The sequence below is a fragment of the Microcaecilia unicolor genome, chromosome 1, assembly GCF_901765095.1.
Source record: "Microcaecilia unicolor chromosome 1, aMicUni1.1, whole genome shotgun sequence".
In the NCBI taxonomy this organism is placed as follows: domain Eukaryota; kingdom Metazoa; phylum Chordata; class Amphibia; order Gymnophiona; family Siphonopidae; genus Microcaecilia; species Microcaecilia unicolor.
This window is the reverse complement of record NC_044031.1, coordinates 651880966-652100791: the sequence shown is the minus strand read 5'-3', so window position 1 is coordinate 652100791 and position 219826 is coordinate 651880966. Positions and strand designations below refer to the sequence as shown.

Sequence of the window (219826 nt, the reverse complement as noted above, 5' to 3'; positions counted from 1 at the left end):
AATGCGGCAGGCAATGGAGGGTTAAGTGACTTGCCCAGAGTCACAAGGAGCTGCCTGTGCCGGGAATCGAACTCAGTTCCTCAGGACTAAAGTCCACCACCCTAACCACTAGGCCACTCCTCCACCTCAATTACACATTTGAGTGGAGAAAAACTTTCCAATTTGTAGCTTGCCCCTAGACATAGTATTTTTGGAAAAGAATAAATAAGCAATTCACCTCTACCTGTTACACTCCACTCTATTTTATATACCTCATCATATCTCTTCCAAGCTGAAGAGCCCTAGCTGCTTTAGCCTTTCCTCATAGGGAAGTCATCCCCTTTATCATTTATCACCCTTCTCTGTACCTTTTCTAATTCTATTAGTAATGTGAAAAGTAAATTTTAATTCTACTAGAACTCATTTTAGTGCCTGCACAGATTTTGTGACACGTAACACCTATGTTCTGAATCCTCTGATTTAGGAAAGGCATTTTCCTCCTGCATTTGTTTAATTTGTTAGGCTAAAATTGGGGATTAGTACTGGGTTTTTAGGCTAGAGAGCCATCAATTTTACTGTTTATACTCTTCTTTGGGACTGCGTAATTTATAATCTTTAGTAGATATTGTATTATATATATATATATGGTGGCATATTTTAATAAAAAAAAAAACTATGGTTTAACTCACCAGCTCCTACTGATTAAAACACGACCATGCCAGTTATAATTCAAGTTCTGTGTTGTGATCTCACTTTCACTTGTTTTTATAATAACTTGCATATTTATATTTATAATCCAGTCAGTCATTTTTGCATAAGAAATTCAGCAATTGTCAGTCCCATTGACACTAGTGGCTCAAACTTTGATGTATGTCAACTGTGGTGATGACCAACATAACCCTATTTCATCCGTGTTCCCCTAAAATCATTAAGATTTGTGGGTAAAGTCACCCCACAACCTTTAAAACAAAAAACAAAAAAAAAACACATGCTATCATTAAATTTCCTTCCAGAGCAAGTTACCACTCCTCCACATTTAAACTCCCCACAGAACCATACCAAAACCCAAGACAAGTATGCATCCATGAAAAGATCTAGACTATGCAGTGGCCAATGTGCACAGCTGGTGCTGGGGTCTCTGGCACCCCCTGAAAACTATCAATTGTCACCCCCCAGTCCAGCATCTCTCTCTTCTCCCTCCCCCCTTCTCCCACCCTACACCCTTTTTCAGCCCAGTGCCTTTAAAAGGTGAAGAACAAAAGTTTTTTTTTGTTTTTTTACTCAGCTTTTTACTTTATTTGAAAGCTTCCCGTATCTATCTATCTATCTATCTAAAGTTTTTTTTTGTTTTTTTACTCAGCTTTTTACTTTATTTGAAAGCTTCCCGTATCTATCTATCTATCTATATATCTATATATCTATATATAATACTCACCTCCAACGTTCTGTCCTGCCTGGGACCGTGGCTCCTGTGGTCTGCTAGGCACCATCATGACGTGTGCCCCTCACGCCCCTCCCTCCGATTTCAACATCCCCCCCCTCTGCGCTACGGACCCCTGGACCCCCCCTTCCAGACGAAAACACTCCCCCGCCGCAGTCACGTAACTGTGTTCACAGGACACCCCAACCCCCGACAGCCGAAGTTCACTTCTCGGCTGCATTGGGGCGTTGCTTCATGAATGATCAGCTGTTCAAGTTTGTGTGTGCACGTCTGACATCAGACGCACGCACAGAAACTTCAACAGATCATTCAGCAAGCAACACGCTGGCACAGACAAAAACAGAACTTCGGCTGTCAGGGTCCCCCGTCAGCACAGGTACGCGGCGGGGGAGTGTTGAAATCTGAGGGAGGCAGGGAGGGGGGTCTGGAACTCAGAGGGGACACAGCGAGACAGTGAGGGAGGGTGGGGGATTGTCTTGCTAGCGCCCGTTTCATTTCATAACGAAACGGGCCTTTTTTACTAGTGTAGATATAAATATGAAAAAATTGAATATCACTAAAATTGGTTTAAAGATTGGAAGTAAAATTAAACTCTCCTTTCATTGGGGCACATGAAATCACATCACCTCTTTTGTAAATGGATTACTCTGTTTTCACGAACAAGTGGTTTTCATAAGACAAAATTAAAAAAAAAAAATCATGCAGATATTTGTTTTAACATAACTAAATGGGCTAAGCACCCCTAATGCAGTCCATTGGTTTCCTTATATTTTAGTACACAAGTATTGTCATACTGGGACAGACCAAAGGTCCACCACACCCAGCATCCTGTTTCCAACAGTTGCCAATCCAGGTCACAATACCTGGCAAGATCCCCCAAAAAAGTACATTTTATACTGCTTATCCCAGAAATAAGGTAAAATTATGTATAATCATACCTGATAATTTTCTTTCCATTAATCATAGCTGATCAATCCATAGACTGGTGGGTTGTGTCCATCTACCAGCAGGTGGAGATAGAGAGCAAACTTTTGCCTCCCTATATGTGGTCATGTGCTGCCGGAAACTCCTCAGTATGTCGATATCAAAGCTCCATCCGCAGGACTCAGCACTTAGAGAATTACACCCACGAAGGGACACTCTGCCCAGCTCACCACCGCCGAAACGGGGGAGGGGAATTAACCCAGCTCATCCCCACACAAGTGGGGGAGGGGAATCCGTCCAGCTCATCCCCGCGGAGCGGGGGAGGGACACCACACCCGCCGATGCGGGGGGATCTGGCTTATCCTGCAACCGCAACCGCAGGAGGAGCTGACTGACCCGAACACCGCCGAAGCGGGAGGGGTACAAAGCTGCCCTACAGCCGCACAAAGCGGGAGGGAGTGCCGGCAGATTTTATGTCTCAATCCAGCCCCGTAAAACGGAGGGGAGAGGAATGCAGCAGCTCACTGTAACACAAACTCGTCTTAACTCTTGAAGAATCCAAGTGAAAAAACTTGAACACGAAGTCTTTCTGAAGTAACTGAAGACTAAACTTGAACCTGAAATGCAACCAGAATAAAAACAGTACAGATATCTGGGAGGGGCTATGGATTGATCAGCTATGATTAATGGAAAGAAAATTATCAGGTATGATTATACATAATTTTACCTTCCATATCATCAAGCTGATCAATCCATAGACTGGTGGGATGTACCGAAGCAGTACTCACCCAGGGCGGGACATTGAAATCCCTGACCTCAACACTGAAGCTCCAAACCGGGCCTCCGCCCGTGCAGCCACAGTCAAACGGTAATGCTTGGAGAATGTATGAGCCGAAGCCCAAGTTGCCGCCTTGCATATCTCTTCCAAGGAGACGGATCCGGCCTCTGCCATCGAGGTCGCCTGAGCTCTCGTGGAGTGAGCCTTCAGCTGGATAGGCGGCCCCTTCCCCGCGGCCACATAAGCCGCTGCAATGGCTTCCTTGACCCATCTTGCCACTGTAGGCTTAGCAGCCTGCAGACCCTTACGAGGACCTGCAAACAGGACAAACAGATGATCCGACTTCCGGAAATCATTGGTCACTTCCAAGTATCTGATGATGACTCGTCTCACGTCCAGATATTTAAGAGCAGAGTACTCTTCTGGGTAGTCCTCCCTACGAAAGGAAGGGAGACATAGCTGCTGATTCACATGGAAGCGAGAAACAATCTTGGGCAGGAAGGAAGGCACTGTGCGAATAGTCACTCCTGCCTCCGTGAACTGTAGAAAAGGCTCTCGACATGAGAGCGCCTGGAGCTCGGAAACTCTTCTGGCTGAAGTGATAGCCACCAAAAAGACTGCTTTCAACGTCAGGTCTTTCAGAGATGCCCTTGACAAGGGTTCAAACGGCGGCTTCTGCAATGCTCTTAGCACCAGGTTGAGATTCCACGCAGTCACCACTGAGTGCAGAGGAGGGCGCAGGTGATTAACCCCCTTGAGAAAGCGCACCACATCTGGCTGCGAAGCCAGGGAAGCACCCTTCAGGCGGCCCCTGAAGCAAGCCAGAGCCGCTACCTGGACCTTAAGGGAACTGAGCGACAGGCCTTTGTCCAGACCTTCTTGCAGGAACGCCAACACTGAAGAAATTGGAGCAGTGAAAGGAGAAAGAGAGCCTGCTTCACACCACGCTGCAAAGATACGCCAAACCCTGGCGTAAGCAGTAGAAGTAGAGCGTTTCCTCGCTCTCAGCATAGTGGCGATGACCTTGTCTGAGAAGCCCTTCTTCCTCAGACGCTGCCGCTCAATAGCCAGGCCGTAAGACCAAAGGGGGAGGGATCCTCCATCACCACGGGACCCTGATGTAACAGGCCCTGCTCCACTGGCAGCCGCAGAGGATCGTCGACTGAGAGCCTGATCAAGTCCGCATACCAGGGACGTCTGGGCCAATCCGGACCCACCAGGATTATCCTGCCGGGATGCTTTGCCACCCGGTCTAGCACCCTGCCCAACATGGGCCAGGGCGGGAACACATAGAGAAGTTCTTGTGTCGGCCATTGTTGGAGAAGAGCATCTACTCCCAGGGATCGAGGGTCCCGTCCTCTGCTGAAGAAGCGCGGCACTTGGCAATTGGCCGATGACGCCATCAGATCTAGGCTCGGCTGGCCCCAGCGCTTCGTGATGTCCAAGAACGCCTGAGCAGATAGCTGCCACTCTCCGGGCTCCAAGGTATGGCGACTGAGAAAGTCCGCCTTGACATTCATGACTCCGGCAATGTGGGCCGCTGACAGCTGTTCCAGGTTCGCTTCCGCCCACTGGCATAGACTCATAGCCTCCTTGGCTAGAGGGGCGCTCTTGGTACCTCCCTGGCGGTTGACATAGGCCACAGCCGTGGCATTGTCCGACAGGACCCGTACAGGCTTCAACACCAGTACCGGGATGAACTCCAAAAGCGCCAACCGAATGGCCCTGAGTTCCAGGAGGTTGATAGACCACTTTGCCTCTGCAGGAGACCAGAGCCCCTGCGCTGTCCTTCCCAAGCAGTGGGCTCCCCAGCCCGACAACGAGGCGTCCGTCGTGACGACCATCCACTCTGGGGTCACCAGAGGCATTCCCGCAGACAAGTTGTCTGTCTGCATCCACCAGCTCAGCGCCTTGCGCACTGCTGGATCCAAGGGAAGACGCACCGCATAATCCTCCGACATCGGAGTCCAGCGCTGCAGCAGAGAGTGTTGTAGCGGTCTCATATGAGCCCTGGCCCAGGGCACTACTTCCATCGTGGCCGTCATAGAGCCCAACAGCTGCACATAGTCCCAAGCCCGAAGAGGAGAGGCTACTAGGAACTGTTCCACCTGAGCCTGAAGCTTGACAATCCGATTGTCTGGCAGGAACACTCTGCCCACTTGGGTGTCGAATCGAACTCCCAGATACTCCAGGGACTGAGTCGGGCGCAGCTGGCTCTTCTCCCAGTTGATGATCCATCCCAGGGAGCTCAAAAGAGCAACTACCCGGTCCACAGCTTTGCCGCACTCTGCATAAGAGGGGGCTCGGATCAACCAGTCGTCCAGATAAGGATGGACTTGAACTCCTTCCTTTCGCAGGAAGGCCGCTATGACCACCATTACTTTGGAAAAGGTCCGCGGAGCAGTAGCCAACCCGAACGGGAGGGCTCTGAACTGGAAGTGTCGGCCCAGGACTGCAAAACGCAGAAAGCGTTGATGAGGAGGCCAGATGGGAATATGCAGGTATGCTTCCTTGATGTCCAAGGATGCCAGGTACTCCCCTGCCTTCACTGCCGCTATAACAGAGCGGAGAGTCTCCATGCGAAAGTGCCGCACTTTCAAGGCCCGATTGACCCCTTTGAGGTCGAGGATAGGCCGGACAGAACCTCCTTTCTTTGGTACCACAAAGTAAATGGAGTAACGCCCCTTGCCATGCTGACTTTCTGGCACCGGAACGACCGCACCCAGGCGGATCAGATTGTCCAAAGTCTGCTGCACTGCCACAGCTTTGACCGGAGACTTGCAGGGAGAGAGTACAAACCCGTCTCTTAAGGGTCGGCAGAACTCTAGCTTGTAGCCGTCTCTGATGACTTCCAGCACCCAAGCGTCTGAAGTTATTGTGGTCCACTCGCCCAGAAACGAGGACAGCCGTCCTCCAATCTGCACTGGGGCGTGGACCAATACCCCGTCATTGGGTACGAGACCCTGGGGGAGGACCGGAGGGAGCACCTCCGGGACGGCGGTCTCTGCGAAAGGAATGCTGCTTGAGGGAGAAATTCCTCTTAAAGGAAGAGGGGGCAGAAGAACCGGACCTGCCCGGGCGGTACCGACGGGCTTCCTGAAACCGTCCTCTGGAGGTACCGGGATGAGCACTAGCCCGAGCCCTGACCTCTGGTAACTTCTTGCCCTTAGACGTGCCGAGATCGGTCACGATTTTGTCCAGCTCGACCCCAAAGAGCAGCTTGCCTTTAAAAGGCAATCTAGCCAGGCGGGATTTAGAGGCGTGGTCAGCAGACCAATGCTTCAGCCAAAGCCACCGCCGCGCAGAGACTGTCTGAGCCATGCCTTTAGCTGAGGCTCTCAAGACATCATACAGCAAGTCTGCCAAATAGGCTAAGCCCGATTCCAGGGCCGGCCAATCAGCCCTCAAGGAATGATCCGAGGGGGAAGCCCGCTGCACCATAGTCAGGCACGCCCTGGCCACATAGGAGCCGCAAACTGAGGCCTGCAAACTTAAAGCAGCCGCCTCAAAGGACGACCTTAAGGCCGCCTCCAATCTTCTGTCTTGGGCGTCCTTTAGGGCCGTGCCACCTTCCACCGGCAATGCCGTTTTCTTAGTCACCGCAGTGATTAAAGAATCCACGGTAGGCCACAGATAGGCCTCACGTTCACTCACAGCCAAAGGATAGAGGCGGGACATAGCCCTAGCCACTTTAAGGCTCGCTTCTGGGACATCCCATTGAGCTGAAATTAAGGTGTGCATGGCATCATGCACGTGGAAGGTTCTAGGCGGGCGCTTCGTCCCCAGCATAATGGCAGAGCCAACAGGGGCTGAGGGAGAGACGTCCTCCGGACAGGATATCTTCAAAGTGTCCATGGCCTGTAACAACAGGTTGGGCAAATCCTCTGGGCGAAAAAGCCGCGCTGCAGAGGGGTCATCCGCTCCATCCGAGCGGGGATCCGTCTCCTCCAAGGAATCCGCAAAGGACCGTTGGGAGACCTCAGACACGCTGCCCTCATCTACATCGGAGGAGACAAATTCCTCCAAGGCCTGGGAATCAACCCGAGGGCGTTTACCTCTGGGGACCTCAACCTCTTTACCAGACGAGGGAGCAGGGGCAGCGTTGTGCATGAGGAAGGCCTGATGCAGCAGCAAAACAAACTCGGGGGAGAAACCCCCCAGACTGTGCACTTCCGCAGCCTGGGCAACAGCCCTAGGCGCGCTCTCAACCGGCGCTCGCAACAGCGGGGGAGAGACATGCTGCGCATCCAAAATGGCGTCCGGCGCGAAACTCCGCGAAGGAGCCGCGCGGGAAGAACGGCTCTTAACTTTAGCCGCTTCTGTGCCGTCGCCCAAATTAAGGGCGTTCATGGCATTAATGTCTCCAACCTCAAGGGCGGCCCAAGAAGAAGCCGTCCGAGCCGCGTGGCCGGCCAAGATGGCGGAGGCGAGGAGCGGGGGATGGGCGTTTATGGCGGGAAAAACCGCCACGCCGGAGGAAGGACCGGGACATTCATCGGTCGCGAAACTGTCACCCAACAAGGGCGAATCAGGCTTTAAGACCCCCGCATCCCTAGAAGCGCTCAAGCGACCCGGGGAGCGACCCTTTGCGCCCTCGCCCTCCGACGCCATGTGCCACGAGGAGAAGAATCGGGGAACCCCCGCCCGCTATAAAAAGGTAAAATTACCTGCTGTCCGCTCCGAGTTGTAACGACCTGGTGTCTCAGTGAGTAGCTGCAATAGACGCTTAAATAAACGTCGAAATAAACGCCTTTAAGGCCGTTCAAAATTTTTTTTTTTTTTTTTTTAACGGAGCCAGCGGGAGGGGGGAGAAAAGGAGGGACCTGGCACCACCAGGTTTGCACTTGCTCAAAAGAGCCCTCAACCCCAGGCACTCAACAAAACCTAAAAATTAGGCTTGGAGGCCTAGCCAGAGCTGCTGCTGTGTGTGACCACCACCTGCTGAGATAGAGAACATACTGAGGAGTTTCCGGCAGCACATGACCACATATAGGGAGGCAAAAGTTTGCTCTCTATCTCCACCTGCTGGTAGATGGACACAACCCACCAGTCTATGGATTGATCAGCTTGATGATATGGAATGGATATTTCCCCCCCAAGTCCAATTTAATAAGGGTCTATGGACTTTTCTTTTAGGAAGACGCCCAAACCTTTTTTAAACTCCGCTAAGCTAACCACCTTTACCACATTCTCTGGCAATGAATTAGAGTTTAATTTTGTCCTTGTGATGACATACTGTGCCAAAACCTGCTCCTCCACCCCCACAATGTCACCATCCCCCTCCAGTGTACTAGAATCCTACCTTGCCACCTGCCCTGGTGTAGTGGCCTCTGCAGCTTCAGGGGCAGGAAAGAATCCCACTCTTTCCTGCCCACTGCTGCTACTCCATCTCTGGTGCTCTATGCTTTTCTCTTCTGTGCTGTGGGCAGAGGTGCCGCTTTCGCAAAACGGCTGAGACGTCGGCAGCAGTCTTGCCACCAGTAGCCTCAGCAGCCATTTTTAAAATACAGCAGGGCCGTCCTTGGCACAGAAGAGCAAAGTGGAACGCGCCAGAGATGGAGTAGCAGCAGTGGGCAGGGAAGAGTGGTATTCTTTCCTGCCCCTGCAGCCGCAGAGACCATTACACCACCAGGGTGGGCGGCAAGGTGGTATTTATGTGGGAGGGGGATGGAGAATTACTGTGGCAGTTGGGGGGGGGGGGGGTAAGCAAGGGTAACATGGCAGTCTGGTGCCCCCCTCCAAATGTTGGCACCCCCTGCCATGCATACCGTGTTCTGCCAGCCCTGACAATGTGGAAAAGTACATTGCCTGCAGTCACCCTTAAAGGACATGCTCAATGCCTGGTTTTTGATAAATAAGTTTATAGATTATAAAAGCTTATTCCAACTATCTGTGAAGCCCTAACACCCCTGCACAGCACAGGGAGAAGATCTACCATAACAAGACTGAATATTCTTGTATAACATTAACAGGGCCAAAGTCAGAAACCATGACATGTGGGCTTTGCCAAAGTTTTATTGACTAAAGTTACATTTTGTTATAAACGAGATTCACATTTACTTTCTTTATAAGGTTTGATCCATCCTCTATGTGAGCAGCTAGAAACCAGCTACAGAATGCTACCATGAACACAGGAACCCTGCAGTTTTGGGCAGTAGCAGCGTGAAAGCCCAGGCTGAGCTCCTGTTGAAGTCACTGCTTGCCATTCCCATTGATGGGGCGCTTCTTGTGTGCATCAGTCTCCAGGAAGGACTTTATCTTAGGGCGGGCTGAGACACGTGCCACATATGCCTTTAGCATAGGGAAGTCATGTAGGCAGTTTGGAGCAAGGACTTGGTGATTCATCAGGATATCCAGAAGATTGTAATCAGCAAATGAGATCTAGAAGTAAAAAAGTATTTAGGTTTAAACTGACTCAGTTACATGGAAAGGGAACACATGAACATCAACTACAGTTAAAACAGGTGCCATGCTGGGTCAGACCAAATGGTCCAAACCCTGTATCCTGTGACATTAGCTAGTCCAGGTTACTTGCAACCACCAAGTAGATCATAGTAGCAGGCCCATTCTTATTCCTAGACGCTCTTAACAGGCCCATTATCAGCTGGTACTTCAGAAACTGGTCCAGAGTGGTTTAGAGTGCTAAACTACAACTTGATCTGGGGTAATAGAAAAATGCCGACATCAAGGGGAAGGATAATCTTGTGATGCCAAGTTAAAGCATGTTTACACTGTCCTAGAAAGTTTATCACGGCATCTTGTACCTAGAGATCCTAGACACGCTACAAGTACAGCAAAGTAAAAACATGTTCACTTGAGGGGCTTGCTCAACATCTGAACATCTGTGAGTGATTAGGGACCTATATTGACACCGTCTACATGAGGGGTTGTAAAGGCAAATATTTATGAATGGAGGATATGTACCTGATCTCCCACAATGAATCCTTTCCCACCTCCATTTTTTGTCAAAAGTTGTTCAAATGCTTTCAGGTCGTTGGGGAGTTTTTCAATATAATCTGCTTTGCCATCGTCCTGGTGAAGAACATTGAATTTAGTCACAGGTACAATCAGATTAAAATCTATAGCACATTTACAAGCTCTTGATGGTATGTGTTCCTAAGCAAATCTATATAATAATTCTCACCACCAACATTCTAATGTGGTACTTGCCTGTGCCCGTGGCTCCTGGAGTTGCTGAGCTAGGCTCCATAGCCAGGCTGACGTCACTCACAGCTGATTCCTAGGCAGGGGGATGAGTAGGGAAACATGCGGAGCAAGAGGCAGAGAGCGGCGCAAACAATGACAAGCGCATCACAGCAGCCAGCCCCCCTCTCGGCGCATCACCCAAGCCCCCCCCAGGGCACATCAAACACCCCTCCCCACCCGCAGCTGCCACTGGTAACACTGTCTGGCCGCTGCTGCTTCTCCTGTTGAGCAGCAGCAGCTGGTACAAAAAGAAAAAAAAAATTTTTTTTTAAACATCAAGCGCGGCACCGCAGCCAGCCATCAGGCATTGGCTGTCTGCTCTGCAGCCGCTCCTCTCGCCTCTCACGTCGCTGTGGTGCCGCGCTTGATGTTTAAAAAAAAAGTTTTTTTCTTTTTGTACCAGCTGCTGCTGCTCAACAGGAGAAGCAGCAGCAGCGGCCGAACAGCGTTACCAGTGGCAGCTGCAGGTGGCGAAGGGGTTTGATGCGCTGGGTGGGGGGGGTAGGTTGCTGACATGGATGGCTGGGGGGGCCCTGCGAGAGGGGGGCCCACACTCTCTCAAACATACACACTCCGAGGAAAACCTTGCTAGCACCAGTTTCATTTGTGTCAGAAATGGGCTTTTACTAGTTTATGGCATAATGTAACAAATCCCTAAGCCCCCCCCCCCATAGGCAATGTTATAGTATAAATTTAGGCAAACCATGCCTTCTGACCCAAAATGGTGAAAAACCTCAGAGTACCTGATTCTGGCCCCTAGTTGTTCAAGTGCAGGTTTGCCTTTGAATGCTGGCTGGCATATGCATGTTATAAAAGTGCCAGTATGCACTGAAAACATGGGCTATTCAAATAACCCTCATTAGGGGTTATTTGTTAAATCTTAATGTGGACATTGATACTACTACTACTATTTAACATTTCTAAAGCGCTACCAGGGTTGCGCAGCGCTGTACAATTAACAAAGAAGGATAGTCCCTGCTCAAAGGAGCTTACAATCTAAAGGACAAAAAGTGCAGTCAATGAAGATTGAGGCAGTCTAGATTTCCTGGACAGCGGTATAATGTTAGGTGCCGAAAGTGACATTGAAGAGGTGGGCTTTGAGCAAGGATTTGAAGATGGGTAGGGAGGGGGCTTGGCAGAAAGGGCGGAGTCTGGAGTTGGCAGTGGTGGAGAAGGGTTCTGAGAGGAGGGATTTGTCCTGTGAGCGGAGGTTATGGTAGGAGCGTAAGGGGAAATGAGGGTAGAGAGGTAGTGAGGGGCTGCAGATTGAGTGCATTTGTAGGTTAGTAGGAGAAGCTTGAAGTGTATGCGGTGCCTAAGCGGAAGCCAGTGAAGTGACTTGAGGAGAGGGGTGATGAGCATATCGGTCTAGGCGGAAGATAAGACGCGCAGCAGAGTTCTGAACGGATTGAAGGGGGGGGATAGATGGTTAAGTGGGAGGCCAGTGAGGAGTAGGTTGCAGTAGTCAAGGCGAGAGGTAATGAGAGAGTGGATGACAGTTCGGGTGGTGTGCTCAGAGAGGAAAGGGCGAATTTTGCTGATGTTATAGAGAAAGAAGCGACAGGTCTTGGCTGTCTGTTGGATATGGGCAGAGAAGGAGAGGGAGGAGTCGAAGATGACTCCAAGGTTGCGGGCAGATGAGACAGGGAGGATGAGGTATCGACTGAAAGAGATTGGAGGGAGAGAAGTGGGTTTGGGTGGAAAGACAATGAGCTCAGTCTTGGCCATGTTCAGTTTCAGGTGGCAGTTGGACATCCAGGCAGCAATGTCGGATAAGCAATAAGCTATAGTGTGCCTGCTGCTACAATGCAGCAACACTGCTTAAGTTTGCTTCCAAATATTCAGATAAAGGCTGTGTACACAATTCTTAAATCTGAGGGGGAGACTTAGCTGCATATTTAGTCTATGAGCTATTAGACGTAAAACTAGGTTAGAGCTATAACCAGTGACCTATGTTCTCATCTCAGTCCCTTGAGACTAAAACATTCCAGACATGTATTAGGATGAAGGAAGATATCCCTGAGCCAGCCCTGAGCCTGTGTACTAACATGGTAATTATAAAAATACCTGAATTAACTGCCAAATAGGTACAGAGAACTAGGACATTTCCCCACAGAATCATACAAATGCCCATTTCATCTCAGCAACAGGTTCACTAGTACCAAGCATCTTAAGTAAATCAAAGCCTTATATAAAGAGACTCAGGAGCAGCAATAAAAATATTAGTATGGATTCTAGATCAGGGTGAGAACCACAGTCAAGGGCTACCACCAGGGGAGTGCTGGTAAATTTTTAACAGGCTCTTTCTCCGGATGTAGCCAGCTCTGCAGTTGGAAGGGCCAGGGGTGGCCGGGGGTGGGGTGGGGGAGTAACACTTGCCTCTCTCTCCTCCCTCCCTTTGTGTGGACACACTAGGCATACCTTTGCTGGCAGCCAATAAATGGACTGCCACCACTCCCAACATCTTGCTCTGAGCAGCATGCTGGAACTTCTCTCACATGCTCAAGAAGTCCCAGCCTGCTGCCCAGAGCTGGAAACAAGGAGCGGGGAGCAGCAGTAGTCTATTTACTTGGCTGGCAGGGCTCAGCATCCCCACCAGCAAAGTACAAGATAATTTAGCAGGGGGCCCAAGCCCACATTTTGGGAGCCAGTTGTTAAAGTAGCCATGGAGGGCCCTACTTTAACAACCGGCTCCCAAAATTCTTAAAAACTTAACAACCGGCTCTTGCGAGCCTGTGAGAGCCTGCTCCAGCACATCACTGGCTACAACCCAGTCAAGTTTAAGACTATGCATGAAATTTGCGTATATTGAAAACAGTTCAACAATTTCATACATATTCATTGCAACATTCTTAACCTTGACTGGGTTATGCCTGCACCTGTTCTAGATCAAAACACTGGCAAAACTGAACAAGCTGGACTACAGATTCTGAGCTGCAACACTGATAGACCCTAAATAGAGAATTAGCCACAGATTTAAGAACAAATATGCAGTCAAAAATTAAACTGAAGTCTATGCCAGCTGAATGCAGTGCAATACCAGGGAGAAACTGACATCTCCCCTATACTGTGCAAATGAAAAGATTTTGTAATAGGGGCTAACATTTCAATCAATAAATTAGAATAGCAAAGTGAATTTATCTTCATTTCTATTTGTCACTCATCTTCTCAACTCTATTCCCAGGATCTCCTGGCCATTTTCCATATGTTCACTTCCTCCCCTACAACTTAGTACATTGCCTTAACCACTAGGCCACTTCCTCTCCCTACCTCAGATATCTGATCTTTCCATTTTTCTGCTTTTGTCTCCCTATTACTCCGCATGCCTGTCTTTCCATCTCCATCCCTGCCAGGCTTGCTCCCCTCAACCTGTCACTACCACCACCACCTCACTCCACCCAAGCCTGCAACAGTAACTTTCAGCAGTATGTCAGGCCTGCCATATGTGTACTGACTGCTTTATCAGGCCCAGATGCACTAAACTTAACGAGCAAGTAGTAAACCCTAGCATGCAAACGCCATTTCCCGATCACGGTAGCAGCTAACGAAAACAGAATGCAAATCATGAGCTGCAGTACCATTGCAAGGCTATTATAATGATATGTACCAACATTTACCAAGTCCCTTACGGTGGAAACCCTAACGTGAGGTCTGCACCTCTCATTAGGCAGGGGCTGCTGTGGGAAGGATTAAAAAAAAGCTGCGCGTTTTGTGCCTGACGTCCTTCAAGGACGTCCCCGACAAGCACTGCTTTTTTTTCCCCTTCCGACGTCCCCCCTGCCCGAGGTCGCCGCTCCCCCTTCCATTGAAAGCTTTCTGCAGCCCCGCCCCCCCCCCCCCCGCCATCCTCTGCACCCCCGTGGCCTCGCCCCTGAGGTCGTCCCCGCCACCGCCTCTCACCCCCGTGTGAAGGCGCTGCACCGGCCACAGCAGGCAACAGCTGATCGCTTGGCCTCGGGACTTCCCTTCTTTCCTCCTTGGTCCGCCCTCGTCTGACGTAAGTTACCTGCATAGGTAACCAAGGAGGAAAGAAGGGAAGTCCCAAAGCCAAGCGATCAGCTGTTGCCTGCTGCGGCCGGTGCAGCGCCTTCACACGGGGGTGAGAGGCGCTGGGAGGGCGGCAGAGGATGGTGGGGAAGCTGTCATTTCAAGAGAGGTGGGAACGCCGTCTATGAAGGACATCCATAGGCACGTTGGTTTGGGTTGGGGTTGGGTTCCCCCCCACCCCCCCATGTCCTTGGCATGTGCAGAGCAGCCAGCATAATGCTTGGCTGCTCTGCGCATGCTCTACCAGCCGATTCTGACCGTTTTATGAGGGATTAGAGAATGCAAGTGAGCTGCAACGAGCAGCTCATTTGCATTCCCTTTTGATGCATTGCCACTCCCTACCGATTCGCTATGGAATTCGGTAGGGAATGGCTCTAACGACGACTTTAGTGCATCTGGCTGTCAGTGCTACCTTAGTCAAGGCACTATCAACCCAACCCTCAGACACACCTAGCCAGTCAGGCTTTCAAGATTATCTACAATGAATATGCATGAGCCAAGTTTGCATGTACTACCTGTATTGTATGCAGATCTGTCTCATTCACGTTCATTGTGGGTATCCTAAAAACCTGACTGGAAGGGCATATCCTGAGGACTAGAGAACCTTTGTCCTAGGCAGATGCCTAGCCGTGATGGAGGCTACCAAGAGTAGATTACCCATCAGATTATCAAGTACAAGCCCATTATCATTTGCTGAGGCATTGCCATTATCTTATAAGACTATAGGGAAGGCAGCTGGTATCAGATCTGCTGCTGATCCCACTTTGTCCCTGAAATAGCTGAGCAGAAGGGCAGATTACTTACATAGTTCTGGTAGACTAACTGAAGATATTTCACACGCAAATCCTCAACACCATCATTGACCATATCTATTAGAGCTGCTTCCTTTGTGTTCTTTCCATAGAGACCTAAAGATGACAGCATGGAGGTCAAGCTTAACTGTACCCAAATTGAAACACCGCTTTAAAGAACTAGTCTTACCCAAAAAACACAGCCAACTCAAATACATGCAAACACTACATATGGTAGCAGCACTTTACTCTTCCCAAACAGCTGGGATGAGCAGCAGCCAGCAGGTATGCTGAAATCCAGCTGCTGACCACAGCACACCAAACTCAAGAGACCCAATCACAAGACTCACCATGAACTCTGCCCAGATAGCGCAGGATCGCATTTGATTGATAAAGCTCAAAGTCACCATCTCTGAATGCTGGCAGCTGGCCAAACACCTGTGAGGAATAAAAGTTTAGCATCTCAAGCCAAAAGGCCACATTCTTATAAGTGCAGATGCAGTGACCCAATCAGAGCAAAGGGCTGAGTACCTGGGTTCAAGTCTCACTTCTCCCATAACACTTATGGCTTGTTCAACATAACGTCTCCAAGTCATATCAAAACAGTTTATGATCAAAAATAGAGAAAAGGAATGCCATCCAAATTACAGGAAAGAAAGATCAAACTATTCTAGATCAACAAGTTAGTAGTATTCTGTAATGCTTTTTAACTGTAAAAAGAGCTACAATAGAAGTTGGCTTAAATGCAAGAGACTGCCCCAGTCCTAATGTCAAGGTTGGGGATCACCATACCAGGCAGCCTTTGGCAGTGCCGTAGCGAGGGCGGCTGACACCCAGGGCGGTTCGCAGCACGGCACACCCCCTCGGCACGAGCACACCCCCCCCTCCCCCCGGAGCGCATTCTTACCAAAGAGGGCGGGCGGGAGGGCCGCTCCACCCCGAGTGCACGTCGCTGGGAGCTGCGTCGGCTCCGCTGGTTCCCTGTTCTGCTCCAGAACAGGAAGTAACCTGTTCCGGGGCAGAGAAAGCAGTGAACCAGCGGAGTCGACACCACCCCAGCGGCGTGCACCGGGGCGGACCGCCCCACCCTTCCTACGCCGCTGGCCGTTTGGCATTTATGCTGCAGTGCCTGCCTGTGTAAGCCTGTTTCTCTTTGAACTTTTTTTTTCTCAAACGGATGGTGCTTTATTCCCTCTAGGGCACCGCCTTAAGGAACTTCTCCCAGAGAGAAGGGGGAGAAGGCAGAGGCATGCTGCCTAATGGCAGGGAGGAGAAGGAGGGACCCGGAGCCCAGACCCCCCCAGAGGTGCAGGGGCCAGAACCCAAGAGCAGCTGCTCCTCTACGTAACCCACAGAAGTGTTGGTTCTTTTTTTTTTTTAAATTTAGTTTTTAAAGAAACCACCCAAAAAACTCCAAGGCCCTCCAAGGGAACCCCAGGTTAAGAAAAGGGCCAAGACCGGCGCACCCACCAACACGGAGCAGGGTTGCACAGCACACCTACCTCTGCTGGAAGACAAATACTGGGCAGGTCAGGGACCGGTTGCACAGTCCCTTATATAGGAGCACTGCTCAATTCAGTCTCCCTCTGCTGGTAGAGTACATAGTACCCACTCATCGGGAATGGTTTGGAGAAGATAAGGAAGCAGGATTTTGCTGTCATGCGACTGGGCTGATGAATATCTAGCTTTGGGCAAGTTACCATCTGCTGCCTCAGGTAAGCTCTCTGGGGACAGTACTTTGACCATGTGTAAGGTCAAAGTCCAGTCCCCAGACAGCTTACCTGAGGCAGCAGACAGTGACTTGCCCAAAGCTAGATATTCATCAGCCCAGTCCCATGACAGCAAAATCCTGTGTAAATCTGTGTATGGTCAGATGGTGCCCTAAGTTTGTAGGTCCTGTCTAATTCTCTACTCTTTCCATGCAAGTTATGACATAGGCCTGGTTGCAAATTCATGCTGACAGTCCTGATCCTTTTTTTCTGGGGACATGCTGCAGAATCTGTGCCACTTCCCATCCTAGCATGCTCACCTCCACAGCAGCCCAAGAGTCACACTAGTACTAGACATAGGAACAATAAAAAAAACAAAACATTTACTTCATCCTGTTACCTGATAAGAAAATTTAATTCACAGCACATAGAATAACCTAATAAAAGTGATAATTAGTGGCAACTGACCAGGGTACTTAAGCAGCCAACTTAATGAGGCAAGCAGCTTAATGAAACAAGTTTGATGTGGTTAGGGGACAGCAGTATCAAACCAAGCCTCAGATTCTGAAAGGAGATTGTGACCATGAAAGCGTCAAAAGTTCATGTTGCTAGGGGATTCATGCGAGAGGCATCATGCCTGCCAAGATCCTCAGCTAGCAAGAATACAAGCCAACTACTGAGAGTTATGAAATCAAGTTGATGTAATCCATCTGGGGACAAAGGACCTGGCCAAAAATAGTTGTGGTGCAGAGCTTTCCAGAAGCTGGGGGAGAGAGACAACAGTCTTTGGAACAAGGCAAAAATTACTAAAAATTTGAGACAGTAACAGGGGTAGGCCACTATATTAACAGTCAATTGCAAAGTGGAGGGAATGTTCCTGTATAGAGACAAGAGATACAGTGGCAATTTAAGTTTTCTAGAGTACTGTCTGGGGCTGATAGGACCACACATTTATCACAGGTGCAAAGTGTTCAAGTGTAGGGGGCTACTCTGGGGATGCTGAAAGTCTTAGTGGCCATCTTGGGATTGGAACTGGTATAGGCAGGAGCAATTTAAAGCTGCTCCTGACTATACCAGCTCCAATCTCAAAATGGCTGCCACGAATGTGACAATTGCTCTTGCCCTTGTTATGCCACTAGACCACCAGGGTGCCCAAGGTAGCCCCCCCCCCCCCCCCCCGGTGGGGAGGGGGGGGGGGAGGGAGCAGGCCCAGCCTGTTTTGATTTCTACTGAAACTAGAGCAGCCAATTTTGGTCATGAATTTGGTTTCAGCAGAACTTAAGATCTGGGTCCAGCCAAGCTTCAGCAAGGATATTTGAAGTTTAATGTTTTAGTACAAGCTTTTGGGTCACTACGATCATATCCCCCAGGCAGCTTTAAATATCAAGTTCCCTCTGAAAATGGCAGTAAGGCAGTAATCTTATTCCTAATTTTAAGACGCGTTCTTTAATATATACATACAGCTTTCTTTTTCAGGTCTCCCTGAATCCAGCTGTCAAAGACCACAACTTCCTCCTTCCAGTCCTGGCCCTGGTCAGACAAGAGGAGACGTACCATCTCCATGCGCCCTGCAATATGAAAGAAAACTTCAGGTATCTAGAGAGGATACAAGTCGGCTTCTAAAACAAAAGCACCTTCATAAAGAAGTGTTTTCTGAAAAACTGGCTTTCTAATAATGAAGACAAGTTAAAGTGACAGTGTGACTCTCTCCTTTAAAATGTTCTTGAATTAGCAGCAAGTGTCTACTGTACCTGAACATAAACTTGCATTTTGGGCATCCAAATGGCAGATGAGATTTAATGTGGACAAGTGCAAAGTAATGTACGTTGGGAAGAATAATCAAAAATCATTTGATTTCACCCTAGAGTCAGCACCCAAGAAAAGAGATCTAAGCATCATCATGGACAATATACTGAAATATTTGCCTAGTGTGTGGCAGCAGCCAAAACAAAAAAAGCAGACAATACTAGATTAGGAAAGGAATAGAAAATATAATGCGTCTGTTGCTCCATGGTGTGACCACACCTCAAGTATTGTGTACAATTCTGGTCACTATCTTTAAGATAACAAAAATTAGAGGTTCAAAGAAGGGCAATCAGAATGATTAAGGGGGATAAAACTCCTCAATGAGGAAAGGCTTAAGGAGGTTAGGAGTCTTCAGCTTGGAAAAAGAGACGGCTGTCTCTAAGATAGAATAAATTCTGAGTAGTGTAAAACAGATAAACAAAATCTACTTTTTACTCAAAGACTAGGAGACACTCAAGTTACTACTTTTAAAGCAGGAGGAAAATTTTCACTCAATGAATAGTTAAGCTCTGGAACTTGTTGCCAAAGGATGTGATCAGCGGTTAGTGTATTTGGGGGGGGGGGGGTTGGACTAGTTCCTGGAAGAAAAGCGCATAGTTGAGGGACATGGGGAAAGCCACTGCTTGTCCCTGGGATCAGTAGCATGAAATCTTACTACTATCTGGGAGTGTCAGGTACTTGTGACCTGAATTAGCCACTGTTGGAAGCAGGATACTGGGCTAGATGGACCATTTGTCTGACCCAGTATGGCTATTCTTATGTTCAAAGTGCAACTTAAATGCAAGCCATGCACTAACTCAATTTAGTATTTAATTTGTTAGATTAAAACAAAGAAGCCATGTGTTCATTAGCTACTGTGCTCTGCAGACAACTGCACCCAACTGAGGATGCAGTGTGAACACTGACTCAAATTAGTCACTTTAGTGGATACACAAGTCTTGATGCTTGAATTAGCAGCAGAATACTAGTCCTAGCAGTAATGAAGTTCAACTGGACAGATCTGAACCTTCTACCAGAATCAGCAGACACCTCTGGAGGTACCATATGGTCTGCAAGTTTGATGCCTTCTCATAATGGCCTTAGAGAGCACAACAAAACTGCATAAAGTGGTCTGATGGACCAGGCAATGCTACTAATCTATTGTCCTATGCTCAGAAGAGCTATGGAAAAGAAAGGCCTTCAGATAATCAAAGCAGAAAGTTGCCAATGTCATTAATATGTTTTTCAGAACCTAACTTTGTACTGATCAGTATTTTGAAAAGCCAGTTTGCTAGATGATCAGGAGCCATCAGAAATTCAGTGGGAGCCTTTGAATTCATTCAGGGCTTGACAGATCCCAGACACCTAGCTGTAGTCTGGTGCCTGAACTATGGCCTTGTCCACTTTTTATGCCTCCATTACCACTACCAAAACAAGTCTTCCTTCTCAAAGCATGAAGCATGGCTTGGTCAAGTTAAGCTGTACTGCAGAAGGTTGTAGGGTCTCAAGTTTCATGAGATGACAGATTTGGGATCATATGACCTGCTTCAGAATTTTGCCCCACTTGACTCAACCTTGAGTCAAGTTGTGCTGTGCAAAGCAAGACCTGTTTTGGTAGACGGGGGGGGGGGGGGGGGGGGGGGGGGGGGGGGCAAAGCGCTGGTGCTGAAGAAAAAAAAACAAAACAGGATCCTTGAGCATAGGTGTCACATGGACTGGCAAGTGCCACCCCAAAATTGGCACTCTTCCCCAAGTTGGTATTGCCTCACTTTTCTCCTTGCTTTTGTTCTACCCCCCCCCCCCCCCCCCCCCCCCGTGGGTCCTACAAACTTGTTTGCTGACCTTGCTTACATCAGACTGTGGCCTAAGGAGGTTGGATGAACAGGAGATGAAGTGAACTAGTCCATTATATGAGCTGAAGCCAATAGGTGGAGCTTGACACCATTTTAGTTCACCCAAAATAGCAAATGCTACTGAATAGCAAAAGCCAAATGTTATTATAGCTGGTAGGAACAGCACTATTTTGTGCTTTTTTTTCTACACTGTTTTATAGAATACAGTAATACATGGCCAAATTTCAATGAGGATATCCTGTTTACTGATGGGTTCATCTTAACCGTTGTAATGTGCCTTGGGAAGCCTTGTTATATAGGTTGGAAGTAAAATTAAACTTTCATTGGGGCACATGGAATCACGTCTTTCACCTTCTCTCTTTTGTAAGAATGGATTATTCTGTTGAGCATGTTTCAGGGACACAAGTCAAAATAAATTCTTTCATACAGATCTCTAATTTGTGTTAAATTAACTAAAGGGGCTATAAGCCCCTAATGCAGACCATTGGTTCTCTTATATTTTGTCCTTGTGATGACATACTGTGCCAAAACTGGAAATACATTTGAGAAAATATAATTCAGTAATATAAAAAAGTTATCATTGTGTTTGCTTTTGGGTAGTAACTGAGAAAATGCTGTTGAAAACAGACATTTCTTTTTCACAGAATTGGAAAATGTTGGCATATTTAGACTGACTGGACTTCTGCATGAAGGTAGCGCTGCCCTCCATATCTTTTTAAGAAGTAGTAATATATTAAGTGCATTTTTATAATATACCACTGTATTCCAAAAAGGAGCAAGTTGCCACAAACTCTTTTGATCTAGGCCCAGGAAAAAAAAAAAAAAAAAAAAAAAAAGATTTTAAATGCTCCCAGGTTTCAACTTTATTCGTGTCAAATGTAGGATATAAATGTCAAATAAATATAGATAGAAACCATGTTGAGCACCTGATTTTCATGTCTGTTTTAGTGGCCCTTTACCAGGAGAAAAAAAAAAGTGTCTGTACAAATACAACACGTGCTAGGGAGTCTAACCAGCCCCTCCAAATGACACCAATTACAATTTATAATTACTACACTAGCTATGAAAAGTAGTTTTGTTATACTTCCTCTGTGTACATCAGTATGATGAACAAGCTGGCATGTTTGAAAATATACGTGGGATCAAATAAAAATGCTACCAGCAATAAAGAACGTGGATGCAGCAGCTCATAGGTTTGTTTGCTTTGTTACGAGTGTACTTGAATGACGGCCGGGTGGAGGAGGGGAAAGAGTAACCACAAAGTGGCTTCAATTTTTCTTTAATTCATCTCATCTGTTTTCTTCAACCTTCTTCTGTTGCCAAGGTTGCGGTTTTCCCACCCAATTGGGCGGCTTTCCGCGACCCGCTGCGGGAAATTTTTGCTGGTTGCGGTGGGCGTGGTTAGTGATGGCAGGGGCCAGGTTTTGTGTGGGAAATTATTTTTCAATCTGGCAAGGCTGTGGCCAGCACCAAGGTCCTTCCCTGTCAGTGTTGCCAGGTGGGCGGTTTTACCGCCCAATTGGGCGGTTTTCCGCGACCCGCCGCGGGAAATTTTTGCCCGCCGCGGGTCGCGGTTTTTTGGGCTTCTTTTTTTTCTTTTCCGCGGTTTTTTCGGCCGCGGGGGCGGGGTTAGTGACGTTTTGGGCGGGGTTAGTGACGTCAGGGGCGGGGTTTGCGTTTGGGCGGGTTTTGGGCTGTTTTTACGCTGGATTGGGTGGGAAAAAAATTTTCCACCTGGCAACACTGTTCCCTGTTGCAACAGAGGGACAAGCCTTTTAGCACCTGAAGAGAGCCCGATGTAAACAGTGCAAATGCACACTTTTTTTTTTATTTCATTTTCTTTTACAAGTTAGATTTATAAACCAGAAAAATAGCAGGTAATACATTGCATATTGGTTAAACAAGGGAAAAACAGTGAGAACTTTCATATGCCTTCTTAGACCACAATCAAAAAAAGTAGGGAGCGAGAGATTCATACAAGGGGTATCTTAAGGAGAAAAAAAATAAACAGTAAATGGCCTGGCCTTAACCTGACATTAATTCACAGTCTTTAGTTTACAGTCTATTTGGTGATATTTTTAGCTTCTATAAATGTCCGTAAATGGACTTGGATCAAAAAACACATATTACCCTATTCCACACATTTGCAGGGATAAGCCAGTAGAAATGAGGCTCCATAGCCCTAACCTCCTCTCTGAAAGCCAAAAACTCTTTGCGTCATTTTTAGATGCATACAAGTTTTGAGGGCCCACAGATAGGGGAGGGAGGATGCTGCATATGGATAGAAAGGAAGGAGGTGAAAACTAGGATTTGAGAGAGGCAGAAAAATGGAAATGGAAGAAAAAAAAAAAAAATCAGTGCAGAAGAAAGGAGATGGGAAAAAAATAGCAAAAAACAGGACACCCTGAAAACAGTTAAGAGCACAGAGGGAAGCAGAACCTGAGATTGAGAACAAGATTTAAAAAAAAAAAAAAAGTAATATTTTCAGTTTAGTGACTGAATTATGATAGTTGAGAATTTATATCCACTGGTGTTATTTTGCACTATACTAGGGCTACCATATGTCCGGATTTCTCCAGACATGTCCTCTTTTTGAGGACATGTCCGGGGCGTCCGGCGGGTTTTGCCCGCCCACCTAATTGTCCGGATTTCTGGACAAACGGGTGGGCAGGCAGGTGAGTGGTGCTGTGGGTCTCCCCTCCCCTTATCTGCCCTGGTGATCTAGTGACCTCTTTGGGGCAGGAAAGAGCCCCCTCTTTCCTGCCCGGAGTGCTGCCTGCCCTTGCCCTGCATCCTTCTCGGTCTCGGCTCGGGATTCAAAATGGCTACCGAGAGTTGAAGCGGCCTTGCGAGACTTCAACTCTCGGCAGCCATTTTGAATTCCGAGCCGAGACGGATGCAGGGCAAGGGCAGGCAGCACTCCGGGCAGGAAAGAATGGGCTCTTTCCTGCCCCGAAGAGGTCACTAGACCACCAGGGCAGTAGATAGTAAGGGGTGGGGGAATATGTGACAGGGGGCATGACGTGTCCTCTTTTTCAGAGGACAAAATATGGTAACCCTACACTGTACAAGACGAAATTCCTCTGCATGCAGAGTCCAGCATCTCCGGTTTCAGTTTAGTTTGTCTACACTAGTACCTTTAGAAACCCTTTTGCCAAACTGTAGTATAAAACAGCTTTAGCGTGTGCTTACATGGGTCAATTCTGTGCGCTAAGGCCATTTTTCCTACAGTTAGGTAAAATGGACAAATCTCGTAGTGGCCATATGCTAATTTTCCCTATTAGCATGTGAGCCCCCTAACACCTATTTTGTAGGTGGTAAGGGCTCATGTGTTAACCATGCACTATCAGTGTGAAGGAATGCAGCTCTGCTAACTGAACAGTGAAGACACCCCCCCCCCCCCCCCGTTCCCAGAGCTAAGAATAAATCTATTTAGCAAGCAGGCAGCATGCACTGATGCCCAAACTACTGCAGGATGGCAGAGTGCATCCCATGGTAACATTTTAAGCTGCAGAAAGCATGCATTATTTTACTAAGCACTAACTACTAATTTCTAAAGCGCTACTACACATACGCAGCGCCGTACACATGAACATGGAGAGTCCCTGCTCAACAGAGTTTACAATCTAATTAGGACAAACAAGATATAAAGGAATATTAAAGTGAGGATGATAAAATAAGGGTTCTGAACATCCTAACTACTTAGTGTGCATTATTTTACTAAGCTCAGTAAGCACTAACTAGTGTTTGGTTACTTATCCTTTATTTGAAACAAGGGCTCTATTCTGCATGTGTGAGGCCAGGATTGTGTGCTGTGGAAGAGTTATCAGGAGAGGTCTCTGAAGGGGTTTTATGAGGATGGAAATGGGAGTTTAATGTGGTCAAAGAACAGGAGATGAGGTAGAAGTCACGTCAATGGTCTAGGGACCAGGGAAGGATAGGCACAGAGTTGGGACTGGTGAGAGGCAGTGAAAAGTATATGAGGGTCGAGAGGATGAGTACAGAGGGTGGAAATGAGGAACTTGAGTGGAAGAGGTGGGATAGACTGGGGCAATGGGATCACTGAAGAGGGAGCAGGATCAAGGCTATTGGAATAGCCTTTATCTTGGCTTGTCAAAAACAGCTGCCAAACTTATATTGCACAAGAGTAAATGGCAGAGTTTAACACCTTTACTTATTACTTTACATTGGTTACTCATTGATGCACACACAATTTAAAGTCTATGTATAATCTTGAAGGCCATGGTATAACGTTTCAATCTCAACCTGTTCTTTCCAGATTTACATGCATTGCCTTCTGTCTGAGGAGACAGTTCATCAGAGTTCATGGGGACTGTACCTACTACACTACAGGGAATTCTCTCCTGGCAGAACTGTACAGAAACCCTTTCCAAGCTTTAAAAATGTGAAAACCTGGCTTTTCACTCAAATTAGCTTTTTCTATTTAAGACAGTCATTGGGAATGATTATGTTGCTTATGGAGATAATAGTTAGGTATTTTAAGCTTTTGTTCTCATTATATTGTATATATTTTTCCTTTTGTAAGTTCCCTAGTGGTTAGGGTGGTGGACTTTGGTCCTGAGGAACTGAGTTCGATTCCCACTTTAGGCACAGGCAGCTCCTTGTGACTCTGGGCAAGTCACTTAACCCTCCATTGCCCCATGTAAGCCGCATTGAGCCTGCCATGAGTGGGAAAGCACGGGGTACAAATGTAACAAAAATAAAATAAAAATAAAAGTTTATGGTCATAGCAGCATGTAAGGTTAGTGCTGCATTAGGAGCCTAATTTATTAAGCTCTTTTGCTATGGAAAATGCAAAACCAGCAGCTGAAGAAACTTGATAGCCATCCTCCTGCTCTTGAGCTTAGCATGGGAAAGATTGAAAGTTTGTCAAGGCCTGAGTTGATCAATTCAGTTCTAAAATCAATAAAGCCTCCCTCTGGGGCATGCAAGGACTATCAAGTCAGTGGTGTGTATAGAATCTGCTTTTGAAATTGAAAGGTTAACTATAACATCTGATAAGGGTTCTAACATTGATGTGATGCCTGAAACAAGGTCTGCCTGGTGGATTAAGGTTTTGTGAATACGGTAGAACAGGATGAGTAACAAATCTCCTGTCCACCTATTACCCAGCCTGAAAGCCAGAACCCATTAGTGTCAGTTTCTTCTTGCAATTTATATGCTCTCTCTCCAAGCAGAAAGAGCCTCAACTCATTTATTTAATGCAGTCCTTCGTATTCCTCCATCTTTGACTACTGGTTTTATGCAGAATACTCATTCTAGATACCAAAGTACAAATTGTTTTAAGATGGACAATGCCAAGGGTCTGTCAGTCTCATCCTTATTTTCCGTTTGGCAGAAACTGACAGAACTAAGTTCCCTTCGATTTTCATGAGTACAATAGGAGGACCTGTTGACCATTTTGGGAATTCCAGCGTGCAGCAGTTCCTTGGTTATGGGTGTAAGAAGTTTGGAGGACAAGCATATGCTGACGTTGACCACATTCCAGTTCAGTGTAGGGTACTGGATGAAATTGAGTGTATAGCACCTCATTCATTTTTCTGAGGGAAGAAAGCTTGTGCCAAACTCGAGGCAGGCCTGTGGCTGAAACACAGATCTGTGTCAAGTCTGTAATAAAGTTTCCCAGTTTGACCCGGCTGTCCCAGTCTCTGGAGTCCTTGGTCCACTTCCCTGTTGGTTACGTGGGATTTTCTTCACCCACCCAGGTGGATTTACTATCCCAAAGCCAAGTTCCTACATTTTTTTCTCTCCACATTAGTTATATCCCCTTAAAACAATGACTAGATGTCAAGGAGTCAATGGGGCCAGGTGGTATCCTTTGATTTTTTTTGGCCAAAGAATCAAAAACGTCTAGGATTTTTTTTAAAAGAAAACATTAGCTGGAAATTACAAGTTATGCAAACTTACAGCACAGATAATTCCATTACAGCTTTAGCCCATGAACTTCATAGACAGCACTGTGTGGTGCTCAGTTTCTACATTGGCTTTGATGTAGATCATTCTTTCCTTCTTAAATATTTCTCTGAAACCGACATTAGTGGCTTGGTACTCAACTGGTTTACCTCAGGAAACTACACTGCAAGTTTGTATTCCCTTTTGTCTTATGGGTGAACATGTGGTGTGCCAAAGCTTTCTTCATTATTGTTCAATTTTCTCCCTTTCCTGTTCTCACATAGGACCATGGTGTTAAAACAAATATTTTGCTTCTCATTTACTGATTCACTTTCTCCAGCCTTCAAATCCATGAATTTGTGCTTAGTAGCAGATATAGGCTATGAAGTCCTGTTTTATGGATTTCCAGGTGGCCTGTTCTCCCAGTCTTATTGGGCTCTCCCCACTTTTAATTGTGTTAGGAACTCGACTTCACTTTTGAAACGAAGTTTCCAAGACAGTCAATCTTCCTTTTATGGTCTAAGTCATGTCGAGCCTTGTCTAAATGGTGGGTTAATGTATTTATTCCTTGGAGAATTCTGCACAACTGTGCAATGCAGGATTTGTGCAAGCAGCAGTAACAGCTTGGCAGTGTAGCATGACCATTGAAAGTTCTGTATACTCTAATATTGTGCGCCAAATTCCTCCAAGATTTATGTATATTGAGCCATACCCTTGTTTTTAATCAATTACTTAATCCAATTGAATCCAGGATTCAGCTAACCTTTGGCTGTTCCAAGATCTTTGGAAAAGCCATTTGACTGCTCTGCAATGTCTCTAATCGGACCATGTTCTGTCCCTTTAGCAGAATTGCTGGCTGCTGAAGCATAAGATTCATTTCAGGAGTCTCTTGCTTACCTACAAAGCTTTTTATACAGGGCTCCTCTATCTTTCTTCCCTGGTGATATCAGTGTCCTCAAGAGCACTGCTCAAGGGGAGAATCTGCAGGCAATTCTGGCAGGTTGCTGTTTTGTATAAGCTTGTTCTGCTTTTTCTCCTGTGGAATTTATTCCATCACCATCCATGTTATAATGCCTTTGTATCGTTCCATGGTGTGACTGCACCTCGAATACTGTCAGGGGCATAATCAAAAGAGAAGGGCACCCATCTTTCGACACAAATTGGGAGATGGGCATCCTCTCAGGGTCACCCAAATCGGCATAATCCTCAGGGTCACCCAAATCGGCATAATCGAAAGCCGATTTTGGGTGTCCTCAACTGTTTTCCGTTGCAGAGACGACCAAAGTTCACAGGGGCGTGTCAGCAGTGTAGCAAAGACGAGACGGGGGCGTTAAGAGATGGGTGTCCTCAGCCAATAATGGAAAAAAAAAAAAGGGCGTCCCTGACTAGCATTTGGCCGATTTTACTTGGTCCCTTTTTTTCACGACCCAAGCCTCAAAAAGGTGCCCCGAACTGACCAGATGACCACCTGAGGGAACCAGGGATGACCTCTCCTTACTCCCCCAGTGGTTACCAACCCCCTCCCACCCCCAAAAAAAATTTAAACATTTTTTTGCCAGCCTCAAATGTCATACCCAGCTCCATGACAGCAGTATGCAAGTCCCTGGAGCAATTTGTAGTGAGTGCAGTGCACTTCAGGCAGGCGGACCCAGGCCCCCCCCCCCCCCCACCTGTTACACTTGTGGTGGTAAATGAGCCCTCCAAAACCCACTGTACTCACATGTAGGTGCCCCCCTTAATCCCTAAGGGTTATGGTAGTGGTGTACAGTTGTGGTGAGTGGGTTTTTTTTTTTTTTGGGGGGGGGGGGGGGGCTCAGCACCAAAGGTAAGGGAGCTATGCACCTGGGAGCAATTTGTGAAGTCCACTGCAGTGCCCCCTAGGGTACCCGGTTGGTGTCCTGGCATGTGAGGGGGACCAGTGCACTACGAATGCTGGCTCCTCCCATGACCAAATGCCTTGGATTTGGTCGTTTGAGATGGGCGTCCTCGGTTTCAATTATCGGCGAAAACCGAGGTCGCCCATCTCAACATTTAGGTCGACCATCTTTAAAGGTCAGCCTAAAATATTGAGATTTGGGCGTCCCGACCATATTATCGAAACGAAAGATGGACACCCATCTTGTTTCAATAATACAGGATGCCCTGCCCATTCACGGGGACGTCCTCAGAGATGGGCATCCCTGTTCGATTATGCCCCCCCTCTATGTGCAATTCTGGTCACTACATCTCAAAAAGGATATAGAGGAATAAGAAGGTACAGAGAAGGGTGACATAATAAAGGGGATGGGACAACTTCCCTGTAAGGAAAGGCTAATGCCGCTACAGCTCAGAGACTGTTGAGGGGAGATATGACAGAGGTCTATAAAATACTGAGTGGAGAGGACAGGTAGATGTGAATTGCTTGTTTACTCTTTCCAAAAATATTAGGAGGCATGCAATGAAACAGAAAATATTTCACTCACATGTAATTAATGTCTGGAATTCATTGCCAGAGAATGTGGTAAGATATGGATAATTTCCTTAATGACTTATGGACTCTTCTTTAAGATGGGAAAATCCACTGCATATTTCTAGTATAAAGCAGCATAAATCCTTACTGTTCTGGGTCTTGCCAGGTACTTGTGACCTGGATTGGCCACTGCTGGAAATAGGATACTGGGCTTGATACCTTCAGTCTGTCCCAATATGGCAACTATGTTCTTATGAAATCATCCTTCAAGAATTTCTCTGCCGCCTTTTTCTTTAACTTAGTTAAAAAGTAAAATTTTTTTCCTATGTATTGAGGAATTGCTTCCTTATAGAGGACTAAAGATGAGCAATGGTCGTGATTTTAAATCAATGTAATTATTAAGTTTCCTACTATTCTGTAATGATTTATAATCTATTCTGATTTCAAGGTGTGTACTTGATACATTTTGTAAATGTAATAAAAATAAAAAAAAAAATCATCCTACAAGAAATTCAAAGTGGTCTTAAAGACTTATTTCAAGGCCATTTCCCCAGTGGAGGTAGGTGGAAGATCTGGGCTGCAGTGACAGGGGCTATAAGTCAGTTCTTTAGATCTGTTTTCTGTCCTATCCATTTTTTGGCATTATTCCTCTTTGTTCTGCAAAACTCTGCAGTCTGAGCAAAGGGCAGTACAGCAGGAATGAACAGACCTGTGATAACATTACACCAAGAATGAACACACCTGGAGTACTGAACTGTGGTATTTTTGTCCAAATATAAATTAAGTACCACAGGAGGAAAGGGGAAGGGAAATGGGACTTGATATACCGCCTTTGAGGTTTCTGCAACTACATTCAAAGCGGTTTACATATATTCAGGTACTTATTTTGTACCAAGGGCAATGGAGGGTTAAGTGACTTGCCCAGAGTCACAAGGAGCTGCAGTGGGAATCAAACCCAGTTCCCCAGGATCAAAGTCTGCTGCACTAACTAGGCTACTCCACCCAATGCTGATATGACATTTACAGCAGTAGTTGGCCATGCCAAAACATTTAAAGATCTGATGGGCCTCAAGACCGCCCCCTTATATGAAGGCAGCTGATAAGCTCTGCAGTGTGCAGACACACCTGGCAGAACAAGAAGCCAGCTCCTGCAAAGAGGATGTGCCACCTACATTTTTCCTGTCCTAAAACTAAAGCCCCCACTGCAAGGCACAGTACAGGTTTGTGGTTAAGCTCTATACAGCGGACAACAAAAACCCTCCCAATAGTGTCCACTGTCACCAAAGCCAGAGGTGAAGTTGCTTGACACCACAGGAGCCTCTTCCAAACTGATGCATTCTCCAATGTGTGCAGGTAGAAGCAGTCCATGGTTTAACACAGGACACTACAAGCAGCTGTGCAGCACCAATCGAGATATGCCAAGTACAAAGTGTGAAATCCACATCTGTATGCCTAGAACAGGCATTCTTAACCCAGTCCGGTTTTCATATACATGACAAATCTATGCACTCCCTCCATTGTACGGATCTCATATTCATTGTGGATAGCTTCAAAACCAGACTGGCTGGGTGGGTTCAGAACACCAGGGCTAGAAAGAGGATGTTTCTAGACAAGCTACTTGTTCTCAAACTGTTTCCTAGTGAACTTGACTCATTGTAGTACCCTCCTATCCCACCAGCTGCTTTGCTGCCTCCTTCCCCCCCCCCCCCCCCCCCTCAGTCTGAAACCCCCAATCATCCACTGCTCCTAAGCTGATGTATTTATTTTATTTATTGCATTTGTATCCCACATTTTCCCACCTCTTTGCAGGCTCAATGTGGCTTACAATACATGAATGGTGGAAATATTAGAAAATAAACATGTATTAAGGGGCTTCACTCAGCTACTCAACGTCTGTCTCATCCCCTCCCCCATAACCCAGCCACTTTCAGTCCTGGGTAACCACAAGCTACATACATTTTGTATTCCGCCTTCAGGATAACTTGTGCAATGGTTGGACTCCCTCTCCAAGCTGCGATTCACTATCATCCCAAGCATTCCCTCCCAGCAATATTGGACAAGCAGATAAGCCCACATTTGCACTCCTTGGTGCAACTATATCCAAACAGGGTCCTACATATAAGAAACTGTTCAACTAATCAATTAGTTCAAGGTAACCTACACAAGTGGTGACTCTGTATGGCTGCATGCATCCATGTGCAAAGTGGTTGTGGACAAGGCAGAAAGTGAAACCTACCCCTCCCCCAAGCTTGGATAAGCATTTCATCTGTAGATCAGTGTTTCCCCAAGTCTGGTCCTAGAGTACCCCAGGACTGGACTTGGGAAACACCTCTGCAGGTCACCAAGCCAAAGTTTACAACTAAAGGATGCACTTACCTCGCACATCGAAATAGATTATGGTGTAGTCAGGCACTGCAAAAAGAGAAAGTGTTCATGAAAATTGTGCATGCTCTAGTCAAGAAAAAACAGAGTATAGTCTAGTTCCAGATCTAGAAGAGAAAGGTCAGCTGTACATGGAGCATTACAAATGTGTCAGGGCAGTGGGCTATCAGAAAACCATTCCAGGAAATCAGCTGGTACACATTACCAGGCCTGCTAACCAGGACACCAAAGTTCAAGCCTTCCTGGTTCACACTTGCTGTGACTGGGACAAGTCACCACTTACCTTCTTATGGCAGTGTTGAGCTCCATATCTATGCCAGAATAGGTTCTCTTCTATGCTGGCCAGTCTCCAGGAAATGACTACAATAGGACCCAGACTATAATTTCTATTTTTAAGGGCTAGAAAAGCCAGGCATGCTGGCTTCAGCCAAAAAGATCTGTCTACAAGAGGCCAAGTCTCTGCTTTCATCTACTCCTGACCCAGAAACCCCAAGCAGTTGATGAAATGTGCTGACTGGTCCCTGTTTAATAAAGTTTGCATGTATTGGCATTCAGTGAAGCTCAAGCCCTGGACCATGCACACAATTCTTAAACATGCAAGGGATATAAATATCTTGACACCGGCCAATAAAACCTAATTTGACCCCATCAGTGCCACTCCAAACTCATTAGGACAGTCAGGGGCATGAGTAGTTGCCCGTTTCCTTGGCCAAAATCCCTTCAATAGACTACAGATATGACTAACTTGTTATTCCATGTCCATTAAGAGTCAGCAAACTTGGTATGTGTTAACAGCCTTTTCACCACAGCACAGACCAAGGGCATCCAATAAGCCAAATCAGAGTTTTTGCTAAGTCTGAAGTGGGCCACAGATAGCACAGATTCTTTTCAAAATTGTGTGCTATTTGGAAGATTGTAAGCTCTGTCAAGCAGGGACCATCTCATACACGTTTAGTGTATAGTCCTGTGTACACTAGTAGCATATAGAAAGTCAATCAAAAAAGTGAATTAGTTGCGAAAAGTTTATGCTATATAACAGGTTATAATGTACCATTTCTGATTGTGGCCCACCTTTGAAAGGGATAATCCTGATTTAAGTTACAAAATTAGTCCACGTTACTAAATGGCACACAAATCTTTTCTACTCAATCTCCTTCCTACAAGCTCTAGATGGCAGTAGGAGACCCCAGCTGATAGTACAACCCCACCTGGGGCAGTGTTGCCTTGCTCCTTACCACCCCAACCCATCCTTCCAGATACTTCACCATGGCTACTGATACCTGGGCTGGCTGCATAGGCATGTGCCTGCACTTTAGAGCCCAAGCCTTACAGTAGTCACCATGTGAGTGCTCATACCTGCCACCTGCTTTTGGCCAAGAGATCCCGTGGTTGCCACTAGCCTCTGGTCAACCTGGTGGATCCTAGCCCTCCTAATGCCATGCAAAATAGCACTATATATCTTGACCTTTTAGAGTCAAAAATAAACCTTCAACTATTTACTTTGTACTAGTGGTTGCCAAATCTATCCAGAGACCTCCAGACAGGTTTTCTGGAGAACTACAATGAATATGCATGAGAAATTTTCAAGAGGCAGCATATACAAATTTCATGAATATATTCGTTGCAAGACCTCCCAAAAACCCGACTGGGGGTCCCCGGGACAAATATGCAGTGACGTAGCAAGGGCGGGGCAGTGGGGGCGGTTCACCCTGGGTGCACACTGCTGGAGGGTGCAGAGAGCAGCCGCGCGCCTGTTGGCTCCGCTGGTTCCCTGCTCCCTCTGCCCTGGAACAGATTACTTCCTAGTACGGGGCAGAGGGAGCAGGGAAGCGGAGCAGACAGGCATGCGCGCAGCTTCTCTCTGCACCCTCCAGCAGCCAAGAATGCGTGGGGGGGGGGGGGGGCAAGTGTCATGCTGCACCCTGGGGGGCCAGACACTGCTGCACCCGGGGTGGGGGTGCGCAGTGGCAATCCACCCCGGGTGGCAGCCTACCTAGGAATGCCACTGCAAATATGAAAACTGCCTTGCACCATGCATTGGTATAGTGGTGGGATACTGTACACTCTTCAGGGCAGGAATTAATTGCATCTGTCCTTCAGGCACTTCCTTAAGAGTGGTTTTCTAAAAGCATGACCAGCGACCAGAACTTGCTCACCAAGGGTACTAAGGAGTGCTAGCATTTTTAGTACATGCTAAAAATTTGCACGCATTAATGCTAGACACACCCATATATTCTTATGGGTGTCTAGTGTTAGCGTGCACTAAAAACGTTAAACATGCCTACATCACGGCTTAGTAAACCAGGCCCCTAGTGCTCTAAGCCCATCTAATGTATGGTACAATCTAATCTATTACATCACTTTAATGTATTTTTCCTTATGTATGTCTGCAAATACTATTTACTTACACCATGAGCTATCCCATTTAAATCATGTTCCATGTACGTCTCCACTTACATATGCACCCTAACGCAATACCATTTGTAATCCTGTTACACAGAAATGGCAACCGCCATTCCGGCAAATGTAAGCCACACTGAGCCTGCAAATTGGTGGGAAAACGTGGGATGCAAATGCTACAAATAAAAAATGACTTCAACCACTTCCTTCCCCTAGAGGGGGATTTTTACCTGGCCTTGTCTTTTGGCATCAAACTAATGCTAGGGCTGTGCCTCAATAGCTGCTTGTTTGTGCCCCTATATGGGTACCACCTCTGCCTGAAGTATTTTAATTCCCTGCTATCTAAGGCAGAGAGTCCCTCACCAAGGAGAAACCACCTCTAAAACCCTATATACACTCTTAGTCTGGTCACTTAGCTGTTATTTATTAGGATTTACCACCTTTTTGAAGGAATTCACTCAAGGCGGTGTACAGTAAGAATAGACCAAACATGAGCAATAGACAATTACAGCAATAAAAATATTCAAAAACAATACAAAGTATGGCATGTATACTATTTACAATGTCAACACAATACATAATAGAACATTATAGGTCACAGCAAAGGGTAAAGCAAAGATGTAACAAAAGTAGGAAGAGTTAGAAAGTAAGGTGATTGATTTAAAGAAAGTTGCACATGAGGTCAGAGAAATGGTTAAATGTTCTCAGCTAGGGTAGGAGTGGATAAACACTATTGATAGGTAAGCTACCCCATAGGCTGAATTCCACCCATCACCAAGCAAGAGAGCCTTAGAGAACATGTTCACAACAACTTGACTGCTCTGGACATCAGCTCCTTAAAGCAGATGAAAGTGCAGTAAGCTCATCATACTTCCTGGGTCCCTGTTCTTGTACTACATTCAGTGAGACTGTGAATATGGTAGACCTAGAAGGAAACAATGTCTAGTCCAAATACCAGGTTGCCAATCTCCCACAGATGGGGTTGTATTATGTTTTGATCACTATTGAATGTTCAATTTACGATTTTTGAACAGGGACACTTTCCCTAGTACGTGCCACCTTCTCTTAAGCTCAGATCAAACTAGATCTGGCACTGTTTGCTTGCAACTACCAAGGGATTACCCCCTCCCCCCCCCCTTTTTTTTTTTTTTTTTACTAGCCTGCCAACTTTTTCTAGACAAGTCCTTGCAGTGAATCTTTAGGCTATCATGTCACAGGGCTCATTCCAGAACTCTGAACCATGAGTCCAGCCACTAGGTAGCACTGTGGTAGGAGCCCCAGGGAGTGGAATACAGAATTCTATCCAACTCTGCAATAAGCATTCAGAAATTAACTGAAAAGGTGCCTCCATGAGCAGCCCATCCCAGGGCATGGAGGGAAAGACTCCAGTCAAGATGCAGAGCAAAGGGTCTTTCTTAGTCTTGGTGAAAGGCTTCCATTCAGAGGTGAGGGAGTGTGACATTTATTGGGAATAGATAAGGATGTGGTGGGCTAAACTGAAAAAAATAAAGAGCTATTTTGTTTATCGAGTGTATGAATCATGTCTATAGTACTTGTACACCTTTCTACTTTTTCCCTACGTTTACGAAGAGTTTAGCTTACCAATTCACTAACATTAATTTCCCTATATTTTATTTTTGTTACATTTATACCCTGTGCTTTCCCACTCATAGCAGGCTCAATGCGGCTTACATATTGTATACAGGTACTTATTTGTACCTGGGGCAATGGAGGGTTAAATGACTTGCCCAGAGTCACAAGGAGCTGCCTGTGCCTGAAGTGGGAATTGAACTCAGTTCCTCAGTTCCCCAGGACCAAAGTCCACCACCCTAACCACTAGGCCACTCCTCCACTCCCAAAGGTTTTAATACAGATTTCCTTGCTTATAGACTGGGGCCATCCAATATTTTAGTATAATTTATACTTCAAGTCTGTCAGCCTCCCAACTTCATTATCAAACTAGCACTGCAGTTCAAGTGGCATGCACTAATCATGTAAAGGTTTTGCTAAAATCTCAAGTGGATGCATCTGGCTGGATACCCCATAATGGTACTAGTGGTTTTCCGACTACTACATTTGGGACTAGCTTCACATCAGCTCTATGCAAAACAAGCTACAAATGTTGCTGCCCAACAGAAGTAAATTATGTGGGTTACAGATTCACATTGTAAACCGTTTAAGGTATTTGTTTTAGTACACCAGTCACCTGCTGGAGGCTGGATCCAGCTCTGCTTTGGTAGATTAGGAGGGCTCTTCCTTCCCTAGAAGTTTGCCTCCCCCTACTCGGGGCTATTATTCCTGCACCTTCCATTCGTTTTATGGCACTAATGCCCACACATTCCAGTCGCCTCCTTGGGCCCAAGTTAACATGCATCAGGCTGTTATGTACCCTGTGCAGCAGAAAGGCAGCCCTTGTGCCAACTGCCATGCTCTGCTTGAGGGTATGAGGGGCAGGTAGGCCTGGGCATGGTGGTGGCTGGGTTTAAGAGCAATTAAGGCCCTAATTCCATGAAAGCGAGTGATTCTCTCTGCAAATCAAATGCACATTCTAACACCTATACACTAACTAGCTCATGGATAAATTCCAACCCATTAACATTCATGCCATCTTGACAGTGACCCAACTCAGTATGAATGGGTTTTGGGACCATGTCCCAAGATGCTGTAGGCTGGGCCAGGGCCTGGAACCAACTTGTGGGTCTTGCTTACACACCAGTGAGACACTGGCCCTCATCACCTCAGGTCTCACTACCACCAGAGCTGTGGAGTCAATACACCAAACCTTCAGCCAAATCCTACTGATATGGCTGAGTTTTTTGTTCCGATGTAACTACTGGTAAAACATCTCTCGGTATAGAATGGTAAGTTGGTACAATATATTATGTTTTCATGTTTTGAAAAATAGAAAAGTCAGTACTGGTACATTTACTAACTGACACCACAGCCCTGACCACAAACCAATTCAGGCCCTGTTTGTGGGTTTGACCTACATCAGGCAGAGGTAAGATCAAGTACTTGAAGAGGATTGTTTCTCCCAGAGGTTACCAGCTCCCTTAGTACAGGTGAGAGAAGTAGCAGCCTAGCTACGTGGATTTGGCCCTGGACCCCCCTGCTGACAACCCGCTCGACCCCCCTCCCGCCATCGCCGTGGGCTACCTTTGCTGGCAGGGGACCCCAATCCCCGTCAGCCGAGGAGGTCCTCTTCTTCCTCCGAACTTGACTTCGTTCTGTTTCTGACATCCTGCACGTACAACGTGCAGACTCGCAGAAACAAAACAAAGCCTTGCAGTACTATAGGTGTTACATGATGTAACACCTATAGTACTAGGAGGCAGTAGTCCCACAGAACAGCTACAAGCAAGAAATGATAGCTGTTAGGCAGCACTTTCTACAGCAATGCACAGCTATTTCAATTCATGGCTGCTCCAGTTTCACCACATGTGGTGGTTGTATGGATTCATGGTGAACTGCTTTGAATGATCTAGGACTATCCTGGCATCTGCAGTTTTTTATTATATTCCACTGTACTAGAATTCCAACCATGAGCTCTAACAGCAAGTTAAGGGCTGGGTATAGTATCTTTTATTGGCTGCTTGCCATAATGCTGTGTCATAACAGAGCCATAGGAGAAGGCTGAAAAAAAAAACCCCATCACTGCCAGAGGACGCAGTTCCCTGCATACTCAAAATGTTTCAGGAGTGCAGTTGAGTGCAAGCCCACCATTACAGCAAACAGGTTAACAGGAGTCAAGGCACCTCACAACTTTTCATGAGTCTGCATTTATGTCAATTTAAATCGTACAAAGAGGCCAGCCAGATGCCACTAAATTTCTGACACTTCTGGACACAACTGCTCCCAGGAGCCAACAGTGAAAGTCCACCCCATACCCCTCCAGAATAAAGCTGCTACTACTATCCACAGCAAGCAGGATAAGCCACCTTAGTAGGTAGGCCAAGTCCCCAGCAGGCACAACTTAGCCTAGGGTGCTACATTTCAAACTGAAGTCTCATTCCAGCATGGAAAGAACTTCATTACTGTAAAGCTCTGAGATAAATCCCTGTGAACTTATCACAAGTTGATTACCTTCCCCCTTTGCACAGAGCAGTGTGCAGTTTACATCAAACCCCACCCTCAGAACCTATAACATATCAGATCGCATTTTATAGCATAATGGTAAATCATTAGCCCTGGTCAAACCCAAAGGAAGCCCGTGCTGTGACCCTTCTCCCAAAAGGCAATTGTAAGTCAACTGGGTTACCTTCCAAAGTGCTTTCCGTGATTCTAGTTCACTTATGAATTCTTTGCCACTTTATTGTAAGTGCACTGGAAGTTTGTGGGGGGGGGGGGGGGGGGGGGGAACAGAAACCAATGGCTGTGCATACTGGAGACTACACTGCCCCAAAGACAGTTGCTTTAGAAAGTGTGCTTCTCCTTTCAGGACCATCTTTACGGTTTGATAAAAAGTCCAGAGTACTTGGGATAATATTGGATTCTATTTTATGAACATCATATTGATAACTTGGTTAAAAAAAGTTCTTTACTTTGTGCAAAAGAAGGGTAATTAGAGCATCATTAAATCCAGAAATTTTTAGGATTATTGTTCAAGCAGTTCCCTTAAGTTTTTTGGATTATTGTAATTCATTATGCTACACTATAAAAGTAACAGAAGAGATTACAACTACTACAAAATACTACTGCCAGACTGATTTTTATAAAAGTGTAAATAGACTCCTCTTTTTAAACCATTTCATTGGTTAAGAACAGAACCTCATGTTCATTTTATTTTTGTTAACATTTGTACCCCGCACTTTCCCACTCATGGCAGGCTCAATGCGGCTTACATGGGGCAATGGAGGGTTAAGTGACTTGCCCAGAGTCACAAGGCGCTGTCTGTGCCTGAAGTGGGAATCAAACTCAGTTCCTCAGGACCAAAGTCCACCACCCTAACCACTAGGCCACTCCTGCCTGTATGACTTATAAATGCTTTTATATATTAAATTCACAAATGACTGGAGACCTACTTCTAGTTTTAAAATAGATCTGGCTTGAGAAGTTCAAAAAGTTACTACTTGATTTTCCCTCAATGGGAGGGATGACTCAGAAGTCATTATGGCAGCTTTTTTCTTTTCAGGGTAAAAGAATATGGAATACTTTACTTGTTGAGATTCATGTAATTATGCCTTATTTCTTGTTTAGAAAACTTAAAACTTACATTTTCACTTTACAAATAAATTTATGTTTTAATGAATTTATTTTCTTGATTTACTGTAACTTTCTAGTTAATGCATTTAAAATATGTATATTCCACCTACAACTAAGCAGATTACATTGAACTCATACTAACACATACAAATGTGCTCTCAACAAATTACTACTAATATTTCTATAGCGCTACTAGACATACGCAGCGCTGTACACTTGAACATGAAGAGACAGTCCCTGCTCAACAGAGCTTACAATCTAATTAGGACAGACAAACAGGACAAACAAGAGAAGGGAATATTAAAGTGAGGATGATAAAATAAGGGTTCTGAACAAGTGAATAAGGGTTAGGAGTTAAAAGCAGCATCAAAAAAGTGGGTTTTTAGCTTAGATTTGAAGACAGAGATGGAGCTTGATGTACCTGCTCAGGAAGTCTATTCCAGTCATATGATGCCGCAAGATAAAAGGAACAGAGTCTGGAGTTTTATTTATTTATTGCACTTGTATCCTACATTTTCCCACCTATTTGCAGGCTCAATGTGGAGGAGAAGGGTGCAGATAAGAGATATTTACCCAGTGAATGGAGTTCCCAGGCAGTGTTGCCAGGAGGGCGGTTTTCTGCGACCCGCCGCGGGAAATTTTTGTCCGCGGCGGGTTGCGGTTTTTTGGCAGTTTTTTAGTGGTTTTTTGGGCTGCAGGGGCGGGGCTAGTGGCATTTTGGGCGGGGTTAGTGACATTCTGGGCGGGGCAGGGTGTCAGGGGCGGGGTTTGACTTTGGGCGGGTTTTGGGCTGGTTTAGGTGGGGAAATGGGAAAACATTTTCCACCTGGCAACCCAGGGAGGAATGTAGGGAGCGATGAGAGCTCCATGCCTTCACACACAGATGTGTCTTCAGTAATTTACTAAAATAGGTCATACTACTATACAACCTAATAACTCCAAGAAGTGCATGCCAAGTACATACATGTTTTGCAGAAGAGAGTCATAGAATAGGGCAGAATATACACTTGGACAGGGTGGTTAGTAATGCAGGGCTGTCCCTAAAATCGGCAGCCTTGAACTGGGTAGCTCGGCCATCTTCCGAGAGAAGCAGGCCAAGCAGGAACTTGCTATTAGTGTCAGGCACTGGTTAAGAAAACAGACCGAGATTACACTAGCTAAAACCCTTCTCCCTCCGCTAAAAAGTGTGAAATCTCACCACCTCTAAATTACTTTTCTGCACAAGAAATAAGTCCTATTAAAGATACAGCTCATTTTACACACGAGCATGCGAGGAAAGGGGGGGGGGGGGGGGGGGGGGGGGGGGGAGGGGGTCACTATACCACTTGAATCAAAGCCTACGACGAACCTAAAAGGGAAGGGAGCGTCTAAAATTCTCGCTCCGAGTGCCGGCGGCCTGCAACTACCCTAGCACTATGAGCACCTCGGAGTACTATGTAAAAAAAAAAAAAAAAAACACAATACGAAGCTATACTTAAAGCACTAAAGAAGCAACGGGTCATATCCAAAAGCAAACATTTGTTGAGGTCTAGCAGAGCAGAATTATCTACAAGCTCAATTCACAGAAACCAGCTTGCGAGCCATGGGTTTAAGGCTTCAAAGAATACCTTAATTCGAGCATTATTTTCCAGAACGTTTTAAGATGGGAACACATGTACTTAGAGTGTTAATCCCGCGTTTCCGCAGGGCTTTTTAAACAGGTGCATTAGAGAAGACTGAACATCTATCACATCAGACTATTTCAAGGCTTAATGCATTCAACTGCGTTATAAACTTCGGCTTTGAGGAGAAAGAAAAGAGGAACGTTAACACGGGGTAGGCAAGAAAAATCAGATGGCGTCTTTGTAGCGGTTCTTAGCAAAAATCCTCTCTCGCTTTCTGGGCAATAAGGGAGAGCATGGGGAATCGGTGACCACCCTTCCGCCTACAAAAATCCCAAAACGGAGGAAAGAGAAGAGACAGACAGCACAAGCAGGTAAAGAGGACGCGCAACTTACTGGTGCAGTAGCGAATCCAAACTCACTCTTCGCTCAAAAAATATGCGCCTCTGTCTGGATTCCTTTTAAAACCCGGACCACGTGATCACCCTGCCCTGAGCCCTGCTTCTTGAACTTGCTGCCCACCCACATACGCCACGCTCCCCCTTGTTAAAGAGACAGTAACCTGGGAGGTGGCAGTCAAAAAGAAAAAAAAAAACTAAGGTTTTAGAGGTCAAGTAGAGGCAGTCTTGAGCAACATCCATCATTTTGCAGAGAGAAGGGTAATTTGTTTAGTGTTTAACGCCACCAATCTCCTAGTGTAGGAGGAATATATTTCACCTTTCCAAGTTTGGAAAACTCAAAGGAGACTTCCAGACCATCATTTATTGAAGGACTTATATTGAAGGACTTATACAGACTTATACGGTCTGTGCCAGAGCCGGTGGTGGGAGGCGGGGATAGTGCTGGGCAGACTTATACTGTCTGTGCCCTGAAAAGGACAGGTACAAATCAAGGTAAGGTAAGTACATAAGTACATAAGTAGTGCCATACTGGGAAAGACCAAAGGTCCATCTAGCCCAGCATCCTGTCACCGACAGTGGCCAATCCAGGTCAAGGGCACCTGGCACGCTCCCCAAACGTAAAAACATTCCAGACAAGTTATACCTAAAAATGCGGAATTTTTCCAAGTCCATTTAATAGCGGTCTATGGACTTGTCCTTTAGGAATCTATCTAACCCCTTTTTAAACTCCGTCAAGCTAACCGCCCGTACCACGTTCTCCGGCAACGAATTCCAGAGTCTAATTACACGTTGGGTGAAGAAAAATTTTCTCCGATTCGTTTTAAATTTACCACACTGTAGCTTCAACTCATGCCCTCTAGTCCTAGTATTTTTGGATAGCGTGAACAGTCGCTTCACATCCACCCGATCCATTCCACTCATTATTTTATACACTTCTATCATATCTCCCCTCAGCCGTCTCTTCTCCAAGCTAAAAAGCCCTAGCCTTCTCAGCCTCTCTTCATAGGAAAGTCGTCCCATCCCCACTATCATTTTCGTCGCCCTTCGCTGTACCTTTTCCAATTCTACTATATCTTTTTTGAGATACGGAGACCAGTACTGAACACAATACTCCAGGTGCGGTCGCACCATGGAGCGATACAAAGGCATTATAACATCCGCACACCTGGACTCCATACCCTTCCTAATAACACCCAACATTCTATTCGCTTTCCTAGCCGCAGCAGCACACTGAGCAGAAGGTTTCAGCGTATCATCGACGACGACACCCAGATCCCTTTCTTGATCCGTAACTCCTAACGCGGAACCTTGCAAGACGTAGCTATAATTCGGGTTCCTCTTACCCACATGCATCACTTTGCACTTGTCAACATTGAACTTCATCTGCCACTTGCACGCCCAATCTCCCAGTCTCGCAAGGTCCTCCTGTAATCGTTCACATTCCTCCTGCGGCTTGACGACCCTGAATAATTTTGTGTCATCGGCGAATTTAATTACCTCACTAGTTATTCCCATCTCTAGGTCATTTATAAATACATTAAAAAGCAACGGACCCAGCACAGACCCCTGCGGGACCCCACTAACTACCCTCCTCCACTGAGAATACTGGCCACGCAATCCTACTCTCTGCTTCCTATCTTTCAACCAGTTCTTAATCCATAATAATACCCTACCTCCAATTCCATGACTCTGCAATTTCTTCAGGAGTCTTTCGTGCGGCACTTTGTCAAACGCCTTCTGAAAATCCAGATATACAATATCAACCGGCTCCCCGGTATACACAAAAAGTAGCACATTTGAGTTTATCTTGTTGGGCAGACTGGATGGACCGTGCAGGTCTTTTTCTGCCGTCATCTACTATTTTACTATGATCATCTTTCCATGGTTAATGCAAATATATGAAGATCCAAGAAGAGGAAGCTAGTCTGCAAATAATGCCAAGCATTTCAAAGAGAGCAGAACTCACGTCTTATGTTAGAGAATTTTTATTCCAATCAATATCAAACCATACTTTGCCCCACAGGGCCATGTTTCACATTCCTAGAGGCTGTGTCAGGGGGCTTACACTATGAGGTGGCAAAGGGGATGGCTCCCCCAGTGGCATGCAACAACAGTCTTCAGGCAACACTCTTTCCTTCAACACCCTTCTTCCTTCCCTCCAGGGGCGGACTGAGAGTGGTCTGGGCCCCCGGGCACTGAGAGTGGTCTGGGCCCTCCGCCTGGCCACTGCCCGACGCCCCCACCATCCCAGTTCTTTCCTACCCACTGCGCTGCTGATACTCCCCCGCCCGCAGATGCAAATTTCAAAAAATGTCAATCACTATAGTAACATAGTAGATGACAGCAGAAAAAGACCTGCATGGTCCATCTAGTCTGCCCAAGATAAACTCGTATTTTGAATTTGTACCTGTCTTTTTCAGGGCACAGACCGTATAAGTCTGCCCAGCAGTATTTCCTGCCTCCCAACCACCAGTCCCGTCTCCCATCACCGGCTCTGGTACAGACCGTATAAGTCTGCCCTCCCCTATCCTAGCCTCCCAACCACCAACCCCTCTTCCCCCCACCTGCTCCGCCACCCAATTTCAGCTAAGCTTCTGAGGATCCATTCCTGCTGCACAGGATTCCTTTATGCATATCCCACGCATGTTTGAATTCCGTTACCGTTTTCATCTCCACCACCTCCCGCGGGAGGGCATTCCAAGCATCCACCACCCTCTCCGTGAAAAAATACTTCCTGACATCTTTTTTGAGTCTGCCCCCCTTCAATCTCATTTCATGTCCTCTCGTTCTACCGCCTTTCCATCTCCGGAAAAGATTTTTTTGCGGATTAATACCTTTCAAGTATTTGAACGTCTGTATCATATCATATCACCCCTGTTCCTCCTTTCCTCCAGGGTATACATGTTCAGGTCAGCAAGTCTTTGGTCATACGTCTTGGAACGCAAATCCCAAACCATTCTCGTAGCTTTTCTTTGCACCGCTTCCATTTTTTTAACATCCTTCGCAAGGTACGGCCTCCAAAACTGAACACAATACTCCAGGTGGGGCCTCACCAACGATTTGTACAGGGGCATCAACACTTCCTTTCTTCTGCTGATCACACCTCTCTCTATACAGCCTAGCAACCTTCTCGCTACAGCCACCACCTTGTCACACTGTTTCGTCGCCTTCAGATCCTCATTAAAATTTGTTAACTATACTATAGGTTAACAAATACACATAAAACAAAAAAATGGAAAATATGATGATACTAATTTATTGGATCAAATATATTTTCCAGTTAGCTTTCAGAGGGCAAAACCTCTTTCCTCAGGTCAGGACATATACTGTATTAAGGTATTCTGTTCTGTCATGAGAAAGGAGGGTTGGGCCTCCAAACATTAGCAAAAATGTATTAAAATTAGTCCAATAAAGATATCATCTTATTTCCATTTTGTTTATTAACACAGCTACCATACTACTTTATACTAAACTAAAAATAAAATTCATTTTTCCTACCTTTGTTGTCTGGCCGTTTACTTTTTTCTAATTGTGTTGGTCCCAGTCTCTTGTTTCTTCTTTCCTCAATCTCTTCTTAACTCTTGCCAGCGTCTATCCCTTTCTCTCTCCCCCCCCCTTTCCATCCAGCATCTGCTCCCTCTCTCTCTTTCCCCTTTCCAGCCAGCATCTGCCTCCTCACCCCCTTTCCATTCAGCATCTGACCCTTCTCTCTCCTCACTTCCATCCTGAGTCTCTCCTCGTTTTCTCCATCCAGCATCTGGCCCCTCTTTCTCTTCACTTCCATCCACTCAGGCCCCTCTCTCTCCCCAGTTCCATCCAGCATCTGCATCCTCTCTCCCCTTCATCCAGTGTCTGTCCCTCCTCTCCCCATTTCCATCTGGCATATGTCCCTTCTCTCTCCCTCATCCAGTGTCTGTCCCTCCTCTCCCTCTTTCCATCTGACATCTGTCCCCTCTCTCTTTCTCATCCAGCATCTGTCCTCCCTTCCCCCTCCATCCCGCATCTGTCCCATCTCTTCTCCCTTCCATCCGGCATCTGTTCCCCCTCCCCACTCCATTCTTCATCCATCATTTGTCCTTCCCCATAACCCAGTCACCCTGTACCTGGGGTCCTCCTTATTCCTGCTCAATTTATATGTCCCCACTATCACCTCACCTAATCCCCATATCCCCACTCTTCCACTCTACCCTCACTTACAATCACACCCTCCCCCTTCCGTCCAGTGTTACAGTCTTTTTTTCAGCCCCACCCAACACCCAAACCCTCTCCCCCCCCCCACTGGACACCCCCACTACCACTGGCACACCAGAACCAGGCTATCCCCACTCCCACCCAATACCCCCCTGCCGCGGCCACCACTGCTGCTGCCCTGCTGCTGTTTCAGCAGTGGCGGCAAAAATAGAAAAAAAAAGATTGGAGGGCTGCACCATTCCCTTCCTGCTCACAGCTGACCGGCTCTGCCCCGGAACAGGAAATTGTTAGAGGAAGGTGGGACCGGCAGCCGCGAACAGGAGGAACAGTGCGGCTCCACGATCTTTATTTCTGTTTTTGCCGCCACTGCTGTAACAGCAGCAGCAGCAGTGGTGGCCACGGCAGGAAGGTAGTGTGTGGGAATGGGGAGAACAGCGGAAGAACAGTGGGGAGAATGGCAGGCATTCGGGCAGAGCCTCTGGACCCTCGACGGTCAGTCCGCCCCTGCTTCCCTCTGTTCTCCACCATCTCCATCATCCTCCCTGGCTGAACAGGCTGCTGTGGTTTACCACATTCAGTTCTCCTCCCATTATGCATCCCTATGTGCCAACAGCAGAAGAAACGTTTAAGCTGGCATCATCTCCTGCCTTGGGGCCAAATCTCACAGTAAGAACTGCCAAATTTGGTCTCACTGCAGCAGGAGATGATGTCAGATTAAATGTGTCCCCCCCTGGTTGCCGGCCTACAGGGATGCAAGGTGAGAGGGGAATCTAGTGTTTTGATAACCTGTACATAACAGAAATGTAAACCATTTTGGTCTACCACAGAAAGGCAGTGTATCAAATCCATGGTGGCCTGCTCATTCTGCAAGAGTGGGGAGGCTGGAGAACTAAGGGAAGGACAGCATTAAGGAAAAGAACTTGGGAATGTCTCAAAAGGGTGAGAAGGGTGGAATAGAATTTGGAGAGTGGAAAGCTGTGAGAAAGAACATTAGGAAGGAAGAAGTGGAGGAGTAGCCTAGTGGTTAATGCAGTGGACTTTGATTCTGGGGATCTGAGTTCAATTCCCACTGCTCTGGGCAAATCACTTAACCCTCCATTGCCCCTGGTGCAAAATAAGTACCTGAATATATGTAAACCGCTTTGAATGTAGTTGCAAAAACCTCAGAAAGGTGGTATATCAAGTCTCATTTCCCTTTAGGTAAAATATGTCTGGAAGGAAAGGGTGAGGGGGTGAAGAGCACCAGTGACAGGGAGAGGTAAAGAGGGGAATAGCATTTGGACGAAGGAAACAAGTGCAAAAAGGGATAAGTACATAAGTATTGCCATACTGGGAAAGACCAAAAGTCCATCAAGCCCAGCATCCTGTTTCCAACAGTGGCCAATCCAGGTCACAAATATCTGGCAAGATCCCCAAAAAGTACAAAACATTCTATACTGCTTACCCCAGAAATAGTGGATTTTCCCCGTCCATTTAATAATGGCCAATGGACTTTTTCTTTAGGAAGCCATCCAAACTTTTTTTAAACTCCGCTAAGCCTTTACCACATTCTCTGGCCACGAATTTCAGAGTTGAATTACACGTTGAGTGAAGAAAAATTCTCTCAGTTTCATTTTAAATTTACTACATTGTAGCTTCATCGCATGCCCCCTAGTCCTAGTATCTATAGTGAGGAAATGTGCAAGTGCAAAGAGAGGAAGAGTGTCTTGAATGATTTAATACTGGAAAGCAACTCTTCCATGTGTAGGGCTGGTGAAAACCTGCAGTATGGATGTGTGTGTAGATTTGCAAAGCCTCTATTCTAAGCAAGTCATCTTACTGTCTTCTATGATATCAGTAGTTGCTGAGCAGACTTACACAGTCAGTGGGTCATCTAGTCTCTTTCAGAATGGAGGAGGATTGTTGATTCAATATTATAATGGGGGGGGGGGGGGGGAGATCTAGGAAATAGACCTGTCTCCTATCTGAATAACTGTCTTTGCCTCCCTGGCCTCTGACCTTATACGAGAGGGGACAGTTCCAAGCCTAAAGTCTTAGCCATATAGACCCAGACGTTGTTCATTGGTTTGTTGGCTATGATTTATTGCTCCCCAAAGAGGCCGTGAAGGGTGAAACCAAGGACTTGGTTGGAGTTTAAGATACTGAGGATTTTAATATATGTATGGATAGCTAGCTCCATGTTATTATGGGACTGAAAGGGGGTGATAAACCTACAAATATATGGGCTTTGAATAAGAAGATGAACTAAAGCTAAGTACACACTTTTGTAGAAACAGAGAAAAATGAAGAAAGATAAATACCATATAGCCTATGTAGACCACCTATCCATGCCATCTAGTTTTCCTATCACTTCATTAGAGATCCTATGTACCTGTCCCAAGCTTTCTTGAATTCCATTATGGTTTTTGTCTCCACCACCTCCACCAAGAGGCTGTTCCATGACTTCACCACCCTTTCAAAAGTATTTCCTCAGATTACTTCTGAGTCTGTCCCCTTTCATTTTCATCCATTCCTATGCCCCCCTCATTCCAGAGCTCCCTTTCAGTTGAAAGAGACTCACTTCCTGTGCATTTATGCCATGGAGGTATTTAAACATCTCTCTCTTATTACCCCCTCCTGCCTTTCTTCCAAAATAAACATATCGGGGCCAATATTCAGCAGGCAGCCCGCATAAATGCCGCGGTCAGTACTCTCCCCAGATATTCAGTGCCTGGCCGTTTCCAGTGACTGCCATTGAATATCTGGGGTTTTTTGGCTGGCACTAACTTAACCGGCTAAGTGAATATTCAGCACTGGCCATTTAATAGCAGGAAAAGATAGAACTGCTATTTATGCAGTTCAATTTAGTCGCAAAACTTAGCCAGTCAGCCCTGAATATTGTCAGTTATTGCATGATATATCTGGTTAACTTTTTTGGCACTGACCGCAAATATTCAGCAGAAATAATCGGTTATCTCGAGCTGAATATTCATGGTTAGGTGCCAAAATGCTATTTAACCAGTTAGCAGCCGTTTCTGGATGGTTAAATAGCTTTGAATCTAGGGGGAATTGAGATCTTTAAGTCTGTCCCCATACACTTTCAGGGGCATTTTCGAAAGAGAAGGGCGCCCATCTTCCGACACAAATCGGGAGATGGGCGTCCTTCTCTCAGGGTCGCCCAAATCAGCATAATCGAAAGCCGATTTTGGGCTTCCTCAACTGCAGTCCGTCGCGGGGACGACCAAGGTTCACGGGGGTGTGTCGGAGGTGTAGCGAAGGCGGGACTGGGGCGTGCTCGACAGATGGGCATCCTCGGCCGATAATGGAAAAAAGAAAGGCGTCCCTGACGAGCATTTGGTCGACTTTACATGGTCCATTTTTTTTCATGACCAAGCCTCAAAAAGGTGCCCAAACTGACCAGATGACCACCGAAGGGAATTGGGGATGACCTCTTATTTCCCCAGTGGTCACCAACCCCCTTCCCACCCTAAAAAAAAAATTATTTTTTTGCCAGCCTCAAATGTCATACCCAGCTCCATGACAGCAGTATGCAGGTCCCTGGAGCAGTTTTAGTGGGTGCAGTGCACTTCAGCCAGGCGGACCCAGGCCCATCTCCCCCTACCTGTTACACTTGTGGTGGTAAATGTGAGCCCTTCAAAACCCACCCAAAACCCACTGTACCCACATCTAGGTGCTCCCCCTGCTAGTGGTGTACAGTTGTGGAGAGTGAGGTTTGGGGGGCTCAGCACCGAAGGTAAGGGAGCTATACACCTGGAAGCAATTTGTGAAGTCCACTGCAGTGCCCCCTAGGGTGCCCGGTTGGTGCCCTGGCATGTGAGGAGGACAAGTGCACTACGAATGCTGGCTCCTCCCATGACCAAATGCCTTGGATTTGGTCGTTTTTGAGATGGGCGTCCTCTGTTTCCATTATTGCCGAAAAACGGGGACGACCATCTCTAAGGATAACCTAAGGACGACCATCTCTAAGGTCGGCCTAAATGTTGAGATTTGGGTGTCCCCGACCGTATTATCGAAATGAAAGATGGACGCCCATCTTGTTTCCATAATAGCGGTTTCCCTGCCCCTTCGCCGGGACGTCCTTAGAGATGGTCGCCCTTAGAGATGGTGGTCCCCGTTCGATTATGCCCCTCTTTATGACAAAGACCACTGACCATTTTAGTAGCTGCCCTCCAAACCAACTCCATCCTGTTTATATCTTTTTGAAGTTGCGGTCTCCAGAATTGTTCACAGTATTCTAAATGTCTCACCAGAGTCTAATAGAGAGGCATCATCACTTCCTTTTTCCTACTGAACATTCCTCTTGCTATGCACCCAAGCATCCTTCTAGCTTTTGCCATCAACTTTTCTACCTGTTTGACCATCTTAAGACAGCGGCAGCCCTACCATTAGCCAACTCAGGCGGGGGCTCGTTATGGAGTGGCATCTCCCCCCCCCCTTTCATCTTCAACTCCCCTCCCCGTGCCTACCTTCTTTTTTTGTTTTTCAAAAGTTGTTGTCAGCAGCCATCCCTATATGCTGCCCTGCCACTGGCACCAGCTTCTCCTCTACTGCATCCCTTTCTGACGTAACTTCCTGCTTCCTTGGAGGTGGGCCGCAGCAGTACAGCTGGTGCCGGATGCAGGGCAGCATGTAGGGATCGCTGCCACTGACGACTTTTGAAAACAACAAAAAAGAAGGTAGGCTCAGGGAGGGGGGGTTGAGGAAGGAAGGTGGGGAGATGCCAGACCTTGGCTGAGGTGCGGGGAGGGGAGTTGGCAGAGATAGTGTGGAAAGATGTTGGACTGGGGGGGGGGGGGCCCATCTCATCCCTGCCTCAGGTGGCAGATTGCCTTGGGCCGCCCCGCCTTATGATCCTCAGATATGATCAAGTCCAGCTCTTCTTTTATGCACAAAAGTTCTTTGCTCCCTAAACTGTACAGTTTCTTTGGAGTCTGCCCTAATGCAGATTTTGGTATCTTCCACAAAGAGGCAAACCTTACCAGACAGCCTTTCAAGAATATTGCTTACAAAAATGTTAAAAAGAACTGGCCCAAGAACTGAACCTTGTGTCACACCACTGGAAATATCCCCTTCCTCAGAATGAGCTCTATTTACCACTACCCTCTGTCGCCTTCCGCTTAAACAGTTACAGTTCCTAATCCAGTTAATTTATGGCCCATACTGAGGGCACTCAGTTTATTTATTAGTGAACACTGTCAAAGGCTTTTCTAAAAGCTACGTATACCACATTTAGCGCTATCTCTTGATCCAGCTCTTTGGTCACCCAATCAAAGAAATTAATTAGATTTGTCTGACAAGACCTACCTCTAGTCAGTGCCGTAGCGCGGGTGCCTGACACCCGGGGCGGGTCGCCGCTGCGCACCCCCCCCCCCCCCCCCCCGGGTGCAGGCACGGCGCCCCCCCCCGGAGCGCACGGCACCCCCCCCCCCGAAAACACACCCTCCCCCCGAAATGAAGCCTACCTTGTAGCGGGAGGGCCGATCCGCCCCCAGTGCACGTCACTGGGAGCTGCATCGGCTCTGCTGCTTCCCTGCTTTCTCTGCCCCGGAACAGGAAGTAACCTGTTCCGGGGCAGAAAAGAGCAGGGAACCAGCGAGCCGACACCCCCCCCAGCGCGTGCACCCGGGGCGGACCGCCCCACCGCCCCCCCCCCCCCTTCCTACGCCACTGCCTCTAGTGAAACCAGGTTGCCTCGGGTTCCAAAATCTTTACTATTCTTTGTTTAAGAGCATTTCCATGAACTTACCACAGAAGTCAGATATACCAGCCTGTAGCTCCCAATCACTTCCTTACTTCCGCTTTTGTGGAGAGGGACCACATCTCCAGTCCTCCGGAGCCCCTCTTGATTCTAGAGAAACGTTGAAATGGTCAGCCAGCAAAGCCGCCAGAACTTCCCTAAGTTCCTTCAGTGCTCTTGGATGTATGCCATCCAGTCCAATTGCTTTGTCCACCTTCTCACAAGCACAGGCCCCTGAAAATCATTCAGGGTCTACCACATCACCATTCCTATTTGTGTTTTTTTCTTTTATGGTCCTGCTCTCAGCCCTTCATCTGTGAACACAGAACAGAAATATTTGTTAAGCAACTCTGCCTTATCATTAGCAGCTTCTACATATTTCTTCCCTTCATCTTTGAGTCTCACAATATCAATTTTGCACTTTCTCCTATCACTAACATATCTAAAAAATGTCTTGTCCCCCCCCCCCCCAATTTTACCATATGTTTTGAGTGTTTTTACCTCCTTATATTTTAAACTAGTAAAAAAGGCCCGTTTCTGACACAAATGAAACGGGCGCTAGCAAGGTTTTCCTCGGCTCCCCTGCAGCCACCCATGTCCAGCGACCCTCCTCTCCCCCTGCGCCCACTGCAGCCATCCATGTCCAGCAACCCTCCTCTCTCCCCTGCCCCCCCCTCCAGCCACCCATGTCCAGCGACCCTCCTCTCCCCCTGCGCCCACTGCAGCCACCCATGTCCAGCAACCCTCCTCTCTCCCCTGCCCCCCCTCCTGCCACCCATGTCCAGTGACCCTCCTCTCCCCCTGCGCCCACTGCAGCCATCCATGTCCAGCAACCCTCCTCTCTCCCCTGCCCCCCCTCCTGCCACCCATGTCCAGTGACCCTCCCCTCTCCCCTACCCCCCCAGCCACCCATGTCCAGCAACCCCCTGTCCCCCTGCAGCCACCCATGTCCAGCGACCCTCCTCTCTCCCCTGCCCCCCCCTCCAGCCACCCATGTCCAGCGACCCTCCTCTCCCCCTGCGCCCACTGCAGCCACCCATGTCCAGCAACCCTCCTCTCTCCCCTGCCCCCCCTCCTGCCACCCATGTCCAGTGACCCTCCTCTCCCCCTGCGCCCACTGCAGCCATCCATGTCCAGCAACCCTCCTCTCTCCCCTGCCCCCCCTCCTGCCACCCATGTCCAGTGACCCTCCCCTCTCCCCTACCCCCCCAGCCACCCATGTCCAGCAACCCCCTGTCCCCCTGCAGCCACCCATGTCCAGCGACCCTCCTCTCTCCCCTGCCCCCCCCTCCAGCCACCCATGTCCAGCGACCCTCCTCTCCCCCTGCGCCCACTGCAGCCACCCATGTCCAGCAACCCTCCTCTCTCCCCTGCCCCCCCTCCTGCCACCCATGTCCAGTGACCCTCCTCTCCCCCTGCGCCCACTGCAGCCATCCATGTCCAGCAACCCTCCTCTCTCCCCTGCCCCCCCTCCTGCCACCCATGTCCAGTGACCCTCCCCTCTCCCCTACCCCCCCAGCCACCCATGTCCAGCAACCCCCTGTCCCCCTGCAGCCACCCATGTCCAGCGACCCTCCTCTCTCCCCTGCCCCCCCCTCCAGCCACCCATGTCCAGCGACCCTCCTCTCCCCCTGCGCCCACTGCAGCCACCCATGTCCAGCAACCCTCCTCTCTCCCCAGTTTTTTTATGAGAGTAGAATTTATATAGTATTGTTTTGCAAACAGTATGATAAGGACATAAGTACAACAGATGTTTATAGCAGGGGCATAGCTACCATTGAGGAAGCCCAGCAAAATGCCCAGGGGCTGCTCAATGGTAGGGGCCACCTGCAATTGTACCCTCCCTTCCTCTCCTCTTCTCCCCTGCGCCCAGGTCCGGCATCTCTACTGCAATTTCACCTTCCACACACCAAGGTGACTTGTGGCAGCACAGTGTCCCTTTCCACTGTCGCATCTTGCCTCTCTGATGCCACTTCCAGTGGGAGGGTCACATCGGAGGAAAGGATTCGCCAGCTCAAAAGAGAGAGAGAGGTTACCTTCAGCACTGTGTCTGCCTGGTAGTTTGGAGGACCGGGGAGGAGGGAGCTGTAGGGATGCCAGGCCCAGGCACGAGGGAGAAAAGGAGAAAAAAGAGAGACATAGAGAAAAAGACCTGGAGCAAATGGGGAGAGGGAGGGGAGGGGAAGGGGTGGGGAAAGCAAAGGCAAGAGAGAGACCTGTACCAAAGTGTGGGGGGGGGGGGGGAGAGAGGGAGCAGATGCTGGACTGGGGGGGTGCAGAGGAAAGAGATAGAAAGAGAGACTGGAGAGAGGGGGAGGACACTGGGCCAAGTAAGAAGGGAGGGAGAGAAAGATGCCAGAGCATGGAGGGGGGAGGTAGAGAGAGAGAGAGAGAGGAAAGACCTGGAACAAAGGTTGGGGGGGAGAGAGGAGGAAAGACGCTGAATCTGGGGAGGGGGTAAGCAGAGGAAAGAGGGTGGTGAAGTGAGAAAGACCTGGGTCAAAAGGGGAGAGAGAAGAGAAGGGTCAGATGCTGCACTGGGGAGGGGGCAAAGGGAAAAGAGAGAGAGAGACTGGAGAGAGGGGGAGAGACCCTGCACCAAGGAGGGAGGGAGGGATAGAGATGCTGGATCGTGGAGGAGAAGAGAGATGCTGGATCATAGAGGGGAGTCAGGGTGGAGGTGCAGGAGGAAAGTGTTTTGTTTTAGGGTGTGTTTTGTTTTAGGGTGTATTTTTTCCCTCCCAAGATAGCAGTCCACCCACCAATACCTAGGAGTAAATAAATCACCCAAGGCTGCATCAGTTTGCTCTTTATTAGATACCTCATCAAGTATTTGTACAATTAACAGATCAGTGATATCTCACTGGGAGTACAGAATATTGCTACATGGAATTACCTCTATATCTGAGACTCCAAAGAATATTCAAGCAACATGTACAATCAATTGGTTATGGGAATATAGTACCACAGCTACACATAGGTGTTCTCTGGGTCTGAGTCTTTAATGCCAAAGCCAATTAGTGGATATAAAAGACTCAAAGCTACTCATGTCACGTCTTCAAAGGTGGAACTAGGTTTGTGAACCTTTGGGCCACTGCCGAGGAGCGGCAGCAGCAGGCAAAACCACCCTACACCAGAGACAGGGCAGAACTCTGACAAACAGTTAGGCTTCACCTGCACATGGCCACTTTTCACCAGGAGTTGAGCCCCTGGCTACAGGTGGCCGGCAGGACTTATAGGACAGGGCAGGAACAGGATCCCAACAAGGCTGAACAGGGACTGAGGGTCAGAGGGGAAAGGAATATACAGGGACAGCAAGGCAGGGAAAGGATAAGCTAAAGGACAAGACTGAAAGCTGCAAGCAGCCACTAAAACAGGGAACAAAACACTGATTAACAAGACACAGAACTGAAAGCTGTAGAGCAGCCACTAAGACACAAGCAGACAAGGACTAAACACAAAACTATAACCCAGAGACAAGACTAGAAAACAAACCACAACCTAATCTAACTACACACAGACTAACTGAAAACAGACAAGAAGTTCAGGCAAGAACCCACACAAAGCAGAAGTGCAACAAGCACCAACAAACCAGGTCCTAAGGCGATGCAAAGGCAAAGCAGAAAGGTTTCAAAATGGCTAATAAACCCAGCAGCAGCTGGGGCTCACTGCAGCAATCACCAGGCAGCTACAGGTGCTGTGTAGGTTCAACCAAAGCAAGCAAGTCTGGCAGCCCGGAAGATCCGGACTGGACTGGGCTGAAATCTGGAATGGGTGACAATAACCAGACAGTCCATTGCAGCCACCAGGTGGCGAGAGGAAGGAGAGCACGAAACATGGGCACAACCATGACAACTCATGAGAAAGCAATTGGATTACTTGCCAATTCGGATACAATTGATTGAAAGAAACCGGTCATGGGGAGGGACAGGGACACAGAAGGGATGCTGGGTGTGGAGGGAACCTAGGGAATGGGATGCAGAGGTACAGGGACACATAGGGGCAATGCTGGACTCAATGGGAGGCATAGGGACACAGGGGGATGCTAGATAGAGTAAGAAAACGACAGGGCAGACGCTGAACATGGAGAGAGGATAGGGACACTGAAAAGGCAGATACTGAACATGGGGGGAGTATAGAGACAGGGGTAAAATGGGAGATCTGGACATGATGGATAGGGACATAGAGGAAACAGGTGTTGGAGATAGAGAGAAAAGAGAGGACAAGAGACCCTGGGACAAGAGTTAAAAAAAAAAACAGAAAAGCAAGAAAGAGACCCTGGGACCAAAGCAATGTTCAGACAACAAAGGTAGAAAAAGGAGTATATTTTTGTTTCTGAAATTATTAATTGTAATGTGACAGTTTTGGGAAATATGCATCTCTGATATTACACTTCAGTTTCTATTTTTGTTACTGTGACAAGTTTTCTGTGTAGATGTGGAATGTATTTGCTTTTTGCAGAATTGGAGCTATGAAAGGATAGCTCATCTCACCCCCCACCCCCCTCAGTTCCCACCACTTTGGGAGAGATGATGTTATAGAATGCCCATCTCAGTTTTTTGCCTGGGTCCCATTCAAACCTAGCTACGCCACTGGTATATAGGATCATATTATGAGAGAAAGGAATATATAAAATGATAGTATAAAAAAAATCACAGGTATTTATATTTGGTAGAAACTAGCTTATATCTGTCCACACAATGTCACCAGGCACACAGATTTAGTTGAATAAGGAAGGAGGTGGGTTGGAGTTTTCAGATTTAGCTGGTAATCAATAGAAATAAAATAAAATAAAACAGAGGAAAGAAAATAAGATTATACCTTTTTTATTGGACTAACAATACATTTTTTGATTAGCTTTCAAAGGTACCCCTTCTTCATCAGATCAGAAATAAGCAAATGTTGATAAATAACAGTATATATATAAGTTGATAAATAACAGACAATACAGGAACATAAGACCTTTGAAGTCAGACTTCAAAGGTCTTACGTTCCTGTACTGTCTGTTATTTATCAACTTATATATACTGTTATTTATCAACATTTATCCTAAGAGACCTTCGACCAACTACCTGCTCCCTCGACCCTTGCCCATCAAAATAGTGCCGCAGGCAAGTATGGGCCTCATAGAAGGTGCCACAAAAATTGTGAACACCTCTCTTTCTAATGGGCAGCTACCAACAGCATTAAAAAGGGCAGTGGTCTGCCCTTTGCTGAAGAAAAACAATCTTGACCAGGACAAACTTGAAAGTTACAGGCACCAGTATCCAACATCCTGTTTCTTGGAAAACTCATAGAACAAACAGTCTGTGTTCAACTTAATGATTGACTAGAAAAGAGAAACTGGCTAGATACATGTCAATCTGGATTCAGATCTGGTTGTGGTACAGAAACGGTCCTCGTATCCTTACTAGATGATCTTCAGAAACCGAGACAAGGGATTTGCCTCAATGTTAGTACTGCTTGACTTCTCAGCAGCTTTTGACACTGTGGATCATGATATCTTGAAAGCACAACTGACAGAAATAGGTATCAATGGAACAGTACTTGCCTAGTTTAGATCCTATCTATCAGACAGGCAATAATTCATAATATTTGGGAGCCACTTATCACCACCATGGACACTGACCGGCGGGGTACCACAAGGATCGATACTGTCACCTATTCTGTTCAATATCTACGTCAAGCCACTAGCTGAGCTGATTCGGTCAATGGACACTCAGTTCTACATCTATGCGGATGATGTGCAACTACTCATACCCATTGAACCCGACTTACCTACAGCCTTGAATAAACTGATTACCTGTCTAACATCAATTCAAGAGTGGGCTAAACACAACAAACTTTGCCTGAACCCAAGTTAAAGCAAGCTTCTCTGGGTCCCTAATACAAGCGGATACATACCTGACATCAAAATCCCTTTTGGGAAGTACAAACTCCCCTTCAAATCACAAGTCAGGAACCTTGGAATACAGTTAGATTCAACACTTACTCTGATTCCCCAAATCCAAGCAACCTTCAAGAGCTGCTTCTACTATTGCGACAGCTACACTGCCTCTTTCCTTACATTGAGAAGGTAAATCTTATCCCAGTTGTGCACAGGGCTGTGCCTAGGGTCTCTGGTGCCACCCTGCAGACTATCAGTTGCCCCCCCTCCCCCGTGTGGCACAAGATGGCAAGGCTTACAAGCCTTTCTTGCGAAATACTTGATCACAAATAATTTTTTATGATTTTTAACCGTGAAAATGATCGCTCACCACTTGCCACACTTACAGGAATTGTCAGCAATATTCTTAGAAAACAAATTGCTATACATTGCAAAATAAGATAGCAGATGTAAATTCTCAAAGTGGACATATTCCAAACACTAAAATGAAAATAAAATGATTTTTTCTACCTTTGTTGTCCGGTGACTTAGGGGTGACTTAGTTTTTCTATCCTTATTGGTCCTAGTCTCTGATTCTGCTGCTCTCTATCTGTTCTCTTAACTCCGTTTCCAGGGCTTCCTTTCCATTTATTTCTTTACTTTCCTCCTTTCTTCTTCATTTCTTGCCCTACATCCATAAGTAAAAGCTATGTCCTCCTCTACAGCTAAAAGCCATTTTATTGGCTGATGGTTCAAACAGTAGGTTCAAAGAGGAAGTTTAGCTTATAGCTGGTAAGTGAAAATCTGATTGTTTTTTTTGTGTGTAATTATGCACACATCATTGCAGTCATGCCCTCCTCTCAGTGTACATGTTCAGAAAAAAACAAACACTGAACCACTTACAGATTTTAACAAACAATTACACTATTTATTTTTTATTTCTCCCCAGTCTCACTTGCACACCTCCCTCCAAACCTGTTCTCTTTAATTTGAATGTTGTTCAAGCTCACCCTGAATGAGGAGTTCTTCCCACACCAAAGACTTATATAGCACTGGTTGTACTCTTTGAAGCAACTTTAACAGAGCATGTCTGCCTCAGCACTGCTGGGCTGCCTTCACTTCCTGACGCGGAGAGGGAAGGGCAGGGGAGAGAGGAGAATCACAACTTCAGGTAAAAGATTTTGCAAGTGAGCGGACCTGGGCGGTGCCCTCCAGAGGTCGGCACCCCCCTGCGGTGTTTACCTCGCTTACTGTGTTGGCACGGCCCTGGTTGTGCATGCCATGATAACATCAAGACTGGATTACTGCAATGCACTTTACATTGGTCTGACTACAAAGGGCCTGCATTAGCTCCAGTTGATTCAGAATGCAGCAGCAAGACTCATAGAAGGTTGCAAGCAACGTAACCACAACACACCATTTTTGCAAAAACTTCATTGGCTACCAGTACAATAAAGGGCTAAATTTAAAACTCTATGTCTGATCTTCAGTTCTTCAAGTCCCTGAAAGGAAATGGCCCTGAGTACCTGAAGAATAGGATAATCCTCCACACACCAACAAGGACACTAAGGTCCTCCCAAGGACTTTCACTAACCACACCCTCTCCAAAAGACATTACATGATGTGATACCCGCAAGCGAGCCTTCTCCGGAGTAGCCCCCACACTCTGGAATGCTCTGCCTGAAAGGCTCCGCTTAGCACAAGACTATCTCTACTTCAGGAAGCAGGTGAAAGCTTGGCTCTTCAACCAGGCCTTTAATGGAAGAAGTAACTAACTTGTTAGTCTCACTAACACACACAAGGAGTGACTCGGGCTGCACATACTGCAGCAGGATATATTTATTCACTCCTACCCTAGCTGAGATAATATTTAACTATCTCTATGACCTCATGTGCAAATTTCTTTAAATCAGTCACCTTACTTTCTAACTCTTCCTACTTTCTTACCTATCCATATGTTACATTTTTGCTTTACCCTTCACTATGTTAAACTGTTCGTGAGCCCTTGTGCCCAGGCCGAGGCTTAGGAAGGACCTTGGCCAAGGCCTAGGGTGGACCAAACGTGCTAAGCAAACCCCAGCCACAAAGCCCCACACACTCAGGACAAACAACTAGCACCACCAGAAAAGGGAGATAGACCACTCAGGCGGGCCTCACGGCTGAACAGGAACCCACTCGTACAGAGTCCAAGCGTGCGGGCCTCACGGTTGAACTGGAACCAAGTCACACACTGGGGAAGAGAAAAGAATAACGAGGGGTCCCAAAGGGACTGGCGCACATGCAACGCACACAGCGCTTGCTAGAGACACAAGGGAAGGGTGACAGACAAGAAGCTGGCAGGTACAAGCTACGACCAGAGGAAGAGAAAGTCAAGGATAGAATGGGACACAGAGAGGCATATTTTCAAAGAACTTTGGGAGGCTAAGTTCCATAGGTTTCTATGGAACTTTGGGAGGCTAAGTGCTTTGAAAATATGCCTCAGAGTCTATAACAGTGAAGCTCCAACAGGAACACTCTAGGCTGCACCATACAGCACTCAAATACACTAGTCTGTGCCTCACAGCACCCAAAGGAAAAGGGAAGTCACCTAAAGGAATACACAAGGCTGTGCTACACAGCACTCAAGGAGTAAGGGAAACCACTATAGGAATAAACAGGACTGTGCCACTCAGCACTCAAGGGAATCCACACACAAGAGTACGCAAGGCTGTGCCACAGAGTCAGATAACAGATACTAGAGACAAAGGGAAAAGCAAGCAAACAGGAAAGGCTGCCGTTACATACACCAAACAGATAAGGGCAATTCACAAGAATCAGCAGACAAGCACAACAGACAAAGCATAAAAGAAGGCTAAAGGGAAGGGCTGCTAAACACAAGTCAGGGAGAAGCAGGGCTTACACTGCAGATAAAGGATAAAAGCTAACAAAGGGGAAAAACAAACAATGTTCTTACCAGAACTCAGTCAGCACACAGAAACAGAGCAACAGAGCACCCACAGGTATAGGGAAGCAAGGTAATCAGGGAAGCAGTTTGGCTAGGGAAACAAACAAGCATATTCTGGGAACAACCAGCACACAGAGAAGCTACTAGCAATGAGAGGAGTTATGAAACTCCCGCAAAAGCACGGTGTGCTACTAGCACAGACAGAGAGAGGGTAACAGGCTTCAGATGACAGGGATCAACGCTAAAGCATGGACTGTAGGGAAAGGTAGATTTAAATAGATCTGACTTCTGATGTCTGCTGCCTCAGACGTCAGCTCAATCCCTAACAGGCCAATCAGAAGAGAGTCCCAGTCATTCGCTGCCTGTCTAGCAGAATCATAACACACTATCAATTAAAATGTTCTATTACATATTGTGTTGACATTGTAAGTAGTATACTATGCCATACTTTGTATTGTTATTTTAGTATTTTTTACTGCTGTAATTGCCTATTGCTCATGTTTGATCTATTCTTACTGTACATGGCCTTGAGTGAAATCTTTAAAAAAGGTGGTAAATAAATCCTAATTTAAATAAATAAAATTTGCTTATTTCTGATCTGATGAAGAAGGGCTACCTTCGAAAGCTAATCAAAAAATGTATTGTTAGTCCAGTAAAAAAGGTATTATCTTATTTTCTTTTCTCTGTTTTATTTTTTCTACTGCTACCTTTAAAAGTGGACTAACACGGCTACCACATCTCTCTACTCAGATTTAGTTGGTTAGCATGTTATTCACCCTAAGCAGCTAAATTTGTCTACTTAAGTGCAACTGTACAAATAGCTGGCTCATGGGCGTAGCTTGGGGGGGTGAGGGGGCATTGCCCCCCCAAATGCAGGGCTGGCGCAATGCTGCAGGCAGCTCGGTCCCTCCTTCCCGCCCTCAGTTCCCCAACAGCCCTCCTCTCTGTTCCTTCCTGCCACCCCGCGTTTAAACCTTTTATTTTAAGTCACAGCACGGCAGTGAAGAAAACAGCACAGCGGGCTCACCTCCAGCTTTTCCCTTCCCTCACTCAGTGTCCCGCCTTCCTCTCATGATGTATTTCCTGTTTTCGCGAGGGCAGGACACTGTGTTAAGGAAGGGAAAGGCTGGAGGCGAGCCCGCTGTGCTGTTTTCTTCACTGCCGTCTCTGCGGCTTAAAATAAAAGGTTTAAATGCGGGGTGGCAGGAATGGAGAGGAGGGCCGTCGGGGAGCTGAGGACGGGCATATGGGGCTGGGTTGGAGCTGAAGGAGACTGAAAAGGGTGAGCTGGGGAAGTCACTGGACATCGATGGGAGGGGAGGGTGGGGGTCAAAGGAGAATCGTTGGACGTGGATGGGGGAGGGCAGAGGAGAATCACTGGACATGGATGGGAGGGGAAGGCAGGGGAGAGAGGCAAAAGCACTGGACATGGAGGGGATGGCAGGGGCAGAGGAGAATTGCTGTACATGGAGGGGAGGGGCAGAGAAGAATCGCTGGACATGGAGGGGAGGGCAGAGGAGTGAGGAGAATTGCTGGACATGGATGGATGGAGGGGGCAGGGGAAAAAGAACATTTGCTGGATATGGATGGATGGAGGAGAGGGCAGGGGAGAATGGAGAGTTGCTGGACATGGATGGATGGAGAGGAGGGATCTAGAACTCGGGGACTGAAAAGGGGGAGCTGAGGAAGTCACTGGACATGGATGGGAGAGGAGGGTGGGGGTCAAAGAAGAATCATTGGACATGGATGGGGGGAGGGCAGAAGAGACTCGCTGAACATGGATGGGAGGGGAGGGCAGGGAGAATCGCTGGACATGGATGGGAGGGGAGGGCAGGGTGACTGCAATATCTCATTAGGAAGATATATTCAAGGTAAAAAACCAAGTTCGTTCCAGGGAGTTTAGCAGGACAAGTGCTGTCTGAAGCAAGAGGGAGAGGCTAAGAAGGGCTCACACAGGCCCAGGGAGGAGGGGGTAAATAGACCAATGGGGACAGAGCCTGCCATCGGGTAGCAAGGAGTGGTCCTAGAGGACAGCCCTCGATTGGAGGGAAAGGTCGTACCTGGCTGACCTCTCAGGACAGAGATAGTAAGGATGACCAGAAAATGATAGCAGGTAGACAAAGGAGCCAAGCTTGGCTGAGAAAGAGAGGCAGTCTAGGCAGCAGCACAAACCAATAGTACCAGTTCTTATACAGACAGGCAAGTGTGGCTGCATTGCCTGTGAACTACATTGCACACAATGCATTGCTCACGTATCTTTGCAGTGAGAACTGTAGCAATGAAAATCCTTAGAAGTGAGAATAACAGTAAAAGCATTAAACACATTTTAGGGTCACATTATAAACTAGCACAAGGCTATCAGAGGACAGAACAGTTTTTGTATAGTGTTTTGCAGTGGAGAGATTGTGTGTTGCAGAGTGATACTGTCTATATCAAAAATCAAAGGGGGAAAAAGTCTCAACTAGTACGGCAACATTCAAGATCAAAATCTATTGCACGCACAACAAGTCATCACAGACTGAAAAAAATCTAATTTTCTGAAATTTAATAATGCTATTCTAGTAGAACCAAAAAATCAAATCATATCAAAATTATGTGTCCAAAATTTTTTTTTATAAGTCCAGTGTTCATTACCTTGTATTTTATGTATGGACAATCTATTCCAGCTTGCGTATAATAACTCATATATGGTGCTCAAAACCACAAGATCACTTATCTTTATGGCATGAGTCACAAACTGTTCGGTTTGTGACTCATGCCATAAAGATAAGTGATCTTGTGGTTTTGAGCACCATATATGAGTTATTATACGCAAGCTGGAATAGATTGTCCATACATAAAATACAAGGTCTATGTTTTTTATGAACACTGGACTTATAAAAAACTTTTTGGACACATAATTTTGATATGATTTGATTTTTTGGTTCTACTAGAATAGCATTATTAAATTTCAAAAAATTAGATTTTTTTCAGTCTGTGATGACTTGTTGTGCGTGCAATAGATTTTGATCTTGAATGTTGCCGTACTAGTTGAGACTTTTCCCCCCTTTGATTTTTTATATAGACAGTATCACTCTGCAAGTTTAGGGTTTTGATTTTTCAACTTTATTCAGCAGTTGTGTTGATCTGAATATGATATTGAGATTGTGTATTGGCCTCACTGAGGTGGTACCAAAACATCAGAAAGGGTTTTAGAGCCTAAATCATGACACACTTCCTCTTGAAGGATCTACATATAGAACTTATGCATTTCTAAGGTCTACACTGGCATGGTATGGGAAAAGGGGGTGGGAAAATGCTACTGGAGAAGAAGAGGGAGTTAAGGAGGAAGGAAGGAAGGAAGGAAGGAAGGAAGGGAGAAAGAGCTGGCTTTTTTGGGAATAACCATAATGTATATGTATGAGATATCTCATACATATTCATTATGGTTATTCCCAAATTCATTTGCATATATATATGTGTGTGTGTGTGTGTGCAAATGACTATGCTAATATGCCCCGCCCCATCCTTTGCCCTCCCCCCCCCCCCCCGCAAAAAAAATTAAACAGTCAAACTACGCCTATGAGCTGGCTTAAATCTTTGTGCAGTTAGATTTTTAAACAGATATTCAACCAAAACTTTAGTTGGTTAGCCACAGCTGAATATCTGGATAAAATGAATTGGTTTAAATTGAGCCTTTAAGCTCACCACTCAGCTGATCTTCGAATATATGTGTCTCATAGCAACAGAACAGAAACCAGTAGCCTCCACTGTAGATAAGGACTCACCAGGCTGGAAAACCATTTGGAGGGAGGGAAGGTGTGAGAAAAAGAGAAGAGCATTAGGGAGGAAGGAATAATATCCTCAGGGGGATGGAGTTAAAAATGTAAAACGTTTCTGGAAGGAAAGAGTGAGGGGGTTAACGGAGTGATGTTCAAAAGCACAGATGCTGTCCTGCTGGCACAAAGTCATGTCAAAGATGGCACTACCCCAGCTTCAGGAGGGTCCCCAAACTGTGTGGTTCTGGACAATCACCTCTGCATAGGGCCAGGGGAGAGAAGAACAGTGTTGGAGACTGAAGCTCCCTGTATATTCCTGGCAAAGGGAAGTGGCTAACAGCACTGGAAACTGAGGCGTTTATTAACTCTTATTGCATGGCTTTTTAATACATGAATTAATTGAGTGGCATAGTTAATTGTTGCAATTTAATCCTCAGAGAAACTGATTTGATTTTCCAGGGAAGATAATCAGCTTAAAGTATTGCAGTGAGACATGGAAACCTTAAGCCTCTGTTGCTTCCTGCTCGATCAGATTCTCACAGATGTGACCAAGACTCACAGGAAAGATTTTAAGTAAAAAGTGCAGAGACAGAAACTACGTATAAACAGACCGCCCGATATTCATCACTATTCAACCATCCAGGAACGGCTCCTTACCAGTAAAATAGCCTAAAATTGGCTAAGTGCTAATATTCAGTGTGAAATAACTAGCTATCTCGGCTGAATATTAACGCTTAGCTGCTAGCCCGGTTACCGGCCATAGGAGCTTGCTCTGTGGGTGCTTGAGCACCCCCAATATTGAGAAAATTCCTTGTATGTGTCCACTGAGGGGTTATTTCCACTGGGCTGAGCACCCTCAATAATTTTGAAAAGTTAACTCCTATGTTACTGGTTATGTTATTTTTTATTTATTTAGATTTGCTCACACCTTTTTCAGTAGTAGCTCAAGGTGAGTTACATTCAGGTACACTGGATATTTCTCTGTCCCAGGAGGGCTTCTCACAATCTAAGTTTTGTACCTGAGGCAATGGGAGGGTTAAGTGACTTGCCCAAGATCACAAGGAGCAGCAGCAGGATTTGAACCAGCCAGCTCTGGATTGCAAGACTGGTGCTCTAATCACTAGGCCACTCCGGCTATGTAGGGCAACATAGCTGGTTAGCACCTATATTCATCAGCTGACTGGCTAAGTTTAGCGGTCAGATAGACCCACATAAATAGCAGGTCTATCTTTGGCTGCTATAACTTAATCGTCATTGAACTTCCGGGTGAGCCTGGCTAACTCCTATGGTCTGAGTATCATCCTCAGAGTATTCAGCAGAACTACTTAGACACTGTCATTCTAAGGTATTACTGAACAGCTACAAAATACAACAGGAAAAATTTGGAAAAGGAATGACTTGCAATTATACAGTTAACTACAAAAATGGAAGTAATTCAGTTAAGACTGTGCCACCTATTGCAGCAATACTTTCAAATAAATCTAGCACAGAGTATAACATTAAAAAAAAAAAACAAATACAAATATTAGTATGAATATTAACTGTAAAATGTGCTCAGACCAATAAATCACCTCACTTTATATATCATGAGATAGATGTTATTTTGGGTCCATAATAGCACATAATAACCCCTTAAATAAACACAAAGGAAGGCCCTTAGCCTAAGAAATATATACAAGCAACTTGTTATTAACAAAACATATCACAATCCTGCACACTTTTAAACTATCCCAATGATATAGTTCAAAAATAATTTCAATAAATAGTGAGTACTCATCTTCATATTGTCATGCTCAGCCGCCAGATCCGCACCACTCTTTCTCAGTCTCTTCCTTTCTTTACCAAGCACGCCCAGTGTTGCCAGGTGGGCGGTTTTACCGCCCAATTGGGCGGTTTTCCGCGACCCGCCGCGGGAAATTTTTGCCCGCGGCGGGTTGCGGTTTTTTGGGCGGCTTTTTGGGTTTCTGTGCGGTTTTTTAGGCGGCTTTTTGCCTTTTTCGGCCGCGGGGGGGCGGGGTTAGTGACGTTTTTTGGGCGGGGTTAGTGACGTTTTGGGCGGGCCGATGACGTGGAAGGCGGGGCCGATGACGGGGGAGGCGGGGCCGATGACGGGGGAGGCGGGGCCGGTGACAGCAGGGGCGGGGCCGATGACGGCCGGGGCGGGGGTGATGACGCGGGGGTGGGGGTGTCAGGGGCAGGGTTTGTGTTTGGGCGGGTTTTGGGCTGGTTTTTGGGCTGGATTGGGCTAGAAAAAATTTTTCCACCTGGCAACCCTGAGCACGCCCTTCACTCCCGAGTCGACAGCCTGCAATCAGGGTCTCCAGACAACAGGCAAATCACCAAAAGTGCTTTATTATCTCCTGAGTACATTTACTCTGCTTTAAGGCTTCACAGGCCTTTCCCTCTCCTCAGTGTAGCTCCCCTTTTAAACACAGTTCATTGGAGCCCTGCTTGCAATATAGTTCAGCTTGGGCCTGCTTTCCACACAGTTCACTTTGGCCCTGCTTTCAATATGGTTTTCTCCAGCACTGCTTCTAATCCAGTACTTAGTAGCACTGCTCTTTCCCACAGCTAATGAGCACTGCTCACAATTCAGTTCAGTTAGCAATGTTTTCCTCCTCAATTCAGTTTTAGCACTGCTTTCAAACACAGTTTAGTTTAGCATTGCCTTCAAACACAGTTCATCTTAGAAATGAAATTAAACAGTTCAATTCAATGGCAATATGGTCTAAGTCACTTTCTCACTCTTAGACCTAATGACCCACCTCCCTCATTTGTCAGCACAAAACCACCTGACATCCACCCACCGGGTCAATTCACCAAGGCTTCATTCACTCTCCAGTTCAGTTCATAACTCACTTTAAGAGCCCTCCACCAGCACTTCCATTTCCTCCTCATTCTCCCCTCCTTTCTCCTCCTCCAGTTCCATTCTCTGCTCCCCTTCCTCCCGGTCTAGGGCAGGGTTGCCAGGTGGAAAATTTTTTTCCAGCCCAAAGGAGCCCAAAATCCAGCCCAAAACCCGCCCAAACTCAAACCCCGCCCCTGACACCCCCGCCCCCGCGTCATCACCCCGCCCCCGCCGTCATCAACCCCGCCCCTGCCGTCATCGGCCCCGCCTCCCACGCCACTAACCCCGCCTCCCACGTCATCGGCCCCGCCTCCCACGTCACTAACCCCGCCCAAAAACGTCACTAACCCCGCCCACCGCGGCCGAAAAAGCCGCCCAAAAAACCGCAACCCGCCGCGGGCAAAAATTTCCCGCGGCGGGTCGCGGAAAACCGCCCAATTGGGCGGTAAAACCGCCCACCTGGCAACACTGGTCTAGGGGCTCCTCCCTTCCCCCATCTGATTCCATCTCCCAATCACACCCCGGCTCCTCCCTCCCTTGCATAGATTCTTCTCCCTTCACCTCATCTGTCTGCTGGTGCTGCACTGCCTTCTGGGGCTTGTAGTTTCTGAGCTCCTGGCTTCTCTGACGTTGTCCTGCCTTCTGGGCTTTGTAGTTCCTTGGTTCTGAATCTCGCTGGTGCTGCACTGCCTTCTGGGGCTTGTAGTTTCTTTGCTCTTCACAATATGTGATAGTCCAATACCCCCCTGTTTACTAAGCCACGTGGCAATGCCGACACAGCCCATTCAAAGTGAATGAGCTGTGTCAGCATTAGCATACCGCCAGCCGCTAGCAAGGCTTTATAAACACATGATTTCCAATAGAAAGACGGGAGAGAGAGGATATGATAGAGACATTTAAATACCTACATCCGTGGCATTAATGTACAGGAGGTGAGCCTTTTTCAAACGAAGGGAAACTCTGGAATGAGAGGGCATAGGATGAAGTTAAGAGGAAATAGGCTCAGGAGTAATCTATGAAAATACTCTTTCACGAAAAGGGTGGTGGATGCATGGAATGACCGTCTCACACTGTATAACTGCTATCTGATGGTGTTGAGTTGGTTTTCCATCTGTTTTCACTGGGTGGATTTCTCTTCACATTACTGTGAGATTTGGAGGACCCTGAAAGAAACTTTACTATCATCAGGACCAGCAGAAATGATTTATAAACTAACCCCCCTTTATTGAGTGAAATGTCAATGAGACACATATGACATCAAACCAAACATCAAGAACTTGTAAAAACAAAATAGGTCAGACAACCGTAGAAAAAAAAATCACTCAAATATACTAGCGTTTTGATTTTCAACCTCCCTACACTTCCCCACCTCAGTCCTTCTCTTCCCCCCACCCCACCCAATCCCCACTTGAGACAGGCCAGACTAGTTTACTACAATAAGACAAGAATATAATTGAGATAAAACACAGGAGATCAACAGTTCAAAATCCTACTACAGGCCTGAGGAGTCAAGATAGTCCAAAATGGTTCCCAGATCATCTGAAACAGGCACCCGTGTAGAGATTTAAGGTCCTGAAAGCATTGATGTTCCATAGCAAGGTTTATCTAGATTGTAAGCTCTTTGAGCAGGGACTTTCTTTTTGTGTCTGGTGTACAGCCCTGCGTATGCCTTGTAGCGCTATAGAAATGATAAATAGTAGTAGTAGTAGTAGTTTGTACCATGGCTACTCTCCACTGTTGGATCATGGGAGGTGTCCTGCCCAGCTAAGCCTACAGGATCACTTCCAGTACCATCAAGGTTGCCCAATGGCAGAACATGTTGAGGTCTATAAGCCTGTCCCTATATGCTTTATGACAGAAACCAGTACAGAAGGCTTTTGGTGGGTTTTGGAGGGCTCACAATACAATATAAGGGGGGAAATGGTGAGATGTGTACCTGGGACCATATGTGTGAAATCCACTGCAGTGCTCCCTAGGGTGCCCCACTGCTCTGCTGGGATGTCTGTGGTGCCAGTCTACTAAGAATAATTGCTCCCCAGACATTTTAATGGCTTGTATTTGTGCATTTTTCCCTTGAATATTTTTTTCTTTTAGAAAATAGTCACATAAGTAAAATGCAATGAGCACAAAATGTCTAGGAAATGGCCATTTTCAAAACGAAAAGATAGGTGTTTTTTGGTTCGAAAATGGCCCATGCTCGCCACTTGATTTTTGGACATTTTCAGCAAAACGTCCAAAATCGGATTTAGACGTCATATTGAAAATGCCCCTTCACGTGTTTCAAATTCCATGCCACCTAACCTGCTGAATATCAGCCTCTACATGTTCACGACCTGGAGCAGGGGGCAGGCGAGCATGAAATTTCAGTAAATGAATAAATAAGGAGAAAATTTTCAAAGGCGTTTCTGTGACGAAAACAAAGTTTTACACACAGAACTAAGTGTTATTAAATTGGCCTCCTGATATTTGTATCAGCTTCTTTGCATATGGCCTACATGTTTACTCAGACTAAGCAGAGGCACTGGTGCTTATGCGCATATTTTTCATATCCATGTGTACATGCGTAATATAAGCTGGGAAATTTGTGCAACTAAATCACTGCTAGAAATGTGTGGGTAGCTTCCATGGGATAATCGTGAAAGGGAAAGTACATATATGCTTTCTCTTGAAAACTGGTATAACTTATTGTGATGTTAGGCGCCTCTTATTAAGAGCTTTCTCCCTTTTTGTGTCCAGGTAACTGTTTGGTATGTTTGAGAAAAGACTTTAAAAATCCTTCCAAGGAAAGGAATCATGACACTAAGGAACATGTTATGTTTCCGGATAGTGAGCCCTTGGTTCGTAGTGAAGGCCTACGATAGACTGAATCCTACTGGGACTCGACAAGGGTAAAAATGGATCCGCTGTAGTAGGCCATCGGGTTCAGCAAGGCAGTCCCCCAATAAGGCAAAGGGTACTGAATCCACACAAGCAGAGGAGAGAAGCAGCTGCAGGCAGCCAGAAATAAAGCACAGACGAAAGTAAGAACCCCCAGTCACACATGAAGCTAAACGCTGGTCTGGAACCCGCTTATACAGCAAGGAAGGCTATTACTGGAACCCATTCACACAAGGAGCAAGGCTTGTACTGGAACCCACTCACACAACAAACAAGGCTTGTACTGGAACCCATTCACATAAGTAGCAAGACGCTGCGCTGGAACTCACTCACACAGAAAGCAAAGCATTTAGAGGAACCCACTCTCTCAAGAGGCAAGACTTTACTGGAACCCACTCTGGCAGGAAGACGGAAGGCAGTGGGAACCCGCTCATACAAGAAGCAAAGGCGTCTCAAGACCCACAGAAGCAAGACAGCAGCTAGGGCGGCTAACAGTGCAAAAACGTCTAGGCAGAAGACCGGCGGGTTAAGTGCTGTTCCTCTGTGGCATCTGATGTCCTCCTGCTTGCACAGATCCCGCAACGCAAGAGTGGAGACTCCTTCCTGTCGTATGCTGCCAGCGCGGTCCAGGCGGCCACTCCCTCCAGGCCTTCAGCTGTGCAATCCTGAGGTCTTGAGTCATGGTAAGACTGTGACAGAACGTATACCAAATATGACATACTATACCTATGTGATGCAAGGTTCCACATTAGGAGTCACTGTCCAGGAAAAGGATCTAGGTGTCATCGTTAATGATACGTTGAAACCCTCTGCTCAGTGTGCAACAGCAGCTAAGAAAGCAAATAGAATGCTAGGAATTATTAGGAAAGGAATAGAAAACAAAAATGAGAATGTTATAATGCTCTTGTATTGCTCGATGGTGCGACTCCACCTCAAATACTGTGTGTAGTTCTGGTCACCGCATCTCAAAGAAGATATAGCGGAATTAGAAAAGGTACAGAGAAGAGCAATGAAAATGATAAAGAGGATGGGATGACTTCCCTATGAGGAAAGGCTAAAGCAGCTAGGGCTCTTCAGCTTGGAGAAGAGACAGCTGAGGGGAGATATGATAGAGGTCTATAAAATACTGAGTGAAGTGTAAGAGGTAGACGTGAATCACTTGTTTACTCTTTCCAAAAATATAAGGAGTAGGGGGCACTCAATTCTTATTATTATTTAGCAGATTTGATATACTGCTGAGGCCTTCACATATGCATACAGCAATTAACGTTTTCTATACAGGTACTAGACTGTCCCTATTGGGCTCACAATCTGTATATATTGCACCTGAGGCAATGGAGGGCAAAGGAACTTGCCCAGGGTCACACAGAGCTGCAGAGGGAATTGAACCTGGTTCTCCAGGATCTCAACCCACTGCTGGCTGTTAGGCATCAGAAACAAAAGATGAGGTTTTATGAATTCTGTTAGAGCAAACAATTTGTAATCCAACAGTCCAAACCTCATCCCTTTATGTAAAAAAATAAAGAAGTTACAGAAGGTCAAACGTGTAATTTTTTCATACTGCTTATTGACCCATGACAACATGAAAAATCAGCCACTCTCAACATTTTGGATCTGCTATTTTGGTCACCTTTTCTCAGAGATGATCACATATGTGCGTATACACACACATGTAGATGCTAATTTATAGTATTGCTCCTTTAGGACTTGGGTCATACCAGTGTTTTAAACTCTGCAGGATGATTTCTTTGAGAAAATAATACTTGGTTTTCCCAAGTAGCAACTATCATATAAAAAAAGGATGTCTGGGAGATACCTGGTGTCAAAAAACATATATGTCATAGTTCAAAAAACGATAGTTGGTGCCCAATACAAAACCCTTTATAAAAGCTCATTTAATGCCCTCTGTTCCTATCATGGCCCTGCATACAAAACCCCAGATTCTATTTATGCTGCCCAGATTTGGGAGAGCAGGGAAGGAGTAGGATAGGCTGGCTCTTTCCAAACAACAAGAGAGACCAAGCGATTATCAGTCACTTGGTGTTTCTTAATAAAGACTCATAATCGCACATACGTCTTCGTTGTTGTTTGGCAAGAGGTAGCCTACCCTACTCCTTCTTCTGCTTGATTGACTCTCGTAGGGATTGCGTGTTTCTCCACTTTTTTTGATTGCTCTGCCTAGATTTGGGAGCCTAAATTTGGGCATTATCCTGAGATATGCGCACAACTTAATTGGCTAACAAGCCATAAGTGAGCAATAATTATCCACTAACAACCAATTATTGACATTAATTAGTACCAATTAGGATTTTTGTGTGTTGCTAGATGTGCGCTATTCTTTAATGCTTGGCACCCAAATCTATAGTGCACTACTCAAAAAGGGGCATTGGCCATGGGAGGGGCCTGGGAGTGGCAGGGCTAGGCAGTCACCTAGGAGTGGGGGGAGGGGGTAGCAGGGAGTAGATGCAGCCAAGGCAAAACAATAGATCCCAACAGCCACACATTTCACATTTTGCAATTATTTAATAAACCGAAATAAAATAGTTATCTAAGCAGTGTACAAATCAGTTAAAATGAGTGGTGGGGGAGGAAATGAACAGAAACATAGCATAGTAACATAGTAGATGACGGCAGAAAAAGACCTGCATGGTCCATCCAGTCTGCCCAACAAGATAACTCATATGTGCTACTTTTTGTGTATACCTTACCTTGATTTGTATCTGTCTTTTTCAGGGCACAGACCGTATAAGTCTGCCCAGCACTAGCCCCGCCTCCCAACCACCAGCCCCGCCTCTGCCATCCAATCTCCGCTAAGCTCCTGAGGATGCCTAGGTTACACACACACACACCCACACACCCACACACAAAACAAAGTAAAATTTAAAAGAATGATGTCTACTTATATATTTTTACCAGATTGTGGTGTTGGGATGGTCATGGTTGCTGAGAGCAGTTATCAAAATCTTGGTTGCAGTGGTGGACTAAGTATGGTTTTGCATTCAGTATAAAATTGTGACACTTTTTGATCAGATTGTGCACAAACAATTACCGCAACATCTATCACAAATGGTATCATATTGTCCATGGCACAGTTTGAGGTTTAAGTCAGGGATGTGTTTGGCAGATGAAAAGTCCGTGTCAATGCATTATGTCGAGACAAGGGCGATGGCCTTTTCCATTGCAGGCCCTATGTTTTTTTTTTATTACATTTGTACCCCGCGCTGTCCCACTCATGGCCATATAATACTGTATTGTATAGAACAGTGTAGAAAAAAGGAGCACAAAATGCAGCCTTTATTAGTGCTGTCCCACCAGCTACAATAATTTTTAAGCAGTTTTAGTGATATTCAGTTTATTTCATGATATAAATATCTACATATGGGAAGCTTTCAAATAAATTAAAAAGCTGTCGAGTAAAAAATAAAACAAAAACTTTTGTTCTTCACCTTCTAAGGCATTGGGCTGAAAAGGGGGATGGGGTGGGAGAAGGAGGGAGGGAGAAGAGAGGAGATGCTGGGGGGGGGGGGGGGGAGGCGCCAGAGACCCTAGCATCAGCCCTGTGGAGGTTTGCCTAGAGTGCCCCAAACTCATGAACTGGCCCTGCCTCTTGGAGCCTTCTGTCTGGGGCTGGAATAATTCTGGAGGATCTGTTGCCAGACCTGTACAGATCCCATTGCATTACTGGGGGTGATTTGGCCATATCTACATCTGAATGCCCATTCTTTATACATTGTTGCATTAGCCTTCAATGTCAGCATTACAAAACAATAGTCTCTTGATTCTTAACACTTTTCTAGCAATGACAGAAATGTTCTGTAATCTATGGTAATGCCTTTTGAGGCCATCTGGAGCTTTTTTGCTATCTGTCAAGGCAGCATCACATCAGCACTTTCCTACTTCTATAGGAGAATGCAACATTAAGACCCTGTACATACCATCCTCTTGGCTTCATGTGCTGGTGCTGCAGGACAGGATGGGCTACAGTATGGGCAAGTATTCAGCAGCTTCAAGTAGAAAAGCTCCAGGGTTACAATTTAATATTTAAGTTTCCCTGCAAATATCTGGTCACATATGGAAATAACTCCTATACCTTTCTGGAACTAACACATTTAGAGAATTTCTTTCTGATAAACCTGCTATTCATAATGATAATGTAAAGTGGATTTATGTTAAAATGGGAGGGATTGCTAATTGGGTTCCTTTAGAAATTATAAGTAGTAGTAGTAGTAGTAGTATATTCTGGCCAAACTTCAGTTGGTGGTAGTCAGCGGTTTTTTAAATGCTAACCTTTGTTGGCTAAATTATCCCCAGATATTCAGTGCCAGGCCATGTCTGGACACCAGCACTGAATATCCAGGGCTAATTGTCCCTGTGCTGGGCACCAGAGCTTATGTTGGTCCTGGCCGATATTCAGCTGGGGCCCTGGCTGAATATCAACAGGTTATAAATGTTTTAAATAAAATAAGGTTTAAATTGCTCCTCAGCCCCTCTGATCTCCCTCCCACCCTTCTTCTGATTCCCCCACCCATGCCCCCAATGAGGACCATATTCCCTTTCCCATCCCTCCCCCTGATGAGTCAACCTCCCTGCCACTCAGGATAGGCCCCCTTGCCTGAAGTCCCTGGTGGTCCAGTGGGGGCAGGAGTGAAGCTCACTCACTCCCACCCCTTCTGATTGGGTTCTACATAATCCTTCTACTGGCTTTTTTTGGTAGGCCATAGCCTCCCTATCTCCCTCCCTCCTGACACATGACCCCCCCTTCTTCCTTCCATCTCTTTCTCTAGACCTGCAGTGGGAATTGAACCCACTTCCTCAAAGTCTGCTGCACTGGCTACTAGGCTACTCCTGTACTCCACAAGAGGTGCCCCAAATAACTAGATGACCACTGGAGGGACTCAGGAATCATCTTCCTTTACTCCCCCAAATCACAAAACATTTTTTCAAGCAGCATTTTCAAAAGGAAAAGAGAGACTTTTTTTTTGTTTAAACTTAGAGGGGCATTTTTGAAAGAAACGTTTAAATCAGAATTTGGACGTTTTACAAAGACGTCCAAATTCCAAACAGGAAAGAAGGTAATTTTCGAAAAAGATAGAGGTTTATCTTTTGTGTTCGAAAATACTATGGACGTCTTTGTAATTTGGACGTCTTTTTTTTTTTGGTCCATATGCGAACAAAAGACATCCAAATGCAACACATCCAAAACAGAGGAGGAGTGGCTTAATGGTTAGTGCAGCAGGCTTTGATCCTGGCAACATGGGTTCAATTCCCACTGCTGATCCTTGAGACTTTGGGCAAGTCAAATACGGAGAGGGCATTTTTGGATATGACATCCAAGTCTGAATTTGGACGTTTTTTGAACAGGAAAGGTCATGAGAGCAGCACCCAAGAAAAAGATCTAGGTGTCATTGTGGGTAATATGCTGAAATCTTCTGCTCAGTGTGCGGCAGTGGCCAAAGAAAGCAAACAGGATGCTAGGAATTATTAGGAAAGTGATGGTAAATAAGACCGAAAATACTATAATGCCTCTGAATGCAACCTCACCTTAAGTATTGCGTTCAGTTCTGGTTGCCGTATCTCACAAAAGATATAGCAGAATTAGAAAAGGTTCAAAAAAGAGTGGCCAAAATGATGGAAATCCTCTTATATGAGGAAAGGCTAAAGAGGTTAGGGCTCTTCAGCTTGGAAAAGAGACGAATGAGGGGAGATATGATTGAGGTCTACAAAATCTTGAGTGGTGTAGAATGAGTAGATGCAGGGCTGTTTTTGAGGGGGTACTTGGGGGTACTAAGTACCAGCACCTTTTCCATTGTCTGCTAAAGTTGACCCGTGGTCCCCAAGTTTTAATGAAACAGCTCAGGCTCTAAACACAAATTCTGCCTTGTCATAGATTCTGTGACTGGTTACAGGGGGCCTAGCTATTGTGGGGTGGGTCCCTCAGTGATCACCCCACCCCTGAAGGGTGGCCTGCCATTTGAGTACCGGCACCTTTTTCGCTAGAAAACACACAGTGAAGTGAATCGATTTTTTACTCATTCCAAAAGTACAAATTCTAGGGGACACTCAAGGAAGTTACGTGAAAATACTTTTAAAACAAATAGGAGGAAATATTTTTTCACTCTGTAATTTTGTTCTTTATAATAGTCTCTACCATTTTGCCCAGCACAGACATCAGACTCACCAGTCTATAATTTCCCGGATTTTCTCTGGAACCTTTTTAAAAAATCGGCGTTACATTGGCCACCCTCCAATATTCTGGTACCATGCTTGATTTTAAGGATAAATTACATATTACTAACAATAGCTCCGCAAGTTCATTTTTCAGTTCTATCAGTTCTAGATGGTAAGGGCTCCCGTGCTAAGCATGTGCTAATCAGTTAGCTCGCAGCGATGTAGCTGTGCTAATTAGCATTGGGCATGCCTACCCTTCATCCCCTAACATGCCCTCAGTGCTAAAAAATAAAAAGTATGTGGTAAGCACGTGTTATGTTCTTAAGGGACTAAGGGTTAATGGGAGCTGTAGGGGGCAATCTTTTGTACTCTTGGGGGGCCAACACTTGCCACAGTTATTTGTTGAAGATGGGGCAGGGGGTGGGAAGGGATTGAGCATGGGCAGTGGCAAGAGGCAGGTTTTTCTCCTTCATAAAGTAGAGGAGTGTGGTAGCCGTGTTAGTCCACTCTTAAGGTTATCAATAGAAATCAAACAAAATAAAACATGGAAAAGAAAATAAGATGATACCTTTTTTATTGGACATAACTTAATACATTTCTTGATTAGCTTTCGAAGGTTGCCCTTCCTCGTCAGATCGGAAATAAGCAAATGTGCTAGCTGACCATGTATATACAGTAAGTGAAGGCATTCAAGCATTATTATGACAGTCTGACAGGGTGGGAGGATGGGGGTGGGTAGGAAGTATGCATGGGGACATCAAAGCATATCATTGATATTCTAACAGGGTGGGTGTGGGTAGGTGAGGGGAGGGTGATCAACAGAGACATACAGCTTTATGGTTTATAATGGGCTAGGAACCCCAGATCCTTGTTAAGTCCTTTCTGTTGGGTGTTAAAATATTCAATCATTCTGACTTCAAAGGTCTTACATTCTTGTATGGTTTTAAAGTTACCTTTCAGTATTCTCACTGTGAAATCAATGGTACAGTGTCCTGGTCCTGTAAAATGCTGACCAACAGGGGTGGGAGCCCTACTGGCACCAGTATTGTTCATGTGATGTCTATGTAAATTGAATCTTGTCTTAAGCATCTGGCCTGTTTCTCCAATATAGCATCCTTCATTACATTTTTTACACTGAATGATATATACCACATTGGAAGATGAGCAAGTGAAAGATTCCTTTATGTTGAATATCTTTCCTTTGTGGATGACTGTGGGGTCCTGTGAAATGTTTTGGCATAGTTTGCAACTGGATAAATTACAGGGAAGTGTGCCCTTCTGTTCATTTTCAGTCTGTGATAGAAGTTTATTTCTGATTAGCTTGTGTTTTAACTTGGGTCAGCAATAATGTGCTTGTTTGCCTAGGATCCTCCATCTACTTCTCTCCCCTCACCTTCTCTCTCCAGACATGCTTCCTCCTCCCCCTCCAGATCCTCTTTCCCCTTCACCCAGACACCAAGGCTGACCTCAAATTGACCAGCACCATCTTGACAAATGGAAGCAATGAGGTAACAGTAAACAGGGTTTACAATTGCTCCTGCCCTGCAAAGACTGTAAATTAAATTTTTATTACATTTGTACCCCGCGCTTTCCCACTCATGGCAGGCTCAATGCAGCTTACATATACAGGTACTTATTTGTACCTGGGGCAATGGAGGGTTAAGTGACTTGCCCAGAGTCACAAGGAGCTGAATCAAACTCAGTCCCCCAGGACCAGAGTCCACCACCCTAACCACCTAGGCCACTCCTCCACTTTTACTGTAAAAGGGACAGGAAGGTTGTAGTGGCATGTTGTGGCCTGAAAATCTTTCTCTATTTTTTGTTGTTTCAAATGTTTCTATTTATTTATTGTGATATCTATGCTGGGGTAGATATTGAAAGGGGTTTAAGCAGCATTTTCCCCTTCAATCAAGAACTGGAGGGCCAAGCTGTGAAAACCTGAAGAAGATCCATGTAGTCTGTAAGTATGTTTGTGCCTGTGAGAGTGAAATGTTACCGTGTAACTGGATAATCAGACCTGACCCAGATTGTGCGTGTTGTAACAGAATCTCTCTGAAAGAAGAGTGTCCATGTCTTCTGTTAAATCCTGCAAAGTGTAAGCTAATACACAGTTGTGTTTTGGTTAAAGGACATACTGGAATAAAGCCCAGCTTTGAATTCTGAACAGAGTACGGCCTTTGCTTGTAAAAGCTGGAGTTGAGGAGTAGCCCGGGGAACTGGGTTTGATTCCCACTGTGACTACTTGTGATCCTGAGCAAGTCACTTAACCCAGTGGTGTAGCCAGACCTATTATTTTGGGTGGGCGCAGAGTTTTTATTTGTTACATTTGTATCCCACATTTTCCCACCTATTTGTAGGCTCAATGTGGCTTACATAGTACCGGAGAGGCCTTTGCAGGCTCCGGTGTGAACAAATACAGGGTGATGTTGTGGTAAGATCAAGTTCATGTGGCACAGCCACATTAGGGAATTGGAGAACGAAAGAGTTGCGCTATGTCCATTACATGATTTAGTTTGGTTGTGTTGCAGAGATTAGGCATTTAAATTGGATCGGTAGGGTATGCCTTTTTAAACAGGTTGGTTTTTAGTGATTTCCGGAAGTTTAGGTGGTCGTACATTGTTTTCAAGGCTTTTGGTAATGCGTTCCACAGTTGTGTGCTTATGTAGGAAAAACTAGATGTGTACGTTGTTTTGTATTGGGTAGTGCAGATTTAGATAAGATCGTGTTGATTCGGATGTATTTCTAATTGGTAAGTCGATCAAGTCTGTCATGTAACTCGGGGCTTCTCCGTAGATGATTTTGTGAACCAGGTGCAGATTTTGAAGGCGATGCGTTCTTTGATTGGGAGCCAATGTAGTTGTTCGTAGAGGGGTTTTGCACTTTCAAATAGAGTTTTACCAAATATAAGCCTAGCTGCTGTGTTTGAGCGGTCTGACGTTTCTTTTAGGTTTGTTCTTTACATCCTGCATAAATTCCATTGCAGTAATCTAAGTGGCTTAGTACCATTGATTATATCAGGTTGCAAAATATTTCGCTCAGGAAGAATTGCTTCACGTGTTTGAGTTTCCTCATTGAGTGGAACATTTTCTTTGTTGTGGATGCCACTTGGCTCTCTAGTGTTGTTACGGTCCATTGTAACGCCAAGGATTTTCTTCTTTTTTTTTTTTTAATTTTTAGAAGTCTTTATTGAACATTGTTAATTCTGAACTTAGCTTACCTAACACATTCTCATAACGCCAAGGATTTTCAAGCTGTCTGAGATAGGAAGGGTGTGATCTGGGGTGTTGATACTTGTGCGGATGTCCGCGCTGTGTTGGGATGAGAGGATGACAATGAGTTTTTTCTTTATTGAGTTTTAGTTGAAATGCATTTGCCCATGAATCCATGATGTTCAGGCCGAGCTTGATTTCATTGGTGATTTCTGTCAGTTTGGTTATGTAAGGAATGTATACTGTGACATCGTCTGCATATATGAATGGGTTAAGGCCATGGTTGGAAAAGGACTTGGCAAGTGGAGTCATCTTTAAGTTGAATAGGATCGGTGATAGTGGTGATCCTTGTGGCACTCCACAGTCTGCTTTCCACGGTGATGATATGTTTGAATTTGATTTTACTTGATATGTTCTTGTGGTTAGGAAGCCCTTGATCCAGTTAAGTATGTTTCCACCAATCACGAACTTATCTAGTAATCTTATTAATATATTATGGTTTACCATGTCGAATGCACTAGACATGTCGAATTCGAGGAGAAGAATGTTTTTGCCTGTTGCTATTTCCTGCTTGAATTTGAACATGTCTTTGCTTCTACATTTCCTTAGATATATCTGAAGCTTCCTGTTAAATCAGATGCGCCTGGTCTCAGTGATATCTGAGTGAGGAAGTTGGCTCCACGGCTGATTATTTTTCTTTTCAAGTCCCAACCATATACACCCCCATTTCATTTATATCGCGTTCCAGAGACAATGTCAAAGTTGCCTTCCTTTTGCTTCCTGATGAATTCTGGAATAAACTATGGGTGATGGGAAAGATCAGCGTCTATTATGATAATGAAGTTTTCTGCTGCATGCTGCATGCCATGAATGTAAGCTGTTCCTAATCCCAATTTTTTCTCTCTGGGCCTTAAAAGGATTTTATTTGTTCCATAAATGCTTTGCAACTGTTTAGCAACTTCCAGAGTTCCATCTGGACTTCCATCATCTATAATAATAATTTCATAGTTGTATCCACTCTCGCCCAGGTACTTGATGAGGAGCCACACGATGATCGGTAAGTTCTCGCGCTTGTTGTACGTGGGCAGCAGCACCGAGTACTTCTCCAGGCTGTCCCCGGCCTGTCCTGGACTGGGCCTGTGGTGCCTCTCCATCCCTCAGTCAGTACCCGACAGCAGGGTGCAAGCTAGAGACCGGAAGTAGCTCCAGCGTGGCCGCTGACATAAACGGAAACGTTAACTTACATGGGCCCTTCCAACCACCCCCCTTAACTCAGCACTTCCTCTGTCTTTCCCAGTCCCCCCCCACCCCCACCCCCAAAGACCAGCATCTGCCCTCTCTCTGAATCTACCCATCCCTCCCCGGTGCACCTCAGAGGCATCTCAGCAACTGCAGCAATTCATCTTCGCTGCCTGTGCTGGTCCACACAGGCTTCTGCCCTTATTGACATCACTTCCTGTTTCCTCACTGGCAGGATGCAGCAGAGAGAATCCTGCGGGGTCTGGCGCAAGCAGGAAAGATGAATCGCTGTGGCGCCAGGATGCCTCTGAGGTACCAGGGCGAGATGGGGGGATTCAGAGATGGGGCAGATGCCGAAGCGCCAGAGGAGGAGAAGAGAGGGGAGTGAGGCACCACCACTGGGTGGACCTAAGACAAGAATGGGTGGGCCCGTGCCCACCTAGGCCCACCCATAGCTACGCCACTGCCAGTTACAAAAACTTAGATTGTGAGCCCACTAGCAAGAGAGAAAGTACCTGCAAATAATATGTAACCACATTGGCTGCACCAGGAAATTGTAAATAAAGGTTTGTAGCAAGCTGCCAAAAATGTTCTGACATTGCAGTTGCATTCTGGGCCCTCTGCTCCAGCCTAAGAAGAAGGAGGTCTATTCAGAGAGTCTAACATTGGAACATAAGCTTTAGAATGAAGATTAAAACCTTAAATACAAGGGAGGAGTCAGTTCTTCCTTCCCTAAAGGAAATCCATCTGAGGAGTGTGTAGAAGAGCCATGGGTAAGGACCCCCCCACTTTGGGGTCCACTGAAGCCTTGACCCTTTTTTACACAAAGGGAAAGGGAGAGAAGAAGATGAAAGAACAGGGGCAGCCAGTGAATGTCCACAGTCTTAGGCAGCAGAGGATAAGCCTCCCACCATGAGACCTATCCTTAGCTCAATGATTCCTAAACTGGGTTCCTCAAGAAATTAGACTGCAGAATCTTATGTATAAACATTTTTATGTTTACATAAATTGAGAGTTCTTTGGTATATAAAAATATATTTTAGGGGTTCCGCCATAATACAGTATTTGAGAATCACTGCTGTAACCTGTTCAGCAAGGTAACCTAAAGCATTCTGGGGAAGGGAAGGAAAAACTAACAGAGACAGCAAGGAACAAAAACAACAGGGTAAGAACACAGACTCCTTGGTATTCAGCGCTATTAAACCAATCAAAAATGAACACTGACCAGTTAAATAGTGTTTTTGCAGCTAACCACAAATATTCAGTAAGGTTATCTCCAACTGAATATTCACAGTTAGCACCTACCACTAAACTGGCTATTGGGCTCATTTTTGAAAGAGAAGGACACCCATCTTTCGACATAAATCGGAAGATGGACGTCCTTCTCACAGAAACGTCCAAATTGGTATAATCGAAAGCCGATTTTGGACATCTCTAACTGCACTCCGTCGCAGGGACGGCCAAAGTTCAAGGGGGCGTGTTAGAGGTGTAGCAAAGGCGGGACTTGGGCGTGCCTAACACTTGGACGTCTTTGACCCATAATCGGAAAAAAGGACATCCCTAACGAGTACTTGGACGTTTTCACCCGGACCTGTTTTTCTTACGACTAAGGCACAAAAAGGTGCCCGAAATGACCAGATGACCACCGGAGAGAATCGGGGATGACCTCTCGTTACTCCCCCAGTGGTCACTAACCCCCTCCTACCCTCAAAAACCATCTTTAAAAATATTTGTGCCAGCCTCTGTGCCAGCCTCAGATGTCATACTCAGGTCCATGACAGCAGTATGCAGGTCCCTGGAGCAGTTTTAGTGGGTGAGTGCACTTCAGACAGGCAGACCCAGCACCCCCCCCCCCCCCCACCTGTTATGTTTGTGGAGGAAACAGCGAGCCCTCCAAAACCCACCACAAACCCACTGTACCCACATCTAGGTACCCCCCTTCACCCGTAAGGGCTATGGTAGTGGTGTACAGTTGTGGGTAGTGGGTTTTGGTGGGCTCAGCACACAAGGTAAGGGAGCTATGTTCCTGGGAGCATTTTATGAAGTCCACTGCAGTGCCCCCTAGGGTGCCCGGTTGGTGTCCTGGCATGTCAGGGGGACCAGTGCACTACAAATGCTGGCTCCTCCCATGACCAAATGGCTTGCATTTGGTTGTTTCTGAGATGGACGTCCTTGGTTTTCGAAAATCGCCGAAAATCAGAAACGTCCATGTCTAGGGAAGTCCACATCTAGGGACGACGAAATTTAAGGATTTGGATGTCCCTGACCGTATTTTCGAAATGAAAGATGGACGTCCATCTTGTCCCCACCCCTGGTTTGGGACATTTTGTAAGGATGTCCAAATCGAAACTTGGACATCCCTTTCAAAAATGCCCCTCCACGTCTCACAACTTATCTGGTTAGATGCAGATATTCAGCACCTAGCCAAATAAGTTTAGTGCTTAAGTCTGACCGCATAAATAGCAGGCCTATCTTTAACCGCTAACAATTTAAATGGTCAGTGTGAATATCGGCTTAATAGGTTACCATTTTAGTGGCCAAAACTGCCCAGATATTCAGTGCCGGTGGCTGAATATGGCCTGGCACTGAGTATCTGGGTTTAATACCGGTGGTGGACAGCAAACGTACTGCCCATCGCCGGCTGAATATCAGGCCCAGAATACCTGTAGTCCCCCTCCCCCCCCATTAGTAAGAACTTGTGAGTAAAGGTTAAAAAATAATCTACCTTCTGAGAAGGAGGGGAAGAGTAAGGAAACACATTGATCCAATTATTCTGTTTAAACATTGGTGTAGTGTGGAGTGAGCATTGAATTGTGCTCCCTCCCCCGAATATCACTGGTGCTAATGTTGAATTGGTCCGACTTCCTTATTGTCAATATGATTTACTTATCCTTTGCCCTCTCCTCCAACCCCCAACAGGCAACTACACCAATGCCAGAGAGTAATGATGATGTAAATGGAAGTGACTGAACCTAATCAAAGGAGACCTATGACATTTGTTGCCATTACTTTATTTTAATACTAGGAATTATTTTCTCTTTTACTTATTATCACTCTCCTTTTATGCGTAACTATTCACTATTGGAGCACCCATAAATGGGAGTTTTTCTCACATAGCCCAAAAAGTTACCTCTAGTTATTGAATGTTTACGGATTTTTGCCTCAAATGCCTTGAGTCTAACTGAATCTCACAGCTCCAGAGGGAACTCTTTACAATCTGTGTGCCATGATTCAGTGAATTTGGCTTAGGCTTGATTACAAATTGATTTAACGCCCACGGGTAACACTAAATCCCATTATTCAAGAGGTCGCTACAAGTTCATGGCAGTCTTGGTTCCTATTGAACTGTAAAATGCCTTCTATTTAAATTGTGAATAGCAGCTGTATTGAAAAATGTTATCTGTCATGCAGGATTTCATAAAAAATCCCCAGTACAGTGTAGCATAAATCTCTACTGGCAACCAGTAAAACAAACATACAGATCACAAACTGAGCTGAAAACAGTAGGGGGAGGGGAACAGGAAGGAAGTCTGAAACAGAAGAGGCTCTGTCCAAAGAGAGGGGGAGGAAAATCTTGTGACAAAAGAGATGACAGCTCTGATTTCACCTCTCTTAAATACACAGCCAGGACGCCTACAATTCCTACAGCGTTCCCCCATCTCCCCCCTTACAACAATGCTTATATCAGTAGTTCCCAATCCTGATCCTGGAGGTACCCCAGCCAGTCAGGTTTTTTGGGATATCCACAATGAATATTCATGAGAGAGATTTGCAAGCAGTGGAGGCAGTGCATGCAAATATCTCATAAATATTCATTGTGGATATTCCAAAAACCTGCCTGGCTGGGGTGTCTCCAGGACCTGGTTTGGGAAACACTGGCTTATACCTTTCTGAGAAGTTCTGAGAGAAGAGGACATTTCTCTGGTAAGTGAACACTATTTTGCTTTGTGCTTTGGGAACTTTAAGATTGGGGTTTAAAGGAGGAATTGTAGGTTAGTGATAGGCAAAATAAAAATATAAAAAGCAAATTTTATCAACTACTCTCCATAGCCTTCTTCCACATAGTTTTAAAAACTTTGTAACACAGCATGAACAGATAGAATCTAGCAGGCACTGCAGGATCTAGTTTAGTATTAAGGGAGAATAAAAAGAGAGAGGGAAAAGCAAGCAACACCTAGTTAGTATTAAGGCGGGAATAAAAAAAGAGAGAGAGAAAAAAGCAAGCATTATTAACTCGTTGCCATAGTGTATAAACCCTTTTCCCATAATTTTAAACTGAAATTTTCTCTAGAAATAGGCATTTTCCCCATACTGAAACCTTTTCTAGAGGTAGAAACTAAACAGCCAAAAACTCTTGTTCTAAAAGGCAGTTATTTTCTGTTCCTTGGTTGCTGGAGAGGTAGCACACCCGGCGACCTCAATTAAGTGTTAATTAAGGTGTAGGGAAGTAGAATACTTGCATAGGTTGCTGAGTTAGCTTCAAAGATCCTGTTTAAAAAAGGCCCCTTAGATTCAAAACTATATAAAGAGGAAAGGGCACTCAAAAGTGCATGGTTCGGGATAAGGTATTTTTCAAAGATATCACCAAAACAGGGAAGATAGGGTATCCTGATAGTGAGGTTGCAAAAGAGACCGTAGTAGATCAGGAGGCATATTTTCAAAGCACTTTGGGAGGCTAAGTTCCATAGGTTTCTATGGAACTTTGGGAGGCTAAGTGCTTTGAAAATGAGCCTCCAGGTGTCCTTAAATAAAAATTAAAATCAGACAAAAGATTGCAAATTAATACTGTCAAGTACTAAGCATGATGTAAATAGGAACAACAAACATAGTTTGAAATGTCTACATGCGAATGCCAGGAGCCTAAGAAATAAGATGGGAGAGTTAGAATATATTGCACTAAATGAAAAATTAGATATAATAGGCATCTCTGAGACCTGATGGAAGGAGGATAACCAGTGGGACACTGTCATACCGGGGTACAAATTATATCGTACTGATGGAGGGGTAGCATTGTATGATTATCTCCCAGTTGGTGAGATGTCATATGTTTGCGCCCGATGCAAAGAGCTCCTAGCTCTTATAGAACGTGTCCGTTCTCTTGAGGCTAGAGTAGCAGACTTGGTGGAACTGAGGGAGACAGAGCGGTACATAGAGGAGACCTACAGGGATGTTGTAGAGAAGTCCCACCTCCAGTCTAGTAGCCCTTGTGCTACCTTGGAGGAGGGGGGTCTCCTAGAAGGAGAGCATCACCCTGGTGAAGTAGGAAGTACTCCTGTAGCCAGGACCTGCCCACCAGGGGATGTACTATCCTCTCGCACCGAGGATATGTCTCCAAGTGCTGCCCGGGAGGGAAAGGTTAGGATAGCTGTTGTAGTTGGTAATTCGATCATTAGGCATATAGATAGCTGGGAGGCTGGTGGACGTGAGGATCGCCTGGTGACTTGCCTGCCTGGTGCGAAGGTGGCGGACCTCACGCGTCACCTAGATAGGATTTTAGATAGTGCTGGGGAGGAGTCTGCTGTCTTGGTACATGTGGGTACCAATGACATAGGAAAATGTGGGAGAGAGGTTCTGGAAGCCAAATTTAGGCTCTTAGGTAGAAAGCTCAAATCCAGATCCTCTAGGGTAGCATTTTCTGAAATGCTACCTGTTCCACGTGCAGGGCCCAAGAGACAGACAGAGCTCCAGAGTCCCAATGCGTGGATGAGACGATGGTGCAGGGAGGAGGGTTTTAGATTTGTAAGGAACTGAGCAACATTCTGGGGAAGGGGGAGCCTATTCCGAAAGGATGGGCTCCACCTTAACCAGGGTGGGACCAGGCTGCTGGCGTCGGCATTTAAAAAGGAGATAGAGCAGCTTTTAAACTAGAAATGGGGGGAAGGCCGACAGTCGCTCAAAAGCGCATGGTTCGGGAAAAGGTATCTTGCAAAGATACCTCACAAACAGGGAAGATAGGGTTTCTGGATAGTGAGGTTGCACAACAGACCGTGGTAGACCAGGTGCCCTTAAATACAACTAAAGATCAGACAAAAGATGTCAAATCAATAGTGTCAGGTACTAAGCATCATGCAAATAAGAACAACAAACATACTCTGAAATGTCTATATGCAAATGCTAGGAGTCTAAGAAATAAGATGGGAGAGTTGGAATATATTGCACTAAACGAAAAATTGGATATAATAGGCATTACTGAGACCTGGTGGAAGGAGGATAACCAGTGGGACACTGTCATATTGGGGTACAAAGTATATCGTAGTGATAGGGTGGACCGGACTGGTGGAGGGGTAGCATTGTATATTAACGAGAGCCTTGACTCAGATAGATTACAAATTCAGCAAGACACAAATCACACCTTTGAATCATTGTGGGTTGAAATTCCATGTATAAAAGGGAAAAAAACGGGGATAGGAGTGTACTACCGTCCGCCTCGCCAGGATGAGCAGGTAGACACAGAAATGATAAAAGAAATCAGAGACGCGAACAAAATGGGCAATGTGATAATAATGGGTGACTTCAATTATCCAAATATAGACTGGGTAAATGTAACATCGGGACACGCTACAGAGATACAATTCCTTGATGAAATCAAGGACAGCTTTATGGAGCAACTGGTGCAGGAGCCGACGAGAGAAGGAAAAATTCTAGACTTGGTCCTTAGTGGAGCGCATGATCTGGTGAGGGACGTTATGGTACTGGGGCCGCTTGATATGATCAGTTTTGATATCGACCTTGAAGTAACTGTACACAGAAAGTCAAATACGTTAGCGTTTAACTTTAAAAAAGGAGACTATGATAAAATGAGAAGAACGGTAAAAAAAAACTTAGGGGGGCAACTGAGAGAGTAAAAACTGTACAACAGGCGTGGACGCTGTTCAAAAATACCATCCTGGAGGCCCAGGCCATACATATTCCGCAAATTAGAAAAGAAAGACGGAACTCCAAAAGACAGCCGGCCTGGTTGAAAAGTGAGGTGAAAGAAGCTATTAGGGCTAAAAGAAACGCCTTCAAAAAATGGAAGAAGGAACCATCTGAAAATAACAAGAAGCAGCATAAGGAGTGTCAAAGCAAATGCAAGGCGCAGATAAAGAAGGCCAAGAGGGATTACGAAAAAAAGATAGCATTAGAGGCAAAAAAACATAGTAAAAATTTTTTTCGGTATATTAAAAGCAGGAAGCCGGCAAAAGAATCAGTTGGGCCGCTGGATGACCGAGGGGTAAAAGGGGCGATCAAGGAAGACAAAGACGTAGCGGAGAGACTGAATGAATTCTTTGCTTTGGTCTTCACCGAGGAAGATTTGGGTGGGATACCGGTGTCGGAAATGGTATTTCAAGCGGACGAGTCGGAGAAACTTACTGACTTCACGGTAAACCTGGAGGACGTAATGGGGCAGTTCGGCAAACTGAAGAGTAGCAAATCTCCTGGTCCGGATGGTATTCATCCTAGAGTACTGATAGAACTGAAAAATGAGCTTGCGGAGCTACTGCTAGTGATATGCAACTTATCCTTAAAATCGAGCGTGGTACCGGAAGATTGGAGGGTGGCCAATGTAACACCCATTTTTAAAAAAGGCTCCAGGGGAGATCCGGGAAATTATAGACCGGTGAGTCTGACGTCTGTGCCGGGGAAAATGGTAGAGGCTATTATTAAAAACAAAATTACAGAGCACATCCGAGGACATGGATTACTGAGACCGAGTCAGCACGGCTTTTGTGTGGGGAAATCTTGCCTGACCAATTTACTTCAATTCTTTGAAGGAGTAAACAAACATGTGGACAAAGGGGAGCCGGTTGATATTGTGTATCTGGATTTCCAAAAGGCGTTTGACAAGGTACCTCATGAAAGGCTACAGAGGAAATTGGAGGGTCATGGGATAGGAGGAAATATCCTATTGTGGATTAAAAACTGGTTGAAGGATAGGAAACAGAGAGTGGGGTTAAATGGGCAGTATTCACAATGGAGAAGGGTAGTTAGTGGGGTTCCTCAGGGGTCTGTGCTAGGACCGCTGCTTTTTAATATATTTATAAATGATTTAGAGATGGGAGAAACTAGCGAGGTAATTAAATTTGCTGATGACACAAAGTTATTCAAAGTCGTTAACTCGCAACAGGATTGTGAAAAATAACAAGAGGACCTTACGAGACTGGGAGACTGGGCGGCTAAATGGCAGATGACGTTTAATGTGAGCAAGTGCAAGGTGATGCATGTGGGAAAAAAGAACCCGAATTATAGCTACGTAATGCAAGGTTCCACGTTAGGAGTTACGGACCAAGAAAGGGATCTGGGTGTCGTCGTCGATAACACACTGAAACCTTCTGTTCAGTGTGCTGCTGCGGCTAGGAAAGCGAATAGAATGTTGGGTATTATTAGGAAAGGTATGGAAAACAGGTGTGAGGATGTTATAATGCCGTTGTATCGCTCCATGGTGCGACCGCACCTTGAGTATTGTGTTCAATTCTGGTCGCCGCATCTCAAGAAAGATATAGTAGAATTGGAAAAGGTGCAGCGAAGGGCGACTAAAATGATAGTGGGGATGGGACGACTTTCCTATGAAGAAAGACTAAGGAGGCTAGGGCTATTCAGCTTGGAGAAGAGACGGCTGAGGGGAGACATGATAGAGGTATATAAAATAATGAGTGGAGTGGAACAGGTGGATGTGAAGTGTCTGTTCACGCTTTCCAAAAATACTAGGACTAGGGGGCATGCGATTAAACTACAGTGTAGTAAATTTAAAACAAATCGGAGAACATTTTTCTTTACCCAACATGTAATTAAACTCTGGAATTCATTGCCGGAAAATGTGGTGAAGGCGGTTAGCTTAGCAGAGTTTAAAAAGGGGTTGGACGGTTTCCTAAAGGACAAGTCCATAAACCGCTACTATACGGACTTGGAAAAATCCAAAATCCCAGGAATAACATGTATAGAATGTTTGTACGTTTGGGAAGCTTGCCAGGTGCCCTTGGCCTGGATTGGCCGCTGTCGTGGACAAGATGCTGGGCTCGATGGACCCTTGGTCTTTTCCCAGTATGGCATTACTTATGTACTTATTAATGAGAGCCTTGAATCAAATAGATTGAAAATTCTGCAGGAAACAAAACACTTCTTGGAATCACTGTAGATTGAAATTCCATGTGTAAAGGGGAAAAGGATAGTGATAGGAGTGTACTACCGTCCACCTGGCCAGGATGAACAGATGGATGCAGAAATGTTAAAGGATATTAGGGACACAAACAAACTGGGCAACACAATAATAATGGGTGATTTCAATTACCCCGATATTGACTGGGTAAATGTAACATCGGGACATGCTAGGGAGGTAAAATTCCTTGATGAAATCAAGGACAGCTTTATGGAGCAGCTGGTATGGGAGCCGAAGAGAGAAGGAAAAATTCTAGACCTAGTCCTTAGTGGAGTGCATGATCTGGTGCTGGGGCCGCTTGATAACAGTGATCATAATATGATAGGATTTGATATTAGCTTTGAAGTAGTGTTACGTCTGTGCTCACCTCGCCCTCTGGTGGCCAGAACCGGTGGCTGCTATGGACTATCACCCGTTCCAGACTTTAGCCCAGTCCAGTCCGGATCTTCCAGGCTGCCGGATTTCTCTGTCTTGTTTGAACCTGCACAGCTTCCATAGCTGCCTGGTGATTGCTGCAGCTGAGCCTCAGTTGCTGCTGGGCTTATTTGCCATTTGGAAACTCTCTGCCTTTGCCTTTGCATTGTCTAAGGCCCTGGCATGTTGGTGCTTGTTGCACTTCAGCCTGAGTTTGTTTCCTTGTTCTAGTTGCTTGCCTGAAGTTCTTGCCTGTTTCTAGTTAGTCTATGTTTAGTTTAGGGTTGCTTGTTTCTTAGTCTTGCTCCTTGTTTGTAGTTCTTTGTGTAGTGCTTAGGTTTCTGTGTTGTCTGTCTTCAGTGGCTGCTTGCAGCTTTCAGTTCTTTCCCCTGTTTGTCAGTGTTTGTTTCCTGCTTTTGTGGCTGCTTGCAGCTTCCAGTTTCTGTCCCCTTGCCCTGCTGTCCCTGTATGTTCCTTTCCTCTCTGACCCTCAGTCCTGGTTCAGCCTAGTGGGTATCCAGTCCTGCCTTGCCCATTAAGTCCTGCCGGCCACCTGCAGCCAGGAGCTCAACTCCTGGTGAAAAGTGGCCAAGTGCAGGTGAAGTTTAAGGGTACCTGCTCTGCTTAAGTCCTGCCTGTTTGCCTCTGCTGCAACTCCAGTCCGGAGTTCCAGTCCTGTTCTTCCTAGTCTCCGGTGTGGGGTGGTTTTGCCTACCACTGCCGCTCCTCGGCAGTGGCCCAAGGGCTCACAAACCTAGTTCCAGCTTTGAAAACGTGACAGGTCCAGGAGTACCATCAGTCCATCCTGAGGGACGCTCTCAGCCAAATTGCTCAGGAGTCCAAGCCGAGTTCCAGCTCCGGCCAAGCCGTGGAGTCCATGCTGAGTTCCAGTTCCAGTCAAGCCCTGAGTCCTGTTCAAGCGGCGCTCCCACTCAAGCCTCGGAGTCCAGTCCACAGGACGCTTCTAACCGAGCCTCCGATTCCAGTTCGGGTGGGGCTTCGAACTGAGCCGCTTATCCCAGGTCCACGTATTGAAAAAGGAGGATGGAAGACCAAATGACTGCTGGCATGGTTAAAAAGTGGTTAAAGAGCTAAAAGAAAATCCTTCAGAAAATGGAAGAAGGAACCGACTGAAAATATTAAGAAACAGCATAAGGAATGTCAAGTCAAATGCAAAGTGCTGATAAGGAAGGCTAAGAGGGACTTTGAAAAAAAGATTGCGTTGGAGGCAAAAACACATAGTAACATTTTTTTTTTAGGTATATTAAAAGCAGGAAGCCGGCAAAAGAATTGGTTGGACTGCTAGATGACCAAGGAATAAAAGGGGCGATCAGGGACGACAAAGCCATAGCAAAGAGATTAAATGAATTCTTTGCTTCGGTCCTCACCGAGGAAGATTTGGGTGGGATACCTGTGCCAGAAATGGTATTCGAAGCTGACGAGTCGGAGAAACTTAATGAATTCTCTGTAAACCTGGAGGATGTAATGGGGCAGTTCTACAAACTGAAGAATAGCAAATCTCCTGGACCGGATGGTATTCATCCCAGAGTACTGATAGAACTGAAAAATGAGTTTGCGGAGCTATTGTTAGTAATATGTAATTTATCCTTAAAATCGAGCATCATACCGGAAGATTGGAGGGTGGCCAACGTAACGCTGATTTTTGAAAAAGGTTCCAGAGGAGATCTGGGAAATTATAGATCGGTGAGTCTGACGTCAGTGTCGGGCAAAATGGTAGAGACTATTATTAAGTGAGTGGAGTTGAACAGGTAGATGTGAAGCGTGTGTTTATGCTTTCCAAAAATACTAGGACTAGGGGGCATGCGATGAAGCTACAATGTAATAAATTTAAAATGAATTGGAGAAAATATTTCTTCACTCAATGAGTAATTAAACTCTGGAATTCGTTGCCAGAGAATGTGGTAAAGGCGGTTAGCTTAGCAGAGTTAAAAAAAGGTTTGGACGGCTTCCTAAAGGAAAAGTCCATAGACCATTATTAAATGGACTTGGGGAAAATCCACTATTTCTGGGAGAAGCAGTATAAAATGTTTTGTACTTTTTTGGGATCTTGCCAGGTATTTGTGACCTGGATTGGCCACTGTTGGAAACAGGATGCTGGGCTTGATGGACCTTTGGTTTTTCCCAGTATGGCAATACTTATGTACTTATATGTACCATCTACGTCCCCCACCAGGCCAGCATTCCTACACTATTCTCCCACCCCCCAAATAAAGTGCTTCCCCTCACCAAGTCAGCACTCCTTCCTAAACCCCCCCAACACTCAACACTCCTACACTATTCACCCCACAACCAATACCTACACCATCCACTTCCCCTCACCAAGTCAGCACCTCTATTTCAGCAACTGCTGTCTACTACCCTGGAAGTAGGTCGCATGACCAAAACACCTTTGACAGTTTGTAGGCATCAGGTTATGCAAATTTGCCCTCACAGTGCTATGGTCTGTGTGGTTATTTCAAGCTAAGCAGTCGCTTTTTCAATTTGCTTTGATAACATTTTGGAAGCTTTTTGGTATGTGCATTGTTGTTAATATTTGTCAGGTTTTCAAGGCAGAAACTAGGTTTGTGAGCCCTTGGGCCACTGCCGAGGAGCGGCAGTGGCAGGCAAAACCATCCCACACCAGAGACAAGGCAGAACTGTGACTGAAACAGCTAGACTTCACCTGCACTTGACCGCCCTTCCCCAGGAGTTGAGCAGGGCCCTGGGTGCAAGCGGCCGGCAGGACTGACCGGACAGGGCAGGAACTGAATACCAACTAGGCTGAACAGAGACTGAGGGTCAGAGGGGAAAGGAATATACATGGGCAGCAAGGCAGGAAACTGGGCTAAGAGTCACAGACAGACAAAACTACACAAAGCAGAAAATGGATAAGCTAAAGGACAGGAACTGAAAGCTGACAAGCAGCCACTGAAACAGGGTACAAACGCTGACAGAAAAGAGACAGGACTGAAAGCTGCAGAGCAGCCACTAAGCAAGAGACACAGACAAACAGAAACTAGACCAAGAATACAAACCAGAAACAAGACTAAGAAATAAGCAATAAACTTAAGTTAAACTACACACAGACTAACTAGAATCAGACAAGGAACTATACAAGAAACCAGACTAGGCAGAAGTGCAACAAAGCACCAACAAAGCAGGGACCTTAGACGATGCAAAGGCCAACACAGAAGTTTCCAGGTGATTAATAAAGCCCATCAGCTGCTGAAGCTAAGCTGCAGGAATCACAAGGCAGGTGCTGTTCAGGCACAAACAAGAAAAGCAAGTCTGGCAGCCCGGAAGATCTGGACCAGACTGTGCTGAAGTCTGGAACGGGTGACAGTCCATAGCAGCCACCGGTTCTGGCCACCAGAGGGCGAGGTGAGCACAAACAAGGAAACATTCACATACGTGACAATATTAGTTTAAATTGGGCAATTAGGGCAAATGATTGATGAAATTTTGAGAGCTCGATCTGGAATAGCTTTGTGCTGTAGGAAATGCTCATTGTGGGGCCCTTTTTCAAAGGTGCAGGAGGGGCTACATGCATACGGTGCATGCCAAATCGGCACTATCACTTGGCTAATACGTGAGCCAGGCGGTATTTCCAAATTTGGCATGCGCCAAATCCCGCGGTAGAAAATAATTTTCTATTTTCTACAGCAGGCTGCTTACCTGGCAGTAAACAGCAGTTGGTGCATGCTGCATACTTACCGCGTGGGTAGCGCGCGAGATTTACCGCTAGGTCAATGGGTGGTGGTAAGTTCCGGTCCCTTAAAAAAGCCCTTTTTCCTAGATGCGGTAAAAAATGGCCCAGCCCGCGCCAAAAGATGTGCTTGCACTACCGCAGGTTCGATTATATTTGAAACATATGTTTTTGTGGTTGCCATTTTGTTCTTGCTACTCCTATTTTCTTTGACACTCTTTGGGTTTCTGCCAGGTGCTTGTGATCTGAATTGGCCACTGTTGGAAGAAGGGTACTGGATTAGATGGACCGTTGGTCTAACCTGGTGTGCCTATAGCTATTCTTACAATGCCAATGAGGTCATTGTCTCCAAATTATCATTCAAAAAGGAAGGCCTGGGTATTATAAGTTTTCACTGTGGACTTAAATTGGCTAGCTATATGCATATTTAAACATCATCATTATACAGTGATTTGGTTTTTGTTTTGTTTTTTGGCAGCTATGAAACATTTAGCTGAAATGGCCTTTTGCTTCATGCCTTCTGTGAAATGCATATCATTAGCTGGGCCAGTATCTTCATCTATGCTGCCTATCACAAGGTCAATGGTGTGCAGCATGTTTTGAAACAAAAACTGTTTATATTATATTCTCATGTTTTATATCCTAGGTCAGTGGGATTCATGTGGCAATTTCTTCAAATCTGGAAAATTTTCAAGGTTATCTGATGCTGTATGAACAATTTTTGCTTTCCCTAATGCCTTTGCGGCTACTTAGATTCCATGGAACTACAAATATAGCTTTCTTTAATCCCATAAATTCATAATAACATAAGAATGCTCATACTGGGTCAGACAGATGGTCCCATCTAGCCCAGTCTCCTGTTTCCAGCAGTGGCCAATCCAGGTTACATGTTCCTGGCAGAAACCCAATTAGTAGCAACAGTCCATGCTACCAATCCCAGGGCAATCAGTGGCTTCCTCCATGTCCATTTCAATAGCAGACTATGGACTTTTCTTCCAGGAATTTGTCCAAACCTTTTTTAAACCCAGGTAGGCTAACTATTGTTACCACATCCTCTGGCAACGTGCTCCAGAACTTAACTCTTCATTGAGTGAAAAAATATTTCCTCCTATTTGTTGTAAAAGTATTTCCATGTAACATCATTGAGTATCGCCTAGTCTTTGTACTTTTTGGAAGAGTAAAAAATCGATTCACTTTAACCCATTCAACACTACTCAGGATTTTGTAGACTTCATTCATATCTCCCCTCAGCTGTCTCTTTTCCAAGCAGAACTGCCCTAACCTCTTTAGCCTTTCCTCATATGAGAGGAGTTTCATCCCCTTTATCATTTTGATTGCCCTTGTTTGTCTTTGAATCTTTTCTAATTCCGCTATATCTTTTTTGAGATATGGTGACCAGAATTGAACATAATACTGAAGGTGAGGTTGCACCATGGAGGGATACGGAGGCATTATCACATTCTTGATCTTATTTACCTTTCCTAATAATTCCTAGCATCCTGTTTGCTTTTTTGGCTGCCGCCACACACTGGGCAGATTTCAATGTATTGTCTACAATAACACCTACAACTTTTTCTTGGGTGCTGACTCCTAAGGTAGCTATGATTTGGAATATTCTTCCCAATATACATCACTTTTCATTTGTTGACATTAAATTTCATCTGCCATTTGGATGCCCAGCCTTGCAGTTTCCTAGGGTTTTCCCCCAATTTTTCACAGTCTGCATGTGTTTTAACAACTTTGAATAGTTTTGTGTCATCTGTAAATGTAATTACCTCACTTGTTGTTCCAATTTCCAGATAATTTATAAATGTGTTAAATAGCACTGGTCCCAGTACAGATTCCTGCGGCACTCCACTATTTATCCTACTCCACTGAGAAAAATGGCCATTTAACCCTACCCTCTGTTTTTTGTCCAATAACCAATTCCTTATCCACAGAAGGACATTGCCTCCTATCCCGTGTCTTTTAATTTTCTCAAGACTCTCTCATTGAGGAACTTTGTCAAAAACTTCTTGAAAATAGATCCACTACATCAGCCAGCTCACCTTATCCATATGTTTATTCATGCATTCAAAGAAATGAAGCAAATTGGTGAAGCAAGTCTTCCATTGGCTGAATCCAGGGTGACTGTTTCCCATTAAGCCATGTTTGTCTATATGTTCAGTGATTTTATTCTTTATAATAGTTTCCACTATTTTGCCTGGCACTAACGTCAGGATTACCGGGATTACCGGTCTGTAATTTCCCGGATCACCACTGGAACCCTTTTAAAAAATCTGTGTTACATTGGCCACCTGCAGCAACTTTGACATTTCTCTCCATATATCAAAAAACAGGGGAGGGTGTCATGTGATGGCAGCTGCTTGAACAGACACCTGTAAGCTCAGCTCCACTCCCTTGGCTAGAAACCCCCCCCTGATGGAATAGACCCTTTATTCTCCTCAGGACTTACTTTGATGACTCGGGGGCCGTTCTAGACTTGGAGCTACAGTGCAAAGTGTCCAAAGTGCCTGGTATGCCGATTCGATCGCACGTCTCATGCAAGCACCGCTTGCAAGATGGTGGCTCAACACCACAAAGCGCCTGTGGCACATTGTCACAAGGACACCATCCAGGTCTCCAAGTGCCACTTATCGCAGCTTTTGAATGATAAGTTGGCCAATCTTCACACTGCTATGGAGAAATTAAAGGACTCTGTGGCTGGAGAGGCAGCCCTCATTCAGCAAGCTGAAGAACGCACCTCCGCCCAGGAGGATTGAGTAGTCACGTTGGAGGACAGATGGGGTGCATTGGAAACTCAATGCAGGCAGCTATCGGAGCAGGTGAATGATCATGACAACCAGGGGCGGCGGCACAACCTATGCATCATTGGTATTCCGGACGGCGTGAAAAATTCGGATCTGGTGGACGTTGTTGAGCATTGGCTTCCAGAGGTGGTTGAGCTTTCCCAAGCTATAGACCCGGTGCATGTGGAGCGGGCACACCGGGTGGGAACCAGACAGGACGATGCAGCCTGATTGCATCCAGTCATTATCCGCCACTTGAATTATGCCATCAAGGCTCGATTATGAGAACTCTACAAACATAACTGCAATTTGGATTACAAAGGTTCTAAGGTGCTTCTGTTCCACAATTATTCGGTAAGGGTTTCTGAGCAGCAGAAGGCACTGGCACCTTACTGTTTGCAGCTGTTTAACAAGGGCATTAAATTTACTTTTCAATATCCGGCACATGTGTGGCTGGTACATGATAACCACACATTGGTGCTCACTACAGCTGTACAGCTTCATTCTTGGAACAGCTGTTACCTTCCTAGATCTGTTGATCTAGCTGATACCATTTAGAAGCAGAACTGTCTGGAGCTGCTTGGTTACCTGTTTTAGTTTGCCTGGCTTTTTGAGATGTAGCCAGGCATGGGCCTATGATTTGAAGATACCAGGAGCTCCGGGTGTGCCTTTTCTGGAGTAATCTCTGTCTACATGGGGTTTTGGCTGGGAGGATACCAACCGGGACACCACATCTCTGGGCCGATACCTTGAGCCTCAATTTACACAAATTGTTATTGTTATATCACTATTTTTGTTCCTCTGGTTGCCTTACAGATTGGGGTTCTTCTTTTGTTCCAGTGGGGGGGCTGCTCCAAATTTTCCTGGCATATTGTATTGTTAAGGGAGGGAATGTAAAGTGAGGGGGTGGGTGGGCATGTTTACTTAGGGAGTGGGCAGGGTTATTGTGGGCTGTGGGTGAAGGGTGCATTTTGGGTGGTGAATGGAGATGTATTGCTATTATGTGTGGTTGGTGAATATGTCAGTGTGGATCGGGTGTTGGGGTATGGATGAATTGTATGTACAGGGTAGCTTAGGGAGGGGGCTTTGCAAGAGGGGTGGGAAGTTGGTGACTGTTAGGCTCAGGAGAGGGGGTTGGGAGGAAGGGGGTTGCTCTGAGTTCTTGACTGGCACTCTGTTTTTGGTGGGCTCAGATATGATATGGGTAGTGCTCAAGTGCTGCTGGGAAGGTTTAGCTGGGACGCCGTCTCCAGATTTTTGGACAAAATGGATGTAAAAACTAATATTACACTGTCATGTCCCCTACCTCAACGCAAGTGGCGTCCTTGGGCTGTGCGGGGTCCTGTCGGCACGCACACTTGACTAGCACAGCCCTGATCCATGTGTGTGTAGTTCTTCTCTGGCTGCAGGCTCCTTGATTGCTTTACTTCCATGCACCTGGGTCTGCTCTCTCTCTGCCTGGCTTCCAGGCTCCTTGATTGCTTTGCTTCCACACACCTCTGTCTGCTCTCTCTCTCTGCCTGGCTTCCCTTGCTTCTCTCCCATTGGTCTTCCAGTTCCTCCTTCCCCTGCTCTTGTCCTATGGCTGTGCTCCTTCTCCCTGCTGGTCCCTGCTGATGTCAGATGCCAGCACTTTATCAGCTGAGCTCTTCCTGGACTCCATGCTTCAGCTTCTACTTTGGTAGATGTTACTTGCTCAGTAGTGTGCTTCTTCTCTACTTTGTCCCTCGTTGCTGACTTTGCCTGTGCCTGAATTACTCTTTTGCCTGCTGCCTGCCTACGTCTGACTTTGCCTGTACCTGGATTACTCTCTTGACCTGTTGCCTGCCTACTGACTTTGCCTGTACCTGGATTACTCTCTTGACCTGCTGCCTGCCTATTGACTTTGCCTGTACCTGGATTACTCCCTTGCCTGCTGCCTGCCTATTGACTTTGCCTGTACCTAGATCACTCTCTTGCCTGCTGCCTGTCTGTCCTCACGTTCACTACCCCGCTTCCTGCTCCGTCTCGTAAGCCCTGCAGGCCGCCCGTACCTAGGGGCTCAACCTCTGGGGAACGGCGGTCAGTGTAGGTGAAACCAGGGGTTGTCCAGCCGCCAAGCAGAACCTGGTCCGAGTATCAGGCTCAGCAGCGCTCTACTTGGTACAAGAACTCACAAGTCTGACATACACTGAGATCATGAGCTTGCTGTGTGGCAGCTGTGAAAAAAAAAGCAAATAACGTGTTGTACATGGATTAACACAGTGCTTCTCAACCCAGCCCTTAGGACACACCCACTCAGTCAGGTTTTTAGGATATCCATAATGCATATGCATGAGATAGATTTGCATGTACTGCCTCCTTTGGTATATACAAACCTATGTCATGCATATGTATTGTGGATAGCCTGAAAACTTGACTCACTGAGTGTGCTCTGAGGACTGGGTTGAGAAGCACTAGACCAGTGATGGCGAACCTATGGCACGCATGCTAGAGAGGGCATGCGTGCCGTCACCAGAGCCGCCAAGAAGGGGGTGCAGGGGGGACAAAATTTCCCGGGCCGGCACCGCAGTCCCCTCCACCCAGTGGTGTTCTGGAGCTGGCTCGCACCGGCTCACAAGAGCCGTTTGTTCTTGAGGGCGAGCCGGCTCTCCTCCCTCCCTCCCTCCCTCCATCCCCCGAGCTACAGGGTCTCTCCGAGTACCTGAAGAAGGCATTCTTTGGGGCAGGCAGGAAAGATCTCCAGTCTTGCCTGCCCGCTGCCAGCGCTGACCCTCCCCCGCTGCTAGATTCTGCTGAAGTCTTGAAGGCTGCCCTTGTAAGTCTCAGCGGCCATTTTGAAGAGTGATGCAGTAGTGCCGCGGGAGAGTCAGCGCCGGCAGCGGGCAGGCAAGACTGGGGATCTTTCCTGCATGCCCTGAAGAATCCACTGGACAACCTAAGTGGCTGGAGGAGGGGCAGGGGAGCGAGGAGAATCACTGGTATGGGTGGCTGGAGGGGGGCAGGGGAGAGAGGAGAATCACTGGGCATGGGTGGCTGGAGGGGGGGCAGGGGGAGAGAAGAGAGTCACTGGACATAGGTGGATGGAGGGGAGGGCAGGGGGAGAGGAGGGTTGCTGGACATGGGTGAATGGAGGGGAGGGAAGGGAGAGAGAAGAAATGCTGGACATGGATGGAGGGGAGGGAAGAGTGAGGAAGGAGATGAGATGAGGGAAAAGGAAGAGAGGAGAAAAAGTGCACTTATTAATGGCATTTTATCCCACATTAAACATGAATTAGATTGGAACCTGGGATCATTTAATTTGCAACAGCAAAAATCACATTAATTATTCAAAATCATGCCAAATGCTTTTAAAGTTCTGTTATTCAGGTTAGATTGCCCTATTGGCACTTTGCGATAAATAATTAGATTTTGGGTTGCTGTTTGGGCACTCGGTCTCTGAAAGGTTCGCCATCACTGCACTAGACTAACATGACAATCACAATTCTTTGTTAAGGAATTATTTGGAAAAGAATAAAGAATAAATTTGAGAATACAGAATATCATATCTATGTTCTGCAGAAATTCACATTTTTAAAATAAAGATTCAACCAATGGGCTCCTAACCAGTACCTCATGTCTTATAAATAGGTATTAAAATTCTGAATCTCTTGAACATGATTGTCTTCCATTTTCACACAGAAGTGAATTTCATCAGCATACAAACAACATTCACTATTAAAATCGGCAATAACTTCTGCCAAGGGGGGCAAGAAAAATATTGAACTTCATAGGGGAGAGAATTAACCCTTCAGGGACAACCCATAATAGATTCCTAGAGATAAAAATATCCCCTTTCCCCAGACCACTACTTGCTATGCTCAAAAGGAAAAACTCTAGACCATTCTCACTGCTGACCCTAAACTACCTTCTATGCTTCAAACGCTGCAACAACAGATTGTAGTGAGGTCTATCAAAAACTGGAGTAAGCTCTAAGAATTTGATAGGTTAGGTTTTTATAACCCACTGTTCCCCTAATTCTATATATATATATATATATATATATATATATATATATATATATATATATATTTGTTTGTTGCATTTGTATCCCACATTTTCCCACCTATTTGCAGGCTCAATGTGGCTTACATTGTTTTCCGTCATGGCAATCGCCATTCCAGAGTGAGAGATGTAAGTGGTATTACATAGAGAACATGAATAACAAAATAAAATTAAGCAAACAGGTATAAAGAGATCATATTCGGAATAATAGATAAGTGGTAATGTGTTAAAGTTCATATGAAGGATCGTTGCGGTATGCCTTGTTGAAGAGGCAGGTTTTCAGTGATTTCTGAAAATTGGTTAGGTCACGCTGGTTTTTTTAATATGGTGCTCAAATTTGTGCATGCAATTTAATTGCCAAATAAGCCAATTATCGCTAATAATTGAGCACTAATAATCAAATATCGGCACAAGTTAACTGTTGCCCCCCCTCCCCTTACTTTTACATCTGGCTATGCCACTGGCTCCTGTGCCATTCCCGATGACCACCTCCTGCTGGTAGAGGCTGGGACTGCAAAAGCTATGAATTTTCCTGCAACAGCATTCCTACACCATTCCCTGCTTGTATCTCATCTGCAGTATATCCAGACCTTATTGCCTCTGACAGACCAGAGACCTAGGCCTGCTGCTCCTCAATCTCTCCCACTTGGCTAGGCTTTGCTTATCAATTCTTAAGGAATGATAAGGGTCAGATATCATGGATTCAGTTTCCCTGTTTGTGTCAGACCAGCAGGCACATTGTTAATAAATAATGCTTTTCATTAGGTTTAAAACCCAGCTATTGTGAAGGGGGAGGAGGAGGAAGAGGGGCAGAGCTAGGCATTACCTCTTTTGTCCTTACAGGTTTGGCTCTTTTTTATTCCTCCATTTAGAGAGCAGGTGTCCAGCGATTCTGTGCTGATGCCTCAAAGAGACACAGAATCTTTCTTTGTATGAAGAGGATTTACAGAGTAAAGGTTAAAGAGTAATTGAAAATAATTATAGAGTAAGATAAAGGGGAAAGAGAGAGAGTGACAGAGAAAGGGCAGAGACTGAAAGTGTGAAGGAGCAATGGAGTGACAAAAGTTGAGAGGCAGAGATAAAAGGAGAGCACAACCTAGGAAGACAGAGAACTGTGCGAGATAGAGAATAAAAAGAAAGGAAGAGACAAGAGGAGTAAGAGGGTGATAGAAAAGGAGAGACGCAGAGAGGAGAGGCTAAGACCAGATGAGACACATCAATTTCTCCTTGCACAACACAAGACTACACCTATAATTTAAGGAATGTTTCTTTTCCTTTGGGAAACCAGCAAGCAAGTACTGAGCCTGGATTCCACAAGGGCTTGAAGAGTTCTGTCAAGAAAGAGATCGAGAGGCTTGGGGTGGGCAGGAAGGAACAGGAGCAAGAAGAGTCAGCGCAGGAAGGAGAGGGGCAGGAGGAACAAGGCATGAAAAGACAGAAGAAGTGCTCACAGGAAGGCAGCGGAAGTCCTGGGCAAAAGGTACGTTCTCAGAGCTCTCTGGATCCATCCTTGGCAGCAATCAAAGAAAAAGGACCTCTGAGGAGCGTGAAAAGTTTGGACATGCAGGAGATGTTCAAGAAGGACCAAAAAGAAGAAGGGGCAAAGCTCAGTCCCATTTCCCAAGGCTATCTTGCTGCAGAAGACAGTGCCTCCACTTCCAGTAAATGCATCGGATCAAGGCTATCCCTGGAAACCGCAAATCCCCCTGACTGCAGAGAGCTGGATCCTATCCTCACATCAGTTTTTGGACAGGTAAGGGCTTGAAGTTGGGAAGGGTAAGAAGGAAAGTAGCAGTTGATCCACATTCTATGTATTAACACTGGGCTTTCCAAACTTATCTTGGGGACTCCACAGCCAATTGGGTTTTCTGGATATCTGCAATCAATATGCATGAGATAAACTTGCATATATAGAGTTTTTAATGTGTCCAAATATTTCTACGTAATGCCTCTTATATTACATACTAGGAAGTTGAATCCTTTTTAACCTTAGAGGCTCAGCAGATTGCCCACAGGTCTCTCCTGCACCTGCACACGAACTTCTGTTCTGACAAACTCCCACCTGCTTACTAGGTTCACTTTTGTCCGAGGAACCTGGCAAACACTATGTCCATGAGCTATTTCCAAAATGGTTTCTTGGGCACTAGGACTAGTGTTAGACTTGCTGGGGCCCAGGGCAGAAATTTGGAAGGAGCCTAAGTCTACCAGCTCTGAGCAGGCCTGAAGCCCCTTGTGGCACAGGGGCCCAAGGGAATTGCCTTGGTTGCTCCCCCCTAATGCTGGCCTGGCTGACACCTCACTATAACCTGAGGTAAGAATTCCCAGAAAGAAAAGTATCCATAGGCCATTTATTGAAAAATACTGAGATCCTACCTGGGTCACTCAACAGTCACCAATACAGAGCTAATAAACAGAAAAATTTATTATTAAAAAGGATATACCTTTGGAGCTAAGTAAGAAGTCGATTATTACTTTTGAACTTTTTGAGAAATTTATGTAAATTTGTAAAATTCTAATTAAAAAACGGCGTCACCATGAAAAAATTATAAAGAAAAAAGCTTACAAGGAAGAGAGCCTTTTTCAAATGAAGGAGAGCTCTGGAATGAGGGGGCATATGACAAAGTTAAGAGGAAAAAGGATTAGGAATAACCTAAGGAAGTATTTCACAGAAAGGGTGGTGGAGGCGTGGAATGGCCTCCCGGTAGAGGTGGTGGAGTCGAGGACTGTTCCAGAATTTAAAAAGGCATGGGATAAGCATGTGGGATCACTTAGGAACAGGAAGAATTAGGGGTTACAGAGGATGGGCTGACTGGATGGGTCATATGGCCTTTATCTGCCGTCATGTTTCTATGATTCTAAGTGGCAGGTGAAAAAAAGAAAAGGAATATTTATAATAACTCATCTACTCCATAATTCTAGAGCTCATAGGGGCCCTTTTACTAAGCCACGGTAAAAGGGGGCCTGTGCTAGTGTCAGCGTGTGTTTTTGACGCGCAGTAAGGCCTCCTTGTACCGCAGCAGGTTTAAAAAAAAAGAAATGGAAGGGTGGTAAGTGAACCTCTTGCTGCACAGCCATTTCAGGGGGGGGCAGTTACCAACACCCACTGAGGTAAAGGTAAAGGCTCCTGCACTAAACTAGCACTAACCGGGCAGTGATTACCGCCAGGTAAGCCCCGGCGCTACAAAAATAGTGGCCAATTCTGATGCTGAGGCCTTTGACACCATTGGCATTAATTCCATGCCTCCATCATCATAATCTCCAAGATTAACTGAACCTCCTGCACCATTGGTGTTGATGCATTTGGTGCCAATGCAGGACTCCACACCAGAGAGTGGTTCAGCTGGACACTCCTAGAACACATACGAACTTTAATGCAATACCTCTCTGTATTTCTCAATCTGGAAATGGCGATCGCTATTACGGCATAATGTAAGCCACATTGAGCCTGCAAATAGGTGGGGAAATGTGGGATACAAATGCAACAAATAAATAAACATAAGCGATAAGCATCACCATACTGGAACAGATCAAAGGTCCATCAAGCCCAGTATCATGTTTCCAATAGTGGCCAATCCAGGTCACAAGTACCTGACAAGATCCCAAAAGAGTACAACAAAGTTTATGCTGCTTATTCCAGGAATAAGGAGTGGATTTCTCAAGTCCATCTCTTAGCAATGGCTTATGCACATTTTTTTTTTAAGCAACTTGTCCAAGCCTCTTTTAAACCCTGCAAAGCTAGCTGCTTTTGCCATATTCTCTGGCAATGAATTCCTCCTTGAAAACTGTCAATGCCAGCACTGGGTAAAGTGCAGAAAGAGAAGTGATGTCCTTTGGTCATTTGAGGTGTATTAGTGACTGGTTTGGATCCTTGGAGACTGTTGCACTCCCCCAAGTACCTGGCAAGATCCCAAAAGAGTACAAGTAATAATTATCAGAGATATTCCTATCTCAGCCAGCTGCTCCTCTATCTGATCAGCTCTCGTAACCTGTCCTCACACTCCAGTTGGTCTCCTCTTTCAGTTGTCCTCTCCATCTCAAGTAAATCTCTCTCAACCTCCACCCTTTACCTTCAGCCCATCTTCTCTCAATTACCTCACAACCTGCAGTCAAATCTCCTGTTTCAAAAGCCTGAACTTTCCTATCCAGATGTTTAACAAATAGCCAATGCATTACTCACCAGATATGAGCAGCAGAATCCGACTTAAAAATTACACATTCCACTGTTGCCTGCTGTCCACTTCTCACACAACACTTTCAATGATCTTCTGTTCTTTCCCCCTGATAACTTTTCCCTTACAGGCCTGGTCTGAGTCTCTCCTCTGGGTCCTGCCTGCTGTTTCCTGCCCTTTACTGCTCTAGCTTCCTTCTTCTTCCATTAACTTGCACTGTGTCCTGGTCTTTCGGTCTCCTTTTCACCAGTAGATCCTGGGTGGACCAGGCAGCAGCAGTTGTGAGTCTCAGATGTTTTCTGCTTTGTGGTGTCATCTCTAACCTCACACCATTCCTCAGAACTTGTGCTATGGAGGGCAGCTGTTTATTTCCAATCCCCAGGGTTGCCAGGCACAGAGTTGTGCTTTGCTTGTCTGTCTAGAAGGTTTTCTCAACCGGCTCTAGGCTGCAGTTGTGAAGGTAAATGCAGGTTCTGTCCAGTTTCCTAGCAATGAGTGTTCTGTATTGTGATGCGCAGTGTGATTTATGATGTCATCAGCTGTATCCATCTGTGCTGAAGCTGAAAAGCCATTCCTCACAATAACACAGTGGCGTAGCCAGAAGGCAATTTTTGGGTGGGCCAACAGGTTGGATGGTTGGGCACTAGAAAAACACCTGCCACCTGATATGCACTGCCCACGCCCCTACTCCTACTGCACACCTACCCCACTCCCAATAACTTCAATGCAAGTAGCAGTGCTGGCCTCAGTGGCTGCAGGCCACATTGAGAGCTAGGGGAAATATAAGAGGGTGCACTCTTCATCCTCCACTGAGCCACAGTCCGCCAACACACACATGCTTCCCCCAAATATGCCCTAAATATTACAGTGGGGCCCTAAAATATCAGTACATCAAGAAAACTGAACAAGCCAAAGTACTAGAGAATACTACATAGAAAATTGATGCTAACAGAATACTTTGGTCACACACACAGAACACAAATGCCAAATACAGAATAAGTGACCACAAACCATAAACAAATTAAATCAAAATCTCAAGAGGCCAGACCTTGCATTTAGCACAGCACAGAGAAATACAAAGAGAGCATTTTCTCCTATACTGTGCAAAATATGCAAGAGACAATAACTAGGGCAACTGCGTTTGGCCCCCTAGCTAGAGAAAACCCCAGGCCAGCTGGAAGCTGAAGAAGGTGCAGCCTGTTAGTAAGCTTTGGAGTCCCTTCCTAAATATCTGCCTTGGGCCCCAGTCATATTCTAACACCAGCTCTGGCAGGATGTACATTTCAAATCTGACATATTCTAGTCACAAAATAGAAAAATAAAATTCTTTTTTCTACCTTTTGTTGTCTGCTCATTTTATTTTTCAAGTCATGTTGGTCCCAGTCTCTGGTTTCTACATCCTTCTCTTAACTCACTCACCAAGGTCTCATATCCATTTGATAGTTCTACTCTCTCTCTCCATGTCCACTATCCATCTTCTTCCATCTCTGTACCTCTATCTTTCTCCATGTTTAGCATCTCCCTTTCTCTGTGTCCCTATATTTCTCTGTCCAGCTTCTCCCCTCTCTTTGTCTCCAGTGCTATTATATCTCTATCCTCTTTGACCCTACCCCATCCAGCTTCTCTCCCTCTCACTCCCTCCCCCTTTCCAGCATCTAGTTTGGTTGCTTGATTCCCTGCCTGCCCACCCACCTACCCCGCCCTCCCTTCCTCCCTCACGCATTCAGCAGGCGTTCAGCGTTGCCTGCCTGCCCTGAAATTATTCTTCTCCCCTGGCTCTGCTGCCTTGGTCTCTGCATTCTCTTTTTTGCCTGTCGCACAGCACTGCCATTCACATAGGCAGCTCCGCTCCCCTTTGCCGCGTCCATCCGGCCCTCTATAATGCACTTCCTGTTTATGTAGGACCAGATGGATGCGGCAGGGGGGAGCGGAGCTGCCTGCATGAATGGCAGTGCTACACGATGGGCGAAAAAGAGAATGCAGGGACTGATGCAGCAGAGCCCGGGGAGAAAAGGCAGCGACAGTGAGCGAAGGATGTTGGATGGGCGGGCCTGGAGGGAAAGTGGCTGGGCCTGGGTCCGTCCAGGCCCGCCCGTGGCTACGCCCCTGCAATAATAGTGTATTCACGGGGGGGGGGGGGGGGGTCACTTCCCTCTAAACTGGGCGGGAGTCCAACAATAGCATTACTGCCAGTGGAGGGTGGTGCTTCAATATTGTGTTTCCCAATCTTTAGAGACAGGCAGGTTCCTTGGAGTCCTGCAGAGCTCGTCTGCTCACTATTAAAAATGTGAAAATAAAACAGCACCCCCTACTGGCAGGACTGTAGGTGGGGGATGCCCACTCAGAGGGAAGAGTGGTGGAAGTTATTGCTGCGCTTTTCCTCCCCAGATAAACAGTGCTTTTTGCGTAGACTCTGATTTTCTGATGTCTCTTGGTGGGAACCACAGGAGGTGAAGATTTAGGAGCAGGGCTTTTTTTGAGGGGATACTTGGAGATACTGAGTACTGGCACCTTTTCCATTGTCTGCTAAAATTGACCCATGGACCCCAAGTTTTAATGAAAGAGCTCAGGCTTTACACACCAATTCTACCTTGTCATTGATTGTGTGACTGGTTGCAGGGTCCTGGCTATTGTGGGGTGAATCTCTCAGTGATCACCCCACCCCTGAAGGGTGGCCTAGCATTTGAGTACCGGCACCTTTTTTGGTACAACAAAATGCACTGCCCTAACTGCAGCTTTCAGTGTCTTATGAGAGGGAGACAGTCTTGTGTCTCTGTCACTAGAGCAGTGCTTCTGAAACTTTTAGCGGACATGATGCCCTTTTACCATTTGAAAGTGGTGGTAGGGAAGAAGCTGGAAACTACAGGCCGGTAAGCCTCACTTCGGTTATTGGAAAAGTAATGCGATGCTGAAGGAAAGGATAGTGAATTTCCTGGAAGCCAATAAGTTGCAAGATCCGAGACAACATGGTTTTACGAAAGGGAAATCGTGCCAAACGAATCTCATTGAGTTCTTTGATTGGGTGACAGGAGAATTGAATCAGGGACGAGCTATGGACGTAATCTACTTAGATTTCAGCAAAGCTTTTCACACGGTTCCCCACAGGAGGCTCTTAAATAAACTGGAGGTGCTGAAGATAGGACCTGAAGTGGTGAACTGGATTAGGAGCTGGTTGACGGACAGACGCCAGAGGATGGTGGTGAATGGAATTCGCTCGGAGGAGGGAAAGGTGAGTAGTGGAGTGCCTCAGGGATTGGTGCTGGGGCCGATTCTGTTCAATATATTTGTGAGTGACATTGCCGAAGGGTTAGAAGGTAAAGTTTGCCTATTTGCGGATGATACTAAGATCTGTAACAGAGTGGACACCCGGGAGGGAGTGGAAAACATGAAAAAGGATCTGAGGAAGCTAGAAGAATGGTCTAAGGTTTGGCAATTAAAATTCAATGCGAAGAAATGCAAAGTGATGCACTTAGGGAATAGAAATCCACGGGAGACGTATGTGTTAGGCGGGGAGAGTCTGATAGGGCGGGCGGAGAGAGGGATCTTGGGGTGATAGTATCTGAGGATTTGAAGGCGATGAAACAGTGTGACAAGGCGGTGGCCGTAGCTAGAAGGTTGTTAGGCTGTATAGAGAGAGGTGTGACCAGCAGAAGAAAGGGGGTGTTGATGCCCCTGTATAAGTTGTTGGTGAGGCCCCACCTGGAGTATTGTGTTCAGTTTTGGAGGCCATATCTTGTTAAGGATGTAAAAAGAATTGAAGCGGTGCAAAGAAAAGCTACGAGAATGGTATGGGATTTGCGTTACAAGACGTATGAGGAGAGACTTGCTGAACTAAACATGTATACTCTGGAGGAAAGGCGAAACAGGGGTGATATGATACAGACTTTCAAATATTTGAAAGGTATTAATCTGCAAACGAACCTTTTCTGGAGATGGGAAGATGGTAGAACGAGAGGACATGAAATGAGATTGAAGGGGGGCAGACTCAAGAAAAATGTCAGGAAGTATTTTTTCACTGAGAGAGTAGTGGATGCTTGGAATGCCCTCCCGCTGGAGGTGGTGGAAATGAAAACGGTAACGGAATTCAAACATGCGTAGGATAAGCATAAAGGAATCCTGTGCCGAAGGAATGGATCCTCAGGAGCTTAGTCAAGATCGGGAGGCGGGGCTGGTGGTTGGGAGGCGCGGATAGTGCTGGGCAGACTTATACGGTCTGTGCCAGAGCCGGTGGTGGGAAGCGGGACTGGTGGTTGGGAGGCAGGGATAGTGCTGGACAGACTTGTACGGTCTGTGCCAGAGCCGGTGGTTGGGAGGCAGGGCTGGTGGTTGGGAGGTGAGGATAGTTCTGGGCAGACTTATACGGTCTGTGCCAGAGCCGGTTGGGAGGCAGGGCTGGTGGTTGGGAGGTGAGGATAGTGCTGGGCAGACTTATACGGTCTGTGCCAGAGCCGGTGGTTGGGAGGAGGGGCTGGTGGTTGGGAGGCGGGGATAGTACTGGGCAGACTTATACGGTCTGTGCCCTGAACAGCACAGGTACAAATTAAAGTAGGGTATACACAAAAAGCAGCAAAAATGAGTTATCTTGTTGGGCAGACTGGATGGACCGTGCAGGTCTTTTTCTGCCGTCATCTACTATGTTACTATGTATAAGTTTACATGACCACCAAAACAATTGGATAGGAGTAGAGAAGGGAGGGAAGAAGGGGAAGCCACACTCCTCTCCAATAGTCTGCAAATGTAATACATTCGTTTCTTAAATTAATAGTATTCTGGAAAAACACAGAACTAAAACTGTTTAGATAGATCTTTTTCTTGCGTGCTGACCCCCAAGGTGGACCCTAGCATCAGGTTACTATGATTCGGATTATTCTTTCCCATGTGCCTCACCTTGCATTTGTCCACATTAAATTTCATCTGCCATTTGGATTTCCAGTCTTCCAATTTCCTAAGGTCTTCCTGCAATATATCACAGTCTGCACGTGTTTTAACAGCCTTGAATAGTTCTGCATCATCTGCAAATTTAATCACCTCACTTGTTGTTTCGATTTCCATATCATTTATAAATATGTTGAATAGCACAGGTCACAGTACAGATCCCTGCAGCACTCCACCCTCCTACATTGAGAGAAATGACCATTTAACCCTATCCTCTGTTTTCTATCCAATAACCAATTCCTAATCCATACCAGAACCTTTTGAGAAGGGATACTCAATATTCAAGGTGCAGTCACACCAGTGACCTATACTGCCCTGAAAAGCCAAAACAGTGTAACTCAAATTTTTGTCAAAACTAAGCTAACTCACCAGATGTCCTGTAGTTATTGTGTATTTTTTTTTAAATATAGAAGCCATTTAACATTTGGATGCATTTTCAAGCCTGTAGAAAAAGTCCAAAACACAGTGGGCCCGATATTCAGCCGGCAGTGGGCAGCAAGTTTGCTTTCCACTGCCAGCATTAAAACAAACAGAAAAGGGGGTGGGAATAACCAATGTGATGAGTCAAGATAAAAACATAAATCCTTTATTTATATACACCAGCATTTGCTTGAAGACAGCACATCAAAACGAAAGCACTTTGAAGGAGGACTTGACTTGGACAGTGTTTCGGCCTGTGCCTTCATCAGGGGTCCGGGGCTTCAGTCAATGTGAAATTGTACTGAAAAGGAGGCAAACAACACTAAAGACCTCAATGTTAAGATTCACAACTTGTACCATCCCCTACCACATCCACCACACACACTGATTCAAAAAGCAGATGCAGAAAGCCGCTTCGAAAACATTGCACATGCTCCGGAAGGTACCAAGTGGAAGCCACTAGTGTCAAAACAGGATGTTCAATGCCAGGCCATATCCGACGACTGGCATTGAATAACTGGGTTTATTTTGGCCACTGAAAAGTTAATCAGCTATGCCAATATTCAGAGCTAACTGGTTAACCTTTTAGCGGTCAAAGATAGGCCTGCTATTTAAGTGACATATTTTGAGTGCTCAACATAGCCAATTTGGTGCTGAATATCCACAGGAGCTCGGCGGTAGTATCAGTGTGTGCTGTGCACCATTTCTGGCATTCAAAACATAATTTTATTTTTTTAACGCCAGGGGGCTTAACTGGCGTTAATCAGGCAGCGCTGTCGAGTTAGCATGGGAGGGGAGCCCTTACCACCTCCTAAATAGGAGGTGATAAGGGCTTCCCCATGAAATGGCCGTGTGGCAAATACTTACCACATGACCATTTCCATTTTTTTTGAAACATCCTTTTACCTGGTATAGTAAAAGGGGGCCCTGGTGCGTGGCAAACATGCCCGCCGACACCACCGCAGTGGTCCTTTTACTGCAGCTTGGTAAAAGGACCCCTGAATCTCCACCTCCCCCTTTCTCCACTTTTAGATTTGTTGTAAACCACTCAGAAGTCTTTTTAAGCCTAGTGTGGTATAGCAAATGCAATAAATAAATAAAATACCAGCTCCATAGCTGTGCCCTCTAAAGGAAAGTAAGCACCTACTTTCCTTTAAAGAATAGGCTCCCACTGCATGCCCTCTGGGCACCTAATTGGAGAAGTCCAGTTATAGCCCAGTTATAGAACTTCCCTCTATAACTGGGCTATAATGGGATTTCTTAACCGCCTTTATGAAAAGATTCACCCAAGCCAGTGTGCAGCAGGTACAGTTTAACATAAAACTTACAATTATGTACTATGGGGGCACCCCCTTTTAAGAGGATGATGAGACTCTATAACAGCATTTGGTTATACAGTACTACCGTGATACTGTAGCCCGGCATCGATGTGCCTAACATTTATCTGGCCGAAGATACACCAGCCGTAGAAATGGCATAATTGTGGTCACACAAATGCTGCAAGATTGCACGTAAATTACTGTACAGCAAAATAGAAGAGCAGACCAAGGTGGTGAAGTAAAACAAGATTAATTCAACACAGATGAGTTACAAATACAAACAACTTTCTCTAACCACCCAACATGGCCATGGTTCGCTCTCTCAGTGGCTGCGTCAGGGGCTTAACATAAACCAACAGGAGCTACTCAATATTTTCCCTGTCTGGTTGATACAAAGCAGCATACAAGTTTAAATTCCAAAACAGCAGGCTGTTTCTCTCAAGGCAGCTACAGACTACTCTCATATCTGCGTTGAATAAATCTTGTTTTACTTCATCACGTTGGTCTGCTCTTCTTTTTTGCTGTTCTGGATCTTGCAGCCCATTTGTCTGTGTGTTTTTTGGGACATAACTTACTGTATTCTGTAAGTTGCACGTGCAAGTGGCAGCCCCAACCATGTGAATGTCCCCTTGCATTTATTCATTATGCTTACACACTAACCCCTGAATCCCAGATCAGCACCCAAAATAAATGGGCTCCCCTAAAAATCTAATGCTGCCTATGCCTCTGGTTTAATGAATGTTGAAGGACCTGTCCTCCAGAAGAATACATACTACATCCCAACAACAGCCCTGCAAGCTCCTGAAAGAGACATCAGTGCTACTGGGAAGAAGCAGAGAGGCAATGCAGCCAGGAAGAAGGGAGCTCAAACTATGGAGACAGAGTAAGAGAACTGAGTGTAAATGTTCTGGTGCCTAAACAGCAGTGCCTACACAGTGGGACCTAAAGAGCAGCAACTAAATGTCACGTGCCCTTTAATTCTGTAGCTGAAATGTCTATCAGTAAGAACATAAGACTTGCCATACTGGGACAGACCAAAGGTCCATTAAGTCCAGTATCCTGTCTCCAACAGTAGTCAATCCAGGTCACAATACCTGGCAGATCCCAGAACAGTAAAACAGATTCCATGCTGCTCACAAGCAGTGGATTTTCCCAAGTCCACCCTAACAATGGCTTATGGACTTTTAGGAAATTATCCAAACCTTTTTTAAACCCTGCTAAGCCAACTGCTTTTACCACATTCTCTGGCAATGAATTCCAGAGTTTACTCGTTGAGTGAAGAAATATTTTCTCTGATTTGTTTTAAATTTACTACTTTGTAGTTTCATTGCATGCCCCCTAGTCTTAGTATTTTTGGAAAGAGTAAACAAATGATTCACATCTATCTGTTCCATTCCACTCAGTATTTTATAGACCTCTATCATACTTCCCCTCAGTTGTCTGTTCTCCAAACTGAAGAGCCCTAGCCACTTTAGCCTTTCCTCATAGAGAAGTCATCCCATCCCCATTATCATTTTTGTCACCTCCAATATTCCACTAGGGCCACAAGGGAGTAAAGTTTGGACTGCGGAAGGGTCTACCTGGACTGCGTCAGGGTTGGGAGTGGGTGGCAATGTTCCTGGGGGGGGGGGGTAGGGGCGTGCATTCTAATGAGCTGGGGGGAGAGTGTCAGAGGGAGAGGGGGACTATTTGGAGGTCTGGAAGGGGATCGGGGGGGGGGCTCTAAAAACATTTAAAAAGTTATACAGGTCCATACCGACATTCAGACAGGGCTCACATAATTGTCCTATGTGCTGACCACCGGCAAGTGAATATCAAGTGGGTGTTTTTATGACTCAGAAAAGTGGTGGAAACCGCTTTTGTAGCAGCCAAGGGTGATTTGGATAACTGTTTACCAACTCTGCACAGTGGGATTATATATTTTTTGCCCATTTCAACACTTTTAGGTTGACTGATGTTGTGAACCAAAATCTTCAAGTCTTGCCACAGATTTTCTATTGGTTTTGACTGGGCCACTCAAAGACATTCACTTTTTTTTTTTTTTTTGCTGAGCCACTCCATTGTAACTTTTACTTTGTGCTTAGGATCGTTCTGCTGAAAGTGAATCTTCTCTCCAGTCCCAGGTCCCTGACTGACTAGAATACAAGTTACTTCAGGATCTGACTGTACTTTGCACCATCCATCTTTCCCTCTTCACAACCTCCTTGTCCCCATTACTGCAATACATCCCCACAACATAAAGCTGCCACCACCATGCTTTACTGTAGGGATGGTGCTAGCAGGGTCATGTGTTCTGTTTGTTTTACACCTCACATTTTGCTTAGCATTGAGACTAAAAAGTTCCTTGAGTTAAATCGGATCACAAAACCTACTTCCACATGCATGTAGTGTCTCCTGTTTTTATCTTTCTTTTTACAAATGCTACATGACGTATCTATGAATTTTTGACATATCTATGACTATCCACGTTTGTGAATTAATGTTGAAATTGTTGAATTATCAATATTTTTGCTAGTTTCAGCCAGACAACGCTGTAGTTCTTTTCTTCTTAGGCCTCACAGTGACCTTTCTCAGTAGTTTCCTTAACAATGCATGGCTACTGACTTTGGAGGAATGACTTGAATGAGGCAGTATCTTGGTGGTGCTGAACTGTTTCCGCTTTACAGTAATGGACCTGATGATGTCCCAAGGAATGTTCAAATACACTGAAAATTTCTTATAACCTTCCTCCAACCTGTTTCTTTAAATAACTTTATCCTGGTGTTCTTTTGGCAGACATGTGTTTAGATCTTTGCTTCAAATTCACTTCATACAAGATTTAGCTTTGATTCTAGGGGTGTGCTGCTTGAAAAAGTTTTGTTTCATAGTAGGAGGAGTAGCCTAATGGTTAGAGCAGGGGAACTGGGTTCGATTTCTACTGCAGTTCCTTGTGACTCTGGGCAAGTCAATTAACCCTACATTGGCCCAGGTACAAAATAAATACCTGAACATAAGAACATAAGGTTTGCCATACTGGGACAGACCAAAGGTCCATCAAGTCCAGCATTCTTTTTCCAACAGTGGCCAATCTAGGTTAAAAGTACCTGGCAAGATCCCAAAACACTACAATATGTAAACCATTTTGACTATAACCACTGGAAGGCTTATCAAATCCCATCCCCTTTCCTGTGTTCTGTAAAGGGATTGGTGTTCCCCCCCCCCCCCCCCCTATTTTTTCATTATGGGAGCAATTTCGTAAAGAGGGCATCTTCTTTCAGAAAGTGTGTGCATTGGTTTGCGCAGGTGTTCACTCTTTGAAAACAGTGTATACACACTTTGGTGTCCTTTTAAAAAGCTATAGTAAAAAGTGGCCTTAGCACTCCCTTAGGCAGGCCTTCCCCACAGGCTAAGGCCATTTTTACCTCTGCAGGAAAATGGCCAATTTTCCGAATTGATGGCCATGCGCTAAAGTTCCAGGAAACAACATGGCAATTGGTCTGCAAACTCCAAAATGCTGACACAAAGACCAGCAGACCAGATAAAAGAAGTCAAACCAAATATAGTAATGTTTGTGGAGATTGTTAGTTTCATGAGGTGATGCTGCCATCTTCAGGAGATTTTTATCAAACCACTGTGGGTATTTTTTGCTGTTATCATGTAGAGCCCCTGACGCAGCCCTGATGTGGGTGAAACACGGCCTGTGTCGGGCAGTTTGAATCCTCTTTTAATAAATATTTGGTTTGACTTTTTTATTTGGTCTGCTTGTCTTTGTCTCATCATGCGCTAAAGTTGCCATTAGTACATGGCTGTTACCAAAAATTAGTACATAAGCCCTTACCACCACCTATTTTGTAAATGGTAAGGGCTCACGTGCTAATCCCATGCTAATCGGTTAGTGTGTGGCAATGTAGCTGCACTAACTGATTCACGATGTCACACCCACTCTCCGACCCAGATATGCCCCCTTCAAGAAAAATTGTACAAAATTATTTAGTGTGTGGTTTACGCATGCACATTTGGGACTTACCACAGGATTCCTCAGTGCATCCCATAGTAAGATCTTTTAAGCTGCGTTAACAACACGGTAGTGCTTACTGCAGCTTAGTAAAAGAAGCCCCATGTAAACTGTGCACACTTTTTTTTTAGAAGAGTGCACACTATTAACCAGTGGCGTAGCCACAGGGGGGGCTCAGGGACCTGGGCCCCCACCACTTCAGGATCAGGCCCCCTCCAACATTGTGGCAGTCAATAAATGGTTGGCAGGCTCAAGCCCCACTATCTGCAGACTTTTCCTGCTGCAGCCCAGCCTATGCTGAAAGTCAGCAGAGTGCTCTAGCGGCTGATGGTGGCACTTCCATGCATGCTCAGTTCATATTTGAACTGAGCATGTGCGGAAGTGCTGGCGTCGAAGGCTGGCCACTGGAGCAGCCGGCCTGCTTCCCTACTTCATAGACAGTACCTGCAGAGCTCTGTCAGTGAAACTTTGTCTGGCGGGGCTTGAGCACCCCCACCAGCAAAGGTATAATGGGGGAGGGGGGACTGAGAGGAAATGTTTGGACCCCCCAGACCATCCCTGGGCCTCCCCCAAATCAACTTCTGGCTACTCCTCTGCTATTAACAACATACAACCCTCTGCACACACACAAATGACAGTTTTTTTCCTGTCAGTTCCATAGAAAATGATGGTAACGCCTCTCTGGTACTATGTAAGCCACATTGAGCCTACAAAAAGGTGGGAAAATGTGGGATATAAATGTAACAAATAAATAAATTAAAAAAAAAATGACATGTAATGACATTGGGAAATAACATTTTCCATGTCGTGTCAAATGAATGAACATCCCTACTTAATTCTTCATCCAGGAGTATTTGACTCAGGTCAGCTACTGTAACTGGACATATGGGCTTTGTTAAGGCAATTTTTGGAAATAGAGCTAACGAGTTTGGTACGGTAAAGGGTGTGAAGACTTAGGCAATCAAGACTTCTGATATCTTATTCTTTTGAATATTTCTATCATTGCTGCTTCATAGTGTAGAGTATGTTGTGCAGATTGCAGAAACAAACTTCTACTTTGATACTTCTTGAATTGAATTTTTTAGAGAGCAGAATGTGAAAAAAGTACAAGGGAGTGGAGACTTTAAAACATGGCAAGCATGAACCAGCAAGGAATAACCCAGGAAAGTCATGCTGCAGACCGAGATAATATTTTGCAACATTGAAAGAAATCACACACTGGTCTGAAGAAACTGAAGAACAATTAGACGGTGCCAAGAAAAGTGGTTTTACCTTGAATGTAATTATACAGATGAGAATTTGGAGTGAAAAAAAGTATTCCTCTGAGATTAAAGGATGAAGTCATCTTTGAAAATATGAATTTATCCATGTACAGCTATGTGCACCTCTAGGACTAATTAGCATTGATGGTCGCCGATGCACTAGGCTTTCATAATCCACAGAGGTAAAGAATGATAGCGTCTCGCATTCCGTAGGGTGGGACTCATTTCTCAACACAAATTCACTACTACTACTACTTAACATTTCTAAAGCGCTACTAGGGTTACGCAGCGCTGTACAATTTACATAGAGGGACAGTCCCTGCTCAAAGAGCTTACAATCTAGAAGACAAGTGAACAGTCAGTCCGATAGGGGCAGTCAAATTGGGGCAGTCTGGATTTACTGAACGGTAAGAGTTAGGTGCCGAACGCAGCAATGAAGAGGTGGGTTTTAAGCTCTTGATCCTTTAGCACCATCTGATCGTTCTTCAATTTCTTTCAAATTCAGATTTTCTTTATTTGTTGATTTAATTCTAGACCTTGTTTCCAAAACTATTTTGGTAGGAAACAGCAAAACACAGGCAGTCGAAGTAATTTTATAAGCAGGTTCCTCTTCATGATTCCTTAATGTGTCTGTACACATGAACCTTATTCGACCACAACACCTTATTGTATTTGTTTCTCTACCGATGTTGGCGAACGCCTTCATGGTATTATGTAAGCCACATTGAACCTGCAAAAAGGTGGGGAAATGTGGGTTACAAATATAACAAATAAATAAATAAAATAAAATGTACCCGCGCACTTTTTCCTGTGAGGTTTAATTCTCAAAACAAAAGCGTGTGGAGGCTTCTGCTTAGAAAATGACTACAGGGAATTTGTGTGCATCTATTCACTCCTGCTCTGTGGCATGCACTGGTTCTTCTATTAGAGTACAGAGGACAAAAAAGTTTAGTTTATTTTAGGGGCTCTTTTACAAAGCAGCAGTAGGGCTGCTGTGTGGGTAGCCCGTGGCAAAACAGCACTACCATGCGGTACACCCAAGCATCCTGTGGTAGTGTTGTGTTTGTCACGTGACATTTCCTGCACCAGAAAATATTTTTCTATTTTCTAGCATGGGGGCATGGTATAGGCATGTCCAGCGATAAACGACCATTGTTGCACGCTGACCGATTTACCGCCAGGTTAGCACGTGAGCCCTTACTGCATATTAAATAGGTGGCAGTAAGGGTTCAGGCAGTAAATTGCCACGCGACAATATTTTTATTAGTGCATGGCCATTTACGACCTCCATTTAAAATAATGGAATTTCCAGCTGCGGTAACAAGTGGCCTCGACGTGCGGCAAATCCACAGCGTAGTAAAAGGACCCTTTAGTTTGTTCATTATTTTCTATAAGAAATTTTATTTGAAATTTTCAATAACAAAATACAATAAAACAAAGAGAAAAAAACCTGTAGCTTACAACAATATGAAAATTAGAAATACACTCACTCAAATGTAATTGAATATATACCAATAATCAATGCTAATTAAGTTATCAATGGAAAAGCAGTTGAAATGTAATTTAGAAAGAACTTAAAAGGAAATAATTAAAGCAAATAAGTAGACAGAGAAATAAAGAAAAATAAAAGGGGAAGAGGAGAAAGGATAATGAAGAGAAAGAGGGCTAAGGAAGGATAAGAAAGTGGCTGCTGTAAGACAACAATGAGAAGGGAGGAGAAAAGATATGTAAGAACCAGAATCACAGGACATTAAATATTGTTTTAGAGCCATACGGACTTTATTAGTATGCAGTACAGATTTAAGCTTACTGGCAAGAGATAGCTCAGACTTGTGTGTTTGCAGCACAGAGTACCACCAAAAATGAACATTAAGTTAATTTTAGTTTTTCATTTCAGGGCAGTGCCATTAATAGAGTGCTCTCTGTTGAGAGACTGTACACACTACTGATGACAGAGAAAACAATTCAGGGTTTTTCCTGTTGTTGTTCCTGTTGAAAATGACATGAAATGATTTGGAAAACTCATTGCATTTCCTATGTTGTTTCAAACTACTACAAATCATTTCTATAGCGCTACCAGTCGTGCGCTTCACAATTGAACATGAAGAAAAACAAATGCACTTCCCTATAATGTACATGCCTGTGCGTGCATTCTCAAATGTAGACTCTTCCCCAGTCCCACCCTTGGGAATACCTCAACTTTGTTAAATGTTTCAAACATAGTCATCTATTTGTTCCCATGTTATAACTGTACCATTTTCAACTTTTTATCCCATGACTGGATTTCTGAGGTGGGTAATGTGAAATGAAGATGAAATGCAATGGCATTTCTAAGAAGATTAAAGCTGAATCCTTACTAGAGGAAAATTGTAATTCTGTCAGATGTGATGCACAGATGGACAGTAAAACCTCAGAAGATGTATCATTTGCTTCTCTTTAGATGGGTGAGTGTCCTTGTTTTTAAGCCTGGAAAATTAAAGAAAAATATTGTGATAGCCGGTGATTCAGTGTTGGTACTGTGTGTTGCCCTGTGACAGACATGCCATGTGGGGAGAGGGTCTTGCCAGGGTAGGATTTAAGATGTTGATGCCCAGAAGCAAGACCAGACAGCAGATCCCAGAGAGCAGCGAGCAGGGGGAGAGGGAGGTATCAGAGATCTCAAAGCTTGGAGAGTCAGAAGAGGCGCAGAGGAAGGCCATAGTGCCACAATGGTGGCTGGTTGAAGAAGCACCTGCACATGGCCTTAAAGTAAGCGGGAACAGGTTCTTCTTTGACCTGGGTATTTGTTAGCTTCAAAATTTGGCCTTCTCTGAAGTTGTCTGTGCCTACATCTGGACCTGAATGCAAATATGGCATTTCACAGCCCAGAGGGGCAGGGATTCTTAGCTGCTGCACAAAAGCACTATCCAGTGGTCAGGCTGGGGTATGTGTATGAGAAGGAGCCAGGGTCTGAATAGAACTAAAGCAAATGGGAGTAGGGGGTTATAAAACAGTGAAACACCTCCACTAGTTGTGAATGAAAGTTCCTAATACTGTAGTCCAATTCTGTTTTGACCTGGATGTCACAAGGAGCAGGAGCAAAACTGCTTGTGGCAGAAATGATCATCTTTGGCTCCTCTTTTGCTATTTCATTTTCTCTTTCCCATTCTCTGTCTGTCTTTATCCCTCTCTTTTTCTCTCATTTTCTTTCTCACATTTCTTCAGTCCCATAGGAGCCAACTTTTCAAAATTATTGGGGGTGCTAAGCCCAATGGAAATAACCCCTCCTTGGACACATACAAGGAATTTTCTCAATACTGGGGGTGCTCAAGCACCCCCAGAGTCGGCTCCTATGTTCAGTCCCTCTGTCTAATCTGCCTGTCTTCCCAAGTGTCACTCTCTGCTCTGCTATATCTCTATGAGCTTCCTGTTTCTCCCCATGTGTCTCTGCTCTCTTTCTTTCTCTCTCTCTGTTTCCCTTGTACATCTCAGCTCTACTTGCCTCTCCCCAGATTTGCATGTATCTCTGCTCTACCTGTCCCTTCCCATATCTCTCTGCCCTGTCACCTTGCATGTGTCTCTGAGCTACCTGTCTTTTCTTATATGTCTGCAAGGTGTCTCTCAAGCTCTGTGCATCTCTCCCTGCATGTCTCTTTGCTTGCTCTGTCTTTCCTTTACCTGTGTATCCCTCTCTCCAACTCTGCCTGAGCCAGATCAGCTGTGATAGAGCTTTACTGTAATCCCTGAGATGGATTAAAGTCTCTCTCCATCCCCTCCCCCGCTTCTCTCTAAACTATTCTGGATATTTAAAAAAAAAAACCTGGGAAGCATTAAAAATAAATTAACCCAGAGGAATTTCATAGAGCTAAAAAAAGCAGCAGGAAGAGGGAGAGAGGGACAGAAAAAAAAAACCAGAGAGCTAGAAAGAGCAAGAAGAAGATGGAAGAGAGCAAGAAAAAAGAGAGAAGAGTGTAAGCAGAAGATAGGAGCATTAGCAAAACAGACACACGGAGAGGAAAGACCAAACTGACAGAAAAAAAAAAAGAGAAAGGGAGAGACAGTCACATAGAGAGAAGCAGGAGTCCAGGATGTCAGAGGAGAGGAAAGAACACTGAGAGATGGGAAACTGCACCAAACTGCCCCGGGGAAGGAATATCTCAAAGGTAGGTGGAAGGGGATACTCTATCCTCCATTAAGGTGGGATGGAGAGGGGACATGTGAGGGTGATAAAGGGGTAAGGGGGGATGTTTGGAGGGGTGGGGATGTACCCAGACCCTAGACTTTTTCAGGATTGGATTTGGGAGTAACTGTGGAGAACTGGTTACGGGAAAGGGAGAAAAAGAGGAATGCAGTGGATTTCAAATGTCTGGGAATAGATGTTCAGACTTGTTTTCATAACCCCGTGCACATTTCAGTGCCTAGTGCAAGACAGTCTGTTGCCCCACTGGATCTCTGTGTACTCATCATTGCCTCTCCTCTCCCCTTGCTATTTCCTATTTTTCCCCTCTGTTTTTTTATCCACCTTCTTCCCTTCCATAAATTCTGCAGTTTCTCTGCTAGCCCTGGCAAAGATACTATAGCTTATTGCAATACCAACAAAGAATCTCAAGAAGAGCAATGAACCCACTTCCAGAGCTCAGGAATTTGAAAGATCAGCAAAGAATTAGCCTCAGCAAAGAATTAGCCTGGATGTTTAATGTGGAAGGCTCCAGGTACAATCCACCAGGTTTTCTGCTGCTTGGGTTGGCTGAGGCTCCAGAGTCTGAGGAGGGAATTGTGGTCATTGCCCAAGGGTGACACCTAGTGGCTGGATTCAGTGCCTATGATTACAGGGTTCTGGAATGAGCCCTGGAACATGGTCCCGCCGAAGGCTGTCATTTCAGTGACCAAACTGCATCTTTTGGTTAGTGGGTAGGGAGGAAGGTTATAAAACAGGTGGAAATCCTCAGGTAGCTGTGAAGAAAAGCTCATGAAGCCAGATCTAAGCCTTGGTTCTAACTGAGTTGAAAGTATAAGGAGGAGGAAACTGGCAGGTCGAAAAGAAGGTTGCATATTTATGGTCTTGAGAAAACAGCAGATGAGATTAAACTTTAGAAGAACAGTAGTAAATATAGGGTTCGATATTCAAAGCTAGTTATCCAGGTAGCAGCACCTTCTAACCAGATAACTAGCGCTCACCTGGCCCAGTCAGTGATTTACAGCAAAAATTATTTGAATAATGCCATAGAATCATCTCTGATCACTCGGAACTATCTGGATAGTTCAGAGGCAGTCCAGGGGTGGAGCTAAGGTGAAGCTAGAACTTATTGAGAGTACCACTGATATTCAGCACCAGAACCCAGATACCAATCCGGACAAGTTAGTAAAGCAAAACAGGTTACTATCGGTGATACTCAGCTGTTTTATACTCAGATATTCACTGGTATCCCAGTTTGGCCAGGCAATTAATATCTAGGTGTAAATTTAAATGTCATGCTCTGTGTTTGAAAGCAGACTACGGTGTTTAAATGTCAGGGGGATAAGGTCTAGTGATCTTTGTACCATGTGGTTCAATATTAGACCAATACCAATACAGCTTTTGTTACCCATTATCTGCTAGATTCTATATAGCACGCCTAGAGATCCATTCCAAAATCCAGGCATATTCTATAACAATGCACATAACTTAATTGGCTTAATGAGATGATCAGCATTGATAACAGCACTTAACAAGCAATAATGAGCACTAACTGGAAATAATTAGAATTTACTCACACAACTCACTAATGGGCTCATTTTCAAAAAAGAAGGATGTCCATCTTTCAACATAAATAGGAAGATGTACGTCCTTCTCCCAGAGACGTCCAAATCGGAATAATTGAAACCCGATTTTGGATGTCTCCAACTGCAGTCCGTCGCAAAGACGTCCAAATTTCAAGGGGGCATGTTGGAGGCATAGCGAAAGCGGGACTTGGGCGTGCCTAACACTTGGACGTCTTTGACCCATAATCGGAAAAAACAAGGATGTCCCTGACGAGCACGTGGACATTTTCACCTGGACGTATTTTTATTATGAATAAGGCATAAAAAGGTACCCAAAATGACCAGATGACCACAGGAGGGAATCGAGGATGACCTCCTGTTACTCCCCCAGTGGTCACTAACCCCCTCCCACCCTCAAAAAACATCTTTAAAAACATTTTGTGCCAGCCTCTATGCCAGCCTCAGATGTCATACTCAGGTCCATAACAGCGCATGCAGGTCCCAGGAGCAGTTTTAGTGGGTACTGCAGTGCACTTCAGACAGGCGGACCCAGACCCATAACCCCCCTTACCTGTTACATTTGTGGAGGAAACAGCGAGCCCTCCAAAGCCCACCACAAACCCACTGTACCCATATCTAGGTGCCCCCATTCACCCATAAGGGCTATGGTAGTGGTGTATAGTTGGGGGTAGTGGGTTTGGGGGGGGTTGGGGGGCTCAGCACACAAGGTAAAGGAGCTATGTTCCTGGGAGCATTTTATGAAGTCCACTGCAGTGCCTCCTAGGGTGCCCGGTTGGTGTCCTGGCATGTCAGGGGGACCAGTGCACTACAAATGCTGGCTCCTCCCACATCCAAATGGCTTGCATTAGGACGTTTTTGACATGGATGTCTTTGGTTTCGAAAATCGCCGAAAGTTAGGAACATCCATGTCTAGGGATGTCCAAATTTAAAGATTCGGATGTCTCTGACGGTATTTTCAAAACAAAGGATGGACGTCCGTCTTTTTTTCGAAAATGTGGGTTTCCCCGCCCCTGGATTTTGCCATTTTGCAAGGACGTCCAAATCGCAACTGGGATGTTTCTTTTAAAAATGCCCCTCCACATGTATTCTGTAATGAACTGTGCCTAAATTCTAATGTGCACAGTTCAAAAGGGGGCATGGCTATGGGCGGGGAAATGGGCATTTCATAGGCATGCCAAAATTTATATGCATAATTACAGAATATGGCCCAGTGTGCGTAAATCTACACACAGGGATTTATGCCACGTTTTTGTTGGTATTAAGGGATGTGCATAGTTTTCGGTCCTGGGATATCAACTAAGCAAATTCTATATACCATGCCTAAATCTAGGCACCGCTTATAGAATATGCTTAGGCAGAAATGTTTACCATTCTGACTTTTTAGGCATCTTATATAGAATCTGGCTCTATCTCCCCTAAAAAGGGTTCAGTACTGCTTACAAGTGTGGTACAATAACATCATAAAATGACTTCATCTAATATAAAACACTCAAAACAAATAGTAGTAAAAAATAATTAAAAGTCAAAATGCCACAAAAATACAATTTAGATATTCCCAAACAAAAATGTTTTTAGCTTCTTGCGAAAATATAAATAATTCGCTTCAACCCTTATAACACAAAGGCAAAGAGTTCCAAAATGATGATGCAACCGAAGAAAATAGGGAAGTAAACTGCCTGGTATAACCGACCCCTCTAAAAGAAGGGGGTAAAAGCATCATCCAATTCTGTAATCAAAAGAAAGCAACGGTAAAAAATAGAAACAAGTTCAATCAGCATAGCAGGCGCAATGTACAATCTAAAAAGTCAAACAAGCTGTCTTAAAATACACTCACCAACAGGAAGCCATGCAGCTTGATAATAAAAGAAGAGATATTCCTAAACTTGCTAAGCCCAAAAATGAGCTGAGCTGAAGTTTTTTGAATTAACTGTAATTTCTTCAGGAGTTTAGAAGAGAAACCTAGATAAGGAACATTACAGTAATCTAAGTGTGATAGTACAAGCATTTGAACTAATAAAAAAAAAGCATCTTGATTGAAATATGATCGAATTAATCATAGTTGTTTCAACTTATAAATAGTATTTCAGACAAACAAACTGGAGGGAATCAACAACACAAACCAAACAGCACAACAGGAGAAGTGAAGTGGGCCACAGATGGAACTGATAAGCAGAGCCAAAGCTTGAATTCTGCCATGCATGCACAGACTTGCCAGCAGTGCTTATTTGTTTTGGAATACTTTTGTGACTGAAATATACAAGAAGCAATTTCTCTTTGAGAACACCATATGACCTCTAACATAGGCACTTTACCGAAACATGGGCCATGACAGCTCCCTCAATAAACTTCGATTCCTTCAACCTTTGGCTCCACCTCTCAGTTCCATCTGAATCAGACTTAGACTAGGCTTCTGGATTGCAGGAGACATCACTGGAGAATGATGAGTAAGGGATGGAGCTGAGGAGGCCATATTGGAAATTTGAGAGTAGAAGTGACCAGAAGAACTGTGGGGAGTGATAAAAGGGGAATTAAGGAAGCGGCAAAATCTCTGAGTGAGGCAGGTTAGCAAAAGGAGGAGGTAAAATAAGTCAACCTGATTCTCTAACAAGGGAGTAGAAATTGTAACAGCAAGAGGATTAGAATTCAGAAAAATACAGAGCAGAGGAGGTGCGGACTTTAGAAAAAGAAAAAGATGTAGAAAGGGCAGTTGAGGACCAAATAATTAAACAGAGAGAAAATTACCCAGTTAAGAAAAGGAGATAATATGTTCTTTAGATAATAAAGGGAACTAGGGAAAAGAACTAAAAGGGGACAATTAAGAGACAGCAAGGTTAATGAAGAGGGGGACCAGCAAAAGGCAGAAATCTAACACAAGTTCTTTTGCATTGTACTTACAGAAGGGAAAGGCAGCAAGCCAGACAGGAAAAAGCAGAACTGTGACACGATCACAGAAGCACTTACAGAGGAAGAACATAAGAATAGCCATACTGGCTCAGGCTAATGACCATCTAGGCCAGTATCCTGTTTCCAACAGTGGCCAATCCAGGTCACAAGTACCTGGCAGAAACCCAATTAGTAGCAACAGTCCATGCTGCCAATCCTGGGGCAAGTAGTGGCTTTCCCCATGACCATCTCAATAACAGACTATGGACTTTTCCTCCAGGAATAAGTTGAATAAATTGCCTATACATGTAACATCTAAACTCCAAAGGGAAGTTCTCTTAGGCATGATGCAAGACTCCACATAGCCTGGTTCAGGAGTGTAATATGTGCAAAACTGATCCATTTGGAGACATTCAACCCTGTAAGAATTACTTCCACAAATGAGAAAGAGTACCGCTTAGGATCTAAAAGAGCTCAAAGTGATGACCACACCCCCCCCCCCCCCCCAGGTAAACCCAACAGGGAGAGAGACTGAAGGAGTATGGATATACTCCCACTCCCCAAAAGTGGCAACAAGGAGGATGGGGGAACTACAGTGCTGACAGCACTACGAACCAAGTGGATTACAGGACACCAGATAGCATGGCATCCTATAATCTACTTAGTTCAAAGTTTTAAGTTTATTAGGAAAATTTACTATCCTGCCCATCAAACGAGTGTCTGAGCGGCTTACAATCTAAAAAGAAAATGACAGAATGAGAAAGATCAGACATACAGGACAGGCAACAAAAGGAAGAGGGAAGAACTACAATATCATCAAAAAAAAAAAAAGAGAGGGCAAAGGAAAAAACAGTAGGGTAATCTCAATGCGGTCCAGTGCACAACCCATACAGTAGATGAGGATGGTGTGGTAAATGCTGCTTATCTAGACTCTGCTACAGTTCTTCCACTATTGCACAATGGTAAAACAAGCTGAATGGTATGGGAGCAGGAGAGATCAGCCACAAAATGTGGAGGAATGCTCAACCCCTACAGTCGTTGTGCATACAAACCAAAGAGTAGGGTAGGTATGCTCTTCCAAAGGACACAAGGGAGACGCAAAGATACTTGTACATACAAGAATCTTTGTGTCTCCCTGGTGGTATAGAAGCAGGACAGACAAATAGTAAATTGGATGAGAAAATGGTTAAAAAATAGAACTCGGAGAATTCTGGCCAATGCGGTCCATTCTGATGATGGCAAGGTAACCAGTGGTGTGCCTCAGGGCTTGATGCTTGTGCTGGGTCTTTTCAATATCTTTATTATGACACTGCAGAGGGACCTGAGGAATTGAGAAAACTCAATAAGCCCTGGGTTTGGTAAAACACATTTCAACAACTCTTCAGCACCCTGGTCTGGACAGTTTCTGTGACAGACAGACATTCCCCTATCATAATTAACAGTATTTTTCAAATGTTTGAAAATGCACTAAAAATGTGCTTTTTGCAGATAATAACATGGTAGACATTCAGAGAGGTAGAAAAAGTGAAAGGGGAGGGGGAGTTTGAAAAATGACCAAGGTTCTGAAAGTTGTGGTTTATTGCAAAAAAAAAAAAAAAAAGTGTAAAGTCAGGCATCTGGATGGAAAACAATGACCTGCTTATGAATTAGGAAAGGACAGGCAATGGTTAAACAGGAAAATCTTGCTGCTAATTTTCTGCTGGGTCATTGATATAGGATCTTTTAGAACTAATCCATAGACGCTGCATGAGTATTTAATAGGGAAGAGAAGCTAAGAAGAAGGAACAATGTCCACAGGTCAGACAGCAACAGCAAAACAGCAGAGATGACCAAAGAACCAGTGTGTAGCCAGGTTAGTCTTCAAACAGATCCTTTATCGAAAATAGCTTACACAAAAACCTAGCCCAAACACTAGATGGTGCTATCATGCAGCACCAGTCCCAAAAGTGGACTGAGAGGGCCTGATATTCTCTCCCCCTTCACCCCCAACCCCACCCCCCGCAGTCGCCGCTGTAGTAAAATATTGCCTTTGCTGGCAGGGATGCCAAGCCCTCCCCCAGCCAAAGACATCTCCAGCCTGAGTCACGCCTGTGCTGAACGAGCAGCACTTAATTCAACAGGTGCGCTTTGGCTGGTAATGCCAGCTTTCCTGCACATGCTCAGTTCAGGTCTGAGCATGTGGCGGCAGTGGTGATTGCAAGTGGAGGAGCGCTTCCACTGGCAAGGCATGGGGACCCCTGCTGGCCAGGGGCTTCAAACACAGATTGAGAGGACCCAGCCCTCAAGCCTCCCCCCCCCCCCCCCCCCCCCATGACTATGTCCCTGCCCTGCCTCCTATCCCAAAACTTTAATTTTCTGAAAGATCTTTCATGAAGGACTTTGTCAAATGTCTTCTGAAAATCCAAATACACTATTCTTCATATTCTATATAGGTCACCCAAACCCAAAGCTGAGCGTGGATCCCAGATGCACATGCTAATTAATTAGTCAATTAGGTGTTACCAGTCAATTATTGGGGTTAATTGGAGTTAATTGGCACCAATTTGGATTTGCGCACACATCTGCCCTAGTCGCTATTCTATAGCATTTGTGCCTAAATTTCATATCGCCCGATATTCAGCGCTATTTCACCGGTCAGGAATGGCTCCTGGCTGGTTAAATAGCCTTATCCAGCTAAGCACTAATATTCAGCAGAACATAGTCAGTTAGAACCAATATTCATCAGCTGACTGGCTAAGTTTAGCAGTCAGATAAACCTGCATAAATAGCAGATCTATCTTTGGCCATTATAATGTAGCCAATCAGCAAATGAATATCAGCTTAACTGGCTATGTGCAGAGTGCCCCCCCCCCCCCAAAAGGAAATTCAATGCCAGTTGCTGGATACGGCCCGGCATTGAATTTCCGGGTTCGCCACCAACCATGAGAGGCAGCCCAGCTAACTCCTGCTGTCTGAATATCAACCCCATAATGCACAACTCAAAAGGAGGAGCATTGATGGGTCAGGGGTGTTCCCAGAAATTAGGCATGATGTTATGGAATACTTCAATTTGCACTAAGCGATCTTGGTAGATTTGGCATGGCACGGATTTTAACGGTGCTTAACTTTGGATACCATTTACTGAATCTGGCCCTATAGCAGGGGCGTAGCCAGCCTTCCGTGGGAGAGGGGTCCGAGCCCGGGGGGAGGGGGCACATTTTAGCCCTCCCCCCGGCGCCGCCCCCCCCACCGCCGACATTGCCGCCCCCCCTCCCGCCGCGAACCCGCCGCCGCTGCAGCCTACCTTTACTTTTGCTGGCGAGGGATCCCACTCCCCGCCAGCCGACGTCTTCTTCTTAGTCGCTTCCCGCTCTTCAATTTGTTTGCTGACGTCCTGCACGTTGTACGTGCAGGACGTCAGACTCAGAGAACAGAACTGTTCTCTGAGTCTGACGTCCTGCACGTATAATTACGTACAGGACGTCAGCAAACAAATTGAAGTGCAGGAAGGACTGAGAAGACGTCGGCTGGCGGGGAGTGGGATCCCCCGCCAGCAAAAGTAAAGGTAGGCGGCGGCGGGGGCGGGTTCGCCGGGAGGGGGGTCCTGGGGTGAATCTGCGGGGGCCCTGGCCCCCTCAGGCCCCACGTAGCTACGCCACTGCCCTATAGGTGTAATTTTATCAGTGGGCACTGGGCACTTCCTTTTAGGCTATGCCCTGTGGTGAGAGCATATTCTGTAAGGGCATCTGGGTGCCCAGATTTTTTAACGTATCCAGGTTTAAAAAAGGTTTGGACAAGTTCCTGGAGGAAATGTCCACTAGTTTGTTATTGAGATGGACATGGGGTAAGTCGCTGCTTGCCCCAGAATTGGTAGCATGGCATGTTGCTACTCTTTGGGGTTCTAGAATGTTGCTACTCTTTGGAGTTTTGCCAGATACTTGTGACCTGAAGGGGCACTAAAATCTAGGTGCCTGCAGTTACACCAACCATAAACGTGCTGTAACTGCGGGTGCCTAAATGCAGAGATGTGCATGTCACTTACAGTATTGTGTAACTAGAAGCACCGCCCAGGCCCCTCCAGTGCTTCGCCTGAATAAACACCCCCTTGCAATTACATGCTATGCCACTTAAGGACACCCTTACAGAATAGCGCTATCTGCTTGCATAAGTGTACACATACCCATGAAAGTAGTGGCATTCTGTACATTTACACATACAAGTGATACATAAACGTGAGTGCACAGTTAACATGAATGGGTTCACCTTTATCCACGTGTTTTTTTGTACACCTTCAAAACAGTTTTGGTCACCCCTTTTCGGTTCTCTTCTCCCTCTTAAAATATTCTACATGGATGACGTAGTTCTCACTAAAATCATCCTTTTCTTATATATTATATGCTAGTAGCTTAATTAATTGGATATTTAGTGGACTGAAATAACATTCCCTTCCCTAGTCTAATGGAAACTCTGTCTGTGATTTGTTTCCTTTTCTGATTTACCTTTTTTTTGGGGGGGGGGGGGGATTTTCTTGTTGTTGGTTCCTTTACATATAGCAAATTTTCACTTTTATATTGCAGCCTTAATGTTTGATTCATGTATATTTCTTACAAAGATATTTGATTGATGTACTTACATTTTGCTGCATTGCATTTTTGTTATTTTCTAATAACAATAAAAACATTATTTGAAATTTATAAAAGAATTTTGTAAATGGATGAGGCAGGTCCTCCTTTTGCCAAACTCATGCTGATTAATTCCTATTAAAAGCCATAGTAGCTTAGAGGTTAGGGCAGTGGACTTTGATCCTGGGGAAGTGAGTTCGATTCCCACTGCAGCTCCTTGTGACTCTGGGCAAGTCACTTAACCCTCCATTTCCCCTGGTACAAAATAAGTACCTGAATATATGTAAACTGCTTTGAATGTAGTTGCAAAAACCTCAGAAAGGTGGTATATCAAGTCCCATTTCCCTTTCCATACCTGTCTGAATGGTCAGTAATTCTGTTTTCTGGAATAGCTCCCTGTGCTCAGTGAAGAACACAGGCAGGAAATTAGTGGAGTACAATCTATACCCCTTGCCATGTTCCCTCATGTGCTCCTTACTTGCACTGCTTCATCGTAAGATGATACATTCCTCGTCCCCTGAATGAGCAATTCACCCCTTCCCCAAGATAATGGCTGCTCTTGCTGGAAGTACCCAGTGTCCCCTGCAGTTGGACTGAGGAAGAGCAGCTCCAGAGGAACCAGGAACTGTGCTGCTGGTCACCAGTGGTGCTCTGCAGCTGAATGTGGGCCTTTAAAAGCTTGTCCTTCTCCTTCATGTGACCGTTAAACAGCTCCCAGTTTTTATCATTCTCAGAATCACTTCTTGTAGGAAATGAATTGTAGGGACGACTTTATCTTTCTTTGTCTTTTAAATGGGAACCTTAGTTAACACCCTCTCTATGGCCTCTATCACTTTTGCAAATCTCCTTATTATATGGGATTTTAATTTTCAATTGGATTTTCCTTCCAGGTCTCAGGATTAAAGATTCTTCAGTCTCTTAGAGGATCTTTCTTTAGTGCTCCACATTTCTGTTCCTCCCCATAAAGTAGGTCATACCCTCGGTCTGATTATTTTTCATCAACACTGCTTTGTTTTTCCCATTAATATTTAGGTATGACCTCTCGTTTGGTCTGACTGCTCCTTAGTCCTTTTTGATTTGACTATTACTCAGTGATGTTCTCCTAAACACTTCATGCACCTTTGATCTCAGCCTCCTCTGACTTCAAATATTTATCTGTAGGTACAATAGTTGGCTCTTCGAACATTCAGCTTCTTTCTCACTGAATACTATTAAAATTCCAACCTCTATTGGCTCCCCGTGGTACCATATGGATCTATGCCTTCTAAAACAACAAGCCAGATGGGCAAAATGTCTCTGGAGGTGTGACTGCTCTGCAAATAATCTTAAATTATGTACTGTACATTGTCATGACTACCATTTTGCAGTAAAGCTAGCTAAAAAAAAAAAATCTTATTACAGCTCACAAAGTAACAGAGCTTTGAATCGATCTATGCAACTCTTCTGTTATTTCTACATTACAGGGCAAAGGCACACAGATTTCTCCTACTTCATTCCCTTCTCCAAAATAGCTTCCTTACAAATGATCTCATCAATCTCCTCTGCAGCTAGGGTTAGCCCCTCTATATCGACTGAGAGAACCTCTACAATCCAGTCTGTCAACATGCAGCTGAGTGCTTTTGGGCTTTGTCTGGTCTTTCTTTAATACACTTACCCTCATGGCCATAACAAAGGCTATCTCTGTCTTCAAGAATGACATTCAGACTCATTTTCAAAAGAGAAGGATGCCCATCTTTCGACACAAATCAGAAGATGGGTGTCCTTCTCACAGGGTCGCCCAAATCGGTATAATTGAAAGCCGATTTTGGGCATCCCCAACTGCTTTCCGTCGCAGGGACAACCAAAGTTCACGGGGGCGTGTCGGAGGCATAGCGAAGGCAGGACTTGGACGTGCCTAACACATTGACGTCCTGGACCCATAGTGGAAAAAATAAGGGCGTCCCTGATGAGCACTTGGACAACTTTACCTGGTCCTGTTTTTTTTACGACCAAGGCACAAAAAGGTGCCCAAACTGACTAGATGACCACCGGAGAGAATCGGGGATGACCTCCCCTTACTCCCCCAGTGGTCACTAACCCCCTCCCATCCTTAAAAAAACATCTTTAAAAATATTTTTTGCCAGCCTCAAATGTCATACTCAGGTCCATCACAGCAGTATGCAGGTCCCTGGAGCAGTTTTAGTGGGTGCAGTGCAGTGCACTTCAGGCAGGTGGACCCAGGCCCATCCCCCCTACCTGTTACACTTGTGGTGGTAAATGTGAGCCATCCAAAACCCATCACAAACCCTCTGTACCCACATCTAGGTGCCCCCTTCACCTGTAAGGGCTATGGTAGTGGTGTACAGTTGTGGGTAGTGGGTTTTGGGGGGGATTTGGGGAGCTCAGCACACAAGGTAAGGGAGCTATGTACCTGGGAACAATTTCTGAAGTCCATTGTGGTGCCCCCTAGGGTGCCCGGTTGGTGTCCTGGCATGTCAGGAGGACCAGTGTACTACAAATGCTGGCTCCTTCCATGACCAAAGGGCTTGGATTTGGTCGTTTCTGAGATGGGCGTCCTTGGTTTCCATTATCGCTGAAAATCAGAAACGACCAAGTCTAGGGATGACCATCTCTAAGGACGACCTAAATTTCAGGATTTGGGCATCCCCAATCATATTATCAAAACGAAAGATGGACGTCCATCTTGTTTCAATAACATGGGTTTCCCCACCCCTCCACCAGGATGTTTTGCGAGGACGTCCTCAGCAAAACTTGGGCGTCCCTTTCGATTATGCCCCTCATTGTGTCCCATAACTGTTCTGACCTGGTTTTACAGCCTGCCTCACTGACACAGACTACTCAATAATTACTGTGGATTCTTTTAGGTAAATGAGACTTTTATTAGAAGTTCTAAATTCTAAGATACACAATGATATACAGTGCACTCCATTTAAGTGCACGTCGGATAAGCGCATGCTCTGTTTAACTGCATGCCGTACTTCAGTCCTATTTTTGGCGCCATCAATTTCTATGGGGACAAACTTCGGTTTAGCGCACCACTGATAAGTGCAAGATTTGCATATATGCATGGTTTAAGACTGCTCCTCTGGAGGAAAGACTCCACATACGTGCAAGCACGGAATATGGAAGCTGATTGGTGCATGACAACCAACAAGATTTCAAATTTACCGCTCCTTTAAGCAAAAGAATGGTGTTAGAGTGTACACTGGAGTCGTCATCGTGCAACTGTAAGACTTTAACACTGGCTGAACAAATAGAAATTCTTAAAAAATTAGAAAACAAAGTCAAGCATCTATTGCTAAAGAATATGGTGTCAATCCCAGTCAAATTTCACATATCTTGAAGAAGAAAGACCAGCTTCTGGAAGACTGGCAAAATAATACAAATCCACAACGGAAACGAAAACGGGCGGGAAAAGCTGAGGAGGTAGAAGATGCTCTTCTTCGGTGGTTTTCTCAAGTCAGGAGCAGACAGTTTCCTGTCAGTGGTCCACTGCTTATGGAGAAAGCTAATCAGCTAGCTGAAAGTCTTGGACTAACTGAATTCAAAGCCACTTTTGGATGGTTGGAAAGATGGAAGGAGAGGAACAACATAAAATTCAAGAAACAGCATGGTGAAAAACAAGACGCTGATGACTTTGGTGCTGAAAATTGGGTTGTTTCAGTTCTTCCTACCATCTTGATCGAGTTTGCACCTCGTGACATTTTCAATGCTGATGAAAACGGTCTCTACTGGCGAGCAATTCCTGATGAAACACTTGCATTCAAACAAGCCAAAACTACAGGAGGTAAAACGTCGAAGGACCGACTGACGATCCTCCTTTGCTGCAATATGGATGGGAGTGAGAAGTTGGAATCACTCGTCATTGCAAAGAACAAACAGCCCCGTTGCTTCAAGAATGTTAAGTGACTTCCTGTGTCATATGAAGCTAACGCAAATTCATGGATGACGGGAAATTTGGAAGCAGTGGCTAAAGAAGTTAAACACTAGAATGCGGGCACAAAAGCGTCAGGATTTTGTTGCTTTGTGATAATTGTGCTGCACACAGTGATGATGTCAGGCTGTCTAACGTCAAGGTGGTCTTCCTGCCACCAAACACTACCTCTTTGATCCAACCTATGGATCAGAGCATAATAGCCAATTTCAAACAACATTATCGGGCTCTTGTGCTACGTCGTGCGATGAGCATTATGGATGACCAGACTGGCAAGGATAAACCTGCTGTTGAACTAGCTCATAATCTATCACTGTTGGATTCCCTACATATGCAGAAAGAAGCCTGAAATCATGATACGCAGGCAACCATTGTGAACTGCTACAAGCGGGCAAGCTTTGTTAGGGATGTGAAGAGGGATGAAACAGATGCAGCTGTTGCCAACGCGTCAGATGAACAGGCTATTGACATCCCAGCCGGTGTACTGAAGAGGAGTTTCATCACTACATAGCTATTGATTACGATCTACAAACAGCTGACGACAGCACTGATGTCGAGATATGCGCCGACACGCAGGCAACGGCTGATGATGAAACAGATGATGAAATGAGCAGTGAGGCACATGCTGACGAAATTCAACAACCTCCTTTCGCTTTTGCAAGAGCACTGGAGAGTCTCAACACCATGCGGGCCTATCTGGAGGCCACTGGATGTCAGTGCTATGACAGTTTTTACCGTCTGGCAGACATAGTCTATGGAACTCACAGACCCAATAGTGTACAGAGGACTATGACTGATTACTTCAAGTAAGCCTAACGTCAGTTAATGGAGACTGTATACTGTACGTATAATAAACAGTACTGTACATACGTTTATCAGATGTCAAGCTTCTTTGGGTCACAACAGTTAAGTGCACGCTCCGGTTAACTGCATGTATTTCTTTGGTCCCAGACCCTTGCACTTAAGCGGATTGCACTATATATATATATATATATATATATATATATATATATAGATAGATAGATAGATAGATAGATAGATAGATAGATAGATATATTTACATATACATACACATATACATACATACAAACAATGATTAAGCTATATAACTGAAAAGAGACAATACCTATAAACAAACATTACATCACTGGTCCCTACATCCAAGCAATGCTAGGAATTTCTAGACCAGGAAAAGAAGCAATAAACAATCATTATACATACATACATCCATCACTGGTCCTTACATCATCCAGGCTTTTTACATCAGCTGAGAGAAGCCCCTTTTTCAGTGAAGCCGGAGTCTCATGACCAGGAGTCTGGTTCTATGTGATGCGTCCACCCATAGATGAGCTTCTGGTTTCACTGTAAGAGGCCCCCCCTTTTTATTAGGCTTAGAACTGATGTTCAGAGCTAAGGAAATTTACAGAATGCTTTAGAATTTCTCTGTTTTGGTAAACAAGCCATACTGTAGGAATGTGGTCACATGTTTCTCAGTCCAGATGGCCAGTCTGAACTTGAAACAGGCTCCACCTCTCCCTTCACATACCAAATTAATTAGAGCTGTGTCTTTTCTTGTATATTCCAACTTATTTTCACACAATCAAAGTGAAACAATCATTTTAATGAGTGAGTGCACTTGTCGGTCAAGGCAGAGTTGAAAAACAATCTTTAAAATTCACTTCTATTACATTCCGTCCTTGATTTTCAACTCTGTCTAGACGACAGTCCATACATAAGTTATTACTCTATATCAGGTAAAACAACCAAAAAAAAAAAAAAAGGGGGGCGGAGCAAGATGGCGGCTTTGACAAAGCTCCACGAGTAGCTCCGGAGAAATGAGCGGTTCTACCCTTCTCTTTGAGGGTTTTCTTCTTATTCTAAACATTTCTTTTTTGAAATTACTATGCCGCATACAAAGAGGAAGGGTTTGGTTAGAGCTAAGACCCAACCGACACTAACTTCAACACCGAACCAGCCTACTCTGGAGACCTACCTCGTGCGTTCCTTACATACAGCGGAAGGAGGTCCCGTTGAGTTTTTGGAGAAGGAAGAGTCCGAACTCCTGGGACAGGACGTCTCGTTGTCCCCTCCTCTGCATTACCCTCCGCCGCAGCCAGCAGAACCAGACAGCGGGGGTGCTTCGAATCCTCGCGAGAACGAAGGAAGAAGCACACGTGTGGGGCCTGCAGTCGGGATTTCTGCTGAGGTCTCTTTTTCATCTGGGACTTTTTATCCAACAATGCAGAACCCAAGTAAGGGTTCCTCTGCGTCGGTCACCTTAGAGGCAATTTGGGAGACGCTACAGTCTGTTCAGGCAGCGACGGGCAAGATTGAAGGTTTGGTGAGCAATGTTCAGGACTTAACTGTTTCATTTGTATCGATGAAAAGTGAACTAACTGATAAGATTAGCCATTTAACAGCAGAAAATGCAAAATTGAAAGAAATCTCTGCTAAGTTGATAAAAGATACAAATGCAATAAATAATAAATTGGAGAACTTTGAAAACTATAATAGGAGATTAAATCTCCGTTTATTGAATTTCCCCTATACACCAGTGTATTCTCCTTTGGAGATATTTAAGAAATATTTGGTGGAAAATTTGAAATTTTCATCTGACAACATACCCCCTGTGAATAAAATTTATTACTTACCTACAAAAAAGAATACCGATATTCAACCACAAGGGGACTTGAATGTGACAGATTTACTAGATTCATCTATTACATCGACAACGGAGAGAAAAACATTATTGGTATCTTTTGTATTCCAACAAGATTTGGATTTGGTGAGAAAGATGGCCTTAAGGAATTTACAGACTCCCTTTTACGGAGGGAAAATCTGGGTATTCCCAGATGTAACAAAACAAACACAGGCCAGAAGAAAGGACTTTCTTGCAATGAGAGCTGATGTTTTGGCATTAGGCGCTGTCTTAAATTTAAATTATCCATGCAAATGTAATATAAAGTATTTGGGTGTTAAATATCTTTTCCTTTTCCCTGAACATTTAAAACAATTTATAGATCAAAAAAAGATAATGTAAAGCCGGTTTATGTCTAACAGACTGAGCACTTCTAGATGGGTAATTTATAGAATAAGTAAGTATGGAGTATAATTAGCCAAGTCTTTCTTTAAAAAATGTGTAAGAATCTTATCTTCCAAGTTAATAACGACTCTTGTCCCCCCCCAAATTTGGTGGTCTAAGTTAAGTCTTTTAATTTACCTTTAAAATATTTTACTTTAAGAATTTCTGACTGTTTTTTTTTCTTATTCAAGTAGTTATTGCTTGTAAAATTTTGAAAAATGATAAATAAAGTTTAAAAAAAAAAAAAAAAAAGGAACAAGACAGATTATACAAATGGGTAATATACTGAGCACTAATTTCAACAAACATACTACAATTCCACCAAAACCCGCTTCTCCTCTTCCTCCACTTTCTATCTCAGTTGATAACACCCTCATCCTCCCCGTCTCATCTGCCCGCAACCTCGGAGTCATCTTTGACTCCTCCCTCTCCTTCTCTGCGCATATCCAGCAGATAGCCAAGACCTGTCACTTCTTCCTCTTTAACATCAGCAAAATTCACCCTTTCCTCTCTGAACATACCACCCGAACTCTCGTCCACGCTCTCATTACCTCTCGCCTTGACTACTGCAACTTACTCCTCACCGGCCTCCCACTTAGCCATCTATCCCCCCTTCAATCTGTTCAGAACTCTGCTGCACGTCTTGTATTCCGTCAGAACCGATATACTCATATCTCCCCTCTCCTCAGGTCACTTCACTGGCTTCCAATCAGATACCGCATTCAGTTCAAGCTTCTCCTTCTTACCTACAAATGCACTCAGTCTGCTGTCCCTCACTACCTCTCTACCCTCATCTCCCCTTACGTTCCCGCCCGAAACCTCCTTTCACAGGACAAATCCCTCCTCTCATTACCCTTCTCCACCACCGCCAACTCCAGGCTCCGCTCTTTCTGCCTCGCCTCACCCTATGCTTGGAACAACCTTCCCAAGCCCTTACACCAAGCCCCCTCCCTGCCCATCTTCAAGTCCTTGCTTAAAGCCCACCTCTTCAATGCTGCGTTCGGCACCTAACTCTTTCAGGAAATCCAGACTGCCCCAATTTGACTGCCCCTATCAGATTGTAAGCTCTTTGAGCAGGGACTGTCCTTCTATGTTAAATTGTACAGCGCTGTGTAACCCTAGTAGCGCTTTAGAAATGTTAAGTAATAAAATTAGTAGGAAGTATAGTCCAAGGGCAAATGGTAATAATGCTGCCCACCAATAACTAACCAAAATTCAGTATTACAAATAATACACACTGCTTAGTTATATTAAACTACACAATTTGCCCAGAACAAAAGAGGTCAGTGCACAAGGCAGTATTTGGAGTTATTAATCAAGATGTGGAAGGAACCCACCAATGAAATTCACCTCCACAGGTGTTCAGAGTTAGTCATCTTGAGTCTTATTCCTTTGTATAAGGGCAAATAAATGTTACAACATGCAAGTAGTAAATTATGCTATATTAATTTCTACTTGTAAACTATCTGAGTATAATCAAAAACTTCATCATATTGCTAAGTAACAAGCTGATTAATATCAGTTCTAATACATTTTACTTAGGCTAAAGTTTCAGCATCAATAGCATTTATTATCTCTACAGTTGCACCAAAAGCTCCTAACGATGTATCATACCAAGCTCATTTTACTCTATATCTAGGCAATTAGGATACTACAGTATTTACACAGGTCTTCATAGGTGTAGCATTTACACTAGAAGAATATAAACATGTACTAATAACATATTGGTGGTGTAAATGGCAACAATGTCTGCATTTTGGGGTCAACATTGCTGTATTGTCTGTCTCTTACTTGTGCAAGTCATATTAAATTTGTTCATCTGGCAGAACTCTGTAGTTGCCACAGGACATATCCAGAAGCTGAACATGTGTAATTATCTTGTTGTCAGATTTCACTGTGATTCTTCCATCTCCCAATCAGCTTGCCCTGACTCTTGGCAGTGAGTCATAAATGTCCACTGGGGGTAATAGCCATACCCAAAGACACCATAAGAGGAAGGATTATACTGATTCTTACAAGGATTAAGTGGCCTTTCTTTCCAGATGTTCACGTTTTTGGTGTGCCCATTTCGCCAAACTTGAGCAATTATATGGCTCTTCCACAGTTTCCACCTCGAGGGGTGTGATTTTGCATTATTCATCAGCCACTACGCTGTAGAGACGTTCTAAAGTATCACCCTTGCAATGGGCATCTACATAAAAAACAATAACATTAGTATCCTATATAATAATTCTCACCTCTAACGTTCTATGCATCTTGCTGCCTGTGTTCGTGGCTTTCTTCGGAGTTGGTCTGCTAGGCTCCGTAGATCAGGCTGACGTCACACGCAGCATTGACCAACCACACGATGGCAGCATGAGGCCCCGCCCCTGATGCCCTCGCCGCCACACCACCCCAAGGTCGCTGCCGCTCACCCCTCCACCCCCCCCCAAGGTCGCCACCGCTGCCTCCTCCACCCCCCTAGGTCACCCCTCCACCCCCCCAGGGTCGCCACCATTCCCCCCTCCACCCCCGAGGTTGCTGCAGCCACTGCTCCCCCTCCACCCCCCCGAGGGTCGTCGCCGTCGCTCCCCCCTCCGTCTGCCACCCGGCCAGGCCCCCTGCATTGAAATCCCCTCCAGCCACCCATGTCCAGCGACCCTCCTTTCCCCCTGCCCCTTCTCCAGCCACCCATGTCCAGCGATCCTCCTCTCCCCCTGCCCCCCTCCAGCCACCCATGTCCAGCGACCCTCCTCTCTCCCCTGGCCCCCTCCAGCCACCCATGTCCAGCAACTCTCCTCTCTCCCCTGCCCCCCCTCCAGCCACCCATGTCCAGCGACCTTCCTCTCCCCCTGCCCCCCCTCCAGCCACCCAAGTCCAGCGACTCTCCTCTCTCCCCTGTCCCCCTCCAGCCACCCATGTCCAGCGACTCTCCTCTCTCACCTGCCCCCTCTCCAGCCACCCAGGTTGTCCAGCGAATTCTTCAGGGTAGGTAGGAAAGATCCCCAGTCTTGCCGGCCCGCTGCCAGCGCTGACCCTCCCCCATTGCCGAATCGCTCTTCAAAATGGCTGCCGAGACTTCTGCTAAAGTGTATTATAGAGGTTCTAAATTCACTGGTTCTCCTATTAAAGGCTTATCCTTTAAGATTTTTTCTAACCAATCCATTTCCAGTCATGACCTGACCTGTGGTGTACCCCAAGGTTCAGTGCTTTCTCTGATTTTTGTTTAGCATATTTCTGAGCCCGCTGGCTACTCTTCAACATCTTCTGTCCTTCTGTGACTGTTCTCTTGTGCTTGACTGCTTAAATATTTTAAATTTAAATGCTTTACTTTTTGTCTATTAGATTGTAAGCTCTTTGAGCAGGGACTGTCTTTCTTCTGTGTTTGTACAGCGCTGCGTACACTTTGTAGCGCTCTAGAAATGTTAAATAGTAGTAGTAGTATTCAGTCATTGGGGATCAGCTCATACTATTATGTGGATGATATTCTTCTTTTACATCATGTTGAGTTCTTTAATCTTGATATTTCTTCTCTCCAAACTTGCTTGGACCAAGTCTCTTCCTGGTTACAGGCTCATCAATTGGCATTGAAGCCTTAAAGTCTATGGATATCAAGTTGCAAATTTTTTAGGTCTTGACATACCACTGCAGAGCAAAGTTTCTGAGCAGTTTACAATTGATAAAATGCTATTATTAGACTATAGAAAGGAACTACAAACATTTGACAGGAAAGAGATAACACTGATTCTAATGCAATCCACCATCCAATTAGTGGACTCCTTCAAATATTTGGGTGCTCTTATCAACCATCAATTGCATTGACCATCAGTTTTCACATTTCCACTGCTGCCCTTTGTCAGTTCCATTCAGTTCAATCCCCTTTGAGTATTAATGACCAACAAAGAGTCTTAATATCATCCCATGTAGATTACGGAAATGTAGTATTAGCTGGTTGACCCCAATATCTTCTTAAACATCTCCAGGCAGTTCAGAATATGGCGATCAAAGTCTTGTGCCAGGCACGGAAGTATGATCATGTTTTCCCTTTACTCAAACAGTATCACTGGCTCCTTATTTCATATCACTATCAATTTAAAACTCTTGTTGTTGACACACAATGTAAATCTTAAAGAGGTTCTGATCTAACTTCCTTTACGCTGCCCCCTCACAAGCCATCCAGTCATCTGCGCTTATTCTCAAAATTAGTCATACCTCTCCCTCCACCGATTCTTGCACATTTGGATTCAACTCACAATTCAGCATTTTTATTTCCTGTTGCATTTCTGTGGAATTCTTTTCCTCAAAATCTGAGGGCTGAAGTATCGTGAGCCAGATTCAAATCTCAATTAAGACACATCTTTTTGGCCTGGCTTTCCCTTCAGTGGACTAGGCATGATCTGAAGGAATCCAGTTACGTAGATGCTGTTCACCTGTTTCCATTCTTAGTCCTGCTCTACTAACCATTTTTCTTTAGCTGATTCTGTGATTCTGCCTGTCCTGTCATTTAATGGAGTTCCTTTCTTGCTCTCCTCTATCTTATAATTCTAAATCACTCTATTGTACCCACAAAAGGCAGTATAGCCATCTGTGCCACCTTTACCCACCTGGTCTGCTTTCTATAGCAGCAGAAGCAGCAGCAGCAGCTTGGGGGCAGGATTTAGGGGAGGCCTGTCCTTTCACATATAGCTGTCCATAATGCTGCAGTTAGGTTGGTGCTCAGCCCTCAGCCACCCTTCAATGCTATGAGTACCTTCTCTTCTTGCCACCTAGTCTAATCTGGTGTAGGTCATATTGGATGCCAGCAACTCCGGGGCTGTTGAACATGGATTAGGGGTGAGGCTTGAGGAAAAAGGAAAGCTTTAAGCAGCACTTTCTACTGGTAACATAGTGGACGCAACTCCCAGTTGATGGCAGTGAAACAGCAGCAGTGATGGTTCTGAAGGGAGCTGGATCAGGGGTCACTAGAAGCTCTGACAGGCATCTCCTTCCATTTATTTTCTCCCCATCCACCAGAAAATGTATGAGATGAGACCCGAATATGTGAATAAGGGATAGGGGTGACATGATACAGACATGTAAATATTTGAAAGATATACAAACCTTTTCCAGAGAACGGTAAGCAGTAACGAAATTCAAAAATGTGTGGGATAAACTCAAAGGATTTCTATATGGAAAGAAAATGGAATCAAAACAAACTTAGTGGCGCTTAGACAGCAACTCCAATAATTGGGAACTAAGCCAGTGCCAGGCAGACGTCTAGGGTCTGTGCTTCAATTATGGCTAGATGGATTTGGATGGATTGGAGTGAGGTTTCAACAGTATCTCCAGTAGTGGGGAATAAGACCAGTACCAGGCAGACTTCTATGGTCTCTGCCCCAAAAATGGCAAAGACAGATCAAGATCAAGAATATGTATATGTTATATTGCATCATAGCATATGCTATGAGTTTATCTTGTTGGGAAGGCTGGATGGATTGTACAGGATTTTATCTGTCATCATCTACAATGTATACCCTGGAAGAGAGGAAGGATGGGGAGGAATGAAGCAGATATTTAAATACTTGAAATATATTAATGAAACCCTTTTCCAAAAACAGGAAAGGTGCAAGGAGGGAAGCTTAAAAGCAAAATCATGCATGCTAGGACTTTTAGTCTTGCTTTTCATAGAAAATGCAATGGGGAAATCAGACCTACAAGTTCCTGCATGCAACGGGGTAAACCCAGGACTGGATCAACCCTGTCTTGTAAATCTGGATCCAGTTGGCAGTCTTATCTATGGGCAACATAGAACAAAGACTTTGCTGGTCTTTATCTGTTTTCATTTATTATGTTACTATGTATAATTTTTTTTAATGTATTTAAAGTAAATGGAAGGGTGGGCAGACAGCTTATTTTAAATACAAATGTACTGTCACTACATTAGAGTGGTGATATTTTAGGTAAATTATTCTGAGAAGGCTGAGTCACTCCCAGTCTCATACACACCACCTACGAACTGTGGCAAATTCACCTTTCACAAGAACAGTACATTCCTAGGTGTGAAGGGGAAATAAAAAGGTCAGCACCCCTCAGCAGTAATTAATTACAATTTTTGTATATATTGTACTATTTTACTTACTGTGTAATCTAGACATTGCTAATGTATTTGTCCTGTTATGGTCTATCTTCCCTTGTTTGTTGTTTTATTTTCTGCTGAGCTGGTTCAGTGGCTCTAGCCAGCCATGTTCAAACAGGTTAGTTTAGGGGTGGTCCAGGGGTGGAGTTTGGGCAGAGTCACTACTTCACTAGTTAGTGGAGATATTCAGGGGCCCTTTTACTAAAGGTAGCTTCAGCGCATGCCATTTCTGGCGCTGCTGGATTTTGAAAAAAAATATATTGCAGAGGTAGCAAGGAGCCCTTACCGCCTATTACGTTTGTGCCTTGTTTCTTGCTCTCCTTCACCTTGCCACCCGGTGGCCAGACCTGGTGGCTGCAATGGACTGTCTGGTTACTGTCACCCGTTTCAGATTTCAGCTCAGTCCAGTCCGGATCTTCCGGGCTGCCAGACTTGCTTGTCTTGTTTGAGCCTGCACAGCACCTGTAGCTGCCTGGTGATTGCTGCAGCTCAATCTCAGCTGCTGCTGGGCTTATTAGCCATTTGGAAACTCTCTGCTTTGCCTTTGCATTGCCTAAGGCCCTGGTTTGTTGGTGCTTGCTGCACTTCTGCCTAGTCCAGTTTATAGTCTGTATTCTTGCCTGATTCTAATTTAGTCTTTGTGTAGCTTCTTGTACTGTATTGCTTGTTTCCCAGTCTTGTTTCTTATCTGTATGTCTTTGTCTAGTTCTAGGTTGTCTGTGTTTCTTGTTCAGAAGCTGCCTGGCAGCTTTCAGTTCTGTCTCTTATCTATCAGTGCTTTTTCCCTATTATAGTGGCTGCTTGCAGCTTTCAGTTCTGTCCCTTGTCTGTCTGAGAGTCCTAATCTAGTATTCTGCCTAGCCTCCCTGTGTATTCTAGACCCTGTGTGTATCCTGCTGGTATCCAGTTCTGGCCCTGTCCAGTAAGCCCTGCCGACCACCTGCACTCAGGGGCTCAACTCCTGAGGAACGGTGGTCAATTGCAGGTGAAGTCTAACTGGCCCTGTCAGAGTTCTGCCTTATCCCTGTGTGGGGTGGTTTTGCCTGCCACTGCCGCTCCTCAGCAGTGGCCCAAGGGCTCACAAACCTACTTCCGGCTTTTTGGAAAATGTGACACTGCCACAACAATGGGTAGTGGTAAGTGCTTCCCCCCCCCCTCACATGGCCACATGGTAAGTGCAAGCTTACCACATGTCCATGTGTTTTTCAGCAAAAATGGCTGCCGTCACTACCTCAGGGCTCTTTTTACCACAGCTTGGTAAAAGGACCCCTCAGTCTGCTAACCAGCTAAGTAAGCAGATAAAATTAGGACAGCAAAAAATCTGTCCTAACTTTATGCGCTGAGATACTCGGGGATCAGTCTGAATATTAGCTGGTACCCAGCTAATTTATGGGTTGCTACACTAACTCCAGTATTCAGTGCTAGAGATTGGATATGCCCCAGCATTGAATATCCAGGGTTAATTCAGACCACAGTTGTGAATCTACTTACCACTGTGGACTGAGAATTTGTTTTACACCACTGTTTGCAGGTTTTGTTTAGGTTGAGGCAATCTGCAGCCCCTATAGTCATCAATCTGCTCTTGGTTTCAGGATCTCTCTAATGAGTATACATGAAATAGATGGCATATAATTGAAACAGTGAATGCAAATCTCTCTCATGCATATTTATTAGGGATAATTAGGCATACCCTGAAAACCTGAGTGGGCTGATTTCCATGGAGACTGGAAGTTGCTTACCCCTGCCACTGAGTTACATAGTAACATACATAGTAAATGACGGCAGAAAAAGACCTGCATGATCCATCCAGTCTGCTACTTTTTGTGTATACCTTACCTTGATTTGTACCTGTCCTTTTCAGGGCACATACCGTGTAAGTCTGCCCAGCACTATCCCCGCCTCCCAACCACCAGCCCCGCCTCCCACCACCGGCTCTGGCACAGACCGTATAAGTCTGCCCAGCACTATCCCCGCCTCCCGCCATCGGCTCTGCCACCCAATCTCGGCTAAGCTCCTTAGGATCCATTCCTTCTGAACAGGATTCCTTTATGTTTATCCCACGCATGTTTGAATTCTGTTACCGTTTTCATTTCCACCACCTCCCGCGGGAGGGCATTCCAAGTAAGGTTTCAAAGAGCCTCATAGGGAAGAGAGATTCTGTTCCTGTTACTGAAGTGAGCCTACAAACGGAATCTTCTCTTTTTGCATGTTGAGGTATGAGGGAAAATGTCCTAGTTTTGCTCTACATCCATTGTTGCACAAGGTTTCGTAAAACTGGAGATGCAGGACTCGTGTTGAGTTTCTGACCCACTCTGTGTAGTTTTGAGTTGAAGGTGGGCCCATATAGCAGAAATGGTTGAGGGATGCTAAATAATGTGGTTTTAGTAGAAGGATTGGGGTGAGGGGATGGAGAAGGAGGAGGTAGTGAACCTGATCAGTATTTTCTTTGTTGCATAGAACGATGCTTCTCAGTCTTTTTTATTTCATGGCATACTTTCAAGTTTGTTCTTTTCTTAAGGAAGTGGGATCACGTCTCACTGTGAATCCTTATGACCCTGAGCAAGCCACTTAACCCTCTATTGCCCCAGGTACAAAACAGATTATGATAGGGACAGAGAAAGTGTCTGTCTGATTATAATAAATGTAAACCGCTTTGGTTGTACTATAGACAGTAGTGTGCTGGAGCCGGCTCGCTCCGGCTCGCAAGATCCGGTTGTTAAATTTTGGCCGGACTTGCGAGCCGGTTGTTGGAAAGGGCGAGCCGGCTCTCCCTCCCTCCGCCCTCCGGATCCGGTCCCTCACCGATCCTACCTTGACTATCGAATTCTTCGGGGCAGGCAGTGTTGCCTGCCCGCTGCTATCGCTGACTTTCCTCTGCCGCCTGTTTGTGCTTTAAAAATGGCCGCCGAGACTTCCAGAGGCGGCCTCGCGAGACTTCTGTAAGTCTCGGCGGCCATTTTGAAGTGCGATCGGGCGGCGGAGGAAAGTCAGCGATGGCAGCGGGCATGCAACACTGCCTGCCCCGAAGAATTTGATGGCCAAGGTAGGGTCGGTGAGGGACCTGATCGGGAGGGAGGAAGCAGGAGAATTTGCGGAACAAGTCGTGAGGGGGTGGCAGGGGAGAGAAGGGAGCTGCTGGCCATGGGTGGATGGAGGGCAGGGGAGAGAAGGGAGCTGCTGGCCATGGGTGGATGGAGGGCAGGGGAGAGAAGGGAGCTGCTGGCCATGGGTGGATGGAGGGCAGGGGAGAGGAGGGAGCTGCTGGCCATGGTGGATGGAGGGCAGGGGAGAGAAGGGAGCTGCTGGCCATGGGTGGATGGAGGGCAGGGGAGAGAAGGGTCGCTGGCCATGGGTGAATGGAGGGCAGGGGGAGAGGAGGGGAGAGAGAATAAATGCTGGACATAGATGGAGGGGAGGGAAGAGTGAGGAAGGAGATAAGATAAGGGAAAAGGAAGAAAGGAGAAAAACTGCACATGGATGAAGAAAATAGGCAGAAGCTGAGGACCAGAAATGAAGAAGAAAGGAGGAAAGTAAAAGAAATAAATGTAAAGGAATCCCTGGAAACGGAGTTAAGAGGACAGATAGCAGCAGAATCGGATACCGGGCCAGCATGATCAGAAAAACAGTCACCAGACAACAAAGGTAGAAAAAAATCATTTTATTTTCATTATAGTGTTTGGAATATGTTCACTTTGAGAATCAGGTGCTCAACATTAAAAGTTTATATTTATTTACTTATTTATGGCATTTTATCCCACATTAAACATGAATTAGATTGGAACCTGGGATCATTTAATTTTTTTTTCCTGGAGAGAGTAATGCATTGCCCCCCCCCCCCCCCACCCACTGGCTATAGCCAGCTCTGCAATTTTGGGGGGGCGCAGAGTTGGATGGGGGGGGCGCAGAGGTGGACATGGGGGCGCAGTTGTGGATGGGGGGGGGGGCGCAGTGGTGGACGGGGGGGAGGGGGGGCGCCGAGGTGGACCGGAGAGAGAGCCTGTTGTTAAAAATTTACCAGCACACCACTGACTATAGAAAGGCAGTATATCAAAAATATAATAATAAACATCAAACCACATTTTTTTGCACAATCCTCTCTCCAGTTTCCACACCCCAGAAATATATGCACACATGATCTTGTCTCTCACCCCTATGCAGGCCCCAGCATCAACCCCAGCCCCTTTCTTATAGCCTCCAACTGCCCCAGCACCAGCCTCAGCTTCCTTCTCTGCAGGCTCTTAACAACCTTCATGGTAAAAGTCCTGCATTAGCTGCTAATGTGGGTATGGGTGGGAGATGGGCGTGACATGGGTGGGTATAGCCAGGGGTGTGCTGGTAAATGTTTAACAACAGGCTCTTTCTCCGGACGTAGCCAGCTCTGCAGTTGGAAGGGACAAGGGTGACCGGGGGGGGGGGGGGGGGGGAGCAACACTTGCCTCTCTCTCCTCCCTCCCTTCGTGCGGGCACACTAGGCATACCTTTGCTGGCAGCCAATATATGGACTGCCACCACTCTCAACGTCTTGCTCTGAGCAGCATGCTGAAACTTCTCACACAAGCTGGAGAAGTCCCAGCCTGCTGCTCAAAGCTGGAAACAAGGAGTGGGGAACAGCAGCAGTCTATTTACTTGGCTAGCAGGGCTCAGCATCCCCACCAGCAAAATAAAAGAGAATTCAGCAGGGGGCCCAAGCCCACATTTTGGGAGCCAGTTGTTAAAGTAGCCATGGAGGGCCCTACTTTAACAACCGGCTCCCAAAATTCTTAAAAACTTAACAACCGGCTCTTGCGAGCCTGTGAGAGCCTGCTCCAGCACACCACTGGGTATAGCTGTGACAGCAAGTGCACCAGGGCCTCTCTATGCTCAGATATTCAGTGGTGGGTTATACCCATATACCAGCACTAAATATTCACATATAAAATGGCTGCCAGCACTTGTCCTGGTGCTGATGATATCGCTTTATCTTGGCAGTACCCGGATAACTGCCTAGATAAAGTGAGGTGATGCTTTTTGCTGTTCTAACTTTATTCACATAATTACCCAGATAGCAGACTGAATATTGCCACAAACCTGGTAACTTCTGGCTCTACTGTTGCACCACCCAGGCACTACATGGATAGCGCCGAGGCAGTGTGACTGGATAGTCAATGAAATTATCTGGATAATGCTGCTGAAAATCCCAGTTTGGACCCAGCCTGCAAAACTTATCCTACCCAGATAAATCCCACCAAATATTAACCCCATAATTTACAGTTGCTTATTTGGGGGTTGAGGCCCAGACAACCAAATATTCAGTTAATACAGCTCTGCTTCCGTCTTCCTTGTTCTCCCTTAGCCCTTCCTCCCCTCTGCCGTCCCCTCTCCTCCTATCTCTCTCTTTCTTCCTTCTGTCGGTCTGTCTGTCCTTACCTCCTCCTCTTCTTTTCTGTCTTGCTAACTGTCTCATTTGCTTCAGGATGGTAAGCAGCATCACTCCAGGGTCCTAGCCCCTCTTGGTGCTGATACAGATGATGCCCAGGACCTTGTGGATGCGTTCTATGCACCGCTCCAGCGTTACTGTGTCTTGCACAGCCTCGTGGGTCCTGCATGCATCTTCCTGCACCAGAGTGTCACCGTTACACAGCTTGTATGTAATCAGCTTTTCCTTCAGCACCACATAGTCATCACCCTATTCCCCCGCATCCTATACACTGCTAACATTATTCTCCCACACTGCAGGACCTAACTGTATCAGAACATCGCGCTAACAACTTGCCCCTTACCTCCTCACAATTATCCCCCTAACATGTACCATGAAATAAACCAAGGAAACCCCACAATCTGATTGGTTGAAAAAATTTGAATGAAAGTGCTTAGGAGGACTGTTAAGAACACTATGAGCCCTATATTCAAAAAAGCTGATCCCCCTAATTCTATTAATGCCTAGAAATAAGAGCCATTTGCGCACTAAGGGGGTTGATATTCAAAGTGATTGAAATGGTCAGGTGAGGCTCCTGGAGGGGCATAATCGAACGCGAACGTCTATCTCCATGGGCGTCTATCTCCGAAGATGGGTATGTGAAGGGGCGGGCCAGACCGTATTTTCGAAAAAAATGGGCGTCCATCTTTGTGCCGGGCAAATGCATCTGATTTGGGCGGATTTGAGCTGGGTGGTTTCGTTTTTCAGCGATAATGGAAACCGAAGGCGCCCAGCTCAAAAACAAACAAATCCAAGGCATTTAGTTGTGGGAGGGGCCAGGAATCATAGTGCACTGGACTCTCTCACAAGCCAGGACACCAACCGGGCACCCTAGGGGGCACTTGTAAAAATTAAAAAAAAAAACATTAAAATACCTCCCAAGTCCATAGCTCCCTTCCCTTGGGTGCTGAGCCCCCCAAATCCCCCCCAAAACCCACTGCCCACAACTCTACACCATTACCATAGCACTTATGGCTGAAGAGGGGCACCTAGATGTGGGTACAGTGGGTTTGGGGGGCGGTTTGGAGCGCTCCCACCTACCAGCACAAGTGTAACAGGTAGGGGGGGATGGGCCTGGGTCCACCTGTCTGAAGTCCACTGTACCCACTAACAACTGCTCCAGGGACCTGCATACTGCTGTGATGGAGCTGGGTATGACATTTGAGGCTGGCATACAGGCTGGAAAAAAAAGTTTTTAAAGTTCTTTTTTTTGGGTGGGAGGGGGTTAGTGACCACTGGGGGAGTCAGGGGAGGTCATCCCCGATTCCCTGTGGTGGTCATCTGGGCAGTTGGGGCACTTTTTGGGGATTTGTTCGTGAGAAAAAAGGGTCCAGAAAAAGTGACCCAAATTCTCGCTTCTGGCGCCCTTCTTTTTTCGATTATCGGCCGAGGGCACCCATCTCTCCTCAGCCGATAAACATGCCCCAGTCCCGCCTTCACCACGCCTCCGACACGCCCCCGTCAACTTTGTCCATTCCCGCGACAGATTGCAGTTGGAGACGCCCAAAATCGGCTTTCGATTATACCGATTTGGGCGCCCACGGGAGAAAGACGCCCATCTCCCAATTTGGGTTGAAATATGAGTGTCTTTCTCTTTCGAAAATAAGCTGGCTGGTCGTTTAAATCCCTTATTCGGGGCTAATCAAATATTCAGAGCTTAACTCATAAATATTCATAAGAGAGATTTACATGCACTGCCTCAACTGCATGCAAATCTCTCATGAATATTCATTGTGGATATCCTGAAAACCTGACTGGCAGGGGTGCCCTCAGGACCAACTTTGGGAACCACTGGCTTAATTGTATAAATAAGACCAGATAAAACTCAGTCCTATCTTTATGTAATTCACCTTATGCAGTTAAGTACTGAATATTGCATTTAACCGTAGAAGAGATAGTCGGCGTGTGAGTGGATGGTATAGGGAAGAGTGCTCCCTCATTGTTAATACAGTTCAGCTACCTTTTTTTAATTATTATTTGTTACATTTGTATCCCACGTTTTCCCACCTATTTGTAGGCTCAATGTGGCTTACATAGTACCGGAGGGGCCTTTGCAGGCTCCGGTGTGAATAAATACAGGGTGATGTTGTGGTAGGTGGTGCTAATCTGCCAAGGCTGAGGTTGAGCCTGAGTCAAAGGGGCAGGGCTCAGGCCAGGAGGGTGTTAAATTCCCTGAGCCAGAACAGATCAAGGAGGCACCGATACAGAGGTTTCCACTAAAAGCTCCAGGAGAGAAGAGGACTCCACTTCAACCTAAGCTGCAGTACCCAGTGGCGTTCCTAGGCTGGCTGACACCCGGGGTGGATCGCCGATGCGCCCCCCCCCCCCCCGGGGCAGCGCCCACCCAGCGAAATTACACCCCCCCCCCCCCGGGTGCATTTTTACCTGCTGGGGGGGTGCCGCGCGCCTGTCGGCTCCAAGTCCGCTCGTTCCCTGCTGCTCCCTCTGCCCCGGAACAGGAAGTAACCTGTTCCACGCAGAGGGAGCAGCAGGGAGGGAATGAGCGGACTCGGCCAACAGGCATGCGGTACCCCCCCAGTGGCGTGCACCCGGGGCGGACCGCCCCCCCCCCCTTGGTACGCCACTGGCAGTACCATAGGAGAGGATCAGAGAAGCACTGTAGGAGGGAACCTTGAATTCTCTGTAGAAGGAACTTGCTCAGAAGCATGTCTAGAGGGAACCCAGGGAAGGGGTTAATGAATACTGTGTTGGGCTAGGCTGGGAGCCAGTACTAGAGAGAGAGTGCTGACAGTGATATCTGAGGAACTAGAGAGAAAACAGAGATTGTAATTGTGCTGGACAAAAACCTGTGAAGTAATAGGAGCGCACATGTTGAGTGAAACAATAAAATATTTTCCCTTTTTCTTGCAAACCTGTGTGTCTGACTGAGTTTGTGCCCAACCCAAGTCACACCCTTGACTACATTACCACATGATTGCATATACCAGATATTTAATGCTGGTGCCCAGACATGGCTCAACATTGAATATCCAAGATTAATGCAAAAAAAACCCACTGACCACTACTGACTGGTTATTTCCCTTAAGATTCTAGAATACTGGTACTTTCACGTGTGAACGTGACATGCACCCATGCAAGTGCCAGTGGGGCGCTAAGTGGTATTCTACAACCTTAGCACACATCCTGCAAGGGGGTTGTACACATGGGTGGAGCATAGGTGGGACATGGACATACTTGTAAGACAAATAGGAGAAAATATTTTTCACTCATCGAATAGTTAAGCTCTGGAACTCTTTGCCGGAGGAGGTGGTAACAGCGGTTAGAATATATGGGTTTAAAAAACATTTGGACAAATTCCTGGAGGAAAAGTCCATAGTCTGCTATTGAGGTAGACATGGGAAGCAACTGCTTGCCCTGGGATTTGTAGTTTGGAGTGTTGTCATGATTTGGGTTTCTGCCAGGTACTTGTGACCTGGCTTGGCCACTGTTTGGAAAACAGGATACTGGGCTAGATGAACCATTGGTCTGACTCTTGGCTACTCTTGTTCTTATGGGTGGATTCCACACTTACCTGTATAACCTATAAAATACTCTTAGTTATGTACTAAAGTGCAACATTTACACACTAACACGTATGCCTGCCTTTTACATAGTGTAAGTGACAGCACCAATTTTCAAAAATACTCTTAACATATGATGAGTCTAAAGTACTTTCCAAACTTCAAGTACTACTTGTGGAATACAAGAAATCTTGAATGGGAAAAAGCTTCAGTACCCTCACCTCCACAGTCCACCTGTTGCACAAGCTTATAGGGTGAAAAGGACTTTACCAGGGTAACCTTTCATCACAGGCATAAAAAAAACCTTTTCAAAACAATGGTTAAAACTTCATTTGCGTACAATTTCTGGATCAATACTTAAATGTGAGGAAAAAAAAAAAAAGAGTCTGATGACTTAATTTTCAAAAAAATGGAGTGCTTTTGCACTTTTATAAATCACACCGACTGTGGCCAAAGTTTCACTATAAAGCTGTCTCAAGGCATGACCAAAACATCTGAAAAGAAATAAAACATTTGTAAAAATGTGAATACTTAAAACCCCATAAAAGTGAGCTAATAAATAAATCGTGCAAAAATAAAGTACTTGCCAGCATCTCTCAAGCTCAACTGTTTTCCATGTCACTTGGGCCCAGATGCACAAAACTTTAATGACCCTTTAACAAAGAAATTTTCAACCGTAGCATGCATTAAAGGCCATTTTCCGACGATGCTAGCAGCTAATGAAAACGGAATGCAAACGAGTCACTTCCAATTGAAATGTGAACAATTCGCAATGTACTAACCATACTGACGATTGCAACGAATCATTTACCGTGATATATTTAACGTGAAGTCAGACCTGTCGTTAAGGCCTGAGCTGTCATACAGACACTGCTCCTCGCTTCTCCCTGCAGCATAAAAATCCAAGCTGGCGTGTTTGAAAATAAAAAAAAACCCACACAAACACGTGGCTCCCCGCTTCCCCCTGCATAAAATTGAAAAAAACCCTCAAAAAGCAAAAAAGGATCAGGAGGGGGCAAAGGCGCTCATCAGGAGCGTCCTGTATGGACGCCCTTGCCCCCCCCCCCCGCCCGAGGTTGACACTGCTCCCCGCTTCCCCCTGTATTAAATAAAAAAAAAATCAAAACAAAACTCAAAACTGTAGCAGCCATGGCCCCCCTCCCTTCCTCTCTCTCTATTTCTCCTTCTCCCACAGCCACGCCCCCCTGAGGTCAACACCGCCGCTCCCCCCCTCCACCGGACCCCCCCTCCGCCTTACCGGGCCCGTGCAGTGCCTTTCCCTCTGTGTGAAGGCGCTGCACTGGCAAGAACAGCTGATCGGCGATCAGTGATGCCTCCTCCGATGTCCCTCCATTCTTCCTGGGCCTACCCTCCTCTGACGAAGTAACCTAAGAGGTAACTTACGTCAGAGGAGGGCGGGCCCAGGAAGAACGGAGGGACGTCGGAGGAGGCATCACTGATCGCCGATCAGCTGTTCTTGCCCATGCAGCGCCTTCACACAGAAGTGAGAGGCGCTGCGTGGGCCCGGTAAGGTGGAGGGGGGATCCGGTGGAGGGGGGAGTGGCAGCGATGACCTCAGGGGGGGTGGGGCAGGAGGGTGGAGGATGGCGGAAGGCGGAGCTCTGTGGGAGAAGGAGAAATAGAGAGAGAGGAAGGGAGGGGGGCCATGGCTGCTACAGTTTTGAGTTTTGTTTTGATTTTTTTTTTATTTAATACAGGGGGAAGCGGGGAGCAGCGTTGACCTCGGGCAGGGGGTGGCAAGGGCGTCCATACAGGACGCTCCTGACGAGCGCCTTTGCCCCCTCCCGATCCTCAGCTTCTTTGACGTGTTTTGGCATGCGCAGAGCAGCCAGCATAACGCTTGGCTGCTCTGCGCATGTTTTACGGGCACATTAACAATGGGGATTACACTTCTTTAATGCATTCGACTTACGTTTACCGAACCGAACATGTGGGACTTGTTTTTTTATTGCATTCTTCGTTTTTTCAACTTCGGTAAGGACTTTTACGTTTTTGATTTTTTTACGTATGGTTGATGCACCTGGGCCTTGGATCCCTAAACTATGGCTGCAGGATCATCTTCTTAAAACTTTAAACCAGTTCACATCACTTCCAGTTTAGCAATCTCATAAGGATCTCATTAACATAGTAGCAAAGTAGATGATGGCAGATAAAGACCTGTATTGTCCATCCAGTCTGCCCAACAAGATACCATATGTAATGAGTTTATGATGTGGAGGAGTGGCCTAGTGGTTAGGGTGGTGGACTCTGGTCCTGAGGAACTGAGTTCGATTCCCACTTCTGGCACAGGCAGCTCCTTGTGACTCTGGGCAAGTCACTTAACCTTCCATTGCCCCAGATACAAATAAGTACCTGTATATAATATGTAAGCCGCATTGAGCCTGCCATGAGTGGGAAAGCACAAGGTACAAATGTAAAAAATAAAAAATACTTCATATGTATACCTGATCTTGATTTGTCCTTGCCATTTTCAGGCTATAGACTGTGGAAGTCTGCCTGGCACTGCCCTTGTTCTAAATTTCTGAAGTTGAATAGCTCCACTCCAGCCCATCCAAATCTATTCAGCCATAATCCGGCCAGAGACCTTAGAAGTCTAGCCCAGCACTGGCTTTGCTTCCCAATTAGCAGTGTTGCAAATAAGGCTCTCAAATACACAAGGGAGCACATTCAAATTCCTGTTTCAGAAAAAAATTTTCCATTCAGTCTTAGAGTTTAAACCCAATGGTTCTTCTGTTTTCAGAGTGAATATCCAGTACTGTTCTCTCTGCAATAACACTGTCACTTGATCTCTCCGTCCTTCCAGCACTTGATCAATCACACACACTGGCAGTAATGAAAAGGCATGACTCATGCTCAGACAATGCTCTACAATCAAACTTCTTTTCTCTGTCTTTTCAGGCAGGTTTTATGTTTTGCCAAACGAATGAATTCACAGCGGGGCATGTAGTTTCCCCCATGTAAATCTTACAACATGGGCAGATGATTAAATACACCACATTATCAGTTGCAGGTAGTGTTAAACCTCAAAAAATATTGTCTCATTGTAACTGGATGAACAAAACAAGTGTCTAGTTCTAACATGATGTCACAGATTTGGCAATGTTGGCACTTACTATGTTGTCCTTTAAAATGAAAAGTCTGACCTGTTTCAGAAATATTTGAAGAACTCACTAATTCATTTAAATTAGAATGCCTACTAAAGGCAATCCTCAGATTGGTATCTGCAAATGCCAGTGTGGAGGCAAGTATCCCCCAGTGCTTCCTCAAAATTTTCAAAACCTTATCAATCCTAGTTGTATATTTTAAGACGCAGGTAACCCATTTCTCCATGTCTTGTCTATCATTTTTTTCAAAAAGCATTTCTCTGTTTGGAAATCTCGCCCTTTTGTATGTATTATGTAGTGTTCTCTCAGTATATCCTCTCTTTTTCAAGTGAGATTTAAAAATTCTAGATTGATTTTTAAATTCCATTGTCTCTGTGCAAATTCTCTGAAATCTCAAAAATTGAAAAATCTTCAAAGCTGGTGGATGGTCACTTGAAAAATGCAGAAAAGTATTATGATCTGTATTTTTTCTATATACTGTAGTCACAAACCTACCCTCTTGTTTGAAAATCAATATATCTAAAAAATATATATCTGCTCTTAATGAAAATTCATTGTAAATTGTATTTTGGGTGACAAGTGTTAGGCCAAATTTGGAAATGTGAACTAACAGTAATTCTGAACCTGTCCTAGTATGAACACATCATCTCTATATCTAATCCTGCTTTTAATATGTGCACAAAAAATTGTTATTTTTTATCCATTTATTCTCAAAATCTTGCATAAACAAATTGGCCACTGAGGGGACCATAGTAGCCCCCATGGCCACTCCATCGCTTACATGTTGGCACACAAATGCTGACTTCCACTCTATTTTATAATAGAATCTAGGTGCCCAGATACCATTACAGAATTTGTGCACCTAGCATTTCTATGCCTAAATATAGGCTCCTAACCAGCGGTTAAGCATGGGTGACTGGAGCTGCACAGAGTGAAGGGCATGGCTCTGGCCACCTTGCTGGGCAGACTGAGTGGACCATGCGAGCCTTTATCTGCCATCATTTACTGTGTTACTGTGTTAGTCCTAAGGTTTTCAGTTAAAAATCATCTTAATTAAGAAGCTTAAGTTATGCTCATAAATTGAGGTCAGCCATTTGTTTGTCTAGATTTATGAACCTAGTGCTAAGTTCCGTACTTTTATTCCCCATCTTAAATTTGCCCCTGTTTCATATTTTATGCTCCTAAATTTTAGGAATTTATTGACATTTTGAGTATAAATTTGAGAACTCAGACCTAGTAAATTTTTAAAGAGGCCAAGTCAGGAGCAAAAAGGGTTCTAGGGGTGATCCCGGAAATTATAGACTGGTAAGTCTGATATCGGTGCTGGGCAAAATAGTGGAAACACATAGACAAACATGGTTTAATGGGACAGAGTCAGCATGGGTTCAGCCGAGGGAAGTCTTGCCTCACCAATTTGCTTCATTTCTTTGAAGGTGTGAATAACAATGTGGATAAAGGTGAACCTGTTGATACAGAGTATCCAGATTTTCAGAAAGCTTTTGATAAAGTTCCTCATGAGAGACTCCTGAGAAAATTAAAGAGTCATGGGATAGGAGGCAAGGTTCTGGTGTGGATTAGGAATTGGTTATTGGACAGAAAACAGAGGGTGGTGTTAAATGGTCATTTCTCTCAATGGAGGAGGGTGAACAGTGGAGTGCCGCAGAGGTCTGTACTGAGTCTGGTGCTATTTAACATATTTATAAATTATATGGAAATTGGGACGACAAGTGAGGTGATCATATTTGCAGATGATACAAAACTATTCAAGGTTGTTAAAACATGTGCGGACTGTGAAATATTGCTGGAAGACCTTAGGAAATTGGAAGACTGGGCATCCAAATGGCAGATGAAATTTAATGTGGACAAATGCAAGGTGATGCACATTGGAAAGAATAATCTGAATCATAGTTACCTGATGCTAGGGTCCACCTTTGGGGTCAGCACTGAAGAAACAGATCTGGGTGTCGTTGTAGATAATAAGCTGAAATCTTCTGCTCAGTGTGCGGCGGTGGCCAAAAAAGCAAACAGGATGCTAGAAATTATTAAGAAAGGGATGGTGAATAAAACTAAAAATACTATAATGCCTTTGTATCGCTCCATGGTGTGTCCACACCTCGAGTATTGCATTCATTTCTGGACACCGTATCTCAAAAAAGATATAGCGGAATTAGAAAAGGTTCAAAGAAGAGCAACCAAAATGATAAAGGGGATGAATCTCCTCTTGTATGAGGAAAGTCTAAAGAGGTTTGGGCTCTTCAGCTTGGAAAAGAGACAGATGAGGGGAGATATGATTGAGGTCTACAAAATCCTGAGTGATGCAGAAGTAAATCGATTTTTTTACTCGTTCCAAAAGTACAAAGACTAGGGGACACTTCAGGAAGTTACATGGAAATACTTTTAAAACAAATAGGAGGTAATAGTTTTTTCACTCAATGAATAGTTAAGCTCTGGAACTTTTTGCTGGAGAATGTGGTAGCAGCAGTTAGTGTATCTGGGTTTAAAATAGGTTTGGACAAATTCCTGGAGGAAAAGTCCATAATCTACTATTGAGACAGACATGGGAAACAACTGCTTGCCCTGGGATTTGTAGTATGGGTGACCAAACAGTTAGACGTAGGAGGGGCACTAAATGTGGTGCACTTAGATTTTAGTAAAGCCTTTGACACGGTTCCACACAGGCGACTGATCAATAAACTGAGTGCCCTTGGTATGGGACCTATAGTGACTAGGTTAGAAACTGGCTAAATGGGAGGAAACAGAGGGTAGTGGTAAATAGAGCTTGCTCTGAGAATAGGGATGTTATCAGTGGTGTACCGCAGGGATTGGTCCTTGGGCCGGCTCTTTTTAACATCTTTATGAGTGATATTATGGAAGGACTGTCTGGTAAGGTTTTTCTCTTTGCAGATGATACCAAACTCTGTAATAGGGTGGACACCACAGAGAGTGTGGATGACATGAGGAAACCCCACAATCTGATTGGTTGAAAAAATTTGAATGAAAGTGCTTAGGAGGACTGTTAAGAACATGAGGAAAAATCTGGCAAAACTTGAATGGTCTGATAATTGGCAACTAAAATTCAATGCTAAGAAATACAAGGTCGTGCACTTGGGTTACAAGAATCCGAGGGCATGGTACCATATCGGGGATGAAGTACTTCTGTGTACAAAAGAAGAGCGGGACTTGGGGGTGATTGTGTCTGATGACCTTAAGGTAGCCAAACAGGTAGAAAAGGCAATGGTCAAAGCCAGAAGGATGCTTGGGTGCATAAGAAGAGGAATGATGAGCAGGAAAAAAGAGGTGATAGTGTCCCTATATAAGTGTCTGGTGAGGCCCCATTTAGAGTACTATGTGCAATTCTGGAGACTGCACCTATGGAAAGATATAAACAGGATGGAGTCGGTCCAGATGAACCTCAACAAGTATATGCTGGAAGAGAGGCGGGAGAGACGGGATATGATAGAGACGTTTAAATACCTCAGTGGCATCAGTGTACAGGAGGTGAGCCTTTTTCATAAGAAGGAAAACCCTGGAATGAGAGGGCATAGGAAGAAGTTGAGAGGAAATAGCCTTAGGAGGAATCTAAGAAAATACTCCTTCATGGAAAGGGTGGTGGATGCGTGGACTGGCCTCCCAGTAGAGGTAGTGGAGATGAAGACTGTGTCAGAATTGAAGGAAGCATGGGACATGCATGTGCGATCTCTTAGGAAAAGGAGGAGTTAATGGTTACTGAGGAAGGGCAGACTGGATGGGCCATTTGGCCCTTTTCTGCCATCATGTTTCTATGTTTCTATTGCAAATACCTTCTATAGAAGTTAAATGGATATTTGCAGCTTAGGTGCATAATTTAGGTGCATAACCTCCCTTATTCTATAACAACGTGCGTAAATGCTAGGAATTCCACCCATGATCCTCCCATTTCTGCTCCCCCTTTTTTTAATCGCATGTAAATTCCAATTAAATCTAATTAGTGCCAATAAGTGCTTGTTAAAAAGCCAGTTATTGGCTCTGATTAGCTTGTTATTTAATTAGATTGCATACGTAAATTTGGCACACACCCAAATTTGCACACGCAATTTTTGGTGACTTTTATAGAATTATGGGGAATGCACGTGAAAACCTGAGAATATACTTTCTAAAATTGCCCTATATGGGACCTGAAGCACTGATTTCAAGTCCCAAATTGCTTTGGGATGTAAGTTCAAAACCAGGATTGGCCTAAAAGTGTCCCTTCTGGAACTAGATAACTTGGCAGCTCTTCTGTGGTTGAGCTCTACAGTTGCAGTATAGGAATTCTGCTGCTATGGTGGAGAACCAGCAAAGGGCCCGAGTTCACCCTCCGCCTCCCCAAGGATGGCCCTGCATTGGGGAAACTGCATTTAAAATCTTTTCTCGAAGTGAGGCTTATAATTTTGATATATTTAAGATCAGTTTGTGTTGAGCTAGGTAATTATTTTCATATCAGGAAGTGCAGGAATGGAATGTTCTTCCAACAGAAATTAAAAACAAAAAAAAACCCAAAGCTCTACATATTTTCAATGTTGTTGTGTTAAAACTCTTCCGAGGTATGATTGGATACTCTGTTTTCACTTGAATTTTGTTATGATATATTGTTGATATTTTGTGGTTTTTATAACTTGGCTATATTTGACTCTGGGTTGTATGTTATTTTTCTGTTGGGAATTATTATTAATTTATATATTATGCTGCCAATTTATATGTGTTTGATTATCTGATTTGCTTATGGTTGTAATCCACTCTGCACCTTGCGGAGGGTAAAATGAAACATAAAAATCTGGAATTAAATGTATTTAAAATTGTTTGTTAAGGGGGCAGAGAGTGCATTCCTCTATTCCTATGCATTTTTGGAAATAGCTTTGCCTTGAATTCATTGTTTACCTTTAGCTTTTTCATTCTTCATCTGTCACATAAAAACAGAGGTTTAGATGTAGGCCAGGGTTTAGGTGAGGATTATTATTATTATTAACATTTGTATAGCGCTACCAGACGCACGCAGCACTGAACACCTGACACAGAGAGACAGTCCCTGCTCGATAGAGCTTACAATCTAAAAATACAGACAGACAAGACAATTAAGAGCGAGGGAAGTACTGGGTGAGAAGGAACAAGGATAGGGGAATTGAGTAGTGGTTAGGAGCCAAAAGCAGTGGTGAAAAGGTGGGTTTTCAGCATAGATTTGAAAACAGGTAGAGATGGAGCTAGGCGTACAGGCTCAGGAAGTCCATTCCAGGCATAAGGTGCCGCAAGGGAAAAGGAACGAAGCCTGGAATTAGCAGTGGAGGAGAAGGGGGATGACAAGATAGGATTAGATAGGTTTAGTCATTTACCCCCAGATTCTATAAAGTTAGGAGCCCAAATTTATGTCTAGTGTGTAAATTTACGCATGCCAAGTTGTAGAATAAGAGCAGTTGAGCATGCAGCTTAATTTAATAATTGGCCTAAATTGGTGGTAATTGGTGCTTAATGGCATCAATGAGCATTTGTGCATGCAACTACCCTTAGTATTCAAGAAATTGTGCGCACAGCTTCTAAGGGGGCATGGACCTGGGAGGCGCATGAGTGGGGTTTGGTGCCAGGCACTGTTCCCTCTAAGCTCTGGATGTACCTGAATGTAACTCAGAGCTACTACTGAAAAAGGTGTGAGCAAAATTTAAATAAATAAGCTGAGTGGCAGTCCTCCAACTGCATTGTGGCCAGTGGAGGTCAGTGCTTCAATACTGTGTTTTCAATCACTAGGGTCAGGCAGCTTCCCTAGAATCCTGCAGACCCTGCCTATCAGTCTCTATTGAAAATGTGATAGTGAAACAGCACCCCCCACTGGCAGGACTGTAGGTAGAAGACTCCTGCTCATTTTAGAGGGAACAGTGGTACCAGGTGATGTAACAGAGGGAGTTGCATGCCTAATTGCTTTTACCACCTTCTCTGGCAATGCGTTCCATACATTGAGTGAAAAAATATTTTCTCCTATTTGTTTTAGATGTACCATTTAGTAAATTCAAGGAGTGGCCTCTAGTCTTTGAACTTTTTGAAAAAGTAAACAATCAGTTCATTTTTACCCATTCTACTCCATTTAGGATGTTGTAGACCTCTATCATATCCCCCCTCAGCCATCTCATCTCTAACCTAAAGAGTCCTATCCTCTTAAGCCTTTCCTCATATGAGAGGAGTTCCATCTGGCACTTCCTATAACGTGGTTTCTATAAATGGCGCCTTAATTTCTGCAAGGAAATCAAAGCGTATTCTATAACAATGCGCATAACTTAATTAACTAATCAACATTGTTAATTGGATGTTAATAAGCAATTATCAGCACTAATTGGCATTAAGATTTACCTGCATAACTCACTAAGCATATTCTGCAATGTGGTATGCATAAATTCTAAGTCACGTAGTTGAAAAGAGGGTGTGGTTATGGGAGTGGAATGGATGGGTCATGAGTGTTTTTCAAATCTATGCACCTAATTTACATGTTTTAGTTGACATAATTGACCATGACTAAATTTGAAGCAGCACTCGGCATATTCTATAATGTACTCCTAAATTAAAATGTACTTTATGGAATACACTTTGATTTCCACGTGGAAATTGAATCGCGATATATAGAATCAAGCCCTTAATGTACTATTAGATTGATTGCTAATTGTGATGGTTTCTACTGGGTCAATAAAAAGATTTATGTCAATATTTTTACTGATGTAATCATCTATTGCCTATGTTTGACCTGTTCTTGCTGTACACCGCCTTGAGTGAATTCCTTCAAAAATAATTAACTAAATAAACGTACACTGCAATGCATGAACTTTTCAGATCGCAAAAGGTTCCTTGATCAGGTGTGATGGTAAGGCTGAAGGCATGAAGAATTTATTACTGGAGAGTGTTGTGAGGCAAAAATCCCCCCCCCCCCCCCCACCCACCCAGGAGATGTCAGGAAGTAGCACATGCAGATTGGTTAGGATCAGTTGGCAGAAGCCGTATTCCCATATGATGTTGGTGTTGTGGGAATGGCAGCTGATATATAATGCACTGAGCTGGTTAGGAACAGATGACAAATTGGAATAGTAAGTCACAGGAGAGAAATGGATATGTGAACAAAGAGTGCTGGAGGAGGTGCTAACATTTCTGTTTTTGTTTTAGGATCGGGATCTGAGGCCAGAAGAGATTGAAGGTGAGTAATGTTGCAGTGACCTCCTTTACCCTTCTATCTCCTAGTGTCCTGTTTCTATTGGTGAGCCCTTAGGTTCCCTAAGGCCCCGCAAGGCCCCAGAGGACAGCCGAGCACCCTGAATCTTCACCCGCGGCGACCGCCGTTCACCGAGGGTTGAGCCCTCAGCTGCAGGCGGCCAGCAGGACTGCTGGAACCGCGGGGTGACGGCTGACCTGGCTGGTAGTCAGTAACGCAGTCTTTAAGGGAGGACTAGCAAGGGCGGCTAGTACTCCGAGAGGGAAAGCACTGTCTCAGAATGAGGGCTAGCGGACGGCTAGCCCAAGCACAGTCTCTGGAGGATAGCTGGCAAGGGCGGCCAGCAAGTAGCACAGTCTCTGGAGGATAGCTGGCAAGGGCGGCCAGCAAGTAGCACAGTCTCTGGAGGATAGCTGGCAAGGGCGGCCAGCAAGTAGCACAGTCTTTGGAGGATAGCTGGCAAGGGCGGCCAGCAAGTAGCACAGTCTTTGGAAGAGGGCTAGCAGGACGGCTAGCCAAAGACACAATCTCTGAAGGAGAGGCTAGCAGGACGGCTAGCCAAAAGTACAGTCTCTGTAGGAGGGCTAGCAGGACGGCTAGCAAAAGTCACAGTCTCTGAAGGAGGGCTAGCAGGACGGCTAGCCGAAGGCACAATCTCTGAAGGAGGGGCTAGCAGGACGGCTAGCCAAAGCACAATCTCCGCAGGAGGGCTAGCAGGACAGCTAGTAGAAGTCACAGTCTCTGGAGGAGGGCTAGCAGGATGGCTAGCCGAAGGCACAATCTCTGAAGGAGGGGCTAGCAGGACGGCTAGCCAAAAGCACAATCTCCGCAGGAGGGCTAGCAGGACAGCTAGCAAAAGTCACAGTCTCTGGAGGAGGGCTAGCAGGACAGCTAGCAAGTTAGCACAGGGAACCACTGTGACGGCTTCAGCAACCAACGAACCGGAAGCAGTGAGTTCCCCTGTCTCCAGGTTTAAATATCGCGCCGTCCCGCCCCCTCCCCGGGAGAGGAACCAACCAACCTGACCCCAGGAGGCAATGGGCCTCGGGATTGGTCGGCCCGCTCTCCAGGCGGGACCTCCGGACCGGCGCACCAATCCCGCGTGAGATGGGCGGAGCCTGTGCGCTGGTCCGCCCTTGGAGGCGTCGATGCTGGCGCCGCCATCTTCGTTGGCGCAACGCCCCGCTCTCCGAGGCCGGCGCTCGCTCTAGCGGGTCGCCGGTCCCCGCGACCGCGTCGGTCTTCCCGGAGGTCCCCCCTCGCCACCCCGGGCATCGCGGGGGTCGCTGAACAGCGCCCCCTCCCCCTGGAGCACAGGTAGGACCGGGGAACGGGACAGTATCCTCCCCGGATGCCCCCTTTCCCCCGGGGCCGGGTTTAGACGGAAACCGGGCGTGGAAAGCTCTGATCAGGTCTGGCGCATGGACGTTCGCCGCGGGCTCCCAGGAGTTGTCTTCGGGACCAAAATGCTTCCAGGATAACAAATAATACAGCCTTCCTCGCCGCTTCTTTGAATCTAGCACCTCCTCCACTTCATACTCCGGATCAGGAGTAACCTCGAGAGCTTCATCCTCGTGTTGGTGAGGGTACCATCGGGACCCACAAAATTTCTTCAATAAGGAAATGTGGAAGGCATTGTGTACCCGTAGGGTCCTCGGTAACCGCAACCGGTACGTTACTGTTCCAATTCGTGCTTGGATAGCAAAAGGTCCAATGTACCGAGGTCCCAACCTCCGGGAGGGCACCCGGAGTCTCGGGTACCTTGTGCTTAACCATACCTTCTGCCCCGGCTGGAACACTGGGGCGGGTCGCCGGCGGCGATCTGCAAAGACTTTATATTTGGCAGCTGTTTTTTGTAGTTGTTCCCGGGCCATCTCCCAGACCTTCTGCAGATCTGCTAGAGTTTGGTTCCCCACGGGGGTTACAGCTGTAGAAGGGAACGGGGCTGGAAGCCGAGGATGTCGTCCGTATACCAAGAAGAACGGAGAGTGTCCTGAGGATGAGTGGTCACTCTGGTTATATGCAAACTCGGCCCTTGGAAGCAGAGAGGCCCAGTTATCTTGACGTTTGTTGACAAATGCCCACAAGAATCCTTTCAATGTTTGGTTAATCCTTTCGACCATGCCGTTGGTTTGGGGGTGGTAGGCGGATGAAAAGTGAGTCTCTACCCCTAAAGCCGTGCACAAGGCTCTCCAGAAGCGTGAGGTGAATTGGGGTCCTCGGTCACTGACGATCCGAATGGGCAGCCCATGTAACCGAAAAATGTGTTGACTGAAGTACTGTGCTAAAGATGCCGCCGATGGAAGGCTTGGTAATGGAACAAAATGAGCCATTTTGGAGAAACGGTCCACCACCACCCAAATCACGGTGTGACCCCGGGAGCTGGGGAGGTCGGTGATAAAATCCATGGATAACTCCGTCCAGGGGGCGGTCGGTACGGACAGTGGTTGCAGGTCCCCCACGGGAGGCCCAACTAGTGGCTTAGTCCGTGCACACACAGGGCACGTAGTAACGAATTGGAGAATATCCCGCCTCATATGAGGCCATTGATACTGTCTAGCAATGAACTGGAGGGTCTTTTGATACCCGAAATGCCCGGCCCATCTAGATGAATGTCCCCATTGCATTATTCTTTCTCGGTCGGCGGCCGGCACTAACTCCTTTGTCGGCGCGACCTCCCCCGTAGCCGCACTGAGACATGCCGGATTTAACATAGGGTGGACCTCCTTGGTCTCCTCAGGAACCTCAAATGCTCGGGAGAGAGAGTCCGCCGGGGTATTCTGAGTAGCCGCCCGAAACACTAACTGAAAGTGAAATCTGGCAAACAATAACGACCATCGGGCCTGTCGGGGATTTAACCGCTGAGCCTCTTGAAGATACAGGAGATTCTTGTGATCAGTGATCACCGTAAATCGGTGTTCCGCTCCCTCCAGCAGATGCCTCCATTCCTGCAGGGCTAGTTTCAATGCCAAGAGTTCTCTATCCCCTACCGTATAATTACGTTCTGCCGTGGAGAATTTACGCGAGAAGAAGGAGCAAGGTTGACGCCGGCCTTCGGGGTTGACTTGAGAGATGACTGCCCCGGCCCCTAAGGCGGACGCGTCCACTTCCACAATAAAAGGTTTCTCGGGATCTGGAGCCAACAGGATGGACGCTGAATTGAACGCCTCCTTTACCTGACGAAAGGCCGCTTGCGCCTCTAGCGGCCAATCCCAGACTTTCGCGTTCTTTTTGGTGAGCGCCGTCAGCGGAGCTGTCAGTTGAGAATACTGAGGGATAAACTGGCGATAATAGTTCGCGAATCCCAGGAAACGTTGTAGTGCTTTCAATCCCAGCGGTTGTGGCCACTCCCGAATTGCACGGAGTTTGTCCGGCTCCATCTGTAGCCCCCCGGGTAACAGAATGTGTCCTAAAAAGGGTAGCGACCGCTGATGAAAGGCGCACTTACTGAGTTTAGCGAATAGACGTGCTTGTCGTAACCGTTGCAGCACTGCGCGGACGTGGCCCGTATGCTCAGCGGGGTCTTTGGAAAAAACCAGGATGTCGTCCAGGTATACAATCACCGTGGAGTTCAGCAAATCCTCAAGCACATAGTTGATAAGTCGCTGAAACACCGCAGGGGCATTACATAGGCCGAACGGCATCACCCGGTACTCGAAATGTCCCTTGTGGGTGTTGAAGGCCGTCTTCCATTCGTCCCCTTGCCGGATTCGAACTAAATTGTAGGCCCCCCGCAAGTCCAACTTAGTAAACATCTGGGCTCCTTGCAGCCTGTCAAAGAGTTCGGGAATGAGCGGTAGAGGAAAGCGATCCTTCACTGTGATGGCATTTAACCCTCGATAGTCAATACAGGGCCTCAAGGATCCATCCTTCTTGGTGACAAAAAAGAATCCCGCCCCGGCAGGGGACGTAGAGGGCCGGATGAACCCTCTCCGCAGGTTCTCCCGGATGTATTCCTGCATTACCTTGGACTCTCCCCGGGCCCCGAGGTGGCATGGTATCTGCCATCAGATTAATGGCACAGTCGAAGGACCGATGAGGCGGTAGCACCTCCGCTTCCCTTGGACTAAACACATCTGCAAAGTCTCTATAATCCATAGGCAGGGAGCCCAGCTCTACCCGTCCCCCACCAGGCACAATATTTAATGCAGGGCAGCTGCCGGTCCGGCCCTTACAACAGTTCTCCTGACAGGAACTACCCCAAGCCTGGATACTTCCCCCGGTCCAGTCAATAACAGGACTGTGACACCGTAGCCACGGCAATCCTAGGACCACTGGGTGAATGGTCCGGGATAGTACCAGGAATTGAACTTCCTCCCGGTGATCCTCCCCCACCTGCAATCCCAAAAAGGGGGTGATCTCCGTGACCGGCTGCGGTAGAGTAGTTCCCTGGATGGAGGTTATTTGCAGCACCGGCCTCCGCGGGAGGGTAGGCCAGCCCATTTGTTGCAGCAGTTCGTGCCCGATGAAGTTACCCCCTGACCCAGAGTCCACCAGGGCCCGGGTCTGGATCGTGGTCTCGTGCCATCGTAACATTACCGGCAGTGTTATCAGGGAGTCCGGTAGGGGAGCGGAGTGCCCCAAGACCCCTCCCCTCAAGGTGCCTTGGGGGAGGCGTTTCCCGCCCGGGCGGGACAGGTCCGGATGAAATGTCCAGCCTCACCACAATAGAGGCATAATCCGTTCGACAAGCGTTTCTTCCTGTCGGAGGGAGCCAGCCGTTGACGGCCCATTACCATCGGCTCCTCCCCATTCTCCTTGGAGTCCCGGTTCCCACGGCGAGGAGACGACCCTTTGCCCATCCGGGACGTCCCCCGCGCCCACTTTTGCCGCTCCGCCCGGGCTCTAGCTCGCTCCTGGAACCGGGTATCTACTCGTATACAGAGCGAAATCAGGGCATCCAATTGTCCTGGGACCTCTCGTCCTGCCAATTCGTCCTTGATCCGTTCTTGTAACCCTTCCATAAAAATGGCCATCAAGGACTCCGGATTCCAACGCAGCTCCGTGGCTAGGGTCCGAAAGCGAATGGCATAATCGGCCACCGTCCCTTCACCCTGATGGATCCGCAGCAGTTCCGACGCCACGGAAGATGGTCTGCCAGGAAGGTCGAACACCATCCGGAACCGGCGCTGAAATTCACTGTAGTCATCCAAGATGGGGTCCTGTTGTTCGTTTAGTGGGGCCACCCAGGCCAGGGCTTTCCCTTCACAGAGGCCCATAATGTAGCCCACTTTACTTTGGTCCGAAGCAAATGCCTCCGGTTGCATCCGGAAGGCCAGGTTGCACTGGTTGAGGAACCCCCGACAACCTCCGGGGGCCCCATCATATCGTGCCGGTTCAGGGAACCGAGGTCCCGTGCGGAACCCTCCCAAACGGGGAGCTGCTGCGGCCCCCTGGACCGCAGCGGCCTGGTTCTGTACCTGAAGCGTTGAAAGTTGAGAGCATACGTTCTGGAGCGCCCAAGACAGGGCGTTCAGCTGCTCCTGCTGCTGCTGAAGTACCTTGGCCAGGTCCCGTAGATCAGGCTGCGTCGGCGAGCTCATGGCTTCCGGTTCCTGTCCTGTTTCTATTGGTGAGCCCTTAGGTTCCCTAAGGCCCCGCAAGGCCCCAGAGGACAGCCGAGCACCCCGAATCTTCACCCGCGGCGACCGCCGTTCACCGAGGGTTGAGCCCTCAGCTGCAGGCGGCCAGCAGGACTGCTGGAACCGCGGGGTGACGGCTGACCTGGCTGGTAGTCAGTAACGCAGTCTTTAAGGGAGGACTAGCAAGGGCGGCTAGTACTCCGAGAGGGAAAAGCACAGTCTCTGGAGGATAGCTGGCAAGGGCGGCCAGCAAGTAGCACAGTCTCTGGAGGATAGCTGGCAAGGGCGGCCAGCAAGTAGCACAGTCTTTGGAAGAGGGCTAGCAGGACGGCTAGCCAAAGACACAATCTCTGAAGGAGAGGCTAGCAGGACGGCTAGCCAAAAGTACAGTCTCTGTAGGAGGGCTAGCAGGACGGCTAGCAAAAGTCACAGTCTCTGAAGGAGGGCTAGCAGGACGGCTAGCCGAAGGCACAATCTCTGAAGGAGGGGCTAGCAGGACGGCTAGCCAAAAGCACAATCTCCGCAGGAGGGCTAGCAGGACAGCTAGCAAAAGTCACAGTCTCTGGAGGAGGGCTAGCAGGACGGCTAGCCGAAGGCACAATCTCTGAAGGAAAGGCTAGCAGGACGGCTAGCCAAAAGCACAATCTCCGCAGGAGGGCTAGCAGGACAGCTAGCAAAAGTCACAGTCTCTGGAGGAGGGCTAGCAGGATGGCTAGCCGAAGGCACAATCTCTGAAGGAGGGGCTAGCAGGACGGCTAGCCAAAAGCACAATCTCTGAAGGAGGGGCTAGCAGGACGGCTAGCCAAAAGCACAATCTCTGAAGGAGGGGCTAGCAGGATGGCTAGCCAAAAGCACAATCTCCGCAGGAGGGCTAGCAGGACAGCTAGCAAAAGTCACAGTCTCTGGAGGAGGGCTAGCAGGACGGCTAGTAGAAGTCACAGTCTCTGGAGGAGGGCTAGCAGGACGGCTAGCCGAAGGCACAATCTCTGAAGGAGGGGCTAGCAGGAAGGCTAGCCAAAAGCACAATCTCCGCAGGAGGGCTAGCAGGACAGCTAGCAAAAGTCACAGTCTCTGGAGGAGGGCTAGCAGGACGGCTAGCCGAAGGCACAATCTCTGAAGGAGGGGCTAGCAGGACGGCTAGCCAAAAGCACAATCTCCACAGGAGGGCTAGCAGGACAGCTAGCAAAAGTCACAGTCTCTGGAGGAGGGCTAGCAGGACGGCTAGCCGAAGGCACAATCTCTGAAGGAAAGGCTAGCAGGACGGCTAGCCAAAAGCACAATCTCCACAGGAGGGCTAGCAGGACAGCTAGCAAAAGTCACAGTCTCTGGAGGAGGGCTAGCAGGACGGCTAGCCGAAGGCACAATCTCTGAAGGAGGGGCTAGCAGGACGGCTAGCCAAAAGCACAATCTCCACAGGAGGGCTAGCAGGACAGCTAGCAAAAGTCACAGTCTCTGGAGGAGGGCTAGCAGGACGGCTAGCCGAAGGCACAATCTCTGAAGGAAAGGCTAGCAGGACGGCTAGCCAAAAGCACAATCTCCGCAGGAGGGCTAGCAGGACAGCTAGCAAAAGTCACAGTCTCTGGAGGAGGGCTAGCAGGATGGCTAGCCGAAGGCACAATCTCTGAAGGAGGGGCTAGCAGGACGGCTAGCCAAAAGCACAATCTCTGAAGGAGGGGCTAGCAGGATGGCTAGCCAAAAGCACAATCTCCGCAGGAGGGCTAGCAGGACAGCTAGCAAAAGTCACAGTCTCTGGAGGAGGGCTAGCAGGACGGCTAGCCGAAGGCACAATCTCTGAAGGAGGGGCTAGCAGGACGGCTAGCCAAAAGCACAATCTCCACAGGAGGGCTAGCAGGACAGCTAGCAAAAGTCACAGTCTCTGGAGGAGGGCTAGCAGGACGGCTAGCCGAAGGCACAATCTCTGAAGGAAAGGCTAGCAGGACGGCTAGCCAAAAGCACAATCTCCGCAGGAGGGCTAGCAGGACAGCTAGCAAAAGTCACAGTCTCTGGAGGAGGGCTAGCAGGACAGCTAGCAAGTTAGCACAGGGAACCACTGTGACGGCTTCAGCAACCAACGAACCGGAAGCAGTGAGTTCCCCTGTCTCCAGGTTTAAATATCGCGCCGTCCCGCCCCCTCCCCGGGAGAGGAACCAACCAACCCGACCCCAGGAGGCAATGGGCCTCGGGATTGGTCGGCCCGCTCTCCAGGCGGGGCCTCCGGACCGGCGCACCAATCCCGCATGAGATGGGCGGAGCCTGTGCGCTGGTCCGCCCTTGGAGGCATCGATGCTGGCGCCGCCATCTTCGTTGGCGCAACGCCCCGCTCTCCGAGGCCGGCGCTCGCTCTAGCGGGTCGCCGGTCCCCGCGACCGCGTCGGTCTTCCCGGAGGTCCCCCCTCGCCACCCCGGGCGTCGCGGGGGTCGCTGAACAGCGCCCCCTCCCCCTGGAGCACAGGTAGGACCGGGGAACGGGACACCTAGAGAGGTTCCTCACTGCTGTCCAGATGTCTTTCTCTATTTCCTCCTTCTATAAGGTAGTACTGAGCATTGTCTATCCTTGGGAATGATAATTTTGGTATAATAAACATAAGAAAAGCGATACTGAGTCAGAGCATAGGTCCATCAAGCCCAGCATCCTGTATCGTCCAGTAACCAGTCCAGGTCTCAAGTACCCAACAGATCCCAAAAAATAGATCTATTTATTGTAGCTCATTTCCAGGGATAAGAATGACTTTCATATGTCTCCCTAACTATTAGTTTTTTATGGGCTTTTCCTCCAGGAACTTGTCCAAAATATTCAGTATGATACATTGTATTGTTTTTTTGTTTGTTTATTGTATTGGTTTTATGTTTTATTATGTACTAGTAAAAAAGGCCCGTTTCTGACACAAATGAAACGAATGCTAGCAAGGTTTTCCTCGGAGTGTGTATGTTTGAAAGTGTGTGTGTGAGAGTGACTGTGTGTGAGAGAGAGAGAGAGAGAGAGAGTGAATGTGTGAGTGTATGTGTGTGAGAGAGAGAGAGAGAGAGAGAGAGTGAATGTGTGAGTGTATGTGTGTGACAGAGAGAGAGTGAGTGTGGGTGCGAGTGTGTCTGTGAGTGAGAGTGTGTGTGAGAGAGAGAGTGTGTGTGAGACAGAGATACCTCCCCCCTCCCTCTCTGGTCTCTGGACCCCCTCCACTCTGGTCTCAGGACCACCACCCCCCTCTGGTCTCAGGACCCCTTCCCCCTCCCTTGTCTCAGGACCCCCTTCCCCCCCCTCTCTGGTCTCAGGACCCCCTCCACCCCCCCTCTCAGGACACCCCTCCCCCTCTCTGGTCTCAGGACCCCCTCTTCTAATGTCTCCCCTCTTTCTTTCTGCATCCTTCCATCCAGTGTCTCCTTTTTTTTCCGTACCCTTCCATCCAGCTTCTTCCCTCTTCCTCTCCCCATCCTTCCACCCATCTACCCTCTCTCCTGATCCTTCCATCTAATGTCTCTCTCCCCCTCCTTCTATCCAGTGTCTCTCTATCTCTCTACCCTTTTCTGTTCATTGTCCCTTCCAGTCTCTCCCCTTTCTCTCTGCATCCATTCATCCATCTCCCTCGTTCTCTCCCCACCCTTCCATCTGTTTTCCCTCTTTCTCTCCCCATCCTTCCATCCGTCTACCCCCCTCTCCCGATTCTTCCATCCTGTGTCTCTCTCTCTATCCTCTTTTTTCCCTCCAGGCCCGCCCTCCCAATACAGACCTGCCAAGTCTCCCGCGGAACACACGGTGCCAGCTCCCATTTCCAGCCACTGCTGCTTCTCCTGTTGAGCAGCAGCAGCCGCTACAAAACCAAAAACAGCTGTTTTTAAAAAGAAAGCGCAGCACCGCAGGCAGCCTTCAGGCATTGGCTGTCGGCTCTGCAGCCGCTCCTCTCGCCTCTCACGTCGCTGCGCTCCTCCGGGGTTCTCCTCCAGGGGCAGTGACATGAGAGGTGAGAGGAGCGGCTGCAGAGCCAACAGCCAATGCCTGATGGCTGCCTGTGGTGCCGCGCTTTCTTTTTAAATTAACAGCTGTTTTTGTTTTTGTACCGGCTGCTGCTGCTCAACAGGAGAAGCAGCAGTGGCCGGAAATGGGAGCTGGTGCTGCGTGTTTCGCGGGAGACTTGGCAGGTCTGTGTTGGGTGGGCGGGCCTGGAGGGAAAGTGGCTGGGCCTGGGCGGCAACCTTGGGGGGGGTGGAGGGGGGTGTCACCAATCATTGTCTAGGGTGGTCCCGAGTCCAGCTCAATCCTGACAGGGGGGAGTAGTGGCTGCGGCGACCTCGTGGGGGGTGGAGGGGGGTAGCGGTGGCGACCTCGGGGGGGTGGAGGGGGGGATTGATGGCAGCCTTGGGGGGAGTTGGAGGGGTGAGCGGCGGCGGTGACCTTGGGGGAGGGGCGTGGCAGCGAGGGCGGCAGGGGCGGGGCCTCGTGCTGCTGTCATGCGGTTGGTCAGTGCTGCATGTGACGTCAGCCTGGGCTTTGGAGCCTAGCAGACCAACTCAGCCATGAACACAGGCAGCAAGACAGAACGTTGGGGGTGAGAATTATTATATAAGAAATGTTTTATGATGTGCATCGCCTAGTACAATTGGATAGAGTGGTTTAGAAATGTTTTAAATAAAGAAATAAAATGGTGTGAGATAAATACAGAGTAACCCTACCAGTCAAGATCAAAGCAAAGCAATTGACTTTCACATTTTAAAAAAGACAAAGAGGGGTATAACCTGCATGGAGCAGAAGGTACTATCCTAAATATAGGCCTAGAGGAGGTACATTGCATGTTCTGCATAAAACAGCAGGTCTGACTCTAGCCACCTGATACTGATATTTATCGGCCATCTGTTACTATTGAATCCTGCCTTTTAGATGCCTTGATCACATCCTTTGGTAACAAATTCCAGAGTTTCATTGTGTGCTGTATAAAAACATACTTTCTACAATTTGGTTTCAGTCTGCTGGTTGTATTATATCCAATCTCTTAGTCTCACAAGATCCCTTTGCATCTCATCACAATCCTCTGCCATTTTAACCACTTTGAGAAATTTTGTGTCACCTGGAAGTCAATCAGCTCACTCATTGCTCCTTTTTCAAGATCATATTTGAATAAGTTAAGCAGTAAATGTCCCAGTAGTGACCTTTTGCCATCTGGAGAACTGACCGCGATAGTCTTACTCTCTGTTTCCTATCTTTTAACCAGTTTTCAGTTGCCTCCTATCTCCTGACGTTTTAGTTTCCTGAGGTGTTTCTCATGAGGTACTTTGGAGGAGAAAGGTGGGGGGTATGTGGCTGGATGGAGTTTGGAGAGGTCAGAAAAATTTGGATGGATGAGGATAGAGCTTGGTTGGGTTAGAGCAGATTGAATGGTAATAAATACAAATTAAAACAAAACATAGAAAATAAAATACGATGATACCTTTTTTTATTGGACTAAATGCATTTTTTGATTAGCTTTCAAAGGTAACCCTTCTTCTTCGGAACAAAAAATGAGCAAATGTTGACAAATACCAGAATATATAAGTGAAACACAAAAGCATTCTGATGATAGTCTCATAGGAAGAGGGTGGGGTGGGTTAGGTGAGAAACAGGGAGAGATGGATGGTTGATAACAGAGTGACAAAGCAGTAGAATTTTATGGTTTGTAGTGGGATAGAAACCCAGATCTTTGTTAAGTCCTGTCTGGTGGGTATCAAATATTTCATCAGCAGTGGGTAAAGGAACCTACGCGGAATGGAGCTACCCTAGACCTGGTGCTCACAAACAGAGAGAATGTTTCTGATGTTAATCATTTGGCATATAGCAATCGCCAAATGGTGTGGTTCAGTATTAAGACAAAGGAGGAGAGGGCTTATTCGAGATTGAAGGTCCTAGATTTCAAAAGAACTAACTTTGCCGAGATGGGGAAATTTCTCAGGAAAGAGTTAGTTGGATGGGAATAGCTGAAGGAAGTAGAACAGCAGTGGACGAAACTGAAAGGAACTATCTTAAAGGTGGCAAACCTTTATATTAGAAAATTACATAAAAGTACGAGAAAAATAACACCGCTCTGGTTCTCTAACGTAGTAGCTGAAAAGGTAAGGGAAAGAAGGTTAGCCTTCATACATTACAAGATGACTCAGAAAGAGGAGGACAGGCAAAAATATTGGGAAACACTAAGAGAAGCTGGAAAAGCTGTCAGGAATGCAAAGAGACAAATGGAAGAAAAGATAGCCGATACGGTATAATTGGGGGACAAGACATTTTTCAGTTATATAAGTGACAAGAGGAAGTGCCAAAATAACATTGTGAGACTCAAAGCTGAGGGGGAGGTATATGTAGAAGCTGATAAGGATAAAGCTGAACTGCTTAATTATTATTTCTGTTCTCTGTTCACGGATGAATGGCCGGGCATAGGACTGCAGAAAGCAAATGCAAATGGGGATGGATGTATGAAAGACTAGAACTGATTCATGGGGAGCTAGCTAAGCTAAAAGTAGACAAAGCGATGGGGCCTGATGGCATACATCCGAGGGTGCTCAAGGAACTCCGACATCTTCAATGCTTCCTTAGAGTCTGGAGTGGTCCCAGAGGACTGGAGAAGGGCAGATGTGGTGCCTCTGCACAAGAGAGGAAGTAAGGAGGAGATTGGAAATTATAGACATGTCAGTCTGACCTCAGTGGTGAGCAAACTTATGGAAATACTTCTAAACTGGAGGATTGTGAGGTTTCTTGAATTGAATGGACTGCAGGACCCGAGGCAGCATGGCTTCACTAGAGGCAGGTCATGTCAGACGAATCTGATTGATTTCTTTGACTGGGTGACCAAACAGTTAGACTTGGGAGGCGCGCTAGATGTGGTATACTTGGATTTTAGCAAAGCCTTTGACATGGTTCCACACAGACGACTGATAAATAAACTGAGTGCCCTTGGTATGGAACCTAAAGTGACTGACTGGGTTAAAAAGTGGTTAAATGGGAAGATACAGAGGGTAGTGGTAAACGGAGCTTGCTCTGAGGAAATGGATGTTATCAGTGGTGTACCGCAGGGGTCAGTCTTCAGGCCGGCTCTCTTTAATATCTTTGTGAGTGACATTGCGGAAGGGCTGTCTGGTAAAGTTTGTCTGTTTGCGAATGATACCAAACTCTGTAATAGGATGGACACCTCGGAGGGTGTGAATAGCATGAGGAAGGATCTAGCAAAACTTGAAGAATGGTCCAATAATTGGCAACTAAGATTTAATGCTAAGAAATGCAGGGTCATGCACTTGGGTTATAAAAATCCAGGGGAACGGTACAATATAGGGGGTGTAATAATATAATAATTATTGGCCAGTATAAGTGTCCGGAAGTCTATATTGTACAATTTCAATAGGTATTTCATCAACAGTGTAATGTACCGCAGCAAAACCTACGTTACCGTTTTGGCGGAATCCGTCCGTAAACCAGACTGAGCCCGTATGTAAAATTTCAAATTGAATACTTAAAGAAGCAGGCAGTGAGGGTAACTGGATAGTACACTGGTGAGGAAATAAACCGGTCCTTTCACTCATGGTAATCAAGGGATCGAAACGTTGCAATTCTGTTGAAGTAAGGGGTTGTATTCGTTGTACAATACTAAGCAGTACCACTTGATATTTATGCAATCGTGAAGGAGTCATGTGACTAATATGTTTGTTCAAAAGATACTTAACATCATGTGAGCTATGAATAACTACTGGCAGATGATTTAGCTAAAGAAGTTACTGAAACACCCCTTAATTATGATAATGATAGCACAGGAGGTGTTATTATGGTTGTAGACACTTCTGTGCCCAAAACAATGACCGGGAATGAGCTGTATGAAGCTTTACAAGCCTCGGCCACACAGGCAGAATTGAAGGCCTGGCAACAATCTGGCTGCTCCTTGAGTCCCGAAGGTCTCTGGGTGCACCCTGCTGGTCAGATTTGTGTAACACAACATTTATTTTTATTATTACAGGGGTGAAGTGCTTCTGTGTACGAAAGAAAAGTGGAACTTGGGGGTGATTGTGTCTGATGACCTTAAGGTCTCCAAACAGATAGAAAAAGTGACGGTCAAAGCTATAAGTATGCTTGGCTGCATAAGGGGAGAGATGAGGAAAAAAAGAGGTGATAGTGTCCTTGTATAAGTCTCTAGTGAAGCCCCACTTAGAGTACTGTGTGCAATTCTGGAGACTGCACCTACAGAAGGATATAAACAGGATGGAGTTGGTCCAGAGGGTGGCTATGAAATTGATAAGCAGACTCAGTCATAAAACATATAGGGACAAGCTTAGGGACCTCAACATGTATACGCTGGGAGATATGATAGAGATGTTTAATTACCTCCATGGCATTAATGTACAGGAAGTGAGCCTTTTTCAAATGAAAGAAAACTCTGGAATGAGAAGGCATATGATGAAGTTAAGAGGAAATAGGCTTAGGAGGAATCTAAGAAAATACTCTTTCATGGAATGGGTGGTGGATGCATGTAATGGCCTCCCAGTGGATGTCGTGGAGATGGGGACTGTGTGTCAGAGTTTAAGAAAGTGTGGGACAGGAATGTGGGATCCTTTAGGAAAGAAAGAGTTGGTGGTTACTGAAGAAGGGCAAACTGGATGGGCTTTTGGCCCTTATCTGCCGTCATGTTTCTATCGTTTTGCCTTCAAAGGTCTTATGTTCCTGGATTGTCTTAAAATTTCCTTTTAATATTCTTACCATAAGATCATTGATGCAGTGTTCTGGTTTTGTAAAGTGCTGTCCAATAGAGGTGACATCCTGGTTGGCATTGTCATGTTTAATATTATGTCTATGTAAATTGATTGTCTTTAGCATTTGGCTTGTTTCTCCAATATAGCACCCTTCTTCACACTTTTTACATTGAATGATATATACCACATTTGAAGATGAGAATGTGAAGGATCCATCATGCTGAATGTTTTTCCCATATGAGTGACTGTGGGATCCTGTGAAAAGTGTTGGCACAATTTTCAGCCTGGCATATTGCAGGAACGTGTGCCATTCTTTTCTTTTTGAGCTTGTACTGGCCGGGACTTGCTTTTCACTAATTTGTGTTTCAAATTAGGTAGAGAGAGGAGTTTTGAGGACTGAGGAGAATGTAGGGAGTAAGGGAGGATTTTGGAGAGTTTTCAATCCAAACCCCTTTTATTTCTTTTCTTTTCTGCATGCCCAGAACTAAAGGAAGCATTTAAAGAATTTGATAAGAATCAAGATGGATACATTAGCTACAAAGACCTGGGGGAGTGCATGCGCACCATGGGTTACATGCCAACTGAGATGGAGTTAATAGAGTTATCTCAGCAAATTGGTAAGTTGCCCTAGAATTTATCCTCACACCACACATGTAACATACCTCACCCTTGTCTTATTATTGTCAGTCTACAGGAGATGAGATCATTAGTTTTGTAATTTTTATCATTAAACATAGAAGTAACAAAATAGTTGGTAGCACTTCAGGCTTGTAACAGAAAGCTGCTGGTCCTCAGAGTGTGCAGCACATCAGGCTCTGACACTCCCAGCTCTTAGCACTTCAAGCTCAGCCTAGCCAGTCACTGACACTCTCAGTCTGCAGCAAGCACCCCAGGCTCAGCCCAGCAAGTTGCTCACATTCCCACCCTACTGTAGGTCAGGCTCAACTGAGCCCTTCAGTAATGGAAACCCTAAGATTCAGCTCCTTTCTGCATACATCCATGATCTCTGTCAGCATCATCTTCATTGAATTCCGTAGCTAGACCTTAAGGTCTGTCTTGTTTTGCCTGCTATGTGGGTAATCCTTGGTATATCTCTTCCTTGTGCTCAGTATTTCCAACCCCTATCTTCTGACATCAAGAGATGGTAGTATCTGTGTCACCTCTTCAAAAAGGCCTACCCCAATGACCCCACGTAACCCTCTTCACTTACCAACACAGCATGACTATGATCGAACAGGACATCACGCAATCTTCATCCATTCCGACCCTCCACTTATACCTCATACGATCACTATACAACTTTGTGACGGTACTATGTAAGCCTGCAAATAGGTGGGAAAATGTGGGGTACAAATGCAACAAATAAATATAATACTTTATGGAAGAGGGAGCAATGGTAATGAGAAGAGGAGAGCTTTATCTTACTGTGCAAGTATATAGCTAATGTTCCACCAGGGCTCATTGATTTTTCTCTGAACCTGTAGCAGGAGGAAAGGTAGATTTTGAAGATTTTGTGGAGCTGATGGGTCCAAAAATGCTGGCAGAGACAGCTGACATGATTGGCATGAAGGAACTGCGTGATGCTTTCCGAGAGGTAAGAATGCTGTATGTCATCTTTCTCATGCCCTCTTGAGCTTTCAGCTCAGTCAGAATCTACTCTGCCATTAGCTTTCATTCACAGCCACCTGGGAATTTTTCACATTTTTATGCCTTCACCCCCACTCCCCTATAATCCTCATTGCAGCAATAGTCCTGTATACGAGGCTACAGACTGCAACTCCCTTTGGAGCCCAGTATGTATAAACCTTCAATCTCAGCCATAGGTGTCTGCTGTACAATGGGTAGGATTAACCTCCCCCCCGTCCCACTTCCCTAGCTGGGCATATGAATGTTCATCCATAGCATCCCTAGGTTCCTGCTGGCCTTATGACCAGATCCTGGGTCTACAGATCAAACCCATGTCTCCAGCAGAGCAATGCATGTCTCTTGCACCAGCCTCCACATCTGTGTGATGCAGAAAAATGGTTGAATTAACCCAAGTCTGAAATTTGTCTGCAGCAATGGGTTTTCTCAAGGCTTCAGCTCCTGCTCTTGTACAGTCACTGATCACCATGAAGTCTTCCATCCCCATAGCTCGCCTCACCTTTAAAAAAACTCTCCAACCTGTGAGCTGGATTTGGGGATCAAAGCCTGAGGTGACTGATTGGTGAGTGATGAGAGTCAGGGCCGCCGAGAAGGGGGGGGGGAGCAGGGGGGCAAGATTCCCCTGGCCCAGCCTCCCGGGGGGGGCTGGCTCTGGGGACTGTTAACGCGATAACCTGGGTCCTGGCACACAAGAGCAACGAGAGTGACAGACTGAGGGAGGAGAAGAGGGGCAGGAAGGTAAGGGGGGCAGGGGGCAGCGGCGGTGGCCCGAGTGGCAGGGTGGGGCGGGGCAGCGGTGGCGACCGTGCCCTGGACCCGACTCTGTCTCTCGGCAGCCCTGATGAGAGTTGAAGCATTGAAGATGTACTCACATATTTCACATGCGTGCTAATTTAGGTACCCTTCTCATTTCTCAGACTTTCTGGCTAAGATCAAACATAAATCCCTAGATTCTATAAAGCTCACTGAATGTTGGTTGTCCAAAAATGGGCGTGATTCTGAGCTGCTTGTGCAACTCAGTTGGTTAACAAGCATTTAACAGGCAATAATTGGATGCTAACAATCAATTACTGGCGTTAACTGACATCGATTGAGCTTTGCCTGCGTAACTCACGTGCTACTCTATAACACAGGTCTCCCAAATCCCATAGCATGCAACCCAAAAGGGGACATTTTGAAAAGTTGTGTGCTGTGTTATAGAATTTGTGTGGAAGTGTGCCCAGCTTGTGCGCTAGGATTTATACCAGGTTTCAGCAGTCCTCACGACCAAAGCTGAGCGTGGAAACAGTGCTGAATGCTGTTTTTTTCCCAGCACCGGTAGGTTGGTAGTTTATCCCCTAATTAGTTTAATTGGTACCTAACTTTTTGGTGCCCGGTACTCCGGTAGGTTGGTAGTTTATCCCCAAATTAGTTTAATTGGTACCTAATTTTTTGTGCCATTTACTGAATCCAGTCCAAAGTGTAAGCCACGAGCAGAGAACAAGAGTCTGTACAACCCAGGGATTAGTGCCCTGTGACCCCCACCAGGAATGCAATTCATCTGGAAAATGTGCAAACTGGGAAAATTGTCCCTCCCATTAAAAAAAAAATATTCAGTCATCATTCTGTGGGCTGTTGTCTACCCAGTAAATGCTCACAACTCACTGAGCCACTACTGAGTGGGTCTGGGATGATTTTGTAATAGTTAAGAGGACAAGGCCATGGAGGTCTATGGAATGGAAGATACTTTTTAAAAATAATTTGAGCCTGATATTCAATGGGGTTTAACCAGGCAGGAGAGGCACCTGCCTGGTTAAACTCAATGAACTTATCCAGGTAGTGCCGCTGAACATTGATCTCACCAGCCATTCTGTGTGCAGTTTGGGTGGAGCCACAGCTTAGCTGGATAGCAGCGACATTCAGTCCGCTATCCAGCTAAGTATGTGGAAAACGTTAGGACAGCAAAGCAGCTGTCTATCCGCTGAGTTAACTGGGCACCAGTCTGAATATTGTGTGGTGCCCAGTTAACTTCCAGGTGACCACAGATACCCGGATATTCAATGCCAGAAGCCAGATGTGCCCTGGCATTATATATCCAGGTTTATTTCAGCCTGTGGCTGTGAGCGGCTTACTACCACTGTAGGCTGAATAATCAGTCCCTTTGCTTTTAAATTGTCATTTTGGCCCAGGAGTTTCCCCCTGCTGAGCAGGTCTTTTATTTACAGGCACTTTGTTTAAAACGTGATGTTTTTCTTTTATAAGCCAGGATTTTAACGTCACTCATGTTTTTGGTTTGTTTGTTTTTTAATGGTTTATTCTTACTTAATAGTTCTTAAGAGTTGGAATGGGTAGTTGATGCCTTGTTTAGAAACTTTTTATATATATAAAAAAAAACAACACTATATGAATCTTGTTCATATACTGTGGGGGGTTTTTTTTGTGTGGTTTTTCCCTGTAAACTAAGGGAGAGGAAAACGACAACACTACATATGTTAAGTGCACTGTGCTGGCTAGGTTTATATATGAATGATGTACATATATCAGATTTGATACATAATATATCCATATCAAGACACAGTGACCCTAAATTTGCAACCACCCAGGGTTTCCCTCCTGTGTTTCCCTCTCTAGCCCAGCCTCTGTACTAATGATTCTTGGTTGGGAGTCACAGATTAGCGTTCATTCCACAACCCAGGGCCTGATGCTGAAAAGTCGCCGTTAAATACTGTGTGCATCTGTATCCGCGGTTGAACATACTGATTTTGAAACAGCGATCAATGCTCAAAGGAAATCGGATGCAAATGAGATGCACAGAAATTCTGCAAGAGGCTTGGTAGGCAAAGCACCTTGCACATGCAAAAAACAGTCTCGCGGTAAGTGTCGATGTTATATGCATGCCCAGGGAAAAAAGGCGACAACCGTGTCATAGGGTTCCAGTATGACTGTAGCAGTGCGGGACACACACACGCATATAATACATGCACATAACACATTTCACACACACTTGCAGGTTCTACTAACAAATGTTCCATGACAACCTTTTCATACTACTGTCACGTGTGGAACACACACTTATAATACATGCACATAGCATATTTAACACATATGTGCAAATGCTATTAAACAATGTAAACAGACTGCTTCATCAGGACCAACGACAGCTCCAGATCTACCGGAACATTTTGAACGTTAAAGGTAGGCACTCCTTTCTGTGCATCACGCAGAATGCTCATTTTAATACTAATGAGCTCATTGTAATATATTTACATAGGATTATCTGTAGCTGCTACTGCAAATGGTAGAAGCAATGCAGAACCGCTTTGGACATTAGATGCTGAATAACGTGTGCGGTAGACTGGCTACTACCAGTCTAAATCAAATGTTGCAAGCATGTTAAGCTTTGAGCATCAGGGCCCCAGTATGCCCGCATTCTATTTCTGATTGATGGCTGTGACTCCCTCTTACCCCCTTCCCCTCCCCCTTCAGAGGCTATGAATTATGCCTCTGCAGTATCCCAGCACTTTCCAGCCCAGCAAGTAAAAGTCAGCCTGAGAATTATAAGAGGGTAATGTCATAGAAGATGAGAGAAGTGACTGATGCAATTAAGATGATAACTGTTTTTCTATGAGAATGTCACCCATTCAGAGACAGCAAACTGAGAGACAAATATTTGTTATGTATTGTTTTGTATCAGCCATTTTTTTTCTTACAAAGCCTGTAAATTATGTGGCAATGCTGCTATCTTGTGGTAACTGTGTAGATTACAGATGTTAATTTATCTTTTCTATGGAATTTCTCACACTCATGTCAGTTTTGACCACTTGCATTTTCCGGGCCTTTCTACTGTGGGTCACAGAGCAGCTGCCAATGCAAAGCTCAACTCATCACACAGCATTAGGTCCTGCCTTTTCTGATAGTGTAAGTTCATGGCCTGCTGCTAACCAAGTGCGTCTCTCTCTCTCTTGCTGCCAGTTTGACTCAAATGGTGATGGGTGCATCAGCACGGCAGAACTGCGAGAAGCAATGAAGAAACTGCTGGGACAACAGCTGAACCACCGAGAGGTGGATGAGATTGTGAAGGACGTGGATCTGAATGGGGATGGACTGGTGGATTTTGAAGGTATGAGGTGGTGAGGATGGTGCAAGGCTGCCCATTGGCTCCAGTGGACAATCTAGTCCTGCTTTTACCGTGCGACTTGTAGCTGTTATTTTCCAAAGAAAAGCAAGAATGCAAGTCTTCAATTACAGTGAAGTGAAACCAGGACTGGTCACCCGAGAGAAACAGTAGCTGGAGAGAGAGAATAATGTTAATATAATCCCTTCTTTTACTAGGGACAGTCCCAAAGAGGCCAGTAGTGCATCTTTAGAGGCTGCAGTACAGGATTAAGCTGCTTTGGGTTCCCTGAGTATTACTTGTTCCAGTGAGTGTTTCTCCTCACATTTGAAGCCCAGTGGATCACCCCAGATGTAGCTGACTTCACACCCCCTAATTGGTTAATCATGGATTAGGAACTGGTAGCTCCAATCCCCATTCAGGTTCTTACAAGAATTAAATTGCCTAGCGTCAATTGGTCCAGAACTCCACAGTGAGACTGATCTTTCACAAATCTAAGTATGAGCATGCTTCCCCTTTAAAAGATTGCATCGGCTGCCAGTTCAGGCAAGAATTTGATTCAAAGTGTTCTGCTTGGTTTTTAAGTTTTTATCTGGTTCTTGTCCTGAGGACTTATCACAAAAGCTTAAGATCATAAATAATTGTTTTACTTCTCGGTCACGTCAACATTTAAGCATGATAGATTCAAATCAGGTCTGTTTCTTAGTGGTTCATCTCTGGAATAGTCTTCCTGTCCAGATTTAACATTTGAAGGACTATTTAATTTTTCAGAAGATGCTAAAGACACATTTGTTCTCTCATCATCATTGCTAGTACTGTCTTTGTAGTTTTCATCTTTTAATGGTATTTGCTTATTGTAATTCCTGATGAATGTTCAGCTGGCGTTGTTTGATAAGACCTTTGCTGTACAGTGCAGTAAAAGTGGGAAGGCCCCAGTTCTGTATAGTCCCCAGCTGAGAATTAATATGAAGTGCATAGTGTGGCCACAAAGGCAGGTGGCTGAGATATGAAATGTGGGATAACTGAAAGGGGGAATACTGTCCTTCCAAGAGGTTGTAATAGATTTGGGTTTGAGGAACACAGAGCATTTTTAAAGGATCCAGCTTAAACACTGTGTCTCAGAAAGTAGAAGGCAGCCCCAATGTGCTGCAGGTTTGCAGAGAATCCCTCCTAGCCAGGCATCTGTCTTGGCCTTTTATGGAAAGATGAGAAAACGTTGTTTCCCTTCTTGTGGAGGTCTCCAAGAGGTGTGTGCTACGGATATTGGGCTTGAGGGAGGAACTCTGGAATGGAACAACTTCTGGACTAAAGTTGATTGGATTACCTCCTCTGTAAGCCTAACCTGGTCTCTGTTTTTCATAGTCCTTCATATTTTTTGCACCACATGGAAGTCATGAAAAGTGGGGTTTAGGATTGAAGAGATTAAAAAGGCATACTTTATTAAAATAGCTCAACATGGCCACATCTCACCTATTGCAGACTGCTTCAGGGGCAGCACCTGTCAATTGAATAAAATATCAAATAAAACATCAAATTAAACCTGATATATAATAAATAATAATTATTATATAAACATAGAACATAAAAACATAAGTGTTTCCATACTGGGACAGACCGAAGGTCCATCAAGCTCAGTATCTTGTTTCCAACAGTGGCCAGTCCAGGTCACAAGTACCTGGCAAGATACCAGAACAGTAAAACAGATTTTATGCTGCTTATCCTAGAAATAAGCAGTGGATTTTCCCAAGCCCATCTTAATAATGGCTTATGGACTTTTCTTTTAGGAAATTATCCAAACCCTGCTAAACAAACTGCTTTTACCACATTCTCTGGCAATGAATTCCAGAGTTTAATTACACGTCGAATGAAGAAATATTTTCTCTGGTTTGTTTTAAATTTACTACATAGTAGCTTCATTGTGTGCCTCCTAGACGTAGTATTTTTGGAAAGAGTAAGCGGTTTACTTCTACCAATTTCACTCCACTCAATATTTTATAGACCTCTATCATATCTCTCCTCAGCCATCTCTTCTCCAAGCTGAAGAGCCCTAACCACTTTAGCCTTTCATCATAAGGAAGTTGTCCCATCCCCTTTATCATTTTTGTCACCCTTCTCTGTACCTTTTTAGTTCTGCTATATCTTTTTTGAGATGTGGTGGCCAAACTTGCACACAGTATTTGAGATGTGGTTGCACTGTGGAGCAATACAAAGGCATTGTAACATTCTCACTTTGTTTTCCATTCCTTTCCTAATAATACCTAACATTCTATTTGCTTTCTAGCTGCCGCTGCACACTGAGCAAAGGATTTCAACATATCATCAGTGATGACACCTAGATCTTTTTTCTGGGCAGCGACTCCTAATGTGGAACCTTGCATCGCTTAGCCATAGTATGGGTTCCTCTTTCCTATATGCATCACTTTGCACTTGATCACATTAAATGTCATATGCCACATTGATGGCCAGTCTCTCAGTCTCATAAAGTCCTCTTGCAGTTTTTCACAATCTTCTTGCGATTTAACAATTTTGAGTAACTTTCCAGCTTATTTTCAAAGGAGAAGGGCGGCCATCTTCCGACACAAATCGGGAGATAGGCACCCTTCTCCTAATGGCGGCCAAATCAGCATAATCGAAAGCCAATTTTGGCCGGCCTCAACTGCTTTCTGTCGCAGGGCTGGCCAAAGTTCAAGGAGGCGTGTCGGCAGTGTACCAAAGGCGGGACAGGGGCGTGATTAAGAGATGGCCGTCCTCGGCCGATAATGGAAAAAAGAAAGGCGGCCCTGACGAGCATTCGGCCAACTTTACTTTGTCCCTTTTTGTTTACAACCAAGCCTTGAAAAGGTGCCCGAACTGACCAGATGACCACCGGAGGAAATCGGGGATCACCTCCCCTTACTCTCCCAGTGGTCACCAACCCCCTCCCACCCATAAAAAAAATTAAAAAACATTTTTTGCCAGCCTCTATGCCAGCCTCAAATGTCATACCCAGCTCCATCACAGCACTATGCAGGTCCCTGGAGCAGTTTTTAGTGGGTACTGCAGTGCACTTCAGGCAGGTGGACCCAGGCCCACCCCCCCCCCCCCTCCACCTGTTACACTTGTGGTGGTAAATGGGAGCCCTCCAAAACCCACCCGAAACCCACTGTACCCACATCTAGGTGCCCCCCATTACCCTTTAAGGGCTATGGTAGTGTTGTACACTTGTGGGGAGTGGGTTTTGGGGGGGGGGTTGGGGGGCTCAGCACACAAGGTAAGGGAGCTATGCACCTGGGAGCAATTTGTGAAGTCCACTGCAGTGCCCCCTAGGGTGCCCGGTTGGTGTCCTGGCATGTCAGGGGGACCAGTGCACTACAAATGCTGGCTCCTCCCACAACCAAATGGCTCGGATTTGGCCAGTTTTGAGATGGCCGCCATTAGTTTCCATTATCGGCGAAAACCAATGTTGGCCATCTATAAGGGCAGCCCAAATGTTGAGATTTGGCTGGCCCCGACCGAATTATCGAAACGAAAGATGGCCGCCCATCTTGTTTCAATAATACGGTCGGGTACGCCGCTTTACGGGGCCATCATTAGAGATGGGCGCACTTATAGATGGGCGCCCCCATTCGATTATGCCCCTCTTTGTGTCATCAGCAAATTTAATTACCTCACTAGTTAATCCCATCTCTAAATCTATGACTAATTCAATGTAATTAAAATCAAAGTACAACCTCATCAAAATCATAATAAAACACATTTCCTTGTAACACATTAGCGAATAAATAGAAGTAAGACATTAAAATGAGACTACAACTAGAAGACAATAACATGCAGCGTAAAAGCATAAACATACAAAAGATGCATTATTTCATCAGTGCATGATTACCCATAAAAGCAATGAATCAGAGACAAGAGTAAATACAACGCTTTGTGTCATACAGAGACTGACTGTGAATCATGCAAACAGCCAGTAGAAACTGCTACATATCTAAAAGGAGAACACCAAAAGCTTTTTAATATAGTATGTGTTGTGGAACTTGAATCCAATTACTGACTTCTTTGTGGTTGAAACAGTGGCGTAGCCAGACTGCCAATTTTGGATGGGCCTGAACCCAAAGTGGGTGGGCACAAAATTTTCTCTCTACCCCCCTCCCCCAGCAAAATTTAGTCACGCTAATCAGATGCATTTGTCACACAGGGTAAAGTGCTGCTTTTCAGTGCATCAGATTTCAGAAAATTTATTTAATAGCCTAACACCCTTTTCAATGAGCTTTCAGAGGCCAAAACCTCCTGCCTCAGGTCAGTATAATGCTGTTGCGGTATCCTTGCCTGACCTAAGGAAGGAAGTATTGGTCTCTGAAACTTCATTAACACAGGTACCATATTACTTTATCCTAAATTAAAAATAAAATTATTTTCTTTACCTTTCTTGTATGGCCATTTACTTTTTCTCATTGTGTCGCTCCCAGTCTCTAGATTCTGCTTTCCTTCGTTTTCGCTTAACTCTTCTGCCACGGTTTCCTGGCCATTTCTCATTTTTCTCTCCTTTTTCTTTGCTTTCTTCAATATTTTTCTGCCTCTCTCTCTCTGTCCTGATTTAATTCATTCTTACTATCCATTCTTTAATTTCCTTCATCTACTTATGGCTTTTCATCTTTTTCTCACCCTTGTTCTCCCCATGCCCCTTCCTTTTATTCTCCAGTCTTTCACTACTCTCCTTTTCCATCCAGCAGCTCTCTTCTTTCTCTCCCCATCCTTCCAGTCTCCCCTCTCTCTCCCCATCCTTCCAGTAGTCTCCCCTCTTTCTTTCGGCATCCTTCCGTCCAGTGTCACCTCTTTCTCCCTACCCTTCCATCCAGCGTCTTCCCTCTTTCTCTCCCCATCCTTCCATCCATCTATCCTCTCTCCTGATCCTTCCATCTAATGTCTCTCTCCCTCTTTCTAACCAGTGTCTCTGTATCACTCTACCCTTTTCTGTTCAGTGTCCCTTCTCTCTTCACATCCTTCCATCTGTTTTCTATCTTTTCTCCCCATCCTTCCATCTGTTTTCTATCTTTTCTCCCCATCCTTCCATGTTTTCCCTCATTCTCCCCATCCTTCCATGTTTTCCCTCATTCTCTGCCATCCTTCCATCTGTTTTCCCTCTTTTCTCCCCATCCTTCCATGTTTTCCCTCTTTCTCCCCATCCTTCCATGTTTTCCCTCATTCTCTGCCATCCTTCCATCTGTTTTCCCTCTTTTCTCCCCATCCTTCCATGTTTTCCCTCTTTCTCCCCATCCTTCCATGTTTTCCCTCATTGTCTGCCATCCTTCCATCTGTTTTCCCTCTTTTCTCCCCATCCTTCCATGTTTTCCCTCTGTCTCCCCATCCTTCCATCTGTTTTCCCTCTTTTTCTCCCCATCCTTCCATGTTTTCCCTCATTGTCTGCCATCCTTCCATCTGTATTCCCTCTTTTCTCCCCATCCTTCCATGTTTTCCCTCTGTCTCCCCATCCTTCCATCTGTTTTCCCTTTTTTCTCCCCATCCTTCCATGTTTTCCCTCTGTCTCCCCATCCTTCCATCTGTTTTCCCTCTTTTTCTCCCCATCCTTCCATGTTTTCCTTCGACGAGGCCCGCCCTGCATGCCAGCGCCAGCCCCCATTGCTGGCCACTGCTGCTTTTCCTGTTGAGCAGCAGGGCCGGCGCTACAAAAAGAAGAAGCGCTAACGGCGCTAAGGACAAGAAATGTTAAAAAAAAAAAAAAGCGCGGCACCGGCAGGCACTGTCTCGGCAGCCTTGAGGCATTGGCTGCTGAGGCATTGGCTGCTGGCTCGCAGGCTCCTCCCGCAGACGGGAGGAGCCTGCGAGCCAGCAGCCAATGCCTCAAGGCTGCCGAGACAGTGCCTGCCGGTGCCGCGCTTTTTTTTTTTTTTTAACATTTCTCGTCCTTACTCCTTAGCGCCGTTAGCGCTTCTTCTTTTTGTAGCGCCGGCCCTGCTGCTCAACAGGAAAAGCAGCAGTGGCCGGCAATGGGTGCTGGCGCTGGGCGGGCCTGGGCTGAAATTGGGTGGGCCTGGGCCCATCCAGGCCCACCCGTAGCTACGCCCCTGGGTTGAAATACTCATAAGTGCAAGTTCTTCTTGCCTCTACTAAGGGGAAGTTTGATTTCATAATTCCTTTTTAGGTATGGAGCAGTTTCTTATGGTTGTTTGCAGCAGCGTACCAAGGGCGGGGGCGGTCTGCCCCGGGTGCACGCCACTGGAGGGGTTTAGATAGCGGCCGCGCGCCTGTCAGCTCCGCTGGTTCCCTGCTCCCTCTGCCCCGGAACAGGTTACTTCCTGTTCCGGGGCAGAGGGAGCAGGGAGCCAGCGGAGCTGACCGGCACGCGGCTGCTCTCTGCACCCCTCCAGCGGTGTGCACCCAGGTGGGGGTGGGGTGTTATTGCGTTGGGGGGGGGGGTCGTGCTGCACCCAGGGGGGGGGGGTGCACATCGGCGATCTGCCCCAGTGGCAGCCGACCTAGGATCGTCACTGGTTGTTTGCATGATTCACAGCCAATCTCTGTATGACACAAAGAGGGGCAATTTCAATATGATATCTAAGTTGGACTTTGGACCAAGGGCAAGCAGTGGCTTCCCCATGTCTGTCTGAATAGCAGACAATGGACTTTTCCTGCAAGAACTTGATCAAACCTTTTTTTAACCCAGATATGCTAACTGCTGTTACGACATCTGAGCTTAAATGTTCAATGAGTGAAAAAATATTTCCTCCTATTTGTTTTAAAAGTATTTTCATGTAACTTTATTGAATATCCCCTAGTCTTTGTACTTTTTGAAAGAGTAAAAAAATTGATTCTACTCAATTTACATCACTCTGGATTTTGTAGACCTCAATTATATCTGTCCTCATCCGTCTCTTTTCCAAGCTGAAGAGCCCTAACCTCTTTAGCTTTTCCTCGTATGAGAAGAGTTCCATCCCCTTTATCATTTTGGTCACTCTTCTTTGAACCTTTTCTTATTCTGCTATATCTTTTTTGAGATATGGCGACCAGAACTGAAGGCAATACTCAAGGTGAGGACGCACCATGGAGCGATACTGAGGCATTATAGTATGTTCGATCTTATTCACGGTCCCTTTCCTAATAATTCCTAGCATCCTGTTTGCTTTTTTTGCTGCCACCACACACTGAGTAGAAGACTTCAGCTTATTATCTACAACGACACCTAGATCTTTTTCTTGAGTTCTGACCCCCAAAGTGAACCCTAGCATCAGGTAACTATGATTCGGATTATTCTTTCCAATGTACATCACCTTGCATTTGTCCACATTAAATTTCATCTGCTATTTGGATGTCCAGTCTCCCAATTTCCTAAGGTCTTCCTTCAATGTATCACAGTCTGCACGTGTTTTAACAACTTTGAATAGTTTTGTGTCATCTGCAAATTTAATCACCTCACTTGTCGTTCTGATTTCCAGATCATTTATAAATATTTTAAATAGCACCAGTCCCAGTACAGAACCCTGGGGCACTCTACTATTCACCCTCCTCCATTGAGAGAAATGGCCATTTAACCCTATCCTCTGTTTTCTAGTCCTGCCCATCATGTTCTATTCCTATGGATCTGTCTCCAGCTTTTCTTACATTTCACCCTCTCTCTCTCTCTGTCCCTACTTCTCAGCATAACAATTTGTATATGTGTTGCCAAAGTAATACTGTAGAAGGTAATTATATAAAAGGCAATCTATATGAAAAGTCCAAAAATGTGCCTCTCTTTAAAGCCTATTTTATAAAGACAACATTGCTGTTGAGGTATTATATTGGACAAGAGTAGATGGGAACTAAGGCCAGTGCCGAATGGACTTCTATGGTCTGTGTCTCACAAATGGCAAAAGAGGTGTGGACTAGGGAACTAAGGTCAGTGCTGAACATACTGTTATGGCCTGTGTCCTGCAAATGGCAAAAGATAGATGAAGATCAAATCTGCATATTGTATATCACTTTATTATCATATGTCACGAGTTAGGGTTCTGTGCATCTCAAGGGAGAAGGGAAAACATTATTGAGATTAGCAACTTAAATACTGTTAGCAATATTTTTGGTTATAAACTATTGTCCCAAGACTGCATCATATTTAGCTACCTATATGTGGTTGGCATGATTGCAAATTGCCAACCAGTGTTTATGCATGAATAACTGTAACCTGCACAGAGTGGCGGGTGCAGCTAGAGGAATGGTCTAGAGTTTAGTAGCTAGGATTTCATGCTAAAAAATGCAGGGTCGTGCATATGGGCTGCAAAATCCCAAGTGAATGGTATAGAACTTTTCTGCATGAAAGAGGAGCGGGACTAGGATGTGATTGTATGTGATAATCTTAAGGTGGCCGAATAGGTAGAAAAGGCAGTGGTGAAAACTAGAAGGATGTTTTTGCGTAGGAAAAAGGAGTTGAAGAAGCCCCTGTATAAGACTCTGGTGAGACCTCATTTAGACTATTGTGTACATTCTGGAGACCGCACCTTCAAAAAGATATAAACAGGATGGAGTCGGTCCAGAAGGTGGCTAATAAAATGGTCAGTGGTCTTCATCACAAACCATATGGGGACAGACTTAAAGATCTCAATATGTTACTTTAGAAGACAGGTGGGAGAGGGGAGATATGATTGAGAAGTTTAAATACCTACGTGGCATAAATGCACAGGAGGCGAGTCTCTTTCAACTGAAAGGAAGCTCTGGAACAAGGGGACATAGGATGAAGGTGAAAAGGGTTAGACTCAGAAGTGACCTGAGCAAATACTTCTTCATGGAAAGGGTGATGAATTCGTGGAACTGCATCCCAGTGAAAGTGGTGGAGACGAAAAAAGTATCGGACTTCAAGAGAGCTTGGGACATGTACATATGATCATATGATCTTTAAGGGAGTGATAGGGCGAGTAGATGGTATGGATGGGCAGACTAGATAGGTCATATGGTCTTTATCTGCCTACCTTTTTCTCTGTTTCATCTTGTTGGGCAGACTGGATGGACTGTGTGGGTCTTTATCTGCCATCATTTATTGTCTTACTGTGTTATAAGCATCCAAGTACCTTTATACAAAACCACCCCGAACCAGCCCCAACAGCGTGCAAATTCTCACCTCAAAATATGCCTGCTTCAGAGAAAATGTAGAATTGGTGTATGTACTCTACATGTGTACCTGTGTTTTCTAACTAGCCCTCTGCCCATTTACATTATGGCTTGCATAAACCCAAATGAATTTCTACAGAAGATAATCTGTACATTGTGTTTGAATAGCGATTTAAAGTGACAGTGTATAAAGTATACACAGCAACCAGGTACAAATTGAACCTTACCTGCACATACACAGTTTATCAACACAACTCCAAAATTGCCCCCTTCCATCCCCAGAACACCTGTTTTCTATGTAGCTAAAAATGGATGCACATACTAGTGACCAACTAAAAATCCAATTGCCCCCTAATTCTATAAATGGCACTAAAAATTATGCGCACAAATTTGGGTGTACGCAATTCAATTGAATAATGAGCCAATTAGTGCCGATAATTGGGCCCTAGCAATCAATTATTGGTGCTAATTGGCATTAATTGGCATTATTCAAAATTTATGTTGGAGCTGCGTGTAAATATTTTGCCCGATATTTAAAAGCAAATGGCCGCTAAAATGGTACTTAAGCAGCGATCCAGCACTGAATATCACCAGTTAGCTGCTTAAAGATATAACCAGCTATCCGCTGATTTTCAAAACCAGACCGGCCAAATTTAGGCTGCCACAATAGGTGGAATAACTTTGGCTGTTCTGATTTTAAGTGGTCAGTGCTGAATATCAAAATCAGGTCGGCCAAAGTTAAACCGGATATTCAATGCTGATCACCGGAAACAGACCTGCATCAAATATCTGAGTTTAGCACTGACCACGTGAGACAGCCAGGCTATCTCCTGCAGTCTGAATATCAGGACCATTATGTGGGGCTCCAAAAAGGGGGGGCGCAGCCGTGGGAGGGTAATGGGCGGATCAGGGGCATTCCCACAATTTATGCGCACTGTTATTCGAATAAAGAAAATCCGTGCCTAATTTAGGTGTGGTGATTTACACCAGGGTTTTGTTGGTGTAAATGCACCTAAACGTAATCACGGTTGCAGGCATGACACCTAACTTGGAATACCGTTTATAGAATAGCGCTGTGTTATTTTTTTAGGCACCATTTATAGAATTTAGTCCTTAGCCTGCTTGTGCGCCCAGTTTCTAGAAAAAGACTGTTGCACACGCAACTTAATTCAAAAATTGGCTAATTGTCCTTAATTGGTGCTAATTGGCACCAATTAGTAGTTACATGCATAACTGCCCATAGTTGTTATAGACTAGATTCTATATCTGGTACCTGAAAATTCGGCACAAATAAAAAAAATACACCTTGGCATATTTAGGTGTACTTTTGTAGAATACGCTGAAATTTCCGTAAGGATTATAGAATATGCCATGCGCTGGTCAATGAGACTAAATTTAGTCACAGGCAGTTATGCCAAGTAAAACTTGGTGTAAATGCCGATGCCTAAGTTAGGCACGGACAGTGCTTTTTTTGTGCCGGTACGCAACGGTACGGCGTACCGGCACCTTTTTCTCCTCCTCCCCTCCCCTCCCCTCCCATTACTTCCAGCGATTCTCCGCCTCTCCCCTGCCCTCTCATCGACGTGCAGCGATTTTTCCATCCCTCCCCTGCCCTCACCTCTCTCATATCCAGCGATTCTTCGTCCCCCAGCGTCCTCCTTCACTGCCTGCCAGCCAGTCGGACTCAGAAGCGAACGGTGCAGGCAGCGATTGGCTGGCAGCGTCGTAGCTTCCCTCTGCAAGTCCCGCCTATGCGTAAACAGGAAGTTGTAGGCGGGACTTGCAGAGGGAAGCTACGACGCTGCCAGCCAATCGCTGCCTGCACCGTTCGCTTCTCAGTCCGACGCTGGCTGGCAGGCAGTGAAGGAGGACGCTGGGGGACGAAGAATCGCTGGATATGGGAGAGGTGAGGGCAGGGGAGGGACGGAAAAATCGCTGCACGTCGATGGGAGGGCAGGGGAGAGGCGGAGAATCACTGGAAATAATGGGAGGGAAGGGCAGGGGAGAGAGAATTGCTGGAAATCAATGGGATGGGAGGGAAGGGCAGGGGAGAGAGAATTGCTGGACATGGGAAGGGCAGGGGAGAGAGAATTGCTGGACATGGAATGGGCTGGGAGGGAAGGGCAAGGGAGAGAGAATTGCTGGACATGAGAAGGGCAGGGGAGAGAGAATTGCTGGACATGGGAGGGAAGGGCAGGGGAGAGAGAATTGCTGGACATGGGATGGGAGGGAAGGGCAAGGGAGAGAGAATTGCTGCACATAGGATGGGATGGAGGGAAGGGCAAGGGAGAGAGAATTGCTGGACATGGGATGGGAGGGAAGGGCAGGGGAGAGAGAATTGCTGGACTTGGGATGGGAGGGAAGGACAGGGGAGAGAGAATTGCTGGACATGGGAAGGGCAGGGGAGAGAGAATTGCTGGACATTGATGGGAGGGCAGGGATGAGATAATTGCTGGACATGGAGGGGAGGGCAGGGAAGATAGAATTTCTGGACATGGAGGGGAGAGAGGAGAATCGCTGGATGGGGAGGGGAGGACAGGGAAGAGAGAATTTCTGGACATGGAGGGGAGAGAGGAGAATCGCTGGACGGGGAGGGGAGGACAGGGAAGAGAGAATTTCTGGACATGGAGGGGAGAGAGGAGAATCGCTGGATGGGGAGGGGAGGACAGGGAAGAGAGAATTTCTGGACATGGAGGGGAGAGAGGAGAATCGCTGGACGGGGAGGGGAGGACAGGGAAGAGAGAATTGCTGGACATGGAGGGGAGAGAGGAGAATCGCTGGAGAGGGAGGGGAGGACAGGGAAGAGAGAATTGCTGGACATGGATGAGAGGGGAGAGAGGAGAAATGCTAGAAATGGATGGAGAGGAGAGCAGGAGATAGAGAATTGCTGGACATGGATGGATGGAGGAGTTGGCTAGGAGAGAGGAGAAATGCTGACTTGGATGGAGGAGAGGGAGAGAGAATTATTGCTTGATATGGATACAGAGGAGGGAAGAGAGATGAGAAATGCTGGACATGGATGGAGGGGAAGAGAGAGGAGAAGTGCTGGACATGAATGGAGGGGAGGAAAGAAAAAAGAAGATGCGCATGGATGGAGATGAGGGAAAGGGAAGAGGAGAAAAACTGCACATGGATGGAGAAAATAGGCAAAAGCTAGATCCATCTTATACCTCCTCCAGTCAATTCCATGGAGGAGGACCCAGCTTTTACTTATGGATGTAGGGCAACAAAAGAAGAAGAAAGGAGGAAAGTAAAGAAATAATGGAAAGAAAGCCCTGGAAACGGAGTTAAGAGAACAGATAGAGAGCAGCAGAATCAGAGACTGGGACCAATATGGATAGAAAAACAAAGTCACCAGACAACAAAGGTAGAAAAAAATCATTTTATTTTCATTTTAGTGTTTGGAATTTGTCTTATTTTGCACTGGGTATACTGGAGCTGTAACAGCTTACAGAAATTATTTATAATGAAAAAAAATCACATTATTTTTTCTCCTATACTATTTCAATGATGTCTGTTTATATGCGCCATGGCTGGAATAAGGGGTGTGGCTAATGTGGGTGTGGCTATAATAGGGGCGGTGCCATGTGTGGTGACCCCGCCCACAATGAGTACCGGCACCTTTTTTTCTACAAAAAAAGCACTGGGCACGGACCAGGTATATTCTATAACAACGTGCATAGATTTTAGAAACACCCATGACCTATCATTCCTCACCCATGGCCACACCCCCTTTTCAACTATGCGACTTAGAATTTACGTGCAACACGTTACAGAATATACTTAGACAGTTGTGCATGTAAATTCTAATTAATGCCAATTAGTGTCAGTAATTGCTTGTTAAGAGGCAATTATCAGTGCTCATTGGCTTGTTAATTAATTAACATAGTAACATAGTAGATGACGGCAGAAAAAGACCTGCACGGTCCATCTAGACTGCCCAACAAGATAAACTCATATATGCTACTTCTTGTGTATAACTTACCTTAATTTGTATCTGCCATTTTCAGGACACAGACCGTAGAAGTCTTGCCCAAAACTAGCCCCACCACCCAAACACCAGCCCCGCCTCCCAATCTTGCCTAAGCTTCTGAGGATCCATTCCTTCTGCACAGGATTCCTTTATGTTTATCCCACGCATGCTTGAATTCCGCTACCGTTTTCATCTCCACCACCTCCCGCGGGAGGGCATTCCAAGTATCTACCACTCTCTCTGTGAAAAAATACTTCCTGACATTTTTCTTGAGTCTGCCCCCCTTCACTCTCATATCATGTCCTCTCGTTCTACCGCCCTCCCATCTCTGGAAAAGGTTCGTTTGCGGATTAATACCTTTCAAATATTTGAACGTCTGTATCATATCACCCCTGTTTCTCTTTTCCTCCAGGGTATACGTGTTCAGGTCTGCAAGTCTCTCCTCGTACGTCTTGTAATGCAAATCCCATACCATTCTCGTAGCTTTTCTTTGCACCGCTTCCATTTTTTTTACGTCCTTAGCAAGGTATGGCCTCCAGAACTGAACACAGTACTCCAGTTGGGGCCTCACCAACGACTTATACAGGGGCATCAACACCTCTTTTCTTCTGCTGGTCACACCTCTCTCTATACAGCCTAGCAACCTTCTGGCTACGGCCACTGCCTTGTCACAATGTTTCATCGCCTTCAGATCCTCGGATACTATCACCCCAAGATCCCTCTCCCCATCCGTAACTATCAGACTCTCCCCGCCTAACACATACTTCTCACATGGATTTCTACTCCCTAAGTGCATCACTTTGCATTTCTTCACATTGAATTTTAATTGCCAAACCTTAGACCATTCTTCTAGTTTCCGCAGATCCTTTTTCATGTTTTCCACTCCCTCCCCGGTGTCCACTCTGTTGCAAATCTAGATTACAACCAAATTTGCACATGCAATTTAAGTTGTGCTACATAGAATCCGGAGGTGTGTGTGCTCAAAATCCAGCATGCAACTTCAAGGTGGGTGTGAACATGGAGCGGCAGGGGCGGGTCAAGGGCATGTCAGGCAGTGACACATGCGGGTTATAGAATACTGCCTTTACATGCCTTACTGCCCACAGTTACATAGTTACATAGTAGATGACGGCAGAAAAAGACCTGCACGGTCCATCTAGTCTGCCCAACAATTTAAACTCATATGTGCTACTTTATGTGTATACCTTACCTTGATTGTTTCTGCCATTTTCAGGGCACAGAGCGTAGAAGTCTGCCCAGAACAAGGCCCACCCTCCAACCACCAGCCCCGCCTCCCCCCACCGGCTCTGCCACCCAATCTCGGCTAAGCTTCTGAGGATCCATTCCTTCGGAACAGGATTCCTTTATGTTAGGCACAAGCATTTACACCAACCATGGAGATGGTATAAGTGGTTGCACCAACATTAGGTGCATAAATGCAGACTTCTGCTAATATTCCATAACAGCAGTTCTGTGTTACTACTACTATTTAGAATTTCATAGCGCTACAAGGCGTACTCAGCGCTGTGTTGAACAGCCATTACAGAATTCGCATTTAGCCTGCATCATCCCAGCACCTCACTGTTGGCACCATTTCTTGACTTTACCCCATAATGGGTTGAGCTGATTTAGATAGCTTAACCCTTGTTTTATATATATAAAAATGTACCACTCAGGACCTGATATTCAGCTGCCAACATTCATCATTTCTTTATATCAGGGGTGGGCAACCACAGTCTTCGAGGGCCACAAACCAGCTGGGTTTTCAAGATTTCCACAGTGAATATGCTTGAGATTGATTTGCATGTACTGCTTCCATTGTATGCAAATAGATCTCATGCATATTCATTGTGGAAATCTTGAAAACCCAGCTGGTTTGTGGCCCTCGAAGACTGTGGTTGCCCACCCCTGATATAAAGAAATGATGAATGTTGGCAGCTGAATATCGAGTCCTGAGTGGTACATTTTTAAGTACAGGCTTACTGGGAGGTGACAAGAAAAAGCACCTTCTATTTTATGGCTCCTTTTTTATGGAATGGGTTACCTTTAGATATTAATCTTTTAAGAAATTTAAAACCATGTTAAAAACCCATCTTTGTATTAAGGTTGATTGTTAGAGCAGTATATTTATTTGGAAGGGCAGGTGGCCCTTAGCAATTTAGGGTACAGTACTAGAACTTGGTATGAATGTTCTTGATATGATTGTGTTCTCTCTTATTGACCAGTGGCATTCTTTTCTTAACTTTTTGTTTTTAATAATGATTGTACATCATTTTCATTTACTTGTTTAAAAAAGCGATTACGAAAGGTTTAATAAACATAAACATACACTGCCTCCAGCTAAATTTGACCTGGTATTCACTGCCGACCCCTATCCAGGCACCGGCACTGAATATCCAGGTGTTTGGCAGCATCTGGAAGTTATCCGGATACAGCATATACCCAGATAGCTAACCAGGCTTAGTTAGGACTGCCGATGTTGTGGTCCAGCATGCCTGCTTTATCTGAGGTGCCTGGATAACGTCCAGATCTGCCCGGTCTCCTCCCCTGGCTCATCCTGGCACTAACCAGAGAGGGCCATGGTTATCAGAGTAGATATTCAGCAGAACTATACAGGTAAGTACCGCTGAATATTTGCTCTAGAGTCGACCAGCATGATTTAATCGAGCAGGAGCCTTTCCTACTTGGTTAAATCATTTTAAATATCTCCCCGAAGTTGTTAAAAAATAGAAAACAATACCTTGTCTGCTATCCTCTCTATCTTTGCACCTACTTCTCCCTATTTCTCTCTCTCTTTCTTTCTTTCTTTCTTTCTTTGCCCTCCTAGCCTGCATCTCTCTCTCTCTCTCTCTCTCTCTCTCTTTCTATCACTATCACTCCCTTCTTCACTCATTGTCTCTTGCTCATACATGTCCATTTCACGCTGATGCATCATCTGCTCTCTCCCTTGACAGAATTTGTACGTATGATGTCGCGCTGATGCCAGAGGAGGAATCGCTCTGTGCACCTGATTGAGAAGAGACAAGGAAAGACCTACATCCTGGTTGGAACCTGAGGATACATCAGTAACCTCACTGCTAACGTCCAAAGGCAACAAAAAAATCTGTCACTGCAACGCTTCCACCACTTCAGAATCAGAAACGTTTTATTTCCTATCACTGGGCCCTTGTTTTTACTGTGTATGTCTTGATGTGTCACCTTATTTCCTCAAAGAAGCCCATCCTTCAACCTCCCTCTGTCCCACATGAAGGGCAATGTCAGTATCCCTCTCCTTGAATCCTCCCCTCCCTTTTCAACCTTCCTTTGACCACACAAGGAAGGAGCAGCTCTATCCCTATCCTGTGTTCTACTCTGGGAGGGGGCTGTCTCCATCCCTTTCACCCCAGCTACAGAATGCTTTCTGTTTTATACTAGAAGGGTGCTGTCTCTATCCCTTTTATCATCTCCATTCTCCCTCAAACTCCTTCTGTCCCATACTGGGAAGTGGCATCACTGTCCCTCTAATCTCTAGAGCTTTCTGTGTCCCAAACTGGGTGGGAAGTTTTGGCCAACCTTCTCTCTTCCAGAGATCTTTCTGTCCTACTGTGGGAGAGCTCTCTCATTCCCATGCTGGAAGGGTAAGTGTCTCCATCCCTCTCTCCCCAGAGCACCATCTAGTGTCCCACACTTAACTCCTTCAGCTTTAGTTTTCCATATTTTCCTGTGGAATTAAAATTGATATTATATAAAACACCTATGCCATGCTTGTTTGCAAGATTTCTCTGTTAATTTCCTATGTAGATTGGTTGTTATTTCTGTGACCATTTTATCTGTTGAAATAAAGATATTGACAAATCATAAGTAACGAAATAAAACTACTGAGAGAAGCTGTGATGAAATGAGGGTCTAACATAGAAGAAACAGTATAAGCTAAGAAGTCCAGGGTCTTCGGATGCTTTTAGACTCATCTTTAATGATGGAACCTCAGATTAACCTCAGAAAAATCTATGTTTAAATTGAAGCAATTACATTTAATTCAATCTTTATTTTTTCTTCAACATTTCAGAGTATTGGTTCAGGCTTTAATTTTGTCATCTCTGGACTATTGTAATTCACTATGGGGCTCATTTTCAAAGAGAAAAACATCCAAAAAGTGGCATAAATCTGGATTTGGATGTTTTTCTCACACAAACGGCCAAATTGGTATTTTCAAAACCAATTTTTAGACGTTTTTCTATGAAGTCCGTCAGAAATGCGTTCAAATCACAAGGGGGCGTGTCAGGGCATGTTAAGGGTTAGATCTGCATGTTCATAACACTTGGACCTTTTTTGCCATAATGGAACAAAACAAAAACATCCAAGGCTATAAGTTGGATGTTATGGTCTAGATCTGTTTTATTAATGAATAAGCCACAAAAAAGTGCCCTAAATGACCAGATGCCCACTGTAGGAATAAAGAAATGACAACCCCTTACTCCTTCAGTGGTCACTGACCCTCAACCAACCCCGCATAGATATAAATGAAACAGTACATACCAACCTCTAGGACAGCTTCGGATCTTATGGCCAGTCCTATTAGAGCAGCAAGCAGATTCCTGGAATAGCCTAGTGATGAGTACAATGTACTGTAGAGAAGGTGAACCAGACCCATAATCCACTCTTAACTATTACACTTGTGGTGGAAAGTGTCAGCTCTCCCAAACCCCTCAAAGCCTACTGTACCCACATATAGGTGACACCTGCAGCCAAAGGGCTATTTTGGTGGTGTATAGTTGGCTACAGTAGATTTTTCATGGGTTTTGAAGAGTTCACAATACAATATAAGGGGGTAACAGTGAGATGTGTACCTAGGACCTTTTAAGTGAAGTCCACTGCAGTGCCCCTTTGGGTGCCCCACTGCTCTGTTGGGATGCCTCTGTGGCCAGTCTACTAGGAAATCTGGCTCCTTCTATGTCCTAATGGCTTGATTTTGTGCGTTTTCACTTGGATTTTTTGTTTTTGGAAAATGGTCCAAAAAGATAGATGTACTAATCACAACAATGTCTAGGAAATTATCATTTTCAAAGAAAGAAGATAGATGTTTTTCTGGTATGAAAATGGTCATTTTCACTACCTGATTTTTGGACATTTTCAGCAAAATGTCCAAAGTCGGATTTAGATGTCCTATTGAGAATGCCCCTCTATATCTAGGTAATTTGCAGAAATGATTGAAGAAGCTAAGGTTGACTCAGAACACAGCTGTTAGGCCAGTGGTTCCCAAACCTGCTCCTGGAGACGCTCCAGCCAGTCAGGTTTTCAGGATATCTACAATGAATATTCATGAGATACATTTGCATGCGGTGGAGGCAGTGTATGCAGATCTCTCTCATGAATATTCATTGTGGATATCCTGAAAACCTGACTGGCTGAGGTGCCTCCAGGACCAGGTTTGGAAACCACTGTGCTAGGCTGATTTGTATGAAAAGTAGATTTGATCATGTGACCCCATTATTTGCAGGTCTTCATTAGCTCCCCATAGAAGCACAAATTGCTTTTAAACTTTGTTGTTTAGTTTTTAAAACATTATATGTTGATGCTTCAGAAGCTTTTCTTTTATTAATTTTTTTTGTTCGATACTTCTTTTAAGAGTCGAAATGCGGATTGTCTTAATTTGTAGCTGCAATCTTTGAAAGGTATAAAATATAGATAGCTATATAGTCAATCTTTCTTTTTCCATTCCATTAGAATTTGGAACTTTCTTCTACAGGATATTTATTCTTCTTGTCTGTATTTGATCCTGTTACACTAGCATTCTATAAAGAAAATTAGATGCCTACTTTCCTTTATAGAGGAGACAGAATAGGTGCCTTCTTGGCACCTAAAACAAGACATCCCTGTATAGAATTGCCCTCCATATGTTTAGAACAAGGCCTGAGAGAGGGAAGAAAGCAGTGCCATCCCAAGGGCGGGGCGGTGGGTGCAGTCTGCCCTGAGTGCAGGCAGCAAGGGGGTGCACTGAGCAGTCATACAGCTGTTGGCTCTGCCGCTCCCCTGCCCCGCAACAGGAAGCTGACATCAGAGGGGGTAGGGGACTGGCACAGCCGACAGCCATATGACTGCTCAGTGCACCCCCTTACATGGAGGAAGGAAGGAGAGAGGGTGAGGGGGGGGGTCAAGTGCCTGAAGGAGAGGGTGCTCTGCCCCAGGTAGCAACCAAGCTAGGTATGCCACTAGAAGAGACTAATGATTTTCACAGTACTGAGAAACATTTGAGTTAGGGATTGTGAAGACCCCCAAAACTATCCGTAGGCGGGATCAGAGGCGGGATCAGAGGCAGAGCTAAGACACATGCGAAGGCAGTTTGAAGCGCCGCTCGCCTTCACTATGGATGCCGCACCCCAAGGTAAGAATTTTTAAAATACAGCCAGCACTTAGGAAGGCGAGGGGCTACCGGAGGACAGGTCGTGCTTGGAGGGCAGAGAGAGAGAGGGAGGGAGGTGCGGGGGCTGGCAACTATACAGAGTTCCCTCGAGGGCGGGGCGATTATGAACCCTACGAACACTACACGGCTTCACTGCCAGCTGCCACGGAGTCAGCTTCAGAACGTTGGAGGTGCGAATTATTATATTAGATGTTTCCAAGTAGATCCACGACACACAAAGAGATAAGCTGACTTTCCGAAAGTTGTACAATTGGAGAATCTTTGACAGTCCAGTTAAGAAGTGAGGTACAGGGAGAAAAAGTGATCTGCCAGGGTCACACATACTAACAGAGGATTAGAACTTGGGTAAAGGGAGATAGTGACTTGTCTGAAGCTACTTTATCTCCCTTTACCTATAAAGTCAGTGACAGAGGGGGAGGGGGAGTTTTTGTCTCATATCTTGAGGATTAGGAATCATTAGATTTTTAGGAATCATAGTACAGTACCCAAATCACTGGAGCCCTCCTCCTCCCCTAACATCTGGAAATGCCTTAGGAGGGAGAAATGAATAAAGATTTCTAGACAAGTTCTAGGTGATACCTTTATACCAGAAGAACAATTCAAGACTTCTACACCCTCTATTCCAGCTCCGTAATATATCTTTACCAACAATATGATTTTACAAGTCCATAGCAATACAATTGCACAATGCCACTTTGTGATTCCTCTTAGGGTATTTTTTAAATTTATTTTAAAATTTGTAAGACACCAATTCAGAAGTCCTAGGTGGATTCCAAAAAACATCAAGAGCTAAAATGGCACCATAATATAGTGCAGAATCAGGGTAGTAAACTTTAAGAATACACAAGAATGCAAAACATTTCAAATAGAAACAGAGAAATATGACAGCAGATAAGGGCCAAGTGGCCCATCCAGTCTGCCCATCCTCAATAGCCATTAACTCCTCCTTTCCTAGAGATACCAAGTGCCTGTCCCACGCTTTCTTAAATTCTGACACAGTCCTCATTTTCACAACCCCCATTGGGAGGCCATTCCACACATCCACCACCCTTTCTACTACTACTACTATTTAGCATTTCTATAGCGCTACAAGGCATACGCAGCGCTGCACAAACATAGAAGAAAGACAGTCCCTGCTCAAAGAGCTTACAATCTAGTAGACAAAAAATAAATAAAGTAAGCAAATGAAATCAATTAATGTGAACGGGAAGGAAGAGAGGAGGGTAGGTGGAGGCGAGTGGTTACAAGTGGTTACGAGTCAAAAGCAATGTTAAAGAGGTGGGCTTTCAGTCTAGATTTAAAGGTGGCCAAGGATGGGGCAAGACGTAGGGGCTCAGAAAGTTTATTCCAGGCGTAGGGTGCAGCGAGACAGAAGGCGCGAAGTCTGGAGTTGGCAGTAGTGGAGAAGGGAACAGATAAGAAGGATTTATCCATGGAGCGGAGTGCACGGGAAGGGGTGTAGGGATGGACGAGTGTGGAGAGATACTGGGGAGCAGCAGAGTGAGTACATTTATAGGTTAGTAGAAGAAGTTTGAACAGGATGCGAAAACGGATAGGGAGCCAGTGAAGGGTCTTGAGGAGAGGGGTAGTATGAGTAAAGCGACCCTGGCGGAAGATGAGACGGGCAGCAGAGTTTTGAAACGACTGGAGAGGGGAGAGGTGACTAAGTGGGAGGCCAGCAAGAAGCAGATTGCAGTAGTCTAAATGAGAGATGACAAGGGTGTGGATGAGGGTTTTGGTAGAGTGCTCAGAAAGAAAGGGGCGGATTTTACGGATGTTGTAAAGAAAGAAACGACAGGTCTTGGCGATCTGCTGGATATGAGCAGAGAAGGAGAGAGAAGAGTCAAAGATGACCCCAAAGTTTCGTGCTGAGGAGACAGGGAGAATGAGAGAGCCATCAACAGAAATAAAAAAACGGGGGGAGCGGGGAGGTGTGTTTGGGGGGGAAATTGAGAAGCTCGGTTTTGGTCATATTTAATTTCAGGTGGCGTTGAGACATCCAGACAGCAATGTCAGACAAGCACGCTGAAACTTTGGTTTGGATGCAAGGTGAGATATCAGGGGTAGAAAGGTAGATTTGGGAGTCATCAGCATAGAGATGGTAGGAAAAGCCATGGGATGGCTTTTCCTACCATCTCTTTCCTTTCTGTGAAAGAGTATTTTCTTAGATTCCTCCTAAGCCTATTTCTTCTTAACTTCATCGTATGCCCTTTCATTCCAGAATTTTCCTTCATTTGAAAAAAGCTCACCTCCTGTACATTAACGCCACTGAGGTATTTAAACGTCTCTATCATATCCCATCTCTCCTGTCTCTCTTCCAGTGTATACATGTTGAGGTCCCTAAGCCTGTCCCTATGTTTTATGACCGAGACTGCTTACCAATTTTGTAGCCAACTCCATCCCTGTTTATATCCTTTCATAAGTGCAGTCTCCAGAATTGCACACAGTATTCTAAATGGGGCCTTATCAGAGACTTATACAAGGGCATTATCACCTCTTTTTTCCTGCTGGTCATCCCTCTCCTTATGCACCCAAGCATCCTTCTGGCTTCAAGAAGATTAAATAACAGAAGCAATTAAGGGCATTGTTTTTCTCACCATTGTAGGTATTTACCCTCTGAAATATTAAAGTTTACTGTCTCTGTTGCCTCTGTCAATCTCTCATCCCTCACATTCTTTTCACCTTTCCATCGTATTCAATACTTTTTCTGATCCTCTCCTCCCTCCACTGCCATGGTTAAAAAAAAAAAAAAGAAGCAGGGTACAGTTCAACATCATTATTTAACCAAATATGGATGTGCTGTGCTCCAGCTGTGGACTCTATCAGCCTTTGTACTTGCCCTAGATACCTTGTGAAAGAAAGCAATGCTGTAGATAGCTATATACAGCCAGTGTGGCCACATAGGGTGCAAGGGAAGCCAGGGCACAATGTCCATTGGCTTCTCTTGCTCATGTCACGCAAGTGGGTGGGGCAGGAGAACAATGGGGTCATGTCACATTGGGCGCACTTATGGTTTGTGATGCTTCTAGAAGGAAGGCACGGGCTCTTGCACATATTGATCAACTTAACATGTGTTTAATTTGTAATTTGCAGGTTAAAACACATCACATTGATTTAGCATGCTCTTAATTCTTTAAGGCGCATTAATGAACCGAATGCACCCTAATGAATGCTCATCCCTACAACCTATTGTAGCTGCTTAAAAAGTCTATTAGGTTGCAATATTCTGTTCCATCCCAGGTGGAAAAATTATGTAGGCAAATAAAAAAACTATCCATTTCTTCCTTTCATTTTGTAAAGGGATCCAAAAATTCCCCTTACTAAAGAGACTTCAGGGATCCCCCAATCTCTAGCAGTAATGTATACATAATAGGACGTATGTATTTGATTGCACTTTCCCCTAGGGAAGTATGTAAGCAAGGGGGTCTGTGCCCTTTGTCTGCCCATATTGAGGCATGCTGGGGATCAATGGGAGAGCCTGGCCAAGAGGGCTTGGGGCTAAGAAGAGGGGATCCTCAGGTATGTGTTGAATCTTAGGAGTTGTTCTGGAGTTGTTCTACAGTAGCTCCAAGGAAGAAAGAGTGACTAAGTGAGTGTGCAAGAAGAAAAAGTGATAAGGATGGTCAGCTGGAGAGAAGCGGAGTGCCCATCCTATCCATGTGTCCACCCAGTTTTTCCAGGAAGAGGATTGAGGTCCTACCCATACATGAGTACTCTGATGGCAGTTAGTAGATTTCAGTTGTGTCTACCAAGTGTAATGTGAGTGTACCAGACATTGGTCTTCTGTTTTTCCTGTGTGATACTATACTGGAGCTGTTTCTAAAACATTTTCTCTGTGAAACCTTTTAATTTTTTGAACTCGATCTTGCCTGGGGTTGTAAGAAGAGCACCCATAGAGGTTATACCTGGAAATATTGTCTTTCCTTCATAGTAACATAGTAAATGACGGCAGATAAAGACCTGTACGGTCCATCCAGTCTGCCCAATAAGATAAACTCATTTTACATCAGTGGAGTAGCCAAAGGTGGGCCTGGGTGGGCCCAGGCCCATCCACTTTGGGTTCAGGCCCACCCAATAGCAGCACATCTCTAATGTGGCTGGCAGGGATTCCCAAGCCCCACCAGCTGAAAGCTCCCAACTGTCCCTCCTGCATACCTTTTAAATAGCAGATCTTTGCCTGCTACAAGCAGCGACTGATACATACTGTTCGCACCGGCCCTGCAGCCTTCCTTCTGATGTATTCCTGCTTATGGAGAAACAGGAAGTTGCATCAGAGGGAAGGCTGTGAGGTCAACATGAGCACTGTGTATTAGTTGCTGCTCGTTGTCAGTGAAAATCTGCTATTTAAAAGGTATGCGGGGGAGGGGGATGTTTGATAGACCATATGGCATGCAGGCAAGAGAGAGAGAGACCAAATTACTTGTGGGACAAGGCGGAGTTCTTCTGCCCACCCATCTTGGGCCCAGGCCCACCCAAAATTGGGTGTCTGGCTACGCCCCTGTTTTACATGGTATGCGATACTTTATATGTATACCTGAGTTTGATTTGTCCTTGCCATTCTCAGGGCACAGACTGTAGAAGTCTGCCCAGCACTGTTCTTGTACTAAAAGTTCTGAAGCTAATGTCGAAGCCCCTTAAAATTTACACTCAAGCCCATCCATATCTATTCTGGCCCCTGAGGTTTGGAGCATGGAGTGCCTGCCCCTAATCACTCAGTAACTCTAGCACCAGTACCAGCAGTGTTGCCAGGTACTCGGCCCTGAAACCCACCCAAAAAGTTCACACCCCCACCCCCGCCGTCATCAACCCAGCCCCCGCCGTCATCAACCCCGCCTTTTCCGTCATTGTCCCCGCCCCCTGTCACCGGCCCCGCCCAAAACGTCACTAGCCCTGCCCAAACCACACAAAAACCACCGAAAAAACCCAAAAACCAGCCCAAAAAACCGCGACCCGCGGCGGGCAAAAATTTCCCACAGCGGGTCGCGGAAACCACCCAATTGGCAACTTTGAGTACCAGAGGTACTCCGGGGCTACAGTTGCTTTCTTTTTTTTTTCCCCAGCAATCTTTGCCACACCCTCTTCCTCACATGACATACCCACTCCCAGGTGGCACAGTGATTCCTCATAGGCCTGAGAGATCTGAGCTGACTGGCACAGTGTTAGCATCTATTTTCTTCCCTTATTGGACCTGATTCCACCACATCTACTTCCTCTTTGGCTATTTTCCAGTCATTTGCTTTTTTTCTTTAGTGAATCAGGTAAGGTACCTGAATCAGAAAGTTCTGGAATTTCAAAGAAAATAATTTATGCATCAGAGGAGCATTTTTTTCTCAGAAGGATAGGGCAGTGCTGCCTTTTCCCGTCATACACACTTAAAGAAGAATTTCTGACAGTTTCACTAGGCTGAAGTTATACCATCTGGCTGCTCTGAGTATGGTACACTCTTGGCTCTTAATATCCTCGATGCTGCTTCATATTGTTAACTTCAACTGAAATTTAGAATATGACAGATTATACAATCAATGAGGGCCATGTAGCCAATGCTACTTCCTCTTAAAATACTCTATACCTCACACATTTTCCAGCTTTGCTTTCATACTGTTCCTGCTTTGCTTTCACATTCTCCACTGGAAAAGATGCCAGTCCATGCCCCTACCATCCTCTCTATGAAGAAATATTACCTAATGTTAGTCTTGAATTTACCCTCCTTGAACCTTCTATTGTGACTTCTTATAGAACTTCCTTTCTGGTGAAAAATGTTTCCTTTTTTGTGCATTGTTGATTAGGGCTGCAAGTTAATCACACTTTGTGATTAATGCATTAGTTATTAATTTTGATTTAAAAATTAGTCACATTGCAGTGTCTCCTGTCTCCTCCAAGTATCTCTTCTGCTCCCAACCCTTGTCCTGGGTGCAATCCAGCATCATCCCCCCTCCCCATCCATGGTTCAACATCACCCCACCCTGTGCTGATCCTATCTTAAGGGTGGTTTTCTGTTGGTCTCTGGCACCCTCTGTGGCAGCGTTGCACATACGCTGCCTGCGGCCTGGTCCGAAACTTTCCCTCTGGCCCATTCCACCTCCTCTGACATCGCTTTCTGTTTCTGCATAGTTGGGATGGGTCAGAGGGAAGGCTTGGGACCAGGCTGCAACTCTGCAGCATTTTGGTAGCACCTCCCTGAGCTTCATTACCCAATCTATAAACCAGTTCTGGGTGCCAGTTTCCCTACTGGGAAATCTCAGTCAGTGCTGGCTTTAGGGTAGGAGAAACAGTTCGTAGCAGGCTACAATCAAGACACTAGAACCAAATAAGTCTAGGAAAGACAAATAAATCCATTATAACAATCATATAATCAAATTTTACAAAATAGGAATCTAATTCTGATAATAATCCTTATTATCTAGTTCCTCATCACATATTTATTAAAAGTTGTGTTCCCCTCTGTCGCAACTTCCTATGTTTCTGACTAGGTGCCGGCAGGACACGGCAGAAAGGAGGCTTCCAGTATAGCGGCAGACAAATTGTGGGAATCGCTGCTGCTGCTTCTGGGAACCTGTTCAAGGAAGAAAGATGCATAAGGGAGGGAGATGCAGGACCGTGAGAACCCAGCCTGCTCCCCTCCATGCTGCTGCTGCTGCTGGGAACCGGTTCATAGGAGAGTTGTGAGGTGGGGTAGGGAAAGAGAGATGCTACACGGAGGAGGGGGTGTGATAGAGACAGAATTGTTGGACTTGGGATGGCATGGGATGGGGAGAGGAGAAATATTGGACATAAGGGTGAGATGGGAGGAAGAGAGGCCGCATGGAGGGTGAGAAAGTGGGAACAATGTTGGATATAAGGGTATAGGGGAGGGGGAGATGCTACATGGAGGGTAAGGGGGTGAGAGAGGGAGAAATAGTGGACATAGGGGTGGAGGGAAGGGTGAAATGCTGGACATAAGGGTGGAGGGAAGGGTGAAATGCTGGACATAAGGGTGGAGGGGAGGGGAGGGGAGATGGTGCACAGGGGAGAGAGGCAGAAATTTTGGACAAGGTAGTGGACAGGAAGAAAGGAGAAAATGTTGCATGGGGGGAGGAGAAGAGAGATTTGGGGCACAAGGGAGGGAACGGGAGAGATTTTTGACATGGGGTAGATGAGAGGGAGGGAGAGATACACAGGAGGTGGGATAAAGCGGGAGATGTTGGATCCAGGAGCAGAAGGGAGTGATGGAAAGATGCCAGATAGTGAAAGTGAGGGACGAGAGAGGGAGAAATACTGGAGAAATGGGGGAGTGAGCAGGAGGGAAGAGAGAAAGCACAGGGAGATGTCAGGCTACGAGAGGGGAGAAAGAGAGAGCAGCTACTGGGCTAGAAGGGTGGCGGGGATGATGAAACCATATGGGAGAGGTCAAAAAGGGTTGGCAAAGAAATGAATGAGAGGATAGTGATTACAGAGAGTAGAAATATGGTAATGGGGATTAGATTTAAGATGAAGAGAATGGAGGGCTGAGGAACGTTTGAGATGGGAGAGCTAGTGTGTGAAAGAAGATGGAAATTTGATAGGTGGCTGAAAAGTAAAAAAGAGAAGGGTGATGGTGAAATTTGAGTTGACAGAGCAGAAAAGGAAAAAAAAGAGAGGAAAGAGCTAAAAAGGAATGATCAATATTATAGAGGAGGTGTAGTGAGGGGATAGACAGGAGAAAGGAGAACAGACATGTAGACAGCAGCCGCTTGAAGGAAAATTAGCAGATGACAGACAGGAAAGCAGAAAAGAAAAACATGAACCAATGTGATAGAAAAATAAAATGTCCAGACTACAAAGGTAGGAAAAAAATATTTTGAATGCTTTAAATGGAATATGTTAGCTTTGGAAAATGCGCATAGTAAATCTCTTTGTACTGTGTTCAGTTGAAAAGGAAATGCAAATCCATTTCTATTTTACCTTTCTCCAGTGTTGCAGTACATGCTAAGTTTAACTTCTTGGAGTTCCCAGCTAAATTTTTGTCTAAATATTTATTTCTAATTTGTGATCCCTTGTTCTGTATTTGGTGAGGGTCTGTTGGTGTGTTGATCAATTCTCTACAGTTCTATAATCTGTATTCTCAGATACGTGAACTGGTCGCTCTTTTGTTGTCTTTTTTTTTTAAGTTTGTTGCAAAAGTGCATTTTTATATAAAAGATAAAATAAGACTTTGGATGCAAAAGATAATTCGAGAGCTTTGGATCTAGAATAGCTGTGCACTCTAGGAGATCCAATAGTTCATTTTAGAGCTATATATGATGCCTTGTTGTCTTTAAAAATTAAACAAAAATTACATATGTTGATGCAATAAATTGATTCATAGTGTGTTTGTTTGTTTGTTTGGTTAGTAAGCATTTTGATATTGTTAACATGTGGTGCATCCTGTACCCTTTGTGGTGTGATAGTACTAGCAGGTGGGGAAATTGGAGAGGAGACAGAAAGGAGAGGGGTTCAGGGAAGGGGGCCCTATTTTCTGACCTGGGCTTTAGCACAGCTAACGTTGGTCCTGATCCTTGCTATATAGCTGGAGGAATCCTCAAACATCCCCAGCTGTGAGATTCATCCAAAGACAGTCAGAACTCCCTTCTCCCACGCTCTGCAGTCGACGACAGTTTCCTTGAGGCACCAACAACTAAACATGTGTGGGGTGCTGGCCTCAGTGGCTGAGGGACGTTGCTGCTGCCTGCCAAGCTTGGTAAAAGGGAATTCTGGCCACCTTCAAAGAAAATGTAATTTATATCTTGAGGTGGGGGTAGGGCAGGGCAGGTAAAATTTTGTGCACACCCACTTTGGTCTCAGGCCCACCCACAACTGATTGTCTGGCTATGCCACTGCTGCATATAGACAAGCAGAGCACTCAGGTACAGATCCCAGCAACCTTCCAGATGATTTTGGAAATGCCTCTGTATCTCCCTGTGCCTTAATTTGTTTGATTGCTAAAACCATGAGAAATCCTTTGAGAACCATCTCATTATGTACATCTGAGATTAGCATTGCAAAATCTGAAAAATGGAAAAAACAGGATGCTCAGAATCATAGGATCTCAATATCAGGAGAAATCCTGATAATAGACTTCACATGCAAAATCTGTGTGCTGAGAAATAACTTAACCATGTATATAATAGGCAGCCTTAATATCCTGACAGATAATCTCAGATATCAATATCATCACATTATTATTACTGGAATGGACATGGTGGACTATAACACAGAGATACTAACTCTTGTACCCCTGCCATAAATTTTTTTAACCAGATCTCTTGATGAAACACCATTGAGAATGGAATCTGGACCCAGTATTCTTCTCATAGCAGTAATTATTCACATTGCACATAACCCTAGAGTAGGGCTGCAATTAATCACAGATCTTCACAGAAAACTGGGTTAACATTCTGTGGTAATGAAGGTATGCTGGCTTCCCTGCTGAGCTTTGGAAGGGATGGCCTTAATGACAACCCCCGCTTAGTCCTTTTCTCTCTGAAAGGTCATCTTCATTGAAAGCCTTCTCAAACACAGCAACCAGTGATTGCAACAGCTTCCGTGTGAAGCCACCCCCCACATATACATACAGGATGGGGTTTATGCAGCTGTTGATGTAGGCAAAGGCATAGACCACTGGATAACCTATAAAGACCGATGGGTGAAAGCTGCAATTAAGCTTTACATTCTGGAAGAGACTGATGATACTGAAAATTTGGTAGGGTGTCCAGTTGATGAAAAACGCTAGGACAGTGACAATGGCAATCCGGTAGACTCGTGCAGGATTTCCCAAATTCATTCGGCGCACCCTCAGTCCAATGATTATATAGCAACTGATAATCATGATGATGGGGATGAAGAAGGCTATCAAAAATCGCACAAGAACCATAGTTTTCTCTTGCCAATTATAGGCAGTGTTTTCAACTGTGGGATAATAGTTGATGAAGCAGATGGTTTTGTTGAACATGATTTGGGCACTAGAGAATAAAAGATAAGGGGAGCATAACACAATAGACAGCAGCCATACCAAAATGCATGCCATATAGGAGAACCTCTTTGATCTCCGTTTCCGATACCAAACAGGCATTGTTACCAAAAGACACCGGTCCGCACTGACCATCGCTAGGAAGAAAATGCTGGCATGCATGTTTATGAATGCCACAAAGAAGTCCATCTTACACAAAAATTCTCCAAAGGGCCAATCAAAGAGACGATTAGAGTATACCACTCGCAGTGGAACAAAAAGGACATAGAGGAAGTCAGCCAGTGACAGGTTAAGGAAGAAGACGGTGGTCTCAGTAAGTGGCAGACGGAAGCCAAGCATCCAGAGGACTAGCCCATTTCCAGGCACCCCAAGAATAAAGGTCAGGATGCTGATGGCCTGGAAGGCAAATGATGATCTCAGAACTGCTTTGATCCAGTGTAGCAAGAAATCTTTGGTGTTGATGCTGCAATTCGCTAGCACCATTGCGCCTGAAAGAAAATGATTACTTTTATTTACTGGATAATTCAAACTAATGATGGTGTATTGTTAATGAACCTCAGTTTAATTTCTACAATAGTAAATAAACCTCTCATTAATATGCTACTGATATTGTGAAGGAGGAAAGACTTCAGATGCTCAACCTTCTCTGTTTTTGATAGAAATAACAGTACGTGGTTGGCGCCTACAATATCCACTACTGAAGGGGTTTTCTTCTTGAAGTGGATATTGGGTGAGCTCCTCATCAGTCAAAAACCTCCGACTATATACTGTTTGTGGTCACATATGTATAGAAAAATGGGCTGCACTTATCTGAGTTTGTAGCAATTGCCTGGTTCGGGACGCTCTACAACAAGCCTGTAATTAAATAATTAAATTGGAGACAAATGGTGCCACCCTCATTGATTATTGCAACAATGAATGGATTCCGAGAGGGCTGAGAATGAATGTCAGCCCTCAAATTTTCAAGCAAGACGATGAATTCGTCAATAAATGGAACAGAATATTGAACCACTGTTCGTTAGATCTGATGCTATTTAGCATCGAACGTAGCAAAAAAGAACTAAATGAGCACAAGATTAAAATCATAGAGGAGATCTCCACCCTCAAAACAGCAATGGGTTTAGAAATGTTTGAAAAACAACCAGTCACATTTACGAGACAGCACCCATTTTTTGACGATTTTGGACACAATACCTTCTGAGGCTCATCCTTTCACACTGGTCACTTTAGATGTCACTGCATTATACACATCCTTACCTCAAGTAGACTGTCTGGAAATTATAAAAGACTGTTTCGAAAGAAGATTCCACCCATATCAAATACCCACTTCTTTTTTAATGCAACTAGTGCGAATAGCATTAACAAAAAATAATTTTCTGTTCCAAGATCAATTTTACCAACAAAATCGAGGGGTGGCAATGGGTGCCATGTGCGCCCCATCAGTAGCTTGTTTATATATGATTTATTATGAAGAAAAATGGTTACAAAGGAATCCTTGGAAACAGTTGCTGTATACATGGCACAGATACATAGGCAAAAACAGCGAAGATGACGCAAAAAAACGGAAAAAAGGAAAAGAAAAACAAACAAAAGATAAAAACAAAAAGTAAATAAAAAAACAGTAGAAAAAAGGAAATTAAAAAATTGAAAAATACAAAATGCACACAAGGAAGAAAAAACTATAAGAACAAAATTATGAACAAAATATGAAAATCAAAAAGAGACGACACAAGCAAAATGAAAAAAAACTAAATAAACTTATTAAGGTGATATGACTCGACACAGCTGTGTTTCGGCCCAACTGGCCTGCGTCAGGAGTCTGTTACACCATGTATGTATTATCTGGTAATATCAGTCCTTGAAGGGTATTCAATTAAACGCACCTTTATTCAATAACACTCTACCTTTAAAAAGGCTGTGTGCACGGTTTCACAAAAATCGTTATAGAAGACTCTGGTGCAGGAAATGTATGTATATCTCATTAAAAAAGCTACAAAGCTACTTGGCGTTCGCTGGCATTGCTGGATTGCCAGCGAACGCCAAGTAGCTTTGTAGCTTTTTTAATGAGATATACATACATTTCCTGCACCAGAGTCTTCTATAACGATTTTTGTGAAACCGTGCACACAGCCTTTTAAAGGTAGAGTGTTATTGAATAAAGGTGTCGTTTAATTGAATACCCTTCAAGGACTGATATTACCAGATAATACATACATGGTGTAACAGACTCCTGACGCAGGCCAGTTGGGCCGAAACACAGCTGTGTCGAGTCATATCACCTTAATAAGTTTATTTAGTTTTTTTTCATTTTGCTTGTGTCGTCTCTTTTTGATTTTCATATTTTGTTCATAATTTTGTTCTTATAGTTTTTTCTTCCTTGTGTGCATTTTGTATTTTCAATTTTTTAATTTCCTTTTTTCTACTGTTTTTTTATTTACTTTTTGTTTTTATCTTTTGTTTGTTTTCTTTTCCTTTTTCCGTTTTTTTGCGTCATCTTCGCTGTTTTTGATTATTGTGTTTTTTGCGAAGACAGGTTTCTTCTGTATTTTTGACAGATACATAGGCAACATATTTATGCTATGGAATGGGACCCAGGAACAACTACAACAGTTTTTCATGTGGCTAAACACAAGGGATACCCACATACAATTCATCATGCAACAATCAGTCACTCAAATTAAGTTTCTAGACATACTCATCACCCAAGCACAATCGTCGTTCAAAACAGAGGTATACATTAAACCAACAGATCGCAATTCTTTGTTGCATTATCAAAGTAATCATCCGACAGCAACTACTGATAGTCTATCATTTTCACAACTCTTAAGATAGCGTAGAATTTGCAGTGAAAATAATAGATTTAAATCACAAGCAAAAATCCTATTACAGAATTTTAGAACGAGAGGATATCCAGACAAAGTTTTACACAAGTCATAGACTAGGGCCAAATATAACCATAGACAGGCTCTGTTATTGCCTAAAACCACAAAAGAAGACTCAAATGCACAAACTTGTGTTATACACAGGGCACTAGAAAGGTAGCCAATATTCTTAAACAGCATTGCAGAATTTTACAAACGCACCCGTATTCCGTAATTTTCAACTTAAAATAGCCTACTCCCATAGGCCTAACTTAAGTGATTTACTACAATCAAAATCTCAGAGCGAGAATCAGATATTGATCTAGGTCATAAGGCATGTGGCAAGTGTATATTTTGCCCCAATATGATGAAAATGGACACTTTTTGTAATCCTCATGATCAAAAGAAATATCAGCTCAGACATAATACAAACTGTGAAACCACACATGTGGTATATGTGTTAAGTTGTCCATGTGGCAAATATATGTGGGAAAGACCACTAGGCCATTAAAACAGTGGCTTAGTGATCATCAATTCAATCTTCCCATCAGAGATCGAAGGCTCCGCCTGGTAACATAGTAACATAGTAAGATGACGGCAGAAAAAGACCTGCATGGTCCATCCAGTCTGCCCAAGATAAACTTATGTGTATACCTTACCTTGATTTGTACCTGTCTTTCTCAGGGCACAGACCGTATAAGTCTGCCCAGCACTTTTTTCCCCGCCTCCCAACCACCTGTCCCGCCTCCATCACCGGCTCTGGCACAGACCATATAAGTCTGCCCTCCCCTATTCTCGCCTCTGAACCACCAACCCCTCTTCCCCCCACCTGCTCCGCCACCCAATTTCAGCTAAGCACATAGCCAGGCTACTGCTCACATTTTTGAAGATTATAAATGTGTTGCCATTGACCATATAGAAACAACCATAAGAGGAGGAGATCGTGATAGGAAATTACACCAAATAGATCAGCGGTGGATTTACAAGTTAAATTCCTTAACCCTTGTCAGTCTCAATAACAGAATAGAGTGGAACGCTTTCCTTTAGATCAGTTGAGTTTTTACCAGTATGTGTCTTTAAGAAATTTAGACCCTCCATAGTGGGAGGAGCAGCTTATTAACGTTGGTTTAAATACCGGTGGCCATTTTGCAGTCTATTTCCAGTTAGGAAACAGGCCGAACACTACTAGGTAAGCAACCAGAAGATTACATAAGATTTATAACCTTACCCTGTAACCATAACCCTGATTACCCTTCAATGCTTATAGATATATGCATTATTTCAGAGTACCTAGCAAGGCGGTGGACTTCGCTCCTTAAGAAGCTCAAAGCAAAACAGAGGCTTGCTGTACAGGGTCCCCAGCCAGGCAATTGCTACAAACTCAGATAAGTGCAGCCCATTTTTCTATACATATGCGACCACAAACAGTTTTCCCATACAGTTGAAGGTTTTTGACTGATGATGAGCTCGCCCGATATCCAAGAAGAAAACCCCTTCAATGGTGGATATTGGAGGCGCCAACCACGTACTTATATTTCTATAGAAAACAGAGAAGATTGAGCATCTGAAGTCTTTTCCTCCTTCACAATAAAAGTAGCATATTAATAAGAGGTTTATTTGCTACTGTAGAAATTAAACTGCGCTTTATTTACTGGAACAATTTGCCTACCTCTCATCTCTGATTCTAGGAAGGAATTCAAGTATGGTGGAACTTAAGAATTAAGGGGTCAGTATTCAGCCGGTTGTGGCATTATTCCTGGCAGTGGCGTTCCTAGGGGGGCGGACACCCAAGGCGGCGCCCCCCGATGCATCGCGGACCCCCCTGTTCCAGGGCAGAGCAGAGGGAGCTGCAGCGAACGCGCGAAGTCAGCGAACTCAGAGCAGGCGCGCGCCGCGGCACCCCCCAGCAGCGTGCACCCGGGGCGGACCGCCCCCACCCCCTTGGTACGCCACTGATTCCTGGATATTCAATGCCAGGCCACGTCCAGGCACTAGCACTGAATATCCAGGTTTATGTGGCCAGCTACCTCTTATGCTGTTAAGTGTGATATTCTGTCCAATTTGACAGTTAAACTTAGGCAGTTAAGTCCTGAGTATCTGCAGTTAATCCTGTAAGGGCTGACTCCACCTATGCACCGCCCACAAAATAGCCAGCTTTGAGTTTAGTAGTTTGTGGTGATATTCAGCGGCACTAACCACTTAAATGCTACTGAATATCAGTGGTTAGCCCTGAACACGCACATTAAACAGGCCAGGAGCTATTTCTGGTAGGTTAATCACTTTTAATATTGATCCCAAATAACTACAATTTTAAGTATGGCACATTTTCTCTGTTTCCACAATCCAGTTATGAAAATCCACAGACAGGTCTGGTTTACAAGTATGTCATCTGCTATGAATATTTACAGCTATTTGGTCTGACTAAGCAGAATGGTTTTCATGCACATCTCTGACCATCTCTGTTCATCTATATTTAGTGAACTGTTCATGAAAATACTAACCTTTTTGAAGAACTGATCTTCTGTGCTCTTGTGGCTTTTTTCTATGTAGCGTTGTCTGCTGGGAGTCCCCTTGAAAACCTGAGACAGGTGCAAGACCTTTACCTCTAAATATTAAACTGCATTTATATTCTTCTGTTAGTAATTAACGACAAACATTTGTGGTTTGTTGGGACACTTGATTGCAAATGGCTGAAGAAGAAAGAGGAAGAGAAACTTGGAGCCTTATGAAATAGAAGCAGTGCTTGTAGCTGTTGCACATACAGTTATTATCACTACTTAGGCACAGGCACTTTGATGAACTGAAAAAGGCTAAAGCTTTCTTTCCTTTGTCTGCGTTATGAAAATCAATGTCTGAAATGCGTCCAGTTTTGCAGCCTAATGTGGGACACATGATACTCCAAGCAACTAGGACAGTATGATATATAACACTGAAAGACTAGCATGCATTGTTACAGAATCATGAAGGTATATTTTTGTACATTTGGTTTCAGAACCAGATTGAATTGCATCGCTTTTTTTTTTAATTACTCTGAAAACCAGGTGTATTTCTCGAAGACCGGATTTGAACAGCACTGCACAAAACCCTAATAAGTCACATAATTCTAATTTTTTGACAAAAGCAGTTCTTATATTTAGATTTTTTTCCTGTGAAAGCCATGATTCACAAGTTATATTAATGTTGTTAACTTTGTTACGTCATCAAAGTCATCAAAGAAATGTAAAAATAACAAAAATAACATGAAGACTACAACCTAAAGCTTCTTAACATATTTTGGGGACATTTTATGGCATGATTACTGCGTGGCGACCTGGAACTACCGCCAGCCAAATGTGGCTGCCAGTAGTAGTTCCGCCTCAAGCACGAGCCATTTCTGGCGCAGCAGAAAATATTTTATTTTTACTGCGGCACTAACTGGCAGTAATTGGGCACACGTGTGCGGTAAGGGCTCCACGACGCATGGCCACATGGTAAGAGTAATCTTAACGCGTGCCATTTTATTTTTATGAGTGTTTATCCACTGTAGTAAAAAGGGCCCTGGCATGTGGGAAAAGCAGCCCCCACTGCTACCACAGGGATCTTTATTACCACAGCTTGGTAAAAGGACCCCTTTACTGTCTAATATTAATGGTCTATTAATTATGCAATATCAAACTATAAATGACAAGTGACCAACTCACCCGCAAATGCGCAGTAGAGACTTCCCTCTCTGTCCCGCCCTCGCGTCAAGACGTATGACATCAGAAGGCAGAACAGAGAGGCAAAACTGCTGCTGGAGCCTGGAGACGAAGCAACATCGCCGGCGCACCAACCTCCAACCCCCCATCCCCGATGTCACCGCCGCTGCTCCCGCCCGGCCCTCCGTATCTGACCCACGGCACTGACATGACAGCGCCTCTCATCTCCGTGTGGAAATACTGCAGGCAGCAGCAGAGCGATCTGTTGCTGCCTGCAGCGCTTTCACACAAAGGTGAGAGGCGCTTTCATGTCAGTGCAGGGGGCCTGGCATGGAGGGGGGAGGGAGGGGCGGCGAGGAGGGTAGTTGGACATGGGGGGAGGGCAGGGGAGAGAGCAGGGGGGGAGGCCAAGGGAAAGAGGGGGGTTGCTGGATATGGGGGGAGGGCAGAGGAGAGAGGAGGGTCGGTGGATGGGGTGAGGCCAGGGGAGACAGGAGGGCTGCTGGACATGGGGGGGGAGGGCAAGGGAGAGAGCAGGGTTGCTGGACATGGATCGATGGAGGGGAGGGGAGGGCAGGGGAGAGAGGAGGGTTGCTGGACATAGGGGAGGGCATGGGAGAGAGCAGGGTTGGTGGACGGGGGGGGGGGGAGGCCAAGGGAAAGAGGAGGGTTGCTAGATGTGGGGGGAGGGTAGGGGAGAGAGGATGGTTGGTGGATATGGATCAGGGGAGGGGAGGGCAGGGGAGATAGGTGAGAATTATTACATTTTGCAAAACACAATCCACCCGTTTTAACGGGCTTAACCAGCTAGTTAAAATATAAAAGACACAAGATTAACTGCATGGCTGCACAGAAAAATCTGATGTAAAAGATTACTAGTTTTTATTTGGACATTGAGAAATTTTGGCCTGTCCATGGAGATTAGATAACAGTTTGAAGTTGTGCCAAGCACCTTCAAAACATTTTAGGCTAGGATTTATTTTGTGCTGTAGGGTCCTTTTACTAAGGTGCAATAGCTTGTAATAAATGCCATGAAGCCCATAGGAGTATAATGGGCTGTATACCACTTAGTATGCGCTAAATCGAATAGTGCCTTAGTAAAAGGATTCCTATGTGTTGTTATATTACATCACACTGCCTAAAAATATAAAAAATTACATATCCATGTCATGTTTATTGCACATCACAAAAGTAGTACTTGACACAACTTATTTGTGCAGAATCTGATAAGTCCACTCCATAGCCGCCGAGAGGGAGGGCAGGGGGGGAGCAAAATACCCCGGGCCCAGGCCTCCAGGGGTAGCCTGGCGCAGGGGTCTCTCTCTCTCTCTGCTCCTGACAGGACCCAGTGATCACATCCCGACAGGAGCAGGAGAGAGAAAATTCCAGCACCCCGGGCCCCCATTGCATTGCCTGCCTAGCAGCTGCTGGGCCCTCAGGCTGCATATGATCAGTTTTGAGAGTGAGCATGTGCGACCTGATGGAAAGCAGCCACAGGGGGCAGGCCAATGCTGGGCAGAGGAAGGAGCTGCGCTGCCTGCAGCTGGGCGGGCCAGCCAAGGTACTTCGGGGAGGGCGAGAGGGAAGGGGGGCGGCGGTGGCAATGACATGAACGATTTGAAGGGGGCGGCGATGATGATTCTGCCCCGATCCCGGCTGCCCTGCCCAAGGCCCAGCTCAGTCACCTTAAACATCCAGGTTCAGCTTCTTGGTTTCCCATGTTCATTTCAGAGTCAACACCATTTGATATCAAATTTTGTCAACATTCCTCACAGATACAGGTTCTGGGTGGCATTTAAAGGATTTCTTGCTTATTTTGGTCATTTAAGTCATCCATACCGCACAGCTTGCAACCACAATCAGGGCCAATAAACTGCTGTGGTATTCTCTGTACTTTTTCATTCACATATTCCTCTCCCTTTGCACGTTTAATTTGATACAGTTTGTTTCCATAATGTTTCATTTTTTACTATTTTGGCAGGATAATTCAACATTTTCGCTTATGGCCGCCATGCTCGAAAACACAGTGGGGTATTTTCAATATGATGTCTAAATCCAATTCAGACATTTTGTTGAAATGTCCTCAATCCAATGTCTAGCACACAGCCATAATTCAACCAGAAAATTGTCTAAATTTTTGGTTCGATTATGGCTTTGAGCTAGATGTTTTCAGGCTGAGCATTTCTATCTAGAAAAGGATCTGGGTGTCATCGTTGATGATACATTGAAACCCTCTGTTTAATGTGCAGCAGCGGCTGTGAAAGCAAATAGAAGTTAGGAATTATTAGGAAAAGGAATGGAAAACAAAACTGAGAATACTCTAATGTCTTTGTATCGCTCCATGGTGCAACTGCACCTCGAATACT

At 45.4% G+C, this 219826-nt stretch overlaps 3 protein-coding genes and 1 pseudogene across 4 annotated transcripts; 1 reads left to right on the top strand and 3 right to left on the bottom strand.

Moving 5' to 3' along the window:
- Positions 1-9111: 9111 nt before the first annotated feature.
- Positions 9112-40929, bottom strand: GSTP1 (glutathione S-transferase pi 1). Its single transcript, XM_030186012.1, has 7 exons — positions 40857-40929; positions 31252-31287; positions 18337-18443; positions 15517-15604; positions 15180-15283; positions 10047-10154; positions 9112-9503 (listed from the first exon to the last, which is right to left on the bottom strand). Coding segments are annotated over exons 1-7 (633 nt in total). The 5' UTR covers positions 40858-40929; the 3' UTR covers positions 9112-9314.
- A 38135-nt stretch (positions 40930-79064) lies between these two features.
- LOC115461493 lies at positions 79065-79667 on the bottom strand (annotated as a pseudogene).
- Positions 79668-119747: 40080 nt separating this feature from the next.
- On the top strand, positions 119748-198393 carry LOC115456733 (calcium-binding protein 2-like). The gene is made up of 6 exons (XM_030186004.1): positions 119748-120007; positions 161455-161485; positions 176253-176387; positions 177255-177364; positions 181366-181513; positions 197513-198393. Exons 1-6 carry the CDS (start codon positions 119963-119965, stop codon positions 197536-197538), a joined length of 495 nt encoding a protein of 164 aa, XP_030041864.1. The 5' UTR covers positions 119748-119962; the 3' UTR covers positions 197539-198393.
- Positions 198394-210247: 11854 nt separating this feature from the next.
- On the bottom strand, positions 210248-216428 carry GPR152 (G protein-coupled receptor 152). Of its 2 annotated transcripts, none has more exons than XM_030190344.1 (2): positions 216285-216428; positions 210248-211427 (listed from the first exon to the last, which is right to left on the bottom strand). In XM_030190344.1, the coding sequence occupies exon 2, from the start codon at positions 211403-211405 to the stop codon at positions 210404-210406; it is 1002 nt and encodes a 333-aa protein (XP_030046204.1). In that variant the 5' UTR covers positions 211406-211427; positions 216285-216428; the 3' UTR covers positions 210248-210403. The 2 variants fall into 2 exon arrangements, with proteins under 2 accessions (XP_030046204.1, XP_030046203.1); XM_030190343.1 differs by having other exon boundaries at positions 210248-211410.
- Between the last annotated feature and the right edge of the window lie 3398 nt (positions 216429-219826).

Coding starts and splice junctions, on each gene's coding strand:
- GSTP1 (XM_030186012.1), bottom strand. Junction 18,444..31,251: donor AATCTATTTCGATGTGCGAG/GTAAGTGCATCC, acceptor TTCATATTGCAG/GGCGCATGGAGATGGTACGT. Junction 15,284..15,516: donor CTATCTGGGCAGAGTTCATG/GTGAGTCTTGTG, acceptor TGTCATCTTTAG/GTCTCTATGGAAAGAACACA.
- LOC115456733 (XM_030186004.1), top strand. CDS start 119,963: ATGGGAAACTGCACCAAACTGCCCCGGGGAAGGAATATCTCAAAG. Junction 177,365..181,365: donor TGCGTGATGCTTTCCGAGAG/GTAAGAATGCTG, acceptor TCTTGCTGCCAG/TTTGACTCAAATGGTGATGG. Junction 181,514..197,512: donor TGGACTGGTGGATTTTGAAG/GTATGAGGTGGT, acceptor CTCCCTTGACAG/AATTTGTACGTATGATGTCG.
- GPR152 (XM_030190344.1), bottom strand. CDS start 211,405: ATGGTGCTAGCGAATTGCAGCATCAACACCAAAGATTTCTTGCTACAC.